Here is a 219548-nt window from a genome sequence, read left to right as displayed (position 1 = left end):
ATCTTGAATTTTATTTTATTTTTTCTGTAAAGGCTCTAATCTAAAAGTTAATGCTTCTAATCTAAAAGTTAATTTAAAAAATGCCAAGTTCATAGCTTTAAAGCGAGCGTACATTTAAAAGAATGAAGTTCTTTTCAATCATTGCTATTAATTGCACCACTAATATTGATTGTTATTTAGGATTTTTTATTTTGCAAGGTAAGTGTGCTAAACATGATTTCTTTCCCATTTTTGATAAATTAAGACAGTTGACCACTTGGAAGGTTCCTTGTTGAACAGAGTTGCCAGAACTACTTTGGCAAAGTCATTCTTAACTTATCTTATGCAGAATTTTTTGTAGCCTAAAGGCATTTGTGATCAAATTGATTTCATTATGAGCATTTATTTGGACATAAGTATAAACTTATCCTAGTGTCATAAAAAGAATTTTTTTTACTGAATACAAAATTGGGATGGAGAAATATTATTTTTTGATTTATGATAAATTAATAAATATTAAGATTATATTAAAAAATATATTTATTTATTTTATTAATATATTAAGTTTTATAATCTTCAATACATAATTGTTATATACGATTTTTTTACTATATGTCCTTAGATATATACTCTTTTTACGTTTTTTTTACGAATACTAATCTCATTTTTTAGAGTTCGGGATAAAATACTAAATATGATAAAATTTTATTGAAAAAGAAAGTCTTCATCACATTAACAAATTAAAAGTATAATAAATGTAATAATTTTAGTTATTATTATTATTTTATGTTAAACTCAATTCTAATGACTAAAATTAATAAAAAAATTATTTATAAAAAATAAATAAATCAATCATTAAAATTAATAAAATTTAATTAGATGTTATACATTTATATTATATTAAAAAATTACTTATAATATTAAATATTTAAATTTATAACTTATGTATCAGATGAATAAATATATATTTATATAAATAATATATAAATAGTTTATTAATATAACTATTTTAATAAATAAAAATATATTACTAAATTTTAAATTCAAGACTATAATTTTAGTTATAATAACTTTTACATTTACGTGTTCGGTAGTTTAGATTAGAATTTATTTATCTATTTATTAATATTTAAATAATTAATAATATTATTTAATATTATAAATATTTTAAATATGATATAAATTTATGACATAAATTATTTTTATTAATTTTGATAAATAAATAAATTATTTATTATAAATCAGTATCTTTAATCATTATTACAAAACACATTATAGAAATTTAATAAAAATAAATCCTAACTAGTTTCAGTTTAAAATATTATTAATCCATATCTCTCATAATTTTTGATACAGTCGGTTATAGTTTAAATAATAATTTTTACATTCAATTTCTTCGTCAGTGGGCTAACAATACTCCCAAAAGTATTTTTTTTTTATCAAAGTTAAAACAACCGATTTAATAAAGATCACGTATATCACGTGACACATCAGTTCCTTTTGTTAGTTTGTAATGAATATGAGGAAAACGGTTGTTGATGGAGATGAACCCTAACCCTAGAATCAAAGTCTCAAGGCCACACCCCATACCTAGAATTTCAAGAGGGAATAAAATCTGATATTTAAGAGCATGAATATGCATAGTCCTCTGCAGTTCACAAATTTTTTATTATGGCCTTTTCAATTCCTCAACCGTTGGTGTTCGTGGCTTTTGTGTTTCTTTAAGACATCTCAAAGGGTCGTGTAATGGCCGGTCCGTTGCATGTCATTTCCAAATGACAACGAAGACATCACCTAACTCGAAAATATAATCGATTTTCGTCGCGTGGAATGGGAGCGCGAGGATCGCCGGAATCTAAGGATATCGCTCAAGACCTTCTTCTGCAATGTTGATTTAAGTTATACTAATCATTTCACTATTAATTACCTTAATGAAAAACAATATTAGACCTCTCTTTCAGTAAAAGAATGTGTTTAGCAACTAAAAACTCTGATTTAGTGCATTAATATTTGAAGATATAATAGCTGGTCCATTGGGTTCGGATCCGTGTCGTAGATATTGTCCTGGTAATGCCTACGTGGGAATCATTAGTATATTGTGGGGGGTTTTTTCACATCATACATAGCATGTTCTGTATTGTCTCCTTTTTCTACAACCAACCTTAATATATTATGTACAAAAAGTTCATACTTCAAACTTTTTAAAGATTCTCCGCATTCTTAAACTATATTAAATTAATCTGAGTTGAATCGATTAAATTTGTTAAAGAAAATAAAACTCTGGTTATGTTTACTCTTATTTACAAACTCAAATTCCAAATTAAGGATAATGGATTAATAGACCAGTTAAACTTGATACTCTGTGAGTGTTTGAAAATACATTGAAAAATATATAAATATGGATTCAACCTTAAAGTTATAACTAGGAGGGTTGAAATAAATTTAAATACACACTTTATACTAGAGTTGAAATATTTTATTCATATTATTGGTTGCAAAATTCTATTTATATCTAATACTTTAAATATTTATTACTATTAATTGCTTTGGATTTAATTAACATATCAAAGGATAAACTTTATTCAGGGAAGCAGAAATTTCTTAATGCATGACTTTACATCCATGCTTTACCTTTCCCTGCAGAAGTTTGCATTGTTTTCATTTTTTATCACATCCGAAAATAACAAATACAGTTATTTGTTAATTGAATACTATTGTCCGATTTTAGTTAATGTGGCATTTGTATCTTTTGGGTGTTGTTAGCCGTTGTGTGTAGTGAGTATTGTGTATATGTGGAATGTGGTAATCCTGATAAGCCTACACGATATGACTTGTCAGATATTGCAGTTCTAAGACGTGTTAAACAAAATTAATCAGAAATTAATAGATCATTGATTATAGGAAAATGCTAATCAATATCTCTAAGCGATTAAGTAATCAAAAGTAGAAATGTTTTGTTAGAGTGCAAAAATACACTTATTTCCATGTTTTTTTAATCCATTCTATACAACGTAAGAGAATATATATATATTGAAATTTATAATATTTACTATATTAATACATTTAATTTTGTATTTTTTTATTAAAAAAGTACTATATATAATAATTTCTTATACACCGTGATGTTGCAAAAGTTAAGATATATTAAACAGTGATCCTTCATCTTGATCTTGCACTCAGGAAACAGTGAACTGGGTCCATGGTTGCTGCTATGTCGGCCTTTAAAGTACTTAAAGAATGTAAGACTCATCCCCACGATGTGGCCGCCCAATATGAACCAATTCTTGTTTATTTCCTGACAGAATTCTTTCTACTTATTAGTATATTCAGACTGCTTCGTTTGCACAACATGAAAAACATGTACAATGTAGCTCTTTTAAGTTCAAACTATCACTATACTATTAACTAAGAGACTTGTCATTCTCAGTTTGTCACCTCTCAATGATTATTATACTTAGACATTCCGTTGCCCTTTTGATGACAGTTTCACAAGTCTGACTCTAAGGTGTCTAAATTATTCTAAATTATCATGGCATGAAATTTGGTTTCCCTATGAGTTGTCATTTGCCTGGTTTTGGCCCCACGGTGGACTCCTGAGTTTAGTTACAGAGAATTAGGACCTACCCATGACAATGATTACAAATTAAAAAGAATGTTATTTACAAATGAAGTCAAACCTCATATTAACATTTTTTCCCTGGGACTGAGTATAAATATGTCTCTAGGTTTTGCTGAAGATAAACAAGTAAGTACCATTTAGATTCTGTTTGTAGTGGTATTAGACCAAAGAATAGCCTTTTTTTTGCCTTAGACTTCTAAAATTGCAGAATAGAATGGAAACTCTTGGAGCCTTCCCTGATGAAGAATGGGAATGCTATGGCAGAATGTTTGCCATTGAAAACCATTATGACTTGCCACAATTACTTGGTCAAAGCTCACTATTGCTCGGGGAAGATGATGGGAACAGTGGAATGCAATTTTGCTCCACTCATGAAGCTGGGGGAATTAAGAGCATGTTTTACTCTCTTGATTCTCACAACTCTAATTTTCAGTATTTATCTCAAGAAGGTAGTCACGGGAGGAATTGTAGTGATCATACTCTCTTTGTGGCCAATCCGGGTCATACAAATTACTGTTTTGATTACCCGGATAATGTGCTAGCAAATACAAATACATCTATTGGTTTTTGCATGATGGATAAGAAAAGGCCAGGCTCATTTGTAGAATTACACACTGACGTCGTAATGAAAGAGAATGTCAACTTAAATGAAGAAGAGAAAAGTGACAGATCAAAGAATTATGATCAGACTCAAGTCAAGCCTAATGTTTTTCCCACCAAGCTATCGAAGCACAAAAGGATGCTTGATGTGCCAGAATTGGTAGAAGATAAAACAAACTCATGCGGGAATAGTAAGAAAAAACCTTGCATTTCGAAAGAGGTAAGCTTTGTCTATAATCTATATGATCTTAAATTCTATTAATTTGACAATAGAGCTGGGAGTTTGTGACAATTTGTGTGTGGTTTCTAAATTCAGGTGCAAAGATGCATGAAGACTGCACGGTCCATGAAGAACCAGAAGCTTGATAGAAAAGGGAACGAGGCAGAAGAGACTAATGTAGGTTCAGATGGATATAGCTCTAGTAGCTATGCTTCGGAGGAGGATAACACTTCTCAAGAAAATAGTGTAGGAGCTACTTCGGCATCTAAATCATCACCTACTGTTATAAACTTAAATGGTAAGAGAAGAGCCAGCAGGGGAACAGCAACAGATCCTCAGAGCCTTTATGCAAGGGTAATCAATTGCTTTGAGAAGAAAATGTCTTCTTCATTATGTGGTTGCACTGTATGTTATACTATGTATTGGGTACTTAAATGTCCTTTTTAATCTTGCAGAAAAGAAGAGAGCGAATCAATGAGAGACTAAAAATTCTACAAAATCTTGTACCCAATGGAACAAAGGTAATATATTTTTTGCGTAACTGCTTTCATTTTCACGGGGGTTGGTGAGTGAGGGATTATACCAACTGTATTGGAGATGTATCGAGAGATTTAATATACGTGATCATGCAGGTTGATATAAGCACAATGCTTGAAGAGGCAGTTCATTACGTGAAATTTTTGCAGCTTCAGATCAAGGTACTAACAGGAGACATGGATCGCATGAACATTTGTCTCATTACTTTCTCAAAGATCAACATCTATTATACAATCAAATAACCTTTTTTTTTATTCTGTTGTAGCTTCTAAGCTCTGATGATTTATGGATGTACGCTCCGATTGCTTATAATGGACTTGACATTGGACTCAATCTAAGCCGGAAGATTTCTCCACCTCTATGAGCTTTTAATGTAAATCCTTGTATGAGACTTTTTTTGGAGTGATGTTTAATTTAAAATTTCAACTCATTTGCAGAATATAATGTATAATCTCATGATTTGGAATCCTACCCATTTTTATAGGATTTGTAAATTATTTAGATTCAAAAGAATCGTTGTTATTCTAAGGTTGAATGTTCCAAACAGAGGGTATAAATTGCCTAATCTCTCTATATTGCATTTTAGCATGAATATAATTTTCAGGTTAAGATATTTTCTATTTCTAGATGGTTCATTAAGAGAAAAAAAGACATGTATCTGTTAATCTTACAAAATGTGTCAATGAAATCAATTAGTTGAAGCATGTATAAATTGAGCTTTCTCCCAAAGTATAAATAGCTGGAGAAAAAAAAACAGATTTAGAAAAACAACATATAAATAGCTAGAAGGGAAAAAGCTTTCTCCCAACTTGTGATATATGATTTTTCAAATAAAGGTGAGATTGAACCATGTTTTTTCTAACCTAGCATTTGGACAATACCTTTGTTTGCATGTGAGAAAAAACAGAAAAAAGAAAGAAATTAAAGAAAAAAGAGAATAAGAGGGAAAAAAAAAATAGATATAAGAAAAAACATGAAGAGAAAGGGAAAGTAAGTTTTGTTCTATACTTAATCTGATTGGATAGGAAACAAATGAAAAGAAACACATGTAATTATGTTAAATGATATTTTTGATCTTATAATAAAACAATATTAAAGTGAGTGCTTTGATCATTTAAATAAAACTTCTCGTCTTCTCCCTCTTTTTCTTTTCAAAGTAAATGTATTTTATTTTGACATGAATTTTACATTATTTAATTTATTTTTCTCAATCCTTTTTTATCTTTTAATTAAAAGTTATATTTAAAATTTATATTCTCTTTTATTTTATTTTCTTTCTCCCTAAATTCTCTTATTCAAAATTTTGTGTAAAAGTAAGGAATAAAAATAAAAATAAATACTTATTTTTTTATAATAAAGTTAAAAATGATTCAAGTTTAGGTGTGGAAGTCTTTTTAACTCAGTGTTTACTATGGTACTTAAAATTTTGAAAGAGCATTATATATTTTATCTGAATTGATGTTTTAATTATTCCTCTTCTTAAATTGATGTTACGATTATTCCTTTCCATTAAAATTTTTTCTCATCATCAAATTCAAATTTGACTTTTTGCTATAATTTGATAAGAAATAATAATTATATTCATTTTTTGTATTTTTTTTATACTTTTCTCTTTCTCTTTTTATTTGTATTATTATTCACATATTTTGTTATAAAAACTAGTATACACACAATTTTATTTTAAGTTAAAAAAAGTTACAAATAAATAGATTTTATAAAATTAAATATACTAATAATGATAAATCATATAAATTTTAATAATTTTTTTATCATATACTTTTAAATACATGTTAAAAAAATTATTTTACAAAACTTTACCCAACTAATCTCACCTTTGAAAAAAAAAAAGATACCAATTTTAGTTTCTCAAATTATAAATGTTTATAATTTTAATTCTTAACTGTATAAATATTTTATTTTAAATTAATTAATTTCATTAAAATAAATATTATTTTATAAAATGAGAAATTAAAGAAAAATTTTGTAAAATCAAAATTAAAATGAAAAATGCTTGAAATGTGAGAAGATAAATTCTTTAGTATTCTAGAAAATAAGAGAGTATTTTATACTCTTATATATGTAAAATAATCATAACTATTAATTTTAATAATAAAATAAATAATATACTTAAAAAAATTTAAATATTATTTTCATATATTAGTATAATTTTAACAAATTATTCAATACAACAAGTGAGAAACTATAATAATAATTTACGGGTAAGTTAAAAGGTTATTACTACCCTGTTCTCGATTTGGAAGCCCCTGTGACCCTGTGAGTGTGTTGTGCATTTCAATCGAGGAGTTGTCTACTCCAAACTTCACCAACTCAGTATCGCAAGAGACTGATACAAATGTCCAATCGATCTGGTCAAGGTAGGCAAGACAACAATAACAAGGGTTTCCCAAAACCCCACAAAAAATTCGTCCCTAAAAATCCCAATCAAACCCCAACCCTCTCTACCTCTCTTAGAGAAAGACAACAATCTGCTTCTGCTTCTGTTAGCACTACCAACAGAGGCTATGGAAATTTCGTTAAATACTTGCCACAAGACGAGGCTGTGGCTGCTGGTCTCGGCGCCGAGGATGGAGGATTGGATCCTCTTGAATCTCAGACAGTTGTCGATCTCTTGAATTCACACTTATCTCGCCTCCTCAAACTCAAACCCAAGGAATTCTGGAAACAAGGTACTTCCGATCTTCTCTAATTAATTTTTTGAATCCTTTCCATTGCTTCATCATGATATTCAACCATCTCTTTCAGTTATTTGGCGTGTTAATTTTATGTTCAATAGCCAAGCCTTTATTGTTGCTTAAAGTCTGTGTATAGTGTACTGCTGTGTTTGGAATGTTTGGTGGCTTCACATTTTGTTGTTTGTGTTTGCAGTGGCCACTGATACCTCTCTGCATGAATTTCTGGATAGCTTCTTACAGTTTAGGAGCAGGTGGTATGATTTCCCTCATCGTGGGGTTAAAGGGATTGTTGCAGGTGTTATTGTTGGAGAGCGCGATTTGAGTCGCCGCGTTTTCATGCTGTTGTATCGCATGTAAGTTTCTGATGATTGGAATACTCTGATTTCAAAATGCTCTGGTTTTTAATGCACTTGTCTTTCAGGTCTTCCAATAAAGACCCTGGTGCTCGGCCTGCCGATACACTCAGTTTGAGAGACCATGGAGGTGGGATCTCCCTCATCCTTTTCTTGGATATGGATAAGGAATAAAATTTTGTTGAGCTTACAAATCATGGTTTTTGTTTGACTCAACACTACGTATTTTGTTGTTTTTTCTTACTTCTTACCTGCAAATGCGTTACAGACTGTCCGATGCATGCACGTGTGGGCTTCATATGTCCATCTTTGTACACACAGGCATTGGACGTTCATCGGAACTAAGTTTTTCTACATGTTCTGTAACGTTATGGATATGTAAGAACTAATTGGCTTGTAGTCAATAAAACGTATCAGTCACCGGTAAAGGTGGTTATTGATTTTTGAAAAATGTGTCTGTGTGGCTTGCTTGCTTTCTTGGTATAATAATAAAAGATCACACATTTATTGATGTAACCTTTGGGAAAATGATTTCCAACAACGGATTTATGCTTGACAATTACCTCATATTTTGTATTATGTGTTGTTATTCACTGTTGTTCACTAATTTTGCCTGTAGTTCTTTTGCAGGAGAAGAAGTTGCTTGAATTGCCAAAATTGTTAGACATATGTGCCATATACTATCATGAAAATGAAGAACTAACAAGATCACTGGTAAGAATGTTTAATCAATAAGTTAGTATCCCTTAATTGCTGTGTGTACCAAGTACCAACAAACACTTTTATATTGCTTTAGGCATCGTTAGTTTCAATAATGTAGCTTCTAAGAAGAAGCATTATCTAGGAAGTGAAGGATATTCCTTGACAATTTTATATGTTCAGATTAGAGAACACCTTTATATTAATTTTCCCTACCCCATCAATAGCATGCTATAGTGGCAGAGCAGTGTGCAGTGGCCAGAGCATTTTTGTGTTGCAGGAGTTGTGGCCACAAATAGCATCCACCATCCCCTAAAATCACAGCCATCTCAGCTGCTATGGTTGAAAGAGGGAAAGTCCCCTCTTTACCCTTGTTTTTATTTGAGGATAAACTTATGTTCTGGGATGTCAGTCTTTATTTGAAACATTAGGTTTAGGACATGAGGTTTACTCTGTTTCTCTCACAAGAAAATGAGAAGGACCAAACTGCAGGTCTCTGCTTCTCTTATATATGCTCATGAGCTCGAGCCCGATCTCCAGCATTTTCCAAATCCATTACCCCCACTGGTTGCCAGCATCCCCTGCTACCCCACCTCAGCCAACTACACTTTACTCAGTCTACTATTCTCCATTCCCAAAATCTATAACAACTAATAATCCTTTGGGCTTTATTTTTTTGGGGGGAGCGGGGAGAGGGGAGGAAAGGGAAGGGGAAGGCTTATGTAATGTTTATTCATGTTTGGGAATATTTAGATGAGAGAAGGGAGGGTTTATAAACCCCTCCAAAAGCCTCATAATCCATATTTGTAGGTTCCCCCAATTTGGGGAGTTTTGTATTAAACTCCCTTCCTCCTCCTTTATCTTTCAAACCCTTTCCTTCTCTCTCCCCCAAACAAAGCCTTAAGCAACAAGTTAGATTCTATTTTTGCTATTTTACCACATCTGTCTTTGATGCAAGTTTGTATCTTTGTTTTAGTTTCACAAAAATTAGATGATGTTCATTAAGATGTTTTAAATCGGGGAAGCTTCCTTGTTGATTGTGAAATGGGATACGTGAGAGTATTTGATGTTCTCTCTTCTGCTTTCTTATGAATTATATCAGCCTGCTTTATTCTGTTGCTCTCTCTGTTTCATTTTACTCTTCATCTTTGTGAATTTTTCAGTTTACTAGAGTTGTACTTTCTTAAGAAGGTCTTGTTACTATATTGGTCAAAAAAATATAGAAGAATGTTAATCCAGTTTTATAACACTCTGCATTTCACCCATATTCATTTTATGTTCATATAGCCATCTCAATCTAAGTGGTTTACTGGTTGTTTTATGTAAAACTTTGTTGTGGGTTGAAGTGCTTCCTTCTGTGCATTTAACTTGCCTGCCTTGCTTTTCTCTCTTTCTCATGTCTCAGGTTGGAAATTCTTTGGATGCTCAGCCTTGGATCCATAATAGTCTGACTTCAGTAATATCCCATTTTCTAGGAATTGTCAACACAATGCATGAACGTTGTAGTTCATCATTGGAGGTATTCTTGTAATTTGACTAACTGTAAATGTGATATATCATAAATTTAATTATATTCTCAGTTCTCTTCTGCTTTGAGTTTTTATACTGTCTTTTGGTTAATTAGTTAAGTTAGTTTGAGAATATTAATTTAGTTTATTCTTGTTATCACTAGCATATATTATATCATGAATCATATTATTTGGTAAATTGTGAAGTTTAATTTTGAAGTCCAACAAACAAACAATAACGTTACAAGACTTGTGAAAAGTTACTTTATCAATATTTCAATCCTTTTCTTTTATTTGTTTAGGTGCTGTTATTTTAATATTATTTGCAGAATAATGGAAATGAAATGTATTTTTCATATTTGTATGTTTGTGATACAATTCATAAGGATATTAAAATAGAGAGGCCAACCACAATTTCTTTTTTTGGCGTTCAGTTGGAAGAATAGTCAGCTCTTATTTATTTATACTATGCAAGATAGATTCATGTTTTCATTGTTAAAATTTAGACTATCAACACAAGTTTGATGCACAAAGAAAGGGAAGGAAAAGGAAATCAGAACTGTGGCAGATAGTATTTTTACTTAACAAGAGTTCTGTCAGCTATTGTTCTAAGTTCTGTTAGGTGATATGCGTTCAGTTAAGAGAAACTTGTTTATAAAAATATGCATAGATCACTGTTTCTGTATTGTTTGCATGTATGTACAGAATATATATCTTTTGGTCTTCAAATTTAAATTATCAATTTTTCTTTTTGTTAGAATAATATTTTATCTAAGAATGACTCCTGTTCACTTTTCTTTTTTGTTCCCTTTGAACATCCTAGAGACCTATAATGTGCCTGATGACCTTATTTCTCTCCTTTCCATAAATTATATGATTTATTCAAAATGAATTAATGCATAGAAATTCTGTTCAGAAAATTATTTATAATTGATTGAATGTCTAAATCTTAATAGAAAATTTATGTACATAATGGTAGTATAAAGGAAAAAATTGCTATGAAAAGTGATAACTTTACCTTTTTGGGATTATGTACAGGTTTTATTTTCTTCTGGAAATCCCGATAATCATAGTGCTGCTTTTCTTCAAGCTGATCTGCTGGAGGTGAGTTGCTTTATTAGTTTATTGTTTTCCCCCTCTTTGAAAATGAGTTGTAAGTTGTAACCAATCTTCTTTTATGGGGTGATAAAAGCAGATATGAAAATGTTAAAATTTTGCATCTAGAAGTTTGTGACTTGCTACAGCCTGGGATAACTGAGTGGCTTAGTTCCACAAAGAAAGTTGAATGAATTAACATTCCCCGTAGCTAATGATCCATTTATTGGAAAAGTATCAAGAGGGAACACTAGAGAACATCTGCTATTCAGCAATTGAGTGCAGCTTTATCTAGATTCTAGAATGACCACCCATTGTTTTCCAACCAGATGCTCCCCATTATATAGCTGGGCACTACTCTCAGCCATTTGTTAACCTTGACTTGCATGTGGAGTTACTGTTACTCCAGCCAATCTCAGACACAGCTCAGGCATAATCCAGCTAAGCCTAGGCATTATACATGAATAGCTACAGAAAACTTTGAATGTAGTGTTGACAGCATATCAATTATTGATAATATTTTCCCTATCTCATATAAAACCCTGTTTTGACACGCTGAGATTTTTTGTAGACAATTACTGCCCATACTTCAATGCTATTGAAGTAGAATTTGGTTGTAGCAAATGGCAAGCCAGGGAAATGTGTATTGGCTCTGCCATAATTTCTTGGAAACATGTAGCATTTAGTTTATTCACATTGAAAAATGTTGAGCCACGATTTATCTTGTTCTTTGACATATGAAACATTTTATGGATACCATCTGTTTTTGTGACAGGTGATGGACTTCATAAATGATGCAATTGTATCGATGGATGCTTTTGTTAGTGCATACAAACCAGCAGCTATTTTCTTCTCTTGTCCAGTTGAAATGAGGTATCTTTTTCCACTGAATCTTAGTGTTCTGTGCTGAGTAAAGGCTGAGTGCAATAAATGTCCATGGTAAATAAGACTTGTCAAACATTCCATTTAGGCTATCATGCATTAAATATTTGTGTTGACTAATATATCAAAATAGAATCTGTGATTAAGCTTGACTACTGTAAGTTTTTCTTGAAAGATTTGATGTTTTTTCGTTCTGTATAATAGTTATGGGAATGAAGAACTGCTGAGCCTCCTTGCCAGATTATATGATTCACTAATTCCATCCTTGCATAAGGGATTCTGTGTCATTCTTGCTGACAAACAAGATGGAACAGTGTCTAATATCTTAGTAAGTTTGAAGATGTTAAGAATGAGATTGGTGAAGTTAGGATGGCAATTATTGCACTTGTGCTATCTAAGTGATGAAGTGTTCAAAGATGGGATCCCTTTTCCAGCTGCCACAAAAATGTTTCCTGCCAATGTAGAGGACCCCGTCATCAGAGCAGATATTCTGGTTCAAACATTTAGAGAGATCGATTCAATATCATTACATATTCTGGAAAGGCATCAGAAGGAAACATTTCTTCAAGCTGTTGAAAGAAATTTCAATATACTAAGCAAGATTGAAAGATTAAAGCATAATGGTAATGATCTTATATGTACAGTAGTATGAATCACTTGCATGTTTGTTGCATAAATTGCACGGCTTAGTGTGGTTTTTGGAAAAAAGCTTGATCCAGCAAAGTTTTTTAGACGGCTAAACCATCTTTCCCCATTTAGATATAAGGTGGAATCAGCTCTCTCTGATCCTTCATAATTGTGTTTTTAAAAATTACATTTTTTAAATTGCATTTAGCATATGCTTACTCTCCTTTTTCTAATCCGGTTGTTCTGATGCAGGATGGGTATTTGTTGATGAGGAGCAGTTTCAATATATAAATGGGATTTTGTGTTCTCCACAAGAGATTTATAAGGTGCCATATTCTGCAATAACCCCTGTGCCGAACAAAACATTGCAGATGGATGAAGATGCTGCAATTTCTGAGTCAAAAATCAGTCAAATTAGGGACCTGTTCCCTGATTATGGTAAAGGGTTTTTAGCTGCGTGTCTTGATGTTTATGATCAGAATCCTGAAGAGGTTATTCAAAGAATTTTAGAGGGAACCCTTCATGAAGATCTGCAGCGCCTGGACACTTCACTAGAGACAGTGCCACTAGCCAAGTCTACCTCTGTGGGGAGGAATGACAAAGGAAAAGGCAAATTAATTGATTCTACATCACCATCCTCAAATACAGAAGTTGTTATTGGTAAGCAACAGACAGAGGGACCGCCTATGTCATCCTCTGCTTCACTAGGAAAATTTGTGAGGAAAACTAAAGCTGATTTGCCGGATCTCAGTATTCTGGATAAGAAGGGCGAGAAAGATATATCAAAAACTGCTTTGCTTTTACAATATGAATATGAAGATGAGTATGATGACTCATTTGATGACTTGGGTCTAAGCGTAGCAGACTCTGGAGTAGAAGAAAATGAGATATTGCGTGATGAAATAAATGCAAAGTTTGGGAGTTCGTGGGCAACTGAGGCTGGAAACTCGGGCCAAAATGCCCATGCCACTAATTCAAAATGGGGTTCAAGGAAAAAGCCACAGTACTATGTCAAGGATGGTAAGAATTACAGCTACAAAGTGACTGGTGCAATTGCAGTGGCAAACTCTGATGAAGCTTCCCTAATTACTCAAGCTCAGAAAGAATTAATACATGGCCTGGGACGTGGTGGCAACCTTCCTCTCGGTGCGGTAAAGAAGTTGACAGATTCCTACAACGAGGATGATAACCAATTCCAGGTTACTGAAACAGAAGGGAGAGGAATTTCGGGTAATTCTAGAGGCAGGGGAAGGAAGGAATGGGGTAAACAAATTTCACCTCAGCAGCAGCAGCAGGAGAAACAATCTGATGATGCTGAGGGGGGTGGGAAGGAGCATATCTCAAATCATAGGGGAAGAGGGAGAGGGAGAGGGAGGGGAGGAGGCAGAAATTATTACCAGAAGGACCGAGCCATGAAGAAGCATTTCTCTGGACTCGGTGGTTATTAAGCACATGCAAATCAACACACATATCTCACTTGCCAATATACCACCCTTCGGCATCTGTTCAGTGACCATTTTTGACTTGTGTCTACAAATGAAACATAATATTCTGCAGGGTTAAAGTTTAATGAGGTGCGTGGTGATAGTGCATAACCTCTCGTCTATTGGCATTTCTCCGCTCCTTTTGGAAACATGGTTCATCCAACTGACCGATTACAATCTACTATGGATGAGCAGAGACTTTCATGTGTGTTTTTTCCTTTTTCTTTCGGTCCTCGTGGGTTAGGAGGATTAAACTGATATATCCATACATAGTATTTATCGAATGCCCAATCAGCCCTCTTCATACCAACATTCTCTACAGTATCAAGAATAGGATAATGTCTGTAAAGGTTATTTCATTCCGGAAGTGAATTTTGTTTTGAAGGATTTGGATGTATGTTACCTTACATATTTGCTTTAATGCAGGGCGTATGAATAATTTATACAGCTACATATAAGTTACAAATACAATAATTGTGTAACGATGTTCATCTAGCATTACGCAAATTGATTTCACTTCTAATCTCAAGCCTTGATAACAACATATTCTGGGTCATCCCATTCATTTTCGCTTTTAGTGAACTATGCCTCAAAGGGATTTGCTGTCATGACATTTATTTTTACCTGTTGCTAATTTACTTTCGAACAATGAGTCACCAATTCTAAGAATTATACATGGTGAATTTGTAATTGTAAGGAATTTTGGCATCAATCTTTTAAATTAATGTAATATTATGATATATAAAGGCTTCCACTTTTAGATCCCCATCATGGGACAGCTTAAAAGAATTTTTTTTTAATAAGCTTCTCGTAAAAGAATGAAAATAGAATCTCCACCAGTGTTTGCAATAAATTATAACGGTGTAAGTTAAATAAAATATTTAGATAAAAAAGTTTTTAGATTTATATTAGTATAAATTTTTTTTTCTTATATATATTACTGTTATAAAAATAAAATTAATTTTTAATCAGAAGTTAGTTTTCTAATAATGGAATTTAAAATATCTTATATTTTTAATCACCTATAGCTTCTGGGTTATAATCTAATTAAAATAAAAATATAAATATAAAGGTGGGTTCGTTCCCAAGATTATATTTTATCTTTGGTCAACGTTCGTGCCACATTGGCCCTAGGGGCAAGTGGGCAAACCTGCTCCCTTTATAACAGCAGACCAAAGACATGGTATTTGGAACTCCGATGAAGGACTGTTCCGCAATGGATCCCAGAATTTGGAGCAAACTACCTCCTGATGTTATGGAACACATACTGTTGTTGCTCCCTCTCAAGACTTTGTTGAATCTTAGACCCACTTGCAAGGCCTTCACCTCTCTCCTCTTCTCTCCCTCCTTCATCTCCAAACACTCTTCTTCTTCACCCTTCTCTTCCTTTCTCTTACTCTCTCACCCTCAGTATCCCCATCACTTCCCTCTCTACGATTCCCAGCTTTGCTCTTGGCGGAACTTTTCTCCCTCCCTTCACTGCTCTTCTTCCTCCACTCTTCTCTCTTCCTCCGGTGGCCTCTTTTGTCTCTCCGATCCCAGTTCTTCTTCCTTTCTTGTCTGCAACCTCTTTGTTAAGTCGTCTAGAAAGATCGAATACCCAATTCCCTCTCTTCACTTGGGCCATCTCACTCTTGTTACTACCCCTGTTGGGTATAACATAGTGCTTCTTTGTTCAGAGTCAGCTTCAAATAGTGCTTTTGTTTATGACTCCAAAGTACTTTCTTGGCGTCGTTTTGAGGGTTTCAGTGCCGTTCTCAGCGACAATTATCACCAACGAGGCACTTTCTTTGATGGGGGTTTGTATTTCACCACCCCAGAACCGTTTTCTGTGGTACGTTTTGACTTGGAGAGTGGAAAGTGGGAGAGACTCGTCGGTGAATTACCAAACGAACTCACTTTTGTGAGATTGACGAGTGATGGAGAGGGTAAGTTGTATTTACTTGGTGGGGTTGGGGACAATGGAATATCAAGGAGCATCAAGTTGTGGGAAATGGGTGGAGAAGGGGATTGGGTTGAAATGCAAAGGTTGCCAGAGATGATGTGTCGAAAATTTGTGTCCGTTTGTTATCATAACTATGAGCACGTTTATTGCTTTTGGCACGATGGAATGGTATGCGTTTGCTGCTACACGTGGCCAGAGATGTTGTATTACAGTGTTTTGAGGAGAACTTGGCGTTGGCTTCCCAAGTGCCCATATTTGCCTCTTAAATGCAGCTGTGGTTTCAAGTGGTTTTCTTTTGTTCCAAAGCTTTATGCTTCGGTCTGAGTACGTTCTCTTGTTTGGTTGTATGCAGGGTTCAGTGTCGGATGCTTTGATTAGTATCATCTTGAACTCATCATATTAATAATAATGCATTGATTTTAGTTGTGTGAAAAATTTTAGAATTGAATTTTGTCTATATGGTTGGAAACACGTTCTTCTAAACTTATATTTAATACAGAAATTATGACTAACATCGTTGAATTTAAGTGTATATTTACGATCATTCAAACGTAAATTTAACAAAAACTAAGGACGCTGGATGAGTATCTGTGTAGGTGCTAGACTTCTGATCTTGCTCGAGCTTAATGCTGGCCATAAGATATCATTAACCATCTTAATTAACAGCTCCAATTGAAGTACAGACAATCCTAGCTAGCTTGATTTTCTATAGGAGATTTAAAATGCCTTTTTTATTAATCTTTTTGGAGGAATAAAGCTGGAAAAAATTTTAAAAAAATAATTATAAGAAAATCTTTAAAAGAGACATTTCAAACTTTTTAAGAGACAATTTTAATGACCAGTTATTTTTAAAAGACTGTCCTAAAGATACGTATAAATTTAAATAAAAAGTAAGGATTTATTCTTGTGTAATTTGCTACAGGTGACAAGCACTAACAATTATAATGGGGTTGGAGAAATCTAGTGGAAGTTATAATTTTACATATTATCATCATTTAAAGAAAAAAAACTAAGGGCAGTTCAATATATTTTTAAGAGTAAAAGGCCAAATTTGCCATTGCATGATTGCATCCGTCACCAGTGTGTGAGTTGACAACTTGTCGAGAGACTTAACTGATGAATGCAGTCCAGAACCACCCCACAAACGTAGGATTCACCTCTATCTATGATTCTATGCCATTTGTGCTATCTTTTAACAGGTATAGCGTTAACCCAAAAAAAAAAAAAAAAAAAAAAGACCAACAGTGAAGAGTTGACTCAAACACAACCTTATGGAAACCAAATTAGTGAACTACTTCCATGGCCCACCTCAAAGCTGATATGACATCTGGACCCCATTTCAAAGTTTTGATGTATCTGCTAACAAATTTCCTTTGTCGTCTTGCAGCGAAGACTTGGCCACCCTTAAGAGCTGCGTCTGTATTAACCTTCAAATGAGAGGATTCCACTGGAGATGTCAATCAACACTGTTTAAAACTTTAAAAATTTAATGTGAAATGAATTTATTTGTGTTCATCTTGAAGGTTAAAACTATAGTATATATTATTATGAGAAATGTTAATTGTATCGTTATTTTAATACAACTTTTACGATAATGAGCGAAAAAAAAAAGTGTGAGATGTGAAAGTGATAAAATAAAAAGAGAGGAAAAAAGAAGAAGAAGAAGAAATATGAATTATTATATGGAATAACTTCAATCCTGCTTCCCTTTCTCTCACTGGTTTGAGTCGTTTCAAAGGTTGAAAAGAAATAGATCTACGAATAATTATGTTTTAAAATTTATTTTTAAAAAATACCGTTGACATGTCGATGTCCAGTTTAAAATATAATTTAATTTTGATATTTAAATATTTAAAATTGATACTGTATTTTCCTGACGCTTATAATGATTCATAAATCGATGTAATTTAACGTAAATTGTAAAATTGAGAGAGAAAAAACACTGAAAACAAAAATTGTTAGGTTGGATAAAATTTAATTTTAATTTTAAAAATCAATTCAAGTCGATCTAAATCAAACTTAGGCGTATATATGATTCCATTTATAAAAATAACCTTTCCCTTGTACTAATATTATTACATATTTATAATATTATAATATTTATCTATTTTTATAATTTTTCTTTATTTTTTCTGATATATCTTGTCATTTTCATGTATTTATAAATTTAATAATTTTAAATTAATTTATATTTTTTGTGTTTAATTTTTTAAATAAATTTTATTTTATAAAAAATGTTTTGATTAAGGATAATTTAAAGGAAATGATAAAATAAATTATTTATAGTTTTTAAAATAAATTATTTATAGTTTTTAAAATAAATTTAAAATAAAAATATAAAAATTAAATTATTCAATCCGATATAAACCACTTTTAATTAGACTGAATTCTATTAATATTAATTTAAAAATTTATTTGAATCAATTTAAATCGAATTACAATTTTATAATTAAATTGAATAAATTCTGATTAATCTTAACTAAGTTGTAATTAATTATTTTTATCTCCCTTACATTATATGTAGAGAGAGTGAAAGATATGTATAAAGCGATAGATAGATAATCTTTTAAATAAATATATTAATTTGAACTGATCAAAAACGATTTTCCAATATATTTATGCTTTCACAGCTCAACGCAAAACTCATAAACCACTTTTTTTATAAAAAAATTAACAAATTGCAATTATGCCTTTTGTTAATAATAAACAAAATCTTGATATGCTTGTAATGAATATATATTGACACAAATAACTTTCTGAACTCATTAGTTATATATACAACTCTTAACATCACAATGACTAATTAAGTTTTGGATGTTGTGTTTTTGTAGTAAAATAAATAGAAAAATACAATAAATAAATGAAACCAATGGTCTTGGAGACTAAAATAGTGAAAATAAACCATAATTCTTAATCGGCTCAAATTTTCTAATGAATCGAAAGTCACATTACTAGCTTCCTTTGATATTTCGTATACAACTTTTCCATTTTTGTCCGAACCTTATGTTATTTCACAGTTAGATGGGTAGGTAAATTAATTACAATATTTGAATAATTAAAAGTTGATAGTATACGTGATATTATATGTAATATTTTGATTTTTTATTATTATTACTACTACTATTATATATTATAAAAATATACCCAGAAAAATAAAATAGTTAAAAGTCGTCGCTTAAAATTACAAAAACATTTATCAGAGGCAAATGCATGTGCCGTTATATCGCGAGAGTCACAAAAATTGTGCCAACTACTGCAAATTAATTTTGTGACCCTAATAATGAAGAGTTGAACTTAAAAAAAATTAAAAACGGCATAAAGGTATCAAACTTTGCGTCCATTAAGTCAAAGATAACAAAGCATTTGCATGCTAAATTAAATATTATATAAAATGTAAAGAGAAATGGTTCTTGAACATTTCAAATGATATTTTTTCGAGTATATTTTTTTTTTGTATTTTATGATATATTTTTTAGATGTGCACATGAAAAAAATAATTACATATTATATAATTTTTTTATTATTTGGATAACAAATCCAAGTCCATATATATATATACGCGCGCGCATATGTTATGCTTTTTTTTCTTGTAATATTTTTAATTACTATTTTAAAATTTTATGAAAAATATAAAGTGTATTATTTTTACTTAAAAACATATCTTAAGTTAATTTTTATCGTTAGCATTATTTTTTTAATAGATGATATGGAAATTGTTGCATGTTGTGCTTGCAATTTGTAAGCTCCTCGTAACACGTTATGACGGAAACATGTAAAGATAAAATTGAATTTAATTATTAGATTTAACTACATCATATTTAGTGATGATAATAGATCAAATGGTCTTAATTTTAAGATGTTTATGGATTAATTTATTTTTAGTGTGCTTCACTTTAAATTGTTTACTAAATAAGTTTAACTTATTTTTAGAAATGATAATTAACTTACGTTAAAAAATTAACTTATACTTAATAAATATGTTAGTTTGACGAGCTAATTTTTTCTAACCTATATATTAATTATTTAAATTTATAATTTTGATAGTAAATTGATTACATATTGAAAGTTGTACTAAATTAACAGGTTTACATTTCTTTGTCAATTTAAAATTATTTATGAAAAAATAAATTTAATTAGATTATGTTAATAATATAAATAATTTTTTATACTGTTGTCTAATTATATAATCTCACAACTATAAATTATTGAATTTTATGATTATTATTTCAAAATTTATACTTAAAATCGTTTTTAATTAATTAAAATTATTAAAAAAATTACATTAGCAGCATTTGAAATTTATACTCTGAAAAACAAGTCTTTTGTTAAAGTCTTTTGAGTCAGATTAAGTTTTTGTCATTACAAAAATTTCAAATTAAATCCATAAGTTGAGGTAAAAAGAAAATCCACAATTAACGAGAGAGCATCCGGATTCTCTGCAGCAGGGATCACAGCCATTGATTTAATATTTAACTATTTAACGGCTAAAAGTAATTGTTATAAAAACTGTTGTAGAATGCAACAAGTTATAGCTTTTAATTTTCTATAAAAACTGTTCATACGAACGATAGTAACGCATGTTAGTTCAAGAGATTAAAATTTTGATTTTAATTAAAATAGTGTTGGATTCAACTTTAACGTGCAGAAAAAGTTATAACTGTACATCTAAGTTGATTCGCTAAAGTCATTTTCCTATATTGAAAGTTTTAGGGTATATACATACACAACTTGCATGCTCAATTAATATAATGAAGAATATTTCAACGTTCTTTTGTCTTCTCCTCTCTCTCTCTCTCTCTTTTTTGTAATAATAACAAATTTGTTTGTTTTTGTGTATCAAAACTTACTTGGATTATCATCAAATTATAAACACTTTATTTTACTCATTAAATATTTAGTTTAGTTTTTAAATACTATTTTCATTAATAATTACAAAAATATTAACTTGTTTTCTGTTTTAAATTTTTTCAATTTCTATATTTTATAAAATAAACTAAAATAACATAGTTTTGCTATAATTATTAAAGATTTTTTTAAAAAAAATCATTCAGACTTCAAAACAGTATGATTCCAGTTTTTTTTTTTTTTTTGAGATTTCTTTTCTTTGAAAGACACCCAAACCCAATATTGTTGATAATGAATTGGGCGTATACGTCAAAAGAGCCCACGATTGCCGGGGCTATTAAGCTTTGTCAAATAAAAATAAAAAACATTTATAAAAACCAAACAGTCCCTTGTTTTTAACCAATAGATAATGATCATCATAACCTATCATAATTTTTTCTTATTGCGAAGAAAGTTCATTTATTATCCATTCAAACAAAAGGAAGATTCAAAGGACAGTATCAACATGGAAGGATGGAGACCTGCAAATTAACATCATCCACAACCCTCTTGCAATCACTTTCAATTTCAATTCGTTTCCAGAATTATATGGACTGTAGCAAAATTAAGAGCTCACAGAATTGCCCAAGCCTCCATCAACGCTGGAGAGTAGAAGTGTTGAATGGGAAGTGATGCACGACCAGCAGAATTATCCCTATGATCCCTGACAACTAGACCAATACCTCATCTGCGTTTCTCCTCAAACACTGCAACATCAGCGTTAATCTTCACATAGCTATATCTCAATTAATTATACGATAGACCTACTATTTTGTACAAGTTTATGTAAAGTTTTGTATTTCGCTTCTAAGTAAAGTAGTTTACGTGAGTATTTTGCTTTGCCAAATCACCTTAAAAAATGATAAAATTATTTCAACCTTTTCGTGTATTTATTTAGAAAAAATCAAAACCTTATTATATGTGATTTTTAATTTTTTTAACAAACTTTAGGGAGACATTTGTAAAAAAATTAACTTATTTCAGTAAGTTTACAGTTAAGCTTATATATGACTTTATATTTAATGAGAATTTATCAAATAAATACTTAATTAGACCTACTTATTTTATATAAAAAAAAATACATGGCAAAACGTATACACTTGTTATATATATTAAGTTAGTTATAAATTGGCATGTTCTAGACGTTTAACTCTTTAAATGAGGTCATTTTAATTAAACAAAACATAAAATTAAGAAAAATGTTTTTTTTTAATTATTATTGCTATTATTATGCGAGTGAAGCTTGCTAGAATTGACAATTATAGTGCAATTACGTTTGGTGAGGGTGGGATTTGGGTCTTGGGGACGTGTTAACCATTTTGTGTTACGAAGATACGACAGTGCTAGTATCTTGTCATCTTGATACAGCCTTCAGGGTTTTAACTGTCGGATATTGAGGTAGAAAGGATTCGAATTAGGTAAACACTGAATCTGGAAAACATTATATTATATATTATTTGGGATGTGGGAATGATAGAACTGAATTTACATTGATCCTTAATCATATATTCAGTAGAGAGTGGGCCAGCTTCACGTTCACGGTCCCTATGTCGGTCTTCATTCTTAGAGGTAATTTAAAGAATGTCACAGCCATCCCCACAATGTGGCAGTCCATGAACTGCATTTTGTTTATTTCCCAAAGGTATTCCTTCTATTTATGATGCATTCATGGAGACTTACACGTTCCTACAACTATTAAAAATAATATCGCATGATATAGCTTTCTTGAGTTCTAACTACATACAACGCTATCAGTTTGTAACCACTATTTAAGTTTAATCACTCTTGGTCCTCTCTCAATGATTAAGCTTTGACCTCTTGTTGCCCTTTTGACGACAGTATTAAGTTTTAACGAGTCTAAGGTGTTTTTAAGTTATATTATTCTAAATTATGATGGCATATACTTATGAGTTGTGTGCCTGGTGTGGTGTTGGCCACGCACAGAGGACTCTCTGATACGACCAACCCTGACAATGACTTCGAATTAAAATACGATTTACAAGAGCCAAACATTTGAAGCTGAAAGGATGCTTTATGTGCCAGAACTCAGTGCATCTGGAAGATAAAATAAACTTAACGAAAAACCTGGTGTTTTAAAATATGTAAGCTCTGTCTATATGATCTTAGCCTATTGTTTCTCTGTTTCTTTTGTTGTATTTCATACTATGAATGTGGAATTTTTTGTCCGTGTTGAATGTTCAGAAAAGAAAAGAGAATAAATGAGATTAGTAATTCTACAGAATATTGTTCCTAGCGGGACAAAGATAATATATTTTTTAAGGTAGCTAACTAGGTTTTGAAAAAAAAACTTTTGTAGCTTTCAAGCTCTGATGATTTGTGGACTTGACATGGTACTCAAATCTCATTCGGAAGAGTTCTCCACCTGTGTGAGGTTAGAGTGTCCCGTGGATAAACACAAAACAACAAAAGGATATTATAATGTTTAGTTGTTTCCACGAGACTAAAAGCATTCACTCCATGTGGCGTACAATGATTGCTTTTATCCAACTAATTACCCACTTGTGAACCAGACAGTTAGGCTAGTACATTAGAAGGTGTAACCCTCTAATGTGATTGTACTGTAAATTGTTTTTTCTCGTTCCCAGTTATAAAAACCTGGGTTGGGCATATGCCTATTCTAAATATGGTGAAATTCGCAATGGAATTTAACTGGTTGTACACAGCGTTTTGGATTCCCATAAAAAAAAACTTCATAATTCTGAATTTATCGTAAAAGCTATAACTAATAATAATGTTCAAATAAATGTTATTTTTCCACAAAAATAAATGTTTATATTCAAATTCCAATGTGCGAACTTGTGGTTGGTTTGTATTTGATTGCATTCGTGAGCGAAACTACTGAAATGGAAACGGGGCATTAGCGGCCACAAGAATGGATCTTTGGGTTGGGACCTAACCGGATTTTGCGCTCACATGTTGAAGTTTGAGCCAATCCAATTACCATTGGTTGCGGTCATCGTAAGGCTTGAACCTGAATGGTCAGTTCAGTTGCCGTTCGTGAATCTACGTTTTACTTTAGTCTTTAGCAGTCAGCACAGACATCACAATTCACGAGTGTTTGACTCTGTTTTGACTTTCACTACAAAGAAACGACCCCTTTAATTTTATTCGAATTTGAATTTTTTTTTATTTAAAAAAGTCGATACGAATTTGGAATGTAGTTACCTATCTCGCCCGCAAATTTATCTTGTAAGAAAAATGTTTGTGGGATTTATTCTCACACTTCATTTTTTAGATTAATTAAACTATAAATAATTATAATAATTCTTAAATAACTTAAATTATAATAATAACTGAACGATAAAGTTACATTTTATTAAAAACATAATTTAAGTAATTTATAAATAAAATAAAGTTAAAAATTTTAATTTATGTCTCCTTCAAACCCATCATGTCCTTATTAAAAGCAAGGATGGATCATTGGAGAGGCTAAACAAAAAGGCAAGCCGTTTACTTATTTTTGACCAAAAGGAAAAGGGGAAAAGCGATTTCCTTTATTTTTTGGCGTACGAAAAAGCGATTTTCTTTAGTCTTACGGCTACTCTGATTATTCTTGCCTATTCACTACTCAGTGGTGCATTTAGAAATAAGAGAAATTTGAATCCTCATAATAAACCTACTTAATAATATTTGTAGATTAAATTAAAATTTTAATCCCTACACCTAGTAACTTTTAAATTTTAATCTTTATAAAAATTATATTTAAATGTTTACATAACAAAATATCGTTTGTCGCCACGATATTAAATGTAATTTTTATACATATTAATATTTTTTATTATAATCTTTGTATGAAACAAAATTATACTTTATTTTAATCCCTACATAAATATTGAAAAAAAAAACATACATTATAATCCATGCATCAAACAATGTTTTTCAATTTAGTTCTGATTGAAAAAACACGACATAGCTAATTTTTTTTATCTCTATGAAAATTGCAATTTGTTATTTCACTTATTAATTTCTAAATAAATAATCTGTAGTTTATTATATTTGTCAAATGGTCCCCTTATGGATATTATCTCTATGAAAAAATGCATGATTAACATTTGTGGATATAAAAAGAGGAAGAGAAGGCGAAACAAAGTTGATGATCACCGGCCTCGGGCGTGGCCTGACCTGTACTGATTCCCATGATTGATGAAAGCATGTGGGGGCGACCCAACAAAACATTTAACTATTAAAACAAAATGTCCCGGGAGTTAGTTAGCACTTAGCGTGCATCACATCACTGACCCATACACTGCACAAGGTACAAGGAATGATAAAAACCTATAACTACCAACACCAAAGCTCCATTCACAGTCAAAACCCAAGAGAAATGAAAAACTCTTCATCCACTACTGCCAATAACCATAACCATGCCTTCCGCTTCTACGCACGCCTTTAAAGAGACCTCTCGCACGTGCTGCTCTTTTTCCGGCTGTGATACGGTACGGTCCAACATTCAATATCCGCACGTGTCAACCAACCTCCACTCCCATATATTTGGCACCTAATTCTCTTCTCTTTCCTTCCTCTTCTTTTCTCTCCAATCTATTGTTACCGTTACAGTCAGGGCCATGGAAACAGATATTCCGCCAAACTACTCCTACATGGTGCAAACTATCAACGACAATTCCTCTTCCGCTTTCAGCGACTGCAACAGTGACAGATCCTGTGAATTCCCCACCGCATCTTCCCAAAGCCGACGCCTCCTAATCGCTTGCGCTTCCGAGAATTCCGACGAGTTCATTCGTCAGCTCGTTCTCAATCTCGACTCCTGTTCCATTGAAGAACAGAAACAAGCCACCATGGAAATCAGGTTACTCGCCAAGAACAAGCCAGATAACCGCCTCAAAATCGCCAAAGCCGGCGCTATTAGCCCCATGGTTTCGCTCATTTCATCACCGGACCCTCAGCTGCAAGAGTACGTGGTTACCGCGATTCTGAATCTCTCGCTCTGCGACGAGAACAAAGACCTCATCACTTCGTTGGGAGCGATTAAGCCTCTGGTGGGAGCGCTCAAGAGAGGGACTCCAACGGCGAGAGAGAACGCAGCCTGCGCGTTGCTTCGTCTGGCGCAGAAGGAGGAGAACAAGGTGGCGATAGGAAGGGCGGGGGCGATTCCAGCGCTGGTGAATCTTCTAGAAGGAGGAGCATTCCGCGGGAAGAAAGACGCGTCGACGGCGCTGTACGCGCTATGTTCGGTGAGGGAGAACAAGGTGAGGGCAGTGAGAGCGGGGATTATGAAGGTGTTGGTGGAGCTGATGGCGGATTTGGCGTCGAACATGGTGGATAAGGCGGCGTGCGTGTTGAGCGTGCTGGTGTCGGTGGGGGAAGCGAGGAGGTCGTTGGTGGCAGAAGGAGGGATTCCGGTGTTGGTGGAAATTGTGGAGGTGGGGTCTCAGAGGCAGAAAGAAATCGCGGTGGTTATCTTGTTGCAGATTTGCGAGGACAGTGTGGCGTACCGTACTATGGTGTGCCACGAAGGTGCGATTCCTCCCTTGGTTGCTCTGTCTCAGTCCGGCACCAAACGCGCCAAGCAAAAGGTCAGTGACTTTGACTCATTCTCACTGACGTGGCACTGTGTTTTTAGTTCCTAACTCAGTGATGCATGCCGTGTTCGGTGGAAACTTTGCAAGAACTTCTATTGCCACCTCTGCTCCTCTTCTTTATTCAACTGCAACGCCTAAAAATGGCCAATTATTCATACTGCGTTATTCCTATTTAGCGGTATTTTCACTTTCAGAACGATTTGGATGACTGCATCTAAGCTAACACAGTACCTTGCCCCCACGTGTAGTCTCTAGTTACACACCAATGATTGAATTTTGTGATTTTTTTTTTCTTGCGGTTAGTGTTAGTTGTTTTTAGAAGAATAATTTCAAATCATTCTCCAGAAATTTATTATTAATCCTTTCGAGAATATATTAATTTTTTAAAATATATTTGATGCATTGATATTTTCTTATATTTTTGTAAATAGAATTTAATTTTGATGCATTATTAATATAATAATTATTACACTATTAACTGAATTTAATTAATAATTTTATAAATATTTTACTAATATACTGTATATCTTTATGGTATTAATTAAAACTTTAATAAATCCCATCCTATTAATTATCGTGACAATTTTAGGTAATTGTATTAACACAACTAATAAAGAAAGATGGGTTCGAGAATATTATCATTTTATTTTTAATAATTTGAATGCGTGTCTGATGGCGGAGGAAGAGCTTATTTTTCTTTTGGGTTGTTTACCGTTTCTCTTGGTGCAAGCAGGCGGAGACACTGATTGAGCTTCTACGGCAACCAAGATCCGACAATGGCGCTGTCCGTACCTCGGAAATGTCAGCATAAACCCTACCACTCATCCTCTCGTGTGCCCACCAATCTAACAGAGAAATAGTTAAAGCAACATCCAGCTCCCAAAGAGAGAAACACAGCATAATTTGTAAATACCTTTGTAACGAAGAAGCTTTGTAAATGTGTGATCCAATCCAAACGATGCCAGCTTGGAACCTTTTTTCCTTCGCTTTTCAGGTTTCAGAAAATATGCACCACTCGCCATTGAATCCGCGTTTTTTTTTTTGTCGTTTGTGATGGCTGATTGGTGGTGTTTTTTCTTCCTTTTCTTTTCCCTTTTGGTAATCAGATTGTCGTTTGTGATGGCTTGAATTATGGTATATTTTACCTCTTAACGCAGTTATCAGTGAGTTTTGAAAAAATTATTGTCATTTATTCTTAATCTAGTTTTACTATTTTATTCCAAATTAACTGAATTCATACGTTGGAATAAAATATGAAAATAAACATCGTAAAGAAAAATTTAACCCTTTCATGGAATAAATGTCAATTTTAATTTCTAAAAATATGAAAAAAAATTCAATTATATACATTTTAGTTTTATTTTTGGTACTTTTAAAATCTTACTAATAAAATAGAAATCCCAACCACACAAATCGCTTCAAAGTTTTTAATTCAATTTTGGTTTGGAGACGAAATGATTTTGAAACTAGGGAAAAATAACAATAATGTGGAGCAAGAGAAACAGCAAGGGTCAATAAATAATAGAGACAAAGGTTATAAATTTAGCATTCTGATGCTCTCCCCACTTAACCTTTAAATTTTCATTTAAAGATTATAAAAACTATAATATTAATGATTAATTAACCACACGTTCAACTATAAATAATGTTTTGGCTGGAGAGAGCTACGTGGAGGATTTCTTCGATGGTGATAATAAACACAAATTGTGGTATAGTAACAATCATGTGATAGTGTCAATGATAGCACCAAAATAATAATAAAATATAATATAATAAAATAATAAAAAAGGTACAATACTAATGGGATTTTTTAAATAAATTTTATTTAAAAATGTGTAGGATTATAACGGTTACACTATACAATAAATAAAAATATAATTATTAATTGTTTAGAATTAAATTTGTATGTTATGTTTCTTCATAAAAAAGGAATGTCGCGTGATTTAATTTTAAATTCTTACATTGTAAATCAAGTCTATTGAATTTTATAAATTTAAGTAGTAATTAATAATTTATCATTCTCTTGTATTTTAATAAATAATATACTATTTAAAATAAAAATATATTCACTATTAAATTATATATTTATGAACGTTTGAATTATGTAAAATGTTTACATAAACAATATTCACGACAATAATGCAATTTAGCTATTTTTTATTTTTATGCAAAATATAAATTTTTAATTCAGCTTTTATATATATATAAAATACGAACAAGTCTTAAATAAAAACTTTGAAATAATCTCAACAATTATGTGTTATAATGTGATTATTTTATAATATATATATATATATATAATTCCTATAGTAATTGTATGTAGTATTTGTTTTTATTTTCATCTTGCATTGTTTTTTATTTATATTTTCTATACACCAAAAAACAAAACTAAACAAAGGACTTACATTATTCTTTTTATTAAAAAAATAATAAGTAACCTTGCATTATTTATATTTAATCCCTTATATAATAAGTAAATCAAAACAATTTTTAAATATTTTTTTGTGTAACACTTTATATAATCATCCCATGCAAGAATGAATTTATTCAAAGCATTTCAATAAGTTGTCTTTTATAATTTATCATGATTCATTGTAAAGTTAAATAATTATGATTTTTTTAATTTATTTTTAAGTTGATTTAGTCATCACATTTTGTAGTGACTTTTATATATATATATATATAATCATTCTTTTTACCATGGTATCCATAAAAAATAAGATGCGAACTGGTTTATAAGTATTACAATCATTGAATTTTTATTGTTATTCGGGAGAGTAATAAGATTTTATTCATTCATTTTATGTATTAAAATCTACAGTTGATTTTCCTTATACTTTATATACAATTAATATTATGAGCTGCTTCTGATGTTACCCATTTATAAATACATGCTTGCGTGGATATGTGTGAGGAATGCTTTTTTTTTAAAAAAAAAAAAACTTATTTTATACTTTGTATACAGTGAGTGTTGGGCCTTTTGCACCACTATGAGTTTAAAAATATCCAATTAGGCAAATTATTTTAATATTTTGATAAAAATGCACACTAAACTAATGAAATCAATGAAGAAAAAAAACTCTTAACTATATGTTTGGAAATGTTTGTAAATAAATTATGAATTCCAAAAAATTTTAAATTTTATTGTATACAATTGTTTAATACAACTTATTAAAATAATTTATTTTTGTTTTGTTTCAATAAATTTGATGGTTAAATTTATGATGTAAGATATTATTAAAAAACAAATAAATGATTAATTAAATTGGCTAACCGTTTGCTCGTCCTAGGGTACATTGCAAGTAACCTGCACTTGTCCCAATTAATGGCGAATGCGTCTGATTGCCAAACCGTCATGAATTCAAAATTTCAATTTTTTATGCCATAAAATTATTTTTTTTTCGTTTAAATGCTTGTATATATAGATATTTTTTTTAAGTCACGTAACTTATTTTATGTTATATATTTAATTTTTTTTATATATTAAAATAAATATTTATTACCCTTAATACAAATATCTATTGTTTTTTAATCTAATTTATAAATTTTGATTAACTTAAAAAAATACGCATCCATGACAATCTTGTTAGTTTAAGTATAAACTTAAGTATACTAAAACAGTGAATAGCATGAATGGGTGACACGTGAACTAGATTGAACTTTTCTACTGTTAAACTTGTAATAATTTTTAAAAGTTAAAACTAACAAAAGTATCATTGTTTTTTTTTAATTAACTCTAAATCTAACTCATTCTTACTATTTAATTTCTCTCCATTGAATATTTTATTTCTATGCATAAACCTTTATTTATTAAATATAGTATATATGTTTATTATATTAAAAATTTATTATAAAATAATTTTTTTGGTTAAAGACGTGAAAGCATTTCCTTTAAAAGATGTAACTAGTAAGCTTCTTTTCTTACATTACATGAGTGAATTGTCTTATACTTTTTTAAATTTAAACAATGCTTCACACACACACACGTATAATATATATATAAAAGTTTAAAAGCTCTTTTTACCTTCTTTATTATTGTTATTACTATGTTTTTTACCTTTCTTATACTTACAAACTCTTCTTAATCCTTCGCATTCTCACTCTCTTCTACTTTTAGTTAACATTGTATATTTATAATACAAAGTTATCAAAATTATAATATAAATTTATTTATACTTTCACACTGTATTTAATAAAAAGTATTTATAACTTCAAACAAAGTGTAAAAAATTCAACATATTGATTTTAAAATATTTAAAATCAAACCGTATTATACTTTGTGTGTTTTGCATTGTCGAATGCATATACTTTCCTTGATAAAGAAAAAGAAAGCTGCAGCAATGCAAAACTTTTTCCAGTTAAATACTTTTTCATTTCTTTACCCATTTACTTTTGAGATTTTTTTAATTAACTGTCTATTTACATGTTTAAGATAACATTACTCATTATCTATTTAATTATATTATTCATAAAAAAGCTTAAATATTTTATATACTTATCATAAAAAATTAAAAAAGTTTATTTAAAAAATAAAAAATAGTTTGCCTTAATAAATACTTAATAATAAATTGGAATTTAAATTTTATATTATATAAACAAATAAATAAATAATGAGAAGAATACTAATTATATAATGTATTTGACTTTTGTCTGTATATTACATTATTTCAGTGCATATAAACTATACTTTACACAATAAGAAATGAAAAGAGTTGCAGTGAGGGTCCCACGTGTGGCATGGGCCATGCTGTCCGAAAGCAACAGGCTTCGTTTTAACGTGCAGACATGAGAAACGAGAATCCCTGATCCAAGTCTCATTTCTCCGACTAGCCCACACTGTAGATATTTTTAATTTTCAGTTCACAACTCACATCAATTTCTATGTTTAATATTCTTTTATATTAGAAGAAAAAAACCCCAAAATTTAAGTTAAGCACTCTCTTTGGTAACGTTAGGTTCAGTATTCTTGCACAGATAATAACCATTTTTACTATAATTATAAACAAATGTTTACAAGTTTTATAAATAAAACTATTTATTATATTAAAATTTAAAAGTAAATAAATATTTTATTATAAAATAGTCTTATTAACATATTAAAAATATTAAATAATTCAAATGTTATCCATTTATGATGAGAGGTAGGAAAATTAATAAGAAAATATTGTATAAAATCAGTGATATATTTGACGTTAGTAAATCAATAGATGTAGATCTGAAAAAATATTTACACAATTTTTTTTTTTAATTTATCGGTTTTAAAACATTGGTGAGTGTTAGTGGGAGTGCAAAACGTGGCTTGCTTGGTGAGTGAAGTTGAGTTGACGATTGGGTGGTTTGGCGTGTCTCTGATTCTTGTTGACGCTGGTTGAAGCCGATACACGATTTCTGCACTTGGAAGCTTTTGTGTCTTGGAACTCAAGTATCTTAGTGTTTAAGCGGATATCATAAATCTCTGTTATTCTGCTACTTTTATTTACAGCAACAGAGGAAGAGACATAGGTGTTGTGTAGTGAGGTTGAATGAGCTAAGGCTAAGTTGAATAGATGGAGAGCTATCTGAATGAGAATTTTGGGGATGTGAAGGCCAAAAACTCATCGGAAGAAGCGCTTCAGAGATGGAGGAAGCTCTGTTGGCTCGTTAAGAACCGCAAAAGGAGGTTTCGCTTCACAGCTAATCTCTCCAAGCGATTTGAAGCTGAGGCTATTAGACGCTCCAATCAGGTTTCTTCTTCTTTTTTCTTTTCGTTTTTCTTCCCAGATCAAGACTAAATGCATTCCCCAATCCTAGTTTACACACTATTTTCTCCTTTTTGGTAAGTATTATTAGTTAATCTGGAAAACTAATATGGCAAATCTATATCTATCTAATCTTATCTATCTATCTGTATATATTTGTTGTTTTGAGTTTCCTTTGATGCGGTGCATTCCAAACATCACAGCTCCATTTATAGAAATGATCCGTGATTATGTAATTCCTTATAGTAAGTTATCTCGATGCTAATTCAACACCACGGCGTGAGCATTGGATACTTTGATCTAGGAATTAAACGTCAATGCTTATGGTAGTTCTGGTGGTGTGCTTCTCCTTTGTTGAGTACCAGCAACTAAAGGCTTTTGGTAATGTTCAGCAAATTACAGTTGCGGATACAGAATATTATCATCATTGCCTAGCGCTCGATAGCATTGACTATGGTGCGCTGTTCACGTGCTTTAGAATGCCAGCAACTTGAAAACTGCCCAGTTGTTCATCCCTTAGCCTTTCGTCTGCAAAAGAGGGAATGAAAAGATTATTCACTGTGGGCATAAATGACACTGTAGTCATATTGATCTGTTCCATTACTATTTTTCACTTCTTTCTTTTTCGTTCCCTTCTTGCTTTTAAGACTAGGCTATCTTGCATATTGTTTTGGCTTTGAGGTTCTGTTAGTAATGACTTTTATTATTTTAAGGAAATAATCAAATGATAATAACAGCTATAAAGTGAAATCTTCAGTTACTGAACAGCCTACCCTTTGTGCTTGGCTGGGATTTATGTCATGCGTGAGAAATTACCTAATTTTCTTAAACTTGCGCAGCCAGTTATTCTTTACAGATTTCAGTAATCATACTTAAGTTTGAGTGGTTAACCACTTTTGAATTTCATGACATGGTATTTCTGAATTTGACTAAAAAAATGAGCCTTGGAAGGGTTGGAATATTTATATTCTCAATATCCTGGTGCATCCCAAGATTACTCTAATGGCTTAACTTTATGTGGAGTAATATTTGATCATTTAAATGTTGTAAAATTAATTCCAGAATCTCTTAATCCCCCTGTCCCCACTATACATTGTAGGAGAAATTCAGAGTTGCAGTGTTGGTTTCACAAGCTGCACTTCAGTTTATCCATGGTAAGAAAGTCAACCTGCATGCATTTTAAAATTGTTGTAAAGGTTTCACTTTTACATAATAAGCAAGTCTTTGCTCCTCCAGGTTTAAATTTGTCAAGTGAGTACACTGTACCCGAAGAAGTTAAAGCTGCAGGTTTTGAAATTTGTGCTGATGAGCTAGCATCAATTGTTGAGGGACGTGATGTGAAGAAGTTGAAAATTCATGGTGGGGTTGAGGGGATCACAAACAAACTCAACACCTCAGTCGATGATGGGATTTCAACTTCCGAGCACTTGCTGAATCAGAGAAAAGAAATCTATGGAATTAATAAATTCACTGAAAGCCCTGTCCGGGGATTTTGGGTCTTTGTATGGGAAGCCCTTCAAGATACAACCCTCATGATACTTGCTGTCTGTGCCTTGGTCTCTTTGGTAGTTGGCATGATAATGGAAGGGTGGCCCAAGGGTGCACAGGATGGAATTGGTATTGTTGCAAGCATATTGCTTGTAGTGTTCGTCACTGCCACAAGTGATTACAGACAATCACTGCAGTTTAAGGATCTAGATAGAGAGAAGAAAAAAATTACAGTTCAGGTCACTAGAAATGGCTGTAGACAGAAGATTTCAATATATGATCTGCTTCCTGGTGATATTGTTCATCTTAATATTGGAGATCAAGTCCCTGCTGATGGGCTTTTTGTGTCTGGTTTCTCTGTGTTAATAAATGAATCAAGTTTGACGGGAGAAAGTGAACCAGTGAATGTCAGTGACCTTAATCCTTTTCTTCTGTCTGGAACCAAAGTTCAGGATGGATCATGCAAGATGCTTGTTACTACTGTTGGAATGAGGACGCAGTGGGGTAAACTAATGGCTACTCTAAGTGAAGGGGGAGATGATGAAACACCCTTGCAGGTAAAGCTCAACGGTGTTGCTACCATTATTGGGAAAATAGGCCTCTTTTTTGCAGTAGTGACTTTTTCTGTGTTGGTCCAAGGGCTATTTAGCCGCAAGCTGCGAGAAGGATCCCAGTGGATGTGGTCTGGTGATGATGCTATGGAAATCGTAGAATTCTTTGCTATTGCTGTTACTATTGTTGTTGTTGCTGTTCCGGAAGGTTTACCTTTAGCTGTAACATTGAGCCTTGCTTTTGCCATGAAAAAGATGATGAATGATAAGGCCCTTGTCCGTCACTTGGCTGCTTGTGAGACAATGGGATCAGCCACTACTATCTGCAGTGACAAGACCGGCACACTAACTACTAACCACATGACTGTTGTAAAAGCTTGCATATGTGGGACGATTAAAGAAGTAAAAAGTTCTCTGGTCTATTCTGATTTCTTATGTGATATCCCTGATTCTGCTTTGGCAATTCTACTTGAATCAATATTTAACAACACTGGAGGAGAAGTTGTCAAAAACAAAGATGAGAAGATTGAGATTCTGGGATCACCAACTGAGACCGCACTCTTAGAATTTGGGCTGTCACTTGGTGGTGATTTTCACAAAGAACGACAAGTGTCAAAACTTGTGAAAGTTGAACCTTTTAATTCTATAAAGAAGCGCATGGGGGTGGTTCTACAGCTCCCTGATGGTGTTTTCCGAGCACACTGCAAAGGTGCCTCTGAAATTATTCTAGATGCATGTGACAAATTTCTAGACTCAAGTGGTGAGGTTGTTCCCCTCGATAAAGACTCCATCAGCCACTTGAAGGATACAATTGAAAATTTTGCTGGTGAAGCTCTCCGAACACTTTGCCTTGCTTACATGGATATTCATGATGAATTTTCTGTTGAAAATACTATTCCTATTAAGGGTTACACTTGTATAGGAATTGTGGGTATTAAAGATCCAGTTCGTCCTGGTGTTCGAGAGTCTGTCGCCATTTGCAGGTCAGCTGGTATTGCTGTTAGGATGGTTACTGGAGACAACATTAATACTGCAAAGGCTATTGCTAGAGAATGTGGAATTTTAACGGACGGTATAGCAATTGAAGGCCCCGAGTTTCGTGAGAAGAGTGAAGAGGAATTGCTTGATATCATTCCAAAAATTCAGGTACATACATTTCATTTTAATATATTTTTCTGAGTTCTTTATTCTTGTCCTAGACTAAGACTTGGAAACTCTAGACAGAATTTGCTATAAAGATGCCAATATCTTAAAATATTTACCAGAACAATTCGTGAAAACTCTCACTTGAAGTGTATTTGTTGTTTTGCAGCGTGTGCAAGATTAGTGTTCTGCATATTCCTTCTTTATATACACTACATATCACATTAATGTACACCATTAGAATATACCGAGTGATTCTTGAAGCTAGAAAATAAGAGTTTGAGAGTCTCCAGTACCCTTTACTGAGAAGAAATTTCTTTATGATCAACATGTGTGATGTCTATATCTGCAGGTAATGGCTCGATCTTCACCCATGGATAAGCATACCCTGGTGAAACACTTGAGGACAACATTTGAAGAGGTTGTTTCAGTTACCGGTGATGGTACAAATGATGCTCCAGCACTTCACGAAGCAGACATTGGACTTGCAATGGGTATTGCTGGAACTGAGGTATTCCAAGTCAACTCTATGTTGATCTTGTCTCAGTAAAATTCTTCTTGTCTAGAAATTTGAAAATTGGAATGATTTGTTTTGAGACATTATATTTGGTTCTACTTTTCATGTGGTATTATTAGATAACTGGATACAGTGGGTATGCCTCACAATCTTTATTTCGAAATGCAACTTGAATATATTGAAAGTAAATCTCTGAATTCTCTAAAAGGTATTGGTAAAGGTGAAGTGCTTATGATTTGCATGCTTGTTTTAGCTTAATTTTGGGAAATTATTGGTCCTCCCCCCCCCCCCCCAAAAAAAAAAAAGAAAAGGAAAGAAAAAGCTCTTTTACGAAGCTGCAAAAATAAGCTTTTATTTCCTCAAAATAAGCTGAACAAATTGCTTTGCACTGTATTTATAATACTCATTATCTGAAAATTCCCAATCTTATCATTGGTTGCTATGGAAGGTCTTGATCCTTGGAATTATTGTCAGGATAAATTTGTACTTGATAATATATTTTATAAAGCTGTTTTTTCTTGTAAATTTTTTCAGGTAGCAAAAGAAAGTGCTGATGTAATAATATTAGATGATAACTTTTCCACTATTGTGACCGTAGCCAAATGGGGCCGCTCAGTCTACATAAACATACAGAAATTTGTGCAGTTCCAGCTTACTGTAAATATTGTCGCTTTGATTGTCAACTTCTCTTCTGCCTGTTTGACAGGTAATCATGATGCTTTCCTCAACAAAGTTATCATTTTTTGCAGTAATTCATTACTTTTTGTCTCAGTCTTATTTTTTTACTTGTCATATATGAATTACTAGGAAATGCTCCCCTCACTGCGGTTCAACTACTATGGGTCAACATGATTATGGACACTCTTGGAGCACTTGCACTAGCCACTGAACCTCCTACTGATGACTTGATGAAAAGACCGCCTGTTGGGAGGAAAGGAAACTTTATCAGTAATGTGATGTGGAGAAATATCTTGGGGCAGTCTATATATCAATTTGTTGTAATCTGGTTCCTCCAGACAAGAGGAAAAGTAGTTTTTCATCTTAATGGCCCGGATTCTGATCTAATGTTGAATACACTCATTTTTAATTCATTTGTGTTCTGTCAGGTAAACCTAAAACCATCACCTCATTGGATTTTATTCAGTGTCTCTATCTTCCTTTGCACTAATATGGTCCCAAAATTGAAATGACAGAAGTTACATTCATGTGCACATTCTGGCTGGCTTTGGAGATTTTTTTCAAGTTGTTGACTTCTTTTGCTTTATTCATTTCTTTTTCTTGTAATACACATAGGGAAAATTTTGAAGTTCTCTGCCATCTGCATTTATTGCTTTTTCTCTGGATCTGATTTCATGTTCTGACTAGACAAGTTTGTTTTTGCCTTTTCTCACCTACCTTTTTAGTTAGTAGTGCATAGTAGAAGTCTGTTTTCCTCTTGTCTATGATAAAAATTCACAATAATTATTTTTTTTAAATGATGTTCTAACTTCTGACTTTTGGAATATTAAAATTTAAAATATTGTGGTTGAATATTTTTCTAAACTGAGTGCATGAGTAGTGAAATTTCCTGAATAAAATTTCGAACTATGATGCCTTGTAAGTGTTCTCTGATTGTGCTTTTTATGAACACTGTTATTCAATTATCCTGCCAGGTTTTCAATGAGATTAGTTCCAGAGATATGGAGAGGATAAATGTATTTGAAGGTATACTGAAGAATTACGTGTTTGTAGCTGTCCTCACTTGCACTATCATCTTTCAAATCATAATTGTTGAATTCTTGGGCACCTATGCAAACACATCTCCTCTTAGTTTGAAGCAGTGGTTTGGTAGTGTGCTCCTTGGAGTCTTCGGCATGCCAATTGCAGCAGCTTTGAAGATGATCCCTGTGGGATCCATGTAAAATAAATTCAGACAAATTAGGTACATGCGTGCTCACTCTGTTCTCTCATGGAAATCAAGTGTCTTGTTTGCTCCTGGCCTCTTTAAAGAGATGCCAATTAAACCAAAAGTTTTATCTGTGTGAAGTTCTCTAGGCTAACAAATTAGTGGCTTATTTTGGTACTTGTTGCTGGTGTCAGAGTAAATATCTGTGCATTTTGCATAATTGTTGTCAAATCTCAAAATGATTTATATTATATAAATTAAATTTTTAACCTTTAATGTAATGAGGTGAATTTGCAGTATATTGATTGTAATTTCTGTTCATTTGAATGATTTATTATTATTATTTCTGTGGTTGGATCTAGGGTTGCTTCTTTGTTTTTTGTGACCTTTTCTGACTAGGCCAAGGTAATAGTGTAATGTTTTAGTTATTATCAAGGCGATAATAGATCAAATGCAAGAGTTTATCGAGTTTGGATGCTTCTAGAACTGACGTTGGAGCTCAAAGCTTCAGACAATGACAAATAGGATTTTCAGCTCACTCTGAACTATTGTGTACAACTGTGTGTATTAATTTAAATGAAAAAGACAATTTATCCAATTACTCTCTCTTCTAAACTTGGTAGTAATTGTGAATGCAACTCATATTTCTAGGCATTTTGGACTTCAGTTCCTTGTATCAACTGAGGATGTAACTACTATAGTTACTGATGAGCAATTAAACTGGGGAAATTTTTGAGGTTTGATACCCTGGGGAGGCATCATCGATGATGGAACATGCACTTGGATATTTTGTCTAATCAATGCCGGCAGGATAGCTAATTATGAATGTACAGGATACTGCTTGGTATCTGTTGTACTGAGGAAGAAAACAATCATCTTTTATCTTCGAATGTCTCAAGTTCCAACAATAGTTTGGTTTAAATCTGGAGTATCCATCTGGAAGTTTTTGAGGATATTTTCTTTAGTCTGTGGCTCAACTTTCTATTATTGTCAACTGGCAAATATCAAGAAAAACAGCTTTTATCTTTTGCATGTGGCTATGAAATGTATCTGTTGGGAAGAGAATTATGTTTAATATGCATATATCACAAATTCTCATCTTCTGGAATTTAAGTGAAGTTCTTTCAGTTAAACATGTACGCCATCTCATTGTGATCAGAAATTATCTCTGGCAGGTTGGTTCCTTTGGCCGAGGGAAGTTAATTTTGGTACTGCAGTTAGCCAGGAATATTCGTGGATACCTATTATTTTATTGGTGGAGATCAGGAGGACAATGTCAAGAAGTACAAAGTGCTTTAATTTAATCCTAATGAAGCAGAGGGTATCGAGGCAAATTTTGGCTTCTCAGGTACTCAATGGATGGAAAGATCATTAGGTCTATTGTTAAAGAATTGCATTTGCTCTAGCTCCACACTACCTTCATTGTTCTATCAATTGGGCAGCTCCAGCTAGTGTATCTGATTTAATCTATTTTGCTTCGGTACTCTTATAATTTTCAGTGCTGAGGCCGTTGGAATAAAATTATTTGGTCGTTTGAACTTTGTTGTAGGTCAAAATTTTAATCTAGAACTAACCTAAAGCCGTTAAAAGGATTCAAGAGAGACCAACACCGCATTACAAGGCCTGTGCGTGTGTGTATACCCATTCTCTTACATGCTTTTCACTTCGTTCCCTTAGTCCAAACATGTGTTTATGATTACCTCTTGCAGTTAGCAAAACAACTTTGATGAATGGTTAATGAAGAGGTAATTAAAAATGAAAACTATCAAGAACGTGAACATGATTTCCAAAGACCCTTGAGTAATAAACAAAATATACTTTGAGCTAAAAAATGACAAGACCAGCTTTTGTGGCTGACCATATATTTTGTTTTCTTCCCCCGAATAGTAGATAGTAGTTTTTTCTCTGTTTCTAAAACTACTGATATTTTTTTAAGGTCTCACTAACCGGGAATGTAAGACATTGGTTAAAGAATTGAAATTCTAATAAAAATAATATTAAAAGACATTAAAAATTACATAAAAAATTATTATTATTAGGTAAAATTATTTTACATTATTGTTCGTTGTCTTTCTCTTTATCTAATGGAAATGAATATTTTTATGTTCAGATTCATCAAAGATTGAAAATAAATATTTAAAAAATTAATTTGTTTATGATTTAAGATTTAAGAGTGGATTTTTAATATTAATAGCAAGATGAAGATAAAAAAAAAGAAGAACGAATAAAAAGTGACAAAGATAGATACAATAAATAATACGCATGATACAATATATGTGATATAAAATCACAATTTTTTTAATAAAATTAAAATTTTAACGGGAGAAGATTTATTTAAAATTTTTATAAAAGTTAAAGAATTAAAATGAATAAAAAAATTAAAGAATAAAATTAAAATATTTTTAAATTTAAAGGATAAAAATATTAATTTTATTTTTTTATTATTGACTATATTGCCGATTATTGGTCAATTACTTAATTTCATACTCACAGTTTTAAGTGTATTTAAGTTGAATATTTCGTTTGTCGATACATCAAGATCATTTGTCATCTCAAGTTGAATTAGTAAATAATATATTACAGTATTGTTCAGCTCAATCCTCTGCATCGAAGATGCTTCTCCAAGGCAGCTTTGTTCAGTACAAGTACTGCTTTGACCGCTGACATCAATCATCTCTCACGGACTTCAAGTTGACCCTTCAACATATCTAAATTCATCATTCCTTTGTTTGTTCTCACTATGCAGTAGGGAGCAACTAGGTCTCTGACTCCGGACTTGTATTCTTATCATACTTAAGTGGAGGAGTCAATTTCAAGTGTGACAAAATGCCTCCCCCTTCTAAGCATGAAATAAATAACTTCCGTATGAAAACGTACTCTTTTTTCTAAAAACAAAAATCAGTGGTCGAATATGCAAACAGGCATGGTGTATTGGTGTTCAACAACAAGATGGCACTGATATTCTCCCCTATTTCAACCAAGAAAGAAAAGAATTTGTTTAGGACAAAACCCAGAGGAGCACTAAATTTTTAACTTATTTTTTCTTTGTAAAATACTAGAATTATGACATCCAGTAGTCCAAAACCAGTATACCATTACCATGTTTAGGATGTTGTAAAATAAACCTTAACAGGGTACAATAATCGATTGCTTCAAAGCATAATTAACATAGAAATCCTTTTGATTCCACAAACAATATATCGGGTTTCATGACCCATGAACACAACGAAGTCATATAAAATTTGCAGGCAAATGGGTAGGTCCCACCTTAAAGGCAGTCCCAGACATTGAAACAAATCCAATCACATTCATCCTTACAAAACTTTTGTGATGGCCAATATGCAACACAAACCATGCACCCAAACACACCAACAGAGTTTTTCCCGACCTGCTTTCAGCCTTTTTGAAGACATTACTAAAGCATCCCAAGCATCCATCAAAACGTAGGTTTGCAAGAGATGTGACAAAATCCGTTATGAAGAGGCAATGAAGGTTAAAAATAATTAACAGAAAAAAAAAACAATATTAAGAATGAAAAATAAAAAACTTTAAGAAAATAATAAGAGGAAAAACAATGGCCTAAGTCCTAAGTGGCTGTTTCTGCAGCTTTCTAGATCAGCATCTGGCTTTTGTTTACCTGGTTATTTGATTTGAACACCTCAACTAGTATATGCATCCCAATTACAAAGCCTCAGTTTTTATTCTTGCTTCTTCCTTTGTTCCTCTTCCCCTTGTGGTTCCTCAGGATGGCATCTAATCAAATCCTAAATGATTTTTCTTCCAGTAATAATCAATGACTTTCCCAGGTGGGTTTCCCTCCCTCTATCTCTGGGTGAGACTAAAGCTGGAAGTAATCAAGAATGCGACATAATCTTCACATAAAATAATTAGACCTTCAAAAAGAAAAATCAAAATTTTGGACTTTTGCTAATGGAGCCCCTTCCCATCACTACTTCCTTCATCATCACTGAAAGTGAGTCTTCTTCTCTTTGCCATTGGATCAGAGGTGACTCGTGAACTCTCTGTCATTATAATTGGCGTATGTAGCATCATGTTTCTTCTGGTTTTCTCCTCGTATAATCTTTGAATTAGATTATAGTACTCAAATACATCTTTCTGTGAATAAGAAAACAAAAGGGCCAAAATAATTAATCCAGATTGACAATTAGTAAATATAAATTGGTGTAATTTAACTCACAGGTTGAAGAAAGCTGTGTTGAGGAATTGAACTCATCTTCAACTCGACTGCTTCTATCGTCAATTTTTTTTCCATTGCCACCAAACTAGCAGCCGCAGCAATAACAGATGGTTTGTGATCCATTAAATTAACCTCTGCACAAGAGAACAAATATTTGCTTAATGCATGTGGAAATACAATTATATAACTCATTGAGAAACACAGAGATGAGGTCAAAGAATTCATTTCAAAAGGAAAAATAGAGTATATTCCATTGCTCATAATTCACCTTCCATTGTGGTCAAGATGAGTTGCATGGTCTCGGAAACAATAGGACTTGATGGGGATTGGTTGGAGAACTTTGTGATGAAATAAGAAAGAAAATGAAAGGGAGTGATGATACCCATTTTCCACTCCAATGTGCTCAGCACCAAAAGCTCCATTTTTCGAATAACTCTTCCCTCAAAGGAATAATCTTCCAATCGAAACTGTGATAGCCCCGGCACATTGCATTCCTCCATCTTTGCAGCGAGAGAAAGACATGCAATTGACAGTAACCGAATTGCCCAATACTTGTCACTCTGCACAAAATGGGGCATTCAGCCAAAAGGGTAAAGAATAAGATCAACGAAGAATGTTGCCATTGGAAGAATAACATTTGAGCTTACATCAATAGACCTTCTGGAAAGGAACCGATCGAAGTAAGTGACCGACAAATAAGCCGTTTCCAAGCGAAAACCAAATGTTGCTCTTGTCTGGGCTCATTTTACCATTGAAAATGAAAAGGGAAATTAAAAAAGAAAAAGTAAAAAAAAAAATCAAGTTTGATTTTCCTATTGCAGTTTCATTAATGATTATCTCAATCGAAAGTACAAGAAAATGGGTCGTTGGACTAACTTTGAGAATCCAATTGATTGCATCCATGCGGGCACGTTTCTCCCAGTCCCCAAACACCAAAGTCTCGTCCCTTTTGAACCCAAAAACTCTCTCTCTCTCAATCAAAATACCCGCATGCTCCTCCTCTGAAACACCACAATCCCTCCATGATTCAACAAACGACTGTTCTTCTTCCAAGCACGTTTCGCTTTCTTGGCAAATAAGGCTGGTAGAAAGATCATCATCCATTTTCTTTTCTTCCAAAGCAAAGTTTCCTTTTCTTTCTTGATTTGAAGAGATTTCGCCACCCAAATCAACAACAATGCAAAAAAATCCGTCTCTCTCCGGAGTGTTTTATATGATATGATAATTAAGATAACATGATTGTGTGATTAAACCACCTTACCTAAGAGTCTAGAATTAACGAAGAAAAGAAGGAGGCTATGATTTAGGTGGAAAAATGTTAAAGCTGTTGTAGCGGTTACAGTTTGAAAACATTGATTATCTTGTCTTGGGCATGCGAGAAAGGCGAGATTTTAGCTCCAGCGGCGAGAAAAAGTGAGTGTGATGAGTGCGTTGTTATGTTTCGGTGTTCATTGTTCAAGGTGTGATGTTGGGTGGGTAATGAGGATGATGAGGTTTTGATTTTAGTTCGTTTGACCCAAAAAGTCTTGGCATTTGTATTTGGTCTGAATCACGCGTGCTTTTAGGCGCGTGGAAAACACCCCACCAGACCCATCAGTGAATAGAGATGGGTCGGTTCGGTTCGGGTCAATTTTGTACGTGGGCCCTATCCTGAACCTGAAGTCTTTGAAGCGGGCCGGGCTTTTATTAGATATGCACGGTGGAGGGTCCGGGAGAGTAGACAATCCCAAACCTCAACCCTTGACCAGTCAAATATAATAACATAACCATTTCCCTTTCAACAAATAAACTGAAATAACTTTGTTTATTCATAAAAACTTTCGATGTTCCACGAGGTTCATGGCAAGTCTCATGAGTGCCAAATCGTACTCTACAAGAAAATCCTAGTGAAACATTATACTCACAACAATTTGAATACCTAGGGGAAAAGTGTTGTAATTGTTTTTAACGTTTTATTTTGCTCTCTTTTAATATAAATTAAAATATTTTATTAAAATTATTTTTTTCATAATTTGATACTTACACTTTTTAATATTAAAATTATAAAAAAAATCATGTGTGAATTACACTTTCTTTTATTATAATAGTTTTATTTTTAATATTTTTTTAATTTGTTATAATTTTTAGAGATAAAAATTATAACAAATTAAAAAAAATTATTTATATAAAATCTTAATATATATTATCAATACAAAACGTCAGTATAGTACACTATCTTTTAGTATAAATCTTAAAATTGTTTTTTAATAGATTATTTTTTATTGAATATAATATATATTAGTAAAAGTCATTTTAACACTTAATAAATAACAATATTTTTGTAGTATCACTTTGTGATCATCTCAAAACTGGCTTCTTCTGCTTTTTATCACAGAAAGAACAGCAGTAGCTGATGCGGTGGAATAATCTGCTGTTTGGGAATACATTGCGTAATTCATGTGTAGCAGATAATTAAAGTCACAAAACTTATCAACTCTCTTGTTTTTTAGTCATTTAAAAAGTGGACTCTAATGGATGGCTAATTTATAATGTAGACAGATCGCACAAGATCCAAAATTCCAAATATCCCACTATTTATATTTACGTGAAATTTCAATATTTTTAGTGGGTTTCTTCAGACTAATAAATATTACTATGAAAAGGAAGAATAATGTTGTCCATTTAAACAATAGTTTTGAGTTGCAATTAGCTTTTGGTGCTTGAGTAACAATATTTCATGGTCTCGTACGTGGAAATCATTGATAGCATATATGTACATCATAACTTTAATGGGTCGTCTATTTATCATAATAATCTCTATTATATTTTATATTCGTATAACTTTAATTATACGTTAAGTCTTTCTATAATGATTCAAACAAACAAAAAAGTCTTTCTATAATGATTGATTGCCCTCTTATACGATGGTTTATGCTACAAGACCATTTTTTTTTGTCTTTGTAAAAAGAAAATATTTTTAAGATAAAAACATGTTTAAAAGTTTTGTAATATCAAATAGATTTTTAAAAGAAGCAAAAACTCAAACAAACTATTACAGTATTTTTCACATAGATTAAAATAAAAAAACCAAATGAAAGATACTGTACTCAAAAGCCTCAGTAATGTTAAGATTGGAAGAGTTTTGTTTTAACCAAACTAGTATTTGAGTGACTTAATAATTCATAAATAATATGTTTTAAGGATTAAAATAAAATTTTTATTGGATAATGGCATCTCGATTTAAACAAATAATGATGGATATTGTATTTATTCACGTTTTGTATTTTATTTTAACAACTTTAAAAATACATAACTTAAAACACTCAGATGTATGTAAATACATACATGTAGATACAGATACAGATAAAAAATATTTATTTTTATTTATACTTGTACGGTGTTTTAGTCATATTTTTTACAATAATTAGATTTTATTTTTGCAAGTTTAAAATAAGTAAAAAAAAGAAAGCAAAATAGTGTTTTTATTTGAACCAGTAAATCGCCTCTATTTTTTGTTTTATATATATATATATATACACATTTGAAATAGGGTATGTATATTATTAAACATTGACTAGGAAACTTTATAAAATGTAATTATTAAAATAAAAAAATTCAGATAAAAGCGGTATCTTTGATGTTCATGTAAGTAGTTTTTTAAAGGAAAAAACAAAGACTTAATAAAAGTAAAATGGAGTAAGTGCGTAGCAGTTGCTTCCATGTTTCATGCCACATCCGTATACCGTAGTACTTACTTTACCGCCATTTTTAAATCAGCCTCATGTGAATCCATACGTGTTTGGTTTGAATTATTTTTATAGTAGATTACGTTATTTTTTAGATAGTGTTTATTTTTGTTTTATACTTTCTTAAAAAGTTAATGTATATAATTAAATATTTTTTTATGATTAATTATTTTAAATATAAAAAATAATATTTTTTGGTATTTTTAATAAAAAATATCATTTTATACAATTTAAATATAATAAAATATTTTATTTCCGCGAATTATTCTCTTTTAATCTGTAATATTAAATTTGAGTTTCAATACTCGAAAGGAATGTATAAAATTGTTTTAGTAAAAAAGTACTTCTGTTTTAAATGACAAATATAATAAATTACTTTAAAATTATTTTTAATATATTTAAATATAAAATTTATTATACATATAATCAATTATCATAATACTTAATTATAAGTATAATCAATTATTAAAATAAATAAATTTTTTAAATTGATGCAAACACGAACTGAATGGGAAGGCGATTCTAAGTACTATTTCGTAACAACTGAAATTTATTTAACATTTCAAGATATTTTTTTATTTTTTGTTAAAATGATATAATATTTAATATTACAGATAGGTATATTTTTATTATATTTTTAATTAAATCTTATATTTATAAATTACTATATGGATGCAAAACTTATTATAAAATTTGAGTGAATTTTATTAAATAACAAATGAGGCTCAATACAAACATTAATATAAATATCTCGTAACATTATAATTTAATACGAAAATATCTATTTTTATAATAAAATTTTTGAGAGCTGCAATGAATTGTTGGCACGGTTGGAAAAAGAATTTAATTCAATTGATCATTGGAAGGATATATTCAAAATTTTTATCTACAATCTTTGAAATAAATATAAAATAACAAATTATATTTTTCCATTGAAATTTTTGTTAGGTTACGGCAATTTTTTTCTTTATGTCAACGCGTGTCTTAAATTTATTTTATATTTTTGTGATAAAATAGGCTTTAAGTAAGGTTTATTTAAATTATAAATACAAACATCTTGTCATATTAAATTTAACATAAAACATATATTTTGGCAATAATATACAATAGATAGCAACAATGAATAATTGACATGAATTGAACCCCTCTTTTTTCTTAAGTTAAAAAGTCACGTTATCTTGATGACAAAGAGAAGTCAAATTGATTCGAAGGATAATGTTAATTTGGGTTAATTTTTTTTTCTCCAAAATTCTTATTTAATCTTAAATCTTATAAGATGTCATTCATTTTATTCTTTAATGTCAATATAAAATAAAAATAAATAAATAATATTTATTCAAATATATATATATATATATATATATATATATATAGAATTTTGTACTGTTGTAATAATAATCAAATCAGAAACCGAAACTCGGCAGTCAAACTAACGATTGCAAAATGTTAGCTCATTTTTCAACCTACTTTTATTTTGAAGCTTGAACAGTATCTCTCTCCTCTTCTTCATCGAAGCAAAAAAATAAAAAAGAAAAGAAGAAAATGAGATCATATTAAATTATCAATGGATTGGGGAGTAAATTATAATTCAATATATATATATATATCATATTCAAATAAATTTAAGACAATCTAATTATTTGTTAATAAAACAACATTGATTTAACCATCCCAAAAAAATGATACAATAAAATTTAATACTTCAATTATTAATAAAAAAAAAAAACATGTATGTAGTCTATTAAACTATAAAAACTATAAAAAAAAAGAAAATTGTAACATTACATTTAACGATTAAAAGAATAGAGTGATGTTTTTTTTTTATATAAAACTAAAATGAAAATATTTATATATTTAAGGGATTTACAATAACTTCAGGGAATTAAAATAGGATTATATTATATATTAAATATAAAAATAAAAGGCTCAAATATATTTTAATCCTTTTTATATAAATATAGTTAAAATTTGTGGTCCTTCATTTTTTTATTAATTTTAATTTATATAATCTTAACAATTATAAAAACAGCTTATTAAGTCATGTCTGCTGCTATATTTTTTTTGAGTACTTCTCGTACTTCAATTCAATAAACATATGTCTTATTGTTGATAAAAAGAAATTATAAAGAGGAAATTTTAGCTTCACAAATAAATATCAATTTAATTCTATATCTGCCGAGAAATCTTTACGCAATTTTTTTATATTATTATAAGTATTATTATAGCTGTGTGTTAAAATGCAAGTTATAATAATATACACTCTTCCAATATTTCCTTTTACAGGTCGCCATAACACAAGAATTAAAAAATATAAATAATATTTTAAATTTGATTAAAACTATTAATTGATTTTTATTATATCTCTTTTTTATATTAATTAATTTTTCAAAAAACATATTTTAGTTGATTATTCAGATATAATCTAAAATATATAATTACATCATAAAACAACAATCAAACTAAAATAACATTGTTAAAATGTCAAACAAAAGAAAATAAGGTGAGTAATATGTTGAAATCAAAGAGAACTTAATTACATATACAAATTCACAAATAGATTGAGAGATTTTTTTCTCTTTTTCAGGTCAAAAGTGAGCTTGAGTTTACTACTGTACCATGTTTGGCTTACATTGGGTTTATCAATGTAATAACATGCGTCCATAAAAGATTTACTCTCCTGCCATCTCGTATTTGTTTGGGACTTTAAGATCGCATCCACCAAAAGTAACTCATATTTAATTTGGTTGTGTCTTCATGAAAGCAATATATGCGTATCTGCTTTCGCACCGAGCATACATAATGCAGGCAGTCGAAAAATCAGCTAGATTTGATGTATATCAAGGTATGAAAATATTTCATGCATCACTAGGGGTAGATATTTAAAGGTATCTTTTTGATATTTGAAGTGCATTTTCAGATTGTGTATATACAAATATTAATTTATAATGCTTCAAATAATTAAAAATTAACAAGTTTTTAAAATTTATCGCTTTTTGCATTGTGAAAAAACAAAATATATATATGTATTTGAAGAGAGAGGTGGTGGTATTGGATGGATCCATTAATATTGTTAACATGGAGGTTGGGTCTAGTTTGGAAGAATAATTTATTGATAAGAAACTACCAGCGAGAATGGTCCATGGTTCCCATAATACTGAACTTTGTGAAATGTGATAGCTAAGTTTTTGTCCCCGTGAGTGGGGCTTTGTTCACTTAACTACAAAACTTAATTATATAACTCTTTCCCCTCTGCACAAACGTACTGCGCTCTGGTCATGCTATGTTATGTTGCTATCCTTCTTCGTCTCTTTCCCAGTTCTTGGAGGGATATTAGCAAAAACGAAATTATCAACACCCACATGCATTTTGTTCCCAGCCCGGAAGCAATGCAAAGAAAACGATAAATTCAAAGTATGCCTTTTTATTTCAATTTATTTTCAAACAGCTAGGATGGTTGGGTACCCATTGATGTTATATGATAAGCTTTTTCTGCAGTTAATGACAATAAAGTCTATCTGCTGTATTTAACGTGCTCTTACTTTTCTTTGTTCTTTTTCAAATAACAGCTGGAAACAAAACTAGTCCAAAATGGGCTCAATATATGTGTAGAATAAAAAGAAAACTAGTATTTAGTGTGAAATCCATAAAATATAAGTGCCATGTCAATTTGACTAGGAATATAGCTGGAAATTGAGTAGTTTTTATTTATTATTTTTTTATCACCTGCAGCCTTGCAAATTTTATATATCAAATGTTCAGTCTTAAGCATGTGAGGAGTGAATTGAAATATCTTACATTGATTAAAAATAGATACATGCTAGTTTTTAGAAATGAATTATACATAATCTTTTTATAGTTACAACTTGACTTTCAACCTTATAATATCTTTTTGAGTTATTCTAATTTTATAAAAGAGAAATATTTGAAGTGGAGAGTGAGAGAGAGAGAGAGAGTAAAAACCAGCGTGCTTCGCAGCAATTCGTTTGTTTTTGTTAAAACACTTAAGAACAAACGTTAGCGTTAAAATTATCCTTATTAATATGATTAATAGAAATAAAATTTTTAATATAAATATTATATGCCTTTGTTAATGGTATGATGCATTAATAATTTTTTTGCTAATGTTCATATTAATATTTTAATTTTAATTAGATAAAATGTTATATTAATAAATTCAAACTTAACGTTAAACCATTACGATATGCTATTCTTTTTCCATTTTCGTATTGCATGTACGCCACCTGATCAATAGAAAAACATCAATACATCAACCTTACCATTCACTCAGTTTTGTATATATATGTACTATATATACTATTTCTAATTACTCAAACAGTAATTCCCCACCCCTACCTCCTCCTCAAAAGAAAAAAAAAAAACCACTTCCAATGCTAATATATTTACTCCTTATAATACTCCAGTTGTTCACAAATCTCTCTCACTAAAGATCCTTTCCTCTTAAGCCACCAACGAATATAGATACTAAATCGATGGGATAATCCATTAATGTCCCATCTTGGACTACTAAGAATTTGAGCGAAAGTGAAGACTAATTAAAGACAAACAATTGATAGGCATGAATAAGCACATGGAAAGCAAAAATAGCTTCAAAGAGCAGAGAAAGGGACAGTTATATTATATTATATGTCACGTATTATTCTTTCAGATCCTACTTGTATTATGATAAATAGCATTATTGTCGTATAGTGTGTGTTATTCTAGTTGCGTTTTTTTTAAAACCTTGATTAATCTTCCTTGATCAGATTATATCCTTTTAGTCCTTCATCTAGCTAGTACGTATAAACAAAAATATTGCGGCTAAAGGTTACATCACTATCTGATCGGTGCAAAGGGTTTGTTTACATTATATTTAGCCAATTCATGAAAGTTTTTTGTATTTAACTTGCTAACAAATTTGGACTCGATGAAGAAATTGTTCTTACTTTTCGTCAACATCTAACAAGTTCACATAGTACGGTTTTATTCAATACTCAACAAGAATAATTAAACACCTTAATGTTGGTCACCTGCCGAGATCTAGATATGAACAGAGGTGCGTGTGCAAAGTATAAAAACAAATTTCCACTGGCCAATAGAATATTGTTATTTGTAAGTACAGATCTGTCAATACCTAATTATAAGTTGAATAAGTTTCGGGATTTACAGTATATGCTTAATTATACTTTTATTCCCTTACTTTATAGTTTATAACTTATGCATGATCTGAATCTTCCTCATTCTAATTATTCACATTAGTGTTAATTTTTATTACAAATTGTCTTATTTGTCCAAATTTCCAAATTTATATTACAAACTTTGGTCCCCTCCCTCTGGGGATAAATGATATCTGATTAACGTGTTAAAAGTTAAATTACAAGCTATTCAATTTAATTTTAGGTTTTTTTTTTTTTTTTTTATAAATCACCCTTCGAAACTGTTCACCATTTACCTGGTTTTGGACACTTAGCATGTCACAAATTTTCTTTACTTATAACTATTCATACATTTTTGTTTGTCAATACTGAAAAGTGTTTGCTGCCTACTTATTATTCAAGCCGGTATGAAGTGAGAAATTTGCAACTTTCACGTTAAACACGCATACAAAATCACATATCGTTAATACTGAGGTAAATATCTATTAACATATCATAATTGTAGCTAATTTTAGCGAAGCCACCGAGTAGTGAAGCAACAGCACATTGAGGTAGGTCATATGACTGAAATGAAGAGATCGTGCACAACAAATAGAGGTGATATGGCAGTATCGATAGTGAGCCTGAGAAGATTTACGTACACTTTGAAAAGGAAAGGCTGGCGCAATACTCTGAGGACATATATGGTACTCAGGACATGCCTGTAAGTCACCCTTATAAAAGGTAATGTTAGGTACGGATCCATGGGGCAGCATGTATCGTCTTGCCAACCTTACTCGCCTGGCCCATGCAATATTGCTTATTATTCTTTTCATTCATTTCCACCATTCATGCGTAGTGAAAATACGTTTTCCCACCCTTTGAATTATCCCATGCGAATGTTTAGAAAATAACGTTACATTCTTTATTTATTGCTGGCAGTGTATATCAATTGATATCAATTGAGCTCAATTATAAATAGTTAATTCTTTTGACTCAATCAGAACAATGATGGGAAGGATTTATAGAAAGCTAGCAAGTTAATTGAAGGCAGATGAGCACACGTATAACTTATGAACATTTGGTGATTATACTCGGGCGATGCATGGATTAATAATTAGTCGATCATAGTAATATGTTTTTTTAACTGTGCATTGCATGTATAACTTTGAAAACTTATAAATATGATGCATTATTTATATGATAGACGAATCACATAAATTGCACAATCAATTAAAGAGTGCACAGTCTGTCAAATTATTTATTTCAATACCGACGAGGTGGAATAAAAGAACTCTTTGAAGTTAGTTATTTTATAGCTCTTATTAATTAGTGTTATTAGAATATTAATTTAAAGGTAATAAATATTTTTAAAATATGTTGAAAATCTAATAAAATTATTATATTTTTTTGATATATTAAAAATGCTCATTAAAATTTGCTTATTTTACGTAAGCATACTTGGAATTCGAGCAGTTATTCAACGCTTCAGAAAAAGAAGATCGGAAGCCCAAAACAAGCAACCCAATTTGGAATTACTCTCCTGAGGAAAGCTGCACCATGTATAAATAAATCTGTAACATTGCAGAAAAAAACGCATTAATTTACCCTCATTGTCTGGTCAATGACACCGGTTGTACGATTTCAGCCAAAAATGAAGGATAATGAAACGTTGATCCACCAAGCTGTGTGAGGAGATCGATATCCAAAAGCTTGCATTAGTTAATCTCTTTAATTTGTATCACTTTCTAGATTTTTTTTATTCCATTACTTTTTAGATTTATACACGCACAATCTCAAAAAGCATGCAGCAGTTACTCACTTTAATTTGTATCACTTATACGGTCCTTATAAGTTATAACTGATTTTATACGCACGAAGCTATATTGGTAGCAACAGCAAAGTGACCAACCTATTGCCCAAAAATAAACATGGAAGAGAAAATATAAGAATAATAGAGGCTAAAGATTCGAAGTTGGGGGTTGGTGAAGCAGTCAACAAGCCATGTAGAATTGAAGGAGGAAAGAGCTGTCATGCAGGGGGTAAAATAAAATAACCCCCCAAAACTCAATGATGGGAATTTTTTTTTTTAAATGTTTAGTTTTGTTATTGGGCCGTGAGAGGGAATTGGGGGGTTGAGGAGGATAAGCTAAGCGAGCATGATTGTGGTGGGTGCCTTATAAATTTTCTGACACACAAAGGGGGGATTATATACCCCACAGCCACTAACTCCCATACCATTTCTTTCAACAAAAGTGGCCTATTCATCTTACCTTGTATTTCATGACAGGGTAGTCAGAGGGTATAGGAGTTTGGTATTCCCAAATCCCAATGCTTTGACTGTCCCTATCCCTTCTCTTGTTGTTCAAATTTGCCACTCCCAAAACCCACCGGGCAGTGTGCTCACATGGCTAATTTAGAACCACTGAGCCATCACAACAAATCCTCCAAATAAAAACCATTCCTGGCGCCACACGGCTCGCCCTTTTTAGGTCCAACTCCAACACCCGGCCCTTCATTTTTTAACGTGTTTGCATGTTTTGCAGCACCACAAAACAACAACTTTGTGACAACAGCATCATTTCCAAACGCTTCGGGCTTATTGAACACAGATAAGAGAAACCCCTCTCTAAGTCCCCATACCATATGATTTAGTTATCATTCACGGACCCGTATCTAACACTGTCAGTTTCATTTTAGTGTTAGGTACAACTTTTTCTCCCCGTTGTGTCATTCAATCGAGATACTTGTAGTGAGAAAATGCGAGGTGTTTTTACTGTTTAGCTTGACTTCTTCTTTTCATTTTCAGTTTATAAAGAAACGCGGAATATAATATACTTTGTCTTCGACACTTCTTTTCACAGAACGATGAAAATAATAAACTAAATAAATATAATATTGTATTTACACAATTGTTTGTGAATAAATCAATTAAAAAAACGCGAACAGGTTCAGTGGTTTGGGATGTGAACAAACCTACCCTCCTCCCCACTTTTTTCCCGCCATAGATTTACACCTTTAAGAACCCAGGGATAAAAAAACCTAATACAAATCCATTATATGTGGAAGAATTAATTTTTTGTGTTGTAACGTTTCTCTTGTTTAGTGTTAGCGCCAATAGGGTAAATATTTTATACGAATATCAAATTTAAAGTTTTTTTTTTTTTTAATAATTTTATATGCCATAACAACAGGGAATATCTTTGGTTCCAAACTAAGATGACTTTATTGTCACTCAAAATTTTCAACTGTCACTCCTCTTTAAATATTTTTTTTATACAAAACAAGCTTCTTTATTGGTCAATTGAATTAATATTTATAATATTTAAATAAAAATATCTTAAATGAGAAGTGGCAATATATAGTTTGCACTAACCATTGACACTTACATCAAACTAACTTTCTGTATCTTTCTCTCTTTTTCTGAGGGAATTACTTATGGTTTGTTCTTTTGTTTCCATGCATGGAGCAGCTTCTGTAACCTTTTGTTTTGGATCTTCTGCAGCTTCTGTAACTTAAGTTGCATTTTTTCGGGGGTGCTCTAGTTGCAATTTTGTTCTGGATCGAATCTCAATTGGATAGACCAACTATGAAAACAAAAAAGGAGGCCCATAGAAAAAGGGCCGAAGCCCAATAACAGAAGACAGTGCATACTGGATAGTTCTGATATCATTTTTTACTTCCCCCACTTGATCTGATACTTCAACAAGGACTTGAACTAAGAGCCCAATGACTGTCCAAAATGGCTGAGCATTTATCCAGCGTGATCCAAAAGACAGGCCCATTGCTCTCCGGATTGTTGTCAAAAAGAATATTCAGGACAGTCTCACTAATCAGTGCCTTTAAAATATTTAATAAAAAATTAATGTTAGAGTTGAATGGAAAAGTGTAAATGACGTATTGTCATACTTTCTAGTAAAATATTTTTACTTGAATTTTTTAAAAAGTATCTTAAAAACTCTAATTAAATTTTCCTTAAAAAACTGTAAAGCCATATAAAATAATAGATAATAAAATTACCCCTCAAGATACATATGACTCTGGCTGCCGTTTGACCCAAATATATAATTATGTCTTTTGGGTGCACATTCTACCGTGTTCCGAATATGCAGTTTTGTCTAAAACCTTCTAATTGTAAACACAAACCTTTGTGTCCATTTCCAAGAAAGGTCTTTTCGTACTTCCCAGAAAGTTAGCGAAACGCAGGGCGTACGTGCAACATCATCGATGATCCAATCCAGGATGAAACGACAAGGCAAAGTAGACAGACACAACTTACGTCACGTGTTCCACGCAGCCGCGCAAGCGAGAACCGTGTAAGAAAAATGAAGCCACGTGTCACCAATAGCCACGGGCAAGTGAAACAATCCAACGGCTTCAGGCGTGCCATGCAACCCCATGTGAAAAATTCCCTTTATTTTGGTCACAATAAATAAACAAAAATAAAAATAAAGAATTAAGAAAGGCCTTGCCGTGCTTCCAAAAGATTCGTATTTTTAGGGTTCCATCTATTTAGATTAAAATCGTAATCCTAACCTTCTTTATCGCCAACAATCCCTCTCTCTGAGAGACGCTCACGAACTCCAATTGATCCCCTTAGAATTTTAATGGCTTGTTCATCATCCAATTCAAAGCAAGTGTTGTCGAAGTTCTCAGTTTTTAACTCATTTTCCATACCTTGCGATTCTGTTTCTTCCCCTGGCACACTTGATACTTGTTCATCCGTTTCTTTCTCAAATTCCGATTCGTTCTTGTAACACGAATACCTTAGTAACCCAACTAACAAAGCAAAGAAGCCGTAACCATGGGAAAGCGTAAGCCCCTAAATTCCTAGGGTTTCTTTCTTTTCTCTCCACATCCACCTGCGAATATCGGTCCAACTCTATTCAAATTTCTGTTTGTTTAATCCATTCACTAATTAATTGATTGTTGTGTTATGCCACGTTTAGGCAATTCTCAACGTAAAACTGCTGCGATGTTCGATAGCGATGACGATAGTAGCGTGACTTCGTCGTCAACTGCTCGCTCTGATCTGATGTCGGTATCTGGGGGTGAAGATGTGCAATTTGATCAAGATTCCTTGCTCGACCAAGCTCTCGATGCATTAGACGAGAAAAGGTACTTCGCTTGCCATCATCAATTTGAAATTTACACATGGATGGAACTAAAGATTTTATTGTTATTATTTTTAATTTATGAAGGGGTTCCACGAGGGAGAAAGCTTTGTCCTCGATCATTGATGCTTTCAACAGCGACATGCAGCATCAGTTTGTGGACAAGAAGTAAGCTTCTGTCTTTATTTGCGTTAATTCGTTATGCTGTGCAACTCTCTTTATTGCAAAATAATCATCAAGATAATTGTATAAGTGACCGTATGTTTTGAGAAATGAAATCAAATTAAAGAACCTAGTTATGGCCGAATCATTCTAGCCTTTAATATATGTATTACAATTATGATCCTTTTGTTTTAGGTTTTGTTGCTTGCACTATTTCTAAACTAACTAACAAAATTAATTGACTATGTATGTATGATCGTGCACCTGTTTATTTATCTCTCTAAAGTGACGATTGTCATAACCTAGAGCTTATTTCCTTTATCAGATTTGCTACCTTACTACATCAGTGTCTTGCTTCAATAAAAAAAGGATCCAAAAAGGCATCTGCTAAGGAGATAGCACTGGCATCTCATGCCATTGGTAAGATTTTGAGTAACTTTCACATATTTCATACTGACTCCATTTAGTTGAATTTTTAACGACATTCATATATAGGTTGTTTGGCCTTGACTGTTGGATGTGGTGACAACGCTCGTGAGATTTTTGAAGAATCCATTCGTCCTTTGGATGAATCTCTCGCATTGAGGACAGATGTTTCAAAGACACCATCAGTAAGTTGGAGTTTGGAAATATTGCAAAGTCTTGTATTCAAACTTTTCCTTGTGATTCCTTACAGTTTTGATGCTGAGTATTTTCTGCTTAATGCCTTTAAAGTTGCTGGAGTGCTTGGCTATAATCACTTTTGTTGGAGGGAATGATGAAGAAGAAACCGAACGATCAATGGACATAATGTGGCGAGTGATTCATCCTAAATTAGGTTCCAATGTAGGTATCTGTTTCAAATATACTAAATTTTTTCAAGTTGCTGATCAGCCCTTGCGACTCTTGCATGTATTATGTTTCTGATAACAGTTGTGTAGCATTAAGTGCAAAGGCAATAACTATTTTACCTGTTTAGGTTGTTGCAGTCAAACCTTCTGCTGCATTAATAACTACTGTGGTGTCTGCATGGTCTTTTCTCCTCTCTACTGTGAGCAATTTGAAGCTAAATTCAAAAAATTGGCAAAAGTAAGGAGTCTGTTCTTTTGCATCTATTTTGATTTGATTATGCATGAGTTTGTCTTAAGTAATTTGCAATATGCATTTCACGCATCTTGGAAGAGGATTCTGATAGGTAAATTATTTTGCTTGTGAATATCATAGTTGATGGGGGTCCCACTTTAACTGTTTCCTGGAACCCCAAAGTGCAGTGCATTTGTAATCTTGATTGCTGAAAATTGTTACTGCAACTTCTTGATGCCTCTCTTGTTTGCCATTATGGAAAAGAGCTCAGAGAGGAGGAAGAGTGTGTACTCCAATTTTTACTTGAGTGAAAAACAGATGGACTATACTGAACATGCAATTATTCTTTCAATTAAGAAAAATGGATATATTTGTTGAATTGAAATATTCTATAATTACTGTTGGTTTAAAATTTGAACTATGACAGTAGCTAAATTTGATCTATTAAGTTTGTTATGCAATAACTTAAAAGTTTGATATTTAAATTTTCAACCCTTGACGAAATTGCAATCCTAATGGAAAACCGTGCCTACTGATAATTTGATCTTGTTGATTCTAATTCTATTTCTTCATGAATTTTTTTTAGGTTAATTAGTTTGCCTATTTTCAGTAATATAAAGGTAGTTATAGTGTGGGTAGAATGAAAGTTCTGGAAGGATATTCTATTGGACAGGATTAATTATTTTAGATTTAAATTACGTCTGTTTTATTTGTGGTGACGATATGTATTAATAATCTTACTACATACTATATAGAATTGAATTCTATGTAGCATTTCCCGGGATCCAACTTACTAATTTTATTGTTGATGCAGTTCAATATCTTATTTATCTAGTCTTCTTGACAAGGAAGATAGGTCTGTACGAATTGCTGCTGGTGAAGCACTTGCTCTAATTTTTGAGATTGGAGTTATAGAAAAATTTTCTGCTGAGTCAAGCGGTGCAAATGATACAACTCAAGAAGAAAATAAACCACATGAAAGCTACATATTTTTACAGGGACTTAGAGGAAAGGTGATAAATCAATGCAAAAATCTTTCTATGGAGGCTGGTGGAAAAGGTTCTGCAAAAAAAGATCTTAATAGTCAGAGGAACTTGTTCCGAGATATCTTGGATTTTTTTGAGGTATTGTAACTATTGTTGTTACTGCTATGTTGTTATTTTTATTATTATTATTTGAGAATAGAAGATTTATTGCTCATGAATCTGATTGATCTTACCTTGTGATACTAGTATGGTTACTCACCGGAAATTTCGATGAAGATTGGCGGTGATTCCCTGCAGACATCATCATGGTCCGAAATGATACAGGTATTTTTTGCATACTGTTTTTTCTAGTACTTAACAGAATCACATTTGTTGTTTTAGCATTTTAACATCCACATTTTGCAGTTGAATTTTATCAAACACTTTCTTGGAGGAGGATTCATCAAGCATATGCAGGTTGGCTTTCTCATGCTTTTTCTTTTGCAAGCTTTTGGTTATTGTGAAAAGCTGTAATCTTGAGGTCTTACCCTTTTCCCCCCTCCTCTCCCTTGGCAAATTAGGAAAATGAGTTCCTACATGATGTCTTTGGTTTCTCACCAAAGAGAAAGTATCTCAATAACAACGAACACAGAATGTCTGGTGGTGAAAAGGTAAGTTTGCGAGTGATTGGGCTCAATTATCTTGATTTTGTATGAATGATTTTCACCTTCTGTTATTTGCCCCCACTTGTAATCATGCGCTGATCTTCTTGATTCTCTCACATGCAGAGAATGTACAAGTCTCCAAATTCGGTTTTGAACAAGGCTAGGACGCAATTACTTAATAAGCAGCGGTTATTATCTGAGGTTGGCATTCTTACCATATTAAAAAGCGTTGACTTTTTTCTTGCTGTTGAAACAATACAACTTCAAATCAATGGAATGTACCATTGAAATAATACGTTTTACCGTTCTCGGAGCCTAGGTTCTGAATTTCATGGTTGTTCTGTGCAAAGTCGGTTGTGCATGCTAATTGCCATTTATGCAATTTGTGGGCTTACTCTAATCGGCGTACGTATTCTGAATTGATATGCTTAGGTTTTTTTATTTCGTTTTAACAGGGCAGAAACTTCGGCCACTACGCTGTCGGCATGGTTGACGAGGAAGCATGAATTTGACTGGGGAAAACGTTAATTATGTCTCATTTAAAGAGTCGATTATTCATTTCACATACAACATTTAATATACTTCATCTGTACTCGTGCTCTGTCTAGTTCTGTTGATTAAGACTTTATCAGTTACTATGTAGATTGACACAAGATTTATGTTATGTCATGAACGACAAGTAAATAATAACAAATATTAAGAACGGAATTCTTTTGTCTCGAAATATATATTGAAGTGGTCTACAAGATTAAAAAATGTTACTATTTACTAACTAAAAAATGTTTGATTAAGTTGTATTTTTATCAAAATATTATATTATCACTGCTGCATCATTGTTTGTAACATTTTATTTATATTTAGTATAAAGGTAATATAAGGGTGTTCAATTTTTTTCGCCAGTTGCGTTTGCCATGTCATGTTAAAATTTAATGAGAATAATTATTGTTTCAATTGATAGTCCAAATTCTTGTGATATTATATTCTTTATAGAAGTATAAATAAAAAGGTAAGTATATTTATCAGCTCTTATACTTATAGTTGATATTAATTTGGTCAGATAATTATAAATTAATTTTTATTTTTAAAAATTGTTTTAGTATTTATATAAATGTTTCATTAAGTTTTTTATTTTGATTTTGTAGATACATATTAATTAGTGTAAAATATAATAATTAAATGCATGTTTTAGTTTTTATTTTAATATCAAAGAATTTTTTAGTGATAGTAAATGATTATAAATGAAAATTTTAAAAGTATCCTTTTTCCTTACGTGACTTTAAAAAAATAAAAGATGTTTTAATAATCATATTATTAGTTCTAGAATATTGCTTATAATCATCATTTCACATTCAATTTTTTTTGAAGTCAATAATGAAGCTTTAAAATAAGTCATAAAAAAAAGAGAAATCAATCAAAAAAAAGTTGTCTATATTAAAATAAATAAAAATATGACACGTACAAAATTCTCAAATAAAAGAAATATAATGTTTAAAACTAAAAAGAAAAACACTTATATTTATATTTCTCTTATATCAAATGATTTTAAAATTTACACATTTTTTTTTATCATCTATTCTCTATTTAATTTCTTTTTCTCTCATTTTGTTTTCTTATTTTTTTTTTTCTAATTCAATCAGTATTAAGTTTGTTGCGAAAATGAATGGATCACTTGTACCATGGCATATCCGAAGTGCACTTTCGATTACCAATTATTGTACGACTTTTTAGTTTGAAAGTCCTCAAGAACATGCGGGCTGTTTATATGAAAAAAAAATAAAGAATAAAATATTAGATAAAAATATTTTTTTATTTAGTTAAATCTATAAATAAATAAAATTTAATTTTCTAAAAAAAATAAAATTATCTTCTTTTACGTTTTCTCCTCAAAACTCAATCCACATGGAACCATGTTTGACCGATCTGGTTCAGACCCTAATGCAGTCTTTCAAAGAACCCAGTCCCGATAAAGTAAACATCTTCCCCCACCTCTCTTGTTAATTGCATTCTCTGTTTCGTGAAGTCCCATTATTCATTGAGGTTGGGTATTATAACGATGCAGTCACAAAATTATTGGTGTCTTTGGTCGGTCAAGTTGTTTCTAAAATGAAGTAATAATTTCTTGGTACTTTTTTTTGTTATTGTCAAGGCAAATGAAAATGTCTCCTTTCTCCTCTTGTAATTCAGTTCAATATATTTTTTACTTCTGATTTTTTAGATTTTCTTGCATTAACTTAATAAAACATCATTCACCAATACTAAGATATTTTATAACGTTTTATAATTTTTACTAAAGATACAAGGAAAAGGTAATAGATTTTTATTACACATTTTTATTACGTATTTTTAAGTGCACGTAACCAAAAAAAAAGAAGGATATAACAGTATCATGTGATACAAGAAGAAACGAAATCCATCAGACTTGACAAGGATGACAAAGATACTTATGACCAGTTTAGTAATGATGAGAAAGTTGTGCAGAGGATTATTCTGTTTGATCTGTATGTATACTGCATGTGTGGCTTCTTTCTTGGTGATTGATTTCTGATTTGTATCTTCCGAAATATTTGCATAAATTATGTGAATTTATTCTGCACCAGCTCACAAGTCTGAAGTTGTTTCTCAATAACATACATTATATAAGGCGAAAGCAACTGAGTGAAGCTTTTGGAGTCCAAAGCACAGAGGACCTTTGTTATTATCAAAGGCATCTTAGATAGAGCAGAGACATTAATGCTGACAATATCATTCCTTCAAGCCTTGCCTACTTACTCACTCAATTGCAAAATTATCAGTGTGCCATTTCGTTTCTGCGCAGAGATTGGAGGATCCAATGGAATCATATATGGAGATAAGCTAATTTAATTGTTGGCCCTAAGCTTGACTGATGTGTTTATACTTTTTAATAATATTTGGCTTGTAATTTCTAATTCTAGTGTAGCAGATTGCTAAAACTTTATACTCTAGATTAAGTAACAACTAAATTTTATATTGAGATAATAAAGAATGAAATCATCAAATATACTGACAATTAGTAAGTTATCATAATAATAATAATAATAATAATAATAATAATAATAATAAATCATGTATAAGATGTAAAGGTGACAATTAATATTTGATTAGTGATAATGTTAGTGTGTTGCACAAGTTTATTTTAATTTTAAACAATTAATTTTAACATATAAAATATGTTAAATACAATTATCATATACAGTAAAAATATATAAATATAAATTAATTTGAAATGAAAAATAAAGTTATTTTTAAGAAAATTAAATCTTAATGGAATATAATTTTATTATAATTTTATATTATATTTAATATTTTAATAATATAAGCGCATTTTTTCTTTTATGATTAAAAAATTGAATAATAAAATTTTTAGTAAGTTATGATTTAAAAATATTAATTTTAAATATATTTAGGTAATTTATTTTACACTTTATTTTAAATTATATAAAATTATATTTTAATTATCTGAGCAATTTAAAAATTATATTTAATCAATATGTTACAAATAATAAATATAATACTATTTAAGTATATTTAATATCTATTAAACAATACTTTTAATATCAAATTTAAGTCAATTATATATATTTAATAAAAAAATTATGTTGAATGAAAAATGTTAATATTTATTAAAATTTTCAATTTAATAAATATTAAAAAATAATTATTTTTGTATAGATTTTATAATACTTATTTTTTATTAAATAGAACTAAATTAAAGAGATATAATTTTTAATAATTAAAAAATAAAGAATAAAAAAATCTGAAATATAATATTCAAAATTAAAATGCAAAAAAATAACATAATATTTAATATTATAATATTTTTATTTATTTTATTTTTAATTATGTCTTATTTAATGTATAAAATATTTATTAATAATGATTAAAATATTACAAATTTAAAAATAATCATGTAATATATATATATATATATATATATATATATATATATATACTATTTAAGAAAAAATCTTTATTAACATAGAAAATCACAATTCAAAATTTTAAAAATCATGAAATCTTAATTGCTTAACAACCCTTTTAAGATTTTGAAATTGATGACCACGATATTGAAATTAAAGAAATAGAAAGAGTTGTATCTGAATTTTTATTTATTTTTTGTATAGGTTTTTTAAAACTTTTAAAAATATAAGATTTTTAGAAAAATTACATAAATATAATTTTGTTCAAAAATTTCCAATAAGATTTGTTTATGTACTTTTTAAATATTTAATTATTTTTAAAAAAATTATCAGACAACTTTTTTTTTTAATATTTTTTTTAAAAATTACTATCAATGACTTTTAAAATTTTATTATTTTTTTTTATTTTTTATCTTTGAATTTTTTAATCTACAATCAAAATTGCCCTAGGCAACTTTTAAAATCTCTGTTTCCGTAATTTTTCAGATAGGAAACCTTATTTAAAATTGTTATAAAGCAGAGTGTGAGTAATGGCTCCGACTTCTTCACCTCCAGAGATCAACATTGAACCAGAGTATTGTCCTCAAGCCATCATTGATTGGTGCAACCACATTGCATCACAAGATCACAAGCCTCGTGGTTCCTCCTCAAGGGACCTTTCCTTAAAGGCAAAGAAGCACCTCTGTGCATTGGGTTGGAAATTTTGGTACATTGACAAGAAATATAAGTGGGAATTGCGTTACACTTCACCCAACAATGGCAAAACTTATATTTCCCTCAGAAGGGCATGCGAAAGTTGCATTGCAGAAGGACTCGAAAAGGGTACCCCTCAAATTGTTCCCGTGCTTCAAGAACACCCTTCAAAACCCAAGAAGAAAAAGCAAAGAATATGCAAAGAGGAGAGACAAAGCGATGCGGAGGAACACTCTGAATCAGAGTTAGAAGAAAGAGGTAGAGTTGTAAGAAGAGCCAAAAGGGTGTGGAATGAGGACGGGGCACAAGGTTCTGGTTCTTCACAACGTAATCCTCGAAAAATTATATCTTGGTTGCTTGATAACAAAGTTGTGGCTTTGCATTCGAGAGTTTTTTGTGGAGGTGCAAATAATGTGGTCAAGAAGGGGAAGTTAATGCATTGTGGCATTGCCTGTGATTGTTGTGGGTTGGTTTTTTCTATCTCTCGATTTGAGGCTCATGCTGAGTGTAACAAGCATAGACCTTCTGCTACTATTATCTTGGAAGATGGAAGATCTTTGTTGGATTGCCAAAATCAAGTCTTAAGTTCAAACGCGAAAGTGGTCAATGATAGCGTTTGTTCACATTGTCGTTTTGGTGGTGACGTAATGCTATGTGATTGTTGTCCCTCCTCATTTCACCTTGATTGTTTAGGTCTTGATAGTGTTCCTGACGGTGATTGGTTCTGCCCACGATGCTGTTGCAAGATTTGCCACAAACCCAGATGCAAAGAAGATTGTGCTGATGATCTGGATGATAACAGTGCTCTAATTTGTGATCAATGTGAGCGGAAATATCATGTTGGGTGCTTGAAAGCTAGAGGCTTTACCCGTCTGGGCAACCATCCTCCTAGGAAAATTTGGTTCTGCACTAGAAGCTGTGAAAAACTATATTTCAGACTGCAGGACCTAATAGGAAAAGAAAATCTTGTGGGTGAAGATAATCTAATTTGGACATTGTTGAAGATAGTGGAAAGTGATGAGAGTGAAGAATCAGATCCTTCATCTCGTGAATTTGAAGGGTTGAGTAAAATAAAAAAGAAGCTTAATTTGGCTGTTGGGTTATTGCATGAGTGTTTTGATCCACTTATTGATGCTTTCTCAGGGAGAGATATCGTTGCAGATGTTATTTTCAGTAGAGGCTTAGAATTTAGTCGTCTTGACTTTAGTGGATTCTATACTGTGGTTTTGGAGAGGAATAATGAGTTAATTTCTGTTGCCACTATACGGATTTTTGGTCAGAGTGTTGCTGAAATACCTCTCGTGGGTACCTGGAGCAAGTTTAGGAGACTGGGAATGTGTCGCATCTTGATGAATGAGATTGAGAAGAAGTTGAGTGATTTGGGAGTACGGAGGCTCGTTTTGCCTTCCACTCATAATGTGATACACACTTGGACTAACTCTTTTGGCCTTGAAAGGATGACAGTTTCAGATAAGTTTCAGTTCCTCGAACATACCTTTTTAGATTTCCAAGACACCATCATGTGCCACAAACCATTGCTGAATGCTTCAATTAATTATTAAATAGACTAAACTTTTCATGTATTGAGCAATGATAGTTATGTGATAGTTGCTTAAGGTCATTAACAATCTCTGCACTCATCCTTCTGATAGTAGTTTAAATGCTTATAGAAAAGGGTGTAATACAAAGTTATGACTTTAAAATAGTCAATTTCAATATTGATGGATTATTTTAAAATTAAATAGTTGAGATAAAAATATTATTTTATTAGAAACATAAAATTATTTTTAAGAAAATTAGCACTTAATAGAATTTAATTTTATCGTAATTGTGTATTATATTTAATATTTTAATATAGTATATGTGCATTTTTAGTAAGTTATGTTTAAAAATAAAATATTAATTTTAAATATAATAAGGTAATTCATTTTGTATTTTATTATAAATTATATTTTTAATTATCTGAAATTTATAAAATATATTTAAATTATATTTAAAATGCTTATATTAAACAACATCGAACATAATTACATTGATAAAATAATAAAATTTTAAATATATTTTCTTTCATTATATATATATATATATTATTTTATATATCATAAATATTATTTTAGTTGATTGTACTTTGTTTTTATTAAATATAATATTTTGTGCAATATTAATTCATAGAAGGTAAAAAAAAACCATCAATATCATATGAGTAATATTAAACCATCAATATTTTATATATCATAAATATTATTTTTTATTTTTAAATTTTTTTTATTAATGAACTTTTGTGCACCACTAATACATTATATGAGTAATATTAAACAAAAAAAATTAAATAAAATTAAAGATGTATTATATAATTATTTTAAATTTAAAATATTAAAAAATAATTATTTTTATAGATAATAATAATAATAATAATAATAATAATAATTTGTTATTAAATAAAGCTAAATCAAAGGGATATTTTTAAAAAAATAAAAATAAATGATAAAAATTTCAACATGATTTAATGAAAAAAATCTTATAAATACATTTTTTAAAGATATTTTTAAAAATAATCATGTAATATATAGCAATAGTTGTAGCTATACAATTTAAAAAATAGCTCGTTATTCAAATAGAAAAGCGCGCTCTAACTTAAAAGTACTTTTCAAAGACTAAAGAGTACGTTTGTTTTGATTTTAAAAAAGAGTTTTCTCTTTTTGAAAATCAAAACATGCTCCAATTAAATTTTTTTCCCTAATTAAAAACTTACAAAGAGCTGCACCAATATAAAAGTTAATACCAATGTCCTGTGTCCGCAAATATGTACACAACTTTTTATCAGCAAACATTAAGAAAAAAGTTTTTATGCGGTAACTTACATGGAAAGGAGTCAAATCAAAATTTACACGGACTAATACTTAAAAAATGATTAAAAGAAAAGGGTCTATCCTACATAAGCAATAGGCTACTAATATACAGTTTCGCAGTTTTGCGCTTTTAAGCGTTTCACATATGCTCCAAAACCAGAACAAGCCTACATTTACAAATCCCACAAACATATAACACAAGTGGCTGAAGAACACTAAGTAAGATGTGATTATCAGCACATGGAGGCAAGATTCAGTTGCTCCAGCTATCCTGATCATCAGCAGGTCCTTCATCCTGCAGTTTATCACAATGTGGTCAGGCCACAACAAAATGGAAGGATCTCTTATTTGGCAGATGTACATGATAATCTCAACAGGATTGATAAATGTGTACCATTTCATCAACGATTGATCTAGCAGGTGACCAGACAAGAATTTGTCTATCGTTTCCACCAGTGTACAATTCCTGTGACAATAAAAAAAACACTTTAATGTACATGGACATCGGGTTGTAGCTATGAGGAAGTATTACACTTCATAGATGACGTGGTTGCTGTTTAACAGGTTCTTATTTTTATTCTGAAATAATTAGTATAAATTATAAGAAATTAATAAATATTTTCCTCTTAGGGATTGGGGTCCATTTAATTCTTGCCAACAGAACACCGACTCCATCCTGGACCAAGATGGCTAAGAAAGAATCAGTAACCAATATTTTCAATATTTTCTTCTTGTGATTTGTCAGTTGCTTTCTAGTTAATTTAGATTATATAAATGGTTTCCTTTTCATCTGTCACCTTTACTTTAATTTTGTTTTAAGACACCATTTGAGAGTTGTCATATTTTGGAAAATTGTCAGTCTCATTTTCTATAGAGACTAAACTAAAAAAGTGCAACTTTTTTAGGGATCAAATATATATTTAAGCCTTAAAAGTAAGATATGTATGTGTGCAGTGACAGGAAACATACAATGAATTTAGAATAAATTTTATGAACAAAAGGAAAATGTCTACTTCCAATTGCGATCCCTTCATTTGATTTATAACCGTAGAAAAGAGTTTAATTGGCAACTGAACTCTTGTAGACCTGATTAGCTTAACAGATTTTACATCTAAAACCAGAAGTTGATGAACCACTGATTAGGAAATACCAAGGAAAGAAAATGAACATACCTGATCTTGTTGATTAAACCAGCAAGAATTCACACATTCATAGTGGCCACGCAATATAGCGTCTGTGTTCCCAGACCACATGTCAAATGCCTGAATAATCCAAATATGAGATCTGTATTCTTCATTGTATTTGTACATGTAATTTAAGTTTAAATAAATAATAAACTAAAGAAAAGGTATACTTTCACAGCTCTCATGCATGGAACGAAAACAAAGGCCGAATCTTGAGTGGTGGCTAATTGGATAGGTTTGTTTATTTGCAGGCGGACTGTTTCAAAGTTCACAAGAGTATCACAGCCAGATTCAATATCCCACAACCTCAATCTTGAATCAGACCCTGTGATTCAAGAGCATGACAGTTAGGGATAGAGCGTTTGATACAGACAGCATTTTGATGAATTAAAAGAAAAAAAGTAAACAAATTTAATATGGAGTCCCATAAAAATGATTATTGCATGGATACTTCATAAAATTCTATCATATAATAGGTAATTAAAAAACAACCTGCACTTAGTAGATACATGCCATCATCTGTTGCTTTTAATCCTGTCACAGCACCATAATGAGCAGTTGCACGATCCTGCGTAGACAGCATTCCTGGATGTAACCTCTGCTTCACTGGTCCCTTGGATGGAACTCTGCCAATTGGTAGTTGTCTGCTACCACTTCCATTGGCATGCTTCTTTTGTGCAGCACGTAATTTTGTACTTGAATCCTGTGAGCGATGAAGCTTTGGATTATAACAACGCAAAATAATACTACATGCTACTTGAGGTACACTAAAACAGTCATGACTTGCAATAATCATTGCTCAAACTCACTATCTGCAGAAAGGGAATGTGCTAAACTTAAAAAAGAAGGGGGGGAAAACCTTAGTTATCATGGAGCATTTGAGTATAGGTGGGCGTCTTCCAAGCTGAGTTTGGGATTGATTTAAAACTAGGAAACATCCGGCGCGCCTGATGTCCCAAAAACGTATTGCACCATCACATCCCCCAGTAACTAAGACCCATTCACTTGAAGTAGACCATTCAACAGTCATTACTCCATCTGTCATTACACAAAACATGTGACGCAAAACCTCTTTTTTCTGTATTTCATATGAAATAAATTAGCTGACTATAAATATTAGGCAAATGCAAACTAGTGCTCCCAAGGGCATTGGTTAAGAAATAAAAAATAGAAAAATTTTAGTAATTAATGCTTTCTTGTTTTGGTTTTCAATAAAAACTTTCCATTAATTAATTCCTTACCTAGTGCTTTTAAGACACTAGTTAGCAACATGGTAAATATTAACACTTGTAAGAAGCACAAAATCAGTGATGCTTGTCTAATAGAACCACCTCAACATGTCCTATTGCATTGGTGTGATAAGAAAAAGAGCATGATTTAGCCACACACCCTAGCCCAGTAACCAACGATCTACTAAACTAAACTATTCTATCCGATAAAAGAATTGAACAGAACAAAAGGAACAAAGCATTGGCATACCGCGGTGACCGGACAAAGTGTGAGTGAATGCCCCGGAAGCAATATCACAAAGGCGAACTTGAACATCCTCAGTGCCAGCAGCGACAAGCATGTGAGACGTTGACAAATTGGATATGGCAGTCCGATAAACTTTCCCAGGCATTTTGAAATTCACCACCACCTACACAATTCAACCAACAACATTACCTTAAAACAAAACCCAAACCGAATAAAGAGGAAATGGAAGCAGAAGAAGAAGCACGTGACGACCTGCGTGGTGTTAGTGTCCCAAACATTAATATGATGATCATAGGAGCCAGTGATGAACAATCCCGTGTCAATTGGATACCATATAGCTGATGATACGGCATACTTGTGAGGCGTTTGGTGCTGCTTATCAACGACGAATATGGACCTGTGTTTCGATATCACACCACCTGCTTCCGAAACTGTGGGTCGTTGAACGTCGTAAACGGCAACGGAGGCATCGGATGCGGCAGATAACAAATATCTTCCCTCTGTCGAATCAATCTGATTTAACGGTCAAAACGGTGGAATGCGAAGTGAAGAAAGGGTTTGGATAGAAGAAAGAAGAGTGAGTACCTGAAGACAGTTGATGGAGCCTTTGTGAGGGGAAACGATGTCTTTGTGATTTGATAATTGAAGTTGGGAAATGCGATTGGACTTCACGCGATTCGCGAAACAATGTGCACGTAATTTCCCAGCTTCTCTGTCTCTGATCTGCTTCCACATGTTCCGAGCATCTTTGGATTCAACACTTAACACTTTTCTACTGCTTCTTCTTCTTCCTCTTCTATTCTACTTTCTCCCCGGTTTTCCCTGTTCCATAATCTTTGTAAGACATATCCGCAAAAAGAGTCAAGTGGATTCCATCATTGGGCCCCATCACTTCGTCAATGACCCACTACCATTGCTCCCGGCCCAACTTCGTACTCAGTCCAGGCCTCATGTTTTGGTTTTTTGGGAACAACGTGTATCCGCTGAACACCCAAAATAAATAAAAAGAAGCTTGTTCAAATTAAGCATGGCGGGTTTGTGTTTGTGAACACACGACCATATAATTTTATTTTAAAATGAATTTAAAGTGACATTATTTATATTTAAAATTTTTTCTTTTAAAAATATTTTTATAATAAAACTTAATATAAATTTTTCAACTCAATACATAAATTATATTCTATCATGTTAATTTAAATGAGTTTGAAGACAAAATTAAGTTTGATAAATTCAAATTTATACTAAAATATATAAAATTTCATGATTCTTTAACGATAATCTAAACATGCATAAAATATTTTCTACATGAGGTATAAAAAAGTATTTATCGCTTAAACTTACCATATATTAGTTGAGTTTTCACTTTGTTTGATATCATTTTATATTTTCCATAAAATTTGACATTTTAAATAATATGTAATTTATAAATTTATTACTAATTAATGATTAATTATTACAATTTTAATAATTATTTTTATTAATAAATATAACGATATTAACATTATAAAGTGCATCCTAACAAGTTATTTTCAATCAATACAAATTTCCAGGTGCTCACAAACTTGTACGTTTTGGTTTTCTGTTTGACATAATATTGCTGATATAATAGTAGGAAATTGCATGATAACTATACAACATATAAAATATTACTTTTTAAAAGGGAAGGAGAAGAAAGAGAAAAGACATGTCGTAAAAGCAGGACGAGGTACGTAGATGTCGGGTTCACTCACTACCCTACCACTCTCTCTCCCTCGTGCTATTCATGCTCCATTAATAGATTCTACCCTTTACCTTTTGTTGCACTACAATTCCAATCTAATGTGATATCTGATGGGATTAATTTTCTGGATTATTAATCATGTTTTGTCTAGTCATTAGGTAGGAACTAGGAATAGCGTTTGAAATTATATTTTGACTAAAGAAGCCCAAATAATGAAAGTACCTAGTTCAATTCAGTTTTTTCCATTGATTTTAGCTTATTATTGACTAATATTAATCGATATTTTACTCTACCGATTTTTTGAATTGTTGGAACTATTGATTTAATCAAGTTGAACCAGGCAATATGTTTCCCATCCATTCTTAAATTAAAAATTTGGAAAACATTTTTACTACCAACTCTCTTTGTCAGTAAGACAAGTAACTTCTCCTACATCAATTAACTCGCTTTTTAATTAATTTTTCCCTCAAATATTTTTATTTAAATTTCATTAATAACACTAAAAAAGTACTTCACTCGTTGGTGATATTGTCTGTCCTTCTTTCTAACTGTTTAATGATGTTTATTTTATTCTGATAAATTTCTCTTTATTTTATAAGTCAAGCTGTCTTAGATTTCTGGGTGTGTCATCAGTTGGGTGTCTTAGATTTCTCTTTATTAAAATTTCTTTAAATTTAACTTTGCAGATTAAAACATGATTTAAAATTTTTAAAATTTGTACCCGTATAACTGTCAATTCTATAATATAATTAATTTCATTTCTAAATTTACATTTAAGTTAATATGATAAACTATAATTTTATACATTTAAAATATTAAGTTAATTACGATAAATTTAATTTAAAATTAAATAAAATTAATTTTAAATTATTTTTTTCATTCAGTTAAATTTGGATTCAACTCAAGTCTTATATTTTAATAAATGAAGGTGAGTCCATCGTTAAATTTTTTTTGTATATAAAAATATTTAAATATAAAATTTTACTTAAATAATATTGCGATTGATTAAAAAATTTTAATTTTTAATATATATTATTTAAAAGTATAAAATTATTATTCTTGTAACTTTAAAACAAACATGAATTTAATCTATTAATCATTCTACTAGTTAGATTGAAATACTTATACACGATATAGGTCTCTTAGATTATTAAAATGAAATAGAATAAAATAAAAATATTAAACTGTATCTTTTATTTTATTTTTTCATTTGATCATGCATCTGACATATTCCACTAGGTTTCACTTTTCTTTAGTCCCCACCCAGGCACCTATCTGGCTTTTCTTTTTAATTAAAAATTCAAATAAATATTTTTGAACGGGAAAGCTTCAACACTGAAGTTAAGTTGAATCAATGTGAAACCAGCTTCAAAGAATCCACAACTCTGCAACCACCATTGCTGCTACTATTATTATTCCATTAGCAAATTCACAGAAAATAAATAAATAATATTCAGATCTCCAAATCCAGTTCACAACATTTGCATTATTTGAGCTTTCATGGCGTCTAACACCGCCAAAGTTTCCGTTATTGGAATCTGGTTTCGCTGTGGTAAATCCAATGCTTTGTTCTCATCGTTTCTCTCGCCCTTTTCACCATCGCTGCACAACCTTTTGTCCTCTTCGCTTTTTCTCTGACCTCTCTCCATCCTCCTTCTCTGTGCTTTGTTAATTGCTTCAACACATCATCGTTGCATTGTTCATTATGCTAACTTAATTACAATTAACAATAATTAATAGCTTTGATTTCAGTTGTGTAGTTCAAAGCTAACGGAAACGCGTTTCTTAAAAGGTGTGTGTGTTGCTGAGAAGTGATAGTCACTTTTCTACGGAGAAGATGTTGTGCGCTTGCTCCGGCGAGCAATTCAAATTCGAAGAGCCGCCACGGTCGCCGGAGTCTCTCGCCACGAGGGATTTCTCCGCCAGTGGGCTTTCTTCGAGGACTGGGGAATGGGAACCGAAATTCGATGAAACGCAAGTTGAAGAAGCTGAATCTACTCTGAAGGAAGCTCTTTCCTTAAACTACGAGGTAGGCAGCAAATGAAATTGTAATGCATTTTGTGTGTATTTGTTTTTGGTTGAAATGTCATGTCATGTGCATTTTGAGTGAATTTCAGGAGGCTAGGGCTTTGCTAGGGAGGCTTGAATACCAAAGAGGGAACTTCGATGCTGCTCTTCAAGTGTTTCAGGGTATAGACATTAAGGGTTTGACCCCGAGGATGATCAAGGCAATTGCTGAAAGAACCAAGCAAAGAAAACCACGTTCGAAGGCTGATTTTATTGTTCCGAATGTGATGTCATTGCATTCGGTTAGCCTGCTTCTTGAGGCAATTTTGCTTAAAGCAAAATCATTAGAGGAACTTGGGCGATACATTGGTTGGTACCTAATATTACCTTTGTTAGACCACTTTCTTGTGCCTGTATGTTGCTTGATAAAACGAAAATTAGCCTTTGTTAAATCGTGCAATTGAATTTTGCATATGAGATATTGAAGGTTACTCGATTTGAAGTATCATCATATAAGCGTGTATAAATTTAACTGCATTATATGGATTATATGGGTGAGATGAGAGGTTTGTTTGACACTCAAGGGTGCCGATTCTGATGATGCTAGTGCTTTCTTATATTTGCCAGAGGCTGCAAAGGAGTGCAGAATAATTCTTGATACAGTTGAATCTGCCCTTCCTAATGGAATGCCTGAGGGTATTGGTGGAGATTGTAAGTTGCAAGAGATGTTCCATAAAGCATTGGAGTTACTTCCAAGCTTATGGATCAATGCAGGCTTTCTTGATGAAGCTGTCATGGCATATCGTTGTGCTCTGGTCAAGCCATGGAATTTAGAGCAACGAAGGTTGGCTGGTGTACAAAAAGATTTAGCTACAATGCTACTCTATGATGGTGTTGAAGTAGGCCTACCCTCTCAGTTGCAAGTGTGGGGGCAGACAACACCCAAGAGTAATGTTGAAGAAGCAATACTTTTGCTATTAATTCTCATGAGCAAGGTGGCAATTCAGGAAATAGACTGGGATGCTGAAATAATGGATCATCTCACATTTGCGCTTTCAGTCACTGGGATGTACGAGTTATTGGCAGATCATGTAGAACAGATTCTTCCTGGTATATATAATCGAGTTGAGAGGTGGTACTTTCTTGCTCTGTGTTATAGTGCAGCAGGACATAACGAAGTAGCGTTGAATCTTTTGAAAAAGGCTTGTGGCAGTTCTGAAGCAAAGCATAGACTCCATTTTCCTTCATTTTTGTTTGGAGCAGAACTCTGTTCCCAAGATCCTCATCATGCTCACGAAGGCATTAAATTTTCACATGAAGTTATTGATCTAGCTAAGCACCAAAACAAGCATTTTTTGGGTCAAGGTCACAAATTTCTTGGTATTTGCTATGGGGCTGCAGCTAGAACTTCTGTACTGGATTCTGAAAGAAGTATATTTCAACGAGAGTCTTTGAACTTTCTAAACTGTGCTGCTGTAAATGGAAATGGTGACCCAGAAGCAATATTCAGCCTTGGACTGGAAAATGCAATTCAAAGAAATCTGGATGCGGCTTACAACAATGTAATTATGTACTCAGATGTAATTGTTGGCAGTTCAAGAGGTTTGCAGTTGTTAGCACTCATAGTATCAGCACAACAGCGGTTTAAGGATGCTGAAACAATAGTTGATTTTGCTTTAGACGAAGCTGGGAGGATGGATCAACTGGAACTTCTAAGATTGAAAGCAGTATTTCAAATTGCTCAGCAGCAACCAAAGCAAGCCATAGAGACATATAGGATCTTGCTGGCATTAATTCAAGCCAAAAAGGAGCTTTGGATGCAAGTTAACAGCTTTGATCAAGCACAAGCATTCAGACATGAGGTGTGTAATACTTTTAAGCGAACAACTCTATACGTTGCTTCTATAAACTGATATTAAAGTAGATCGAAAAGAAGCAACATCCTTTTCTGCTGAAAGCTGCTAAAGAAAAGACGGCTATGTCTAGACTAGTTTTAGCTAATACTCCTAAGAGGTATTGATATCTGTTAAATGAAACTCCCCCTTCTTCCTCCTTTCCTAAAATTATATGCTTGAATTTTCAGTTCGGATGATGAAAGATTATCCTATGCCTAGAGTGGAAGAATGGGAATTGATGATCTGGAGCAATTTATTTTATTTGATTATTGTTATTTGTAATGATTAGTTTCATCTATGAGATATCGAGAAGAATTCCTCTTCTAACTTTTTCTTCTTTTCTTAGCAGGCATTAACTGAAAGGAAGTTAGAAATGGAAGCCTGGCAGGATTTGGCTACCATTTATAAGGATGTCGGTTCCTTGCTTGATGCAATAGCTTGTGTTGATAAAGCCCAGTTGATAGAATTTTTTTCTCCAAGAAGTTGGCATATTACAGGTAAGGAACCTAGCTGTTCTGGTTTTTGTGGTTGAACCCTGCATGTTTCTGCATTGATTGTTTATGCTTGTGGTCAACTAATATGTAATTCCATGGCTGTGCACAATTCCAGGGATGCTGCTTGAAGCTCAATCATTATATAAAGAGGCATTTGTTTCCTTTTCAGTATCATTGTCAATAGAACCAGATTACATTCCCAGTATCATTTCAGCTGCAGAATTGTTGCTTAAACTTGGTATGCAATCACTTCCAATTGCAAGAAGCTTTTTAATGAATGCTCTGCGGTTAGAACCTACAAATCATGATGCTTGGTTCAACCTTGGATTGATTTCTAAAATGGAAGGTTCATTACAGCAAGCAGCAGAGTTCTTTCAAGCTGCTTATGAGCTAAAGCTTTCTGCCCCGGTGCATAAATTTGAGTAATTGAGACTTTGGGAAAACATCGTTAATGTTTTTGGTTGAGGGAAAGTGCGCTTGACTAACAACATAATGGAAAACATGCGGGAAGCAACTAAATGACATAAATATTCACCCCACGATTACCATTGGTTGGTCATTGATTTGTTCAAAATGTATAGCTAAATCTAGCTACTTATTATATATTTCTTCATTCTGTTCTAATCAAATGTCGTTGTTTCACAAGTAGAATTAATGGTCCACAGAAATGGTAAAGCTTTACCTTTATATTATCTTATGAAAGAATGACAATTGACTAGTAGCAGATCTTTGAAGTTGCCACGATACATACTGCGTGATTGTTTCTTCCTTCGTATCTTTCTAGTACTTTTCCAGTTTCTCTACCGTGTAAGAAAATTACTCTCTTGCTGATCACTATTTCAAATTGTTCATTTAGCGTACTTAGTAAACATCATATAGAGATCTTAACGTTGGTTCAAAGGGTTGTTGAGGGTGTGAAGCCAGGTATTAAAAGAAAGAAAAATAGAACAAGAAAGGAGAAGCAAGCTTTATGTTACCGGGAAGATTCTTAAGTGATAAGGCAATCGCTTTTCCCTTAATGACAGATTCAAGATGACGATTACGACTTCACCTATCAATCTAACAACCCGTTGTTAATTTTAAATTAGCAGCCAACATTTTCAATAAACCTTTGTTTTCTTCAATTCTCCCAGTCCCAGGGCAGGAAAACCAAGAATTGGGAATTGAGTATTAAACGTTTCTTCTACATTTAATAATCAAGTCGATCCATCCATTTGACAGGAACGATAACCTACAAATACCCTGCCAACCTACGGCAGGGTTGACTGCAAGATGAGATGCACAAATCTGGGACCTGGGACTAGTTCTTGTTTGTTCTGGGAGTAATACTCTTTAAGATCCTTCACTTAAATTGATCTGATGACATTCAATTTCTGTTCATATTCTTGGCAGCTCAAACTATTACTGAAAGAGTATGTTGCAAGCACGTATTTCACCGAAGATAGAATCATAAAACAAGTGCATGTTCTTACTCCTTAGCATTCTCCCCCATCCCCCCAACTCAAAGAAAAAGAAACATAAATTGGTTGATGCATTGAATATTGGCAAAAGGACAATCGATTTTCTTCAATATCAAGAAAGGGAATAAAAACACCAAACTACATTCTCAACTTTTCCTTGTTTCCTTTACATCACGAATTCTTTGCAATCAAACAGAATGTTTCTTGGTCTGGAAAACAACAAATTTGACCGATGGTACAGTTGTAAGGAAGACCTTCTGTTCATCTTCGGAACAATGGAAAGCTGGCAGTGCAGAGGCTTTGATTCTATACTTAGTTCTGCAAAACAAAAAAAGGAAAAGTCAATGAGGCAAATGATCTTCTACATTCTAAATTGGAAGGAGATACTTTCATTGTGCACCGAAGAAGTTTTAAATTTCTTTCTTAGCTGACAATTCAATCTGTTACACACATAATAACTCAGGAATGTCCTGATATACACAATGTAGAAAAGGGGTGAGTTTAACCCAATTCAACTGGATTGGATTGATAGTTTTGGATTTATCTATTTGATTAGAAGATTTTCTAATGATAGTTTTGAATCAGGAATAAAGAAATTTCTATATTGAGATTAACTACCTAATCTATGACCAAATTTATTTAGGGAAAAAAAAATCTTTTTGTTATGCTCCCTCTTGCATTAATCACTTTTTAATGTGAATGAGTGGTGTAGATATGTGGCATTTTGCAGACACAGTATAAGCTACGCTCGAACAGTATTCAGGAAGATTTGTGAATTTGGCTATCATTGATATTGTATAATTAGATGCATGCCACTGTACCCAATACAAAGTTGATTTTGGCTAAATAATTGTTATGTTGCACCTTTTTTGACTTGGTGAAATGAGCTGCATTGCTGTAAACGTCAAACTTTGTCTATGCAAATTGTGAATCTTGTTAACAGGAAACAAGAAAGTTTTAAAAAGGGCAACCTAAAGTTAAAATTTGTCAGATAGATCATTCACCTTACATTAATAAACAGGAACCTCAACCCATCTGCCACTGCATCAAAAATGAAAAGTCAAACCACATTATCAATGTGGTCTAATAAATTGATGAACATTGTCTAAATCTTGAAGGTTATTAACCAAACGGCAAGGGAAACAAAGCAGCATATCAAAGGGAAAATTTGCTTATGATTTATTAATTAAAAAAATGCAACAAAATCCTAATCAAATTTGACGGAATTTCTCCTCAATTGTATGATGGTACTTTAGCAGAGATTTAACCAGAGTTTAAGTTAATACTTGCCAAAAAGTATGTGGCCCTTCGTATTACTAAATTTTTACAAACGGTTCGCCATGATTGGAGTTCTCAGCTTGCTTTTCCGTTTCTTGTGGTTTTGCCTCTTCTTGTTGCTCTTGCCTGAAATGACAATCAACACCTAAAAGTTATTCGACATATACCTATATCATCACCCCAAAAAAGGGCATTATAAGAACATTATATTATTTTTTCATGGGTCAAAAAATCTTTACAGCTTTCTACACAATTATGCTACGTAACCGATTAGTAATTACGATGGGACTTGCATGCATCTTCTAACACATCAACTTCCACAAACACATGGACGTATGAATGTATGTATGTCCCACTCAGGATGCCTTTCCCATTATCGTATATTTCCATAACAGGAAATGTAGACCATAATCCCAAGTTACACGAAGAAGAATCACCATGCATGCCGAAAGCTTTACGTAGCAACATGAGGTATTAATTAACATATGATATTATTGGACGAGAAGCATGCAAAAAATATGACAACAATAGATCGATTTCCACATGCATAATGATCTAGGTTCTTACATACCACGTGGCATGGGTGTTCAAATAAAAACCCAAATCCATAAACATTTGCAGGAAATGCAATGATTATATACATATATAGCCATGATATAAACAAAGCATGATGATGAAATGGTATTGAAAGAAGAAGGGTAATTAAGAAAATGCATGCATGCATGCCTTTTCTGAGCGGCTTCAGCAGCTCTAGCGCGCGCTTCTTCAGAGGCCAATCTCTCTTCTTCCTTCGTCATGCGCTTGTTGCCCCCATCGAAGCAACCAAAGCACAACCCCATGTTTTCTTCCCTCTCTCCCCCTCCTCCCCCCCCCCCCCCCTCTCTCTCTCTCTCTGTGTGTCACCTTATGATCTCTCCCTTTCTCTGTTCTCTTTCTTTCTGTTTCTTTTCTCCTTGCCTTTGCACCTCCACAACCTGTATTTCCCTTTTTCTTTAAATTATCTACCTTCCCTTTTTTCGTTGGAGTTTGTCTTGTATTGTGGATGAGGACGATATGATAAGATGCTATATTAATATTAGTATTAACAATAATTTAACTAGAAAAGGCCTTTGTGCTTTGCATGTTCTGTGAAAATCCGTTGCGTCATTCCGCGTTAAATATGTGTCACCCACTCATTAGTTATGATAAGGCTGTGCTGTTTACAGGAATGAAACGTATAAGTATGAGATAGAAGATATTAAATATAAAATTAAATCATGTGTAAAACAATAATCTAATTTTTTTTTCTCGATATCAAATGTGTTATTGTAATTGAAGACTTATGAATAAGATAAAATAACCTATCAAGATTACATGGTTCACATACATTATCGAAAGCGGATTCTAAAATTTGGTAATAATTTAGTTTTTTTTTCCCTCAATTATGTTAAAAATATAGAACTATCAATAATGCTTATTGTTAACTATACGGTTTTTTTAATATATATCTAAAACTACAAAATAAAAAGTTAATAAATAACATTTTTTATTTAAAATTATATTTAATATTATTAATTTATTAAATTTTGTAATTTGTAATGAAAAAACTGTATATTTTTCGTGTGTCGTTAGATACATTAAAAAATTTGTTAACAATGACTATTTTTTATTGTCGTGGCTAAAAAGATTACTGTAGATAGTTCTCCATACTTAATAAAGTCATTGACACTTCTTGAAATTTTCCAAGTGCATTCCCACGATAAAAGTGGCCAATTTTTTTCGTTTTAAAAGAAATTGCAAGACTAAATACTATTCTTAATACTAAACATTTGTTAATTAGAATCTCTAATTAAGTACTTGTTAATAATTTTTCTATCTAATTGATAATGCATTTTAGTTTGACTAAGCTTATGTCTAGACTTGTAGATTGTTCTGGTATGTTGCTCTAATACAATTTTCTGGGGTCATCGATAAACGATAAATAAGAACCTTTCATTCTTTTGTGGTCTACTGAAATACATGGCATGCATGAGATTATCTTGAACAAGTAGGCACGTCATAATTTGGGCTCTAGATCATGATTGAGTATTTCAACTCTAGTCCACGACGTTGTCTGAAATATAAATAAACTGCGCTTACCTATTTTAAACTTCTATGAAGTTATGCTAAGTATTTTTGTAGTTTTAAAATCGTGGTAGCTTTTCCTGTTTTAATTATAATTTTCCAATATATCAATATCATCCTATATTAAATAAACAAAGAAAAGGGATCATAAGTCGAAAAAGATGATAAGGATATAAGAATTTGAAGAGCTTAACACGCCGGAATCGTTGCCAATCCTGGTGACTTTTGCGCAGCGATTAAGATATATATACTTGGCTTGTGGAATGGAAGAAGATCAACGGAAGCGCTCTATTTTCTTTGCAGTGGGAACGGACATATATTTTCTAATAGTATAACCTCTGCGATCTCACTTTTTTCACAGAACTTCTAGATTTGTCGCGAGGACTTTGAATTTGGGCTTGCACGGAAGTAAACAACCACTATCTCTTCAGTTCCCTCATTTTTTTAAGACTTAATTATTACGAGCTTTTCTCAAATTCAGAAGAAGAAAAAGAGTAAATAAGCATTAATAAGCAACACGTCGTGCAACGAAGATCAATAAATAAAAATCGTTACGTATTTACATTGTTGTGCTTCAAAAAATGTTGCGTGTATATAATTAATGGAATAGATAAATCAATAAATATTAAACTTTATTAAATTAAAGTTTAATTATATATATATATAAGGGAATTTAAAAATTCTTATACTTAATATAAGTCTTTCATTTAATTTAAATCTAACGAGTTATAATTTATTATTTTACTGACCGTTAAATTTAAGTTAAATAAAAGACTCAGATTGACTGTAAGAAATTTTAGACTTACACTAAGCATGATCTTTTTACACCAGTATAAGTCTAAAAAATTTTACACATAATTTGAGTTTTTTATTTAACTTAAATATAATAGTTAGTAAAATAATAAATTATAACTTATTAAATTTAAGTTAAATAAAAGGTTGAGATTTAGTGTAAAAATTTTTAGACTTATATTGGTGTAAGAAAATTCTGTCTCTAAAATTTTTATTTTTATTTTTTCATAACCTAACTCAGTTGGCGGGGAGTTAGGTGGATGTTTTTTTGTGAGTTGGATGGTAAAGATAATATACAAGTGATGACAAAGGAGGACCAACAAATAGGCTGCGGAATAAATAATAATGAGACAATGCTACCCAACTGATAATTGCTACGGCTTCTCATCTCTTTTAAGAAAACAAAATTTATTAATATTAATAAAAATAATTATATATTATAAATTTATATATTATTTTAAAATATTAAAAATATTTAAAAATTGAATAAAGAATTATTCTCAATCTCAATGAAAAGAATGAGAAACCTAAATGTAAGCCAATTAAAAAGAGGTAATTAACAAAATACTATATAAATTTTTTAAGAAAATATTTGTATTTTATTTTTTAATTTTTTTATCAAATTTAATCTGAATCCAATTTGAGTTATGCATCTACATACAATGGTATTATTTTTAATTATTTAATCATAATCTTAAAAACACTTTAACATTTAACATATTTAATAGATTCAAAATTATATTCTGATTCTTTATTAATGATCTCTTGTGAAAAAATATTTTATTATGATAAATTTGTATAATTAACAAATTTTATAATAATATAATTATCTTAGAAGACAAATAATGTGAGATTGAAGAAATATATTTATAAAGATAGGTAAACGTTAGTTAATATTTTTAAGGCATGACTTAAACAAAATTGTAAAAAATAAATCCTTCTATTATATGTGTATAAACATCTAATAAGAGAATAAAATATAAATTTTTAATTAAAATTATTTATTAAAAAATATAAATATCATTTATACATATTTTTAAATCATTTAATAAGACATATTTAATGCATTGACACCATATACCACCACACAGTATCAAATCAACGGTCCCTTAAAAAATAAAACATTTATAACATTAAAGCTATAAAAGTAATTTAATATTTAAAAAGTAATATCCATTAATATTAAATGTTAAATTTAGATATTTATACTGTAAGAGTATTTTAAAATTTAAAAATATTTAATAAAAAGTTAAGATTGACTAATGTTAAATTTAAATAATGATATTATCTAATAATTTCTATAAAATGTAAGATTAACTAATTTTAATTGTTAATTTAAAGATTCGTTAAATCAATTTATAAAATTTTATATAAATAAAATTATTAAATATTTTATTAAATTACTTTATTTTAACAGGTAATATATTTTTAAAATTTAAGTAAATATTAAATTTTAAATAATATATATACAAATATTTAAGTTATATAAAATTAATTTAATGGTTGAATCAGTTAACTGCGCATTCTACAAAAATATTAAGTAGGACAAGGGTTTAAATTTAATATATAATGAAAACTTATCATCTCCCTTTGATATAACATATTAAATGTTAGCTGTTTAATCAGAATGTATACTTAATGTTCTTTAAAAGCCTCGAGACTGGAATTATCATCATCGCGTTTGATTTTAAAGAACTTTACAAAATCATGAATGCTCCATATACATCATTATATATACGAGCCCAATCTCTCTACACAATTTACACTGGGAAAACGCCATCAAGAGAAGTATTGAATTTTCAACCTGTCTCAAGAACGTCACCAAGAAAACGTGTACATATTTACACATACTAACGAAGAAAAGGGAAATGGAAGAAAAACCATTAAAAAAAGAACGAATTATATCAGATAATCGATCTTCACCAGCTTTTCTGGTGGCCATGTTTCCTTGGAGAAAGTAACCCTTGATCAGTTTTCACCATCTTCTTTTCACTATTATTATCTTTCTTCTTCAATTTCCTAGGATTCGAGCTATCACCACTCAATATGGGGACCGCATACCACATAACACAAGTGCAAAGTGTTGCAAAGGATCTCCCAAACACGGTCAAGAAAACCAAAATCAATACCATAACCAATGGCACATAAAAAGAAGGCCTCTTCAACATGTTCCAAGAAAACCCATAATTCTTCTTATGAGATTCCAACTTGGGTTGCTTTCTTTCTTCCACTGTGGCTTCATTAGGTTTCTCCAATTGCTCCAAGAAAGGTGTGAAATGTCTAACTCTGAGTTCTTCGCTCTTGTGTTTTTTCTGTTCCTTGTTCTTCACTTTGACCACGATGGGAACGAAATCATCATTGCTGGAATACGCAAATCGAACGATAGATATATCCTGAGGACTCATCTGTGAGTAAACCTTTTGCCTTCTCTCGTTAAGATCAGCCAAAAGTGCAGAAAACTTGTCTAAGCCTCGATTGGAGTATGGGTTGTTACCTTTTCTTTTGGACTTCCTGGGGCTTGAACATGCTCCACCATCTTCTTCTTGGTGATGGAAAGTGCCACAAACAAAAGGGTTCAACATATGGAAAGATCACAAAGATGGGTTTTGGTTGCTGTGAGGAACTTTTGGAAGGATTAAGATTAGATTGAAAACAAGAAAGGGTGATGTATTGAGAAATATATTTATTCTTCTAAGTAGAGGACTTGACTGGATCTAATCAATCTTGGCACGCCTCAGAGTCAAAACAAAGGTTTGAAATTTAATAATGTAAGAGGTGCCAACGTGGCTATGATGATCTTTGACTAGTTCGAGATTTGTGTATCTGTTTAGCTTATTCTTTTCAGACCATGTAATCTCATATATTAAGGTGACGATGGCGTAGAAAAATGAGTTGTGGATTGTAAAATATTGACAACATGTTACTTGAGGACGAGGGTGTTGATTAATTGAAAATGTCAATGTCATTCATTAATAATAACAAATTCCGTAATGTCATCAATATTTTGTCGATCCATTTAATTGTGTCTTCTAGAAGGAAATTAAATTAGGTATTGATACTACGAAACTACGAAACTGAAGGACAGCAAAGGTTAGTTGGCAAGGAAAACCATGGTCTTCATAGTGCTTGGTATGGTTGGATGCACAAATTAATAATTTGCAGAAAAGTTTACAAATAGCAAGTATTTTGTTTTTTAAACTTTTTAAATTTAATTTTTTATATTTTAAATTTAAGTCAAAATAAAATTGTTCAAAAAGAAAATTAGATATAACTTGAAAGCTAATAAATTAATTGGAGATAAAAAAAAATTCGGTAACAAATTATTAAACTAGTTGACAAGTGTAAAATGACATAAAATAGCTTATTTGATCACTTGGTTATAATTTGAAATTTGATAACTGTATATGCTTTCAAATGATTATCAATTCTTATATTTTAATTTATTTTATATAATTGATCATCTTAAAAATTAAGATAATAATATTTTAATGATTTTTGTAAAACAAATAATAATTATATTTTAAAATTATTTTTATTAAATAAAAATAATATAAAATTTATAGTATAATTTAATCATTTGTATTATAAATAAATAATAGTTGACGAGAGTGAGAGGATGAGAGTGAAAGAGTGTTAAGGATTTTTTAACATAAAAAACGTAACAAGATAGGGAGAATAAAAATTAAAAAAATCAAATGATAACTTATAAACTTAAATGTTATATGAAAAATGTTTTTAAAAAATTATAAACTAGTAAAATAAACTTTTTTTATAACAAATTATTTTAGTCAAAATTAAAATTTAACTTATTTACCTTGTCAAACGCACTCAACATTTTCCTTTTATTTTAACAGATAATATGAACAAGACTTTTTTTATTGTATATATACAACGAGGAAGTTGAAAGTTCAACGTGTTTCCACTGATTTGACTACTCTCTCCTCCCAAAAAAAATTGACTAGTTCGCGTGAGCACACACCCTGGACGGGCACCGCGTCCGTGTGTAAGTTGAGGATATCCAAGTCTTCCTTTTTTTCTTGAACTTGGCATCATTTTTTTGTGTTTCGGTCAACTTGTAAATTACAGGGAAAAGTATATTTGAATAGCGTCAAACAAATGCTTGTTTTTTAATTAGGAATGATAATGGATAAAACTTGAGTATGATATTATAATATGTATAGTTATATTTACTGTTAAAAATATATTTTAAGATTCAAATTTGTATGTAATTACTTAATTTTAATTCCCATATCCTAAAAATATCTAGATACGCTTGAAGACTTATTACCCATACTTCATTCGCGGATGCGTACATTTCCTGATTCTTATGGAACTTGAGGAAACAAGTTGCTCTGAAGCAAAGCACCACACGCATATCGGTGTTAGTATGACACTCAGCTGTATTCTCTACTTGCATTACTTTGACTTAAATTTCCACGCTTGACTTTTGCAGAGCATGACACGACAGCATAACATATTCGCAGAGCATTTCAAATATCATGCTGTCATCTAAAGAATAAAATGATATATACCCTTCAACATAACAATCATTTTGTAACTAGATTTTTCATTTGGCATATGCGTTGCAGTCATCCAGCATAAATATTGACTAATTCCTATACACATTGCTCACACTCTCCAACAATGAGAAAACATCTATGCTGAACGCAAAAATTAAAATGAATTAACCTCAGAACAAACGAAAATCTCATTCAGGACTACTAGGATGTAGGCTTCTGATCTTCATGATATTGTACATATCAAACTTAAAAACTAAACAAGCTAGCCAAATTTGGCAGTTGGACAGACCCAGAATTAGCTAATAGCATTAAGTAGCTGGTAGCTCTGCTGCTTCCACTACATTTTCATGATCTTCATTACCGTAAAGACGAGAAATCCAAACTGTCACAATAAATAACCTGTGCAATATCTGAAATGGGAGTCACAACAAGCTATTAGTAGAGTTCACAAAAGCAACGAGCACAGAACAATAGCAACTTAACAGGGAATGAACAAAGTAAAATTACTCACCATCGTATCTTTTTCTTTCATTTACTTAATATCTCCATCAATCATCCTAATCAATATTTTCATCATCTTTCATGTACTTTTCTTGCACCGCTGCAACTGTAGATTTCTGAGTTAAGGGAAGCTCAGAATTCAATATTTTAAGGCAGGCTTCGCCAGGAAAGTGGTCAAAGGAAAGTAAGCAAAGCAATTGAGACATGCAAGATTATCAGAACGCTAACTAAAACTATATCATTAGCAAGCTCAACATGCAAATACTACTGGTGTATTCCCTCTCAATAGTGCGAGCAAAGGGGATAGAAACATTGACCACTTTAATTGACCCAGAAAGGGAATATAAACATTAGTGAACATGTCATTTGAAATCAATATCGCAAGAACATATTCTTCTAGTGAGGTTGAAAGTAGTATCATTAATTTTATATCATTACAACTATTTTTATAGTCCATATCATCATCGCTGCTGTTATTAGGCCAATGAAGAACCAGTTAAAAACAGCATACATATGGAAAGCAAAACTCTGATTATACAGATTGAAAGCACTAAACAATGGTAGTTCTGTTATGCAGCAGTGCCAGTAATGACATTTCAAATTTTTATAGTTAATTATCCCAAGGTTAAAAAAAAATCAAAATAGACTCAAGGAAAAAAGGATATCTATAATAATCCCAATCAAGAGGGCCAACGGCAATTTTGCTAAATTCAACTGCACTTGATTCTATGCCAGCAAATATGTATCCATTGCTTTTGTCTATCAGCTTCACTAAATTCCCTACACTTTCTTTGTCCTGAAAAAGGAAATTCCAACTCAGGATTCTAAACATTTGACATGAATGGATGAAAAATCTGAGCAGATTCGGTGTACCTGAATATCTAAGGTCGAAAAACTCACAAGACTGAAGTTTTCAATAACTTCACATAGTTCCTTCGTAAGCTTTCTGCAAATGTAATATTGACAGTTCTTCTAAAATGCTACTCAGAATAAAAACAAAAGTTGGCCTTAAAGGATTAATTAGAGAACATAAGAACATTATCAAGCAACATCTTTAAGTGGGGGTGGGACGATAAAACTATTCAATGCCATATCCTAATAATTTATCAATCAGTTCTGCATAGGTTCCTAATGTGAACATTTATATTTTAAAAGTTGTACCCAAAATGACATCTCTTCCTAACAAAAAATGTCAGAAATAAGTAATATACTGGCAAAGCAATTTCCACCTGAACCATTTAAATCAGCCTTCAACACCATTTCCAACTTTCCACTTCAATTAGTAGGCTAGACTATTCAAAGTGTAGTAAGAATAATGAAGTATAAAACTAAATATCAACTAGCGAATTCAATCTACCCACATAGTTACAATTCACATCAGGACAAATTGAATCATATTAACAAATGACCCAATCAGCCAATTATTGCACCTTTTACATCATAAGCTGATACTACCACAGGAGCACCCCATAACAAAAGATCATAAAATCCAGCTTTATGTGAATGAAAGCAACAATTTAATATGGCATTAAAGAGCCATGGTAGACAAGACAAATAGCAAAATATAAAAAGGAATGTTACATCTAAGTTCTTTAGAATAAAAACAGTTAAAAAAGTGTCAACAAAAGTACAAAATATCAACGTACTAATAGAATCTATTAGAATCAAAAGCGTGGTTAGCAGGCAAAGAATCTGCACACAGTACACACCTGTACTTGGCAGAACGAGGATCCTGATCAAGATGGTATTGTAAATATGACAAGTCTTGCACGTCAGTATAGAAATCAAGGTTAAAGGCTGCAACAATCAAATTATAAAGTCAGCATGGAAATCTGTTGCCCATAACTAGCATAAAATAAAATACACTAAACCTGGCATATAAAAATAAGTAATTACTCCACCTAGCTTTCCATAGCTCTCAATTAAATCTATTTTTGACAAGACATTTATGTGGGGGAGTTCCAGATGTAGCATTGTGGATAAGGATAGAAGCAATGCACTAATATACTTCCCAGGGTCACTGCACAGGTGGGCATCAATCAAATGCACCGCAGTTAACTGCATAGAATGGACGTACATGAGTTCTAAAAATAATATATGGTTTGACATGCACAAGATATAAAGAACAGAGCTATACCCTTAGGTTCAACTTCTTTATGAGTTTCATGATGACATTCTTGGCATTTGAATGAAGAAAAAAGAGTTCCACTTGACCAGGAAAGTCAAAGAGTAGATAATGATCTGAAGTGTTAATAATATTGTCAGGTCCCTAGAATGTGTTAACAGAACACGAAGAATAGTAGTTTATATAGTCTACTTAAAATGTGGACATTACAGTTTGGTTGATTAGCTCATAAATCTAGAACATAATAATGCACTAACCTTTAAGAAGAGGTTCCAATTTTGCTTCCAACCAGTCAATATTTTTCTCTAGATAATCCATACAATACACAAGACCTGCTTTTACAAGACAGGAGAAACTTCAGAATATGCTCAAAGTAAGACACAAATTCCCTATAAAAAGATCCCTATTTATGGTCTGTTTTACAAGAACCATTGAGTTGCATACCGAGTAGCTATCAAAAGCAAAATCTATAAAAGAAGCAACCTGTACCTATTGTTAAAGTATTCCATCACAACATACTACTGGTTATGTCACATTGAAACTAAAGAAATTTCATGAAAAGAAAAAATAAAATAAAACTTCAAACAAAATAAAGGAATCAGGCTTACCCCCGTTTGGACCAAGAGAATGTTCCACCATTACATCACTTAGTTTCACGAGATCCTCAATGTTCACAGCACATTCATAGCTATATTTTTTTGTTAGGGGAAACCATATCAATTGAACTATACAACTTACAGGACACTTATGAGAATAATGATGCTTGAAAGAGGATACGGTAATGAATCATTAGCAGGATCCAAATTGATAACAGCAACCTTCCTGCATTCCAATGGCAAGATATATAAGGCAAATACAATACCCAAATTATTAAAAAACTAACATATAGCATACTCTATCTAATCTCCCCCTAAAGAATGAGGCTTACCTTCCAATAAGACTGAGGAACTGAGACATGCCATTGCAGTAAGTTGTTTTGCCAGAACCAGGTGGGCCAATTACTACTTGCCCAAACACCATTTTCCTTCCCTTCAATCTTGTGCTATTTCCTTACATAATAGTAAGTAAAATTAAAACTTGTGAAAGAACAACAGAATTTGAACAACCAAACAGCTTAGGCATTTTGTCAAACTATCTGTGTGCAACGGAATAAAGGCTATAAGATGAAACTAAAGAAATGAACCAAATAATTTAGAACTACTTGCATGAATATCAAAAAGGAAAAGAAAGAGAAAGAGCACAAAAATATTTTCTTTTTGGTGTTCTCAGGACGAAAGTTAATTATGGGAGCAGGAATTAAGTTAGAAACTTTGTTACAGTGGGTGTGAGTACAAAGTGGTAGGAAATTAAGAAGACAACAAAACCATTGACTAAAAAACAACATTTTAAATAACGACTTAGCATATTAACAAACTAAATTTCATAAATGGAGAAAGCTAAACCTTTATGCAATTATCTTCCCACACTACTCAGCCTCTGCAAGCTCCTTCCCCGTTTCTAGCAGAACCGCTATATTGTGCGCCCCCGTTTTTTTTTTTGGTCAAATGTGGCTCGGTTTATGGGCTGCCATTGTTTCTTGTGGACTTCCGTTTTGGGCCTCGTATGATTGGACCATAAAAAGGGTGCGGGTTTGGGATAAGAATCAAATAAAGAAAACAAAACAATGGGGCATTCCGAGAATCTAACTCGGGACCTCTCGCACCCAAAGCGAGAATCATACCACTAGACCAAATGCCCTATTGATTTATGTTACTTGAATTTAGTTAATAAATATCATGCATACTGTAAAGTTGTACAGTGGGACAGTAACAGATTATATCCCAGCTGTCATCATAATTGGAGTGCAGTGGAAGATTGCGATGACCATTGCACTCACCAAACCCATCATTGCAAGTACTTTTTGCTAAATTACACGCACTCACATCAATCCCTAAACTTCCATATAAATAATTAAATTACTCCTCTACCGCCCAAATCCACAGTAGTTAATTTAATGATAGTGCAACTAAGGAAAATCAAGGTTTCTATACAGTAAGTATTATTTATAGGTTGTGAGGAATGCTTCATTTGGCCCACCACAAAACTTATATTAAACTTAATTAATCCATCCCTTGTAACCCAAGAAAATATGTGCTATTATTTGAAAAGAGAGATTCGAGAATGAAGCAAGCCAGCTAGATGTTGAATAATCCAGTGCTATTTGAGGAGGCCATGTATATTTATTATTTAACAGTATTTTATACTAATGATGGACATAGTTGGAGACCTTACTTGGTGATTGTATAATTCAAATTCAAGGATCCAATAATACTAGACAGAAATGACTTTGCAAAAGATTTAAGGTCAAACGCCAGTGAATTATGGGGGGTAGGGTCATGGTGTCCACCTATCTTAAATTATATGTGAAATTATGATTCTCATCAACCAATCTAAATATAATAGTAATAAATACAAATATAATAATTTTGTTACACATAAATTAGTATTCTTTTATTTTTCACTATGCCACAAAATTGGAAGTTACTGTAGTGTACTCTGTACTTGGCTCAAAAGTTAAAGTTCATATTTTTCTGTTGGGTACGTGTTATTCTGCTTGTTTTTTTGTCTTCCAGTTTCTACGCATTTATCTTCCCAGTTGAAGACAGTAGGGAACATTAAAAATACCTAGGAGAAAGAAAACTGAAGTTAGGTGGTTAAAATTGGAGCAAAATGATTGTCAATAACAGTATATTTGTTGGGGTGTCTTCTTTTGTCTCCTGCCTCTCACATTTCACCACCCCTTTATCCTTATCTTCACTTCATAGTTCTGCTCTTCTGGAATCAGACAAAGAAGAGGGATCATAATCATATACCTTTCTTGCACCTTGGTAAGGTGAGAGGATAAGCAAATATGGCATTTGCAGGAACAACACAGAAGTGCATGGCTTGTGAGAAAACGGTTTATCTAGTTGATAAGTTGACTGCGGATAACCGAGTGTACCATAAAGCTTGCTTCAGATGCCACCACTGCAAAGGAACCCTCAAGGTCTCTCTTTTTCTTCTAAGCTCTTTGGATTTGTATATACACATAATATAATAGTTCTTCATGATAATATAGTGTTGACTCTAGTTCAGGTTTTCTTGTGCTTGGATCTGGTCTTTGCACTTGATCATCTGAACAAACGAGCAGCATCAATTTTAGCAATTGCTTTGATTGATTATTTGGCATTTTTAAAATTAAGCATTTTCATCCCAAGGCACTTTCTGTTAGAACTCTTACCTGTTCCTCATATTACTGGAATTTCCATACTTTTTGTCATTTCTGTTAATTTTCTTCCAAAAACTCACCAAGATTTTTTGTTGCCGAAATATAAGCCAGCTAGTGAAATTAAAAAGTGAAAGCACGTGTATCAAACCTCATATTTTCATGACACAATAATTCATTAAAATATATATTGGTAAATCTACCTATGATGCTCATTTATTTATTTTTTATATTTGGTGAGGTGGGTGGATCTAATTCTGCCTCCTCCCTTTTACTCTTTTTCCACTTCAATAGCTCATCGAAATTGATTTGACAATCTATAGTTTTGTTTGATGTGATTCCCTATATTAGATTTCATTTTTATAAGTTTACTGACAGAGTAATGTATTTGTAGCTTAGCAACTACAACTCTTTTGAGGGAGTTCTTTACTGCAAGCCACACTTTGATCAACTGTTCAAAAGAACTGGTAGCCTTGACAAAAGCTTCGAAGGTAACAAAGAATAAAAATCCAATTATTCAAAACCTCACTATATTTCCATCTCAGTCACTTACCTTTATTTCCCTTTGGCCGATTAGGGACACCAAAAATAGCTAAACCAGAAAAAGCCAGCGATAATGAGGTAATGAATCCTAAATCTACATGTTTGAATGCACAACAAAACAAGCAGCTTTCTAGATTCATCTAATTTTTTAGCTTTTTTAAATCAGAAACCGGCAGCAACCAAAGTCTCAAGTATGTTTGGTGGAACCAGAGATAAATGTGCTGGTTGTCAGAAAACAGTGTATCCCACTGAAAAGGTAATAGCACACACGAGTGCAAAGCATCCATCTCACATAATCATGCTCCTTACCTAATCTAAAACATTGATGCTAATTTTTTCATTCAGCTTGATAAAGGGATGGTGTTAAGTTTTATATATTCGATGAATAACGAAATAAGTATTTTGAACTGACGTAGGTTACTGTGAATGGAACACCTTATCACAAAAGTTGTTTCAAATGCACTCATGGAGGGTGTGTTATTAGTCCCTCTAATTACATTGCACATGATGGCAAACTATACTGCAAACACCACCACATCCAACTGATCAAGGAGAAGGGCAATTTAAGCCAGCTTGAAGGTGACCATGAGAAGAGTGCAATGCAAGAGAAAAACAACGGTGAAGTAGTTGAAGCTGAGATATGAATTGAAATGCTTGAGTTTTGACAAAAGAGTTCCTTCCTAAAGTTCCGTATTTCTATACCATGTGTTTATGATATCTCTCCTACTTTACCATAGGGAGTCCACAAAGCACTTTGCTTTTGGAAAATATGGTATTCCTTTTTTACTTTTTCGTGGTTGGGGTGTGTGGAAATCCATTGTTTGTTTTCTGTTGTTGTGAAGTTGTGGATATTAAAATGAGACATAAGGGCATTTAATTCTGAATATGTGATTCAGAAACCAGTGCTACTGAATTTCTTAATACTCTCATTGGATTCCTATTGCATCATAATACCCAATTTTAGTTTCCCAGCCACAAATCTTATCATCCAAATATACAATGAATGCATCTCAATTGGGCACATGTAAAGTACGGTTGATTTTATGATGAACTTGGTAAAACCGGGACCATGATAGACCCCAGGCTTATGTGACCACAAGGTGTAGTAAGGCCAACTTTTTTAGATTGTATTTTAGTCCCTCTTATTATTTTATAGAAAATGTTATTATTTTGTAGATATAAAAATAGAATCAATATTTTTTCAACAAAAACATATTATTAGTAGTTATGTAAACATAACAAAACCGTTGTTTTGTTTATAGGTGTAAACATTGTAAGAAAGTGTCATGTGCTAGTTGCTGTAAATAGTCCCTGAAAATTATTTGTGTTTTATGTGTGGCAAAGAGAAAGGAATAGTGTGAAAGTGTGAACATTGTATTATTACTGATTGTCTGCTATTAAACTCAGAAGCCAGAACGTTAGGCACACTGTGGGAAAACAATTAATGCTTGTTTTGCTCTTCACATGGATGGCCTTAGAAGTTATTTATTTTAGGGTATATTGCTTTCTGATTTGAACCCGGAATTGAAGTTGTATTTCACATTAATATTGTTGGAATTCTTCATTATGGATTTAATTAACAAAAGTCTAACCACTCATTGATTTTATTTTCTTTTTGCGGAAAAGTTTTCTTTAAACACTGGGTGTGTTTGACGAAATTAATGACTATGTTAATTAAAATTTGAAAATTTAACAAAAAAATTGATTTTTTTAAATGAAACGAGATAATATATGCATGTTTAATTAATAGTAATATAATAACAAATTGACGAGGAGCATGCCGTGGAAGACTTCTAGAAAGTAAAATCTAGAGCATCACTTTCGTAATTTAAGTTTTAGAAGTCATAAAAATATTTTAAAAAATTAAATTTTTAAATTTTTTTAATATTCTGAAATTTAAATTCCAAAAATATAATTAAAGAAAACTTCAAAAAAATAATTTTTAAAAACACGTTTAAAAAGTTTCTAAAAATTAATTTTTAGAAACGTATTAAAAAAGATAAAAGCAGGTTGTGATTTGATACTTTGTATGTAATTAATAGGACAATCAATGAGAACTTTTTTTTTAAATACTAACAAATTTTTATATTTTTATTAAATAAAATTTATGTGGATATTATTAAATTAAATATGATATTTTTATATCTTTTAAGTTTTATTAAAAAAAGAAAATAAAAAAAATAAAGGACAACTGAAAAGAAAGGTAACTTTAAAAAATTTACGTACAAAACTCTTCAGTTTAAAAATTTTTGAAATATAGAATTAAGAAAATTTTGAAGGATTTATGAACTTAAAAATACTAAAATAAAATAAGAATAATTATCATAATTTTTTTAAAATAACTTTAAATAAAGATTTAAGTATGTATTATCTTAGTGTATAAAATAAAGTAAAAAGTATAATGAGTAATGTAATAAAAAAATGAAAAAGATAAAGATAAGTGAGAATGAAATGTTAGAAAAAAAAAGTATAAAAGGTATTATTATTATTAAATTGATAGATAGTAAATGAGATTTATTAAAAATAAAAACGGAAAATATTGCACTTTATTTGTGTGTTCATGCATTAAGATTTAATATTTATGCAACATTTTGAATCACATAACTTCTAAATCACAAAAATTAGAGAATAACAATGCCAAATTAAATACAAATCTATTTTTGGCCATTCTTCATCGGATCAATGCCAACAGCATATTTCATCACAAGCCTCTAGGCAGCAGCAGCAGCCCAACGCGGCAAGGCTACAACACAGTAAGAAACTTCAGTTTTGTCACCATGCCAATTACACTATGAAGTTTTTTAAATTTAAATTAGTTATAAAGATTTAATTTATTTTTTATTTTGAAATTTAATTAAGTTTTCATTAAAATAAAAAAGATATTTTGGGAGAAATTTTATGTTTTGGTCACTAATTTAGGCGAAAAAGTAATTTAATTTGTGAATATTTTTTTAAAATGTATGAACGAGACTTTTAAATAGAAAAAAATTATAATTAATTATAAAAATAGATATACTTCATTGATTCGAAAAATTATACAAATTAAAATTAAAAGAATTAAAAATATGATAAAGCCTTTTAAATAAAACCAATATGGATAAATAAAGTACAATGACATACAATTTACTTTTTCATATAAAGTCATATTGAAGAATAAAAAGAAACATATTGGCTATTATATTTGATAGCATAACAGATCCTGAAAAGGGTACGCACCATCCAGCAAATAGACCCGTGGTGGCCCCTGAGCCTTGTTCTTGTGCATACATAGGTGGAGCTTGATTCACAACAACTTGAGGCTGGGGTGGAGGAGCCCCTTGATAACCCGGTTGAGGATATCCTTTATAAAACCCAACAATAAGATAAGCAACCAAATTAATTTGCTAACTATTCAAAATATCAACATTCATACTCTACCACAGACATTTCACAATAAAATCAGAATATCCAATACATGTGTAAATTAATAACAATTGACAACGTTTTGATGTTTATTTTTTGAGAACCTAGAGGAGGGAGAGGGGGAGGAGGAGGAGGAGCAACACCCATAGGAGGATTTTGATTGTAGTATTCCATCTCCCTTCACCCTTTGGATTTCTGGTTTCACGATTCTCAATCAATTTCAGAGTGAAAGTGAACTGAGAATAAAAAGTGCAATGACCAACTATATAGTTGGTGATGGGTGCATGTTGATATAAACGAAGCAAATTTCATTTTGAAGAAAACACGCTTACATTTAATTACTTACCTTGAAATATGAATAGGCCTTTCATCACAGCCGTTGGTGTTTGTTCGATCATAAACAACAGCGGACCATGCCCAACCGCGGCTTAATCTTGAAATATATTAAATGAGCGTATCCGCACCCGTTGACCCAAAAAAAAACATCAGCAAAGAATCTCTAATCCGTGCTTCTATATTATTATCACTGTGTTTGAAAATATAAATTAAATGTATACATTATAATTAATAGTATTAAAGTAAATAAAAATATTTAATTAAATGTTTTGCCTTTGTAAAAATTGTTAAAGTTGAACTTATTTTTTTATTTATTAAAACATACTTCATATTTTTTCATGAACCAGTAATTTTAATCTAATATAATCTAACTAGAAGTTGATACTTGATAATGTTCACATAGACTATATAAATTAAAGAGAATAAAAATAATAATTAATAAAAAACCAATATCTTAAAAAATTATAAAAAAAATTAAATTATGAAAATTTTATAACGAATGAATACTTAATTAAGTGAATATAAATTTGTGATAATTTAAATTAGAATATGGAATTGGTGAGTTCATTATCCAAAGATAAAAAAAAATGCAATAATTTGCTACCGCGTATTTGTGGTTTACTTAATTGGACAAATTAATACATTTTATTTATTTTTAACATAGACTGGAAAAGCTTTATAGTTTTTTTTATAGTAGATACTCAAATGAGTCTTTGAAAAATTATTGAACTGAATTTTGTTTTTAAGATAAAAGTTAGTAAACAGTAAAAGTTATCTTTACAAGACCAATGAATATGTGAATCAATCAATATGGAATAGTTTTAGAAGTTTTAAATCCGACTATTTTATTTTATTGATTTTTAATTATTTTAAAAGTTATCTTCTTAATTATTTTATTGATTTTTGTCCAATCAGAATATTTCAAGTTAAATTAATTGACATAAAAAATTTAAGAAATATAAGGTAGATATTTATTTTAATATTTTGAATATATAAATTAAATTAATACAAAAAATTGAAGATAAATTGATTTCCTTAATTATAAAAAGTGATATTAATTTCAATATTTATAAAAGTTAATAATAATTCAATTGACACTTTCGCTAACCGGATTTTTAACGACGGATAGACTAACTTTACTGTTTGAACAAGTTTAAGGGACTTTTTTTAATTATTTGTATTTTTAGAGATCTAACTGAGATGAATTTTTTTAATGACAAATTTAGATTTTAATTTACTCATTATTTTGGGGGTATCGTTTATTTAAAGATAATAATTTTCATTTTCTTTCAAAACATTTATTTAATTACCATAGCAATTCTAGTTAAAAACACAATTAACTTAAATATTCGTCGACATTAAAAAAATTGAGAACAACTGATTATAAGGTCGCAAAATTTGTATCTTTATTTTCGGGGAAAACAAACTTGAAATGATAAGAACGGCAAATACAGGGAGGACAATTTTACCCTTGCCCACTTCTTTCATGGACGAAGTATGAAGTGGCGAATATAAAAATGAGATGCATTGCATAGCGGTAGATTTGAATTAGATCTTTGTTATGATATCTTTTTTTTTTTTTTTTTGTATATTTTATAGTGTAAGTATTAACACACACACATATACATATATATATATATATATATATTAAAAGATATAAATATATATTTATAATTTTACTAATTTAATAATTAGAAGAATTTATAAAGTTAAAATATAGAACATTTTAAAGGTATTGTTTAAACTATTATGGGTTTTAGATTTAGTATGAATGCTCTATCCATTTGACAAAAATGTTACTGTATAAACAAAACAACGTATTAGAGCGATGCATCGTATACGTACATAAGTTGTGTGTCCGTTTATTATTAGTACAATTAATTTATCATTATATTTACATAATCAATTATACATGTGTGTGTGTGTAAATAGCATCTTACATGTACTTCAATTGTTTGAGCATATATAAACTGCGTTGTTTACATATCTGATGTTTTCTTTTGAAATTCAAATGCTAATAATTTTACAAATTGATGGAGAGAAATATTACTAAACAGCAGCTACTCCACGCATTATATGAGTTTTTGGAATGTAGATTAAAGTTAAAAAATATAAACTTAAACAAGGTTTTAAACTAGTAAATATGTATGCATAATTACTACATATATAATTCAATAATGTAAATTTAGATATGATAATTTATTTTAAACTTATAAAAATATATAATTAATTCAAAAGTTAAATTAAAATAAAAAACATATATTAAAATGACTAAATCACTCGAGATCATGAAATTATTAAACAAATATTATTAATGCAAATTTTATCGTAATTTTTTATAACATTTTTCTTTTATCAAATTTTTAAACTAATATCCTAAAATAAAGATGAAAATAAGATAGATGACTCATCGGAAACTTATGGATTAATCTACGTCAAACTAAACCTATTTAATAAAAAGTGCTCATCAAACTAAAAAGATAAATTAGTCAAAGTCTAAATAATTTATTTGAAACATTACCTGATTAGTGATTGCAACGTTGAAAAAGAAAACACACGCGATATTTAACATCGAAATAATAAAAGGCTTAGGAAAAAACATCAGTTAGTATCGTCAGTGTGTCACTCACAAATAATCACAATGAGATACCAAATCTTTCAATTAAGCACTTTATTTCCCTTAATAAATCCTTCTGTCCAATCTCAGTTAATTATTAATCACTTTTCTGTTTTATTAACCTATTCAACAATATTTTTAAAAAATACATTAAAAAAATACAAGAGATTTTTAAAATAGAATAATTAAAATATAATTATCCTCACAAGAAAATTGTCATTATTACTCAAGCATCAAAGTTATTGTTTCCAAATCAATTCATGAACGATTGAAAAAATGAATATCGCTTTCGGGATGAATGATATTTGTTTGCGGTTGTAGATATAATCATGTTTTAAGAATATATTTTAATGTTTTAAAATTTAATATTTTTTCAGTATTACAAAACAAATTAAAGAAATTTACGTTAAAAAATTAATTAAGATTAAAGAAAAGGATTAGTTGGCAGAATTAGTATATTTTAAGGGTTAAATTAAAAAAAAATTAAACTTGAAATACTATTTATAAGTGAGTGAAAGTTTTTAAAAATGGGATATTCTTGAAGATTTACATATAATTATCTACTTAATTCTCCTATTCAAATTTGATTTAGTAATTAATATGGTAAGAGGTGTTTGAATCTCTATGCAAACATTTGGTAAAATATTACATAATATTTTTTAATAAGTACCCTAAAAATACTAACTAGAATTTTCTGATATTACAATTATAAATACACCAAAACCTTTTAATTAAATCATTTTTTTAAACAATCAGAAATATTGTGTTTATTTTTCCTCACCAATATTAATTTATAGGACACTTTTTCACAACACTCGGAACAAATTTCTTTTTTCTTCGAAGTTTTCAAACAAAAATATAAAGGCGAGTAAGGTGCTTGACCATTTCAAGGTATTAATTGTTTAAAATTTCAATTTTCATAACCGAAAATATCAAAATAATTTGAATTATTTGGTCATTATGGCATTGTAACTATCATTTACAAAATTTAATTGATGAATCAAGTTTCTTTTATACAGAAAAATCTTGATTTTCACACTTGATTAACGTTTGATTGCTCTTGGTTGCCTTCCTTCTTTAGCTGCAAGAAATGGCCAATGAAGGCGGTGACGGCAACAATGGTAGTAGTAGTAGTGGTGTCAACAAAAAGTCACAGTCTCAAGAGGTTCAAATTCAACCACACCCAGTGAAAGAGCAATTACCTGGAGTTCAATATTGCATTAACAGTCCTCCGCCTTGGCGTCCGTACATTCTATCATTTGCTTATTCTTTTTATGGCTAACACACTCGTACTTTTTTGTTATGTTGGAAATCGGATTAATAACATGTTTGAATTCATGTTTATTTTAATGTTATTAATTGAAACATGTTTAAAAAATTTTCACGTGATTCCAGACACTCACTTAAATATATTCAGCAAAACTCATGCATAGTATGTTGACTTGTTTCTCTGCCATGCACGAGCCCAACAAAGATGTGGAATGACTAAGCATTTAAAAAGTGTTTGTTCAGAGAATGTTACTTAGAGCTGCTGAATAACGGCTGAAACACAGAGACATATTTTTCATGAATCAAAACATTCATCAAATTTATGTTGCTTGTTTAAACTTTTTTAGCTGTGGGTATATTTTCTCCATGCAGCTGAAGCGGTGGTATTGGGATTCCAGCATTACATTCTAACTCTTGGCATGACTGTTCTGATTCCAACTATGATTGTTCCTCAGATGGGTGGGGGCGATGTAAGCACTTTTTTTCGTTTCGTATTCTCCTTTTCTTTTTCAAATTTTACTGTGGTTTGAATCAACTGATATCTTTAATAACTTAGGCTGAGAAGGCCATGGTGATACAGAATCTGCTGTTTGTTTCTGGACTAAGCACATTTCTGCAATCTTTGTTCGGAACCCGACTTCCAACTGTAGTTGTTGGTTCGTACACCTACGTGATACCCACTATTTCAATTGTCCGAGCCAGCAGATACAAGTCATACACAGATCCTTATGAGGTCACTGAAGGGGACTATTTTTTATGCTTCTATTTTATTTTTCTGTTTTTTTATTTTGGTTCTGCACTTGTACTTGGGGAAGTTCATTCTTTGTTATTATGTTGCTGATAATAGAGGTTCACTCACACAATTAGAGGGATACAAGGCGCCTTGATCGTAAGTGCATGTTTCCAAATGGTTATGGGATTCTTGGGCATTTGGAGGAATGCCGTAAGGTTAGTAAGAGCACGGCATGCAGCTTTATTTATATCCTTTAATCACTTTTCGTTTATATATATCCAGCTTGCTAATAGCTTCTTCTTGTGCTGCTATAGGTTCCTTAGCCCACTTTCTGTAGTATCTTATGTAACTTTCTCTGGACTTGGTCTCTATCATCTTGGTTTCCCATTGGTAAAAATATCTATTTTATTTTTACTAATGCAACTTTTCAGTGAAATAGGTCGCGCGCTTGAATTGCAGTCCTCAAATTTTACGCAATTTAGTTTTCTACAAGTTTAGGACTTAATAACAGGATTTATATGACTTCTTTCCCTCTATTATGGACAATTACTGTTGCAGCTGGCAAACTGTGTTGAAATTGGGCTTCCAGCACTGATTGTTATGGTTTTCATCTCACAGGCAAGTAGTTAAACTCACTTAGAACAAAGTATGTTAACGGACAACCATTATTTATTCAGTGATAATAATAGAAATTATGAAAGACGGAGTTATAATCTGTAAAATGTTGTTTTTTATGGTCCTGCAGTATCTCAATCGTTTGATAAGCACCAAGAAGCCTATATATGAACGATTTGCCGTGTTGTTTTCCATTGCAAGTGTATGGTTATTTGCACAGCTCCTGACATCAAGCACTGTATATAATAAGAAGCCAGAAAGTACACAAACTAGTTGCCGCACTGATCGTTCTGGACTTTTTAGTGCTACTCCGTGGTAAGACTGTGAAATTATGTTTTCTCAATTAATAATCAATAACTTACATGCCCTTCAAAATCAAGGTTTGTACATGGATTTAATGGTTTACATAGGAATTGAGGAACGGATCAGAGTAAAAAAGCTATCTCACTTTGTGAATTTTTATATAAGTTTATTTTATATATGCTTTTAAACTGATTAATAAAAATGTGTGCAATTTATACAGGGTATATTTTCCTTACCCCTTCCAATGGGGGAGTCCTACCTTCAACTATGGAGAATCTTTTGCTATGATGACTGCTTCTTTTGTTTCTCTTTTTGAGGTAGGCACTAGGTCTCTTAATAGGAACCCATGTCCAATCATTATGCTGTTTTGTAATGCAACAGCACCAGCCTTGCTGTCATCATAAAAAAACTATGTAAAGCTGAAAAAGCACTTACAGTTAAAAATATATTCAGTCTCCATCTTATGTTTTGCTTGAAGTTCAACAACTTTTATGTTCACATGCAGTCTACTGGTACGTTTTACGCTGCGGCAAGATATGGAAGTGCAACACCCGTGCCACCTTCTGTTATCAGCCGCGGAACTGGTTGGTTGGTAAGATGCACTATTTTTTGTTATTCTTTATGGATCATAGACAAGAAACATATACAGATGATTTTTGTTCATGTCATTCTTATTGTTATTTCAGGGAGTAGCCTCTTTTCTCAATGGCATGTTTGGTTCTGTAACTGGATGTGCGGCATCTGTGTAAGGTTTTTAGCTCAACTCTTTTTCTCCCCCTTGCATGTGTTGTAGATGATCCATGACCAATCAACCCGCACTCACTACTTCAAGTTCAACCAATATAAGGGCATGCTTGTTTTTTAAAATTTATAAAGAAAAAAAAAAACATTTGGTTGTTTTAATCATTTCCTGTGCAGATCTTTAGGATAAAAAACAAAATGAAAATAAGATGAAGTACAATTATTAGTGAAAAAAAAAATACAAACTAAAGAATTTTCTCTGCCTACCTAGTTCCTGTTATTAGTAGCCGAGTTATGCATTGGTCTTATTTCAGGGAAAATGCTGGATTATTGGCATTGACAAGAGTGGGAAGCCGAAGAGTCATCCAAATATCAGCTGCCTTTATGATTTTCTTCTCTGTATTTGGTATGATAGATTCATAAGCTCTACACAGGGAATGATTCTCTCTGGTTGAAATTTTAGCAAGTTTTGTATCTATCAATCAAATAAGTAGAACTCTAAAAATTACTAAGGAGAGCGATAAATTCAAAATTTATATATGACCTATTATGTCACGTGAGAAGATCCTTTCCTATGTAATGTTATTGTTCTCTTCTCTTTATATAGTGATATCTCATGTCGCACACAAACCTTTATTCAGGAAAATTTGGAGCAATTTTTGCTTCTATACCTTTGCCAATCATTGCAGGATTATACTGCGTTTTCTTCGGCTATGTCTGTAAGTTTCCTCTAACTAACTATCTCTGCGGTTTGGTTTTTTGCTCATGTATAGAACTTAACAAGAGTTTGCAACTTTGGATGTGTAGCTTCTGCGGGTCTTGGTTTTCTCCAGTTCTGTAACCTTAACAGTTTCAGAACCAAATTCGTGTTGGGCTTCTCATTCTTCCTCGGCATTTCTATACCACAATATTTCAAAGAATATTATCATGTGAAGCATGATCACGGATGGGTGAGATTAATATATCTGAAACATAAACCAATAATAGTAGACTAGTAGTACCATAACGCTATCTTTGTGAGTGATTGGCGTTGCAATGGATTTGCAGTTCAATGATATGGTTACCGTTATCTTCACGTCTCATACAACGGTGGCTGCGTTGGTTGCTTTCATTTTGGACTTTACACTCTCACGTGAAGATAAAGCAGCACGAAACGACAATGGTTTGCAGTGGTGGGAGAAGTTCAGTATATATAAAGCTGATGTTCGGAACAATGAATTCTATGCTTTACCATGCAGACTCGATGAGCTTTTCCCCTCTCTTTAAGCAGTTCTTTGTCTTCACCCTTTTAAGCCAATTCATGACTTTCGTAAAAATAAAAAAAAAGTTTAGTTTCCCATAACATTGTTGTACGTTTTCTTGATTGGAGCTGACATTGGACAACAGAATATTTCTTCTCATTATATCATTGATATTATTACATTATTATACTTTTGAAGCGAAGTAATTTACTTAATTAGTTTTAATTAAAGAAAAAAAAAAGGAGATGGAATGAAACTGGCCACAAGGATAGAAATCCAAGAGAGAGAGAAAGGATTGACCTTTTCTGCCAGAGAGAGAATATGGGATCACCCTAGTCATGAATGGCAAATAGCGCTTAATTTTAAGGTTTTGAGTTGGCTTTCTTTGAGGTCAACTTGGCGAAACTAAGAAATAGGTATTAGGTGTCAAGTTGAGCTATCTGCAATGTCTTTCTTAATAGCCCCTGGTTTGGAGCAATGTCCTATGCCGGGGCCCCACCATCTTCCGGTATCACCTTGTCATCTCCTCGAGAGAATTTTCACACCAACATTGTCTCTTTCTTATTCCCAGGATAAAGTTTTTTCCTCGGGTATCTTTTAGTGCCACTAAAACTTCAGGCAAGTCCAAATATTGTACAATTTATGGTTCTCTTGGGTTGATGTTTCTTCTGATTTACATTAGATGCACTGCGTACGTTGTAATTCTGATATTTTATTTACACGTGAATCATTCTTCAGATGAACTTTGATCAATAATTCAATATATGGGGTGCAAGGACGCCCATTGTTTTCTTGATGATAATGAATTATAAATCAACGATCTCACAACAAGAGATAGGAAGAGAAGAGAGAAAAGTGAGAAATAAGATATAGATAGAGAGAGATATAGAGAATAAATGTTATGAGAATATGAAGTAGAAATAGTATTATTCTTATGAATTTGATGTTTAATCATTTTTGGGATAGAAGCGTAGGCTTCTATTTTCCAGTTGACCAACTGAGTTATTGGGTCCAACGCTGCTGCTATTTTAGCTTAAGCCTTTCTAGCTTCAATTCAGTCAACATCTTCTACCTTGTTCTCACTATTTCATTGTTAAGTTGGTTGAATGTTTCTGTAGAGTTTTTTTTTTTTTTTCCTTTTTACAAAAAATCTAGTAATGTGTTTTGGTTCAGTTTGGGTCAGGAATGAAATGTTGTTAAGAGCTATTGCTATCACGGGTGTTTGATCATTGGCCATGGCCTTCTTTCTTTTGACATAACATTACTTTCTAAATCTGGTCTGGTTTCTTGAAGTTGACGTTGTGAAAATGTTCCTTTGTACTCGCATTGCAGAGATGATACGTGGCGCATATGAAGGGTTGATTGCTACACCTGAAAAGATTAATGATTTCCTAGATGGTGAAGATGATAGAGTATGTTCAAAGTTTCGGAAGGGAGTGAAAATATGGAAAAAATTAAAATATCAGCTTGTAGAATACAATTCACTGCCAGCCTACTTAAGGGACAATGAGTTCATATTGGACTATTATCGAGCAGAGTGGCCATTGAAGCAGATTTTCCTTAGCATTTTCTCAATTCATAATGAGACACTTAATGTTTGGACGTAAGTACTTTGACTTCAAGTACAAATGTATTTCATTATCTGATTAACTTGGTGCCTTTTTTATGTCATTTTTTTTATTTTGTTGCTTAAAGCTAATGACATTGTTTCAGGCATTTGATTGGATTCTTCCTTTTCCTCTTTCTCACCATATACACAGCTGTGAGAGCTCCAGTGGTTGTGGATTTCGATTCCATTCAACATTTGTCTGAAATAATAGGGAAAGCTGATTTGAATAAGATTCATTTAGAGCTCTTGAAATGCCTGCCTTCACTGCCCAACATGCCTGATCTTGTCAAATTTAAAAACGAGTTGAGTGCATCTCTTTATTCTTTTGACTACTCCTCATTCTCAGGTTGGACTTTTGTGCAACTTCTCACCAATTGCCTTCCTGAGCAATTTTCCCTAGTAAGTTCCTGTTCCTCTCACCAATTGCTTGAACTAAGATGTATTTTAAAGCATTGCAATTCTTTCAAGTAATTTATAGAAACGATAACAAAGTAACCACAATGAAGTGAACCATGTTTTTTTTTTTAAACAAAACATGCATATGAGAAATAAGAACCTGAATCAAATACATTGTATTTAAGTAAGTTCTAAGGTAAACACGTGCTACTATATTTATTCACCATCAATATTCATTGAGAAAATGGGAGAATTAAACTTCTCACTGGTGTTACATTGTTACAGAATGGTCTGAAAGATGACACGGTGAATGTGGTAGTATCCCCCTTCATGGTACAACCGATTACAAGGTGGCCTTTTTATGCCTTCTTAGGTGGGGCCATGTTCTGCTTGCTAGCCAGCAGTGCATGTCACCTCCTTGCTTGCCACTCACAGCGCCTCTCCTACATCATGCTCAGAATTGACTATGCTGGGATTGCTGCATTGATAGCAACATCGTTTTACCCTCCAGTGTATTACTCATTTATGTGCAACCCTTTTTTTTGCTTCCTCTACTTGGGCTTCATAACATTAATGGGAATAGCTACAATTATCTTTTCTCTTCTCCCATTTTTCCAAAAGTCTGAGTTCAGGAAGTACCGTGCATCCCTCTTCTTTTTGATGGGATTTTCGGGTGTGGCACCCATAATACATAAGCTGATATTGCACAAGCATCAACCTGAGGCATTGCAAACTACTGGTTATGAGATTCTAATGGGAGTTCTTTACGGTTTGGGAGCTCTAATTTATGTGACAAGGATACCAGAGAGGTGGATGCCTGGCAAGTTTGACATTGCTGGCCACAGTCACCAACTTTTTCATATCTTGGTTGTGGCTGGGGCTTACACACACTATCATGATGGGTTAATCTACTTAAGATGGAGAGATTTTCAAGGTTGTTAGGTTCATAGTGAGTCTTCCGTAGGTTCTTGTCTTTCTTTCTGTTTGCTACCAATGTTGTTAACCTAGATATCAAATGGATGAAAAATGAATCATGTCAAGCAAATTATAGCACTATCTATTTAGCCCATCATTGTTCTTTTCTGCGTTGGATGTATGAACATAGAAGCAAATGATAGAACGGTTATGCCATGGTAGCCCAATTTTGTGAAATTCCACAGATACCCCACTCATGTATTTAGTTGATGGGCCTCACGGAATAAACCCTCCCACAACTTCTTTAGTTGATGTTTCTGATCCTTTCATGTTGTATGTGTTTGGTACAGTCTCTTCTCAGTTCTCATTAATTTTTAGACCCCATCCTAAATCATGCTAGGCCCGAATGTCTAATCAATTTTAAAAAAAGCTTCACTTGACGCATTTCGTTGGATCGCGCTATGGGCATGAACTAGAAAGTTTCTGGTACAAGTACTATAGTCATTGTAGACCGAATTTCTCAGTTTCGTTTCACCATTCATGCATTTCCACAATATTTGTAGTTCTTAAATTGGTTTAACAATAAATGAGGTTGGGAATTACGTATAGGGGAAATTAGACCCTTTATATATTAATAAATTAATATGAAATTATAAAAAGATTAAGTAAAGCAAAACTTTAAAGGAACATATTTTATAAGATCAAAAACATATTATTTATTAGTAGTGAAAAATAATGAGACCTACATGAATTTTATAGTTTTTATAAATTTTAATTAATAGTTAGGAATGTGTTAAAAAGAGTATTTTGTTAGCATTTTTTAATACTTAAATACTAGAAATCTGTGTATACATCTCATATATGACTTTTTATTTATTTAAGAATTATTTAAAAAAATTATCTTTTTTTTCAAAAAAAATAGTTTAGACTTAGTTTATGAGACCAATTCATACCCATTTTTCACTGAGCAATAAGCATAAAGAAAGTAACACAGGAGACAAAATTGATTGGAGAAATATTTTTTATACATTAATTTATTATAACAGTTTATACAAATGACACAAATTCATTAAAAAAAATCAGTTGTACATTAATTTAGCACAACCCTTTGTACAAAAAGAAAAGATAACAAAATTTCAAAAAAAAAAAAATGAAGCGAAATGGAACAGAGAGAAATAAAAACAAAATAACCTTATACAAAAATTGTCCAAGTACTATAACTCAATTTATTTAGTCAAATGCTAACAAGTATCTTAAAATGTTAATAAAAAATCAAAATAAAATTTTCACTAATTTATTGTGCATCCTAATACATAAATTTATTTTATTTATTGATTCTTTAATTAATGTTTTTAAAATGCTTGATGAGTAAGAAGATTTATTTTTATCCAAAAGATTTGTCAACAGTCAACGCGGGTGCTATATCATTATCTATACACTGTAGTAGATTTTCATCTTGCAAACCAATGCACCAAGAAGTTAGCATAAGTAGCAAACACGTTATTCATAAAAAGAAAAAGCAAAGAAAAGAAAGGAAGCAAGGACAATGATAGAAAAGGAGTTGTATGTCGCCTTGTACTTGCAGTGCAGAAATGTGGAGTAAGAGTAGCAGGCAATGGCATATAACAGGTGTTTTGCAACGATGGAGAAGGGTCGTAAGCATATCAAAACTGCGAGATAGGATGATCACATCACATGTGCGATGCTGACCAATGAATGTGTGGATATAATTACACAAAAACAAATAGCTTCTGTGTGTATGAATGTATCAAAATCTAAATAATCACGCGGGTATATATCATCCGGAAAACATGGTCAGCTGTAATGGGATCGCCGCTTTCCATTCAGTCACGAACACGCCCCTATGGCCTCTTCTCTATTTCTCTCTCTTCTTTTCATTTGTTTTGGGAACTTGGAACGTGTTTTTTATTTTTTTAAAATTATAGATCTCACCAACTTTTTTTTTTTTTGTATATTAATGTAGATGATTGTAGAAGATAAAAAATAAATAAATATTTTATAACTTTTTATGTTTGATTTGATATTTTGGAGAGGAAGAGAGGAGATTAAAATTTCGTGTCGAAGAATGTTAGTCCTTAAAAAATAAGACAACTTGGAGCAGCGAAAAATTTGTATATTAACTAGTTATTTTATATTTGGATTAAAAAAATTAAATCAAAATATATTAAATCATTTTTTAAATTAAGTAATTTTACTATTAAAAATGTTAAATATTTTAATCAATAATAATAAATATTTTACTATATTAAAGCAAAATATATTAAAGAGATATATTTTTTAGAATTTAAAAATTATTATTAAATCTAAAATAAATGCTCAATTAAAAATATGCAGTATAATAATAAAAAAAAAAGTTCCAAATTCTTATTTGAGATAACTCCTTAAAAATATAGAATTATTTTTAAATAAACACTTATAAAAGAATAAAATTAATAGAACTTTTTTATAAGTTAAAAACAATTATATTTTTCAAATTTTATAAACATTTAATAAGATATTTTTTTAGAAAAAGTATAAAATTTTCATTTTATAAGAATAATTTAAATATATTTATTATTTAATTTTTTAATTAAATATCTTTTTTAATTTAGTATCTTTAATTTATTTGACCATTTAACGATAATAATAATTTTTTCTTTTTCAAATTTTGTAAATTAAACAAAATATCATTATTCTCCATTGAAAATCCTCTCCTCTCCTCTTTTTCCTATTCTCTTTTTTATTTATTATTTATTTTCTTTTGAACCTTCTCTTATTGTTTCTTTTATTTATTTATTTTTGAACCATGTTAATATATCTTTTCAACAACAGAAACTATTCATTTCAAAACATAAAAAGCATCAAAATAATTTTTGTCCCACTCAACAATTTTTTTTATGTACTCATTTAAGAATCAAATGTTTGAAAACATATTTAAAATACAAAATTTGTTAGTAAAAATCTAACTTTCTCAAAAAGATAATTCAAAATGTCATTTGTATTTTATTTATATCAAAGATGAATAGTTAATAATTAAATATTATTACTTTCATAAAAAAAATCAAAATGAATAAGATATTTTTTAATAGTTTTTTTGTATGTATAATCAAAGTTTAGTTATCATCCGACGTCATATTAATGACTCTAACATAATAGGATTATCTTCATAACACTACAAATGATCTTAGCATAGGCTTAAAACACATCTCAGCCTATGTTAAAGATTTATCTTTGGTCTAACTATGAAAAAAATCTAAAGAGTTTTAAAGTTCTCTTTGATCTAAGCTCGACATTCACAAAATTAAGTCGTTAACTAATAATAGTAATAGAATAAATAAGCTCTCTCAATATTTGTCCTATGAGTTAGTATTACTTGAACATCTAACTCTAAGTATTGAGAGGTCTTACCACTTAAAAATTTTAGAAAAGTCAATTATATATAACCACCTAAATGAATTTTGTGGCCATATAAAGAAGAGAAACTCGTGACTATAGGTATGCTTTCTCCTCCCTAGCATCACCATTATTCTGACTATATTTTCTTTCACTGTAACATTAGAGTAATTTTTTTCAAGAACATCTCTTATTCATTAAAGCTTTGCCAAAAGATCACCATGAGGAACCACTCATCTGTGTTCAGGCCACCTTAACTGTCAAAAGTTAATATACTTAAAAACAATTTATAATTTATCAATGTTTTCAACCTTTATTGGCTCCTTTTATAATTAAAAATGATTTTACAAACTTTTTAGTAATATGAATCTCTTTAATTGTTGACATAATTTATAATATAAGATAAAAATTAAACGTAACCAAAAGAAAGTAGGTTGAGATTCGTGGGGGTCAAAAAAATAAAGTGACAGAGGACAGAATTATAAAACTTTGAACACTTATATCACGTGCTTCATTAGGGTTATAGGGTAGTTGGCAATTTGTCATTTTTGGCTTCATTTTTGTGTCAGGAGACAAAGAATCAGTGAGTTAAATTTTCCTCTCAGTCGATTTTAATCATCTTACATTAATACACCAACATGTATATATATATATATTCCTTTTTATGAATAAAATAAAGGATCACTTTCTCCCATTTGAATCGCTTTTTTTTCGTAAATTTTTTGAAGAAAACAGTATATAGATGTTTCTTCGTAGCATTTCAGCTGGTAGATGCATGCCATTGCAAATGTTCGTAAAGTAAACTAGGGCTCATGGCTCATGAACAACACTAGATTTCCATGTCTCAGTTTCATTCTTCCACTTCAGCCCACTTAATAATTGAGTTCATCACATATAATTTTCTTTATTTAGCTATTGAATTTAAATTCGTAATTAATATATTCATCAACATCACCTTTCTTATTGCAATTGCTTTTTGGTAGAGATTGAAGACGGAAATTTGACACGATATATGAAACTATATATTTTTCGTCTCGTGTGTGAAAGGTAAAACAAAAGTTGATGGTAGAAAGGGAAGGGAATCTCTTGAAAGACTTTGAGTATAAGCAATATATCGGTGCTTTGGCACCGTCGTAATCGGCAATTTTGACCTAATTGCAATAAAGAAGTGAACATGATGGCAAAGCTCGTGCAGTTGGAAAAGCCATGCTAGCTGTTATACAGAGACGCTCTACATAGTTAATTTGCATATATAACTTGCATAATAGACAAAGATATATAGAATAGGATAAAATATCTTTTTAACATATGTATAAATAAAGCTAAATTTAATTTAATTTTTTATAAATTATTAATTATTTTGGATCTTCTTGAAATTTATTTTACTTTTAAGAAAAATTCTTATCAATACTTACATATATTTAGATATGTTATGTTATATATCACATCATGACAGCCATTGACGTGACATAATTAAAATGAAGTGATAACAACAATTATTTTTTAAAAATTTTAAATTTATATAGACTGAAACTAATACAACTTTTTTAGGATAAAAATTAAATTTAACAATATTAATACAACTTTAAAACATATTCAAACTTATAAAAGATGCTAATTTGATACTCTAATCATGTGAGAAAGGAAAAACAAAAAGGAAAGAAAAAGAAAATATTAAATATCATCAGTGATGTGATGAAAAATAAAGAAAAAAGAATTAGAATTATGAGTAATTTTTGTACAACTAATTAAATATTTGAAGACAACATTATTATTTAACACGATTTTTCTATCGTTTTATTTTATATTTTTAACGTTTGATTGATTCTCTTTATATGAGGTAAAATTATTCTAATGATATTCCCCATCATATATTTACGTATTTTTTCTTTCAATAGATAATAGGATGAAATTTAGGTGTTACTACATAGATATTGTTAATGTTATTTATTAATTAAAAATATAATTTTATTTTCATAAAATATTTATATTGAATGTTATTATAAATTATTAAGAAAAAAATTTAAATTTAATTGGTAGATAATACTTAAATAACTGCACTTAAATTGTGCCTTAAATAATAATACACAGTGTAAGTAACAAGTGTCTTTATAACTTATTCAACACACGATTTTACTCATATATTATTCTTTGATTAAATTAAGGTTTTTCTGAAGCAAATGAATTAAAAAAATTAAACCCCTGCTTTAGTTCTAGATTGGAAGTTTCAATCGTTTTTATTTACTTTTTATTATATTTTTTTATCGATATTAAAAAAGTAAAGTAAATGAAATCTTATAAAACATAAAATCAAAACAAATTTTTTTGTAAAGTCTTATGCATGCTTATAATTTCATGATTCAAATGAAGGGTGTGGGTCATTGTTCCCAAAACTCCCGCCCTCTCCAGAGAAATAAAACAAAACAGAAAAAGTAGAAGATGGAAAAATGAAGGAGATGTGATATAAAGTAGGTTTGTCTCATTGTCTCGTTCCGATTCCATAAACCCTTGGAGTCCCAAATTCTAAAAATGCATTCGCATGCACTTGTTTATTTAAGATGATTTACGCTTTATTTGACTAGGCATAGATATGGTTAAGTTTGATCACCCTAGTGCTTAACAGAGTAGCATGTATCAGAAGATTGCAAAAGGGAACAGTCTATTAAAAGGGTAGGACATGTTTATATAAAGTCACATTTCATTGTCTATTGACTCAGCAGCTTTTTAATAATTAAATAGAGATTGAATGCCTTTTTCCGTACGTATAAAATTCACTGGCTTCTTGCATTGATCTAGAGCCATTGGGTTGGCATATCAATTGGATGTAAATTTAATGGATAGTTGGATGCTTAAAATTTTTATTTTCAATGGATAAATATTTATTTATTATGAGTTTATAAAAAAACTGTAGTTTTTCATAATTAATGTTAGCATTATATAATAATATTTAGATTTTATTTATTTGTTTGTTAAAAAAAACGCATTATAAAAGACCGTATTCAATATCCTAAAATGCTGGTAATTAATGGATACTGATATAAGTATACTAGTATCTGAAATCTGATAGGTAAGGGTAATTAATTATTTATAAATAAGTCAAAAATTAATAAAGAAAAGCAAAAAATATTAATGCATGTATCGGTAAGTTGAGTTTTTTTTTTTTTTAATTTGAATCATTAAAAAATAACATCACATAATTATTAATTTTTAATCTATTTTTTTTAATATCGATGTATCCTAAAAATATATTCTAATTATAATAAAAAAATAAAATTAGCTGAACGTCCCCTTTAAGAGAACACAACATTTTTCATGCCACGTTTCCAACGTCAATGGACGAATGGGTTTCTTTCAATTTTTACTGTTTAATAAGGTATCTACCCGTACATTGCATAATATAGTAAGCTAGGCAGATATCTGCAACAAAGTGTCAGATCCAAAGCATGGGGTTACCCAAATGTGACACCATTTTCACTGTACTAAACCGCAGATATAGTAAGAGCTAGCCTATTATACTGGGCCCTTCATGTGTTATAAGTACCATATGGATTTTCTATCATTTGGGTGAGGCGAGTTTTTGTCACAAAAAGCAGATTGTACACATGCGGGGTAATGGGGTATATCTTAATGTACTGTTCTCCAGTCTCTTGGATGTTCATCATGTTTATTTTCTACTGTGTCCTTCCTTCAAGCTCGAGCCTTTCACTTTCTGCATTTAATTTGACACTGCACATATCTTTATCAAGAAAATCAAGTGTTATTACTTGGGTAACGTTTTGCATTTGAAAAAGAATGTCCAAGAGAACATGAATTATCAAATGTGAATCCTGTGCCTGTCCAAGTAAAATATCTTTCATGGTCATGCCTGTAGAGTATTTAAGCATTAAAGAGAATATTCTAGTCAAATAAACAGTAGTCTTTATTTTTTTAACCATAATTGCTTTCGTTCGCTTTACACAGCCTATGCTTGATTCAATACAAAATTATGAGGAGAAGGAAAAAATGAGAAAAAAAAAATTGATATATATTTTTAGAAGTCAACTTCTTTTTTTCAATTCAATAAGAAAAAACATATTGTTTAAGCAGCTATTTATTAGTGGTACACTTTTATATCTCTAATATAATAAATATTTTCTAAATAAAAATTTATTAATTTTAATAAATAAATTTAATACTAAAATCAATAAAACCAATATTTTCTTATCTTTACTTTACTTTCTTTAATCCAAACAAACCATAAAATCGGTGCTTATTGGTGGTTTCTCTTTATGAAACATGGACCTGCCTATCTCCAATAGTGGTGTTTAATCCTGTAGTTACGTATCTCCATAAATGGCTATACTTTCTGGGCTTCCCATTATTAACTATAAAAGTGGAAGAAGCCGAAATATAAATGAGATGGAATTAGAATTTAAAAGGATCGTACGAGTGCATCCATCGTTTGTGACTGTGCGAAGCAGTTCAGTAAAAAAAAACATTAAGAAAAGAGAGAGACACATAGCTGAAGAAATTAGTTTGTTGGTTGTTACAGAACACACGATGTTTAAGATAAGCACAAGGGAGCAGGCCGTATTAGCTATGAAGCAGCGAGGGAAACAAAAGGGTAATCATTAAGGTATGATTAACATTGCCTGCACCAAATTAAAATTGGAAAAATGTTAACCTTGAAGGAAATATAAACAATTAATAATTATAAAATTTATATTATAGTTTTTTATTATTTTTTGGATAAAAATTTACTATTATAAGTTTGAACTTGAAAGGACGGCACTCACAATGGGAATTGGTAATGGTGCCACAATCTCTCGCATTCATTCAACAGTTTACGCTAACAGACACTTTTATGTAGTACACACGCACACAAAGCCAACTGGCAATATTGATTCATTCGCATAAAGATAAAATAAGAAGGCGAAAGGTGTGAGCTAAGGGACAAGCAGTTTAGAAATCTAGTGTGATTCTTTTGTTTCTGTTTCTCTCTCTCTCTCTCTCTCTCTCTTCTCTTTTTGTTTGTCAATGAATTATTTTTATTATTACTATTATCATTTTCTCCTTCCTCTGTTGCTTCTCCTCTTCTACTTATACTGTTAAGAAGCACAAAGGAGAGAGAAGAAAGAGGTCTATCTCTAGGTGCTTAATTGCCACTCTGCACTTACTCTTTCACTTGATCACAACACTACTAGAATCTATATAAGAGTACCAAATCCAATCACCCAAAAAAAGAAGGGTTAAATGGATATATCAAGTTCACAATACAATAGTGCTAGTGAATCTGGTTGGACCCATTACTTGGACCAATCCTCTCTCTCTGGAAATAATTTCCAGAGGAGAAGTGGGATGATAGACTATGAAGCAACGATGGAGAAGGAAGAAGAAGAGGAGGATTTGTCCATGGTCTCTGATGCTTCATCTGGACCTCCACATTATCACGAAGAGGATGATCAACCCTATTGTTTAAATTGGTATCCTTCTACTTCTCAGTGCACCAAAGAAACAAAAAAGAAGAACAAGGTCCGAGAATGTGGTAAAAATCAACACCCTTCCCCTCTTGATGACACTGCTAGTTCCCCTGTTCTTAATTTTCCCAAGGCAAGTTACAATGACATTAGCATGATTATTTGTGTCTATGGTTTCTTTCTCCTTAGCAGCAATTTTTATCTTTTATATTTTTGGGTTAATGGGTTTTTTTTTTTATTGATTAGAAGAAAAACAGTTTCTCAGGGAATGGAGCAGTGGATAATGCACTGGGTTTTTCTCAGTGTTTTTCTGCAACAAAAATAAAGGTACACTTTTTACTGTTAATACTTGCATCACATTGTACTCATTAGTTATTGCCCGGTTGCACATTTTATCTTGTTGAGGTAAATTCGTTAGTCTCTGCAGAGAAAGCCCAAATTACAGAAGCAGTTCAGTTTCTTTGAGCGCTCTCTTGGTGGAAAACAAGATTCAGAGGAGCAAGGTGATCCATTGTTTTGCACATTGTTATGTTTTTCTGTCTTAATGTTTTAAGCTAACATGTGTCTAAATTGTTGGATAATTTATCTCCTGTTTAGGTGATTTCGATGAAGAAGAAAAGAAATAAAAAAAAAAATTAGCTGTGGCTTTTGTCTCTGCTGTGAAAGAACGAACGAAAGACTAGGAGGTGTCAAAGGAGATGCTGTTCAATGACAATGAAAACTTTAATCTTTTTCTAGATGAAAAAAAAAATGGAAAAGCTCTTTTGGTGTAATTTTACTATTTTTTTAAATGTTGCTACTGTGCCAGTGCCAATGTAGTTTGGAACAACGTAAGAGAATATAAGAAACTGAACAGGGTTTCTGATTCCATTTTCTTGGTTGTCATCAGTGGCAGGATACTGTTCTCAAACTCTACCTCGGCCTTTGTTTATCCTTACTTTTTCACGGTAAAAAACACAACTACTTTATCTCACAACTTGAAAATAAATATACTGCTTAGCTAAATAAAACCTTTTAAGTAAAATAAAATGAACTTAAGTCTGCATAAATGGTCACGATGCATTTTTTCTGGTCTCAAGAACACTATAATTAATTTACTAAATTTAAAATCGATTTTATATTACATGATTACTTAATAAAAAATTAATACTTTTGAAACTGAAGATACCAACACTGATTTAAATAAGAATAAAATTTAAGTATTTTTATTAAAATAAAAATCTAATTTTAATTAATAAATAACACGCACAGCATAATTTTTGTCATTTAAATAAAAGGTAGCAGCAGAAAAGAGAAAACCAGTAGTTTACATAATTGAGGGAACAATTTACCTCTCTCTGTGGCCAAAAGAAAGACCAACTTGAAAACATGTCGGCTAATCTCAGTGTCATTTAGCAATGTTATTGAAAATTTGATCAAATTTATATTGTTATTGACCAGTCTCCCATTCACAGTTGATCAATCTCATAATTAAACTGAGAAACAGAAGAATTACATAGATCAGCCTTTGCTTTGTTAGTTTAATTTATGTGAACTATTAGATTATAAACGTGTGGTTAGAATTTGGCTAAAGAGAGAATCCAGAGTGTTGTGGGAACTATGGTCCTTCATTGAAATATTGAATAACCAATGGGGAAGGAATTCTGAAACTACCATTTGTACCAACCAAAGCATCCAGCGAGGCACAAGGGAGAGAAGGAAAGGGAAGTTTTAGTCACTGCTCATAACGACGAAACCAAAAGGTGTAGTAGTGAGTGGTGACCCACTCGATTAAGTTCAGCTATTGCCAGCCTAGCTCTCAACCACTTTGGGTGGGTTAATGTGGTAACCTAAGCTGCTTGAGACCCAAAATAGACAAGTATCCAAATGAAACCAACAGTCAATCTTCATTTTCAGCCAAAGTGGGCAACCCCACCACCATCTGATAGCTACCCACCTAAAACGTGATCCATATATAACACCGGTACAATTATTTATTTTGTTTTTCATTGAATATTCAACTAAATCTTTTATTCCATGGGTTATTCATCCTCCTGAGACTCAAACCCAATGCATGCCTCTATCACAAAATAACTTGGATGTTAGGAAACAGACACCACCCATTCTAAATTGGCGCTACCCAGTTACGGTTTACAAATAGTTGTGCCTTACGTTGTGCCATTATCCGCATTGGAAGATATAAGATGTTGAATGAAAACAACAAAACATTGCATTGCAACATCATCAATGGAATATATAACACAACCAAAAGGCTTTAAGTAAACTTCGCTCCCAATAATGTTTTTTGTACTACCTAATAGGACACTTTTAGGTATCTCATTTATTTTTGTATATATATATATATATATATACAAAAATAAAATGAGAATAAAATGAGATTTAAATGATGAGATTATTTTCATCTTACAATTTTCAGGCCCAATATTCACATTTATTTAATATTTGTCATTCTTGTCATCAAGTATCTGTCCATACATTTTTTATAACTATTTGAGTTTTAATCTATAAAAAATTCATTAATAAAAATAACTAATTTTTTCTTTTTATGAAAGGTTTGGCTTATAATTCAACTTATTAAAGTTATTTTAATATATATATATATATATATATATATATCTTATTTACAATGTTTTTTAATAATTGAAAATGTTTTATAGTAAATTATTATTTAATATATTATATAATGTTTTTAATCATGATTAAATTGGTGTTTTCTTAGTTCAAAGATTAATTCAATTTTTAAAATGTTATAATTATTTTTAATTTAATATTCCAAAAATGTAGACTAGCCAATTAAAAAAATATACTTTTATCTACTATATGAACTATTTAATTCCACAAGTAATGCAAATATTTATTTTTGATTGATTTACCCTTTTATTAATTTAAAATATAAACCTATTCGGTAAAAGAAATAACCGTTAATCACCGACTCGATCACCGACTCTTGCCAACTGTATTATAAATAAACCTTAGTTTGCTCTCTAATTGTATTGCATTATATGTCTGTGTTGTGAAGCCTGGTCCAGAGCTTAACCAGACCCATATTTCGCTCGCTTGATAAAGATCTTTTCGTTTCACTCAAAACAGTAAAATGAAAGAAAGATTCTTGGTTCCAAAGGTGCCGCTGAGGAATGGAACGAATTTAAAGAACTATAATCAAGAATTTACCATTATTGTGCTGTAATTTTCTTTAACCGGTTCTGATAGAATGTTTGTTGGTAACTATTTCCCGTCAAATTTGATACGAAGGAGCTCCACTTTGAAAATTGGTTTGGAAGCATTTTGATAATTACAAATGTACTCATATCCTTTATTCTGGCTTTGATTAAAGACGTAGAAACATGTTTGATGACATTCTTGTGGAGCCTTTGGTGTGATATACACTTTTATTTTGTGTTTTGATATTTTTGTGAACAGTTCTATTCGGTATTAGAATCTTTTTCATTAATTGGTCAAACCTTGTGTTATCTTGATGTTCAGGCAGTGCAGATCTTGAAGTCTTGAAGTACGTATATTATTCTTGTACTGTAAATGGAACCATCGGATGTTTCCAACTAGGAAAATTGTTTGTTAGTTCTCTTGTGCGTGAAAACTGTGAAAATGCAGATTCAGTCTAATGATCAATAGGAGTGAACTATTGTAGGGGAAGTCTGTTCTTATTATTTTGATTTTAGATCTTATCTTTGTTGACAATCCATAATTTCAAGTTGTCAGTATCTTAATCTTAATAGGCTTAGCCAATACTAGTTGGTAACAACTATCCACAGTTTCTGAATTGAAAACTAGAATTATGTTGGAAACTTGAGTCTTTTAGATCGCCGAAAGCAAACGATATGCCAATATAATCTGCTTTACTCTACTGTTGCTTGCCATACTTTGTGACATTCCTTAGCCAGGTATATCATGTTTTACAGGAAGGTTTATTGCTCGAAGTTTCGGCATTCGAGACCGAAACTGAAGAAAAACCAAAAGGCTGCGGGTAGAGATATTCAACAATAATTTTGCAAAAGGAGAGCGTGAAAAATTAAAAATAGACAAAAATAAAATAAAAAAAATGTATTTTTTTCATTTATTAAAAAATATGGAAACAGATATAATATAAATCTATTAAAAAAACAGTTGACTTTCGCCGGCTGCCATACCAAAACCCAAAGACAAAAGGCTTGATGGAAGCATCGGCTAACATAGCCCTCCTTGTAAGTATCTCCAATGATCAAAGGAACACAAAGGTGGTAAGTGGAAACTGTAGCAAGATTCTATGATGAAGTTCAGTCATTCATTTTTTACAATTCTTACTCTATCGATCATCCGAGCCCTGATCCGGGATACCTCTGCCATTTGAATCATAAAAGACCCTGAATGACTCAAGATGAATAATCAAATTGTTGCAAAGATGTAACTTGGAAGAAACTAGGCCTACCGAAGTAAAAATGTCCCCACGGTTAGGTTAAATCCAATTTCCAAACTTTTTCTTTACCTTAATGATCTAAGGTAGATACTATCATGTCCTGCGTTTTTCTGTTTTTTTTTTTCTTTATTAAAAAACAATACACTATTAAAATATCTTTTTCAAATCGTAACATTACCTCTCTTTTAATCTTTATATTTTTCTGAATTATTATATTTTAATCAAAAATAGAAAAAGACTTACAATAAGGACAGTAATATTATTTTTTTCATTTTGTTTGAATTTCCCAAGTTATTCAATCAACCAAAAATAAAAATTTGAAAGGTTGAAACACAAAAGATAATAAACATATACATAAAAAATTAACACTGCACGGATACATAGAGCATATTTATTTTAATTTATACTATATTTTATTTTTAAAAACAGAAAATTATTTTTAAAAAAATAAAATAAACATATTTATACATTAAATTTTTTTAGTTACTGTACACTTAAACATAAAATATTTTATACTTTTACTAGATTAAAAATTGTAATTCTTCTACTATTTTAAATATTAGAGGGTATTAACTAAGTCACTAATTTTATTATCTATTAGTATAAAATTAATGGTAATAATTATTCTATATGCAAGAGAAGGTATCAAAACTTTTCAATTATAAAAAGTATAATAGATTTTATTATTATTGTTATTTTGGGTCAACCTAATTTGGATTATGTTTCTTTCTTTGGGTATGGCTTTTTGGACCTTTTCACTACTATATCATTAGGCTGATTCCATGATCTCCTCTATTGCTTTTGGTCCGTTTAATCTAATTTCACTATTGTGGGTGATAGAGCCCAAGGGGTAGTCTGCGGTGTCTTTTACAGCCCCCATTGCCTATTGGCTGAGGGAAAGTAGCTTACTGTAAACCCCCAAAACAATTGGGCTGAAGGCCCAATTGGACGTTTGGTTTATCGTAACGGCTGTGCTGTCCCACATGATTCCGGGAGTTGCCGAATTGAGGTGTTGTAGAGGTAGAGGATATCAAATCAAATCAGCATCAGTAATAAGGGAGCACTCGAAGTAACTGTGAGGCATGAAACGCACATGCTCCCTTTCTCTTTCTTTCTGAAACTTGTTCAATTAAAGTAATCCGAAGCCTGAGCCTCAAGGCTCTCATATCCGATCCAATCCTTCATTCCTGCATGGAGGACGCATTTGCCAGATCTATTCCCGAGGTAATTTCGTATTGCTTTTCTCCATTTTCATTGCCGCCATGACATGAACCCCGAATCTCATTCTAACTTCACAGTTCTCATTTAGCAAAACCTCGAACTAAACATTCTGTATTAATTTGAAATATGGATTTCGTAACTCGCAAGCTGATCGGAATGTGAATTTCGACGTTTTCTGCTTTGCAACCTGTGATGTGGTATCCCTAACGCTCTCAGATTCTTTGTTTTTATTATCATTGAACGTGATAATGTTGAAAACTATTCTCGGCAACATTTACTTTTGTTTAAGAGGACGAAACTTCACACATGCATACTTACCTCTTGCGATAGTAAACTCTGCATCATCCTCTCTCTCAACCATTACGATTCGGTTCATACGGAGCTTGTTAGAACCAAGTTATTATGTTAGAATATTCATCTAGAAAGCGATGGTTATTTTTGTTATTTTTTCTGGTTGGTTAGGTCCTTGATTTCTTTGGAGTGGACCCAACAAAGGGTCTATCAGATGCTGAGGTACTTCAATTTTCTTTTTTACCTTTTTTCCTTGCCAGTGTGAGTACTTCAATGTTCCAAATAATTAAATTACTCGGCTTCTTTTCCAGGTAGTACAACATGCCAGGCTTTATGGTAAAAACGGTATGTCTTCTGTAGGTAGACAAGAGATACCAAAGAATGTGGTTTTATCTTGAAATGAACTTGCATTACTGTATTATGTAACAGGCTAGTCGTAATTGATGGCACTCAGGATAACAAAATCACACTACTGAACTTGGCATTCTGGAAATTTACCTCTTGCATCTTGTTCTCCAGTATCGTTTAATGATTTCTTTTATTCTTCTATTAACTTCCCTTTTCTCTTTTCTTACTGCATGGTATCGTTTGCTATACAGTGCTGCCTGAAGATCAAAGTGAGTATATGGAGTTTGTACTTGTTACTTTTAATTTTGTTTATTTGTGTAACGTCAGGTAACTCAATGGTTTTCATTGTCAAGACAAACAAATTATATGATTAAATTTTGATCTGAACTAACAGTATTTCACCAAAATGGTTTGTTATTGTACCTAATCAATGGAAATATTTGTGCATGGATTTTGGCTAGTTTGGCAAGTTATAGGAGAGAAAAAGTTTATATTTACTGTATTATATGGTTAATGATTGCATAACTGATATGAACCTTATCTCATATATCATTGCTAATTGAGGTGTTCGCAGTTCTAGCTCTACTTTGATGTCATTACCTTTGTTGTACTGTAATTTTTTTTTAATTAAATAAATTAAACCAGTTCTTATTTTAACTTAATCATGTCAAATTAAATATGCAGGATCTCCCTTTTGGAAATTGGTTTTGAAGCAGTTTGATGATTTGCTTGTGAGGATACTAATTGCAGCTGCGCTAATATCTTTTATTCTGGCATTAATTAATGGAGAAACAGGCTTGATGGCATTTTTGGAGCCTTCTGTAAGATATATTTTTCTCTTGTATGCTGTGTTTGGTGTTACAATCAATTTCTTCATGTAGTTCATATCTTTACAATTTACCTAAAGAAGTGAAACTTTGAAAGCTACCTCTATTCAATAGATGTTATAGATTTTGAGCTGAATGAGTTCTTTTGCAACTTATGATGGATTTCACTTGTATGACGCTGCATGACCTTGTGTATCCTGTAAACACTTGGTGAGTCGAAAACTTGCCAAAGTGCCTTGTAAAATAATGTTGTTGAGCCAGCGAGTGCACTGGATGTTACACTATTTGTTAAATCGAATCAGGCTTATCAAATTCATAACATTATCTTGTACTGATTTTTTTCTCTGTAGTCTGCACATGTTTATTGATGGAAAAGAAATTTGTTATATGTATAGGTTATTCTGATGATATTGGCAGCAAATGCAGCAGTTGGAGTAATTACAGAAACAAATGCTGAAAATGCTCTTGAGGTAAAATTAAAACACTGATAATTTATAGCTCCAATCAATCTCACTGATAATGATTCATTTCATCAAACTTTCACTGATTTTGGATAAATTTTTCTAAATTTAAAGCTAATGCTCATTCTTGTTTCTAGTTTGTTTGTTAAATTCTCTACATGCCTAATCAAATTGAAAGCTTTTTCCATAAAAACCATTGTGATTGTCGAATTCTCTTGTGTTGTTTGTTTCAAGTGGAGCTCACTTTTATCTATTCCTTTCTTTTTTATATTATCTTAGGAGCTACGTGCCTATCAAGCTGACGTGGCAACTGTCTTGCGCAATGGTAAACAGAAACTTCTATACCAGTCCAATTCTTTGTAGCATGAGGAGTACTATAGAACTTTGTTGCTTTTATAACTAACTAATCATAATTTTAATTTTGAAGTTTGTTTTATTACAAATTTCTGTAAGATGGCTAGCAAATTATGGTGGTTTTCATAAAATTTTTCTGTTCTTGATGATATACTTTTACCTCAAAAAGAACTTGTAGTAACTTATTTTGCTGTTTATGCATGGTCTTGTCTTTTTGGGTAGGTTTGGGCTGGGGGAGGTGAGTTACAATCAATGAAGAAGGTGTATTTGCTTTGTATAAATAAAAGATGGAATAATTATACGAGTAATTTATCGCTGTTACCTCTTATGTGGGACAAAGTGCTTGTTCTAGCTTTTTCCACTGTGCTAATAGCTATTTTTGAGGGATTTATTTGTTACAGAGTAATTGGCAATATTTACTTTCTTGAATTTTTTTTTTTTGGGGGGTTGTAGGAGGATATCTTATTTTCTGTTCTTTTAGCCTCTTTTTGTTGTGAATGATTTTTTCTTTTATATAAAATAAATAAATAATGTGATATTTCTAAATCATTACTCACAGCAAATCCTGCTAGAATCAAACTTGGTAATGTGAACATTTTTTTTTTTATATAGATTGATCCAGTTCTGCTATCTGTTCGTTTAAAAATAAATTACCAAGAGATACATGCCATGTTTTCCTGTACTCAATGGCTATTGGCCATTATTGACAAATCTTTATGACTAGTCAACATATTTGTTTTTGTTGTGCATCTAAATTCGTCTGAACTGTTCTCCATATTCCGAGTAGACCTCCTCTCTATGAAAAACAGTGAAAAAAGAATGGAAACAAGGAAAACTGAAAAAAAAAGAACATAATGTAGTTGTAATGTCCCCTTCAGATAGCTCTGTTGATAGAGTTGTATCACACAAGGATAGTGTGGGCAGTGGGGTCAGACCCCTTTACTGCATTCTGCCTCCTTCCCTCAACCCAACTGGGTATACTCCAGTAACTGTAGTTAAAATTATTCGATTTTGTGTGTTCAAATTCTTTTGATTGCGTTCCTTCTGCTACCATAATGACACTATGGGGATTTTTACTGAATTGGTTAAAGGCTTAAAGCTTGCCATCAAAACTTGTTTGTGCTCCAACTTGTACAAATTTTGATGTGAAGTTGATTCCTTGCAGGTTGTTTTTCCATACTTCCTGCTGCTGAACTTGTTCCTGGGGATATTGTGGAAGTTTCTGGTAAGCTGATTATCCAGTGTCTAAAAACAAACTAGCTTAGTTGATTGTTTAATTATGGAAAGTTGAGAGTTGACGCTATTTTGGCTGTGAATTAAAATAGTGGGGTGCAAAATTCCGGCTGACATGAGGATGATTGAGATGCTAAGTAATCAAGTGCGTGTTGATCAAGCCATTCTTACAGGTATTCCTTCTTTACAATCTTACATTGTGAATTGAACTATTGGATGTTTCCACCTAGGAATAATTTCTCCCGTGTCTGAAAATTGTGAGAATACACCACATACGCCCATGTGTTCACACTAGCAGACATTTAGATAACTGTTTGGTAATTACTGCTGCATTTGATAGTTTTGATTAATTTGGATTCAGTCCATCAATCCATAAGAAGTATTGTAGGTGACATTTGTTCTTATTATTGTTAGTAGTATTGGATATTATCCTTGATGACAAATCAATAATTTTAGCTTGTCAGTTTGGATATCTTCACTACTATAGTAAACCCCTTGACACTTTCCTTTTCTACATAGTATCTAAATTATTGAGTCATTATATTTGACTTTGGCAATACTAGTGGGTAACTATGAATTTCGTTTTTTATGTGAACCACTGTTTTGAAAAAAATAAGTTAGAAATACTCTCTCTCTCTCTCTCTCTCTCGTACTTGCTTTTGAATGCAAATTATATTTCAGTACATCTGTGTGTAGGTAGGAATAGGCTAGATGGTTTGTTAGGAACTTACCACTGGCTTGGTTGGCCAGGCCTGTATATTAAACAAGTATTGCCAATATTTTTCTAAAAATCCTTGTTAGTTGAAAAGATCTTTTAGTCTGGATGAGCTGGCTTATTTAGTTAAATAAAATGTTATAACCACTACCACTACTACTTGGACTATTTAAAACTCCAGGCCTTTTGGCCTAGTTAAAGGCCTATTGCAAAGTAGGTCTTCAAAATAGACCTAGACTTGACCATACTTTCTAAGAGGCCTTTGTTAGGTAACTAAGTCAAGCTCACACCTTGTATTTGGGGAACAGGTTGGGTCTATTTAAGGCAAAGCTTTGCATGTTCTACCTTGTTTTCACTCCTACATATGTGCATGGTTGTATCAATTATTCAATTATTTTTGAACATTGAATACTTGTACATTAGCTGTATCTATTGTAAGACAATCTCACTGGTTTAATATGTAATCAATTTCTTTTTACTGATTGTAGGTGAGAGTAGCTCTGTGGAGAAAGAGCTTAAAACTACCACGGCAATTAATGCTGTATACCAAGACAAAACAAATATTCTGTTTTCGGTATGAGGGTTACATCCTTTGTTCAACCACAGTAGCTGATAAGCTTCAACAATTTTTTTTAAGATTAATAATGGTTTGGATATTTTCATTGCAATTTGTAATTATATAGAAAAATGCCTTGTTAATGTAGAAAAATTGGTTTGGTATTTACTTATTTGTTAATAAATTTTCTTAATCACCAAAAAGATAAAGAGTTGTTTCACTGCACCAATTTAGCTTTTAATTGAACATTTTAGCTTTTAGTTTTATTCGTTGAAGCCTGATGATCACTTGACAAAGATGGGTTCATTTAAGTTACTGAACTTAATATTTGAAGAGATGCAATTTGATTCTGACCCGCAATGATCTGTAGCATTTGTTCTCACTTGGTGCTGATTGAATTGTTTCAATGTCTACAATATTTGGGATTATTGGATGTTGCTTAAAATTGATACACGTGCCTACTAACATGCAGGACTACACATTCACATGACTTTTAATTATTATTCTTTTAACAACTATAGTTTTAATAAGTGAAACTTATATACCTGTAATAATTATTATATTCATATGTTGGTCATTAAAATCTATATGCCTTTTAAAGGATGTTGGTCAATGTGATGTGTTTGTTTCAAAACTATGCCATCCATTAAAAGCATGCTGTACTTCATTGGTGCAACTTTTATTTTAATACAAGCCTGGCTCTGAATATTCAAATAGACATGAATAAAGGCACTGTTTCTTGTAGTTTGGGAAGCCTCGTGCCTTTTGAGATTGTTTGTTTCCCATATACTCTTATATTTTCTATATAAAAGTTTATTTTGACTGTTAGGGAACAGTTATGGTTGCTGGTAGGGCAAGAGCTGTTGTGGTGGGAGTTGGTCCTAACACTGCCATGGGCAGCATACGGGATTCAATGTTGCGAACAGAGGATGTAAGCATTCAAATTTGCTCATCTTGATGCTTTTACTGTTATATCTTTACATCATGCCATTTTTTTAGCTTGAATTTAGATAACATTTCAAATCTTAATTGATTTCCATTGAGGGCATCAAGAGATATTGGAATAGTATGATTCTATGTAATATTTTTCTCCTTTATACACATCCAAGATAGGAATAAAACAGTCGTATCAATATGGTTGTTTCCCTGGTGATCAATTACAATCGTGGGCCATAATTCAGCAATTATTTTGAAATGGAAACTGGAAATGTAATTACTTAACATGGTGAAGTGGTGCTCAATTTTCCAATTTCTAGAAAATGTATATAATCTCATTGTGCTGCACAATGAATTTAAGGGTAGATATCTTGGGTGATAATTGCATCCTTGAGGATGCCATTTCTATGCCACCCATTAGTTTTGTTGGTTGAAATATTGGTAGTTCAAATGAAACCCAACAAAGTTTGATAGACTAATGGTGTACTATTTTGGCTTCAAAAGAGCCTTACTGAAAAATTCTGTTGAAATAGCAATGTAAGAATTTACATGATTAAACATCATCTTGGTGCAGGTAGCCATTTAGCTGTCTGACAGGTAGATATATTGAGTAAGAAAGAAAAAAGCTGTCACCTTCAGATTACTGTTATGGCAATTGTATTAAAAAGCCAGGGACATTGTTTAATTGGTCAATATGCTTTAATATGCGATTCTTGTGTATTTGTGTCCTTCCCTGATACATGGAAAGGAAATGCTTCTTTGGACTGTTAGACTCACAACTGAAGTGCTTACATTTTTTTCAAATGATTGGTTGCAGGAGGTGACACCATTGAAAAAGAAGCTGGATGAGTTTGGTACCTTTTTGGCCAAGGTGATTGCTAGTTGTCTGATCTTATTGTATTTCAAATATATGGGTTCCTCTTTGGTGAATATTGCATTGTTTTGGAATATTTGATTATATAAGGTACAGAGCTGTTATTGAATTTTTGTTTTGTGAGCCTGGCAAATTTAGTTGGTATAAACAGTTCCTTCTGAACAATTGGGAATTGGGAGTTGGAAAGGATTAGGTTTATAGTGTCTTTGATAACACCACTTTGCCTTTTTTTACCTACTGTTGGCTTTTAATGAGAAAGCTCATTTGAAGCTGAGCAAAGAATTATAATTGATTATAGTGAGACTCATCCTTTTGGGGAACCTCATTTGTCCACCTAGGAACTAACATGCTTCCAAAAAAAATATATATTAAAAGAACATTTATGCGATAATTCTTTTTATTGGTTAAGTTTTTAACTGTGAAGCCACTTGTCTCATTTGTTTTCAAATTATGATGGTGGTTCCTTTATTTGTGTTACAGGTTATAGCAGGGATTTGTGTATTAGTATGGATTGTAAATATTGGTCATTTTCGTGACCCTTCTCATGGTGGTTTCTTGCGAGGTGCTATTCATTATTTTAAGGTTTGTTTTCAAAAGAGTTCCTTTCTATTATTTAATTTTTGGTAGTTTCATTTGCTGTACTGTGATCTGTATCAAAATTTCTATTTACTCTTGTATTATGTTCTTTAAGTTTCACAGGCCTCATGCCCTCTTGTATTGTTTTGTTTTGTTTTGCATGAATTGTTGTGCTTAATCTCTTTTTGGGGTTGGTGTTTAGTTATGTTTATTGTCTCTTTTATAAAATATTTTATATTGTCTCATTAACATGAAAATCTTTTAACTTCTGATCATTTTCCTGCTAGATTGCAGTTGCTTTGGCAGTTGCTGCAATTCCGGAAGGGCTCCCTGCAGTTGTTACAACGTGAGTTCAGGACTTTTTCTTTGTTGTTTCCCTGGAAGCTGTGATATCTATCTGATATCATAATTTTGATATATATAAAATATAGAGCTATAGAAATTTTGGCCATGCATTCATTCCTATTGAATCTAAAATTTATTTTGTATTTAAGTATCCTAAGATGGTTAATTTTTGGAAATGTCCAATGTATGGTTTTTTGCTCATTTATTTGTGAAAGAAGTCAATGATGTGAAATGAAACAAATAATAAGGCAACACATTTCATAAGCCCTATCTCGAGGTAATTTATTTTTCTGTGAGCTGAGATTTGGAGTTCCTATTAAGCTCAAATTTCAACCATAATCATTTATTACATTATTGACCACATTTGTGTGACAGAACTATCTTTAACCTCAGAGAATTTGTCTTGATCTGTACCTACTTGTTGTTCAGTAATTTAATTAATTGTGTTCATATCTTGATTTTATTGTAGACAATACTGTATCAGTGTATTGAGCTATTCTGAGCACTTTTACTAAGTTTGCTCTAATGAATTTTATTATTATTATTTTTTTTACAAAAGAAGAAATTCTTTATAGCAAAAGAAAAAATCTAATGAGTTTGGAGGACAAAGAATCCTCCTTAATATTTGGAAAAAAAAAAAACAGAAAAACATCAGTGGAGCAAAGCTGCTCATTTCCACATCATATTTTTACAGAGAACTTGCTTAGAAAGGCTGTGTGCTTTACACTTCATATCACACTAAGTAGAAGTCAAATGATCTTAGTCATTCAACTGTTACTGTTGTGCTATACAAACCTATTTAAGCGGAATTACTTGGTTTTCTTGAGTAATTTCATTTTCCTTGTATTGATTACTTTTCTTTTATATAGGTGTTTGGCTCTTGGCACAAAGCGTATGGCTAAATTGAATGCCATTGTTCGCTCTTTGCCATCGGTTGAGACCTTGGGCTGCACCACTGTAATTTGCAGTGACAAAACTGGGACTCTAACTACCAACATGATGTCAGTTGCAAAGGTGAGTTCTGCTTGACATTGAAATGTTAAAATTAAAGTTTACTCATTTGTTTGTTTTATGTGAATTTATCTATTGCGCAAGTGTACCGTCAGATTGTGCTATCCTCATTGGTCTATGTACTGACTAACTTATTGATACTACTTTCCGTAGTTTTATGCATCGAACATTTTGAATCAATAATAACCTCATTGCTACCTTTTTCTTGATTTAAAAATTTTAAGTGTCTGCCTGGAATTTATAAAGCCCTTTCTTGTAAAAAGCAAATATGCTTCTAAATTTTTGAGGGTCTAAATACCACTTAATTTCTGCACTCCTAAGCTGTTTTCTTCTTTCTCTAGACTTTCAAACTATTTAAAGTGTCCGCCTGTGATGTTGATTTTTGGGTCCTGTCTCTTATTTCAGTTGGCTCTGATACCAACTGCTGCACATGGAGGAATCTGCACACATATTATTTGTGTTGAGATTCAGAGTGATACAAAATTTTAATATGTGCATCGCCCTGCTTGTTAATGCTATAACATGTTTAGGGAATATTTTTCGTTTTCACTTTTTTCCTGGTCACTTATAGATGAATATTTTTTAGGAATTTCCATAACCACAGTTCTATGCTTTCATGTGCACAGGTATGTGTAGTGGAATCTGCAAAGCGTAGTGCTGTTGTTTCTGAATACAGTGTCAGTGGAACAACTTATGCACCCGAAGGAATAATATTTGACAGTACAGGGATGCAGGTACTATCCTGTTATTTTTCATGTTTTTGCATTCATGCACTAGCAAAACGCACATCAATTTAGAGCTAAGTAGTTAACTAATATAGGGAGAGATAGGGTCAACTGAAGGGAACCTTAACTTCATCTCAAAAAGAATATCCATGAATCTGAGGATATTTAGTGCTGCACGGATGTTGTGTTTATGGTTTTTTGTGATGTTTATCTTCTATACCTAAACTTATTATGGATACTGTAACAGAGCTAATATAATGAGTGATGCATAGGTATATACCACTTTGTTTAGAGTTAAAACAATGGCATTTGATTGTTTTGCAGCTTGACTTTCCTGCACAATTGCCTTGTCTTCTTCACATGGCAATGTGTTCTGCCCTTTGCAATGAATCAACCCTGCAGTATAATCCTGATAAAGGGAATTATGAAAAAATTGGTGAGTCAACTGAAGTGGCACTACGTGTCTTGGCAGAAAAGGTCTGTATTTTGTACCTTTCCTTGGGTCTCCTATGGGTGAAGCTCCTTCGTTACTTAAGTATACTTCTCGATCATTCCTTACTTTTAGGTTGGTCTCCCTGGTTTTAATTCTATGCCATCAGCCTTGAATATGTTGAGTAAGCATGAACGTGCTTCTTACTGTAACCATTATTGGGAGGAACAATTCAGAAAGGTGAACTTCAGCAAGTTTCTTACTTTCATTTTCCATTTATATTTGTCTGTTAACATATTTCAGAAAACTAGGATATTGAACAATTGCAGTAGGATTTTAAAATAGTCCTCCGTCCTTTCTTATTGTTCTGAATATCACTAATTCACTATTATACAAGATAGTTCTCCATAAAAAAAAAAAGGAACATGGAAACAAATAAATGCTGATAAAAATTTATAAGTTAATACACAAGGAATCGAGAGAGGTACAACTAACTTGGACACAATAGAAAACAAACTTAGCTAAAATAAGTTGAAGTAATCTCATCAACAAGGTTGAACAGCCACTTAGCCCAACAGATAAAATTTATTGGATATATCTACTACTACATCTGATCCTAAATATAAGACCCTTTTAATTAATTTACAAAAATTAAGAAATGTAATTAACTTCATTAAATACAATAGGTTTATCAACAATTTGGATAATTTTTCCAAAACTACCAATTATTGGGAGTTGGGACATTGTTTTATTATCTTTTTATACTTAATTACTTTGTCTCCATTAGGGGTATTTTTGTAAAAAAATATGTAAGAACTAAGAAATAACTTGTGAAGGATCTTATAAAAAGGATCAGAATAAACTTAAAAAAAGTCTTATATTTTGTACCAGAGGCAATATCTGTTATTTTGCAAGTATTAGGGAGTGTATATTTTTCACACTTTGATCTTGATGCTTTGCAGATAGATGTTTTGGAATTTTCTCGAGATCGGAAAATGATGAGTGTGCTTTGTAGCCGGAATCAGCTGCATGTTTTATTTTCTAAGGGTGCTCCAGAAAGTATAATCTCTAGATGTACAACCATTCTGTGCAACGATGATGGTTCCAGTGTGCCACTTACTGCTGATATTCGAGCAGGGTTGGACTCAAGATTCCACAGGTTTTGTCTTCTTCATTTATAATTTTATCCGCGTATACATATTCTTTAATTTTTTATTTAGATTTTTTCCGTTTTGTTCTTAATTTAAAACAGGCAAAATATTGTGAAAAACTGAAAAGCCTGCAGGCTGCTAATCTTTGGAAGATAATAATAAAAAATAAAATTATATACTTAAGAATTTTATCTCTTGCATACCAGTTTATGTAATTATGAACCATCTAGTGTTCATTGATGATTTTCCCAGTTGCTGACCATCTGCTGCCCTCAACCCAACTGCAATTTTTGTACAAGAGGAGCTAATCTTGATCATACAATGAAAACATATGGTTAAGATTAATTTTAAGCAAAACCATTCTCACTATCTATGTTTGTGAGCAAGATTTACCGACACAAACATATTTAAACTATAAGTTTTTGAATTATTTATTAATATTACTATTTTTTTAGGAAATAATTTTTTTGTCGTTTATAAAATTTGTTTTAATGTAATTATCACATCATCTAACTTGACAGTCTGACCTAACCAGTTGAACTGGCTTAACCTGAATAGGAAACTTTTTGGTTCACTGTCAAGTCTAGGTTTAATAGTGTTGTGCCACTGCCATGCACTTAAAGTCACTGGCACCTTTGACCAAAATGTCTTCAATGAAAAGAATCCTGCAATTTGATGTTAAGTGGTAAGGCGGTCATCGTGGCCTCCAATGAGAAGTATGGTATCTTTTAGGGAGATAATGGGAGGACTAGTTTAGTTTAAATGAAAAAAAATGAGATCCATTTGATTTATTACAGTTGTCATAGTGTGTCCTATTTTGCGCATAAAAATTTAATTCTAACATTGAACAGAGAAATAGAAATTCATTCCGCTCAAATTTGAAAGAAAATATCATTGCACAGCTATAAGACCTGCAATGTTGTATGGATTTGAATGTTGGGCTGTAAAACGCCAAGAAGAAACTCAAATGTAATAAAAATGAAAGGGTTCTGTTGGATGAGTGGACATACTAATAAGATGGGATTAGGACTGAAAGCACTAAGGTAAAAGTTGGTGTAGCACCACTGTAGAAAAGGTGGTAGAATTTCAGCTTAGGTGGTTTGGGCATGTGTGGAGAAGACATGCAGAAGTCCTTGTAAGGAAAATAGTTTAGATGGAGGTAGCCCACAGCCCACTACCTAGAAGCAGAGGGAAACCAAAAAAATAAATAAATAAATATAAATATAAATATATATATATATATATATATATATATATATATATATATGCAAAACAATAGAAAGGGAATTTGCCTACAGACATGATTTTTGACAAAACATTATGGCATCACTTGATCCATGTAGCTGACTTCACTTAAGAGGAAAAAGCTTGGATGTTATGTTGTATGGAATGGAATAATGGAACAGAGAAATAGATTATATCCTTACAATAAAAATCAAATAGAACATACAAAACTGAGAGGACCTTTTTGTTATCTGAAGTTTTTATATAATTGGGGTAATTTGATTAGAGTAGAGGAAGCATAAAGAACCTTGGCTTTACACACTTGTTCATGTCTTAATATTACCTATCAAGATGATGCTTCCCTTGTGTCAATTTGGCGATTTAAATTCTTAGTACAATGTTTATATTACATCTCTAAAAATTCTGTTCTGGATTCAAGTAATATGTCTTCAGTTGTTCTCTATCCATTTTCAGTTTTAAACTCTTGTATGAAGTTGAACACCCTTTTTTGTGCTGTTAACATGTAGTTTGTTGGCCAGTTTTGCAGGAAAAGAAACATTAAGATGCCTAGCTTTGGCCCTGAAATGGATGCCCTCAGCTCAACAGACCTTGTCCTTTGATGATGAGAAAGATCTTACATTTATTGGGTTGGTATGCTTTCTTTTCAATTATAATACATGCTTAAAATAGTGTTTTCAAGTTACAACAAAATCTAGCCTTCTTACACTAATTTTAATTTTTAATGTGCTTTAATTAGCTTACTTTTCCACTGAATGGTGCTGTTAATGTAATCCGATTTTGGTTTGCTTCTCCCATATGTAGGTTGGGATGCTGGATCCACCAAGAGATGAAGTAAGAAATGCAATGCTTTCATGTATGACTGCTGGAATACGTGTGATAGTTGTCACTGGGGATAACAAGGTTCTTAAACTACTGCACACTTGATTGTTCTTTTTCCCCTTTCAACATTCCATGTCTTGTCTAAAATTACCTGTATTGAATCAGTCCACTGCTGAGTCACTTTGCCGCAAGATAGGTGCTTTTGATCACTTGATAGATTTTGCTGAACATTCTTACACTGCTTCCGAGTTTGAAGAACTTCCTGCATTGCAACAAACTATCGCATTGCAACGTATGGCACTTTTTACTAGGTATATTGGTTATAGCTATGCCCTAAAATTCTTTTTGCATTAGATGATTGCTTGAATAAAAGAACGATTGCTGTCTTTGTTCAACCTTCTCCACATCAAGAATCCATTGTAAGAGTTGCATGTCTTTACTTTGTGTGTTAGGGTTGAGCCTTCTCATAAAAGGATGCTGGTTGAAGCATTACAGCACCAGAATGAAGTGGTAAGATTCCTTCCTTGATCACAACATTAATTTTAATTACTAATTAGTAATGATTTTTCCCTGGAGAGGGTTTGTTTTTGTATCCTCTATAATTCCCAAGTTCTTATATTTCTTACATAACTTTTTTGTTCATCTGAATGTAGTTTGTCATATAGCACATTTTTCCATGCTGGTTTATAAGGATTATGTTGAAGTTCTACGTCGATCATAGATATTGTTAAATAAAAGTTTATTAAGGTTAAAATAATATTTACTTTATAAGTTAGCTTTTGGGGTTGAGTTAGACTTAAAACTCAAATTCAACATGTTATCAAAGTCTATCATAGATCGATATTGGCTCACTCTTGACCTAATAGAAAAATCTGGCCTCAGGGATTTTTCCAGTACAGTTAACCTAGCCCTGTAGACTTCCCAATGCAACTTACCTGATCCTGCAGCTTTTCTAGTGCTACCTACCTTGAATGTGAAGGAATATGTTGAAGTCTCATATCATAGATATGCTAAATAAGAAATTATAAAGGCTAAAGCAATCTTCACCTTACAAATTAACTTTTGAAATTGAGTTAGGCTTAAAGCCCAAATTTAATAGATTATACCTTCTGCTGTAACTCTCCCACTATTCTTACACCTATAGTCGTCAACTGCATATAATGGTGCAGAACAGCCAAACCACATATATATTGGATCTTTCTATGTGAAAGATGGAATATACAGTATAAATAATTGATAATGGACACACAAATGCTCAAAGACAAAAAGTATTCAAAATTTAAGACATATTCATCATTAATAATAAGAACTAGTAGCTTAAAGACAATCATCTTTAATTGAAGGCATATCTAATCGGTAACAAGAGTTACATGACAAATAAAAAAATTACAGTACCAAATCAGTGCTTTAGACTTGAACAAATGCTGGCAATACTGTGAGGCTGGAATGGTGACAGGCCTGACTAGAAATTCATTGAGCTGCCAGAAAATGCAACAAAATGCTTGATCAGAGAGGCATGTGTGAAGTGCTGACAGAGGGATGAAGGGCACTACAGAGTGTGAAACAAGTATGCTGGCTTGGGAAACTGCCTAGTTACTGTAGACTGGCCAGGTTTTGCCACAAAACAAGTTATGCCATAAGTTGAAACAAAGTTGGGGCTGGGTTTTCTGAAGAGAGATTATTTCATATCCTAGATGCTTCTGATACAAAAAGGATAATATTCATAAAATGATAGGTGTTGTACATGTACATGACAAAGGAGACCCAATTATTAGGTGCTGCAATAGCCACGATTGGTGTCCACAATTATGTGTTAGAGAGCCAGACATGCTTTCAACACCTCCCTCATACCTACTCAATACACATCAGACTCAGTACATTTGGTGTCAGATTAAAAGTACTTTTTGTTGGCTGCCACTGCTCAGATTTTGAGCTAACTCTTCCATATGGTTGGAGACTTAAAAGGACAGTGTTATTATTATTGCTGTTATAGTATTTGTGCTCCTGTTACAATGATTTTGGGATCAAAAGGTTGATGGTTTCACCTATTTTATATATATATATATATATATATGCTGCTGTCCTGTATGTTGGAAGTTAGCTGTATTGGACTTGACTTTAGTGCCTCGTATAAGAGTTCGTGCTTCATAGAAATCATTAGTGGCCAGAAGCCATGATGCAAAGCAGCTGCCCTTAGGTGTGCTATAGTGCTATTAACTACTCTAAACCCTCTATTTCATAGTTTATTGTATCCTTATAATTGTGGACATTATGTCTTTCATTTAACAAAATCTTTCAAATTTGTGGAAATTTGCAATGTTTGTGATTTAGGTTGCAATGACGGGTGATGGAGTTAATGATGCACCTGCACTGAAGAAAGCAGATATAGGAATTGCTATGGGTTCAGGGACAGCTGTTGCTAAGGTGTCATAATCTGCACTGTCCCCCCTTTTCCCTTGTCTATTTAATAATCCTGAGTCTGGTGCTTTTCTCCCCTTCTTTGTTTACAGAGTGCTTCAGACATGGTGCTGGCTGATGACAACTTTGCCTCAATTGTCGCGGTATGATAGCATATATATCAATTGATCTGCGCAGATTTGTCTCCCTTCTCATTATATTTATTATTTTACTTTCCTCCTGAACTGAGAAGAAATTTCCCAAATGCAACTCATCTATTTATTTCTCTGTAGGCTGTGGCAGAGGGTAGGGCTATATACAATAATACAAAACAGTTTATCAGATACATGATCTCTTCCAATATTGGGGAAGTAGTCTGTATATTTGTGGCTGCTGTGCTTGGAATACCTGACACCCTGGCCCCTGTGAGTAGTGAACTGATTTCATAAAAGAAGTGATTAAAAGGAGTTATATGATTTTTTTGGTTGATGATCTTACAAAGTTGATTCTTTCTCATGCTGCATACATACATGCTTCAAACCTGAAAAATTTTCTGGATTCTTTTTTAATTATGTCTTCTATGACACTTGACACTGGCTTGTAGCGGGTACATACATGGCCATTAATGTGGTAGTATCATATGAGGACGGTAGATAGTGTGTCTCTTTATTCAGTGATAATTGCACAAAAATGATTTTTTTTGTTTTGTTTCAGTGAATACTTATTGCTTATAATTTTTCTTTTTATTTCCCCTAACTTCTACCAGGTCCAGTTGCTTTGGGTCAATTTAGTTACTGACGGGTTGCCTGCCACTGCTATTGGCTTCAATAAGCAAGACTCTGATGTGATGAAGGCTAAGCCTCGAAAGGTATTGTACTAACAGTTCATTGGTAGACTTTTATTTGATTAAAAAAATCAAGAATCAAGATCATACATTGAATTCCATGTACATTTTTGACTTGGAAACTTTGGCCAACTTCTTCAAAAACATATTCATATAGTGTGTTTGGGAGAATGGAGTAGAATTGTTTATGGTGGAATAGGGTGGGAAGCATTTTCTGTTGATTACATGTTCATAAAGTAATCCTCACATGAAAGAATAAATAAGTATAAAGAAAAAAAAAAGTATTTTATTTTTATCCATTCCATTGCAAACCTCCTTCCAGGGGGGTTGAAAATTTGCCTCGAGTATGTAGTGGAATGGGCTCTGTCTACCCATAATGTTTCCACTTTTGAAAACTTCCAAACAATTTGGTTCTCCTCAAAATTATATTTAGCCATCCCTCTCAAAATGGGCCCTGCTATTGCCAAACAAGGACCTCATGCATGCTAGTTCTAACACGTCATAAGACATTGTGGCAAGAATTGCGAAAAAGCTCTTGATACTGTGATAGAGATTGCATTTTGCAGGGTGAGAAAGAGATGAAAAATTGAGGGGAGTATTACAGAGAAAACTTGTTTATTTTGCAGACTGAAGTCTCTGACTGGAGATTGCAGTTTATATAAGAAATCTAACATATGCTATTTTTGGGAATGTCAGTAATAACTGACAATTGTGTAATAGAATCTAAAAATGCTCAATTTACATGTGCATATTACAGTTGTAACTATCTGCTTAATGCAGTGTGTCATAAATTGGGACTTTTGTTTGTTTCCTTTTAAAAAAAAAGCGATTTTTAATTAAAAGATATGTTTAAAATAAATTACAGTAGTTACATAAATTTTTCATAAACAAAAAAAAGCAAAAACTTAAAAAATTGTATTTCTTTTCATAAGCTAAAAATAGTGGTTTCTTTTTAAACTTTTGAAAAAAGGTGCGTCATAAAATTACCACTTTTGAAGTTCAAACAGAAGGGCCAAAATCATTGGTGCAAACACATTGTAATTTACTAAAAGTGGCTTTTATCATTAATAATGCCTGTTATTAAATATGTGTGTGTGTGTGTGTGTATTTTCAATCGCCTTATTAGTATGTCAGTTTTATTTCATTTTGACTGTACAGGTGAATGAAGCAGTTGTCACAGGTTGGCTCTTCTTTCGTTATTTGGTAATTGGAGGTAACCACAAAAGCTCAACCTGATCTCTCTTTTTTGCTTCTTTCATTCTTTCACTATTTTGGAATAAATTTGCTTTTTATGTTTTTATATAATGTTAGTGACACATGCCAGTTTTACCCAGACAAGAGATGAATAATGTCAATCCCTCATGATTATGTTAGAAACCATTTGATAAAGTGACTGTAGTCTGTAGGTGATAACTTGGTTGGGAAATTTTGAAGAAAAGGTTCTTGTTACAGAGAATCAGAGATGTTATTGGATGCACCATAATTATCAGTGTGCACAAGAGAGGTGGTCATGGAACTAGCAGGCTCCAGGTTTCTCAAACCACTCTAAAGAATGTGCACCGGTTGCTAGAGTTGTAGATTTATGCGTGGCTGGTGGAGAAGGTTAGGCAACATTGGTAGGGTACGTAGGGTGGCTATGTATAGTCTAACACTTGTCAATTGTATGGCCTAAATGGCAGCAATGGTCACACTTAGAATTGAATTTATCAAAAAGGAATAACAGCAAGAAAATCCCTAGAGGGTTGATTGCTTGGTGGAATCTAGCGTGAAGTGCATGAACTCAACCCGAGCATGGTTGGTAGAATAATCCAGAAGAAATGTTGCGTGCAAAGGCATCCTGTAAATTCCACCCACCAAGTATCCTCAAGACCCGCATGTTGCCACCAGATTTGTGAGTTGGTGAAAGTACCATTTAATCCTTCCTTGTTTTAGAAAATTGGATCAAAGCTTCTTGGGCAACGTCCAATAATGTTGTTGGGAGAGAATCCACTTCAAAGATTTGGATTGGTCCATTTGGCAAAAGATTGACCCATCTTCTGTAATCCCAATTCTATCCTTATTTTCTTCCTCTCACCAACTGCTCTTCTATTATGGAGTTGTTGTAAGGCACCCATTTGTGGCTCTAGCCACTTCATGCTGATATTATTTTTCGATCTTTTGCACCAAATCTATGTTCTGTGAAATTTCTTTGCTCTTCTTGTAATTTCGACGAGTTTTCATCCTTGTTCTCTAATGCCAACAATTTTGATTGTGCATCTGCTTTTGCTTTCGTCAGATATATTTCTATTTCGTTACTGCAATTCAGGTTCTTGATCTTCAACCATTCATTCTGCTTTTCATCTTTTATGCTTTCTTGCACTCAAAATTTTTGTTCCTCATTCCCAACCAATAAAAATAATCTAGATCATATTCAAATTGAAACATCTTGAGCATTGCCTTCATGAAGTCCCCCCATGATGCACTTAAATGGTCTTCTCCACAAAAATCAACAAAACAAAAGCACATTCTCACATAGTTTTTCTAACCCTCGATATCTTTTATTCATGGAGTACCTATGGCCTCAGTCCTGCTCCACATTAATTAGCTATCAATAGGCCTTTTTCCTCCAAATGTTGGCATCTCCCTGTATTCTTTCTTGATTCTCTAATTTTGCTGACTACAAATGCCTCTTTGATCAACTTCAAGATGCGCCCATACTCTGAGGACAAGCTTTGATATCAATTGATAGAAACATGGTATCTTTATTGGGAAGAATGAGAAAAGAACTCTACAAGTCACAGAACAAAAAACATACACTGCAAAATTTTGAGAGTCTACACCTCCCAATGTCGAAGGGCTCTAATTTCTTCTCACAAATGACATGGACAGAAGGGTAGCGGTCCCAAGTGGAAATACGGTGAACCACCAAAAGTTTTTTTTCCATTGGATTCACCATGCACCAGTTTTACCTTCCTTTAGGATCTAGCTACAATGTTGAGAGAGAAGAAAAGCATGTCTTGTAAAGATATAATGTTCTTAGTGACTATATTAATATGATTCACTAAACCAAGACATGTATGTAATTATATATGTTTCAACCATATATAGCAAGAACTAGTTATTTATTCTCCCAAGAATTTTTGGAACACGGATACATGGTCTTAATAATTTTCATCTTGCTTCTTTTGTCTGTGTAGTTCTATGATGTTTATCTCTTGTGTTTGATGCAGCTTATGTTGGCCTTGCCACTGTTGCTGGTTTTATTTGGTGGTTTGTTTATTCTGACAGTGGCCCTAAACTACCATATGCAGAATTGGTAAGATGTTATCATGTCCTTGTTTGCGGTGTGTGCCTTTGTGCCAACATGTTAGATGCTCAGTGTGTAAAATATACTGAGTATTTTCTCGATAGTTGATAAAATCTGAGGAAATGTGATGCTACAAGAAACTGCTATATGGAATTAACTTTCTATTATGAAAACATCAATTTTAGAAACAAAAAGATTTTGAACTTTGACAATTGTGTTCAGGAAACAATTGAGTAAGCAGAAAGTGCTACAGAATAGATACAAGTAAAATGGCTACTGTTGATTGAACTTCAATCACACTTTTACTTCTTTCCACATGTAATTTTTTATAGGAAAAGAAATTTTAGAGAGATAAGCATGTATAACTACGTGAAGGATAAGCCATCCCACAACACAGATGAAACATGAGACAACAAAAAATAAAATAATAAAATTGCCTTCTAAAAAATTCAAGGTAAAAAATATAAAAAAGATCTAAAAGAAAACAAATGAAGCAACTAGCAAGCCTGTATCTCTTTGCTTATCAGAATTGGAAACTCCTTGAAACAAACATAAGATCAAATGAAAAGCCATTAACATAATTACTGGTAAGAGTTAATGGACACCCTTGAAATTGAGAATCACTTATTTCATTAATAGAATGGAATTGAAAATTACCATTGCCACCCAATTACAGTATTTACTATGAATTTTGAAAGAGTAATGTTATTTTAACACCTTGTTTTGGTGTCTATACCAGACACCTTATATAACTAGCATAACTGCTTTTAATTTGTATAACCTGGTGTTGAAACAGCATTACTCTTGATGATAACACATTCTACATTGTCATCATGGGATTTGTTTTGTTGGTTTTTGCTCCTTCAAGCCAGGAAAATATTTTTTGTTGCTAATATTTTTTTGGCAATAATTGAATTTGGATGTGCCTAATTTGGTAATCATTGTTCATTTTTCCTAAAATTAATAAATATATTTCAAGGATTCTAAGTTTGACTTATTTTCTTCTTCCAGATGAATTTTGACACTTGTCCAACCAGGAACACAACTTATCCATGCAGCATATTTGATGATCGACATCCATCTACTGTATCAATGACTGTGCTTGTCGTTGTTGAAATGTTCAATGCTTTGAACAATCTTAGTGAAAATCAATCTCTTTTGTAAGTACTTTTGTACAATTTAATTTAACTTCATTTCAAGTTTAAGGAACTACACAATTATTGCACATTAATGAGAGGGTATCCCAACGTCAATTTTAAACAAAATCTTCCATGTGCTTTCACCCATCAGCATATCAGACCTCACTGATTTGATATAACCTTTATATCTCAACTTCTGTGTTTTGTGTGTGATGTTGATCTGCCTGGTGAATATCAAGTGCAAAACTCGCTGGATCTTGGATGATCTGACAGGAATTGCACTTGTAAGGAAAGAGGAACCTCTCTCTTTTAGAGCTCAATTATTTGAAATGGATTTTAGTATATTTTTAATCTATTTACTGAAGAAACAGTTAATTGAGAAAGTGATTCCACCCTTGTTTGGTATTGCAGTTCCTGATATTACTCTGCCTACTTGGTAGTATATCTGACAGGAATTGCACTTGTGAAGAAAGTAAATCCTCTCTATTTTATAAAGTATGAGATTGATTTTAATTTTTTTTAACCTCATCACTGAAGCAATAGTTGACTGAGAACACTCAATTAAGCCTGGTGTTGTGATCCACCCTTGTTTGGTATTGCAGTCATGGCAGTTCCTTATATGGTTCTGCCTATGTTGTAGTCTACATTAATGATTAACCCAAAAAACAGAGTAATGTGTTTAAACAGTGGTTCTTAGTGGTATTTGCGGTTTTTGAGGTCACATCTGATAGAATTTACAGCTGCATTGATGATGTTGCATTTGATGAACTTTATCCTGGTATATAAATCTTGTTAGGAACAAAGCTTTATATTTGGTTATTCTGCTTTATTCTGCTTTTATCAAGGAAGCACAGATAGTACTACAAAGGCTGCTGCCATACAGGTGGACATAGATCCATTAGGGTACCTTGAAATTATCAGATTGGTGTCCCAGCAGTGTCAGCCCTTTTTTTCTCACTCTTTGAGCTTTAGAAAGATCTTGGATTCATGCTTTGGCTTGGATATATCTTTGTTTGGCTTTGGTGCCTTGTAAAAGATGCTGTTTCTCCAAATCACTTTAGATTTTTTTTAACACAGGGTCCTCTTTTCTGTATCATGTCCAACCTGTATCATCTCTGCACCTCTGCTGTTTATATTTGTCACTATGTTTCTTCTTCTTGTGTCTTACTGTCATTGTATTTGTCAGTGTCTGCACTTTGCTTTGGTTGAGGAACTGATCATTCTGTTTTTATTCTGTATACAAGTGAACCTCCTGATAATCTGTCACTGCTTCTATCGTGTATTAATTTTATGTTTTCTGACATAACATATCATGTCTGGGTAGGGTTGTGTTGTTTTTGAAATTCTCTTACCAGGGCCAATCTAGTTGGGTTCCATGAGATTATGTAGGTTTTCTTGCCTTCGAAAATTACGAACCATGAAGGGTCAGTTTGAATTGCATTCAGGCTTGAAGCAAACCAAATGCCACTGTTTATATCTTTGTTGTAATTATGGAGAAAAGAGTTGAACTTGCTAGAGAAGCATCAGTTGTTATTGAATCTGAAAAACAAATTCATAATAAGAACCTTGTTTTCCTTTTTTAACGAAAGGGAGGAAAAGAGGGATTTTGGCATATTTACATATATGTAGCACAATTCACAAATAATAGGAATTGTGTCTCCTTTTGTTGATTTATAATTGAGAATTGAAAGAGCAACTTTTGCTGGAACAATTTTTTAAGTAATGATGTGAAATATTGTTTTGTCTGTTTCAGGGTCATCCCTCCCTGGAGTAACTTGTGGCTTGTTGCTTCTATATTCTTAACTATGCTTCTTCACATACTAATTTTATATGTTCGGCCACTTTCAGTTCTTTTCTCTGTAAGTGCCCTTCTAAAGCAGCAGTCCATTTTTATTTGTTGAAATGACAACTCTGCCAATTTATCCTGTTCATAATAAGTAATCATTTTTTTTTAATTACCATTTGCCTTGACAGGTAACACCATTATCTTGGACTGACTGGATGGTTGTCTTCTATCTTTCATTACCTGTAAGTAGTTTTCTTCATATTTCTTAACAGGCCCCTGTCCAGCTGTCCCCCAGCCCTTGTCTTGTCCCTGTGCCAATATTTATGAGTTAATTTCTTTAAACAAGCATTATTATATCTGGTCTAACATGTCCAGAATTTTGGAACAAAATGTTTGTAACTTAGAACAGTGTATGAGAAATGACCTAAATATGATTGTTTGCTGAAAGCTAGCAACACTGGTCAGGTGACTTTCTTCTTCTATGGAAAGTTTGGGGATGCTATTAGTAACATTTAATTACAGTTGATCCACTCAACCTGTGACTTTGTAGAGAGTCGGTACATACTGATTGACTGTGTATTGAGCATGTCACTGCACAAAAATAAATTGTCAGGCATGATTAGTAACCAAAAAATTGGCAGCAAATCTTAATTGGATTTTTTTTATTAGACTATTTTTGGCTTGATGTCTGCTTTTTCTTTCCCTTTTATTATAATGTATGAAAAAATAACTTGTATCTTTTAACAATCCTAATATGAACAATTCTTAAAATTTAAAAGTTTCATTTTGGGGAAGAAAAATAAAGTTTTTGAACTACTGAATTTTATTCTTCTAAATTACAAATGTCTCCATTTTTGTTTGATAACAAGAGTAAGTGAAAATCAGTAATACATCACATCAAAGAATTCCACTAATTGCTCTAATATCAATGGAGTGTTGGCAAATCTGTTTTTGTCCCCCCAAAAGCTAATTGTCAATTTTGATTATTGGGGATCTCTCCCAAGGCTGCGTTTGCTCCATGTGTCTTTTAATCCTTTGCTTTCTGATACAGGTTATAATCATTGATGAGGTGTTAAAGTTCTTCTCCAGAAATCCCATTGGTAATCTTTATTCCATCTTGGTCAATTTTCAGTTCAATCTGTGATATTCTTTTTGTTTTTTCAGAATTTAATTTTCAGAAGTATATTTGATATATACCGAAAATTAAATTCCAGAAGTCATCTGCAAATAAATTATGGATTTTAATTTCTAGAAGTGATTTTATATCTTGTGGAAATTGAATCTCGGAAGTGATAATATAGAAGAGGTGGTATGAATAGAAAAATGGGTAGTTCGAATTAACTGTCGATGTGGCAAGTAGTAGGATTGGTAGTCTCATTTTCAATTGGAAATTAACTGTCATCATAGAAAAGTATCGGTGGTTAATTTTCCAGAGCATTGTTACGTGATCTATAAAACATTAAGTGATGTAACACGTGTATGTGTGTGTATGTAATGTGATGACTTTTCCATGGTTTTTTAGGTTTAAGGTTCAGATTATGGTTTAGGAGGTCTGATTTACTTCCAAAGAGAGAGTTACGTGACAAGTAAAAATGTGGTAGAGCAAATTCTGCACCTGCATAATCATGTAGTTACAGTGCTATCCTTGATTGGATCTAAATCTTCCTCCTCCATATGCAAGGCAGTTGACAGGTACTTCAATAGATACTGTATAATGTGTTTTCTGTAATTTTTATAATGTCCTGAAAATACCACTGATGCAAAACAGCAAAATGTAGGAGCCTGTAGGGCGGTTATTATCTTCAATAATTCATTTTTCTTCTGTTTGTATTTAATCAATTTTGCTAGTACAAGTACCTAAGAGGCACGCATTTTGCCCTGTTCTGAGAAAGTTGCAGTTTCTCATTTGTGTATCTATAAACAAAGGATTTAGAGGTTTGTGTCAATATATTGCGGGAAATCAAAAGAAGAAAAGGAACAACACACTAGAATCAGAAAACAAAATTTGGACCTTTTGGTCCCTTATTTGTTCAGTTGCATTGCATTATGTTATGTTTTCAAGTTAACAAGTATTTATGAGATATTATATGAAGACGTGGTGGCACATTATGGATTATTCTATTATCATTGTTATATTTGCGTTTCGGCATCAACCTATGATTAATATCCATTGCAGTTTCTTTAGATAGATTGCCCAATGTTCTGTGACAGAGTGTTATGAATCTATACTTGAGCTTATATACGACCTCTTATTGGGTTTTTCTGTTTTGTACTATAAAAGCTTTTTATTGTTGTCGTAGTTGAATGCTGCAAGGCAAACGGGTGCCATGGTACCCGTTTCTATTGTGAAAGTGCTTCCCTTTTTATTATCACTACTTTTGTAGTCAATTACCTTTAGAGTTCATATAAAAATTAGTGCCATGCCATGATTAAAAGGTATTGCTTAGTTATCTTAAGTTGATTTTGTTTATATAAAAATCAATACCCAATCAATCTGCCTAACTAATAAAGACAATATTTTGGTTTATCCTGGTCCATTTATAAAGTAAAATATTATGAAAGCTGTTCAAAGCAAAACAATGGCATGTAAAATAATAATTATTATTATTATTAATTTTATATTAATAGATAGTGAAGTTAGTCATTTATTTAAAAAAATATATAAATATTTTTTAATTTTTAAGATATTAGAGTAATCATAATTATCAGTATATAATATTTTCTCAAACTTATAGGTCCTATAGCAATCTAATTTTGAGTTTGAGTTAATGTAATTGGAAAGAGAAAAATGGCTCTGACTCGAGGATAAAAATTAAAAGAAATGAAAAATGGTTGTACACTTTGAGCCTTGCATATACCTATTAAAAAAAAAAGAATATGATGTGATATAATATAACAAAAGAGAAATTAAGGAAAAAAAAAAGTGAAAGAAATGTAGAGATATTTTATTTAAATAGATTATCGTATTCTAAACAAAAAATAAAACACTTAACATTTAAATCTTATATATATATATATATATATATATATATATATATTATCTCAATTATTTGTGTACGATTTTGTTAAAATTAAATGTTTGTAAAATTGTTATAAAAAAGAGTCTTTATTTTTATAAATTTTAAAAGTATATATATAAACCCTAAACCCCAAATTTTGCACCCATAATATATGTGATTAAAATCTATAATTTAATGGTTAATTTTAGAATCAAATTATACAAAAGAAAGTTATTAAATGTTACGAGAGAAAGTATTACCACCCTCTTTATTTTATCAAAGAAATTCACAAAAATCTAGGAATGTATTATTAACTGGATTTACTTAATTGATGAATAGTGTAAGTTTGGGTTGAATCGACACCCCGACCCCACACCTCATTTCATCATTTTAATTGCACTTTCCATTTTGATATATCAGATTCAGCAAATTACACGTATATTTAACATATTTGATCGCACTTTCTTTTTGCCCTCCAAATTTCTGTTAACTTCATAGATGTTAAAAAAACACGTGATTATTTTTTTAACCTTTCCTTTTAGTTTTTTTTTTTTTTTTTTCTTTTAACACCGAAGGCTTCATTTCGTTTTTTATTATTATTCAGACCTTCTTCAATTGTTCCCCCGTAACCAAGGAATAGAAAAGGCCCAATTACTCTCAACTATGTCGAACGAACAAGTTACAAGATAGGGCGATTCGATATATCATTGTTTGTGAACTTGATCCTTTTTCTCAGGTGAGTCTAAATCAACAGAATCAAATAAGGCTATTTTGTTTGGTGGTTCAAATAAGAATGAAAAGTTTTTCTACTTGTTCTTTTGTGATTTTTTCCTTTGTTGTTTTTATTCCAACAGCAAACATGCTTAAAGATAAGATGATTCAAGAAATTCATTTATTGGTAAACAACAATTCTATTATAATCCTTGTCTTCTGATCAACAGTATAATAAAGGACTGTTTATCTTTTAAAAATATTTTATCTGTACAAAATTACGAGTTTAGTTTGTATCCTTTATTATGTTAAAATTAACTAATAAACTGGATGAAAAAGTGCAGTTACAAAAAAAATTGCGTAAAATGCAGGTGTAATGTGTATAAGTTGATATACGAGAGTGAAAAATGCACTTATGATTGAGTGTGTGGTCTTATCCATGATCACAAAGGCTCTTTCATTGCCAATTTTTACAATTCCTTCCATTTCTGCTCTCCAGCTGAGCTTTGGAGAATATTTTAGAGTCTTAAACTAATTTTATTAAGGAATTTTTATGTTATTTAGATTAAGTGAGACCGTAAGGAAATTATTTCTTTAATTATTAATGTTTAGAATAATAATCAGTTGTTTTTTGTTGTTAAGAAAATTAAAAACCTCCCCAGAAATATCAAATTTGTAGATTTAATTACCTTTTAAGATAAGCTAATTAATATGCTAATTGGATAATTGAGTTAGAGTGTAAAGTTTAGTTATCTTATTGTTTTTGATATAGCCCATTTTCTTTAGAACCTTTTTAAGGCTAGATTTCCTTAAATTTTTTGGCTTAGGTTATTTATCTAGTTTATTGTTTTATTTTTGGACTTCTAAAATCCATTGAATAATAAAAATAAAGATAAAAATGTAATTATGATTATATTTTAAGAAAGTAAAGAGATTTTTATCCTTTATTTATTTTTTATATTTACAAATACTTTTATATATAAAAAAAATATTTATTTATCTTGCCGTTTGGAATGCAAAAATTGTCTTATTTAAGTTATTAGAGTAAACTCTGGTGCTAATGTTTAAAATTATAAGCATTATTTATTTAAAATTATTATAAAAGTATCATTTATATTCTTAATTTTAAAAAAGTATTTATGATAATAAGAAAATTTAAAATACTAGAGTATATTAAGTTTTAAAAATTATAAATTAAATGATTTTTTTATAAAATCAAAATGATTAACGCTTGTAATTTAAGATTTTTTCAAAATAATTAATATTATGAGAAAAAACAAGTACATCTTTAAAAAAAAAACCTAAAAGTAAATGTTACAAGACATATATATTTTTAGAAGAAAGTAAATTAATAAATAAAAGAAAAAGATAAAAAAAATACAATTTAAAATATGTGACTTCCTGTTATTAGTTTTGAAATTTTAAGTTACAAGATGAAACTCAATTTTTAAAATTACAATATAAAAAATTAGCTAAAAAAATTAGAACACGTATTATATTCACGCAAAATATGTTTGATAGTTATTTGAAAGCTTTTTCTTAATCACTTATTTACATCTTAAATAAATTTAGCATACCTGTAGAAAAATAAAATAATTTTTATTATAAAATTTATAATTTTGTTGTATTAAAATAACATAAAAAATATTTAATATTTAGATTTGAAATCATTTTTAACCTTTGAAGCATGACAATGAGTTTAGTAGTTAATAAATTTAAAAATTCTTTTTAAGTATAAGGCTTAATTTTATTTAAGATCTCTTTGTAACAAACAACAAAAAGATATTTTAAAAAATATTTTTTACCAACTTTTTTTAAATTTTTATTATAATAAAATTTAAATGTACTCAAATGAACTGTTATTTCCTAACCCACCACTAAAATTGTTCATATCTAGTAAAAGACACTTATAATTTAAACAAAAAATTATAATAATTTTTTATTATATTTATATATCTTTAATGTAATAAAAAATTATTATTATTATTAAAATGTTGAAACTTAACCTTAAAAAAACAAGAGTCTTTTAATTTTATGCTCATCCCGTTGGATATGGAGCTGAATAAACTCGATTGACCCTTTAGACATCGCCGTCCTAAATGCTATGGACGGAAGTCAGAAACTCAGTTGTTTCATTTATAGTTTTCACCTACCAACATACAACTTTTTAGCATTATTATTCTGTTTTCTTCTAAATGGACTCGTTCTTCCCAACTACTATCTTCCACTGAAGAGACACCAATTAATAACGAGTTTCATAATCTTAATTCTCTTTCGCCATCCATAAAAGCAAAATCCATGCAAGAAAAACAAATAGAAACATTTTAAATTACCATCAACTATTTGTTTAATTGTTAAACAAAAACATTAAGCATGCTTTGCGTTTGTTTCTAAGGTATTTTTACTCGGCATTTCTATTAGAGAGACACTGAGAAAAAAAAAACACTTCACACAATGAAAAATAGTTCATAAACATTGTATATTAAACAAATATTAATACTGTTGCAATGTTTATATATCAAAATTGTTACGCAAAACATTCCTTTCAATTTACAGACCACCCAAAATGAAAAACCAAATCACAAGATATTCCAATTAAATAAAATATCAATCAAATCCTCAGAAATGAACATCTCTCTGAGAACGCATTCCTTCATTCATTCATTCAGAGAAATTGAATCAAATCAGAATTCACAAAACACCACTAGTCTTTCCAACAGCGTAGCTTCTACTTCTGGGATACGAATTGGGCATACCATTAAGACCCCCTTCACCCAAATCAAAAGGCTTATCCTCATCGATCCGGCCCATACCAACACTGGTGGACTTGGGCAACCCATTCGACGAAACGGGCTGGGCCGATGCCTGCTGTTTGAGGGCCAAATCGACATCAATTCTGTTGACCAAAGTCCTGGCGGAAGCTGCTCTCAGAAGCTCGGCAAAATCCTCGTTATCAGAGCGTGACGTGGCAGCACTGTAGCTTCTGGGCAAAGCCTCGAATCTGCCAGCAGCATCAACGGGGTTGCTATAGTTCATGCTGTGACCGCACTTCGTTATGCTTCGAACATACATGTCCCTTGCTTTCCCCAAAACTCTTATTGGTGTTGTTATGATCCACACCAACTTGTTCTGCTTCTGCTGTTTCCCCTTCCTCATCTCTAACTACAGAATCTATAAAAAAATGAAAAAGCACACAACCTTGTAATTAAAAAATCAAAATTTTAGATGAAGGTGCTACGGTTTATGAGATAATGGTAAGTGGGTTAAAGAAAGAAGGGAATGGTTTTTGTAGTGGTCAGCGACAAGTTGAGTTGCGTTAGAGAGGAAGGTGGGTAAGAAACTGAATATCACACGGACTTTTTCAGAGCACACCACATCAGAAAACAAAAAGATAAGATCAAAGGCTGCAGCGCGTTACCTTATGTTATTATTATATTGGGTCATCAAGTTGTTCAATTTTTTGTTTCTTTTTGGTCTCCGGAAAAGTAAAAGGTGGCTTGGATTAGAAGGACCGGTGCCATTTCAACACCAATTTCTGACTTATTTATACTATGAATCAATTTATTGAACATGCTTTCCCTCTGTCTAGCATAATTAAAGAAACGTGGATATTTACGAATTGATTTTTTGGTTATTAATAAATATTTGTGTGGTAAGCAATTATTTTCTGTCGTAATAATTACTGTGATATAATATGAAAGGGGATGCACAACACGTTTTCGTTTTGGATATGAATTAACGTTGATTTCAGTTTTTTATTAAGATATTTTTTGGGCGCACACCGTACATGGGACTATAACTCTATAAGAGGGGAATAAAGAAAACAAAACAGCGCGCGGTAAAATAAACTGCCGAACAGCTTCAAATAAACACGACATTCGTACATATAACAGGATATGAAACTATTTTTTTAATGATTTCAGTGAAATATTATACAACTTGTAAATAAATAATTTAATTTAATTTAACATTTTTTAATATTGATACCATCAAAATTACGTTTAATACTTTTTATATCTATGCAATTTTTTTGTCAACTAACTTTTTTTTCTGTTTTCCTTTTTCTCTTTTAATTTAGCAAAACTTTGTAATTTTTATACTATGATAAATATGTTTAAATTTTATTTTGTTTCTATTTTATTAATTTTATTGTTGTAAATTACTGAAATGGGTTCAAGAATAATTTATTAATAAAAATTGATTTTATATTTAATCCGTGATAAAATATAAAAATTAGCCCCGTGGAAGTTGTTTACTCTTGAAAACGTAGAAAATAACGAACATCTATACATTGGATACTTTTTTTTTTTTATCTTGCTTTACTGTAATTTATAATTGTTTTTATTTAATAAATGTTAATTTCTAATTTTGTTCAATATTATTCAGATCACGAGAATAAATGTCTATATTCAAACGGTAAATCTTTTAGAACCGTAGAAAATTAGCTAACCTCTGCGAATGTAAATTAGGTTTTTTTAACGTGAAATTTAAAAGTTGTCATTAACAGTTTTTAAATAAATAATTGAACTTAAAAATTAACTAGTTTTATATAAAAAATATCAATTAAAAATTTTAAAATTTTATAAATTTCATAATTTGACATATAATACTTCTTCTAATTCTATTTATAAGAAACAAATAATTAAATTATAAATATTGAAAAAATAATTAATTCAAATATATTTTTCATAAATATAATTTCTATTAAAAAATATTTATGATATTAAATAATATAATTAGTATATTTATTATCTTGTAAATATATATTTAATAAGAAAATAAAAGTATAAACAATTTAATAATCAATATATTTTAAATATATTGTATGTTTTTTATAATTAAAACTAGTAAAATATTTAATTTATTTTTTTATAAAGAGTACTGAAAGAGAAAATATTTTTAAATAACATGTAAAAAAGATGAAGCAAGAATTAAGCTGTGACATTGAAAACGAGTATAAACAGGAGGCTCGAGTCTTCTAGAAGAAATAGAAGGCTGCCCTTGACAACTAAAAAGAATTATGTCGTTGAAGATTTTGTACCACTATCTAACCAACAACTAAACTCAGAATTCCCAATAATTGTAGCCCTCCTCATTCAATAACTTTTCAAATTTCAACCTCCAAATCAATTCTCCATTTTAGTTAAAGTATATTTTTTTATTTTTATAAATATGTTTTGTGTTCATTTTATTTTTTAAAAATGTGCATAGTCTTAAATAAATTTAATAATATTAAGCATCTCATTCGTGTATAATAGATTTTAATAAGATCTGACGTAGATAATTTAAACAGTAATATATAGTTATAATATAGTCATTTTGTTATAATACGGCAATTACAATATATGACAAACAAGATATATCAATAATCTTTCTTTTTTTTGTTATATATATCAATAATCTTTATAAGTTGGTTTCTAATATTTTTTAACTAAAATATTAATTAATTTTTAAAAAACATTTACAATATTATTTTATAAAAATTAGATGACGCAAATAAAAAAAATATTAATTTAATTTATAACAACTATTTTAGTATCATAGACTTATTTGATAGTAAAATTTTCTAATAACCAAATCAATTATCAAATAAACTTTTAAAGCGTTAAATACACAGTTTAGTATTTTTTAAGTAAAATATAAGAATCTGTGCGTTAAAAAAACACCAATATAAATAAAATATATACTTAATAATACTATTAAGAAATTGCGAATAGTCAATGATATAAGAAAATATCACATTTTTATAGTCCTGTATATTGAAGATATACCAAGTCCAATTCACTTAAATAACTGAATATTGATCGACGACCAAATAAAACCTACAACTTATGTCAATTAATAGTATTCCAGGCAGTAACGTAATGTTCGAATTTTCTCATTCCCTGAATAATTGATAAATATTATTAAATGCAGATATTATTTTTAAAAAATTCAATATTAATTTTATGAATCGATTTTAAGCCATTAAAAATAATTATTTTTATTGAATAAAATTTATTATATAACAACTATATATAAAAATAAATATTGAAAATAAATTCTGAATGCTGACGTTAACAAAAATATATTTTTAATTAAAAAATAAGGGACTAAACAACTTTTCTCTATAATTAAGAAAGTAAATTGTTGACTGAAGACAATAACTAAAAATCGACGCATGTCAATTAATACCGATAAATGCAGTGACCTCAAGTTAATTGAAAAATACCGATAAATGCAGCATATTTTCTTGTTGTCACTGAATCATTGTCATTGACTTAAATTTCAAACTTAACCATATATTCCTATAAAGGGTATTTTAATTTCGGCCCAGTTTTTGGGACGAATTAAAAAAAACCTTTTTTAAAACAAATTAACGATGTAGAATATGCTGATCCGGCATAAGCCTGTGTTGATCTGACACATTCAAAGCAATTATTTTAATTATAAATGAAAGATAGAAAACACATCTTCTGTGTGCAGGTTAAAATAAAGTTGGCCGATTTCTTAGGAGCAATTTTTTTTATATGGAAAACAATTATTAAAATATGGTATTTTAGAAAAAAATAAAAAATATATAAAATTTCAAAAATTGTCAGTGATAATATATATAAATTTTGAATTCCATGTATAAATTATTATATTTGACATGTCATATGTTTAAGCCTTTATTTCTCTTTTCAAACTAAAATAAATGTAAATATTCTAAAAATAATATTTGAAAGAGACGTCATATATATATTTTCTATTTATTTTAAAACATATATTTAATTGTTATTTTTTCACGGTTATATTTGATTAGTCGATACACTGAAAAGGTTGCCACTGTAGCAATAGATTTTAATAATAACAAGAGACCGTGACAACTAACCACCACCACACGTTGGAGTAGAAATACTTCTAACAAACGAAAAAGTAAGTCAACAAATTCAAAACGAAATAGGAAGCATTTAAAAACTATGAAACACCAAAAAAAAAAAAACTAGGGCACACCATCAGCAGCAGAGAAACCTGTTCAATCTATACAGACTAAAACTAAACACAAATAGCTACTTATATATGATACAGAAATCGCGTAGACGGCGTAGTCATTCGTATTCAATGTTTAATTATTTTTAATAAGCTTTGTTTAAAATTAGACAGTTACTTTTTAAGATTGAATTATCTTCATAATTTTTTTTACTTTTGTTTCCGCCACATAAGGTGAATATATTAAGTTTTTACGAAAATATTAAAAAGTTATTGTACGAATCAGTAAATTCCATTTTCATTTCCCTCAAAAAGTTCATTTTTTGGCATCCCTTAACCTTTTTTTGGAAAAAAATTCTGAAAAGCGTTTTGTTAGCCTTTGGGCCTTAATGGATCCCTTGAGGCCTTACAAATTTAGTCTGACCGTGACCCAAAAAATGAACGGTTTTCTTTGACCCCGACAGGAAGAAGAACGAATGATAGGTAATAAACAAGTGACAACGTGGCACCTTAGCTGCCCAATTTCTTTCACATTATTATTAAGTTGAAAAAAATCTCCACCACACCAAAGGCTACACTTTTCCTCTTCATCCCCAGTATATCCCCCCCGCAATCCGCAGTACAGGATCACAAAAAACAAATCCCAGAAGCCAAAAGGGGTAGGGTAGGTATTTCAATCCATTGTTATTATTCATAAAATTGTGATGAAGGAACACACAGTGACAGTGGTTGTGATGCTGTCATTGCTTTGCACGTGTGGAGCAATTAGCACTAGCGGCAACCTGCATCCGTTGATTCTAGTACCTGGTAATGGAGGGAACCAACTAGAAGCCAGATTGACGCATGAGTACAAGCCCTCTAGTTTTATTTGCGAATCATGGTACCCTCTTATCAAGCAGAAGAATGGATGGTTCAGACTATGGTTTGATTCCAGCGTTCTACTCGCCCCTTTCACTCAATGCTTTGCAGACCGCATGATGCTTCACTACCACCCTCAACTCGATGATTACTTCAATACCCCTGGGGTTCAGACTCGGGTCCCTCACTTTGGTTCCACCCGCTCCCTTCTTTATCTCAATCCTCGTTTGAAGTAAGTCCGTTCTTTCTTTTTTTTTAATCGCTACTTGTTGGGATTTTCCCCTCAAATTTCAATAAGATTTTTTAGGCAGTTAGTCCGTTTTTATTGGATAGATATTAAATTTTAAAAAGTTTCATAATAATTCGTACAATGAATTTGTAGTAACGAACATTTCTCCAAATTTAAAATATAGAAGTCTTATAACGTTTACAGGAATACTTGTATTTCTTACATTTTTCTTAATAAAACGTACCTTATAACGTTTACATGAATAGGCTTATCACCGGATACATGGCACCCTTGGTAGATTCATTACAAAAGCTTGGTTATACCGATGGTGAGACTCTGTTTGGAGCACCCTATGATTTTCGATATGGTCTAGCGGCCGAAGGTCACCCCTCAAAAGTGGGCACCGAGTTCCTGAAAGACCTTAAGAATTTGATAGAAGAAGCAAGCACTTCCAATGGTGGGAAGCCAGTGATACTTCTCTCCCACAGCTTAGGAGGCCTATTTGTCCTACAACTCCTGAATCGAAACCCCCCCTCTTGGCGCAACAAATTCATCAAACACTTCATAGCTCTTTCAGCTCCATGGGGTGGTGCTGTAGACGAAATGTTCACCTTTGCATCTGGTAACACTCTTGGAGTTCCCCTAGTGGACCCTTTGATAGTGAGGGGTGAACAGAGAAGCTCTGAGAGCAACCTATGGCTTTTGCCCAACCCCATGATTTTTGGTCCTCAAAACCCAATAGTGATCACTCCAAATAAGAGCTATTCAGCGCATGATATGGCTGATTTTCTCAAAGACATTGGTTATCCTGAAGGGGTGTATCCTTATGAAACTCGCATTCTACCCTTGATAGGGAACATTCAAGCACCAGAAGTGCCTATAACTTGTATTGTAGGGACGGGCGTGAAAACCTTGGAGATTTTGCTTTACAGAAACGGTGACTTTGATGAACGACCCGAAATTTCTTATGGTGATGGTGATGGAACGGTGAACAATGTGAGCTTGTTGGCGCTTCAGTCACTATGGAAAGATGAGAGAAATCAATACCTCAAAGTGATCAAGATCGGTGGGGTGTCGCATGCTTCAATACTTAAAGATGAAGTTGCTCTTGATGAAATAATAGGCGAGATTAGTAGAATTCATTCTCATGCTGAGCTTGGTTTAAGCAATGTTTATTCGGGATAAACGATGGGACATGATCACGGTACGTGAACGATGGTTAAATATCCATTTCAATTGTAATATTCAAACAGTATTTTTTAAAACTCTCTTTTATTATGCTTATCTTATCTCACAATTCTCACATTTTTTTTATCTCTTTTTATGATCGAAAAATTCTACAAAAAAGATTGTATAATACAAGTTTATTATCCATTCTCTGCCAATTAATTTTGTGTGGGATTTATAGTGGTTACTTGTTACTGGGATGGTTAAATATTATGATACTAAAGATGAAAGACACTTCTTAACAAAAAAGATGAAAGATACTTATTGGACAGTGAGGAAAAAAAAGAAGAAGATATATAAAACACAATAATAGTTGTAATAATATTGAGATTTTCTTCTTTTTTATGTATGTTATAAACTTGCATACGAATACTTATCCTTCAAAAGTGCTCAATTGTTCAAAGGCTTCCCACGAGGCACACCCAATGGCCTCGGTTAAGTGCCAGCAAATATTTTGACTTTAGTTTCTTTCGTTTATAATTCGTTCGTCAAGCATTCCCTTTGCCTTTTTTCCTTCTCACAGTTTGGTTTTGACCCTTTTGACGCAAAAGAGAAGGAGGCACATGTCGTCGTGTGCTTTCTTTGTGTGTATTTTAAAAAATTTACAAATATAAATTTAATGTAAAAGTTATAATTAATAACGTGAAGTTGAACGTAGATTTATATCTATTTAAATGTGAAATTGATAATGCTGTCAATTTTTTTTAGTGGCTGAGGATTACGCTGCATGCTTGATCGAGTGAGCATACTCAAATCTCAATTTATATCAACTTAATTTTAAGGATTTAAGGCTCTTTTATGCTTGTTTTTATTCCTTCAAATTATATTTTTATATCATTTGAAACATAATTTTCATCATATTTTTTTTTCTTCCGTTTACTTTGCACTAGTGTCAACTTAAAATTTTTCTTTGGTACATTGATTTGAGCCTCCTGTAGACTTGTAGGGGTTTTTTTTCCCTCTGACATTATTTTTCCTTGTCTTTTTTTTTACATTTTTTTAACAAAATTTAAGTACAGATATTAAGTATCATCAATGTTATTTAACGTGAATAAATCATTTTATCTAAGTCTCATTCTAAAGCAATAAAATAAAATTTTAAAATAAAAAATAAAGATAATGGTTAACTATAAGAAGTCAAGATAATTGATAAAAATTAATTTAAAATTTTAAAATTTTCAATTTTAAAATTAAAAAATTGACTTAAAAAATTCTAAAATAGTCAAAGATATTAGATAAAGTTTTAAAAAAAAATAGATTTATGATAATAAAAGAATCAGGAATTGTAGAAATGATAGAGTCTTTGTTTTAAAAATAAAATAATATTAAATAGATTTTATGATTTAAGGAGAATGAGTAATAAAATAAGTGGAAGATGAATATCCTCGGAAAAAGGAGGATTGAAAAAGAGAATAAAAGAAGATAAAAATTCATAAAAATGCTTATTCTCAAGGAAAGGCAACAAAGAAGAGTAACAGAAAGCAAAGGTTACACAGCGAACCGCACATCCTTACAAAAGCTGGACTGTAGTGTCATAGAAAACGATAATGTAATGCTCAACTTTATTCTGAACCCCACTTTTTGGTCCCTCTACACTAGATTTGGTGGGGTAGAGTAATTTTCACCGTGTTAAATAAATCTCTTTGAAATTTATGTTTTGAGTCGAGCAGCATAACTATAATTATAATCAAAATAAATTATTACTATTGTTACTGATGTGTTAAATTCGTGTTCATATAAAATAATAACCGGTTACATCTACAGAATAAATATTAAAATCACGTAAGGAATAGAGGGAATGGTTTAGGGAAAAAAAAGGCAAGAGTAATTAATAAATATTAACATACTTATTTGAACTTTAATAAAAAAAATTGAACTGAAGATAATTTAAGATTTTGTAAATTTAAGCTGATAAACAAACATAAATTGATAAATAAAAGTGTTAATAGATCCTTAAGAAGACATAAATATCAGTGTTCACTAGTAAAGTAGTTGCTTGCTTTAGTTAAATTATTTTTTAATAAAGGGTCATTTGTTTTTTAAAATACTATAATTAAAACATTGTAATAATTATATCTTTTATAAAAATTCATAAAATAAATTATTTTTAAAAATTTTAAAACATTTTTTTAAAATTCAAAATGGTTTTTTTAAAACCATAAATCTCGTTGTTTTAAAATATGTAAAGTTACCTCAAATTCTTAAAACAACTGTAGCTCCAAAATTTTGGTGCCTGTGTTATCAAGTTGGAGAAGCCCAAGGGCTTCTTGTATTATGTCCATATTTTACAGGAGGTTGCACAACAACCGATCCAGATGCGTAATGTACAATATATTATAGTCGATTTTTTATCTAAATAAAATAAAAAATTAAATATTACTTATATATAGCAAAATAATTTTTTTTATAAAAATATCTTAATTTCAATAATATAAAAGTCAATTAAAATTGTCTTCAATTTTAATACATAAATTAATTTAAATTTAAATAGTTTTTGACCGTGCAACAAAAAAAATTAATTATAATAAGTTTCATATGTATAAAGAAGTCAATTATAATTAATTTTAATTTAAATATTTTTTGATAATAAAGAATTCAATTATAATCGACTTCGGTTATACAAGGAAGTCAATTATAATTGACTTTAGTTAAAAAAATATTGATTAAAATTATTTTTTTGTAATGTAATATTAAGTATAGTTTAATTTTGACAATCATAATTATTTTCATAAATATGATAACATTAAGTATATTTTAATTTTGATGCATTATTTATATAAAATAATTACACTATCAATCAATTAAAATATACAATATTTATATCCATATTAATATAACTGAAATTTTAATTTTATATATTTTTGAATTTAAATTTCATGTACTTTAAAATTTAAATTTTATCTTTTAAAATATTATTTTATATTGATATTATCTAATAATTTGTAAAATTATTAGATAAAAATATTAATAAATTTATTTTTATAATTTAAATAAAAGATTAAAAGAAATTATATAAATTATGTATACACTAAACATAATTCAAACTAAAAAAAATATACATGAATTCTCGTTTTAAATTAAAATTAGTTATAATTAACTTTTTTATGTTATAATCGATTTTTTCATTACACTGAAAAAAATAATTTAAATCAAAAATTTTGTCTAATTAAAGTTAATTATAATCAACTTTCTTATAAGATTTTTTTACTATACTGTTAAAAAATAATTTAAATTAATTTTTTAATTAAAATTAATTATAATAAACTTCTTTATTATAATGTTAAAAATAACATAAATTGACTTGTATATTAGAATTAAAGTTAACTTTAATCGATTTTTATATAATTTAAATTAGAATATTTTTGTAAAACTTTTTATTTTGATATATATACGTAATATTTTAATTTTTTATTTTATTTAGATAAAAAATCCTACTATAGTTGAACAAAAATAAAATAAAACAATGGTAATACTAATTTTAATTGAGCAAATGATATTGTTTGTCTCGTGTAATTGTATTCCAAGTTCCAACGGTTTAATTTGGGATTTAGTTAGAGCCGTGAACCACTTAGAATAGAGCGACGTGTCTAACAAAGGTAGACTTCCACAGACCACAGGAGTGCATAAAACACCTGATCCCATCCCAGCCCATCCCCTTTACGCTCTTCATTTCACAGGTCACATTCCAAGGATCTCCTTGTTTGTTTTTTTGAAGGAGAAAATGTCATGGCTCGCTCGTTCCCTTGCAAACTCTCTCCGACTCGATGCCGATGGAGACGTTGAAAACGACGTCGTACTCGATCCACCTACTTCACGAGACAATGCAATTCGATCAAAAATACATCAGGAAGAAGAAGAACAAAATGAAGATCAAGAAACGCAAGGACGTGCTGGAGTCAGAGAGGACCTCAACGAAATCAAGCAAACCCTAACCCGCCAATTTTGGGGAACGTCCTCTTCCGCTCCTTCCGCAACTGAGGACCTCGACGAAATCAAGCAAGCCCTAACTCGCCAATTTTGGGGAATGGCCTCTTTCCTTGTTCCTCCCCCAACTGCCACGCCTTCTCAATCCGATCCTTCCCCATTCATTTCCAACCAATCCGATCATCGCGTTGTTTCTCCAAACGAAGAGCCACAGTTCGATGACGCAATTATGTCCAATCACTCTACCGACGGTGAACAGGGAACGGTTCGCACCGATCATCCTCAACCGAATTCGGTTTCGTCCCGATCCGATTCCGAAGAAAATCAGGAACCGGAACGTGCGGTTGGAATTACAGAAGAGGTGTTGGCCTTCGCCATGAATATCGCAATGCATCCCGAGACGTGGTTGGATTTTCCTATTGACGAGGAAGACGACACAGATGGTAACCTTCATCAATTCCACATTGCTTCCCCTAAATAAAGATAGAACTTCTTCAGTGGATCATATTAAGCACTTGAATTTTAAATTGCTTGTAGTTATAACCACTTTTAAATGTGAATTGTTCAACTTAGATAATAACATATGACAGTGTAAACCTGTTGCGTGATTTAATTGAATTTTTTTGGTCCCTTACATGGTTAGAGATTTTTTATATGATGCATTTTTTGTGCATTTAGATTTTGACGTGTCCGATGCACAACAAGAGCATGCCGCAGTCATTGAAAGACTAACTCCTAGATTAGCTGCTCTCAGAATTGAACTATGTCCTTGCCATATGAGTGAAAGTTACTTCTGGAAAGTCTATTTTGTACTTTTGCATTCAAGACTTAATAAAGAAGATGCAGGGATTTTGTCCACACCACAGGTCAGTTACATGGGTTTTTGCAATCAGCGTATTCTGTAGATCCAATGGCTGAAATTTACATAAGCACAATTTCCAATATTGTTGGACAAAAGTACATTTTTTCTTAGAGGAATGCTAGCAACACATTATCTAATACACTTTTTTTTTAATACAATCTTTGTTATTGGCTAAAATTAACTAAAGACCGCAATAGTGTGAGAGATAAATATTAAATTGAGAGTGAGACTCACATGATTTTTGTCATTTTCAATAAATTTTAGCTAACAATAGGAGGTGTGTTACAGAGTGAATTGCTAACATTCCCTTTTTTCTTATTGGGCAAACCTCTGTTTGCAACTGATACAAATGAAGCTTAATATGGAGTTCAAATGTTACCTTACTGTTGTGATTATTCCTTTGGTTCATGTTGCTCACTTCCCAACTTTGTAGATTGTGGAATTTGATTATTTGAACTGAAAAAGGATCATATGTTGAATACAATTCAAAGTCATTCTCAATGAATCAGATTTATTTTATTCTAGAATTTCAAGATTTTAAAAGTCTAGATATTCCAGCTTGTTTTTTCATGACTAGTGGTGGGGTGACTCTGCACTGTATGATTTGTGTTTTTAACAAGATGAATCATGAAATCACTTCAGTCCGTACTGATTTTGTTATAGTAAATACTCAATAATCTAAGGAATATTTAACATTCTGTGTCAGTTGGGAGATGTTTTTGAGCTTCAAAAATTGTACTTTCTCATTACCTGTCCAACACTCTCTCTGCTGTCTCGTTGGACTTCAATAAGTACATTTCTATTTCTTCTGTGCTCTATTTTGTAAAATTTCTTCTCATTTTGTAAGGACAGGTGGGAAATGTTTGATGCTGAGGAAAATGCAAAATTTTGATTCCTTTTATTTGCATATGATTCTCTCTTATGAGAAGGGCATTATCACTGATGCTAACAATCCTTTTATCTGCAGTGAATGTTGATGGCACATGTTATTGGTATTATAATACCATAAGTACTTATAATGTACTTTCCTCAAATATTATTTCTCTTAGTTGAAAGATAGACAAATAACAAGCTTTGACAAGAAATATCTGCAATTTTATGTTAGAGTCCCATATGTTTTATTATCTTCTTGACTCGTTGTAATTATGCTATATGATTGGATGGTTAATAATAAAATTTGGTATACAGAAGTTGTTTCTCTTTCCAGTTTGAATTGTTTGTGGCTATTTTGAAAAGAGAAAAGTTTGGACTAAATTGGATCTTTTATTGTGTAGCCACAAAAAATATTTGCTATATCTCGAGATTTATTCAAGTGTTCCTTTGCTTTTATTGGTTCAGTGATCAACAATATTGGACTCTAATGTTCATATCTAAAGTTTAACTGTATTTCTACATTCAGCTAGTATTTTGCATCTACCATAATGGGTCGATGAACCTTTCCAATGTCTTAGTCTTGGTTTTAACATTTGCAGGTTATGGCAGCTAGAGCAATGTGGATGCAGGAATTGCAGAAACAAACAAAGCCTGAATTTGAAATTTTTGGAAGAAGTACTTCCTACCCAAGAGACAATATGCACCATGATGATTATACCCCCAACTTATTAGATGATGCGTATTCTGATGACTTGCCTAATCGGACATATGAATGTAGAATAACCTCTTTATCCATGGTGGCAAATTATGTGACTGAGAAGCACACAGTTGAAAGTTCTGGAACAAATTTCATTGACAAGTCTGTTATTGAGGAAAATTCAATCATGAAAACTGACGACAGCAAGGATCTAAAATGTAGAAGACCCTCCCAAATCATTATTCAGGACTATGACGACGAAGATGATGAATGGCCTGAGGAAGATTCTGATTTAGGGGAATATGGTGGGACAATTCATCCCATGGTGAATGAAGAAGACATATCTTTCAGTGATCTCGAGGATGATGATTATGGCATTAAACCTGTTAGTTCCAATAAAGGTTCAAAGGTGGTGTGAAACTTGACTCCTGACAACACGATTGTGGTAATTTTAGGGCCACTAGATCTTCACTCAGAACTAAGACCAGTAAATAGAGTTGCCCAATGCTTGGAAAAGCATGAGTACTGGTGTCTGAAGCATTCTTTTGTATATAATGAATGGTGAACTTAGCTACTAAAATGCCGTGATGCTATTTGAGGCAGTTAAGACGAACTTGTTAATCCTTTTTTTTCCTACATCGTTTTTGCTGCAAGGCTAGATATGGGTTATCAGGTGGATGTTGTGTTTTGGAACAACTGAAATGAAAAGGAAAGAGTGGAGCTAAGACAGTGATTCAATGTTTAGTCCCCAATATTAAGACCCTAAACGAGAATGTGGGACGAAATATGTGCAAGAATTCGAGAGACAGCCGTGTATCAGAAGGTACATCATATAGGTGCAAGAAGTGTATATAAAATCTCGTTTGCTGTCAAAAATAGACTCCTGCATGTTTGATTTTTATTTAAAAAAATATATATTTTTTCAGGCGGCTGTAGTAGAGTTTGGGATGCGCTCTTTTTTCTTTTTGGCTTGATCTCCTTATTGGCCTTGCTGTCAACTGTGTTTGAAAACAATAAAGTGACGATTTGAATTACTTTGAATGATCGAATGGGATGAGTTGAGTATATACCTATGCCGGATTTTCCTCTGCGTAAAGCGTTCAGGTCAAATACATGAGAGGTCGAAGGTTACTGATTTAGGAGAGGGATCCCCTCTAGTTTTTACACAGACCTGAGTACTATTGTACTTATGTTTTATATTTTGGTAGGCAGTGTCACAAATAACAAACTCTCCTATTTGGTCAGTGCTGAGGTCTGCAATTGATTCGCTCTAGCAGACGTTTTAGATGTAAAACTTCAATGATGGTTTTTTTTTTTTTTTTTTAAATGGTAAATGCTAACTAGTAAAATTAAGGAATTAAAGTTAGAAATATTTTGTCAGAGAACCTAATAAATGCACTTGTTCTCCTGATTTTTTTTGCAATTTAACGTAAATTCCAATAAAAAAAATATCCTTTTTTATTCTCTAAAAACACTAGTTAGCAAGACTTTTTCTTTGACATAAAAAAGGTTACTTTGGCATTTAATCTATCACCTTTGATATGTTGTTAGACAAATTTGACAAGGTAATATGAAAAAGAGATTCAACTATTTTAGTGCCAACACATATACAATTTTAGGAATTAAAATTTGTCACAATTTTAAAGATTAAATTATGTGTTTGTAATTTTAAAGATTAAAATAAACGAATTTTAATAATTTTAGGGGTTTTTTATTTCATAACTTTGGGGACTAATTGGCCGATATTTATAATTTGAATGACTAAAATGACATATTATTCTAAATTACTTTGTATTCCCTGAACTTAAATGCATGTAAAATAATTTCTTTAGTTATTTTGAAATATCATTTACAATGAAAAACTAATTCTTTTAAACGAAATTTGTAACACATGCCAATGTTTTCCTTGGGCATCTATAGCCCGAGTAAATTATGGTTACCTAGGCCATACACAATGTTCTCCTTTTATTAGGCTATCTTTTTCGTCAAACCTTTCATGAGGTTTTTTCTGTTTTCTTTTTGGGTCGTGCTTACTCATGTCCGTCCAAGAAATGCGATCATGCCAATGGTGAGAAGCTGTTTTATTTGGTCCAGGATGAGAAGCGTGGTAATGGGCCATTTTTATATTTGAGAGGCTTGTTTTTGTCAAACAAAAAAATTTGAATTTTTAAAGATTTTTATATAAATAGTTGACAAGATAATATTTTTTGTATAACTAGAAATTGAATTGTATTTGTTTACAATCATATAAAGCACTTTTTATTTGAAATGGCTACTTGAAATAGTCTTTAAAAATAAATAATTGAAAAACAATACTTAAAATAACTTCTTCACAAAAGTATAAAATTGATTATTTTGAAAATCTTATCTTAAAAAAAGTTTAATCAAATGTTAAAGAATAATCTAAAAGTGGTTTTTTAAAATATTTTATTTAAAAATCCAAAGAAACGGATTCAATATTTCCAAAATTTAGTCCATATGAGGATTAGGTTATATCGAAATGCAAGCAACCCATCTGATTTTAGGCCAAGAGTGTAGACGATATTACGTTTTATATTCTTTTTATTCATACCCCTTTTTTTTATTAAAAAAATACAAATATATTCACTCGTGTAATTTTAAAAATTTATGCTATTTATAAAATTTACACGCGTTTAACATATATTTGGAAACACATTAAAAAGTTAAAGATATAATATATAAGTTTCAATTAATAGCATCAATGCATACGCGAATACATGGGTATTTGAAAGGCCAAAACTTTCTTAAGCTATGTTTATTTATTTGTGAAGATGCTTTACAATGAAAAAACCATAAAAAAAAAGAAGGTAGATCACTTTAATGTTAAAAAGTTGGGCGTGTGAGGGATTGTTATGGTCTAGAAAAAAATAATACCAAAGAGAATTAAACATATACAATTAATTAAACATGTACAAAACCTTATTTCATTTTTTGGTTATTATTATGCATCACGCGTTCCATCTTTTACTTTGCATGCCGTTGTGACAAACACGGGGAGGGCATTGACGAGAGCTTCAACAACCTCTTATTTGGCGCCGTGTCTGGCAATTGGTCCGGTAAGTCTTCGTGTCTTCTTCCTCTCTTTTTCAAAAAGGTGAACAAAACCCAGGGCATCGTTACATCGAAACTTGTAAGGTATTTTCCTTCTTGACACGATTCAATGCTAACTGAAAACTCAGTTAAAAGAAAAAGATTAAGCCAAAGCAAAGTTAGAAATTGTCAGAGGAACTATAATATTTACATTTAACGGATACCAATTTCCCCCTCAACTAATCCATCAACTCTATTTATTTCCCTTTCCCTTCGCTTTCGCTACCTTCATCTTCGCTATTTATTTTCCCCTTCAATCCAACGTCCGTAGTTAACTACATTACCAAAACCAACCTCACTTCAAACTTCGCCCTTCTGACACATCCCTTAGGGTTTTCATTTCCCCTTCCGATTTCTATGGACCTTCCGATTCTCAGGAAGTGTCTCGATTTTTCTCGAAGAAACAAAAACTGGCTTCTCCTTATTGCCGCGTTCGGAGCTTCAGGTTACGGCGCATATAAGGCCTACAATTCACCGTATCTAGCTCAGAAGCGGAAACGTTTCGTGAAGCTCCTCAGAGCCTTCGTTTCTGTTGCCGAGTTAATTTCTAATTCTGCGGACACTGTCAATCTAATCTCCAATGATTTGAACCAATTCCTCGCTTCAGATTCCGATCAAATCCCTAACAGTTTGAAACAGTTATCGAAACTCGCAACCTCGAATGAGTTCTCCGCTTCGCTGGCTAGGGTTTCTGAGGCTCTAACGCTTGGGATTTTGCTAGGGTATAAAAGACAGGCGAGTGACGATAACAATCGCTCTGAGATCAGCGCCGATTTTTCGGATAGGGTGTTGGAGAAGCTTTTCTCGAAGGCTGGAACTGGTTTTATGTCCGTTGTGGTTGGAAGCTTCGCGAGGAACTTGGTTTTGAGTTTCGTCAATGCTGAATCGGTGGGTGATAGAGTGAATGAGCGATCTCAATTGGACGTTCCTGGATGGGTGAATGTGATTTGCGATGAAAGGTGTGGGAAGCTTATAGGGGATTGTGTACAGGTTTTTGTGAGCACTGCGGTTGCTGTTTTTCTTGATAAAAGTATGGATGTCAATACCTACGATGAAATGTTTGCTGGATTGTCGAATCCCAAGCACCAGGAGAAGGTGAAGGGCGTTCTGGTTTCTGTGTGTAATGGTGCTGTTGAAACTTTTGTTAGGACGTCTCACCAGGTGTTGACAAATTCAAGTGTGCGGTCGAATTCGAGTTCATCTGTGGCTTCTGTTGTTCCCATGAGTGAGGATGGGTGCCTAAAGCATGACGCATTGCTTCAGCAGCTCAGAATTGGAAGCTCGGTTAGTCAAGTTCAGGATGTTCGGTGGCTCGATCAGATTAAGTCGACACTTTCGGTGCCAGCTAACCGAAGGTTTGTGCTTGATGTCACAGGGAGAGTGACTTTTGAAACGGTGAGGTCATTCGTGGCATTCTTTTTATGGAGAATATCGGAAGGGTTCAAGAAGAGTGTCAGTAAAGTCCATGATGAGGTTGTGGATAAAGGACTGGAAGTGGTTAAATTTGTTGGAGCTAAGTCATCAGTTATTCTTACATTGTATCTTGCTTTGTATTTGCATATTATGGGTGGTAGTAGTATTCTCTTGCCAGCTTAGCATGATGATTGATCCCCCCTTAATTGTAATGCAGTTGGAATTTAATGGAAAATGGAAACAACATTAGCTCTTTAAGTCTGTTGACATAAATAAATATTTCCAACTATTAAAATTGCGGTCATACTTTAGTGGGCGAAAAGAATTTTGCATGTAATCTTCAAGTTACCACTCTTAGAGCCTGTTTGATTACACATTTAAGGTAGTGTAATTGATTTTAACAGAAAGATGGTGCCTGCATATTTTTTTAACAAAAATATACACCAAATTAGTTGAATGGTAGTGATAATTTTCCACCGCCAACGGAATCGATTCTGCTTTTAATACAAACAGGCTCTTAGTCTTTGTCCGTTCCCTCCCCCCAAAAGAAAGGGCAGTAGTTTGAGCCATTTTTTTGCTCAAATTTACATTGCTTCAGTGCATTGCTGGATGCATGAAACACAAGATGTCCAAAAATTGGAGTAACTTTTTATACTGCTCTCTTGAAAGGAAACAAATAAGGTGTCTGGATACACGCTAAAACCAAGGAAATGTACAGTGAACATATAGAAGCTACTCCTTGGAGCGATAAAAAATGCATGTGTGAGATCAATGGATGTGTACCCAAACACACATAAAGTAAGCTGCTCTATCATTGTAATGTTTAAAGTATATTCATCTGCAGAGTTTGTGAATGATATTCTTCCAATTTAACCTTGCTTCCTCACTCTTTGTAATTTTATTCCTCCTTCAGAAGATAAAAGAAAAACAATTTTGAATACATTTATTTGTTTTTTATATGACAAATTGATAATAATATTTGGTTGAATATGTTGCTTTCTTTTTCTATATAATTTAGTGATTACATAGCAGACTTGACTTTCTGAGACTGCTGACTGGAGCTGGCCGCTGTGGTATGTATCTGACTAATTTTAAGATTGTTGATTTAGTCAGGTGAGTTTAGCTTCACTTATATTTAAGATCTGGGTTTGAATCCATTTCTCTTTGTTGAGAATTCCTGATTCTTATGCATGAGACTTGGTTTTGCCAATAGCCATAAGAACTACAAACTGCATATTTAATGTAATATAGGTTAGCAAAATAACAAGTTTTGTGGCAAGCTTGAAATAAGAATTGCTTTTGATATGGATGTTGGTTAGCAAAGATTTCCAAAGATCTATCTTTGATTGCTATGATTCTAATCAACATTTGTGTAAAGTTGACATTTTATTTTTTAGTTAGCAAACATGAGATCGTTGATTTTGCTGCTGATACTAAGTAGGTCTTTGAAAGGGAAAAAATATATGAAGAAACAAAACATCTATGCTAACTTCCATATTTTGAAAAGATTTGGTTTCAACAGATTATTGACAATTTATCTGGAAAAAGATTTGGTTCTAACTGTGTTAACACAATTTATTTGAGTTCTTCTTTTGGATGGACTAAATCTAATGTGCCCTAAATCATGATGCATTGTTTTCTGACAAGAATATCACAATCATAAGCATATGCACACTAACGAGAACACCAAGAGCATATGCATGCTTTAAATTCTTTACATCGTTGTTGATATATACTAATCAGTATTGTCCGTTTCATGTACTAGATAGAGCTTCCAATGGTTTCTTTGATATTAGGTTAACATGCCTTATTATATGAGAGTAGTTTTCCATTTAATCGCTTCTGATGTTGTTGTGTTTCTCTTTCTGAGTATCTAAACCTTTACAATCAGAGTGTTATCTCTGTGGTACTTCACCATTCTTGACTGTTATACGCCTAAAAATGGGCCAGTTGTCTTCTATTCATGAAACTCTTTCCAGCAATGGACCAGTAGGTTTTGAAGTTGTCATCAAAGCTCTTGCTCTATCCAGTTGAATAAATGATGCTTATATCTATAGCGCTTATAGAACATGCCAGTGCTACTCTTCGTCACGCTGAATATAATATTATACGTAATTTGATTCCTTGTTTCTTTGAAAGTTACTGATCTGTAGAATTGTGTCTCTTTTTTTTTCTTTTTCTTTTGCCTTGAATGAGCTGAGGTTAAGACTTAATAGTTAAAAAGATTGCTTGTGTTTAAGAAGTTTGGTATCCTCATCATAACCTTCACGATCACATAAGGATGGGTCAGCCTCATCAATTTCAATCCCAAGCCCCCCCAACATCAAATTTGCCTCAACCCCCAACTGTATTCCCCTCCGAGCAAGGTCGAGTCAACAACTTAATCAGTTTCGTTGTAGCGGCTCTAACAATGGATGCCCCTTTTGACCACCTGTCATCACATACTCCTCTTTTGGGTCGTTAGCATTGCGAATCGGAGAAACACTCGTGGCATTGTTTTCACCAACGTTAGCGTCATATTTCACTGTGTTTAAACACTAGCATTTTTTGGAGCAAAATAAGCACTACTATGTAAACTTTCAGATCAATTACGTTTAACTCACCACAAAATAATATGATTCGGAATATTTTATAGCAATTAAAGTTGTTTGATGGGCTTACTAGCGATCTTGCACTGAACTAAATCTATGTGTGTTATAAATAGTGAACGATGCTTATACTAGAAGGTTAATTGTATTTTGAAGCCTTTGTGTGTTAATTGTTTAAATGGTGGTGGCAAACGTGTAGATTATATCCCAGAAAACTTGTCAATTCGTCTGGCAGATTTTTCCTTCAATGATGCAAGCCTATGCAGTTGTTTAATTTCAACTAATATCAAATGTAGTTTTAATGTATACATATGTTAGACTTTTATTGGTCCAACAAGGAAGGATATCGATACCCTTTTGTTTTTGGTCAAATAACCCCAAGGGCTATTGGGCAGCTAAAAAAATCTTTGGATGGGGTAATACGTATGCGGTGCCAACTAATTTTGTGCTGGGCATGTATGCTTCATCGCGGCGCTTGGCATATGAAACTATTCGCCTCCAGATTCGTTTGTGGATTCATTTATGCTTCCTCAATTAGTCGTTAAACAGGTGCTATTCGAATTTAATCTCAAACAATTTTTTATGAATATCTTAGCAAGAGCTTTAAAAGAAAAAATATACTATTTTTTTATATTTATGGATACCGTAGTGAACACCTTAAAAGAATTTAGGTAAATTTTATGAAAATAACTAATTTTTTAATAAATTTTTTGAACTTGTTTCAACATTTTTTTTATCTTAATAAAAAACACTTTATTTTACTTAAATACTTTTTAATCAGATTTATGCTCAAGATATAATAAACACTTACTGAATTAGTCTGTAATTGAATTATTTACCATAATGCATTTTAAGTTTTGAATGCTTATTTCTTATGAAAACTTTAAATAGTATTTGAATTTAATCAGTTCAATAACTGTATTGCGTGATATTATTTTAATAATTATATGCATTAAATTTTAGATAGTTTTTTTTAAGTATATAATTTTATAGTTAACACTTGGTAGGATAAGGTTATTGTTGTATAATCTTACACTTGAATTTATACCCAAAAAGCATTTATCCATTGAAATGAAACTTATTAATAGAGTATTGAATTTTTTTAGTTTTAATAAAAAAATTAAAACTTAATCTACTAAAAAAAAAATTGTATCTAATAATTAAATATATGAAATTTAATATTTATAGAAAATTATTAACTAAACAAGTTTGATAGTTCTTGATCTTAAAATAAGTACATACAAAGCGCACGTAGGCACTCATGGGTGTGCGCCTGGAAGAGAAAATTTATGCTAGTTAAGATTTAACATGCATTCAGTGTTTAATGACTTTGTATACAATATAATTTGTATTGATTTAATCATTGAATTGTGATTGATCTGTTACTATAATTATTTTTGTAAAGCTGTATGGCAGTTAAACAAAAGAAACGATTAAATAAATTATTTTCATTGATTTTTTTTTTGTTTTCAATTTTTATTGGTCTTTTATATATTAATGGAGTAAACAATTTAATCAAGTTTTTACTTAGTAAATTCTTATAATTTAATAAATTATACCATAATTAAACTGTAAAAATTATTAAAACAAATTAAAATAGTATTTTAATAATTCACATTAAAATCTTATTAAAATATTCTAAAAATTATAAATCATTTTTACATAATTAAATAAACTCTTCGAAACATTTTTTTTGTGGGATAAGACACTTTTTTTGGGGTCAACGGATAAAACACTTCTACACGGTGAGGTGAGGCACACGGCTTGACACTATACTTTTGAGAAACAGATTCACAATCTCTTTTGATTTAAGTTTTTTTTTTTTTTCTTCAGTTAAATATTGTTTGTAAGGTTGGAATTTGGATGGAAAGCATTTGGTGTTCATGTCGTAATTCTGCATCTACGACGCATTACCATAATATTATTTAGAAACTTTTAAAAATATTTTTATTTATAACCAAACAAAATGTAAAAATATAAATAATGATACATAGATGTGTTCTTAATCTCGAATTAATCGGAATTCTATCGTCCCATGCAACCTGCTGGTCTACCTTTGTATCGAAAAAGAAAATTTACGGTAAACTGAAATTCTTTGTTTTTTTCTTGAGTAATGTATTTGAATAATAATAAAAGGACATAAGAAAGGAAATATAATTAATAGACTTTTACAGTTAATTATATATTATAATAATCATATTAAATTGCATATTCGTTTCTTTGCCAACATCAACATCATACTAAATAGAAGATGGCCAAAATTGAATTTAGGCGGTGTTTAAGAAAATTTATAAAATTAATTCAGAATTTTAAAATTATTTTGAATATTTTTTATATAATTTATTAAATTATTTTTACAATTTATTTAAATAAATTATGATTAAATTTATTGTATGACTTTTTATGTAACACAATTTTATTAAATAAATAATTAATTATGTTAATATTCGTTTTTGGTCTGAAGCCTTTTTCTAACTGACCAACAAAGGAGTTCTATGATTTGAAGGCGACACTGGCAGTCCATGTCAGAGACTCCTTTAGGCACAAGGCTCAAAAAATATTCAGGAAATTATTCTGCTCCATACGCAGGAGGAGGAAAATGTTATATATATAAAAGTGAGATATTTTTTAGTTTATAAATTATTTCAAATATGTATATATATATAAAGATAATAAAATAAAAAATATATAATACTACACACAACATCAACTTTTAAATAACAAAATTCTAGATATTAAGTTGTTATATGTGAACTCAAGTGGTCATTTATTTATATTGTGGCATCAATCATAGAGGGATGCGTCTGAGACATCTCTGAATTTTGACAAAGGTTCAATTATGACTATGAATAATGAGAATTAATATCCACATAACAGTAATCGAACCTTTGGTTGCAGTAGGGAGAGGTTACAGCCTTACAGGACTGGAAAAGGAAGAAAATTTTTGGCTTATTGAATAAATACTCCTCAAATGATTAATGCACATCCCATATTCATTGTTCAAAGTCACAATTCACAATTCACAAATTCTCATAAGGTTTATAAAATTTCTCCGCTATCTATTATCATATTCCTTTTATTATTATTATTATTTGGACTGGAAAAGGTCGAAATTATTGATTACTGCTTTTCAATCACTTTTTTATTTAACAAAATTACTACAAACCTTAACTATACGTATTTAAGCTACTTATATATATTTTTATTTAAACCAATAAGTACCCGGACAATGCACAAAATACTTATTTTATATTTTTAATTTGGAAAAAATTTAAGCTGAGTTGTTTGGTGCTTTTAGTTATAATTTTAATCAAAATAACATTTTTTTCTTGATAGTCTATAATAATATTAAATGACCACTTTTTATTGAAATAAAATTATAATTATAGTTTTTTAAAAAATCTGAAAAACAACACTTTTTATATCAAACATTTTACTCCTTATTCAATATCATGCATTCATTTGACATTTATCTTACACCAAAAGTTATAATTTTAACATTATAAGTAAGATATTAAAATACAAAAAATTTCTAACGTATATCAGATGGAACATAATAAAAAATAATGATAAATACATTTTTATTAAAATTTTATATATTTATATAATTAATTTTAGTTATATCATATAATTTATATAAATTTTTATTTTGTGTCTCTAAGGCTAAAATACACGTTAAAAATATAAAATAATTTTTAAAATATTGTATTTACAAAATATTATTTATTAGTTATGAAAATATAAATTAAAATATTTTTACGATGATTTAAAAATATTTACTATATTAATATCGGTCAAAGAAATTCGAACATTGATTAAAAAAATTTAAAAAAATGATTTAATTGAAAATTAATAAAAAAAGAGAGTATGGATTTGATCTAACATACAAGTTAGAAGATGCAGGCTTTAAAATGGAGGAAGCATGTAATTAGAAGAGAAGAATAAAAAACACTTTAAACGCAAAATTATTAGATAAGGTTGCATTAAAATACACAGAATTTCTCCCAAAAGAAAACCATGGTTCTTCCATTATTTGAGCTGAGCGTTTCTGAGCAGCGGCGCGAGCCATAGGATGAAGTATTCAAAAGATTGAATTCGGCTAATTCTAAAGACAAAAACAAATAATGATAATAAAACGAAGCTTATTATTTATGAACGCGATAATAGCAAAAATTGTATTCAGAAAATATACACTGTTTATTTATATATATGTATATATCTTTTGATTATATACTGTATTGTTCCTCTGGCTCTGGGGGCGTGTGATTGTAGTATTTATCTTCAATTTCAGGGTTTATGCTTCTGAGTGTAGATATAATCCACATGAGCCGCTAGTGTTCTTCTCGTCAAACATTCCTCTCTGCCATCTACTCTCTCGCAACTCTCTTCATCCAACTCTCCCTTCCATGCTTTGTATGCTTCATCATCCTTCATTTCAGACATGCCAATTCCTCTTAGTCCCAGTAAGTGATCAACAAAATATCATAAATCTTAGATGTAAGAACTGTGTAAAAATTAAATAGAATTTTTCTTTCACGTCTTTGGTTGCTGAAGCGAATAAAAGTTGAGAAATATACGTACCCCATGTTGTAAGATGCTGTCGAATTCAACGTTAGGACGAGAGGCATAGATTAAGCCGAAGCAAAGTAGATAGAAGGTGAAGATGGTGGCTAGTTTCGACATACTTTCTCCACTCGGATTGTGTTTCTTTGCGTCGGGGAGTGGAAGACAGACAGAAGAGTTCCTTTTATATAAATGGTGCTATATTTTCTTGTATATTGTTTTTAATATTTTTCTATCATTTTAAAAATTCTAAATAAAAAGTATTTATAGTTGTTATCTTAAAAATATAAAACTATTTAATAATTACAGTAATTTGTAAATATATTCATTTAACTTTAGATGGAATAAGTTTATCGTTTTTAGTAAGGTTCTCATGAACACCACAACACAGATTCGTCTAAACCTAGAGGTGTCTGTCTCTCAAAAATTGTTGACTTTAATAGACACGAACAAAATTACGGAATCTGTAGTTTTTACGCAACGAAGAAAAAGTTATGACACGTTTTTTTTAGTCTAATAGCATCATCGATCTTAGCACGGAGTACTAGTAGATAAACATTACTAATTTTAATTTTTAAATATTACATTACTCGTATCGTTATTTATTTTAATACATCTTATAAACAGTTTCGAATTAAAAACAAATGAAAAACAAGATGATAAGATATGCGATGTAGGCTACAGATGAACCAAAAGTCCAAAATCACTCTCAAATCATTCGAAACTGCTCAATTGAAAAAATTTAATAATGGATTAACTCCATACCAAATAATCCTTAATTGAGTTTCAGATGTAGTGTGTCCACATATAATTGGGTAACGTTTTAACCTAGCTATCACAGACACGTGTTAACCACAGACGAGCATTTCACACTTTCTATTGATCCTGTTGTATACGCTTGTCTTTTCTTCCCCCACTGTAAATATGTTGTTGTTGGTGATGATTTATTAAAAATTGTATAAGTTACATTTTTTTATTTTTAATATATTTATTGTGTCTCGTATTCTTGTAATTTTTAATAAAAATTAACCAATAGTTTAAAAATTTTAAAAATGTTAAATAGTGTATTGTAACTCTTCTCATGCTTGAAATAATCATCTTCTTGTTATTTAAATCATCAACATCTTTGATAAACATAGATTAACTTCCTTTTGTCTAAAATCAAATTAAAGTAATCCATCAGGGTCCAAATTAAAGTCACTTCCAAAATACGCACTAACAATCCATTTTTACACGGGTCTTCGTCTAAAATCAAATTGAACACAAATTTAATTTCAAAGTAATCACTGTTTGGACGTTTACATTGAGCTTGGTTTTCCAAGGCAATTGCCTAGAATGTGGCCTTTGAGAGAGTAGGTGATGGGTTGGAATATGTAATCGGAGACCGATGGGGTCAAAATCTCGTGGTAGACCCAGTGGGGTAACCCATGATTAGACGCACCACTTCCACGTACCATTTCACGCTTCCTTCTTCATTACGTTCATGTTTAGGTTTCTAAATTACAGTTTATACTCATCATTGCCAATGTGTTACCGGTTCTTGTAGAATGAGAGGAAATTTATAAATATAAAATTATTATTATTAATTTTATATTAAATATATATAATAAATATTGTTAGAATCAAGTGTAAATAAAATTTCACTTGATAAGAGACATGAATAAGTAGAGAAATTTATAAGAAAAAAAACACATGTATCCATTGGAAGAGAGCAGAAATTATTTACAAATTGAATAATTTATAAGGAAAAAAATTCATACACTCGTTACCTTAAAAAATTGAGTTGCACTATAAAAGTAATATACATCAAATGAATAATGCTTCTTGCAAGATTGTTGTAATAATAGGTATACCATATTTTTTTTTTTAAAAAAAGTGTACAATTTCTTGGATTCTTTATTTTTTAATTTTTTTAAAAAATTAAAATAATATTTTTTTTAAATATATATTTTTTCATTATGTCAATACTCATTTTATTCACTATCGCAATAAAAATATTTTTTTAAAATTATATTTTGCTTTTAACAACGATAAAAATGTCATAAGTTTCGTTTCTTTTTACATAATTGCATTGTGTGTCATATTTTAGTCAATTTATAAAATTAATTTATATTATTTTTATACTTTTGGTATTTATTGTAATATTGTATTACATGTATGTATTTTTAATTAATACGTTTTATTATTATATATATATATATATGTATTTAAAACTATATTTTAGTTAATCAAGCTGTAAACTAAAATTATTATCTAAGGATAAATTTTTAAATATAAAAAAGTACTGCAATGCATCTTTTTAATGAAAGAAAAAGTACATTACAAAATACATTGACGAGATATATTTTAAATATACCGTTATCTTAACGGGAACCTAAAAACGTCACCTGTCTAAATTCTGGTCGTCGATGAAAATGACCATAGTCACTAAAAATTCTTACCTACTCCCATTATTATCCGGAATTTTAATACTATCACTTGTTATCATTAAAGTAACTAAATTAAACTTGTTTATTTTTTAATCCATTTTGCTCATATTATATTTTTTACTTTTACAAATGAAAATATTATATTAAAATTTAATTCCCATTCGAGAAAAGATAAGTAAGCACCAAATCCAATATTTGACAGTATGCCGGAAAAAAAAAAAAAACCTCGTTGGTGTAGATATTTCTTTTATAAAAATCAATCTGATAATATATGCTACCTGTTATATTCATAAATTATTAATTAATATAAAGTATCATCTTACTAGTATAAATATGTAATATTTATATTAATAATTTAATTTATTTAGATAAACTATATGTTGACGAAAAATTTACCAATAAAAATTAATATATTTAATAACATTAAATATTATAATTTTAATGATAAATTATTGTTTATTAATTTTTTTTATTAAGTGTGGTTAAGATAAATTTTATTTTTATTGTGTATTATTAAAATACATTTATAAATTGATTAAACTATTTTTGGGAAGCCGACTTACTAATGATAGAAAGATTAATTATAAAGCATAAACGGATAAACCAAAGGAGAAGGAATGAGATGATGAGAAGATCGAGTGCAATTGATGTTTCATGTGAGAGAGATATATAATCTAACAAAAATCTTAATCTAGAAATTGAGAATGTATTAAGCAACACCTCTTCGAAGATGTAATTATTGAACATTACTTGTCAGCATAACTTGTGCTCAATAATAGCTGTATTGAGCGTGTATTTTATGTCAGATACAATGCAACATTAAATACTCATCGATCACTTTTGTTTGACGCTCAATTATTCTAAACTGTATTATTAACCACATTCTTAATATAATTTTCTTATTTTCAATTATTTTTATTAAATATGATTTAATTATTTATGTTACTTTTTAATTAGGGATCATGCTGTCAAGTACCTTTGAATAAGTATTTAAATTAATTAAACTGAATACTTAAATCTCGGACTTTACATTTGAATAGAAGAGGATGTTTGGTGTTAATTAATTCGTTTATTTAAATAAGACAAATTTAAATTTTGAGTGGAGTTTAGTTAAAAATTTTCAAGTTTAAGCTTAACTTAATAACTTGTTTGTGTCTTTCTTTCTTTAATAACTGTTTTGAATATTGTTTTTATCAATTTAAGTATTTAAAAGATATATTTATATAAAATAAAATAAAATAAAACAGTACTTTAAAAATAAACATTCAAAGAATTAATTTACTTAATAACTCTATAAATATTAAATTTTGTCAAACTAACTATTAAAAATTAAAAATTAATAAAATATATATAGAAACAAAAACAAACAAAATTATAATTTTTTAAATAAACCTAATAAGTAAATTTGAATGAGCTATAAATAATTTAACTAATTTACAACTCTCATTCTTAAGATATTGATTAAAAAATTAATAAGTAACCTTTTAAAATTACATTAGAATGTATTACAAATTATACGATGGTATATATATATTTTATAATTTTAGCAAAAAAAATATTGTATTTTTCAACTAATATCATAAAAAATATTGGTAGTATTTTTTTAATTAATATAATTTCTGATAAACTTCAACGAATGCGATAAAAAGTGTGGTAAAAATATGTTATTAATATTTTCTTATATGAAAACATAAATCTACAAGAAAAATATATTTTAAAGGAAAAAGTATAGTTATAATTAATTAAAAAATAAAGATTAAGATTGTAGTTAACTATTTATAATATAGAATTATGACTGCAATTGGTCCATGAAAAGTAATTAAAATTGTTAATATGAAATTTGTGAAAAAGAAAAAGGGGGAAAAGATGTATTTGCATTTCAACAAATTATAATGACACGCTGAAAAGTGACGCATAAGAATAACAATAAAATATCAAATTCAATCTCAATAGAGTCCGTTAACTACGAAACGTGAAGCTTCTTATGCTCTTCCCTTTCAACTTAGATGCAGATGCAAGCTAATTCCATGGCTGCCACTGCCTCTTCCACCTGCAACGGCTTCTTCAGTCTCCGATCACCAAATCCCGTTGAGTCAAGGGTTCGAGACTCTTCTTCGTCAAGCCAAGGATCTTCTGGTTGTGGAAAGCTTGATGGGGTAGCAATGTGGTTCATCAACGGTGTCACAATGGCTTTTTTTGCATCGTTAAATCGTTGCTCTTGCATCCGCATCGCCACAGAAGAAGATGCCGAAGATGAAAACGACTTGCCGTTGATGTTCAACGACGGAAATCTTCCCCATGATGGCGTCGTTGGCACCGCCAGCAGGAGAAGGACGGGTAAAGGGAAGAAGAGTGAAGCTGTTCTTGTCGAGCAAGACTAGTGACAGAGAAACCAATAAATATCCTTTGAGGCCTTGAGCAAATTAAATCCAATCAACGTCTCTTAATTTTCTTGGTAAGTGATCGTATATTATAATGTTATATATATGTTTTGGAGTGGTTTTGGAGATCAAACATGATATTAAGAAATAATCACCGTTGCCTCTGATATACATAATCAAGAATGTTTAATGTGTAATGAAATAATCTATACTAAGCTTGATTTCCCTGCGTTTAATGTTCTTGGTGCAACTTCTAATTTGTTTGGCGCGACTTCTGTTCAGAGTATATAACATTTCTGTGACATTTTATTTCGTTCGTCGATCTTGCTAAGTATAACTGGAGAATAGCATTAAATTATGAATCCCATATTTGTAATCAAGTTATGGATTCGATGCATTCTGATTGTACATAAATTGATCTTCATGTGTGGCTCAACATCATTGAAAATTAGTTACCAAATTTAGCAAACTGGTAATTAATTTATTGTAGGGTGCTAATTAAATAATAAATATAGACTTTTTTCGGTTTACATGGGGTTTGATGAACTAAACTTTCGTCTCTTATATCCATCAAAGGAAAAAAGAAAATGGTAAAGGAGTTAATTAATTAAAGCCAGAGAGGGGAGAGAGAGGGGTGGTGGAGGCAGATGAGCATGGAGGAATCGTGATCATACCCTGTTTGGTAGCCTTCTGATTTATATGGGATTTAATTAATTTAAAACAAGTTGCAGCAAGTTTCGTTTACTAGTGTAGATTGAGCATGTTCTGTGGGCTAAAGTTGCTTTAAAAAATTAACATATACACGCACTCTCTCTCAATTGTTTCATGTTACATGATGTTGTCGTTTGGGTCATGATCATTGCATTGTTTCGGTGGACAAAGTTTCTTTTACTTTTAAAACTTTGTCCCTTGACTTAACATCAGCAGCAAGGGAATCCAAGAAATAGTGGACGCGTTTCAAAGATGATATTGGGATAATTAATAAAACGGAAACGGAACAATTTAATTATTGAGTTTGAATTGGTTTATTATTAAAGGTTATCGAGTATCTTCGTTAATTTTTTATGACACCACAATTTTGACCTGGTCGTCTCCTTAATCCTAATTTTTCTTTCTCAACCTTTTTAATTTTAAAAAAACGCAATTGAAAATTTGCTAGAGTATTATATTTCTACAAATAATAATTTGACAATTAGTAAAATTGTTAGAGTATTATACCAATTCGGACAAATTAATGTATAAATATATATTGTAAAGCACAGACTGTTGCATCATTTCAAAATTCACCTATATTTCATGTCCATTTCACCTTTTCTCATTGAGTGTTAATGTTACATTATTAAGTTTTAAAGGAAGAATTTAGTTAGTTTAATTTCAAAATAAAATTTTAGCAAATATTTTAGAGCTAGCAAAACGAGCTTATCTAATTAGACTACTTTAAACTTCTATGATAAAAATATAAGGTCTAAATTTTTTAAATTCAAATTAAATTAAAATTTTTAATTAAATTTAATGTAAATTAAATTAAATAATAATAAAATTTAAACGCCACTTTTGCATGTCCAAATTGAGCAAAACTTTTTTCCATCTGTCTACTAAACCCGTTGTCCACGACGGTCAAATTATTGGGCCAGGTGGCCCACTAAGCATCACTTTGATCATTGGAGGAAACATATCTTCAATAAGAAATCATTTTTATAATGTGTAAGAAAGTTAAATTTCAAGCAAAGTAATTTATATTTAACTTATTCTTAAAAATAAATTTACTGTGAAATTTAATATATTTTTTAAGTTAATATAAAATTAGTAATTTATCACATTAACTTTCAATATGAATCACTTTGAATGTCAAATTATTAAAAATACATAAAATTATGTGTAATAATATTTTTATTTATAATAATAAATTATTAAAGAATAAAATAGAATTTACTTAAAAATATATAATAAATTTTAATTATAAACCCTAAAATTATCCTGTCTTAAATAAATTTTATTTTCTAAAAATGAATAAAAGTTATAATTTAACATTTCAATTTTTACCAAAAAAGAGTAAATAACATTTTTTAACCTTTTTTTTTTTTTTTACATAATCAATACAAATAATCTAATACAAATACACACTTAAATAAATAAATAAATCACCAAATCATGCACTAGCTGAAACAAAATCACCCAATTCTCGGTCTAACTTTTCTTCCACGGTTCCAGTTTACATCGACGCCCTTCCTCCTTTCGGCCACTACGACTATTTCCTGTTGCGAAAATCATAAATTGTATTAATGTTATTTTTGTGTCCAAAACAGTGAAAAACACTGACAAAAATTAACACTAAAACCTGATTAATTTGGCTATGATATGTGACATTCACGGATAAACCAGATTATCTTAAGCTGTGACAAAAGCCACTTAAAATAGGGTTTAATTTAATTAATATCACAAGCTCTAGAGTCAGCAATTTAACTGTCTGTTTGGGGCGAAATTTTCACTTTTACTATTTATAGATAAAACTAATAATTCTTTAATACAAGAAATAAATAATAAGTTAATACAAAATCAATATTTATGTATTTTATAAATATATATAATTTTCTTAAGTTAAAAATGAAAAATTATCCTTTTATCTTTTAAAACTTCATTTGCAAACATATTTAAAGATATTTTTATTAAAAAATAAAAAAAATTATTTTAAAATTTGATTTCTTACTACAAGATTTAGATATTTGGGGTCATATAAATGCCTGAGTTTCAATTGTTTTCATTTCATGTATTAAAAAGCTCAACGACACTAACAAAGTTAAAAATATTAATATTAGAAAAATAAAATAAAAATATTAAATCACAAAAAGCATTATAATAATATACAATAAATACATAAAAAAATCAAATATGGATACTTAAATTTAACTGTAATTTAATAACCTTAAAAATTAAAGACACAAGAGTTAAAATTATACAAAACTAAAAACGTCATTTTTCTCTCATATAAAAAAACCTTGATAAAGTTTTAAGAAACTAAATGGCTAGAAATCATTCATGTGGCCCTTTTATATGGCTTCATCCTCACAATTCAAAAGGAAGCGAAAATGAAACGATTTCACAGAAAAAGAAAAAGAAAATAAATCTAATTTTAAAAACTTGAGAAGGACGCCGTTGCCGGGGATCGAACCCGGGTCACCCGCGTGACAGGCGGGAATACTTACCACTATACTACAACGACCAGGTGACAAGAGGGATCACACATAAAACTAAATGACTAATAAATAGTGTCTTCGCTCCCACAGTGGCGTAACGTGTCAAAGCACCGAACAACTTCCCTGTCTTCTTCTCGTGCACTGTAGAAATTCAGAAGGCAAGCTACGGATCACATCGGCTACGAATCTTGGCCATAAACCCTAGTCTTTATTAGTTTCTTCGACGGTGATATTTTGATAACTGGAAAAACGGTTCAGAAAAAATGTTTGGCGCCGGAGGCGAAACCCCCTCGAGGTACATTCACGATAGTGCTTCTGTTCACATTCTTTCTCTTGTTCGTGCCTTAATTTTGCATCCAATTTTATGAGTCGATTGTGGAAGTGTAATGCAATTCCATGATGTTGCATCCTGCATTCTTCTTTTTGCTGGCTATCTTTCTTGGATGAATAGAAATACTGTCATGCATCACTGTACTTTATTTATTTATTATTATTACTATTTTGTTCTGATTTGTGTTGCTAAGGCATGAATTGTTGAGTATGGTGAAGAAGCACTCCAATTTAATAGGGAAAACGGTAGTTGAGGAGCAAGATGCTTCTGATATCGAAATGGATATGAGGTTTTGGCATGATGTCTTTGATTTGTATTTCGTCCGTGGCAAGGAGTCAAGGGGACGCCAAGATGATGATCTCGTTTTCTTTGTTAGAAAATTGGTGTGTCTTTTTTAACTAAAAAAATGTCGCTCGATTTCTTGTTAATCTTTATTTAACGGTTGTAAAGTTGAGGAGCAATATTGTTGATCCTTTTATAACTCTTTACTTACAGGGTTCCCATGGTTTTGGTTCCAATAGCAAAACGGAGAGTGTTGATCCTTATTTTGTACGCAGGTGGACACCTAAGGTAAATTCAATATTAAAATCTATTGAAGCTCTCTTGAACACACACACACACACACACATGTGATGTGGCTTATTGGATAACTCTTTTGACGTAGGATTTGGTAGTCCATCCATTGTGATGCCAAATAATTTTGTTCACTTTTTCTCCACCAGTTGAACGACTTAGTTGATGAAACTTCTATAGATGTGGACTGGAGGCGTTCATTTTACTTGAATCTAATTGCTCATACATCATTCAGTGTAACTGTTGCGATTTGCAGGTAATGATTTTCTTCCCTGAATTTTATGTCCATTGTCTACCATGGTGTTTCCCCACGCCTAATCTTTTAGGTGGCTTCACCACTTTTCAGGTTGCCCTGAGGATTTATTCGTATTTCATTTATATGATAGTCATATGCTAGCATCAATTGATTTATGCAGAATGTACAGAGTGTAGATCTTTAATTTTACTTGTTTTCTTAAAATGTTACCAAGATGGATGAGTTGTATGATAGTATCATATGGCCGTTTCTGATATGCAAGATTTCCTTTATGGCAAATACCAGTGTCCAATTCAGCTTCCATCAGTTTTCCACCCTATTTTGTTGGATCATTATACCTGTTGGTTGTAATTAGAGTAACCTAGTAATTTCTTATTGAAACATCCTGTAACTTAAAGAAGAAAAAACTTATATGTTTTGAATAGAAGGACATGAGAGTGTTTGCATAAGCTTTATAAAGCCTTTTCAATTTAGTGTTATCATTCACTTGCTCTTCATAAACATTTATCTAGGCAGTTTGATTTGAACAATCTATTTCTCTAGTCACCAGGTTCTTCTTAACCATCGAGCTGGGCAGGATACACCTTTGTCCCCTATATATAAGGTAAATGTAGTGCAATGAATCTCTGTCTCCCAGTTGAGTCATCTCCACTTACTCTACTTGTAATTGTTTGTATAAGATAATGTTCAATTTCCTTTTCATTAGTTCTACCCTTTTGTGTGTTGTGAATACCGGTAAATAAAATAAATTACAAGTCTTAAACATGATATTGATATATATATATATGGCAGATTTATCAACCCCAACCCTCAATTTGGTGGGATAGTGTTGAATCATGTCCCTGTTCTGGCTACTGCTTTGGCAGGTTTTGAGCCTTTGTTTCTTCAGTGGTAGACTAGTTCTTTAGGGTTTATTCAAACTTCTGTTTTTTGTTATTTTTATTTTGTTATCTTGAGTAATGATTAATTGCTATAGCAAGACTCACTAGGGTTTGTCTTAAGAACCTACATACAGTTCCTGTTTGTGCATTTCGTCAGTGACAGTGAACTTCACTTCTAATGGATTCAGATTTTGAAAGTGTGATGCTTCTCTTGCTTGCAGTGAATTCTAGATTTCTGTTAGTTTGAGGTTAATAGATTGTCCTACATTTGTTCTTGATCTTTATTTTGAATTTTTTGATATTTTGATCAAGGTTGCCTGGAACACTAGCTCTCAACCTTTTGCATTTATCCTAAATTGTAATTGCAATTCTAATTTAGTTCCTTCGTAGTTGGTAGTATTCCCTTCTGTGTCCTACAGCAGTAATTTGCCTCATTCAATATCTTTATTAGAGTGCTTTTTCCCCTTTGAAATAGCTTTGAATTTTAGGTTATACTTGCTGCTGACTTTGATTATGTTGTTCTTTCCCATGATCTACTTTTTACTGGTGTTGGCAAAGTTGTAATATATTTGTAAATAAACCTTTTTTTTTTCCTTATGATTTTGGACTGGAGGGTCCCTTTTTTTGAGAAAGTTTAAGCCAATGCAGTTATTTCTCAGTAATATGTACCATGGTTGTTAAACTAGCATTTGAACTCATAAACTTGTATGATCCCAGATACGGAAGTCTTGTCAAGTAGAATGTAGACTTGTTTTTAGGTAAAATTGGGTGAACTCAGATAAACTTGAGAGTTTACATTTGACTCCACGTGTTTAGCAGAACAAAAGGAGAATCATGTTTTCTCACCAAAATGATACCACTTGGAATTAGGCCACCACTTTTATTCCTTCCCTGCAAGTTGTGGAACACCACATTTGGAATTAGGGCACCAAAATCACATGGTCATTATATGGTGTTACTATTTAAGTATGCTTTTAACTTTATTATTGTGCTTTGCTTCATTATTGTGACTTTTTAAACATTATTTTTGCATGAGGTTAACTCTTGCAAGTTTACGATTCGAGTTTATAGACACTTCACGAGTTTATGTAAATTCTCAAGTTTGCCAACCTTGATATATACTTCTCATTTTAAGACGTCTAAAACTCTAAAGCCTTTTTTCTTATGATTTGGACGATGGTTTTTGTGAAGCTTTAAGCCAATGCAATATATATACTTCTCAGGTCAAGATGTCTAAAGCTCTAAACGTAAATATATGTATAGAATATTTTTTGATTTGGCATGTGGCCCACTGCTTGTTCTCAGGTTGTGAAAACTGTTTATGCATCTCCAAGTCGTGTAAATTTTCAGCTAGACTCTAAAAAGGCAAGTATACCCATCTTTTTTAATATATCATTGAGGAGAAAGAACGAATATTATCTACTTTAGACATTCTTATAATTTTATTAACAATCACACTGGCATTGACATGTGTATAGGAAGTGGAAACGACACCTGCTTATCCAGATATATGCTTTGCAATTGATGATTTTGACTCCACTTTTGATGCTGTGGTAATAAACCATTTTAGTAAGTTATTATTACGCTTTTAATCACATTTCCATGTGTGGGATTTTTAAGTATTCAATATCCTTTGTGGTTCACATTTTCTACTTAACGAAGATGCTCCACTTTTTTATCTACAAGTGGTGAAACTTCCACTTATATTAAAAAAATGTATGATAGTGAACAAATTTGGTACAGATTAATAGCTGCTCTTGTTAATTGTTAAGGCTTATGTTATTAAGAGCTGAAATTTTTTATTGATATAGGTGGTAAATTCTTAATTCACATTGTCATCTTGTAATTATTTTCTCTAAGAATGTTTCCTCCTGTTTCATTGTTCTTGACTTGCCCCATTTACAGGAGTAGACATATCATTAGTTTTTGCATTCTGGCTCTGATCACTTTTTAAAGCAAGTCTGGATCATTTTATTTCCCTGCAGGTTTTGACCGAAAAAGATCATTGCTATTGTGTAGTTCTAAACGCACATGATGGGGCAGCCTTTCCTAGTGAAAAGGTGTCAAATGATTGTAGTACTAGTAGCAACTCTCTGGAAGTCAATGCTTCTTATGCTAAAAAAAAAGAGACAAAGGTTTGATTCTCTGATTAGTGCTTTCTAATCATTTTCCTGTTTTACTTATATGCTGCATAATATGGGTTGGATACTGCTTCTATGTGCTTTAATAATGACATATGAAGTTGGAAGAATTGTCACTTTTGGACATGTAGTGCTAAGATAGCAATTGTACTTGTTATTGAAAAGTGAATTACTGTCTGTACATTTTGCTGATTTATAGCATGGCCATTACAAATTGAAACTAGTCTCACTACGTTTGTATGTATCTGTATTTTACAAAATTAAATTAAGGGGCAAGAGGAACTTCTGGTCTTGAACAGATGAAATTTTAAGAACAGTTTGGCAGGACTTACTGTAACAGAACAGATTAAATTCAAGCTAATAAGACAATACCTGAAATCCATGTTAGTTCCAAATGGGTTTTCATACATTGGTGTAGCTCTCTATTAACCCATCATAGAAAAAGTAAATGAAAATTTCAATAGTGTCTATACACGGTTCCTTCTGCACCCAAGGGTATATAAAGTTAACAAAAGTCACTGTGTAATCATTCCTTTTTTCATGGATGGACAGATTATTTTTTTCAATATTTTCTCTCTGATGTATCTAAGAATCTCCTTAAATGAGTATGTCAACAAACAAAAACTCTTTAAATGCAGAAGTTCTTAAATAACTAGTTTTTAAACATTCTGATATCTCTGATTTGCAGCTTACCCTTTTCTCAGGATTTGTCAGCTATCAGATGGTGCGAGATGCATATGATGGTAGTTTTTCCGTCAGTAATCTATATTTAGATATTTGCTTCTTTTATACTATAAAGTAGCAATGCTTTTGAACCGGTTGGGGACATATTTGCACATTTCATGTCTCCAGAGTATTTTACAAAGATTTGTGGATGTATTCCTGATCTGGACTTGCTATGTTATCTCTTTGAAACTAATGAAACTTGTGTAATTCATTAACTATTGTAGCTCTTAGAAAAACTAGGTCTAACTTACTTTCAAAAGCTAGTTCAAAGAAGGATTTCATGAGCCTTATAAAGAGTATTCTAGCTCTATTTCTATCTGATTGTGGGACATCTTAACAGTAGTTTTTTTTTTGCTTCTTTTAAAAGAGACTTCTCTCACTTGAATGCTACCAAAAATTGCCTTTATATGGTGAAATTCCACAAGTTTATTATATTTTACATGACTGATGGGTGCCACATACCATATATCTGCTGTCTCATTAGTCAGTTTATATATTCTCTGTTGCTGAATTGCAGCTGGCAAGTCTCGATTTGGGAGCCTTTTATCAGTTGGCCATTTTCCTGGAAAAACAGACAGGATTTACATGAAAGGTCCTGGAGGCAGAGGAGAAGTTGAAGTAGCTGTTTCGGGAGTTGCAGGTAAAAAAACTTTTTTATGAATTGGATTTCCAAAGATTGTATTGAAAATTTGAAATACTAGTCCCCTCCCCTTGAATTTATGTATTGGAAGAAAATAAGTTATAAAGTATGATTTTTCATTCATCAGGCAAAAGTATGTTCAAATAATGATATTACTGTCTGTCTTTCTGTTTTATGTTATATGATTTTGCAATTAAATTTTATTCTATCAGGATAGCAAGTACTTCTACAGTGTATATTGAATGATCAATACTGTTTCTTGTCTGACCGTTCTGACCAAATATTTTGTGAACCTTGTTTGTAAAGTTAAAGTTTCAATTTTAACATTTAGAAGATAGATAAAAAGATTGATGAAATGGAATCTATCTGTTGTAATGTCAGATCAAAGCCAGGAGGATTCAGGCCCATCATCTCCAGTTATATCAAAGAAGGGGTTTGGTCTTGGCGTAATCGTCCGCAGAGCAGCCTCTGTTGCATCAGTAGCAGCAAGGCATGCTTATGCAGCTGCCTCGTCATCGAGCCCAAATTTTGACGAGATGATACCTTTGAAATGCAGTTTAATGTCCATATCGTTGCCCTGGGAATATATAGCGTATGATCTTCTATTTAAGGTAAGATTTTGCGTCGACCAGTTATGGTTAAATGAAATGACATACTGGCATTTCTTTTAGGAAAATGTTTTTTGCATTTGTCTCGACAAGTTGCTTGGTTTGGGAATACTATAACATTACATTCCGAATTAAATGCCCCAATGTTGCTGATATGGCTTAAGGGACATGTTTCTATTCTCTTGGTATTATTTCACTGAATCTGCTCACTTGGATAATACTAATTATAATAATGTGATTGTCATATTTAGGGAGCTCCTCCTGTGAACATGTGACCATCCAATGTATCTGTGGGCGCCATGAATATCGAAATGGACATTTCTGTGAGCACCCCGTTTCTGAGTTACGAAATTGGTTTCTCTTCTGACAAAATTGTCTTTGGTGCATGCCGCACGTGCATGCTCAGAATGTGAATACTTGGTGTTGGATTGAGTATCCCGGGGTAACTTGTTGCATCTGGTTATAAATATCGACACATATGTTAGTTTTTGTATATGTTGGATTATTGTAATTGCCACCCTTCCAATTACCATGTTCGTGATAATTTAGTTTTTGTTTTTCAATTATATAGATATTAGTCGATTCCTCAGATAAGATAAAGTGAAAGACACTGGTCTCAGATCAAAGAAAGCTGAACTGCACGCAGGCAGAGATGGCCACTAAAGAATGGGACTTTTAATAGAGGAACAATGGATGAAATTATTTATTAAAAAGTATGTAATCACTGTTTGGTGGTTAATCTTCACAAATAACTTCAGACTTTATCAGTATTGATACTAGCGATTTATCCAATCACAGATAGACAAATAGGGGGGCTGTATGCGTTTTGGTTTGGCCAGAGTTGTAGGCTGTTTTATTGGTTAGGATTTATCTAAAACTGGTTAATTCTTAAAACAGCCTACTCGTTCATTTTTGAACAGGCACATAACCTATCTCCATTAACTCGTTTTTGTGAGTTATAAATGCTTTTGGTTCTTATATTTTTGTGAGGATTTATTTTATTTGTTTTTTTGATCTCGGGTTTTTTTTAAAAAATTAAAATTTTTGCTTTTAATAGTGACGTAATTAATTAAGAAGTTGTATATTGATTTTGTGCGGGGTGTCAATTTTTTGTTGTCATGTTATCATTAGAGATTAAAAGTGTTGAATTTTAAAAAATCAGTAATTAAAACTAAAAAGAAATTAAGAAACTAAAATCTAAATTTTACTAAATTATAATAATTAAAAATGTGTCTAAACCTATTTATGAACATCTAATTGGTCCAATCTATATATTTTTAAAATTAATATTATCTTCTCGATAACAAAAATTTCACTAAATTGTGCAATTGCTGAAGTTTTAGGGATTTGAATGTTTTCATGCTATGAAGATATCATCGTATGTTATTAAAAAAACCAAATTGTATTTAGTTATTATCATAGTTTTCTTGTCAATTCTATATTTCATTTTTATATGATATTATCATATTTAAAAAATGCATCTCTGAGGATACAAATTCAATTATTAGTATTCTCTTGCTTCATAATATAGTTGTTTATCGAAGTTATTTTACTTGCAATGTAGCTTTAGGGAAAAACTGGGATGTGTGTGGAGTATGTTTCTCTCTAAAGTTATTTTAATAATAATTCTTGATATTGTGTATTTGCTTTGGGTCACAATTTACTTGTATTACAATCCAGTATTATTACTATTATTATTATTATTATCGTTGTCTTCGTGGTCATTATCCAAGGAAGGGAATAGATAAACTTTTTGATATGTAGCGTCCTTCAAGAAATATAAGTAATTCTTTCCTTGAGTTCGTCCTGCAGTTTCTTATATTATGCTGATACTTTACACGATGGTGGCCGTTCTCATTTCCCTGTGTGTTGGAGATCTGCTCCCTATTGTCTAAAGAAGCAAAAACTAACTACATGAGATGAGATGTGATTGTAGTGTTAACGCGGCCACAAGGGTTTCGAATGCCGAAGGTAAATAAATTAAAAGAAAAAAAAAAAAAAGCAAAGGAAACTGGGTAGTGGCTAAAGGGACCCGTGCATGCCTATATACTACTGTAGATAAAGGAGAAGCACCTAAATTGTACTATTCTTTTCATTAAAATTTCTTGCAGCACATGCAACCTACTTTAGCTCGCTAAAAGAAGCGATTGCTTAGTTATCTTTTTTCTTCATTAAATCAATCAAGGTTAACTATAATGGCAATAGAAGTGATTGCATGTTATCCTCCACTCAGTATCGCTTTATTATTTGCTAATAGTCCAGGAGGAATCAACTGCCAACCAAAATAAAACTGCCCAAAAAAGAATGCTCAACTAAGAAAACTACCCAAGAATATTCCTTTCAATTCCGTAATAAATAAATTTAAGGTCATACAATAGCTATAGCAATGTCTGTCAGTCTTTGCCACCGTTAGGCTAGTTCATTTTAATTTGGAAAATTAAACTAGTTATTTCTCCATGGACATTTGCACTTATATGAGTACATCAACACAGAAAGATGTATGAATGCATCCACGTTTGAGAATTTGATAGACCGTGAATTTTGCTTTCCCTGTTTATCTACTTTTTTATTTTCACCTCCACACGCTTTAAATTAGCGAGTAACTTTTGTATATTTGTTGATATCCATGTCATCCAGACAATTCTGTCACTTGGTTTAGACAATTTGTGCTTGCAAATTGAACTATATCTCGGGAACCCTTCTCTAAATTCTTAAATAAGAAAATGCCATATTATCGTGATTACTATAGTTTTTCAGCTATTTTTAACTTTTTTGACAGGTGATACAATACATATGCTCTATATATTGATGATATAAAAGTATTTCCACTGTCAATCGGCCTAAATTAAATATTTTTCACTATGAAAAATAAGAATTTCGCTTCTTCCTTCTCAACTTGTTTACTTTTCATCTCCACTTTTGATCTCCGGCTTTTGGACAGCTAGGGAAAATAATTTATGCACATATACAGTAAATAGTCAAAAGATTAAGAGGCATGCATATATACGCAATATAAGGTCAAATAGATATAAAGTATCAAACTTTATAAACTTATACCTTTAACAATTTTTTTAATCTAACTATCATTTTTAAAATATTTTCTTAAATATGAAATTTAATAATAGATATTTAGTTATATTTTAAATAATGTATAATATGTTAATATAAATGGTACGACAAAATATTATGTAAGTTTAAATTTGTATGAACTTATATAAACTTAATATATTTTTTATAACTTTAAATTTAATAATGAAGCTTTACATTGACAAAAAAGAAGTTATTAACACTGTAATTTTACAAAATTTAACACCTCATGTGAATTAATTGTAATCTAAACGTAACATTAAACACTGTTAGAAATTCTCAATAATGCGTCACGTAAGCATGAAATCTCTGGATTTTTAATTTTTTGTTTGTGTAAAATTACTAGTGAGTCGTGACCGAAGCCTGTGACTTACGCGTGGATGCATGGGTTGAGACTTGAGAGAGGAAAACAATAAATTTGTAGCCACAAACATAAAAGCTAAATAGGGATAATATGGGGGCACTTATTTTTCACGTAGTAATTAGTAAACAGTACTCATTAGTCATTAGTTAGTCCACCTTCCCCTTAATGTTTGTTGGTGGCAACTTTCACTGACTTTTTCACCTCATTAACGTGCGTTTCCAAAATGACGTCGGCGCACACTAGTTATGGTGTCCGGCAACTTTCTAATCCCATTTGTTGTTTATATGTTTTTGTTTGATCCTTCGTCATTAAGATAAAGCTAATCTTCCCAAGGACACCCCTCTTCTCTTACCATAATAAAAAGCTTGAATCCCCACCACCACCTGACACTAAAGCTTGCATGGAATACCATATGTGGAGTATTTATTTTTTTGTTAAAAAATAAGAAAGAAAAAAAAATATTTGTGAAGTAGTTTTGAGATAGCATTACATATTATGTGAATTTTTAATGATTCAATTAACAAAACTAAGTTAAAAGACAGCCATTCGACCATCTGAACCCTACTTTTAACAATAATAACAATTGTTTTTTGTGAGCAGGGTTACGTGCCCTTTGTTTTCCAAAATCTTTTGCACTAATGGACCCCACGTGTTCCCCTTTTCTTCCTTCAAATACCCCCTCCCTACGCTTCATTTCCTCCCTTTTCCCCTTCCTTCCTCCCTCCGGTTCACTCTTTTGAATTTACCGGTTTTTTTCTTCTTATTTTGCTGTTGCATTTGAGCAAAGCCATGTTCTTCATCGAAGACGAAGCGGTTCAATGTCCACCGGTTCTCGAAACCATGTTGACCCAAAGTGAAATACAAGACCTCTTTTCCCTCATTAACCAACCGGAAGAACCGGTCAGCCCAGGCTCCGGTTCACAGGGATCGAACCGGGCGGTTTACTCGTCAGAAGAAAGAAAGCTGAGGCGCATGGAGTCGAACCGGGAATCGGCACGACGCTCCCGCTACCGAAAGAAGAAGCATTTAGAGAACCTCACGACCCAACTGAACCGGTTGAGAATAGAAAACCGGGAACTTAAAAACCGGCTTGCCCTCACCCTGCATCACCATCTCCTATTATCCCTTCACAATGATCATCTAAAATCCGAATCCGTTGCCCTTATGGCCTCACTTTCGGATCTATATGGATATTTAGGCACCATGCTTTCACAATAATATTAATGTATACTCTAAACCAAACAATAACAAAGCAATGAGACTATATATATAATTTATATATTGAGCTTCCCTTTTTTCCTAGCTATATATATTTATAGAATAAAGTACTCTGAATGAAGAAATCACTCACTCACTCTCCTTCACGTACTAAACCATTGGAAATGGGTGGCTGATGTAGGGGAAAAGTGATGTTGTAGCTAGCTAGAAGGTATTCCTCGTGTCATTTTATTTGGGGGGTCGAATTTCTTTTATCTTTTCTTGGTTAATGGGACAGAGGAGAACATGGTTACGTGCATTGTAGTGGCTGAGAGAAGCCCTGCGTTGTTGGAAGTACGATGTAGGGATTTTGAGGCTCTACTTTTCCAATTTTTTTTTATCGTGTTGTAACCTTTATATATCTTTTTGGTAGGTTTTTTTTTGTAAATTTGTATGACCTTAGTGAGTGGTGAAGCAAAGAGAGCTGGCGAGCCATCTAGTAAGTGTTTGAGGCTCGTTCGGCATCTTAATGGAATATATAAATGTTGTTATCTATGTAGTCTCAAGTCAATCTAATGTAATTGTAAATGCAAATTAAACAAGGAATGCACTTGTTATTATTTTTGTCTCTTTAATTTGGATAATCTTCAATACTTCAACTGCATAGACTTGACTAAGTCCTCGATCGGTTGACACATAATCTTCAATAACAGAGAAACCATCGATTACATAAAATTACGGTAGTGAGGTCAGACAGGACCCACGTATATGAACGACCACTTCTAATCATGTGACCAAAATTGCTTTTTGCAGCACTAACTAATGAGACGTCTCAAGTAAACTCAAATGTGATGAAGATACTTTTGTGAGGTTTCAATCATTATTTTCATTAAGTTAGTGTTTTAGAGTTAAATAGATAATAACTTTTTATATGATTATATTATAATCTGTCGAGTCCTAATATTTTTTAATTTCCTTCCAGATGTTTTGCGTTGTTTAAATATATGGTTAATTTTTTTATATATTAAGCTTGAATATTCTTCCTTTTTTAAATTGATTTTAAAAAAAAATTAAGTTTAATTTTTTTAATAATAACCGAATGTGTAATAGTATAATAAAACAAGAGTAATAATCGTTTGGCACTTGTTACTAGAAAGTGGAAAGAGAGAATGTGAAGATAAAAATAATAAATATTACTGTGAGAGAAAAAAAAAAGAAATAGCTATAAAATAAATATAAAAAATTTAGGGTGTAAGAAAATCATAGTTAATATTTTCATATTAATTTTACCATAAATTTTAAATATTACCCAACATAATAAGTCCGCGTACTTTAGTATATAATTAATTAACAGCTCGTGTAATATATATCTATTTTATTTAAAAATATATACAATTTATTATTAAAAATATTTTAAGTTAATTCATTTAATAAAATTACAAGAATCTTTTTCCAGCTAAGGATAAGAACTGTTGTTACTGCTGTCAATTTGTTGTTAACGTCACTATTATATATATAAACCTGTTGTTTGCATACAATCTATGTTTACGACCTTTTCTTCCCTTGTAATATTTTTTATTTTATTCATATTTATTTAACAACTAATCTTTGTTAAAATTTTAGCAATATTTGTTTATGTAATAGTTATTGAGTGAATTTATTTTAGAATTACTTGTCATTTAGAATCAACTTGTTAAACAATGTTGAGAACAAATTCTTGAACAAAATTAACAAATATGAAGAAAACAAAAATTGAAAACTTATCAATTCTAATTTTGATTTAAGAATTTCTGTGTTAAAGGTGATTTGACCATCAGATAAAACCATGTTATCGGTCCAGTTAAACTTTAAACGATCTTTTCATAATTAAATATTCTTTTTAAATTAAATGTTGCCTTTTAATAATAGTCATTGATATTAATTTTCTCATATGAAAGAGAAATACACAGGGCACGCGTTAATGATCAAAACTTATAAGAAAACGTTGACGAAATGAACAAAGACGAATATGCATATTAGAGTCATGGACAGTCTCCGTTTTTTACAAACTTTTTTTATGAACTAGTTGTGTTTTTTCTCCAAGTTCAGAGAATGGAATTGAATTTCAGATTTGTAGCCCCCATGAAATCCTCAAAATCATCACAGAAAGTTGTTTAAAAGAAAATTTAAATAAAAATAAAAGGGATATTCACACAAAACCAAATCGACATAACACGATCCCTAAGTGTTATAGTCCGATTAGTGTCTTCTCGTTGTTGCTTGACCTCGTACGGTTGCCCTGTGCTTATTCCACTTTCTTCAGAAGCAAGTTCTTAGAAATAACATGTTTATTTAAAAATTAATAATAATAATCTTAGAGCTAACCAAACATTTGTTTTATTCTAAAGTTTACATAAAGAGGGCTGTTATCTTTTGACCTAATAATGCGGATTAGAAGCACTGACAATGGCTTGTAAGACAGCTTTAACTATAGAAAATTATCATTAAGACAATAATAAGCTATATCAGCTCATGATTGTGTATTATAAAAATATTAATAACATAGTACTTTTAACACCTTTTTTAGAATTTTCTTAACTAGTGACGTAAAGATACTATTTGTAAAGAGTGAATGAATAATTTTCTAATAATTTTATATTAAAATGTATTAAAAAAATTAGTATAGCTCTTAAAAAATACCATTTATAAACAGTTTGGCATTCGATTAATTATTGTTAATATAAATTTTCTAACAAAAACTAAATATTAATATGAATATTATGAATTTATATTAACAATATGATATATCATATCAATATAAATATCAGTATATACTATCAATAAATTAAATATTAAAGTAATACATTGTTTATTATTATAAACTTTCAAAATTCACACTAATAAATTATTTTAATTATCCAAATATTATATTAATAAAAAATCTGATTACTTAATATTTTTTTATTTTTTAATAAATAACATTTTTTATAGTAATTAAGGAAATGTCTTAATTTTAATAATAATATCAAAAACCTAAAACTTAAAACTTGTTCTTTTTTTAAGGAATTGTTAATGCAAATCAATTGCACCGTGATTAACAATATTTTAAACATTTTTGGAAATTGAATTTTGGAATTAAAACTAGGTTGCTATATTAAAGAAAGATTTTTAGGGAAAGAGAGAGAGAGAGAGAGGTACGCTACATTGTAAAACAAAAAAGGAAACTAAACAAAAAACCGCAAGGTGGGTGGCACGTACCAATCTATATCTAAGATCCGATAGATAACAAAAAGGCATACGATTTCCAGAACCTTAGGGCCTCTCTGATTGTGTCACTATTCTTTTTAAATGCAATCTCTGTAACATTTTTAAAAACTATTTTTTAGTTAAAAGAAAGAAAAACCGTTTGCTTAAAAGTTTTTGAAAATAATTTTACGAGCAATGCTGTTTCGTTTAAAAAACTTATCCACGACAAACTAACGTAATTTAGATTAAGAAAGAAAGTATTGTTAAAAAATAATAAAAATTAACGAATTAAATGTAAAGTGCGAATTCCTATTCATGTTATTCGACAAATTACTAATTTTAAACCACCTCTAGTCATTTCATTGTTCTGGTTTTTAGGTGTGAAGGTTGGGAAAAAAAGTTTATTATTTAGGATTAATGGATTATCACTTATATACAATATAGGTCAATCCTTTTTATAAGTAAAAAAATTAATCATATATTATTTAAAAATTTACCGAAATCACACACACACACACACTATAGCTAAAGGCCCAGAGAACGATAAATTTATCCTGTGCAACAACGTTTTGAATAATTTTTTTCTTTTTTTTTTGTTTAGAATAATTTCCTGGAAATTGGACATAAACAATGGAGGGGGAAAAAAAGGAACAAAAAAGAACTTAACACCATAATCCAACGAGAGACCATATTTTACAAGCCCATCAGTCGGCCTACACATGAACCTTGTAAATAACAAGAAATGCAAAAAATAAAAATAAAAATATAACAATACGAACTTAAAAATGCTTGTCATAATATTCAGCGCACTCATGATCAATAACTTTCACAATAATCAGCACACACATGCTAAAATTATGAAATGAGATGAAGTGTAGTTCAAAGTTTATTATGTGCAACTCCATTAATATATCAATGGTTCATTATGATTTTATATTTAGTTTTGTTTATATCTTAGTTAATGGAAAACCACTTGATAAAGTAGGTTAGTCTGAAAATAAAGAATGTCTCGTACTAAGAGTAAAATGTAAAGAACCAATTCTGAATAAGACAACTGAAATTGATCTCCCATCAAGCAATATTGTTTGTGTAATGCGTGAAAGCAGCTCAATTTGCTTTTTCATTTGTTACATTACATATTCACTAATTTCTTTTAGTAAATTTGATGCCATGACACTAGACCTAACAAAAGAAAAATATTTATGTTCTTCATTTTTCTTTACGCCAAAAAAGAAAAAAAAAACTTTGTGTATGTTTTGTTTTTGCTCAATTTTGATGGAATAATATTTATATGATAATTATGTCATCGTAAGATCAATTTTATGTAACTACATTTAAAAAAAAAACATTCAATTAAAATATACTATACGTTATTATTTAATTATAATTTGTTATATAATTCGAACTTAATAATTTTTACCATAATTACTTAAAATTTGTTTAAAAATAAAATAAAATATTTTTTTGAATTTGATAATATATTAAAATAAACTATTTATTAGTTTTTTTTAATAAAGTTTTTGATATAGTAAATCGTCTGTTTCGAATAAAAAAAAGAAGAAGAAGCTATATTTGAAATAGTAACTTTGTAAGTAAGGACAGATTGGGGGACGATGAGATGAACAATAATTTTCTTATATAAACTAATAAATGATTTGTTAACTCTGTATGTAGAGAAAAATCGATAATCTTAACAATTTTATTTGAAAAAAAAAAAACCGACACGAAATAATGTCAGTGACCGTGACACCGCAAAATCACAGTAAGTTAGGATTAGACTGCATGCTAGCAATACAAAAATAATATTTAATGGTAGTACTGCGTTTGAAAATTATAATTGGAGACCGTCCACAAATCATAATTGCATTGCCTTTAATCATGGTGCCGTTTTTAATCAAATCTAATCCCCCTGTCCTCTTTAATTATAAGTAATAAGCAAAACTAAACTCATATAAGTGAGAGTTGTTTACATTAATTAAAGAATAAAATTTAGATGTATTTTTATAATATTTTTAATATTATTTTGAATTAAAATTCAATTTTATTTCAATAATTTATAGGTCATTTTTTATTTTTAATTCTAATTATGAAATAACACAAAAATATATTAAAAACACCTAAATTTTACTCTGAACTCAAATGTCATTTCAATTGCATTCGTCATATCGTCGTTCTATGTTCCCACCTTGACATTTATCAATTATAAATTGTCTTACTTTTAGCCTTTTCCCCTAAAATATTTTGTTCACACACAACGAAGACATTCTTAAAAGGTGAGTAATACCCATCAATCAGTGGAGTATTACCATTAGGTCCTCATACATCAATGATTAAGAACATTGAGTGATACACCAATAATACGCGTAAGTCGTGGCAAAAGCATCGCGTGTTATCTCTATGGTACTTAAAAAATTGACATGGTAACGTCCATTTTGAATGTGTGAAATGAATAAAAAGAAGAGAGCAATAAAATAACAAAACATGTTATAGAAAATAAATTTATAAATATAAAAAAAATTAAATACACTGTTTAATTTTTTAAATTATCATATCAATAAAAGCTATTAAATTTTGTAATAATTAACATAAAAATTATATGTATATTTTAATTATTAACATATTTTTAAATTTTAATTGATATGTATATTTTAAAAATATCAATTAACATATTCTTAAATTTTGAATGGAAAATAATTAATACTTTAAATCATGCGTAGGAATATGGATGTTCTTAATAGTAATAAAAAAAAAAGTCTTTTAATTTGATTAGATATTCAAAGTTTAAAATTTAAACCATCAGCATTGATGAAAGAAAATGAAAGGATGGCACTTGGCAGATGGAAGGAGAGGGGCTATTTATGACAATTTCCACATCTATTGTTCAAATCACTCAAAATTCAAAAACTAAATTAGTAGTTCAAAATGCCAAACACAGAGTAGGGAATTTGCAGGTATATGAAAGTTTTAGGTAGTTAGAATCAAGCGACAGAAGAGGAAGGAGGTGAAAAATAAAGCCATAGAAACTGATGTAGACACAGTGTATCACATACTCCCAAACTCTGAAGCATCCTAGTAATATCTACAATTGCAGTGTCCCAAACTGCGTCAGATATACTATCTATTCGAATTGATTGCTCTGCTCCTTATCACGCCCCCATTTAATTTCCACACCTTTATATTCCTACCCAATTCCATTATTTGAACTCAAAACCCTCCACCCCCTTCTATGGGTTCAGCAACAGCAAAACCAGCGAAAAAACTCGTCGAATTTCTAAAGGAGCAACAGGAACCTTTCATCCTAGAGGTTTACCTATTAGAAAGAGGGTACTCAACAAGACGAAGCCCAAATGGAGAATCAACCAAGTGTTCAGAGAGATGGGCAACAAGTTTTGTCTTAAACAAAAAGAAAGAGAATCTCTTTCCGTTCTCCAAAGTCCTAACAGCACTACACAAGAAACTTTCTTTTCACAACCAAAACTGTATCGTATTTAGGGACTCTGACACTGACTCCATAAACGAACATGTTGATGTTAGTGTTCCTCATGTAGCTACAACTTTGGAAACAGATCGGTTCTCGTTCTCAACCGCTACAAGCTCAACCGTGTACAATTCATGCTCAGATATTGATGAAGATGGAATCTCGATGTCGCCACATAGAGACAAACCTTTGTTTTCTTCAGACACTTGCCAAGCTTCGAGGGTCAACGATATTGGAGATTTACATAGGTAAGAACTCAAATTCTCGAGTACCCTTAAAAGCTAATGGAAAAAAAAAAAAACATGTATTAATTTGGTTTTGTTACTCTCACGAACAAAGCCAGGAGGCAAACGACAATGAAAAGCACCACCAGCGATGCTTAGAAGGTAGCCCTGTTCCACAATCTCAAAAGAGCAAGTTTTATTGGTTGTTATAATCATGTGTTTTAACGTTTTTTAATTGGTTAACAATTCTTTTATGTTACCAGTTTCTGTGACGCACAAGACACTGAATAAGGATGTTTCGGGAATGGGACATGGAATAAGCAATTGCTGTGTCCTCGTACCCGAGAAAATCACCGAGGATTCGCTATTATCAGCCGCTCTATGGAGTTCGCTTATTCGGTCAGCAAAGAGAGAAGGGGGTAGTAAGGAATTGCGAGAGCTGCTTGGGCCTGGGCCCAATCCAAATGTTTGTCATGTGTTGAAATCTAAAACGTTGTTATGTAAGGCAAAACAACTTCTATTTGATTGTGTTAGAGAAATTACAATGAATGTTTCGAGAAAAGATGATAGAGGGCAAGAGCAAGGTTATAGACAATTCAGGGAACCTGAGGAGTTAGGAAAGTTAATCTGGGAAAGGACGAAATGGAGTGAACAAGGTGGAAAAAATGAGACAAATCTTACCTATTTGCTGACTTTGGATTACTTGGATTCGATGGATGAGTGGAGTGAATTAAAGCCGCAAGTGAGACACATTTGCGTTGAGATCGCCGGTGCAATTTTGGAACGCGTGACTGGTGAAATTGTTTCGGATATGATTGGAAATTTGCCGCCAACATTGTTGTAGTAATGGAATTTTATCAATTGAATGTCTTCTGCCCATTTCTGACCCTTCCTTCTTAAATGATGTGTTGCGCTGTCTTTTTTTTTTCGAAATCAAACATTAAATTTACTCAAAACCCTCCCAGTGGAATTTGGACACTGACGATGGCATGGTAGATGTGGTATCATTCTTTATGCCGAGAATGAAACTTAACTCATTTAACCAGCTTTTTTCCCTGCACCAATATGATCACTTGTTGTGTCACCTGAGCAAAAAAAACTAGCAAGTTCCTAAAAATATTATTAAAAGAAATTTTTTTTCGCTAATCTAAAAGAAATATTTTTAATATAAATCAATTTATTATAAAAATAAGATATTACTATTCTCATAATAATTTGTAATATATTTCTAATAAAATGTTTTAATTATTATTTGTTTAATTAATGTCTCTGATGAAACTAATTAATATAATTTAAATTATACAAAATTAAAATGCTTTAACATCTATTCAAAATCTGCACAGATTCAATAAATTTGATCTTGTTGTTTTTTATATATGAATGGGTAGTGAAAGTTACAAGTGCGGGTTCAACAGACTATTTAAATTTTTTGTGGGGACAAAATGATGATTTCGCACGCACTGCTGTTCAGCCATTCTCCTTCCGATAAAGATGCCGTTTTGCCCAATGTAGGCGTGGCAAGACATGCATAGAACTGAGGTGTAGTACTCTCATAGCTCCGTCTCCATGATAGAGATATCGTACTCACCATGTTTAACTAACCGCACTCAGAGATGCAACATTTTCTGCCCCTTCTACCTCGTTAGTGCTTTAAATTTTATTTGCAGGATTCATTTTCAAATAAATATTCCAAGTAGTGCAAATCTACACATAGCTACTCTCTCAAGCAATTTGTGTGACCAATTTTATTGCAAGAATATACTCCAAAATATCCATGACAACTTGATAACATTTCCTCACACACCTTAGACCAAAAACTCAATTAGCATCTAATCTACTATTCCAAGTTAGCAGGTTTGCTTGGCGACATAAAGAGAAATAAAAATGTATCAAGTACAACAACGACCAAAAAACAAACTAGTATTAAAAAAATATAGAAACAAAGAAATACAATTTACAATGCGTCACTTACTTTCGCGTAGAGAGAACGTTGTGATATGTTAGAGAGGAACCAAATTTATTTATACGCAGTCACTTACTTTGGCGCCTTCCCTTATATAATAAATCCTTTCCTTAATTAATTTTTTTGGTAAGATAATTAATTAAGTTGCCATTTTATTTTAAAAAATATATGGTCTGCAAAAAAATAATTATTAGCAATAGATTTATTTTCACTTATTACCAAATATGTTGTCCGTCAAAATAATAGAAATACTCTAACTTTCATCACCAACAATCTCTCGAATTATTTTAAGAGAAATGATAAATAATACTGTTAATATATCAGTTAAAAAATCAGAAGTTTTTTTTTTAATATTGCTTTATGTAGCGATTGAGCAAATACTTCTTTAGCAGATTTATTATTTTATTGTAGTTCTTCTTTTATCTTTTTTTAATTTCATAAATTTTCCAACACACACTCTTTATTTCTTTATAATATAAAATAATCAAAATTATACTGTGAATTCATATATTTTATTTATTATTTTATATTTATCAGTTTTAAACTTCTAGCTGTTCTTTCAACTTTTAACTAATTTATTCGTTAAATTTGCAAGACATGGACTTAAAAACATAAAGTTCTTATTTATTTATTGGTTAACTTGATTTTTACGGTGTATGTCTCCAAAGCAACATAAATTAAAAAGTTAAACACATCAATATTATTTATCTGCGTTGTGCGGCACAAACTTGTGTTCTTTTGGGAAACTTTCAGCAAATAGTTACCTTGGGTACACCGGGTTTTCTTTCCCATGAAAAGCGTATGTTACCCGGTGAAGGAGACCCTGGTTGACTAATTATCTAATAGTTACCTTATATATATGATTGGAGTGGTGAATCAAGTTTGATTCTGTCTTTAAGGCTTTTTATATTTGTTACAATATACAGTAATAGTTCTTAACAGACATCGTATCTCAAGGCACAAGCACGTAAAATGTGAGCATAGATAATTATAATTTGCCTTTGAAACGAAAGTTGGAAGAAGAAGACCATGTCAGACGGTCTGCGCCACCAAGAGCTTGAAAAAATATTAATGGTAACTTGGCTCATATACTGGAAAAAAACAAAAATACTTTAGTGTTTGAGTGCGTTTTTCTTAATTAAATAACCACTAAAAAATCACAAAACTCACCTTCTATTTTTTCAAACTATATTTCTATGCATACAGAAGAAGACTTCTTCATAAGATGTAAAAACTTTTTAAAACAAAACATTACGCAATATTACAACCAAACATAAATATATTCTTTAAAAAAAAACTAACTTCATTAATATATATATATATATATATATATATAACATATCCTAATAACAAGTTAATAATAATCTTAATCTTGAGGAATATATCGCACTTCACTTATTCTCAGACGATATATATCAACCCTTGAAATCACAGTAAAAGATATTCAGAAGATAAAAAAGATTTTTCCCCCTTAAAATCTTGCTTCCGTTAATACTACCACAGTGAAAAATGTTTAAATAATTTGGGCTCTTCCCTGCCCCTCCCGTAGCCGACGAAAATGAAATGTTGAATCAATTAGTTATTTGTCACTTTTATTTTTAAAATTCTTATATGACTATTATTTTTTTCGATTAGTATTAGGAGATCATAGTTATCAAAATTATTTTTGTAACTATTTGTTTTATTCTTCAAACCATGACTTTTGTGAGTTATTATTGTAGGAAGCTTTTGTATTCATAAACTTCATGAAATAGTATTCTAAATTAGGACGTGGCTGTTTCCTTTTCCTTTCTTTTTTCGATCAATTTAATGGTAAATCAGACGGCTGTGTATATTCTTGCTTCTAATCATTGTGACAAATAAGTTTCCTTTTCCCCTTCTATAATAATGGAAACAGAGCTTACTATTTTCTTTTTCATATATTGCCAATAATTTTTATTTATTTTGACGGTTCTAACTTGAAATTCGGGTGAGCGATACCCGATGAACCAGTGTTCCTAACTTCCTGTTGTTAACGAAACTGTTGTTCTTGTTGCTGTAACTTGAGTTTTGCTTCCAAGTATTATTAATTTGATATGAACATAAAAAGTAAACCGATAACAATAGTTTATTGCAGCTGAGAAACAAAATATCCCGAATAATTAAAAATATATAGTTTAATTTTTAACTATATATAGTTTAATTTTTAACTGCTGTCTATATATTTGCGATTACAACTAACTAAACCAAGCTCAGAACATCGCCAGAGAACTTGCAAGAAAAAATATGCACGTACTTGATAATGTTGGGCCAAGATCCATTATTTTTATTTCTCTTATTGGATCGTTTAGGCATAAAGTTGCGTTTGGGGCTTTGGGTGCATTTCTTGTAAGCCTGGACAAAGGGGTCTTCATTCTGACTCTCCAATCGAAACGATCTAATTCTCAGGGAAGAAGGTTGCACTGCACATAGAGTAGAAGGACCCTCTGTGTCCTCAACTCGAAGATTTTTGTTAACCCCAATCCTAGCTGATGAACGTGGAGGAGGTTGTAGCACTAAGTTACTACGCCTTGTGTCATTGTTGGGTAGTTGATGAGTGACTTTGGAGAGACCAGGCTTGTGTTCCCATGAGAAAGGAACATTTACATTTTTTTGAAAATAAACATCATTAGGGGTATAGTTGTGTGTGTTGTACTCGGTGTGTTCCATGGTGTGTTTGAATTGCTGCTCGCTATATGTGATTTATATTAATGAGGTTCTTATGAAAGGGGGTTATGCATGTCACGAGTTTCTTGATTATAAAATAATCCGAATTCTGTTGGAGAAGGAGATAACTTGTGGATTAATTCATTGGGAGAAGACAAAGAAACGAGTAAGAAACACTATGGCTTCATGCCATATTTGACAAATAGTGATCTAATTTTGCAACCGTAGAAACTGGCCATGGGCCAAAATGTTAACAAACACTTGGGTGAGGGCTGACAGCAGAATATTATTCCATGTAGACCCATATTTCTGCCATCATATTCCCCAAAAGTATGGCCCAACTCCCGCTTCTGTTTCTTTCGCTATTTATAAACTATATTCATTTATTTACCCAACAAAATTATACTTTTTGTTTATATTTTCACACTTTTTAAACTCATTTCTTATCTTTTTATAGCTAAAACTGAGAGATAAGATGAATTCAACTTTTTTTTATGAATTGTAAAGTTTACTTTGATAAAATCATCAACTCCCGAGCAAGACATGCCATGAAAATGTTCTTTTACTTGTGGGATGATTGACTCTAATAAACAACAGTCATCATGTTATATCACATACGTACTTTTCTTACATTGTTAGGAAAAGGCTGGACCTTGTTTTAATTGCCTGCTATGTTCGTCACGTCTATTTTTTGCATTGAATAACCAAAGTATATATACACACACTCATACACGCAGTTTGCTTCGTCAAGAACCGTTATGACGATAATATCAAATTTTTAATATTGGTATATTCCTTCACTGCTTCATAAACAATGCGCATGGTATGCCGTAACTGTCGAAGCTCAACTACTTTGATTCATATACCAAAGAAACTAATTCAGTTCACATAATAATGATGTCAAAAGCAATCAATTTCGGACTCTATGCCATTTGGTTGCCCAAGTTTGTAGTTTCATACAAGTAAGCGTTGATAGAGTTTTTTTTTTTTCGTTAATTATTTTTAAAATTTAACATTAAGATAAATATGCGACAAATAAAGCCGTTCAGGACAAAACTTATATAGGGCGACGGTGATGTCTCACCTCTACTTATTTGATTCCGTATCAATCACGTTCTTTTTCGAAAAACGGTGATAATTAAACCTTAAGAAACGTAATAATATAGAGTATATACTCCAGAGTATTTTAAACAATGCAATGATAAACCAGCTGTCCTCTTAAGGTAACTATCGATAAACAATTTTATTTTTATCAACGTTTTAGGATGTAAATATGTATTTATTAATTAAAAGGTGAAGACGTTGGAGGAGTAAAATAGCTGTTTACCCAATTTGCATGGGTCCAAAAATGTGCAAGCCCATGCCCATAACACATGTATCTGAAAAACCTATTTTGTATTGGATTTATATTGTGAAAGGCCCAACTGAATCCTTGACCTAAAAAAGGAGAATGGTTAGGGTTTAGAGCGGCGATGCGTGACATCTCTCAGCTTTAAATAGAAGAGTCATTTGGTGAATTAGAACGTTTTAGGGAAACTATCTTGAAGACGAAGGCGCCGTCTGATCTGTGGTTTCATTCCATTATATTCTTCTACACTTGCGTGTGGGATTCAATTAAAAGCTTCACATCTCTTTCCTTCCTACACTTTTGTTTCTTGTTTACTCGTATTTCATAGAAAAGAATGAAGGGTTTGGTTGCGATGATTATAAAACAATTCCTCGTTCTGAATGCTATTGCCATGGCATGACAGACACGTTTACACCCATAGAATATGAGCACCGCCCCTCTTTTATAAATATTTCTTTTATTATTTTTATTTTTATTTTTAATCGTCGCTTTGATCATTAATGGAGTTAGGTCTTCGATTTGAAGAGCATATTTTGACAACATGACTGCTTTGTGTTTAGCCAACTCCTAAAATTTATTGAGTGGTGTTTAAAGCCCTAACCCTAATTCATTGAGTTTTGGGTTACGCACACCGCCACATTCCATGGAAATCTTATAATATAGATGATTGATGATTTAATACCTTTGAATAAAATTGAGATGAAGCTATATCGGTATGGTAATTGACAATTCCAGGGAGATGGGATCTGTTGTGTCGCGCTGAGTTTATCAGCTGTTTATTTGTATGTTGTGAATTATCCATTATAATCAAATAATTTCACTAGTTTACTTGACGAAAATAAATATTGAATAATTTTTTAAAATTAAAAACATTTTAATTCTTTCATTCATTCTGTATTAAGATTAAATTGTATTAAATAAATAATTTATTTGTTTGTCTGCGAAATACGTATTCGTTGCAGAGAATAAAGACCCAAAACACCATATTTTAGGGCAACGAATGAGTTTAGTATGTCAACTAGACAAAGAGTAGGTTGATTCCGGCCCAGCTCAAGTATTGAACATTTGTTGTGCCACGTTGGGCTGGATTTTAGTTTAAAGGGTTTCATGGCGTAACTTAACCATCCATTTTCAAATATACTTAACTTTAAAAATGATATTTTTAACGAGTATTTAATTTCGTGCACAAAAAAACGAGTATTTAATATCATACAATAAAAGTTTATATAAAATACTTTTTATTAAAATGTGAAATACTATAAAAGTTTGTATTAGAAATATTATTTATTCATCCTTTAACATGTGTTTAACGCACATTTGAAATTTTGAGTTATAATACAAATATAAACATTCACTCTTAATGATAAAATTTCGTACGTTATATGATAGAAGAATATTTTGATTGAAACATAAAAATGAAAGTGAATACAGTCAAAATCAAAATTTCAAAGATGAGCACGTTTATGTTGGATATAGTGAATTTAAGATAGGAAATGTGGTATTGCATGTATTGGTAAAGAGTGTGACACATTTGGTGTGGACTGTGGAAGGGGACCCATGAAAAACAGCAAGCTGAAATTTCACATCATTCGTTAATGTTTCATGAAATTTGTGAGTAATGATTAGCTCTTTAAAAAGAAAATAAGTGTGTAAAAAATGCTTTCATCATAAAGTTAATACTTATAAAAAAAACACATTCTTTTTTAAAAATGTAACTAAGTGTTGCTAGCACTCTTCCATCTTGATTACTTGAGAGGCGTTTTCTTTTTCCTTTCATTTTTATCCATTAAAAATTTATTGAATTTCTACGCTGTTTTTTATTATCTGCTCTCCTTTTTTTTTCATCATTATCTTATTTTCTTTCGTCACTGATTTCTGCTATACCAAATGAGCCAAAGAAAAATTAGAATAATGGCCCTTGAAAAACATAACTAACAATCACGAGATATAGGATATTACTTTTTGAGGAACAGGAAAGGAGAATTAAAAGTGTTATAAGTAATTTCAAACTTGAACCAATTCTTTGTTCCATCCTTGTCTTCATAATTAAAGTAGCAAGACAGCAAAAACAACTAACTAGGGGAAAGGGTCTTTTAAAAATGTGTCACTTTTTATTGACAGAGACGCAAATAAACTAAGAAGACGGGAGTAACTTGAAGCCCTCTATGTTAGGTGATGAATTAGTTGGAAATTTACTATGATGGGTAAAGTCTTTGATCCTATTTTAGGTCTCATTTTAATTATATGTAAACAATGTAAAAGTTTATGTAACTGTTAAAACATTATAAATACGTATTCTCTCCTCTCAAAGTTCAATAAATATCTTGTACCCAAAAAAAAGGCTTAATAAATATTATTTTTCTCTCATTTCCACCATTTTCCACCATCCCCTTATTATTGTGAAATTGTTTCGAAATGCAGTCCTTTTGATCACAGCATCCCTCTGCATTAGGAAAAACATGGGGGAAATTCGAAGGATGTTCACAAGGTGGTCAAACCGTGCACTGGATATTGTGAAGAATACATTTTATCTTCTCAGAAATGAGAGTTAATATTTTCACAACCGAGGAAACATACACTTTCAGCATTTTAATCCTATTCAGCATTGAATTACATACAATGTTTTAGAAAACAAAAAATCATTTTTTAACTTTTTCAAAAAAGTGAACTAGAAAATATTTCTTTTAAATAAATAAAACTAAAAACACCTTAAGTACATATTCAGTTTAACTTATATAAGAGAATTAATTGTACCTTTCCTGTTTCTCTTATATATTCCTTTCAAACTATAGATTTCTCCAATTTAATTCATTCACAACCATACTATAAACGTATGTTTAATTCAGTTTATTTAAATAAAAAGTTTCTATTATTTTTATTGGATAAAAAAGAGATTTTATTTTCTTATAAAAGCTATTAATGTCTTTTTAAGAAAGGTTTTGCTTTCCTAGTGTGCTAGTATGTTTCCTGAACATTATATCAATATTCTTAAATCCAGGTTAATCCAATATCTTATTCCCGCTTAGCCTTTGAACCTTGGTTATCACGACTACTATGGCCATTTCAATCAATACAATCTCTTCGTAAATATATTAAAAAAAGATGGTTAATATATATTTTTAAATGTGCAATGGTAACATAATCATCAATTATTGATATCAAAATTAGGAAATAAATACAAAAATGTGATAATTTAATGAAATAAAAAAAGTTCATTTGGTAATAGAATTTGTAAAATCTTTAAAAGTTCACAGAAATCAACGTCACCGGAGCTTAACTATGGGCGGTAAATCCAAAAAATAAATTAAAAACTGAATTAATGTCAACTCCTAGAATCAAATCTAAATAATTAGATGATAAAATTTTATTAAAAACTATTTTTTAATAATAAATTTATCATTTCCCAATTAAAAACAATTATAATTTCCAAATGCCTAAACTTCCAACAGTGCCAGCCAGTTCATTCCAAAAGATTGAGAATTGGAAGTACAAGAGAAGAGCTTGCAACGGCTAATTCAAATGAAAAAGAGTCAACCTTAAATAATTGAGAAAAAAAAAACCGACAAAATTTGTGTCGCTGGCTTGCTTGCAAATAATGTTGCTATGAGCGTGCTGTCCTACAAGTTAGTAACACTCATTAATACTTACTGCTACGTCACGCAATCAGAGTCCCCACATGACCTAAATCTGGCCATCTCCTTAAAAAACCAAGTCCACACACCAACCAAATCCAGTACCGTTGAATACAAACTTACCAAAACGCGCACAGAACACAAAACATGAACAAACACAAAGCCAATTAACGCAAAACCTACACAAACAAGTTATGAGGCTAAGATTAAGAACATTCTTTTTTTTCCCAAATTCTAAGATTACCCATATTAGGGAGCGGAAAAAAAAACTGAGCTAATAAATAAAGTCAGCACAGTAAAAAAAAAGTTGTCTGTCCTTCAACTCCTTGGTGGCTTCATCACAATCAAGGGAAAGTGCTTCTACAGTGTTGTTACAATGCAGGCAAGGAAGAAGAGTTCCCTAGAGTTGAACCGAGTAGGTCATTGCACAAACTGGCTCCTTCTTGGGTCTTATTCTCTGCCCTTGGACTACTCCCAGCACTGCTATTAGATAAAGATCCAAATGCTGTCTTTTGCAAAACCCCAGTGGGAGAAGACCCTATGGGAGGACTATTGTCCCACCCATCACTCATGAGGTTAAGGGCCGAGTTGTTTTTGACACAGTGATCACTTGCATTATTGTTATTGCTAAGATTCAAAACCTCTCCAAGAGGACCCCCCATTGAACTCTCCCATGCAATTGGAATCCAATTAGTTTGCCTACTACTATTTGATGACTCGTTAATAGCATTAGCATTTCCAACACCCAAACCCATCTGAATTGGGTATAGTTCCCTTGATAGCCTAAGGGGTGACAATGTTACCTTGTCATTGGTGGGAGAGGAAGTGGATGACATGAAATCCGAGGATGTGATTGGGATTGAAATTGACAATTCTGTCCTCTCTGATTGCATGTCAAGTTCGGGCCACGAAACACCTGAGCAATGAGACTGAGTTTTGGGTTTAGGCCAGTCATCGATGAATTGTCTGAGGGAATGTTGTGAATCAGTTTCTTGGTTACTTGTGTTTTGTGATGAACCAAAGCTTCTCCTGCTCAACAAGGTGAAGTTTTTCTGTGAAGGGTTAAGTAGGGAATCAGACGTGACAAGCCCAAACTCGTTCCTCGACGATTCCTCATATGGGACCCGCTGTTTGTGAATCACAAAGGGGGTCTCCTTTGGCTTCAGTTCAAGAGGGGCAGGCAACATAGGAAGTGCATCAGTGTCTGGGATTCTCTCGCTGCCATTCTCCTTGTTATTCATAATTATCCTGCATGCAATTGGAAGCTGAAATCACCATTTAAATTTTAAACAAGTGTACTTCCCAAACAGTAATATCTTCCTATTAACTCTCTTAATGCTTCAACGAAAAAGATATGATATAAAAATGATAAATATATTTATTATCTTACAAATGCAGAAAGTATAAAATTTGTTATAAATAATAAAAAAAAAATTGTAGTCATTATGTTTAGTAAAACTCACGTAATTTTTATTCAATAATTTTTCCTCAATTTTCAAGTCAAATATTAAAATCATAGTTTCCAAAATAATGGCACCCTTTTGAGCTTTGGCTTCCTTCCACAGAGAAAAAGCAACAAAATAGTTGACACGCCTAAGACCTTTTTCCGAAAAGGAATCTCAACCACTATTAATAATGACCAGTCACCATCAGCCCCGTATAGTCGATAATAGTAGTAATAGATTCCTTGGTCCTGTCCTTGGACTCCCGCACAAATGAAAAGAAGATATTCACAAATTCTGTGCGTATGTTATCTAAAATTGGGGGATTTGTGAAATAGATGTAAAGATACTTCACAAATAAACTACAAAAAATTATTATTCTCTTTCTTTGCTTACTTATTCACTGACCTGTTGACATTGTTAGGCACAGAAGTATCAGATGCAATAGGCTGCATATTCTTAGTTTGGTGCTGTGCAATGCTGAGGTTGTTGGATGCCGTGCTTCTGTGTATTACTGTATTGTTGTTACTATGCATGGTTGTTAAAGAAGTGGCATTTGTGGTTGTTGTAGTAGTTGGAGGAGTAGTTCCGGTGACGGCATGGCCTGATTGGCCTTCCACAGGCTTTCTTGAACGATGGCGTCCTCTGTTCATATGCCGCTCGCAATACTTCTGATCCACTACGGCATCTCTCGAACACCGCCATTTTTTTCCATCTGTTCTCCTACACCTTCCTGGCTCAGGATCAGTGTTGTTCGAGAATCCAAGATGAAAACCTCCCCATCCCACTACACCAAAACCATAACCTTACTTAAAAACTCCACCTTTATAAACATTAAGAGGTTCCAAAAGATATTTTATTGAGAAAAATTACTAACCATGTTATATGTGTTTTTAACTCAAATATAATTAATTTTGTTGTACTAAAGAAAGAAAAATATAGTGAATATTTTTTAATAAAATTTTATCAAGATTAGTTGATAAAAATCATTAATTTTAATATTTTGAAAACAATAAACTCACCGGCATTATTCGATCTGAGAAGTGAGCTTGAGAAGTTATAGAAGCCGGCAGATTCAAGCGCTTTCTTGATGGGGACGAGGAAATGAGATGGTACGGGTACATTGGCTGTTATGTACTTAAAGATCAGGGCTTGGTGTTCTAGCTCCATCCACTGAGATGGAGTGAATGGCCCTCTTGTTCCGGTTAAAATCCCATGCATGTTCCCAGAACTGTAACCTGTAATAACATAACATATCCCATGAGATAAGGACAAACCTTGTAAGAAATAGAAAGAGAACGGACAAGGAAGTTACTTCCTCTGAGCATAAAAGAAAAAAGAAGGGTGAAAAGAAAAGTGGCAGGAGAAGAGTGGTAAATTAATGGATTGGAACATTTAAGAAGTCTATAGTAGTAGTAATAAGAAAATTTTCCTAACTTTGATTGAAGAAATAACGGTCACTTTGCGCGTGAGGAAGAGATGGAAAAGGAAAGAAAAATTTTAGAGAAAGAGGGTGCAGAACCAATCAAAATTTGGAGCCTTTTTCTTTTCTTGCTCCTTTAGCTGAGCTGCTCTAAGCTTGTTTCATGTGCTTTTCTCCTTTGGTATCCTATAGTTTACTGTACAAAATTTTACTAAAATCCGTCCCCTTAAAACGGGAGGACAGAGATTTTGGTTGGAATTTTTTGTTTCACTTTTCTCTTGACATGACTCAAAAACAGAGTCCACTAGTGTATTTCCATGAAAAGACCCTCAACCGATACTGTAGAATCAGACCGTGACAACCCCATATTTTAGCTTCCACAACGGATGCCATGCCGTTTCCCCAAAACCCACAAACAAACCCCAGACATCTAATCTCCCTTCTTTTCTCTTTTCTTTCTTCTAAAAATCCCAGCTTGATTATTCCCCGTCCCTTCCCTCGAAACACAATAAACAAATTATATTGATGCATATAACACATAAAATACCTGTATTTTTGTTGTAACTAGATAGAGGGTGGAAAGAATATGGGAATGTGGCATTTGGGGAAGGCTTCTCCACTAGCAAAGGTTCAGACTTCTGAGAAGAGAAGCTGAGCATTTGAGGTTGGTGGTGAGCATCAGAAAAGAGAGTGGCATTAGATCTCAGTAAGTTGTTGTGATGGTGGAACGGCATTGTTCTGGAAGCAGAGATGTCATCATCATGAGTAGTCTTGGGAAGTTTGGAGATGCTCCAGTCATGTTCAGTGGTGTCAGATCTCTCTTGCTTATTAAGGAACCCAGATCCGTACCACTTGTGCTTTGTTTGAGGATCTGAAGCAAGTGGAGGAGGAAATCCAGTGGTGTCTGAACCAACCAAGCCATTCAAACCCACCGCACCAAGATCCATGTATATTTATATATATTTGGAAAAGCTAAACTAATAAGTGTAGCGTTGAGCTGGGGAAAGGGAAAGGGAAAAGGAAAGGGAAATGGGGTATGACTTCATGGGACAACAACAGTACAGAAGCTGCAGTTGGGGAAGGGAGGCGCATCATAGGGAGTGAAAGGGAATTCAACAGATATGCTTGACACCTTAAAGCTAAGCTCAAACTGGAAACCGGACTGGTTTTCTTTTGAGACTTGATGTCTTCACAAAGATTAAATAATTGGAGAGAGAGGGAAAAAAAAACTGCTATGGGAAGGAGAAACTGTCTGGACAAAGTTTATATCTTGGTGTACTAGCAAAAATATCCAATTTTATTTATATTATATATCATTGCCAATGTTCCATGTCAATAGAATTTAATTTATTGTAGTTTTTCAGGGAAAAAAATATAAATATGATTTATGGTGTAATAGAAAATATATATAATAGAAAGGGAATGTTAAAAAAAATTTACAATGTTTTCATAATTTATTTATTTTTATTTCTGATAAACAGTGAAAACTGTTTTTTTAAATATTATAAAATTATACATAATTAGAATTAAAGTTTTGTCAAAATAATTTTTAAAAATTGAGTTATTAGCTTTTGTCGGTATACGATTGGAAGTGTAGCCTCAGCTTGGGTCCCAGTCTAGTCTAGTCTTCGAGAGGGCATTTATGGAAACCTATTCAGAAAACCTTGAAATGTAGCTAGACATCTAAGGTTGGGAATGTCATTTCAGCAAAGCCAAGTTACAACCAAACGGTTTTCAAATGATGTTATTATAACTAGAATTCACTCAAGATTTTATCTTGTATTTTTTAATAGAATTTGATACATTAAAAGGGGTAGATGGGAATACTAAAAGAAGGGTTGATATTAAATTAGTAACAGTGACAATGATATTATAATAAATAGTAAAGTAATACCATTATTTTCCTTGAAATAATTTAGTTATTTTTTATTTATGAAAAGTCATAAAATTTTTATTTAATAGTATTAATATTAATTTTATAATATTTTAAAATGCATATATAAAATATTATTATGAAAACAATTTCAAAAATTAATAAAAAAACTAAAAATCAGTAAATATGCAACAATAGTAAACTACATTAGTGGTGATTTATTAATAATAAAATTAATTTTTTTTACAAGACCTCATTAGTATCATACAATATGTGTAGTAAAATGAAGAGATGTAATAATTTGACCCAATAATAATATTTTGCCTTGCACCGCTAGCGGTTTCATTCGAGTCCTCACTTCTCACTCTTCTTAAAGTTAAAAGGCCAAAAAGTAGTGGTGGGTCGTGTGACCAAAGATGCACCATCACGTGACACTGCAAAAAACTCCACGTCATCTATGTCCTATTCTCATCTCCTTTATCACTTCTCGGTCTCAGCCATATAAGCTAACAGCTAATCTCGACCTCGGTCTATGTGGTGCAATAAATATTAAATAGAGGTTATTCAGTTACTTAATTTCCTTGCTTTATAGCAGGTAATGTATATAAAGATCCCTCCCTCCCTTTCGATCTTTGCCCAATGGCATAACTTGAGGGCAAAGGTATACACTTCCTTAGCTACTTTCTATGTTTAGTATAAAAGAATATCATTATTTTACTGTCTTTTCTACGAGCAGTCAATACTAATTCTTTTCTGTTTCTTCAAATAAAAGTTAATTCTGGATTTTACTTGTAAATACCTTCTTTCACTTTTGTTGATCATAGATTCCTACACTCCAAAAAGATGGTTGTCCTTCGTGCGCACAAAATTAAAGGCCTATGTACCATTTTCCGTGCTGCTCCGACAAGTTTCAAATTCTAACATCATCGTTATGGAAGAACAACACAGCTTTGTTGAACCAAAATTAGACAACATAAACAGAGATAGATGCCAATTGATTTGGTTTTAAGGGGTCAAAGGAAAAGGGTGATGAAATAGGCCACATTTGTCACCATGTGATTATAATGATTTCTTGCTCTTTATAGTATACATGTGTTACGAGATTTGGGAGATTACGAACGGAAAATCATAAGCACATGACCGGTGACCACCCTTTTATTAATATTAATCAACATAGAACAGAAATAAGGAGCTAGCACATGACCTCCAAGCTATATGTACAAGCACATGACTATTCCATGTAAAATATATCGTGCTTTTGCATCTTATATATATATATATATATATATATATATATATATATATATATAGCAATTTTTAATTTTCAATATTTTGTCAAATTGACCTATATACTTATCTATGCCGTAACATGTTCAAGACGCAAGAGATTAATATATAAATCAAGAAGAGTGTGTTTTCGATAGCTTCATTTTTATATATTTTTTTTAGTTGTATTATTTGAATTATATACACATTCTAAAAATATATTTAAAACATAAACAATCACTTTATTTTGTTTTATTTTTAGTGGTACGGAAAAAAAATAATTCATTCTATTCAATATCTTTATGGGAGAAAGAAGAAAAAATAAAAAACAAAATTTATTTATTAGCTTTATTAAGAATGAAAAAGAATGAAATGACTTCTTTTTTTCTGAAGAAGACATATTCACATCGAATAACTGTTTTTATTCCTATCCCTGATTATAGGAGTAGTTAAATGAAAATTCAGATACATTGAAGACTTGGAGAGAAACAAATCAAACAATATCAATAAAAAAGATAAGTTGATTCAAATTTTCTTGGTGTTCCTTTATTAATAGATCCCGTGTATTATATAATTGCAGAGTTTCGTTAAGTTTTGTGCCAAACACTGACTAGAGAAGGAGGCAATTTTCCTTTTCCATAAACTTTCATGTTTCCAACATATGAGAGGGAGAAGGAGAAGAATAGAAGGTCAGGAATGTTTGAAGGTGATGCTGCTTTCTTGTGCCCCTTATTTTAGAAAAATTCGAAGGGGCAGTACATTATTGTTCACAAGAGAACCAATTAAGAGTGGGTATTTATTTTAATTAAATGAACACAGGAGGATGAAAATTGCATAACTCCTCGGAGTCCCTTATCCATATATGGAACATGTATATCTGCAAAACAACCAACCAATCAAACTAGGAAAGAGTTAAGATTTGGAGAAGGGTTGCAGTATGTTGGGATGGCAAAGCTTATTTCATTTATTTCTTCTTGCTATTTTTTCCTCTTCGCTTTATTGTTCCAATTCCAAATGGATCGCAAGACAAAAGGAATAGAACGTGAAATTTATAGGTGTAGCTATAAACTTCGTTACTCCAATTAATATAGTATTTTCCTAACGTGCAGGGACGAGAGTCTTCCAGCACTCAAACCTCTCTCACGAACCACTCTTTGCGCTTTTGACTAGTGAGACCCCACGATTGTCCAATGACCAATCTTTCAGGGAACAGAGTTTTATTTCCTGCGATTTTCAGACCCCAAAATAAGATCTGCATTCATTGAGGTGAAGGACCGCATCAGCTTGAAAATCGTTAGTACAGTCGTAAAATGCTTGCCCAAAAGTTAATATAGGCATATGTAATTGTTGTATGGAGAATAAGATAAGGCGAGACAAAATATTTTATCCATTGGATATTTATAATCAAACAACAATTAACGTGTCTTTAACGACACGTAACAAGAATATGAATACACGATTTTTTATTAAAAATAATAAAATATTATTAGATTTACTAAATTAATAACATTGAATGTTATTTTTTTTTAAGATGTGTATTATTTCTTTATTTATAATATGCGTCTTTAGAAACTTAAAAAAAACTGACTACATAATTAATGATAAATATGAAGGACGGATGATGTCCTGCAGTTTGAGAATGTTTCGCGGAGTATGCACAATGCATGTGACTTTAGAGATAGCATTCTCATTGCTGGTGGTTCTTACATAAAGTCCTATTGTTCTAGTTCTTTTATGATGTGATTTGTTTTATATTATAAATTTAATTTATATTTAATAATATGTTATATTAAATAAAATCAAGATCAGAGTGATAATTTGAATGTTGTTTTTTAAATAATAGTGCAGTTCAATGTATCATTGTAAATGTTATTGATTAAAACAAATAAATTGAACATTTTGTATGAACTTTGATGAAAGAGTATGATTTGTTCAATATAACTAACAAGTGTATTTAAAATAATTTAAATTATACTTTTATATCGAAATCTGTACTTTTTGTTAAAAGATGTGAGCATTGATTTCTAACTTGAAAAAATAAAAAAAATAACTGTAATACTTTCTTTATTTAAATCACATTCCTTGAATTTAAAATCAAATAATTAAGTTGAAATATTGTTGTACCACTTCGTTCATGCGATATTGTTCAAGAAAAGATGAAATATTTTTATGTTAAAATGACTTTTGCTTGAAATTAAGGTTTTAATTGGGTTTCAAGCGTAAAAAATCTTATCATATTTTTTTGAAAGATCTGTAATAAAATTATAACTTTTTTAAGAGACAAATTTGACTAAAATCTTGTGTAATACATTTGTTATTCTTTTTTACATTTTTTGATAATTTTATAAAAAAAATAACTATGACACATTGACATTTAGTCAATAATATAATAACTCTTTCAATAAGTTTTTGGTAAAACATGATTAAGAAAAAACATGACTTTTTAGTCTAAATAAAAATACGTTTTCAATTTGTTTTTAAAATAAATTTGTAACTAGAGAAAATATATTTTAATCAAAAATATGTTTCAACAAGTTTTTAACAAGTTTGTAAATGGGCTGTAAAATTATAAAAGTCCAAAAATGTCTAAAGTTGGTTTAAAAAAATAGGTTTGAAAAGTTTTTCAGAAGACACTAACATTTGTAGCACATGAAGTCAATAATATATTGAATATCACTTTGACAAGAGAATTTGATTAAGTTTTTTTTTTAAGTATTTTAAGTGTTAAGACTTTAAAAAAACATTTGAAAATTGTCTTAAATATTTGAAGTAATAAAAGTTGTCATAATTGAAGACAGCTGACAAAATCACATGAAACAGTAACAATTATAAAAAGATATTTCAGGTAGTTACGTTGGATAACATGTTTTAGACAAATATACTATTGTATCTATAAATAATATTATATTTCATAATTTAAAGGTTAAGACTTTTACACTAAAATATTTACGCGCAAAATCATTATATCGTCAAAATTATACACTAATTAAACCTAACTATAAAGAGATAAACATTTTTCGTGTTATTTATTGAAAGCTACACGTTTACATTTGTTCAATTTAATTTAAATTTATATCTTTATTTCAATCTTTATCATTTTACTTTTACGATTATGGGGTGATTTTTTTAATTGTATGTTTAAATTAATTATATATTTACACTATTTTACGTTCATGCTTAAAAATATATTAAGAATACATTATAAAGAACTCATAAAAAAATATAAAATTATTTTAAATTGTTATGGAATTCACCATAAAAAATAAAATAAAATATTACATATTTATGATGAAAACAAATCTAAAATTAAGTAAATGTTAATTAATTAAGCTTTGATGAGATATGGACTTAAATTCAAATGATGAAGTTACATTATAAAATGTAGTTTAATTTTGATATATTATTAATATAAAAAATAACATATATACAATTTTAAAAAATTATTAAACAAATATATTAATGATATAATAATTTATAATTAAATAAGAATATAAAGAAAATTGTGTCATTAATATATTTAAATTAAATTATTTTACGTGTATCATTTTTTTACTGTCTAATAGTATCTACTTGTCTCGTAATTCATCTACCATTATGTATGATAATACTTTTATGGGTCATGTTAAATGAACGAGTTTTGAAAAGTTAGTTATCTTTCTTATTATGCTATGCATTTTTCACGTATTATGTATTTTTTTTATTGTGGAAATCATAGCTCTTTAAATTTAATAAATAAATAAATATGTGATGTAACTTTATTTTAGCTTAATAATAATCAAGTAATTAAAAAACAGCATATTATAGTATAAACTATATAAGTTAGTCATGCATGAAAAGAAAAGATAATATGAAGGAATGGGTTAAAGAAAGTGCAATGTTGACATAAATGAGCGATGGAGAAGGGAGGATCAACAACAAAAAGGAGAAAATGAACGAACGATGACTGAGGAGACTAGAAGAGAGGTAAGAAGACGTGTGACACTGATACCGAAGGGGAAATCTAGTACCTTATAGAGCTATGAGAAAAAATTGAGTAGACATCTTAATATTTGATCAGACGATTGGAAAATTATTTAATCAACAATTCAATGGTTAGGATATATTGGTAGCTAAAAGAATTACTATTTAAAATTTTGACATAAAAAAATTCAAAGAAACAAGTTTGTGTCTTTGTGAGACTCCTTTAGTGCCTATTTTTCACATAGGGAGTACTACTCATTGGGATACAATCGATTCTTTTTTCTTCTCCCGCTACATGCATTCAAATGTGCATAAACAAAGTTCAAAACTAATACAAACATGTTTTTAGTTAATT

General features: G+C 31.3%; 27 protein-coding genes and 3 non-coding genes across 46 annotated transcripts; 21 read left to right on the top strand and 9 right to left on the bottom strand.

The window, feature by feature from the left end:
• Positions 1-3812: 3812 nt before the first annotated feature.
• Positions 3813-5319, top strand: LOC113866263 (transcription factor bHLH85-like). Its single transcript, XM_027501141.1, has 5 exons — positions 3813-4418; positions 4515-4772; positions 4874-4939; positions 5051-5116; positions 5221-5319. The coding sequence occupies exons 1-5, from the start codon at positions 3813-3815 to the stop codon at positions 5317-5319; spliced, it is 1095 nt and encodes a 364-aa protein (XP_027356942.1).
• A 1870-nt stretch (positions 5320-7189) lies between these two features.
• Positions 7190-14783, top strand: LOC113864654 (activating signal cointegrator 1 complex subunit 2). 3 transcript variants are annotated; one of them, XM_027498624.1, is made up of 10 exons: positions 7239-7642; positions 7842-8001; positions 8070-8131; positions 8270-8379; positions 8621-8715; positions 10106-10219; positions 11247-11312; positions 12079-12176; positions 12390-12808; positions 13065-14757. In XM_027498624.1, the coding sequence occupies exons 4-10, from the start codon at positions 8301-8303 to the stop codon at positions 14258-14260; spliced, it is 2067 nt and encodes a 688-aa protein (XP_027354425.1). In that variant the 5' UTR covers positions 7239-7642; positions 7842-8001; positions 8070-8131; positions 8270-8300; the 3' UTR covers positions 14261-14757. The 3 variants fall into 3 exon arrangements, with proteins under 3 accessions (XP_027354424.1, XP_027354425.1, XP_027354426.1); XM_027498623.1 differs by lacking the exon at positions 8270-8379 and having other exon boundaries at positions 7190-7642; positions 13065-14783; XM_027498625.1 differs by lacking the exons at positions 7239-7642; positions 7842-8001; positions 8270-8379 and having other exon boundaries at positions 8091-8131; positions 8632-8715.
• Positions 14784-15491: 708 nt separating this feature from the next.
• LOC113866020 (F-box/kelch-repeat protein At5g43190-like) lies at positions 15492-16663 on the top strand. The gene has a single exon (XM_027500906.1). The coding sequence runs from the start codon at positions 15495-15497 to the stop codon at positions 16563-16565; it is 1071 nt and encodes a 356-aa protein (XP_027356707.1). The 5' UTR covers positions 15492-15494; the 3' UTR covers positions 16566-16663.
• Positions 16664-25247: 8584 nt separating this feature from the next.
• Positions 25248-27864, top strand: LOC113865465 (U-box domain-containing protein 4-like). Its single transcript, XM_027500038.1, has 2 exons — positions 25248-26680; positions 27420-27864. The coding sequence occupies exons 1-2, from the start codon at positions 25712-25714 to the stop codon at positions 27495-27497; spliced, it is 1047 nt and encodes a 348-aa protein (XP_027355839.1). The 5' UTR covers positions 25248-25711; the 3' UTR covers positions 27498-27864.
• A 4008-nt stretch (positions 27865-31872) lies between these two features.
• LOC113866364 (calcium-transporting ATPase 1) lies at positions 31873-39686 on the top strand. 4 transcript variants are annotated; one of them, XM_027501251.1, is made up of 8 exons: positions 31873-32409; positions 33524-33578; positions 33661-35609; positions 35959-36117; positions 36658-36829; positions 36931-37229; positions 37776-38044; positions 39184-39686. In XM_027501251.1, exons 1-7 carry the CDS (start codon positions 32233-32235, stop codon positions 38022-38024), a joined length of 3060 nt encoding a protein of 1019 aa, XP_027357052.1. In that variant the 5' UTR covers positions 31873-32232; the 3' UTR covers positions 38025-38044; positions 39184-39686. The 4 variants fall into 4 exon arrangements, with proteins under 4 accessions (XP_027357052.1, XP_027357053.1, XP_027357056.1 ...); XM_027501252.1 differs by having other exon boundaries at positions 38660-39590; XM_027501255.1 differs by having other exon boundaries at positions 39168-39543.
• Positions 39687-41106: 1420 nt separating this feature from the next.
• LOC113865734 (cyclin-D5-1-like) lies at positions 41107-43675 on the bottom strand. Its single transcript, XM_027500461.1, has 5 exons — positions 43083-43675; positions 42854-42940; positions 42475-42766; positions 42207-42340; positions 41107-42124 (listed from the first exon to the last, which is right to left on the bottom strand). The coding sequence occupies exons 1-5, from the start codon at positions 43308-43310 to the stop codon at positions 41936-41938; spliced, it is 930 nt and encodes a 309-aa protein (XP_027356262.1). The 5' UTR covers positions 43311-43675; the 3' UTR covers positions 41107-41935.
• An 11843-nt stretch (positions 43676-55518) lies between these two features.
• Positions 55519-59855, top strand: LOC113864511 (interferon-related developmental regulator 1-like). Of its 2 annotated transcripts, none has more exons than XM_027498311.1 (13): positions 55519-55877; positions 56013-56181; positions 56265-56345; positions 56665-56759; positions 56835-56950; positions 57054-57164; positions 57298-57407; positions 58216-58525; positions 58634-58711; positions 58793-58843; positions 58948-59037; positions 59155-59232; positions 59487-59855. In XM_027498311.1, exons 1-13 carry the CDS (start codon positions 55868-55870, stop codon positions 59535-59537), a joined length of 1350 nt encoding a protein of 449 aa, XP_027354112.1. In that variant the 5' UTR covers positions 55519-55867; the 3' UTR covers positions 59538-59855. The 2 variants fall into 2 exon arrangements, with proteins under 2 accessions (XP_027354112.1, XP_027354113.1); XM_027498312.1 differs by having other exon boundaries at positions 56277-56345; positions 59487-59736.
• Positions 59856-63499: 3644 nt separating this feature from the next.
• LOC113866262 (increased DNA methylation 1-like) lies at positions 63500-65224 on the top strand. Its single transcript, XM_027501140.1, has one exon. It carries the CDS (start codon positions 63500-63502, stop codon positions 65222-65224), a length of 1725 nt encoding a protein of 574 aa, XP_027356941.1.
• A 1260-nt stretch (positions 65225-66484) lies between these two features.
• On the bottom strand, positions 66485-69988 carry LOC113865368 (WD repeat-containing protein ATCSA-1). Of its 3 annotated transcripts, none has more exons than XM_027499858.1 (9): positions 69757-69988; positions 69424-69684; positions 69175-69334; positions 68555-68733; positions 68188-68398; positions 67866-68020; positions 67684-67773; positions 66906-66977; positions 66485-66806 (listed from the first exon to the last, which is right to left on the bottom strand). In XM_027499858.1, exons 1-9 carry the CDS (start codon positions 69904-69906, stop codon positions 66765-66767), a joined length of 1320 nt encoding a protein of 439 aa, XP_027355659.1. In that variant the 5' UTR covers positions 69907-69988; the 3' UTR covers positions 66485-66764. The 3 variants fall into 3 exon arrangements, with proteins under 3 accessions (XP_027355659.1, XP_027355660.1, XP_027355661.1); XM_027499859.1 differs by having other exon boundaries at positions 66518-66806; positions 68188-68413; XM_027499860.1 differs by having other exon boundaries at positions 66518-66806; positions 69424-69671; positions 69757-69891.
• Positions 69989-72228: 2240 nt separating this feature from the next.
• On the top strand, positions 72229-75946 carry LOC113865562 (protein NPGR1-like). 2 transcript variants are annotated; one of them, XM_027500218.1, is made up of 7 exons: positions 72318-72443; positions 72684-72920; positions 73009-73267; positions 73526-73797; positions 73834-74760; positions 75143-75290; positions 75403-75946. In XM_027500218.1, the coding sequence occupies exons 2-7, from the start codon at positions 72729-72731 to the stop codon at positions 75711-75713; spliced, it is 2109 nt and encodes a 702-aa protein (XP_027356019.1). In that variant the 5' UTR covers positions 72318-72443; positions 72684-72728; the 3' UTR covers positions 75714-75946. The 2 variants fall into 2 exon arrangements, with proteins under 2 accessions (XP_027356017.1, XP_027356019.1); XM_027500216.1 differs by having other exon boundaries at positions 72229-72443; positions 73526-74760.
• Positions 75947-82525: 6579 nt separating this feature from the next.
• On the bottom strand, positions 82526-83650 carry LOC113866363. The gene has a single exon (XM_027501250.1). It carries the CDS (start codon positions 83500-83502, stop codon positions 82840-82842), a length of 663 nt encoding a protein of 220 aa, XP_027357051.1. The 5' UTR covers positions 83503-83650; the 3' UTR covers positions 82526-82839.
• Positions 83651-85465: 1815 nt separating this feature from the next.
• LOC113864836 (GPN-loop GTPase QQT1) lies at positions 85466-89619 on the bottom strand. 4 transcript variants are annotated; one of them, XM_027499008.1, is made up of 12 exons: positions 89509-89588; positions 88995-89108; positions 88844-88888; positions 88675-88754; positions 88324-88398; positions 88079-88182; positions 87843-87999; positions 87651-87738; positions 86815-86887; positions 86607-86737; positions 85952-86049; positions 85466-85850 (listed from the first exon to the last, which is right to left on the bottom strand). In XM_027499008.1, the coding sequence occupies exons 2-11, from the start codon at positions 89084-89086 to the stop codon at positions 85998-86000; spliced, it is 897 nt and encodes a 298-aa protein (XP_027354809.1). In that variant the 5' UTR covers positions 89087-89108; positions 89509-89588; the 3' UTR covers positions 85466-85850; positions 85952-85997. The 4 variants fall into 4 exon arrangements, with proteins under 4 accessions (XP_027354809.1, XP_027354808.1, XP_027354807.1 ...); XM_027499007.1 differs by having other exon boundaries at positions 85507-85872; positions 88995-89115; positions 89509-89619; XM_027499006.1 differs by having other exon boundaries at positions 85507-85850; positions 88995-89115; positions 89509-89619.
• A 112-nt stretch (positions 89620-89731) lies between these two features.
• On the bottom strand, positions 89732-89803 carry TRNAP-UGG. Its single transcript has one exon. It is a non-coding gene; the product is annotated as a tRNA-Pro (tRNA).
• Positions 89804-90825: 1022 nt separating this feature from the next.
• Positions 90826-92825, top strand: LOC113864710 (LIM domain-containing protein WLIM1-like). The gene is made up of 5 exons (XM_027498740.1): positions 90826-91091; positions 91705-91801; positions 91888-91931; positions 92020-92109; positions 92270-92825. The coding sequence occupies exons 1-5, from the start codon at positions 90957-90959 to the stop codon at positions 92495-92497; spliced, it is 594 nt and encodes a 197-aa protein (XP_027354541.1). The 5' UTR covers positions 90826-90956; the 3' UTR covers positions 92498-92825.
• A 1707-nt stretch (positions 92826-94532) lies between these two features.
• On the bottom strand, positions 94533-95429 carry LOC113866260 (cysteine-rich and transmembrane domain-containing protein WIH1-like). Its single transcript, XM_027501139.1, has 3 exons — positions 95360-95429; positions 95070-95193; positions 94533-94596 (listed from the first exon to the last, which is right to left on the bottom strand). Exons 1-3 carry the CDS (start codon positions 95427-95429, stop codon positions 94533-94535), a joined length of 258 nt encoding a protein of 85 aa, XP_027356940.1.
• A 3869-nt stretch (positions 95430-99298) lies between these two features.
• Positions 99299-103135, top strand: LOC113866259 (putative nucleobase-ascorbate transporter 10). Its single transcript, XM_027501138.1, has 14 exons — positions 99299-99449; positions 99850-99947; positions 100034-100210; positions 100325-100425; positions 100525-100600; positions 100769-100828; positions 100956-101140; positions 101349-101445; positions 101634-101720; positions 101815-101873; positions 102184-102275; positions 102511-102588; positions 102677-102819; positions 102917-103135. Exons 1-14 carry the CDS (start codon positions 99299-99301, stop codon positions 103133-103135), a joined length of 1623 nt encoding a protein of 540 aa, XP_027356939.1.
• A 1282-nt stretch (positions 103136-104417) lies between these two features.
• On the top strand, positions 104418-106057 carry LOC113866258 (heptahelical transmembrane protein 4-like). The gene is made up of 3 exons (XM_027501137.1): positions 104418-104713; positions 104824-105158; positions 105414-106057. Exons 1-3 carry the CDS (start codon positions 104418-104420, stop codon positions 106055-106057), a joined length of 1275 nt encoding a protein of 424 aa, XP_027356938.1.
• Positions 106058-114655: 8598 nt separating this feature from the next.
• LOC113866257 lies at positions 114656-118499 on the top strand. The gene is made up of 4 exons (XM_027501136.1): positions 114656-115012; positions 115126-115206; positions 115307-115382; positions 118363-118499. The coding sequence occupies exons 1-4, from the start codon at positions 114656-114658 to the stop codon at positions 118497-118499; spliced, it is 651 nt and encodes a 216-aa protein (XP_027356937.1).
• A 1776-nt stretch (positions 118500-120275) lies between these two features.
• LOC113865662 (calcium-transporting ATPase 3, endoplasmic reticulum-type) lies at positions 120276-145041 on the top strand. Of its 3 annotated transcripts, XR_003505003.1 has the most exons (35): positions 120344-120514; positions 120974-121024; positions 121114-121147; positions 121402-121419; positions 121835-121971; positions 122373-122447; positions 122718-122763; positions 123958-124017; positions 124118-124198; positions 126133-126227; positions 127050-127103; positions 127587-127688; positions 127970-128028; positions 128897-129041; positions 129665-129772; positions 130088-130240; positions 130329-130433; positions 131156-131352; positions 133108-133219; positions 133391-133489; positions 133574-133719; positions 133861-133918; positions 135740-135832; positions 135919-135969; positions 136099-136230; positions 136572-136673; positions 137808-137862; positions 139859-139944; positions 140947-141095; positions 141314-141358; positions 141486-141546; positions 142828-142933; positions 143049-143102; positions 143912-143960; positions 144383-144957. XR_003505003.1 is itself a non-coding variant. In XM_027500370.1 (34 exons), the coding sequence occupies exons 1-34, from the start codon at positions 120482-120484 to the stop codon at positions 144448-144450; spliced, it is 3006 nt and encodes a 1001-aa protein (XP_027356171.1). In that variant the 5' UTR covers positions 120276-120481; the 3' UTR covers positions 144451-145041. The 3 variants fall into 3 exon arrangements, 2 of the variants coding, with proteins under 2 accessions (XP_027356171.1, XP_027356172.1); XM_027500370.1 differs by lacking the exons at positions 141314-141358; positions 141486-141546 and adding an exon at positions 125229-125314 and having other exon boundaries at positions 120276-120514; positions 126126-126227; positions 144383-145041; XM_027500371.1 differs by lacking the exons at positions 120344-120514; positions 120974-121024; positions 121114-121147; ... (1 more) ...; positions 141314-141358; positions 141486-141546 and adding an exon at positions 125229-125314 and having other exon boundaries at positions 121911-121991; positions 126126-126227; positions 144383-144972.
• A 3842-nt stretch (positions 145042-148883) lies between these two features.
• On the bottom strand, positions 148884-150080 carry LOC113865760. The gene has a single exon (XM_027500498.1). It carries the CDS (start codon positions 149724-149726, stop codon positions 149262-149264), a length of 465 nt encoding a protein of 154 aa, XP_027356299.1. The 5' UTR covers positions 149727-150080; the 3' UTR covers positions 148884-149261.
• A 3986-nt stretch (positions 150081-154066) lies between these two features.
• On the top strand, positions 154067-156016 carry LOC113864905 (lecithin-cholesterol acyltransferase-like 1). Its single transcript, XM_027499131.1, has 2 exons — positions 154067-154611; positions 154875-156016. Exons 1-2 carry the CDS (start codon positions 154226-154228, stop codon positions 155791-155793), a joined length of 1305 nt encoding a protein of 434 aa, XP_027354932.1. The 5' UTR covers positions 154067-154225; the 3' UTR covers positions 155794-156016.
• A 3385-nt stretch (positions 156017-159401) lies between these two features.
• LOC113865198 lies at positions 159402-163259 on the top strand. Its single transcript, XM_027499604.1, has 3 exons — positions 159402-160202; positions 160438-160625; positions 162094-163259. The coding sequence occupies exons 1-3, from the start codon at positions 159557-159559 to the stop codon at positions 162607-162609; spliced, it is 1350 nt and encodes a 449-aa protein (XP_027355405.1). The 5' UTR covers positions 159402-159556; the 3' UTR covers positions 162610-163259.
• A 1955-nt stretch (positions 163260-165214) lies between these two features.
• LOC113865388 (protein PHLOEM PROTEIN 2-LIKE A10-like) lies at positions 165215-168758 on the top strand. 2 transcript variants are annotated; one of them, XM_027499892.1, is made up of 2 exons: positions 165316-166486; positions 166574-167445. In XM_027499892.1, exons 1-2 carry the CDS (start codon positions 165660-165662, stop codon positions 166896-166898), a joined length of 1152 nt encoding a protein of 383 aa, XP_027355693.1. In that variant the 5' UTR covers positions 165316-165659; the 3' UTR covers positions 166899-167445. The 2 variants fall into 2 exon arrangements, with proteins under 2 accessions (XP_027355692.1, XP_027355693.1); XM_027499891.1 differs by having other exon boundaries at positions 165215-168758.
• Positions 168759-178264: 9506 nt separating this feature from the next.
• LOC113865983 lies at positions 178265-178745 on the top strand. Its single transcript, XM_027500830.1, has one exon. It carries the CDS (start codon positions 178302-178304, stop codon positions 178674-178676), a length of 375 nt encoding a protein of 124 aa, XP_027356631.1. The 5' UTR covers positions 178265-178301; the 3' UTR covers positions 178677-178745.
• Positions 178746-181824: 3079 nt separating this feature from the next.
• TRNAD-GUC lies at positions 181825-181896 on the bottom strand. The gene has a single exon. It is a non-coding gene; the product is annotated as a tRNA-Asp (tRNA).
• Positions 181897-182017: 121 nt separating this feature from the next.
• Positions 182018-188549, top strand: LOC113865020 (uncharacterized protein KIAA0930 homolog). 2 transcript variants are annotated; one of them, XM_027499333.1, is made up of 12 exons: positions 182018-182165; positions 182395-182584; positions 182697-182771; positions 182924-183030; positions 183574-183634; positions 185217-185276; positions 185390-185464; positions 185897-186046; positions 186741-186795; positions 187296-187418; positions 187800-188029; positions 188278-188549. In XM_027499333.1, the coding sequence occupies exons 1-12, from the start codon at positions 182134-182136 to the stop codon at positions 188299-188301; spliced, it is 1182 nt and encodes a 393-aa protein (XP_027355134.1). In that variant the 5' UTR covers positions 182018-182133; the 3' UTR covers positions 188302-188549. The 2 variants fall into 2 exon arrangements, with proteins under 2 accessions (XP_027355134.1, XP_027355135.1); XM_027499334.1 differs by lacking the exon at positions 185217-185276.
• A 3717-nt stretch (positions 188550-192266) lies between these two features.
• Positions 192267-192695, top strand: LOC113866256 (basic leucine zipper 4-like). The gene has a single exon (XM_027501135.1). The coding sequence runs from the start codon at positions 192267-192269 to the stop codon at positions 192693-192695; it is 429 nt and encodes a 142-aa protein (XP_027356936.1).
• Positions 192696-198791: 6096 nt separating this feature from the next.
• Positions 198792-200445, top strand: LOC113866255. The gene is made up of 3 exons (XM_027501134.1): positions 198792-199625; positions 199717-199763; positions 199865-200445. The coding sequence occupies exons 1-3, from the start codon at positions 199126-199128 to the stop codon at positions 200443-200445; spliced, it is 1128 nt and encodes a 375-aa protein (XP_027356935.1). The 5' UTR covers positions 198792-199125.
• A 5495-nt stretch (positions 200446-205940) lies between these two features.
• On the top strand, positions 205941-206030 carry LOC113866419. The gene has a single exon (XR_003505058.1). It is a non-coding gene; the product is annotated as a small nucleolar RNA snoR8a (small nucleolar RNA).
• Positions 206031-209220: 3190 nt separating this feature from the next.
• On the bottom strand, positions 209221-213285 carry LOC113865097 (growth-regulating factor 1-like). The gene is made up of 4 exons (XM_027499461.1): positions 212642-213285; positions 211694-211909; positions 211080-211458; positions 209221-210477 (listed from the first exon to the last, which is right to left on the bottom strand). The coding sequence occupies exons 1-4, from the start codon at positions 213039-213041 to the stop codon at positions 209601-209603; spliced, it is 1872 nt and encodes a 623-aa protein (XP_027355262.1). The 5' UTR covers positions 213042-213285; the 3' UTR covers positions 209221-209600.
• Positions 213286-219548: the final 6263 nt, after the last annotated feature.

The sequence above is a fragment of the Abrus precatorius genome, unplaced genomic scaffold, assembly GCF_003935025.1.
Source record: "Abrus precatorius isolate BTA unplaced genomic scaffold, Abrus_2018 Scaffold4, whole genome shotgun sequence".
Classification (NCBI taxonomy): domain Eukaryota; kingdom Viridiplantae; phylum Streptophyta; class Magnoliopsida; order Fabales; family Fabaceae; genus Abrus; species Abrus precatorius.
The sequence above is the reverse complement of the archived record's forward strand: the minus strand, read 5'-3'. Positions and strand labels throughout refer to the sequence as shown.

Coding starts and splice junctions, on each gene's coding strand:
- LOC113866020 (XM_027500906.1), top strand. CDS start 15,495: ATGAAGGACTGTTCCGCAATGGATCCCAGAATTTGGAGCAAACTACCT.
- LOC113865020 (XM_027499333.1), top strand. CDS start 182,134: ATGTTTGGCGCCGGAGGCGAAACCCCCTCGAG. Junction 186,796..187,295: donor GGTGCGAGATGCATATGATG/GTAGTTTTTCCG, acceptor GCTGAATTGCAG/CTGGCAAGTCTCGATTTGGG. Junction 187,419..187,799: donor AGCTGTTTCGGGAGTTGCAG/GTAAAAAAACTT, acceptor TTGTAATGTCAG/ATCAAAGCCAGGAGGATTCA.
- LOC113866258 (XM_027501137.1), top strand. CDS start 104,418: ATGTTCCTTTGTACTCGCATTGCAGAGATGATACGTGGCGCATATGAA. Junction 104,714..104,823: donor GAGACACTTAATGTTTGGAC/GTAAGTACTTTG, acceptor ACATTGTTTCAG/GCATTTGATTGGATTCTTCC. Junction 105,159..105,413: donor CCAATTGCTTGAACTAAGAT/GTATTTTAAAGC, acceptor ATGGTCTGAAAG/ATGACACGGTGAATGTGGTA.
- LOC113865097 (XM_027499461.1), bottom strand. CDS start 213,041: ATGGATCTTGGTGCGGTGGGTTTGAATGGCTTGGTTGGTTCAGACACC. Junction 211,910..212,641: donor TAGTTACAACAAAAATACAG/GTATTTTATGTG, acceptor ATGTTATTACAG/GTTACAGTTCTGGGAACATG. Junction 211,459..211,693: donor TCTCAGATCGAATAATGCCG/GTGAGTTTATTG, acceptor GTTTTGGTGTAG/TGGGATGGGGAGGTTTTCAT.
- LOC113864710 (XM_027498740.1), top strand. CDS start 90,957: ATGGCATTTGCAGGAACAACACAGAAGTGCATGGCTTGTGAGAAAACG. Junction 91,802..91,887: donor CCTTGACAAAAGCTTCGAAG/GTAACAAAGAAT, acceptor TTGGCCGATTAG/GGACACCAAAAATAGCTAAA. Junction 91,932..92,019: donor AAAAAGCCAGCGATAATGAG/GTAATGAATCCT, acceptor TTTTTAAATCAG/AAACCGGCAGCAACCAAAGT.
- LOC113865760 (XM_027500498.1), bottom strand. CDS start 149,726: ATGAGGAAGGGGAAACAGCAGAAGCAGAACAAGTTGGTGTGGATCATA.
- LOC113865198 (XM_027499604.1), top strand. CDS start 159,557: ATGTCATGGCTCGCTCGTTCCCTTGCAAACTCTCTCCGACTCGATGCC. Junction 160,203..160,437: donor CGAGGAAGACGACACAGATG/GTAACCTTCATC, acceptor TTGTGCATTTAG/ATTTTGACGTGTCCGATGCA. Junction 160,626..162,093: donor GGATTTTGTCCACACCACAG/GTCAGTTACATG, acceptor TAACATTTGCAG/GTTATGGCAGCTAGAGCAAT.
- LOC113864836 (XM_027499007.1), bottom strand. CDS start 89,086: ATGGTGTTTGGGCAAGTAGTAATTGGCCCACCTGGTTCTGGCAAAACA. Junction 86,888..87,650: donor CCTCGTTCTGCCAAGTACAG/GTGTGTACTGTG, acceptor TTACATTTGCAG/AAAGCTTACGAAGGAACTAT. Junction 86,738..86,814: donor TTTCGACCTTAGATATTCAG/GTACACCGAATC, acceptor TTCCTTTTTCAG/GACAAAGAAAGTGTAGGGAA.
- LOC113865368 (XM_027499859.1), bottom strand. CDS start 69,906: ATGTGGAAGCAGATCAGAGACAGAGAAGCTGGGAAATTACGTGCACAT. Junction 69,335..69,423: donor GGGACACTAACACCACGCAG/GTCGTCACGTGC, acceptor TGAATTGTGTAG/GTGGTGGTGAATTTCAAAAT. Junction 68,734..69,174: donor CACTTTGTCCGGTCACCGCG/GTATGCCAATGC, acceptor GTGTAATGACAG/ATGGAGTAATGACTGTTGAA.
- LOC113866255 (XM_027501134.1), top strand. CDS start 199,126: ATGGGTTCAGCAACAGCAAAACCAGCGAAAAAACTCGTCGAATTTCTA. Junction 199,626..199,716: donor GATATTGGAGATTTACATAG/GTAAGAACTCAA, acceptor TCACGAACAAAG/CCAGGAGGCAAACGACAATG. Junction 199,764..199,864: donor CCACCAGCGATGCTTAGAAG/GTAGCCCTGTTC, acceptor TTATGTTACCAG/TTTCTGTGACGCACAAGACA.
- LOC113865388 (XM_027499891.1), top strand. CDS start 165,660: ATGGACCTTCCGATTCTCAGGAAGTGTCTCGATTTTTCTCGAAGAAAC.
- LOC113865662 (XM_027500370.1), top strand. CDS start 120,482: ATGGAGGACGCATTTGCCAGATCTATTCCCGAG. Junction 128,029..128,896: donor CTCCCTGCAGTTGTTACAAC/GTGAGTTCAGGA, acceptor TCTTTTATATAG/GTGTTTGGCTCTTGGCACAA. Junction 133,720..133,860: donor CGTATGGCACTTTTTACTAG/GTATATTGGTTA, acceptor TTTGTGTGTTAG/GGTTGAGCCTTCTCATAAAA.
- LOC113866263 (XM_027501141.1), top strand. CDS start 3,813: ATGGAAACTCTTGGAGCCTTCCCTGATGAAGAATGGGAATGCTATGGC. Junction 4,773..4,873: donor CTCAGAGCCTTTATGCAAGG/GTAATCAATTGC, acceptor TTAATCTTGCAG/AAAAGAAGAGAGCGAATCAA. Junction 4,940..5,050: donor TTGTACCCAATGGAACAAAG/GTAATATATTTT, acceptor GTGATCATGCAG/GTTGATATAAGCACAATGCT.
- LOC113866364 (XM_027501251.1), top strand. CDS start 32,233: ATGGAGAGCTATCTGAATGAGAATTTTGGGGATGTGAAGGCCAAAAAC. Junction 33,579..33,660: donor TGCACTTCAGTTTATCCATG/GTAAGAAAGTCA, acceptor TTGCTCCTCCAG/GTTTAAATTTGTCAAGTGAG. Junction 36,118..36,657: donor TGGGTATTGCTGGAACTGAG/GTATTCCAAGTC, acceptor AAATTTTTTCAG/GTAGCAAAAGAAAGTGCTGA.
- LOC113864654 (XM_027498623.1), top strand. CDS start 7,309: ATGTCCAATCGATCTGGTCAAGGTAGGCAAGACAACAATAACAAGGGT. Junction 11,313..12,078: donor TTCAAGCTGATCTGCTGGAG/GTGAGTTGCTTT, acceptor TTTTTGTGACAG/GTGATGGACTTCATAAATGA. Junction 12,177..12,389: donor TCTTGTCCAGTTGAAATGAG/GTATCTTTTTCC, acceptor TCTGTATAATAG/TTATGGGAATGAAGAACTGC.
- LOC113866260 (XM_027501139.1), bottom strand. CDS start 95,429: ATGGAATACTACAATCAAAATCCTCCTATGGGTGTTGCTCCTCCTCCT. Junction 95,194..95,359: donor TCCCCCTCTCCCTCCTCTAG/GTTCTCAAAAAA, acceptor GGTTTTATAAAG/GATATCCTCAACCGGGTTAT. Junction 94,597..95,069: donor ACGGGTCTATTTGCTGGATG/GTGCGTACCCTT, acceptor ACTGTGTTGTAG/CCTTGCCGCGTTGGGCTGCT.
- LOC113864905 (XM_027499131.1), top strand. CDS start 154,226: ATGAAGGAACACACAGTGACAGTGGTTGTGATGCTGTCATTGCTTTGC. Junction 154,612..154,874: donor TATCTCAATCCTCGTTTGAA/GTAAGTCCGTTC, acceptor TTACATGAATAG/GCTTATCACCGGATACATGG.
- LOC113864511 (XM_027498311.1), top strand. Junction 59,038..59,154: donor GAATGTCTGGTGGTGAAAAG/GTAAGTTTGCGA, acceptor TCTCACATGCAG/AGAATGTACAAGTCTCCAAA. Junction 59,233..59,486: donor AGCAGCGGTTATTATCTGAG/GTTGGCATTCTT, acceptor TCGTTTTAACAG/GGCAGAAACTTCGGCCACTA.
- LOC113866363 (XM_027501250.1), bottom strand. CDS start 83,502: ATGTTGAACCCTTTTGTTTGTGGCACTTTCCATCACCAAGAAGAAGAT.
- LOC113865983 (XM_027500830.1), top strand. CDS start 178,302: ATGCAGATGCAAGCTAATTCCATGGCTGCCACTGCCTCTTCCACCTGC.
- LOC113866259 (XM_027501138.1), top strand. CDS start 99,299: ATGGCCAATGAAGGCGGTGACGGCAACAATGGTAGTAGTAGTAGTGGT. Junction 100,426..100,524: donor ATTTGGAGGAATGCCGTAAG/GTTAGTAAGAGC, acceptor GTGCTGCTATAG/GTTCCTTAGCCCACTTTCTG. Junction 102,820..102,916: donor TGAAGCATGATCACGGATGG/GTGAGATTAATA, acceptor ATGGATTTGCAG/TTCAATGATATGGTTACCGT.
- LOC113866257 (XM_027501136.1), top strand. CDS start 114,656: ATGGATATATCAAGTTCACAATACAATAGTGCTAGTGAATCTGGTTGG. Junction 115,207..115,306: donor TTTCTGCAACAAAAATAAAG/GTACACTTTTTA, acceptor TAGTCTCTGCAG/AGAAAGCCCAAATTACAGAA. Junction 115,383..118,362: donor ACAAGATTCAGAGGAGCAAG/GTGATCCATTGT, acceptor CTTGATGTTCAG/GCAGTGCAGATCTTGAAGTC.
- LOC113865562 (XM_027500216.1), top strand. CDS start 72,729: ATGTTGTGCGCTTGCTCCGGCGAGCAATTCAAATTCGAAGAGCCGCCA. Junction 72,921..73,008: donor CTCTTTCCTTAAACTACGAG/GTAGGCAGCAAA, acceptor AGTGAATTTCAG/GAGGCTAGGGCTTTGCTAGG. Junction 75,291..75,402: donor AAGAAGTTGGCATATTACAG/GTAAGGAACCTA, acceptor GCACAATTCCAG/GGATGCTGCTTGAAGCTCAA.
- LOC113865465 (XM_027500038.1), top strand. CDS start 25,712: ATGGAAACAGATATTCCGCCAAACTACTCCTACATGGTGCAAACTATC. Junction 26,681..27,419: donor CCAAACGCGCCAAGCAAAAG/GTCAGTGACTTT, acceptor TGGTGCAAGCAG/GCGGAGACACTGATTGAGCT.
- LOC113865734 (XM_027500461.1), bottom strand. CDS start 43,310: ATGGATGATGATCTTTCTACCAGCCTTATTTGCCAAGAAAGCGAAACG. Junction 42,767..42,853: donor TTTCCAGAAGGTCTATTGAT/GTAAGCTCAAAT, acceptor CATTTTGTGCAG/AGTGACAAGTATTGGGCAAT. Junction 42,341..42,474: donor CATCTTGACCACAATGGAAG/GTGAATTATGAG, acceptor TCTCTTGTGCAG/AGGTTAATTTAATGGATCAC.
- LOC113866262 (XM_027501140.1), top strand. CDS start 63,500: ATGGCTCCGACTTCTTCACCTCCAGAGATCAACATTGAACCAGAGTAT.
- LOC113866256 (XM_027501135.1), top strand. CDS start 192,267: ATGTTCTTCATCGAAGACGAAGCGGTTCAATGTCCACCGGTTCTCGAA.